This window comes from Toxorhynchites rutilus, chromosome 3, assembly GCF_029784135.1.
Source record: "Toxorhynchites rutilus septentrionalis strain SRP chromosome 3, ASM2978413v1, whole genome shotgun sequence".
NCBI lineage: Eukaryota > Metazoa > Arthropoda > Insecta > Diptera > Culicidae > Toxorhynchites > Toxorhynchites rutilus.
In genome coordinates, this window is record NC_073746.1 from 331,301,722 (window position 1) to 331,519,327 (window position 217,606).

At 40.0% G+C, this 217,606-nt stretch overlaps 12 protein-coding genes across 18 annotated transcripts; 8 read left to right on the forward strand and 4 right to left on the reverse strand.

Moving 5' to 3' along the window:
- Nucleotides 1–2,334: 2,334 nt before the first annotated feature.
- On the reverse strand, nt 2,335–4,503 carry LOC129775753 (alpha-soluble NSF attachment protein). The gene is made up of 5 exons (XM_055780822.1): nt 4,238–4,503; nt 3,611–3,797; nt 3,416–3,547; nt 3,034–3,354; nt 2,335–2,972 (listed from the first exon to the last, which is right to left on the reverse strand). The coding sequence occupies exons 1-5, from the start codon at nt 4,327–4,329 to the stop codon at nt 2,823–2,825; spliced, it is 882 nt and encodes a 293-aa protein (XP_055636797.1). The 5' UTR covers nt 4,330–4,503; the 3' UTR covers nt 2,335–2,822.
- A 2,959-nt stretch (nt 4,504–7,462) lies between these two features.
- On the forward strand, nt 7,463–13,342 carry LOC129774593 (uncharacterized). The gene is given in 8 exon segments (XM_055778356.1): nt 7,463–7,525; nt 7,606–7,722; nt 7,799–7,960; nt 8,007–8,022; nt 11,818–12,127; nt 12,192–12,391; nt 12,460–13,071; nt 13,074–13,342. Coding segments are annotated over 8 exon segments (1,749 nt in total).
- Nucleotides 13,343–16,445: 3,103 nt separating this feature from the next.
- LOC129777100 (cleavage stimulation factor subunit 2 tau variant) lies at nt 16,446–18,041 on the forward strand. Its single transcript, XM_055783171.1, has 3 exons — nt 16,446–16,635; nt 16,692–16,770; nt 16,836–18,041. The coding sequence occupies exons 1-3, from the start codon at nt 16,581–16,583 to the stop codon at nt 17,923–17,925; spliced, it is 1,224 nt and encodes a 407-aa protein (XP_055639146.1). The 5' UTR covers nt 16,446–16,580; the 3' UTR covers nt 17,926–18,041.
- Nucleotides 18,042–23,151: 5,110 nt separating this feature from the next.
- On the forward strand, nt 23,152–24,899 carry LOC129776283 (peroxisomal biogenesis factor 3). Its single transcript, XM_055781831.1, has one exon. The coding sequence runs from the start codon at nt 23,584–23,586 to the stop codon at nt 24,697–24,699; it is 1,116 nt and encodes a 371-aa protein (XP_055637806.1). The 5' UTR covers nt 23,152–23,583; the 3' UTR covers nt 24,700–24,899.
- A 3,401-nt stretch (nt 24,900–28,300) lies between these two features.
- LOC129778957 (serine protease inhibitor 77Ba-like) lies at nt 28,301–31,748 on the forward strand. Of its 2 annotated transcripts, XM_055786153.1 has the most exons (7): nt 28,301–28,487; nt 28,561–29,007; nt 29,186–29,340; nt 29,405–29,604; nt 30,630–30,921; nt 30,986–31,348; nt 31,416–31,748. In XM_055786153.1, exons 2-7 carry the CDS (start codon nt 28,995–28,997, stop codon nt 31,695–31,697), a joined length of 1,305 nt encoding a protein of 434 aa, XP_055642128.1. In that variant the 5' UTR covers nt 28,301–28,487; nt 28,561–28,994; the 3' UTR covers nt 31,698–31,748. The 2 variants fall into 2 exon arrangements, with proteins under 2 accessions (XP_055642128.1, XP_055642127.1); XM_055786152.1 differs by having other exon boundaries at nt 28,301–29,007.
- A 74-nt stretch (nt 31,749–31,822) lies between these two features.
- LOC129778958 (GPN-loop GTPase 2) lies at nt 31,823–33,363 on the reverse strand. The gene is made up of 2 exons (XM_055786154.1): nt 32,962–33,363; nt 31,823–32,894 (listed from the first exon to the last, which is right to left on the reverse strand). The coding sequence occupies exon 2, from the start codon at nt 32,766–32,768 to the stop codon at nt 31,854–31,856; it is 915 nt and encodes a 304-aa protein (XP_055642129.1). The 5' UTR covers nt 32,769–32,894; nt 32,962–33,363; the 3' UTR covers nt 31,823–31,853.
- A 20,814-nt stretch (nt 33,364–54,177) lies between these two features.
- On the forward strand, nt 54,178–67,227 carry LOC129774772 (actin-interacting protein 1). Of its 2 annotated transcripts, none has more exons than XM_055778728.1 (4): nt 54,178–54,584; nt 64,601–66,132; nt 66,195–66,345; nt 66,416–67,227. In XM_055778728.1, exons 1-4 carry the CDS (start codon nt 54,569–54,571, stop codon nt 66,526–66,528), a joined length of 1,812 nt encoding a protein of 603 aa, XP_055634703.1. In that variant the 5' UTR covers nt 54,178–54,568; the 3' UTR covers nt 66,529–67,227. The 2 variants fall into 2 exon arrangements, with proteins under 2 accessions (XP_055634703.1, XP_055634702.1); XM_055778727.1 differs by lacking the exon at nt 54,178–54,584 and adding an exon at nt 54,788–55,258.
- Nucleotides 67,228–67,292: 65 nt separating this feature from the next.
- On the reverse strand, nt 67,293–198,920 carry LOC129774771 (uncharacterized). 5 transcript variants are annotated; one of them, XM_055778723.1, is made up of 9 exons: nt 198,601–198,920; nt 197,910–198,487; nt 110,323–110,769; nt 108,950–110,023; nt 108,727–108,857; nt 79,423–79,909; nt 78,692–79,363; nt 78,550–78,632; nt 67,293–78,491 (listed from the first exon to the last, which is right to left on the reverse strand). In XM_055778723.1, exons 3-9 carry the CDS (start codon nt 110,417–110,419, stop codon nt 77,766–77,768), a joined length of 3,270 nt encoding a protein of 1,089 aa, XP_055634698.1. In that variant the 5' UTR covers nt 110,420–110,769; nt 197,910–198,487; nt 198,601–198,920; the 3' UTR covers nt 67,293–77,765. The 5 variants fall into 5 exon arrangements, with proteins under 5 accessions (XP_055634698.1, XP_055634699.1, XP_055634701.1 ...); XM_055778724.1 differs by having other exon boundaries at nt 198,841–198,912; XM_055778726.1 differs by having other exon boundaries at nt 78,698–79,363; nt 197,910–198,920.
- LOC129774773 (cilia- and flagella-associated protein 157) lies at nt 84,094–85,871 on the reverse strand. The gene has a single exon (XM_055778729.1). It carries the CDS (start codon nt 85,819–85,821, stop codon nt 84,094–84,096), a length of 1,728 nt encoding a protein of 575 aa, XP_055634704.1. The 5' UTR covers nt 85,822–85,871.
- LOC129774594 (uncharacterized) lies at nt 133,229–138,604 on the forward strand. Its single transcript, XM_055778357.1, has one exon. It carries the CDS (start codon nt 133,229–133,231, stop codon nt 138,602–138,604), a length of 5,376 nt encoding a protein of 1,791 aa, XP_055634332.1.
- On the forward strand, nt 178,165–180,375 carry LOC129774595 (uncharacterized). The gene has a single exon (XM_055778358.1). It carries the CDS (start codon nt 178,165–178,167, stop codon nt 180,373–180,375), a length of 2,211 nt encoding a protein of 736 aa, XP_055634333.1.
- Nucleotides 180,385–183,429, forward strand: LOC129774596 (uncharacterized). The gene has a single exon (XM_055778359.1). The coding sequence runs from the start codon at nt 180,385–180,387 to the stop codon at nt 183,427–183,429; it is 3,045 nt and encodes a 1,014-aa protein (XP_055634334.1).
- Nucleotides 198,921–217,606: the final 18,686 nt, after the last annotated feature.

The following is a 217,606-nucleotide window of genomic DNA, read 5'->3' on the forward strand; positions in this document are numbered from 1 at the left end:
AAATCCATCAGGAAACGAATGAGCCATAAAGAGAAGAAACTTGTATCTTCGAAATCGACCAATCAGAACGAGGTATTTCCGTTGAGATTTTTCAATTATTCGATAGTTAGTTAAATGACATATATTATTTTCCCCAATGTTACAAATTGGTATGGAGTGCCCAACCACAAAATCTCACGAATCCATCATGACATGACTGAGTAATAAGCGTTTAAAATTGGATATTTTTCGCAATGCGATCGGTTTCCGTTTTCCAATTTGTACCTCCAATATGTTCCCGAAAGACGTAATCCTACGTCAAAATTGGTGACAATATAGCTGCCACTGGCCGTTACCTTCAAAAACGCTGCCTTGTAAGCTAACTTTATTACGCCTTTTGTTATATATAAACTTATAGCGATTTCGTTTTTAAAACTGAGTCAGAGCCAAACTGACTCTGTAATAAAAAAATGTTTTCAGTTTCACAGTTTTTTCAGTTTGTTGGTGTGCGTTATATAGTCCGATTTGTTTATATTTGTGACAACAAGTGTACAGTGTCGACGTCTGGTGGCGATATTAGTGCTTAGGTGGTAAATTATTCTCTATCAGATCAGAAGGGCCAAGTACAATATAAAAATATAAAAGTTTGAATGAAAATTTTTACTTCATATTGTTTGATTACCTAATACATGTAGTTCTGACACTCACTGAACCATTTGTCGATGCATTTTCTGTTTGTTCCACAAATAATTACTATTATAATATAAAATCATCATTTGACACAGTTTTCGTTCAATATGTTTCTGCGATATCGGAAAAAAAAACCTCTCATTTCATCACATAAAATGCGTTACGTTAAAGTAAATTTTCATTCATAGTTTTGATTTTGAAATCATGTTTATTCCATCTGAATATCCATAATTATTTTCGCCTCCCAATGAAAGCACACGTAGCTTAATGCCGTCTACGCGAATATACTCTTCTAACTCAGAATCCGAATTAGATTACGATTCCAATAATACAAAAGCAAAAGCAGCACTTTTTCCATTTTCATAGTTTTTATTTTTAGACTTTCCAAAACAATACTCGGAACTTGACTGTTCAGTATAGTTGTATTGGTGAACACGAGTGCCAACCCGTGAAACATCTCAGTGCGAAAGTAACAGCTTTCGGGGCGAACCTAGTGCTACACTAGGTTGACTCTGAGTGAATAGAAAAACGTTTTGACAGCAGTTAGTTCGGCACTGGGGTTGAAACTGAACAAGAATGAATTCGCTATTAAAAAGAGAAAAAAACGAATTTATATTTATATTTTACTGAAAAAACTGTGTGATCTTGCACAGTTGATCCTTAATCGAATTCTTACAGCAAAAAACGTATCAACTTGTTGCTTTTTCAACGCATTTGAACATGATTTTCTGTCAGCGCTCTCAAATCGTGGTTTTTCTACATAAAAATGACTCTCAAATTAATATCGCACATTTTGAGCGGCCCAAAACAAAATTGAGGGTTTTGATTAAGTAATATACCGAAATACAGCGAAAACAATATTTTACGTGGGTGGCAATATAGTTCCCGCGGCCTTATAAAGGGTTAATTCGACGTAAAGAATCGCCTGCAGATATGCAACATAGACACTCATATTTCGTCACAGATCCAATCGATTGTGAGGATGCAAATGAAAAGGATTAAAACTAAGTTTTTTATAGTACCTAGTTGAATTTATTTATTGCAATTCGGAAACACGTAATCATTTAGATGGTTTTTGTCAAGTATATTTATTCATGTTTACGGCGCACGATGATGATATACTTCTGTCTTCTTCCGCTGTCTCTTCTGTCGTTCCCCGTTCGCCGATCATCTTTGTAGTCCCTAAATGAGGAGAGGGTTTCTTTTTTTTTGTCATTTAACCTACGTGCGTTTTCGTCGATATATGGTATTATTGTAGCCGCTCAAGCCGCTTCTAAGATCAAAGTTTTGCTAAAACGTCGCTTATTGTGCGACTGTGTCTGTCCAACATTTTTGCGTCGCTTTCATTCGTTTATTGAATATTAGTTTCTTCTGATAAAATGGATAATAGTTTTTTGCTGGATGCATGCCTTACTCGTTCTTTTCAATTCTTTTTTTCTGAGTTTTGGGATTTTGAGTTCAAATATACTTGCGTGGATGTATTTTTTTTTCTGCTCAAAGGATTTCAAATGACATGATTGCACTATTTCAGAAGCATTCTTCAATGTTTTTAGAGTTTACTTAATTAAGTTTTTGTGTCGAAATTCGTAATAATTGTATCGCTTTCTGTTTTCTGATAAGTACGATTAAATTGGATGAGGGTTTTTTTTTTGTAGACTAGTGAACTAAATGGATAAATGTATTTTTATTGTTCTATTGTTTGCATGGTTAGAACGTTTTACATATTTAGAGCAATATTAGTTTATAGTTGCCTTACTTGTTAAAGTGAACAAAGCAACAAACAAAATCAGCGTATTTTGCTGTAACATCTTCTGTAGCCTAACAAATAAAACGGAATCAGGGAACGATAGCTCCGTTAAACAAAACAATCATTAGATAGATTGGATTACTTCTATCCTTGCAGGTAATATCTTCCTCGTCGCAATGTAGTCTGTCTTTCACTTAATACTACTCTATATAATTGATATACTTTTGGAAAGTAGAAAAATAGGATAATATAGAACGATTGCGATTATCCTACCGTTTGCTGTCAGCATGCTCACATTCATCGAATAGTTTATTCTGCTGGTGGCTACATTTCAACAAATAGATCAAACAAATATTTCACAAAGATAGATGGGGTTGAGTAACCGTCCTGGGCTTCGTTTGTTAATTTATCGTAAATCGGGATTATCGTTGGCTTGCTTTTTGATTCTCAACAATATTGTGGTGTACCACTGATCCAGTCGCGAGATACTGTCGTACTCCTTTACCGCCTCAGTGAAACCATCTACATTTTGCTCCTCCAGGTGCTCACAGAGAGTCTGTTACGAGAGATAGAAATTACAAAACGAATCATATTACCATTCGCACACAGAAACTTGCCTTAACCAGCTTGTATTCTCGTGAGTCCTGGAATGCTGGATATTGCTGGGCATATTTCTCAAGAGCATGCTGAGCGTTCAATAAATCAACACTTAGATGACACAGCGCAGCCCGGAAAAAGTATTCCTTGGCGCTATACTTAAGCAGAGAGCTGTCCAAACAAGATCCAGCCACCTGTTCGTAGATTTGTATGGCCTTCTCGTAATCCTCCAGCTGAGCAGCGTATTGGGCAACCTTCAGCATACATTTGTTGGCCGAACTAGTGGACTCCTCGCCCTTAAAGTAATCAGCCGCCTGCTCGTAGTGTTGTACGGCACGTTGCTGTGAATGTTGTGAGATTATATTTCACATAACAGTACTATTACTCAGAAAATCATCATACCAAATCGTTCGCTTCATTTTCATACATTTCGGCAATGCTCTGATGATGTTTAGCTGCCATAGTAAATCGACCCATGTCAGTGTAGATGTCGATCGCCTTCAATAGACAGCTGACCGCTTCGTTTGGATCGGTCTAAAAGGAAAAGCAATCTGTGTTTGCCGATTTGGGAAATTTAGTTTTTCTTGCATTTTTCACCTTCTTATAGCAATTGGATGCATCGACATAATTTGTCGCCGCATCGTGGCGACTGCCGGCCTTGGCGTGCAGGCTAGCTGCTTCACAAAAAGCCGATCCGGCCTGAACCCACTTCTTAGACATTTTAAACATATTGCCCGCCCTTTGGTAGCATTCGACGGCTTCCTCGAGCTTATTGGAACCGCCACTGCAACGAGAAGGAAAACAAAATACAGATACTCATATCAAAGAAGTTTATTGATAATACGCTAACACATCTCCCATACATGAGATCGTGATCTTATAAAAGGGTCAAGCAAAAACAACAACAGCTGCAAATATTGATTTTTCACGTTGTCTACATGCTCATCAGCTAAATTACGATGAAGCTTATGTTGGGAAACAATGCTTAGGGAAAGTTGCATTTTGCTTCTCATATGTGTATATCATACGAAATATTCGCAGAACTCAATTATGACCTTACGATGACTGTAAACTTTTCATGAGTCATACAAAAAACGCAAAAACTCCGTTGTCAACAAATTTATCAGTCAAATGAAGATATACCATCAATGTTTGAATGATTAATATTTTCATCGCTTTTCCTCTGCAGTCAATAGCTATGTGGGGAGATTTTTCCTTACATACCCAAAAAGTGAACCGAAAAAACCCTTCGACGAGTTTAACTTTTTCTCCGCCTCTGCAATCAACTGCATAGCTTTCTGCTCGTTATCGGCCATCGTTACGACGCGCTGCAACTAGTTTACCAAGTGAATCACCAAATTTCCTTCGATCTTTCCACAAAACACTCCTCACTTTTGCTGGCGATGAAAACTTTTATTATTGATTTTTCTCTCACGCACTTCTTTTGTGCCTGACCAGTAGCAGTTTTGATAGATCGGTTCCTCTGGTGCCAACTGGTGAGTGTTCAGTGGACCATCTGACAGATTGAAATATTTCAAAATTACGCAAAAACAGTGTTTACACAATAAATCAACGAACGAAATCTACACCCACACTGGAGAAAAACTTGCAGTAAATGCAGCTACCAAATCTTTAGTAGTTCAAACATTGGTAAAATGTACACATTTTTTGTACATATTACCAATCTTCGGTAAAACTGATGTCAGATGCAAAGTACATTCCTACCAAAGATTCGTATATTTTACTACATAGCATTTGTAACCTTGTGTGTTTTCATGCCTAGCAAATGTGTGTGCAGTCGCCTTTTTTCTACTAGAAGCGAAGCGATTTGGAGGTAAACGTTTTGTTTTTGCTCTGATTCACTATATCTAAATATCTTTTTTCAGCTTCTAAGCGTAGATAACAATTTATTTACATATTATATGGCACGTTGGAGCAGCGTAACAGTAACGGAAATCAACGAGTGGAAAAACTAAAATTAATCAACAAAAATAAAGTCCGTGCTCCGCTTGTTCGTAAGGATTTCACCAACAGCACTTCCTCGCGATCGAATTTTTCAGGTAAACAGGTTCATGATACAATTATAAACAAGCCTCTTTTGCTAAAATCCGCCACTTCTTCATTTCTACAGAAGTACTCTAGCGAAAACACCACACAAAGGAGTACCGAAAGACAAAATTCTTTCACTATTTTAACCCCTCAGGAAGCGGCGTACAGCTGGGATGGAGAAATCTGACTCCGAGGAGATTTGCTAGACAACAGCTGGACAACAGTATAATTGCTTATGTGCAATTTGGAATTCGGAGGTAAGTATTTTGTTTTCATTAAATATAAATTTGAATCGTGGACCAATAAATCTGTCATTATTAAACCGACGAATCGCTTTTGTTCGACCAATATTGATCCAATATCGGTATAACAAATCGTAATTTTTGCTTGACATATTTGTCTACCAATTGTTTTTCGTAAAATGTACTAATGATTAGTAGGGTCGAAAATCACTAAAGTATTGGTAACATGTACCAAAAAATTGGTCATATTTACTAAAGATTTCTCTCAGTGCAGGAAACAGATTACGAAAATAATAGCGAATTCGTTTTTAAAACTGAGTCAGTGCCAAACTGACTCTGTAATAAAAAAATGTTTTCAGTTTCACGAATGCGCTGGTTTGTTGGTGTGCGTTATATAGTCTGATTTGTTTATATTTACGACGGCAAATGTACAGTGTCGACGTCTGGTGGTGATATTAGTGCTTGGGAGGTAAATTGTTCTCCATCAGATCAGAAGGGCCAAGTGCAGTGTAAACATATAAAAGTTTGAATGAAAATTTTTACTTAATATTGTTTGATTACCTAACACATGTAGTTCTGACACTCACTTAACCATTTGTCGATGCATTTCCTGTTTGTTCCACAAATAATTACTATTATAATATAAAACCATCATTAGACACAGTTTTCGTTCAATATTCTGCGATATCGGAAAAAAAACTTTTATTTAATCACATAAAATAAATATTCGATACGTTAAAGTAAATTTTCATTCATAATTTTGATTTTGAAATTTATTCCACCTGAATATCCATCATTATTATCACCTCCCATTGAAAGCACACATAGCTTAATGCCGTCTACTCTACTCTTCAAAATCAGAATCCGAATTGGATTACGATTCCAATAATACAAAAGCAAAAGTAGCAGGTTTTCCATTTTCATAGTCTTTATTTTTATATTTTCCAAAACAATATTCGGAACTTGACAGTTCAGTATAGTTGTATTGGTGAACCCGAGTGCCAACCCGTGAAACATCTCAGTGCGAAACTAACAGCTTTCGGGGCGAACTAGTGCGACACTGAGTGCGAAACTGAGTGAATAAAAAAACGTTTTGACAGCAGTTAGTGCGGCACTGGAGTTGAAACTGAACAAAAACGAATTCGCTATAAGATACCAAATCTTTGGTAAGGGAAATATTGGTAGAATGTACATATTTTCTGTAAATATTACCAACTGTATGTAAAATTATTGTCAGATGCAATACACATCACTACCAACGATTGGTACATTTTACTACGCGGTATCGGTGACTTTGACGATTACTGGCAGCAGCAAATGAATTATAAACGTAACATTATTAATCTTATTATCGAGGTGATAATTGAGTTTAGCGGAACTAGTTTTCGATATTAAATTCTCCACAGAAAAAAAGTCGAATTAACCCAGATCCAGGACAGGGAAGTAACATTACTGAAAATCAATTCAATGTATGTTCTTTAATCAATATTGATACATATTGGACAGCCAAGCAATTATCCCTGCTCGTCTGCTGCCGGAGAATACGAAGACATTTCCTCAATAATGAGGAATCTGGAAGGGCAACTTCATAACCGTTTTGCCGACGATTGTCGGTTCGATCAATTGGATGTTTTCCGGATTCGTCACAAGGGAGGTTGCGTTTCCACTGACGCTGAGCTTCAAATCAATGTTGCAACGGGGAATAGAACTGGTCTCACTTAATGCCGCCTGGGCTTCGTCAGCTTCGTGATATTTCCCGAATGTGTTTGGCTAAGAAGTATAGGACGCTTGCAGCGTGCATATGTATCGGTGATCTGTTGAGCAGGCAAAAGAAATCGCTGCATAGGATTTATATGGATCGACAAGATTGAGCTTTGTACAAATAATTATTTTAACAAAATAGTTACAAAAATTAAGCGCTACTCTATATTAATAACATGCGAACATATGTGTCCTTAAATAAAAATATTTACTTTTTACAACAAAGTCATATACACGGAGAAAATTTCGAATTTCTGTTATGGCTATGATTTATATCAATGGAAGCAGATTGATTATTCAAAAAGTTTCACAGGAACACTGAAAACTGCACATTGCGATTGTATAGCTGGATTAGGTGAATATGTTCCCATGTAGGCTTTATGCTTTTCGCCCTGGAATGTATGTTTCGTCCCAACGGAAGCGAAAAAAAACCCTGTCGGATGCCCCGCCTACGAACTTCGTATGCCACATCACCATCGAAGAAATTATACGACAGCGCAGATAAACCAACAACAACGCAATACGCGCTCGCTATAAAAGCTAGGTGCGCTGCCCAAAAATCACCACTATTTCACCGACCATCGCGACGACAACATCCGAGGAAAGCAGCAGCAGCAACGGAAGAAGAAGCAACCGACCGAAACCTATAGAAGAATTGTAGAAGGAGAAAGAAATATATAAAAGAGTTGTTAAGTTTTCATCATCTTTTCCTCAACATTTCTAATTCCGAAAGAGATCTTCAGCCTTTCTCAAGGCTTCCGATCCGGCGAATCAACCCGCATCCGACTACGATCCCCGACGAGAGCTCCACCCGTTCAGCCAATTGGTTCCGGGCTCAGAAGCTCCCGAATATACAGGCCACCGCAACTTAGTCTTTGTTCCCAGACTGAACAATGTAGGTCTCGTGAATAAGTAGACTATAATGAATAATGAATGTGTAGGTATCCTTAATCGGCGGTTAGTTTCGCCAAAAAAGCAAATGATTATGTTGAAATTAAGAACATATTCTGCCAGAAAGATCAACCAACCCTCAGATACGATTTCCGGGTACCTGAATGCTCTGCGAAGAAGTGAAATATGGTTATAAGAAAATTGATCGAAAACGAAGAAAATCCATCAATTGGCTAATTCATGGAAAATACAAGGAAGCATTCGAACGTGAGCTCGAGCCTCTGTGTCTTCGTGTTGCATTACAGGTCTGTCCAATCAGAGACAAATCATTGTAGTTCTAAAAACATACCATTAAAAATCATCATCAGACAAAGTTTTCGTTTAATTTGTTTTAATATTTATTTGCGTTGAGGACTATATTGAAGCTGAGATACTGATGTTGGAAAAGATACTGTTGAGAAAGGTGGATCGAAAATGAAAAGTGAGATGAATCGACCTTTTCTGCCGATCATATTCCGCTGTGGGCAATGAGGTACATATGAGGTGGAGCAGTAGGCAGAGTATATTTGTATTGGTAAACATAATATGGTGTCATCATTATTTGCATTCAATATGGAATGTATATGGAAGAAACGAGACACTATTTAAATAACTTACAATTTGATGATGTCATTGTGTGGAAGCCAGAGTGCATATTGGCAGCACTGTCAGCTATAAGTATCTCGCCATACTCGTTCATCCCACTATTCGTATATACCTCGATTATAGCAACCTTGCACGGCACACACACAAAATTGTCCGCTTCCTTGTTCCAGCCACAGCAGAAGTAAGATACGTTTTCGCGTTCCGGGGCAAAATGGTGTACTCCACGGAGCCCAGTTATTCACAGTCATGAGCCAAAATGCTCATGAAATCTTGTAACTGATTGTTTTGCAATAGATGATGATTGTATTGTGACTTACTTCCATCATTTAAAGAGCAAAAACGTTCAGAGAACAGTTGTATTCTTAGTCCTCGGAAATAGCAAAATTTTCAATGAAATGTTGCTTAATTGTAATTTATTGTTGTCAAATCACATGCATCGGTACTGGAATCCCTCAAAATATCATCATATCATTGTGAAAATAACGAAAATTTGTTTGTTTCTATGAAGGTGAGAGAGTCAAATGATACTCAAAAATATCACTTTTATTAATCTTTTCCGACATCATTTCACAAATATCCACTGCACACTGTCACATTATACGCAGGTTTAGTGGGAACTCAACGAAAAGATATGTTTTTAATTGATAAAAAAACTTGCCGAAAAAAGCGTTTTCTCATGTATGTGGAAGGCAAGTGAATGTAAACACAAATATTGACGTCATAATGTAAAAAGTAGCTATGGCAGCACATGCTATCACGCACACTACGCTCGCAAATTCTGCCATCTGCTCCACCCAATAATCCTGCTCATGGCAGGGGTACGACTAAAACGTCAAATCCCTCACATTGCCAGTGTACCCAATATTGCTGCGGTTCACTGACATTTTGGTTCTATCAATTACTGTTGTTTACAACTCGGTCCGGGTATATAGTCGAATAGTGGCTAACTTTAAACTCCATGTTAAATGTGAACACCTCCATGTGAAACCGAAATATAAAAATCGCTCATGCAGTTAGAATAAAGCAGCGCATTTTTCGATTTCAATGCTCGTAAAAGATATGTTGGTAAACAAATGACGCCATGTTGATTTTGATTTTGGGTAGCCTATATTCAATTGATGTCTAACCCCTGGCTCATGGCGCTGTGGGCATGATTGTCATGGACAGATAGACTAGATCACTAGATATCGTTATGTAATGTCTACTTTATCATTTTAATATATCATCTAATTTGTTGGATTTCTTTTTTGTTGTTAATAAAAAAAAAAATAATTTAGAAAAAACGAACTTAAAGTAAGATATAGGCACAATTGGAACATTTTCTTGTTTATAATATTGAAAAAAAAACTAGAAGTGGGTTATATCTGTGACATAACCGCAAGGTAGACGTAAGACTATCGTTGGCTTAGCAATCAATAAGTAACAAGTATATACTTCTTAGACATTTCCACTTTCGAATAAAGTGATTATCATACCACTTCGTTTAGCCGCTCAAAGGAAGATCGCTTCCTACTCGAAAATACCCAGCGCAAATAGTACCCCCTCCCCAAGCCCCGATATTTAGAATCATCGTTGTTCCGGCGCAGAATTATTAACGCTTGAGATGGAATGGATTCCTCCTCAGAATTACACAGCAAAAATAAGAACCCCCTACCAAAAATTGGAAACGACGATCAAAGGATGGAAGGAAAGATGTGAATTATAGAGACCTTAAACTTTTGCAGTTCATTCGTCTCTAGCTTTTTTATCCCAACAGTTTATTTTTTATTAGGCTCATTCAGCTGTAACAGAGCCGAATTCATTCGTGTACATTTGATATCTTAAGATAACTTTTGTTGTATATTACACTGTTATCATTTTTGAGGCGTAAGAGTATCGCTATCTATCGATAAACATTTGTTTTATCTATAACACAGTAGCCGTTTAGGCGTAAGAGAACTCCTAATTCTATCGATGCACAACACATGTCGCCTTTTTCGGCGTAAGAATATTGCTATTGTTCGAATGTTCACAGATGGGCTGTTCACAGTGGGACTGTTGATAAGAGGCTTCCTTTGTTGCGTTATTGATAGTGCCAATTACCGATGCAGCAGACCAAAAATGTGAGCGATAAGGGACTGGGATTACCCTCGCATGATGATTATTGCGTGGACATAGTAGCTAGAATAACACACAAAGATGGTCAGTTGAGGGGGCCTGAGCTATGAGCTCATGATCGTTCCCTTAGTAGCGGACACGCAACCAATTAGGCTACGAAAACCCCCTTAGAAAGAGAAAGGCCCTTATAAAACCTCATTGCCATGAAAAAAGCATTCTATCCCTCGCCATCCAGCTCGCACAGCAAACGGTGTTGTGCAGTTGGGTGCCCTCACGAAGAACGAGCACCACAATCAATTGCGGCATTCGTAAGCAAATAATTTTATAACACAGCTTTCATCAATATGATTTATTTCATATAGTGCAATATTCACTACATCATATCAAGTATTTCGTATTCTTCACTGTCAAATCCATAGTCAATGTCACCCATCGGTATCGAATTATCATCGATACCTCGGTTTTCGCTAAATGTTCCGTTCGGTCCGACTGCATAAGAGAAATGCAATTGGAAAAGAAGAGCATTATACATAGGACTGAGCGTGACCTTCCGCATCACACATCGCCGCATCAACTTAATGGATTTTCAGAGAGTGTGCCAGTTTATATATGATTTCAATAGTCTGCTTTCAAAGCGATTTCTAAGCTATTGAAACAATTTTTGGAGTCACTGAGTAGCAAGCATATAACTCTTTGACATTTTGGCTTTCGAAAGAAATTATTTTCATACCACTCCGTACAGCCGGCAAAGAGGTATCAACGTTCAAAACCTTGCACTCCAAGTGTCACTCACTCGTTCTCGAAATTTTATACTCACACCCCGGTACAGAAATGAAAGACGTAGTCCTACGTTAAAAAAAATAAAATATTGGCGATCTAACGCAAAGCTCGATGCGCCATCTGTGTTTGATTTTCGAACTATGAAAATGATGCAAACATCAACCGAATCCGTCAATTACCGTTGAACAGAGAGTGTATAAATCTTTCGGCTGCTTTTTTTTCGGAAAAATCCAAATTTTTTTGGAGTGGAGAGTATATCACCAAGTAAGAAAAATCAAAAATTATATCATATAACTTTTAACAGGAATCAAACGATTTTTTTCGCTCCCAAATTCGCAGATCAAGGCAAGGACATCAATATCACAATCGTGGATATTATGGATTACGTGGGGGAATCGGTCCGCCCTATTAGGGAGGGACATGCTGTGTTTGCAGCAAATCACATTATTTGTATCGGTTGGAGGAATAATCAAAACAACATACTATCCATCGAAGCGTATGTGAACCAGTCATCGAACCCCGGAAACACCCCTCACAAAATTAACTTAAAAATTGGAGGAAGCACTTCCGACTGGATACTACTTTGTTCCTGCAAAGCAGGAACAAATAAATGCAAACATATTATTGCATGCCTGCTACATATAGAACGGTACGTATAATATATACACAAACATCACAGCAATTGAAGCATAGTTTCAATTAAATACTTTCAGATTTCGGAAGCTGGAGTACTTATCCTGCACAGATGTGAGACAGGCTTGGGGAATATCGAAATCCCAAAAAAACAAAACATGGGGAGCCAAACGTGTAGCAGATTTATGTTGCGTCAAGAAGCGCAACATAAAAGAGGTGTACAGTGGAAGTGACGATACACAGGAAATACTGGCAGATTCTTATAAAAGAATTCTTAGTGGTATAAACCATTTGATGTTTGGAAAGTGTATAAATGTATATAAAGCTATCGTTTTGTTCCCTTTTTAGTTGCCAGTGGATCCGCCTTAGCAAAACATCTTAGTGGAAGATTCATGAATCCACTAAAACTGCATCCGAACAGGGCACTGCAACTTGATAGTGAATGCGAATCCGATAACTATTGCTCGACAAAAGAAGTGTCTGAATGCTTGACGAGAAAAACCTGTTACATTCAAACAGGACCTGTTCGTTTTGATTCACAATTGGAAGCAGAATATTTCAAGAAGCACGTAGAGGTCAACTTGGATAAATCCATCGCTATAGCTTTTGCCACAAAGAAACAAAATACGAACGAATGGAAAATTGAACGATCAGTTAGAATAACTGCCAGCAACTGTTACTCGTTGTTCACCAACATGAGAAACAAATCTCCAAACTGGGATCAGAAAATAAATCAGTATTGTAGCATGCGGTCTTTGAACGTTACATCCACTAGGTATGGCAAAGAAACTGAATTGTTGGCGTTTAACTGTTACAAAAGAAAAAGGAACCCCCTGATGAAACACTGCGGACTGATTATTCACCCCGAAGAATCCTGGTTTGGAGCGTCGCCGGATGGAATAGATGCTCTTGGGAATGTGGTGCTTGAAATAAAATGTCCAGGAACCCCGGACATGTCACTGATAAGATCCTTGGCACACCGAATGTTAGGAAATATATCAAGCAGCAAGGCAACATTTTTACACTATGTCAAAATCATCAATATTATTGCCAGGTTCAATTGAACATGTGGATCTTGAATTGTAGAATCGCAGATTTAGTCGTTTATTCGAAAAAAGACGACGATTTTCTTGTAATTGAAGTCCCCTTCGATCAAGCGTTTGTTGAAAATATGGTTAAAAGCTTAAAAACCTTGTATTTTAATAAAATGATCAAAAAGTCGTTAACTTGAACAAATAAATATTATATATGTGCAAGTAGTATTTCATTGTATTGAAACTGTGCACCGTTCCGTATCCCTGCCCCTTATAATCCAAACCCTTCACTTTGTTGTTGGAAATTAGTGCCCACTGAATAGATGGAAAGATTTTCTTGAATAAGATGGAGTTCGATGGCAAATCGATGCTAATGGATTGCTGGTTGTAGATGGAGATTTAGATGTGTCGCTCTCTCTTGGGGTCGACGGAATGAATGCACTTATTTTCGTAACTAAAATATTGTTTAAAATACAATTACTTTTTATTTTCAGAAATAACAACGTTGAAATTAAATGGAAGCTAGTAACATTTATTTTAAAATTTATCATCTTTCAGTACAGGTGGGGTTAGGTTCACAATACCACAAATAATATCCATTATATCATCGATAAATGCCAGAATATTAGTGGTGATAGTATCACGCAGAATACCAAATAGTTTGATACGCTGGATGACTCGTTCAACGTGTATACGGGCTCGTGTGATTGCTTCGTTTCTGCTTGCTTCTGATGGAGATAGCCTCCCACCTCTCATGAATGGCGGCATATGAAGTTTAATACATTTCGCTGAACACTCTGTTTCTATAGACACTCCCTTGTCGACCATGATTTCATCCACATGTGGCGTCAACCGATCTTTTAATCTTTCGCTATTAAAAATAAATTTATCGGAAGTTTTTCCGGAATATGCCTTGCTTACGAAGGATATTAAACCAGCAGGTGTTACTCCCACTAAAAACTTGACCGTTCGTCGACATTTGTAGTTAGAATAAGATGAAATCCTGCAGTTTAAACAATTTAGAGAGGCTACCGGCACCTCTGTGCAATCGAGTACTACTGTTACATTAGGAAAGTGCTCTCTGAAGCACATTGGTACATTCTCCTTTATCTCTTCTTTAGTGGGCCAGTGTATGAACTGTCTGAATAAAGAAGCCAGAACTGAAACCATATGTGAAAAGTATTTCGAAGCCGTTACACCTGATATCCTGAACAAACTTCCAATTGCCTCGAAAGAAATATTTTGTTTGATCTTTGTCAGTGTGAGAATCACTCCATCTATTGTAGGCATTGAGAATTTTCGTTGTTCCCCAGCACTCTCCAATCTTCTCACGGCAAAACAAATTTCCTCAAGTAAAGTTAGTGACGGTAATCCGGTCCATGTATTAACTTCTTTGTCCGTCAAAAGAAGACATTCCGAACATCCACTTCGGTCGTCTGTGATTTGAAAAATTGATGATTCCACTTTTATCCTTTGATTCTGAACATTAGCCGAACCACGGGTGTCATTCAAAATTGAGTACTTTGTACTATTCAAATGGTTGATCTTAATACCAGGCACAATAAACGATGTTTGTAGATCTTCGTTGGTTTGATTTATACAGGAAATGTCACCAACATCAAGCGAAATTTTAGATTCCACATTGCTCATGGTAGCACTTTTATTATATACATTCATATGCTTCGATTCATCTAGTGCTTCGTTAATATTGGCGGGAGAAGTTAAACATGCAATTGGTAAGGATTCATTGACTTCAACCTTCGTCTCATCCGGCGCTTTTAGCAAAGTGAGTTCTGCGTCATCAATTGATTTCTTCGGAGAAGAAAAATAGCATTCGTTTGCATGATCGATTATGTAGGGCAATCTCAAAGTAGGCACAGCGTCTTTCTTAAGATGTTTACCTCCTAAAAAATTCATTTGATTCGAATTATTTTTTTCTATTTATAATTTCAATTGATACAAATTACCTGGTACGTAGCATGTTTTGACAAAATGCAAGCTACAAACTTTTGAATTTTTCGTCGGCTTTGTCTTACACCGCAAAGAAGTGATCCAAATCTTGAAGCGGCTGTCAGACCGCGGAGGAAACTTATGCAAAGTAATCCTTGCCGTTACCCTTGATCGGCAACCTGCCACATAGCATAATCGATTACTTAGTGAATGTCCTTCATATTTATTGTAATTGTGATCTTGTAAGTGTTCAGGTCTCTCTCCTGCTAGGAAACGTCTTTTTTGGATCCGTATCAATGGTTTAATCTTCTTAGATGGAACTGTATTTGGTTCGAGATACGTTGAAATTGCTGTAAAAATGCACAATCATTAATGTCTTATTTGCTACTTATGAAATTCGGAAAATTTACTTTTTTGAAAGTCAGTTTTCATGAAGTGATGGTGGCAAATCATCCAGCCCACCGTACTTGAAGAGACTGTTATCCCAAGTGCGCGTTTCCAACGTTTTAACAATACCTTATCAACTGGAAATGTTTCCAAACACCTTCGTCTTTTAGTATGACAACCGGCTACACAACATACTCTCCCAAGTTTCACTTCATGATTACAAGACGTAAGCTTCACAGAAGGAACTACAAGGAACTTCAGTTTCAGTCGTGTATCTGTTGAATACAAATTTCTTGCGGTGCATGTTTTAATCCAAATCGAATCAATTACTTACATTTAATAAAATCCGCATTGCAGAAATGATCGCTGCAAATCCTTTCTGTTCGATTTCCCGATAGGTGTACAAAACGGGTCCATTTCTGATACACCTTACAATTAGTGGGTGGAACACGGAAGAAAATCTTATTTTCGGGCATTCCAGTGTAGTTTTTGCATACAGGAACTATGCATTTTGTAGCTTTCTCTCGAATATGCTTCCGAACTTGCTTCATTGGATCAGTCATTCTTAACACTGACATCTTTTACACAACTGAAAGAGAAAAAACAGTAATATGTTATATATAAAAATGTTCAGAATAAAATTTCTTACAATCTAATCATAACCACGCTAACTTTCAATGATTCAAACTTTGTAATTTATGGAAAGAACTACTAACATTCACAAATTTACTACCAGTTTGACACTACGAAACGTAAACCAGCATCACTTTCACCGCAGCGCCGCCTGTCTGTAATTTTTGCGTTAGATCGCCAATTGATTTTTCTATCCATGCGGTATGCAGACAACCCATAAACTTTTTGTAGCTGCATTTGCCAAGATTTTACTCTAGTGTTTCAATAGAGCGACCTTAAACTGGGTAAATTATATTTAGCGTGTTTGTGAGAGTGGGTAATTTATGTGGGTACCAGTTCTTTCACTTTAAGCTATAAAATTCGTGTGAATTCAACAGCCGCTACAGTGTCCCGACAACAATCTTTACAAGCTAGAGTGTAAAATCACAGTCTGTTTTTGATTTGCTGCATAAAATATTAACCAAAATGGGCGATAAAAGTGACCAAAGTATCATGGACAAGTCTATGCGTTCCGTATTCGGTAAGTTTTGAAGCTAAAATGATACTGTGGCATCTATAATGACTTTTACTTTACAGTGGGAAACATTCCTTACGAAGCAACGGAGGAAAAACTAAAGGATATTTTCAGTGAAGTTGGACCAGTCATCTCGTTGAAGTACGTAATTGTGTATATTGACTTGTTAAATCATTCTAACGAATGATTACATCTTTATAACGCAGGCTGGTTTTTGATCGAGAAAGCGGTAAACCGAAGGGTTATGGATTTTGCGAATACAAGGATCAGGAAACGGCACTTAGTGCTATGCGTAATCTTAATGGATATGAAATCGGTGGTCGAGCTTTACGCGTTGATAATGCTTGTACGGAGAAATCCCGTATGGAAATGGCCGCTTTGCTCCAGGGTCCCCAAATCGACAACCCTTACGGAGATCCTTGTGATCCCTGTGACGCTCCCGAAATAATAACGAAAACCGTTGTTTCTTTGCCACCAGAGCGACTGTATGAGTTAATGAAGCAGATGAAAACATGCATACAAAATAATCCCGTTGAGGCTCGCCAAATGCTGCTTCAGAACCCACAGATGGCTTACGCGTTGCTTCAGGCGCAAGTTGTAATGAGAATTGTAGATCCAGCAACCGCTGTTACTTTTCTGCATAAGTCTAACCAAATGCCACCGATTATAATAAGTGATACCATGAGCATTCCTGCTCCTCAGCATTCGCCCGCTCCAGTGCCGGTTCCAGCACCAATGCCAGTTCCTCCAGTTGGTGGATCATCGGCATTTTCTTCGAACGTGGGACACGATGTAGATTTGCGAAATGCTGATCCGCGTATTGGGCGCCAAATTAATCTGGATCAAGACATGCGTTCATTGTCACAGTCCGGAAATATGGGAGGGATCTCATCCGCGATGGACAGCATGGGCGGTGGTTTCAATCAGCGTGGAGGACCACCACCGCGTCCAATCGGACCACAAGTTCCGCCACAATCGAACCCATTCCCGATGGATCCTCGTCAGCGCCCCGTTGACCCACGCCAGGGTCCGAAGGATCCTCGCCAGCAGCCTGGAGGAGTAGGACCCAGTGGCAGGCCTGGACCTTCTATTGCAGCATCATCAGCGGTTGCTGCAAGCGCAGCTGCAGCCGCTTCGTCCAATGGAATTCCGAATGATGCTTCCGATCAGGAGAAAGCTGCACTCATTATGCAAGTATTGCAGCTGTCGGACGAACAGATTGCAATGCTTCCGCCGGAGCAGCGTACCAGCATCCTCGTACTGAAGGAGCAGATCGCAAAAAGCACACAGCGATGAATTATCAACAGAGTAATAAGAATAATTCAGAACAAAATTTAAATGTATGAATGAATTCAAAATAAATTCACGTTGGATATGTGAGGAATATAGGTATATCGATTCCTCAACAATTACCCTTTATGTTTCCCTTTGTCGCCTACAAGCGAACGGCTACTGTATATAGTAAATAAAAATGTTGATTCGACATAAAACACGTTCGGTCGTAACATGTAGCCCGCCGGGCTCTTCTGGTTGGCTCATTTTGTGTTTCTTCATTCTGAACTATTTTGTATGGGTAACAACGAAAACCTAAGAAATCATTACCTATTTTTTTGGCGTAGGGCTACTTCTTTCAATAATGGTGCCAAATCACAAAACAGGGCATTATAAAACAAAATTTCATTTTCAATGTTCACGCCATCTGGTGGAGAATGCTTCTGTATCTTTGCACCACATCGTTTCTGCATTTGTACTGGGGTCTAAGTTTGAAATTTTGAAGACGAGAGGCGTTAGGGGAAGTGGGGTTAGGACGGACATGTTAAGAGAAACTTCAATTGTATCTTGGGAAACTCATGTTTCCAAAAAACGTAAAAGCAGTTTCTTTCAATTCGTTGTTTTATACAATACAACAATTCGCCAAATGTTTTATAAAATGTGTGTCTCAATGTGTTTTACTGCAATTAAGACAAGCCGACATGTAGAACATTTTTATCATTACATTATTCACGAAACAAAAATTAATATTTGCTCTTCGTTCAAGTATTTTTACGACACAAGCACAAAACATACTGGGCCCAATCACGAACGTCACTTCACGGTGAAAACGAAAAGAATTGTATGCGATTTGTATGCATTTCATTCCGTTTTCACCGTGAAGTGATGTTCGTGATCACTGTCATTGAAAAGCGCGTAACGTTTGAACCTGTCAACCGATTTATATAAAGCTGGCTGCGTTTGAAAAGTGAGACCAAAGGCGTCGAGAAGTATATCCTAAGGTGAGGCCATTTCTTAACTATGTTGGTAAGGGGAGCAGTATATGAAAACAATACAGAAGAAAGCAGAAGGGAAAATATTTGCTTGAAGCGTGAAAGAGACAGACTGATCACGAGCGATCTTGGGCACAAGCGTATTTTGTTTTGTTTACAAACAAAACTCAGTAGACTTCCAATATGGCTGAAGAGTGGTTTTAGCAAGTTGGCACTCCTTAGGATATACTTCTAGGCGCCTTGATTTGGGGTATGTATTAGAGATAGGCGAGCGCTCACGAGCCGCGCATTTGAGCCGGTTCGTCAGCAAGAGCGTACGATCCACGGATCCAGACTTTTTTTCAGCCGATAGTTTGATCGGATTGGTTTGCTAGTGCGCACACTAGCCAACTGTCGGTCGAATATTCTCAAAAGACTGTATTTAATTTGTGTTTGACAACGGAGAAGAGAACGGCGAAGCAGAATCAAAAAGATATTCAGAGAGCATTGGGTGCATCCCACTCTCAGTGGTTCGCACGGCGCGTGTGTCGGATGCCAAAATTGAGAGCGAATTGAACTATCGACCGATAAACAATCGTCGTGTGTGCGTATTTCGATGCTAGCCAGTACTGATTAAACGGACAGCCGATAGCTGGCCGACAGAATAGTTTAAATGCAATCGGGAAGCACATCAAATTTTTTTATCGGCCCAAACTGAATCGGTGTAGTGTGCGCATATGCATATCGCTCCATACTGATTAATGTGCGATTCACATAGCACGTTACGGAGAAGAACGTCTACGTTCCGTCAACGTCTCCACCAATTCACACATGCAGTCAATGCTTCCACCAGCACCGTCACGTCAAATGCCAAACGAATGATTTATTTAATTTTATTCATGGTGTCGCCATCTACAACAATTTTGAATTGCAATGTCCTCTTTCAAATCAGCATGCCTAGAATCAGTTCTAAATTTTGAAAAATTCAATGAGAATCATTGAATTCAATTATTTAAATGCTTAAACCCCGTAGTCCGACCCTTATGCAATAATAATAATAAATAGAATAATTCTTTCAACTAGTCGCGAATGATTTTCACTCCGAAATTTGGAGCTATGAGATATGTTGGCATAAAAAGTACAGTAAGTTACTTATAAAGCGATATGCTGAGGTACCACTCAGTGTCGCATTGGAGTCGGTTTTGACCAGTAATTGGACATTTGCGACTGGTGGCGACTATCAATGTGGGGCCATAATTTGGGCCCCGAACTCAATGTTTACAAAAATGTCCAACTAGAGGTAAAAATGTCTAATTAAACGTGTTGCATCACAGATCTGTTCAATTAGCTTAATGTCGATGTAGATGTAAATTACTGTATAACCAAATCAAAACAAAAGCCGAGACACAAAGCCCAGACAAAAACCAAACGAGCCGTCCGTCTCCGTCAATTATTCTTTTCTACAAACCCTGCCGGTCGTTTTCGTTGAACGTATGCTGACGGGTCGTTACGTTGCTGGTGTATGTGAATGTTTTCATGAGAATTGCATGGTAGAATCATTGACGTATCGTGACGTGACGGGACGTGAACGTGACGTGTATGTTGTATGTGAATCGCACTTAAGTCGTCCGTCCTATCTATCGGCCGACAAAAGTCTGCAGTGTGCGAGGACTCTAAGAGCCGTTCATTTGAGAACCACGGTTCAATAAAGAACTGCGGTTCATAAAAGAACCGTGTTTCTTTTAAGAGCCGGCTTATTGTAAAAGAACCGTGGATCGACAGAAAGTACAACTATGCACACCAACCGTTGATAAGGACACGTATACGAAACTACCACAAATCGTTGGTGAAGAAGCGCGGGCATCTGTATGAGAGGAGTTTGATGCATTGGTTGGCAATCTTCGATCCTAACATGATCCAAAAGCTGCTGCAATATCTATTGTAGATAAATATTTAGCGGAACCACATTTGCTGAGAATAAGCGACCCTTTGCTTTAATAGAATGAAAGTAAATGTATGTCTACGCGGCTATGCCGTTTTTTTGGAAAAATTGTGTTTTCGGGCGAATTCAGTACCATGTGAGCGAGTTTTTCCGGAAGCAAGACAAGTTTGCATTGAAAGATGTAGTAGACATTCATGAAATAATATTGAAAAGATAGTGTTTATAAATAAAAAAAAAAAGTAAAGAAGATTATTGTGATGGAAATATATCAGAGAAAACCTTCAGTAAAGTAAAGGCTGATTTAGACGATGCCAGTCAGCGCTCTAGTTGAAGTATCCAGTGAATAGAGAACAGACACTCTGTTCAAGTTAGAGGCCAATCACTTGTTCGATACTGGTAAAAGTAACTTGAACAGAGTGTCTGTTCTCTGTTCACTGGATGCTTCAACTAGAGCGCTGACTGGCATCGTCTAAATCAGCCTTAATATTTTTATTATTCTCTGCACTGATTATTGTTTAAAACCTTTTTTTTACGTCTTTCATTCTTTACATATCCGAATAAACCAGTTCTTGAAAAGAGCTGTCGAGCCGCTCAAATGAGCCGTAATAAGGACACAAATTTCGTGTATTGTGCGAGAACTAGAATGAATCATGAATGAATTTTCGCATTTTCGCATGACAATTGTCATGACAAATGGTTTGCTTGATCATGAAGCACTCATCTTCAACCTCTTGTTCAAAACCAAACAAACCCATGTGTTTGTGACCCCTCTGAAAAAAGATTGAGTATCGCTGGTTTGGATCCTATGCAATTGAGCCTGTAAAAATAAACGAATTATGAAAAATTTGTAGCGAGTTGTGTTCAGGACACGACCGCATTGTCCCAATTTGCTCGTTTATCGCTTCGAAAATCATTTTAGCGTTTTTAAAAACTCTTTAGTAGAGTTTTTGTTGATCTCGAAAAGAACCGATGGTTCGCGTGATTTTGTAAATCAGCTGAGAATGATTAATTCATGAATCGTCCTTCCGTTCCCGAGAATAATACACGAACGTATCGTAAGCGTTATTTTTATTTTGTTTCAAAACTTCAAGGGTTGTTTGAAAAGTTCGTGGAAAAATAAAAATTATTCACAGTATTATCGAGATACAAAAAATCTTTCTTGACTTCCTCCATGCTACCACCTGAACATAGCATTGATACGCGCCAGTAGTGCCGTCGCTCTGACGGACTTTTCAAACGACCCTCGTGTAACAGTTATCGCGTCGATATATTTTCTATTTTCGTCACCGCTGCTGTCTGGTCGCTAGCTGGATGAGGCGGCGGTGACACTGGATGCAGAATAGTAGTCGTACGAATTGTATGCAATGGTAAAAGTAAACAACCACATTGAGTTGTATTGGTGTGGTAACATTGCTTCCCTTTTGCTTCGTTCGAATTCTTCAGCTTCTACCGAATAAAATTGTTTGTTTCGCTTCGTACAATCAAATTTTCGTGCGTACTCCAAGCCAACGTCCCTTTACCCTGACTGATGAGTGGTAATTGTGTATCTACAGTGTTTTTCTCCGCAAAACGTATCGTTTCGTTTATCCAATATATACTCCAAAATTCTCGCTATGCCGGTATTCGCTTTACGACGGAAACCGATTGAAATATTTCTGTAGCTGATTCACTCCTGAATCAAGGCGTTGTACTATAGGTGGACCGCAATGTCAAAATTGCTGTTCGGCCATTTCTCAGTGAAAAAACAAATTTGTTTGCAAAACAAGTCGTATCTTTTGGTGACAAATGCATTCGTTGGCAAAATAGCTGCTCGCGCTTTATTGTCGAATCATAACAGTGCAGAAGGATGTTTTAGTATATCTTTTCGCCTTTCTTTCCAAGTAAAATGTACTTCTGTTTGGCTCCCATCGGCGGGGAAAAGAGTACTATCAGTATAACGCTGATTGTGGCTCCACTGATTTCGCTCAGGGAGGAGGAGAATGCTGTGCATATACCGGGAAGGAGATCCGGAAAGGGCCGTTACAAGTAATTGGCTAGACCAAAAGGAGGTTGTGCACTATATTCCACGAATATATATTTGCTTATTTTTTTCCTTCAATTATTTTCCTTAGCGAGTTGACATTGAAATCATAACCACACACCCAAACAAAAAGTAAATAATTCTGAAAGTTACGTCTCGCTACTCGTCTCACGCCATGTCCTGAAAATGTCAAGAACGAAACACCTATAGTTCAGCATCTTGTCCTGAATATTGAAACATTTCACGGATTGACAAACTTGTCCATAAAATGATAACGAATCGACCAAGTTTTAATGTTAAAGTAGGTGCACTATTTTCGTCATTAGGTAGGCGAGAAGAGCGGTGATAACAGTATGTCAGAGAGCGGATTGTGTGGAAAAGATGCGTTCTCGATAATTCTCAATAGTATTCTGTTGCTACAAATAGTTCAATAAACGATCGATAAAAAGGAAATACAAAACGTTTCCAAATTAGAACAAATTACAGTTGACTTTTAAGATGGCCGCAGAGCGATTTCAGCAAATTGGACCACCAAGAGTCTAGATATCATGGAATCAACACATAAAATTCGAGAGCAGAAAACGCAGAAAACCAATCGAGAAAACATCGGGTCGAAATCAATCGTCACTGTTCGGTAAAAATCGTGTACTACAAAGGTGTGGAATAATCAGAACTGCTACACTTCCAACGATAAATTCTTGGCCTTTCATCCTTTGTCATTCGTATCCAGCCCAAAGCACGTCGAAAACATGTTGGCCGGAATAAAGAATTTTTTCTATCGTCATCGGAGAAAGTTTATCACGACCGGTGCTATATTGGGAGGTGGTGTTTTCCTTATCAAAATTATCCAGTACAAATTGCGACAGTTCCAGGAACAGCAGGCGAAAGAAATAGCGGAACGCTTCAAGCGGATGCAGCACTTTGAATCCACAGAGAGGACATGCAATCAAACCATTGTGGGCCTATCGCCGACTGTGTCGGAGAAAGTGCAGAAGGAATTGAACACGTCAGAAATCCTGGAAAAACTTCGATCAAATCCGGAGAATAAGCTGGAATTATGGGAAGAGCTGAAGGTTCTGGCGTTTGCCAAGATCGTAACGTTAGTGTACGCATCATCCATGCTGGCAGTAACGTTGAAAACACAGATCAACTTGCTGGGTGGATATTTGTACAAGGACACAGTAGAACCGGTGGACAAGCAGGTGTCGGTCGACATACAAACCGCATATCTGTCAATGATCCAATACTTTATGGCCGATGGACAGGACAAGTTGATAAAACTTATAAAAAATAACGTGGAAATTGTGATGCGAAGGTACAGCCTGAAGCAACAATTGACACTCGCAGACGCTGAGACGCTTTTCTGGTCGATTCAGTTGGCTCTAAATAATGACGAGCTCAGTCCAATCAAGAATATAGCTAAATTTGCTTTACCTCGAGAGGTCAACCGGAGTGATATTTTAAGTAAAATGTACGATGAAACGTTGGATGTGTTGGAAAACACAGAAGTGGCAGACGTTTGTCTTTCCAACGTGTCAAGCGGCTTTTCTCTGATTGTAGATGAATTGGCCGAATACTATTCGGAGGCTGATCCAGGGCCATCGCAGGAAAAGTCAAAATCGGCGCTCAACGTGGATTCACTATCAAATATAAACGAAATAAAAATTTCACTCGCGAAATTAATTCCAATCGTGAACGGACTCTCCACCCATCACCTTGGCCACACAGCAGGATCTAGTAGTAACGGTTTGAACGGTATGGATAATCGGAATGGTGACATGATGTCCTCACTTGTGGCACGGTTTATGCAATCGGAAAAACTGAAAACCCTCGGCACCAACGTTTACGAAACGTTCTGCCTGTGAAGTTCGAGCACTATCATTATTCTGTACACACATTCGGAGTTTCATCCGGAGATTCACATTCGTGCATTAGGATTAAGGCTGTAGGTTTTGTTCATATATACTTATATTTCCAGGGTGTGTAAAGTTTAAGTGGAAACATTTTAATCGCAGATAAATGCTAAGGTTTATAATGATGTATGGAAAAATAATTAAAATAAAAAAAAACTCTTTAGAACTTTACCATATCTGACTTAACTGAATGATTAAAGAAGGAAAGAAATCTGCTTCCAAGGGATTATTGAAAACATAAACGATAATTTTTAATCGCTTGGCCGTTATCTACCTCTCAAACAGTCTTCGCTTTGATTTTTAGTAAGATAACGAGATAAAATGTTATCGATCTTCATAAAAACCATCAAGAATGCTTTATCATTTTCAATCTAAGATCAACATATCATTTACAGGTTACTCTGGATAAGACTGAACGACCAAGTGCTGGATTACAGTTAGTTCAACATCAACTTTACAGTTTCGGTTACCATGAATCATTTAATGAACTTAATGATAGACAGTTCGGAGGAAGTAATCGGAACGGCTGAAAATAACGCGAAATTTGAATAACAATGATGCGCACGTTTGAAGGTCTAAATGCGTACAATGAAATCCAATTTATAATAATTTGCGCCCGAATTATAATTTGTTCAGCGAGTAAGAATGATAAAATACGTTTATCAGCAACTAGCAAGCACCAGCATCAGTGGAAAATGATCGCTATTAATCCATTGGGTATTTGATTTGTTTTTTACGTAGGACTACGCCTTTCATTTCTATACCGAGGTGTAAAATCAATGTTTCGAAAACGAAAGCGTTACGCCGGAGACCAAGATTTCGAGCGTTAATAGCTCCTAAACAACTGAACGAAATGGGATGATAAACACTTCATTCGAAAGATAAAATGTCTACACGTTATATACTTGTTACTTTTTGATCCAAAAACTCAATAAATTGAAAAAAAAATTAAAATTTAAAATTGCTTTCAAAACAGGCTATTGAAATCACCAATCGGTATGTCTTAGATCGGTATATAAGCGAGCGCCGCTCGGAAATCCACTCCAACTTAAAGATGTAGAACCCTAGGTTGATCACTTGAAATGTAGTATTATATTACAATGTAAATCAAATTAAGAAATAAAAAGAATTCAAGTGAAAAATAAAAGGAAATCCACTCAGTTATAATTGAACAGCGATTGGAGCATGTTGTCGCTGTTGTTTTTGAATGGATTGGAACGAGCTGATTTCCGCACATAATGTGCAACGCTTGACAGTAGTCTCTTAGTGTCCACGAGGAATCCAGCTATTGCTTTGGCCAGCAGCCATTCAACTAATCGTCCTTCTTCCTTGGCATCGAGAACGGTATGTAGGAGGGGGAAACAGAGAGAGGAAAACAAAGCAATCAAAAGGAAGGAATTTCGAAAAGGTATTACAAATACTTACCAAATACTTTTCGCGCAGGGTTTAATACGAAATCCCATGCCGCGTTTCTGACCGGCGTTTGTTTTACTCAAATGAAATATGTTGGGTAGAATAAGAAACAAGAAGAAATATTGCTGTCCTTGTTCCAGCCATGTTTATTTTGATGATAACCGATCAAATTAATTATTGATAAAAACTGTGAACAATGCTCTTAGCCACTTTGCTAACAAAAACGACAAATATTGCGAAAGACAGGTCGACGAACGATATTGATTGAAATTTATATAGTTAAAGGTAACTAATAGTACTTGGTTGCCAATTTTTCAAATAATTATAGTTTTGCATGTATACACAAAAATAATTCATCAGAATGGCATCCTCATCCGAAGCCCGGTTAAGAACAAAACAAACTGTCTAATCACTCTACTGAACTGTATAGGTAAGATTCTTGAGAAGACTCATCACTATAATGGAGTCTCGTAGTCTACTCGACAATCGCCAGTTTACTTTCCGATCATCTCACCGAAATTGGGGATCTAATTGACTCCTACGTAGAAAGATGCATGTGTGGTGACATAGTATCTCTTGATCTATCAAAAACATACCACCGTGCCTGGTGTTTTCATCAAATGTCGCATGAGTCGTTACGCTAATTTCGGGGATGTAACAGCAATGTCACTCTTTTCGAGGCCAGTAATACTAACAGAAAAAAAATATTTTGAGAATAACGCAAAACGATGAAAATTGTTTGTTGCCCCTACACCCAAACTAGTGTTGGCAGAAAACATGTCATCTTTGGCAGAAATGATGCCATTTAGTGTGCTGTTGAATCAAATGCGCAAATAATGAGCTATTTTGATAGTTTAAAAATGGTTTCTATGTATGCGTGCAGACATCTCTTTCTGTTTTCTTTACTCATTTCATTTGGGATTGTGCCAAAAAAAAATTCCATAGGACGTCAATGGAGATCGAACCTGGGCCGGCTGGAATGCAAAGCTAATTTACACGACCACGCTATCCACATGGCTAATGATGCTTAAGAAATTGTTCAGCAAATACGTGATGATATTGCACCTGATTATAAAATGAAGTTGGTTGGAAATGTTTTCTAAGAGTAAAAAAGGAGCGCATGAAGGAGAACAATATCTATCTCGGTCTGGGCCGTGTATGTGGCAAAGCATGCGGAAAGCTTATTTGTCTTTTGTTTCGCTCGCTCGTATTAATCTTATATTGCTGTACCATGTATATTATACAAATGCTTACCAGTATTTGTGAGTCATGACATTTTCTGTTATGTTATGTCTCATTTAGTGTCATAAATTGGGATGACAAAACAATTAATTTTGAGTGTATTCTGTATTTCGATCGATTCAAAATATTTCGAACGACTTCATAAAATCCCACTCTGTATTCCGTTCGAATTGTTTTTGCGTTTCATTCGATCTGTTTCTCTTCGAACATTAAATGGGCGAAACGTTCGAAATGGGGAAAGTGAAATAATGGTATCGAACGAAATGCAAATCCGGCGGAATGCAGAATTGTTGTGTGTATAATTAGTCGCTTGAAGCCATCCTTTGTTGAACGCTTGTTTGGTACGTACGAAATCTAGAAGTGCGATACCACTGAGGTAATAATAAATACCAATCAGCGTGATATTTGATACTTTTATGTATTGCAAATGTTGTTTCCATGTGGAGCCAAAGATAGATTATTGTACTTGTGAGATGTGCAATAAAAGTGCTGGTGCAACAAGAATATAATCACCTGTAGCCGAGTGTGTGTCAAATGCGGAATAGGTCACCGAAAAAGCATGTACGATAAATTTTCAATGCATTGACATAATGAAACAAATAACGACATGTGATCAGCTTGTATATTGTTCTTGCCGGAGCAAAAATTAATCATCAATCAATTATCGTCAGCTGATTCTACAAAAAAAAACCTTTTCAGAGCGATCGAGACATTCAACTAAACAGTTATTTCTAAAATTGCGAAGGACTCGGAAATAATACCCGAAGTTATAAACAATCGACTTGAATAGAATAACAGCGTAGTCCTACGACAACAATGCGGTCATAATTTGCATACAATCTCCAATATACTTTTTGTTTATTGTTCATTCGCAATCTACTTGGTGGAATAAACCAAATTTGCAATCAAACAGAAGGTCTCGTGCCTATGATGTCATTCTGATCACTTACGATTTATAGTTTGATTCGGTGTTGAAAAACAAAATAGAAGCATTGCAAAATATAAGAGATCCCAAAATCTTTTACATTTTGTACAGAAAATTTGGAAAGTTTTAAACAATCCTGGATGCCACCAAAAAGGAAGCGGTAAATACAAAACGATCACTTGTTACGCTAGAAACGAATGAAGCGGGGAATTCACCAACTTATCAATTATTAGATGCTCTTCTAGACAAAATAGCATGTCGGTAGAAGAGAAAGAAAAAGAACACAGAGATTCCCTGGCTGAGTTGAAGATCGTTCGGCAGTTGTGATCAAACCCTCGCAACAGAAGGACGCGAATCCGAATCGTCACATCAAAATAATCCGATCCAATGCTCACGAGATCTGATGAACGATTACGTACATTCCAGATTGAGTCATTAATAGGGAAAAAAACAACGCATAGTATAGAATTAAATTCATTCATCACCAAACTTGATGCTGTGCAAACTTGATGTTCGATGCTGTGGTGTTGGTGTTGTAGATGAGCAAGTTAGATGATTTTTGACAGGCTGACAGATTAGAGTGTTACAAACAGGAAGTGCGGGATTCATATATTGTAAAGCGATCAATGCGTAATTGGGGTGTGATCTGTAACTAAAATCTGGAAGGATGACCGGCAAAGGTATTGTATTGATGCGTTTGATTTGATTGCAGTCTTTGACCTTGATTTTTTTTTCTATTCCTCTGATACACTTTGACTAAATGGAACCAGTCATAGCGGTTCTTCAAACCTGTTTTCCACTTCGTACTTAAGCTCCGAAGAAGAATGTGTTGTACGGTTAATCATCTCTCTTTTTCAGAATACTTCTTATTATTGTGGATAGCAGCTGTTGTCTGTATCTCATCGGTAGGATGTCAATCTACGGAGGTAACAACGGTTACAGACCCGGTTACCATTAGTCCGAACAACAAACTCTACCAAAGCTCGCAGAAATTTGCACTCGATTTTTTTAAGGTATTCAATCGGAGCAGATGTTGCAGAGTGAAATCATGATTTTTCCTTTAAATATTTTTAACAGACTGTTAGTGAAGTTGTTGACTCGGATCCAAATGTGACGACAACAAACATAATTGTATCTCCGCTGTCTGTGTGGAGTCTGCTCGCATTGATCACTGAGGGTGCGAATGGAAATACTCTTGCCGAGCTACTCAAAGTCCTAAACGTGGAAGATCAAGGTGCCATCAAGAAAAGCTACAAAACGCTTCAAGAGGTGATCAAGTGAGTGTGTGATCGATTTGTTAACATTTTTTTTACTCGAAAATAACATTTTTATACTCGAAGTCCTACAAAAAAAGTGATCTATGGAAGAGTTTTAGGAAAATAATAGAATTTTTAGAAACGAATACTGAAGAATGTTGAATGAGTGCTTAAAAGGTCTTTATTTCAAATCAAATGTGATAAAACTTATGACATTTTTTGACATTAAATTCATTTTTCATCTGATCTTATAATTATTATTATCTTTATCATATTCATCTGATCTTATAACATGTACAATGTACATGTTAACTTATATTCTAAGAGACCCAATCATCATATCTTTCCTATGTTTTCTTTTTATCAAACATTTTAAAGATTTTGGGATCATCTACTGAATTTGAAAACCTTTTAGCTGCCATTTTATTTTCATCTTTAGGAATAGGACTTTAGGAATTTAGGAATCCCCCCTATTGCATCACAGGGTCCTTTTCCATGGGAGATGGAAAAGAAATGTCATTTTGCTTCTAGTCCGTAAATTTTTTTGAAATTACACAGACCGGCGAAATTCTTTTTGTTTTTGTAGTGTGCTGCTCCATCGGATATGAAAGTTATTTTAGTAAAATCATTAGTTTTCTGACAAATTCTATCATTTTTTCTCTTAACAACTGCACTGCCCCAGTGCGTGTGTTAAAACTTCTGAAATAACCATAAAGCTTACGTTTTCTAGTTTACCATCTTTTTTGTAGTATATTTCAAATGGGCGAATAGTTGTTTGCGAGTTATTTCAGTAATAACCCTGTGCCGCATTTTGAATTATGGATGAATAATTCTCTGAAAAATCACAAATTACTATTATTTCTAATAGCGTCAAAGTTTTTTTTTATTTTGTAAAAAAAAGGTTGCTGTTTGTAAATAAAGTCCAAAAAGTCATGTCATTAATTAGGTAAGGTCTTCACTCCCAGAAAGTTTCATTAGGTTCTGAGAGGGTCATGCCAATCCCATAGACGAGTTGGTGCGAAAGTTTATTGAATTGATGCTTTCAGTGTGAACACGAGTGAGGTGGAAATTTCGTCGATACAATTCATTTTCACTGACATGAACCGACCGGTGCAACGAGAGTTCGATAGTAATATCCATCACTACTACGGGGACGGATTGCTGGAGGCATTAGATTTCAGCAGCAATCCGCAGGCTATAAAGAACAGCCACGATCGCATCAATCAGCTTGTGGATACGGCTACTAAAGGGCAGATCACCAAGGCGGTCCACGCAAAGGATGTAATCCAGGCGAGAATGATTGTCGTTTCGGCGCTGTTTTTCAAAGGACAGTGGACGGTAAAATATTAATTCGAGATTAAAACCATTCGCTTACAATTTGTATTTTTTTGTATTTGTATAGCTCCCATTCAATCGAACACTCACGAATGAAACTCCTTTCTACGATGAGAATGAACGAGTTGTAGGTAATGTGCAAATGATGTATCAAAAGGCGGCGTTTCCATTTGCCGCATTCCGTGAGTTGGATGCACAGATTGCAGAACTTCCGTACGGCTCCGATCGCCATTTAAGCATGATGCTAATATTACCCCGGAAAGGCGTTCCACTGTCGAGCGTTATCCGCCGTTTGGCGGACTTCAACATGGCAACGATATACCAGGAGTTAAAGCAAGCCGCAGTGGACTATGAAGACGATGAAATTGAACTATATTTGCCACGATTCGAGATTACCGCTGATTATAATCTGGTTCCAGTACTAAATGATGTAAGTCATCATTGTCTCTTCATTTTTTGTTCCCTCTCATGTATCAAACCATTGTAAACCATTCTAGATGGGCATTCACGACGCATTCAATAAGGAAACGGCCAACTTTGAAAAGATGTCCAAAGACATATTTCTAGGGTCGGTCATACAGAAGAGCAAAATTATTGTGAACGAAGAGGGAACGACTGCAGCTGCTGCGACCGTAGCCGTGTTCGCAAACAAAGCAACACCTCCACGAATGCTCGCTAATCGGCCATTCGCATTTCTGATAGTGGACAAACGGCACGATCTGATTCTATTCATGGGACAGGTGAAAGACCCACAAATAAATCTTTCAGCAGGACTATGATTTTAAGAATAAAATAGGCTTGGAACATGACGCATGTTGCTTACCATGTTATTACGCATGTTATTTACCATCCGAACGAAGATTCAAGCAAAGATTTTCTTTCCAATTTAACGTGAGAACCATGATTCACAATAAAAATAATTTATTATAGTTTACCTAATCCCGATAGAGATCAATATCTTTTTCCATTCGCTCAGTCTGGGTCTCCGCTCCAACCGCGCAAGCCAACAATGTGTTCACGTTCTTCTCCTCTCCAGCTCCATAAACGTATCCATTCGCCTTATCGATTGCATTTTTCAATCTCACTAAACTCTCATTTTTGCTCAAATCTAGCAAATAGAACGAAACCAACCCGTAATCCTCCACCATCGAAACGATTGCCGCATTCAGCTTTTTATATTTGTTTTTAGCGATCATTGAATTATCTACACACTCCAGCAGATAGCTGAGATCAAGCACCTCTGTGTAGAATTCCAAACTAAACGCTAGTTTCGACTCGTGCTCCTTCAGCATATCCGCCTTGCTTAGCACATTCACATGGGGCAATCCCATCTGGAGCATCGTGTGGAGGGAAAGTAACAACGTCGAGATGAATTTATGTGGCTCGGAACAGTGATGTGAATCCACCAAGTGAACAGTGCACAAGTGGTACCCAAGCTGCTCCAGTTTTGCGAAGATGCTTCTCATTGAGTTGTGATGAGTATACAGCTCCACTTGTCCGGGACAGTCAAAGATGAGATACTTGGAGTTCGATGTTCTCAGCTTTTCCAGAAACCATCCGAAGTTTACCTCTAGAAACTCAATACAATAAATCAATGCGCCATTCGGACCCAAGCTGAACTGTTCCATCACGTCCTGAACTGTGATCAGTTCCATAATGTCCACCATGCATTCATAGTCCATGTTATCATTTGCGGGATCCAAATTTACCACGGCAACTTTTCGATCAAGCTTCTCTAGAAATTGCTTCATTTTGCTGCAGTAGCTGGTCTTTCCTGAACCGGGTGGCCCTATCACCAGCTGGCCATACAGAGGAGTCCGTTGTTTGAGATTGACCAGTTTATTTTGCATTGTACCGTTTTTAATTCCAAATATTCCGAAAGAATAAATAAGGATTGAGCAACACTGACTTTGTTTACAAGAAAGATTTTAGTTTTAGTCAAGATGGTGGAGTGAACAGGTGGCTCGTAATTTACACTATTTAGAAAAGACGTATGAGGAATGGCAAGACGAAAAGTTTGGATTTGTTTATGTTATTACTTACGTTAATATGGTTACATTTGATTTCGTCGAAGGTATTTGAAGCAGTATAATAAATAAACAGTTGTCGTTGAAAATAGTAACCTAGTAACCTTTATAGCTGATTTATACCATGGACAGACATACAGCTGTACTAGCGCTGTACGTGTACAGCGTTGTACAGGTACCACGATAGCATGACACACATACTTTGGTTGTACATTGTACCGCATGTCAGACTGACAATCAGAAGTTTGAATTTATTGCATTGTATTTTCACCAATATTTCAATGAAAAAGGTTTTTATTTAGCGTCTAAACTATCGAACACAACAAATATGTTTCCAATCTGAGTTATTAACTCAAGAGAAAGTCAATGAAAAGAATGTATACCAAATGTTTTGATTCGTTTTGTTCATGCTACCCACCACTAACCGTCTATGGCGCTGCGCACAGAACAACTGTAGCCAAGTACAGCGGAAAAATAGGTCGGTACAGGTACAGCGATTGTACCGAGTTGCTTGCATGGTTCTAGCGCTGTACATGGTGACAGACATACAATTTTCGAAGTACAACGCAAGTACAGCTGTATGTCTGTCATAAGTATTACACATTGACCAGTAATTGGCGCCAGTTACTTGAACGTCAACGGCACGCCATATTTAGATCACCAGTTGACTGGTACTGTGCGTTCCAGGGGTATGACTAAAACGTCAGATCCCTCGTATTGCCAGTGTACCCAATCTTTATCGGTATCGGTTTATCGGTTTTGTAGGCCCGGAGGCAGTTTTAAATTGTCAAAATTTGAATGAAAAATTTTACTTCTTGTTAATTTACTAATTAAAACACGTCGTACTGAACCTTCATCAGCTGTTCTTGGAGTTTTAAAATAATGAAATACCCAGTTTTATAATGACTGCAGAGATAAAGGTGTGTTCCAAATTTCAGATCAATCGGTCAACAGGAAGGGGCTCAAATTTCTATTCATGTGGTAAAGCGCTACAGAAAAACATGTTGCAAACATATAAACGTACAAACATACAAACATACAAATTACAGGGTAAGCTAAATAAAACCGTTTAAATACAGTTCCTATCGGTGCTTTATGAGAAAAATCTGTGTTCTTACCGTACAGAACAAAACAAACAAAACTGAAAAAATATACCTTTCCGGATAAATTTGTACATTTGCCAACACTGGATGGTTCGATGGTACAAGGAACATCAAATTCATTTCCCTCAACGTATACATGGAAGAATCTTCATTCGCGTTGACGACATTGTGCTTCATGTGTTCGATTTGTGAAGCGAAAATAATAATAGACAATGAAATCATGGAAATATCAGGAAATTTATATAAAAACATCTGATGAAGGTTCAGTACGACGTGTTTTAATTAGTAAATTAACAAGAAGTAAAATTTTTGATTCAAATTTTGACAATTTAAAACTGCCTCCGGGCCTACAAAACCGATAAAGATTAATTTGCCTCCCAAAATGGTTATTGCCACCAGACGTCGACACTGTCATTCGTCATCGAGAATAAAGTGACAGCCAAGGTGTCCAGTTGCTGAAAATGTGTATGAACGCACAGCACCAGTCAACTGGTGATCTAAATATGGCGTGCCGTTGACGTTCAAGTAACTGGCGCCAATTACTGGTCAATGTGTAAAGGCTGATTTAGACGATGCCAGTCAGTGCTCTAGTTGAAGTCTCCAGTAAACAGAGAACAGACACTCTGTTCAAGTTACTTGTACCAGTATCAAACAAGTAATTGGCCTCTAACTTAAACAGAGTGTCTGTTCTCTATTCACTGGATACTTCAACTAGAGCGCTGACTGGCATCGTCTAAATCAGCCTTAAATCAGCTATAAGTTCAAACTTACGGGATACGTCCGAACGGCAATTCTGACATTACGATTTACCTTCCACTTCACTTATCTTGGTTTCAGCCACCTTGGTTTTAGCCAAGGCGCCTAGAAGTATGTCCTAAGGTGAGGCCGTTTCGTCATAAGTTGGTAAGGGGAGCGGTATATGAAAACAGTACGGAAGAAAGCAGAAGGGGAATTAAGTGCGCTACCCATACACCGTCCCGTCATCATGAAGTAAACGTAAAGGAATGAAATGTCAAATATTTTCTCATGGAAATCGTATGGTAGCATTCAGATACACCATACCGGCAACTTTGACGTCGGCAAAATAAGTCCTAGAGAATAGTTGACGGGACGGTAACGGTGACGCTGTATGTGTAGCGCACTTTATTAGCTTGAAGCGTGAAAGAGACAGACTGATCAGGAGCGAGCTTCGCCACTAGCGTATTGTGTTTTGTTTACAAACAAAACATAGTAGACTTCCAAGATGGGTTACTGAAGAGTGCTTTTAGCAAGTTGGCCCACTTTAGGATATACTTCTAGGCGCCTTAGGGGTGATCAGTAAGGTTTTTCCGGGGCTCTGGCAACCCTATGCAACCCAATGCCAATGTAAATTGAGCTTTGAGGCTCACGTATTGTTTAATGTTTGTAGTCATATATGTTAATATCTGATTGACGAATTTACGTTGGATTTACAACCAGATGGCGCAGCGAGTAAAATGAGGATGTTTTGTTTTTTTGGCATGAAATTCGTTCAAATTTTCTAGAAAAATCAGAATTTATCTTCAAATTTCCCGGTTTCATGTATTCTTTCCACGCTGAAAAGGTTAGAAAATCATCATTTTACAAAGTGCTATGTGTACGAGGGTCACTATTTATATTTCGGGAATAGGAACAAAAACAAATAGTTAAGCTGCGAATATATTTTTATTGTTTTTCAAAGTACTCGCCACGATGATGCGCTTAAACCAATTTTCAAAGCATTTATTCCAATCGACACGAGCCTTTTTTTCGAGCGATTGTCAAATTATGTGGGATCCAACGTGAACATAATTTTCGCACAACTAAGTGTTCATGTAAAATCGCATATATGCTGGTGTAACTAATGCTTAAGCCGGGTTCAGACGGTGCGAGTAAGCATACGAGTCGGTCTAGTCAGTTACTGCACTGCAGCTACTCACACCGTGTGAACACATCATGCCATTTAGTGTCATGTGTAATCCGGCGTGCGAGCTACTTCAAAGTTTTTTGAATTCACTAGCACTCGCATCCCTCAAAACGTCAAAAACAGAATTTAGCGTTCGAATCAGGGATGCCAAATGTAAAGAAATGTCTTCATTTTTAAGATATTTGAAAACATGCGAAGATATTTATAGACTTGAAAATTATTGGAAAAACAAATAAACCCTCATAGTTTCTAAACGAAATCGTTGTTATTTTGTTATGTACGCTGGCGGGGCACCCTTTCTTTTTGAGATAGTTTTCTTGAGAATCTCTAATATCAGGCACAGTTTTCATTCAAAATTCACTCACAACTTGCAAATAAAGTATTGTTCTAAAAAACAGAATACATATTCGATTTTAAAAAGTGCATTTTCGTTCATTATTATTAAATTGGTATTTTTAATTTTTGACACGTATTTACTCCACCTGCAAATCTACTATCATTTTTATTCCACAAATTGGCACACGAAGCTGCCAACAAGGCGAAATAAATAAAATTTTAAAAAATCTTTTGAGTTGCCAGTTATAGCATCACATACTTTCGGAATTATCTTAGCTATGAATGCATTCGAGAATCTAAAAAATATCGACAACAATCTGAACAATATTCCAGAAGCAAGGCACATCAATTTCGTTTTTTAATTACACTCTTGCAGGTATAGCATCCCTCATGAGTGTATCTTGGCGTTGTATTTTTGAAATGAAATCCAACAGTGTTTCCACTAATTCAGGTGTTTTTTTTTTCAACACTGCTATGTGCTCTAAAGGATCATCATCGTAGAGTTCCTTCAAGATTTTATTTGTTGCTCATTTTTCTTGCATCCAATTACTGGCTCAAATCCTTTTGCCTTTCTGCTTTTTCGGATAGTATCTTCAGTTCGAAGAAATTCAGCACAAAGTATTTTTATACACGGTCAGCGTGTATTTTGCAATAAAATTGTGCAACTAAATAAAATAAATGCAACTGAAAACCTGAGACGAATACTGCCAATAGAGAAGTCGATTTCGAATCAATTATCTGTCAAATTCAGACCTGATTGCTGTTTCTGACTATTTGATGGACATTTGAGAAATCATCTGGCATCCCTAGTAAGCCAATGCTGTAGTATCTAGTTTCTCGTCAGCAGCTCACACTGTGTGAACGGACAAGGCGAGTCAACCAAATGTCAAGCGAGTTCACCGGGTCAGTAGCTGCTCATTCTCAAGTCAGCTACTAGCAACGTATAAATGGGCCTTTAGGGATGCCTCAATCTCACAATAGGTTACATGACGATCTTGCTTAATCATTTCGTGCACAGCATCGATGTTTTCTGGCACTACAGTCGATTTTGGACGACCTTCACGAAACTCGTCGGACAGCGAACTACGACCACGATTGAATTCACTATACCAGCGATACACAGTGGTTTTTGATGGAGCTTCATCGCCAAAAGTCAAATTAAGTTGATTGACGCACTCTTGTTGTGATAATCCACGTCAAAGTCGTAAAAAATCATCGCACGAAAATGTTCACGATTTTTTTGCCGAGACCAAACTTTTAACTAAATATAAAATAAACAAATAGCGTCCGTATGACAAAATGTTCTGAGTACGTATATCGTCAAAAATGTCAAACTTTACGATGGAACCGTCAGATGGACTCACATGACATCAGTGTTGCCAATTCCCGAAATATAAATAGTGACCCTCGTATTACGAGGAATGGCTTGTTATAAGTATTGTAACTTCAATTTTTTTCAACTAAGTAAACGAGGAATAGGGTGTTTTGCGCTAAAAACACTGCAAATCCTTCTCATATCGGCCCCTACATAATCAATGATATCAGCCAATATGATATGATATCGATTCCATCGCAATTATTCATAGTATCAATAACCAGTATGCGTTATCAAACTTAAAATTTTCGAAAATTATTTATGACTTTGGTCAAATCGCGTGGTTTCAGTAAATATACAAAACTCCAACTTTCTTACCATATACTGACGACATTCAATGGCTGAAATGAATCTAAATTGAAATAAAATGAATAATCATCACTGAATCTTGCTTTTCAGTGCGTAAAATAAACAAACATCCTCACTTTTGTGGTTCTGAGCTCTAATGTAGATGTCGCATGAGCTGATTCAGCTTTGCGTCAATTCGTCAATTACGTTGGATAGTTTCCTTTGGCAAGCGATGTTAGGGTACCCATTTGGAAGCTTCCTTGGCGATTTGCAATTAAAATCACTGCTGGAGAATCGCGGGGAGCTCTTTATTTTAAATTTTAGGTTATGATTTCTATACTCATGATTTTTTATGCTGGCTACAAACAAGTATGGAAGCGTTCATTCGCTCATTTCTCCACACCTAATTATAAGGCCATGTTCTCACTGCAGCGGGGCGTCAACGTGGCGTGAGCGGGGCGTGTTCACTTCTCGCCACGATATTTTAATTCACTCACATTGCACCGTGCCAGCGGCGTGTCTTCGGGGTGTTTTATACAAATTGTCAATGTGTGTTTTTGAATGAAAGAATGAAAATTGGTTTATTTTTCAATATTCCAACGTCGTTGGGTGTATCCGGGACAAAAATCCAACGGTGAAAAACGTAAAAATTAAAAAAAAACGCAAAAAAAATTAAGATTATGTCACTACTAACACAACCACCCGACCGGCACAACCATATAGTGTCAGACTCCCGGCGCTACATGATTCTTCACCAACACAACCACCACAACCAGCACGACCAGCACGAGAAACTGTGGTTTAGCCACAGCGTCACGCTACTCGTGTCTCACGAGCGCTGTGCCATTTCGCGTCACCTGGCGAATTTGCGCCGTTCTATCTGTTTTCATTAGCTACAAAAACAGGCGCTATATCGCGCCAAGTTACTCGCGCTATACGCGTCTCAATTTGCGCCTGGCCAACGCATTTCGCCTGCAACGCGCAGTCTATCCTTTTATACACACCGTGACCATGCGACGCAGCCCTGCCGCTCATATTTCGCTCGCTTCGAGGTTTGTCCCAACCCTGCATAATTTAATCCAATCACGCAGCACGAGTTCTCGGCCTCTTTCGTCATTTGGCAGCAGTGAAGGTAAGACGTGTGCTCTGCGGCTAAAGTCTATAACATCTCCAAAATGGCTGGTCTCTTGGTGGTATAGATGGGCAAAACAGTTCACTTTGATGAACGGTTCACTCACTAACCGTTCATCTAAGTGAATCAGTTCTTTTGAACCGTTCTTTCGCTCTTTCGTTCAGCGATATTAAGAACAACATAGAATGTTGGCTGGAACCCAACATCAATAGACAGCAGCATCAATATTGATATCGTTGGATTGGATAGTGTACGTATGGGATTTATATTTTTGAAATTTAGTGGGGAAAGATAAGCTGCTTCATTAAAAGTCGCAAACTGTATATGAAAATATGTTTATCGGTCGACAAAAGTTTATGTAATAATTTGATGCGCACAAAATATGTGCAATTTTTCATATTCTCTTTTTGGACAACACACAGGTTCACGCAATAGGCCAAACAATGAATTGAATGCAACGAAAAAACTTTTTTCTCAACATACCAATTTTATGTTTACTTAATCCATGAGTCTCCCCAGCTTCCCCCAGATTTTTTCTGATAATTAAAAAGTATATGATATGTATATGAAGTTTTGCTTTTAAAACTACGAGAATCTAATTTAATTTTCAACCCAAAATTGAGAATACATTAACAAAATAAACCCTGCGTTACACACATTTTGTTCATAAATGACAAATCGTTTTATTTTCCTTACAAGCGTTCTCGTTATATTTATCCATTCCGCCCAGCGCAAATCAGTTCAGCTGCACTCGTTCGTTCGCAAACAATTTTCCCGCAAACACTTCGTTCCCAAACAGTTCGTTCCCAAACAGTTCACTCTCAATCAGTTCTTTCCCATACAGTTCACTCGCAAACAGTTCACTCGCAAACAGTTCACTCGCAAACAGTTCACTCGCAAACAGTTCACTCTCCAACAGTTCACTCTCAAACAGTTCACTCGCAAACCGTTCTTACGGAATCAGTTCATTCACAAACCGTTCGCTCGCAATCAGTTCGTGGGGAGAACTATCGTTCTTTGAAAAAGAACGACCGCTCGTTCACTCTTTTCGGCGAACTAGTTCTTTCGTACCGTTCGTGAACGGTTTGCCCATCTCTACTTGGTGGCACATGAATCACACAAGTATGGTCTTTTGCGTTGGCTTAGATCGTTTTATACTAGAAACAAAAAAAAGTCATTACAATAGTGCACAGGAAACAACTCGATTTCAACTATCTACCTATATTTTACTGCCGCGATCGAGGCTCAATGATTGCTATTTGAGTGAAAAACGAAGTATTTTACAGAGACACTCGCTGGCTCAAGCAAAAGTTTCCAATTTAATACTATCACCATCCAATGTCATTCCGAATGCAAAATTCTCTGAGAATATATGAGTGGAATCGAGACAGTATTCTTCCGTTCAAATCGAGAATGAACTTTGCGAAGATGATAGGTGAATGTTTTCTGCTCCAAATAAAGTGAGGCATAAACGGATGCGATTTCGCCCATACCTGGCTATAAAAAAGCAATCCTTGGGTTTTTCCATGAATTCAATCACCCCTCGTAAAAAGCGATGGTTCAAATCAAGGTAAGTGAAGTGGAAGGTAAAACGTAATGTCAGAATCGCCGTTCGGACGTATTCCGTAAGTTTGAACTTATTTACATAGATGGTATCCAAACAACACTAAACATTGACTACAGTTTCGCCGGCACGGTTGATTGCCGTTATGAACCAGCACAAAAAACAAAGCTGCAAATTATGCCCCAGTGGTGGTACCACGATCAAAGCATTCCTTGAATAAATCATATCACATTAGCCGAGTCAGCTGGCGGAAGCATATGCATAAAGGTTACTAGGTTACTATTTTCAACGACAACTGTTTATTTATTATACTGCTTCAAATACCTTCGACGAAATCAAATGTAACCATACCAACGTAATAACATAAACATAAATAAATCCAAACTTTTCGTCTTGCCATTCCTCTTACGTCTTTTCTAAATAGTGTAAATTACGAGCCACCTGTTAACTCTACCATATTGGTTCAAATCAAGACGCCTAGAAGTATATCCTAAGGTGGGCCAACTTGCTAAAATTACTCTTCAGCCATCTTGGAAGTCTACTGTGTTTTGTTTGTAAACAAAACACAATACGCTAGTGCCGAAGCTCGCTCGTGATCAGTCTGTCTCTTTCACGCTACAGGCAAATAATTCCCCTTCTGCTTTCTTCCGTACTGTTTTTATATACCGCTCCCCTTACCAACTTAGTGACGAAACGGCCTCACCTTAGGATATACTTCTAGCCGCCTCGGTTTAAATAGGAAAGTGAAATTACCTCAAAATCCAACAGTCAAATAATTTTACAATATATTTTGATAAAAACCTCTCTTTATTGCTATTACATTTACATTACAGTTACATTTGAAGGTGGAATGAGAAGATTGGCGACCTAGGTCACGCGGAGTCAATCAAGTTTATTTTTTATGTTATTTTCCTTGAATTATTTTTCTTGCAACTTTTTTTCTGCTTCCTTTATCTGTCATCTTTATGTGCGATTCACATAGCACGTTACGGAGAAGAACGTCTACGTTCCGTCAACGTCTCCACCAATTCACACATGCAGTCAATGCTTCCACCAGCACCGTCACGTCAAATGCCAAACGAATGATTTATTTAATTTTATTCATGGTGTCGCCACCTACAACAATTTTTAATTGCAATGCCCTCTTTCAAAACAGCATGCCTAGAATCAGTTCTAAATTTTGAAAAATTCAATGAGAATCATTGAATTCAATTATTTAAATGCTTAATCCCCGTAGTCCGACCCTTATGCAATAATAATAATAAATAGAATAATTCTTTCAACTAGTCGCGAATGATTTTCACTCCGAAATTTGGAGCTAAGAGATATGTTGGCATAAAAAATATAGTAAGTTACTTATAAAGCGATATGCTGAGGCACCACTCAGTGTCGCATTGAAGTCGGTTTTGACCAGTAATTGGACATTTGCGACTGGTGGCGACTTTCAATGTGGGGCCATAATTTGGGCCCCGAACTCAATGTTTACAAAAATGTCCAACTAGAGGTAAAAATGTCTAATTAAACGTGTTGCAACACAGATCTGTTCAATTAGCTTAATGTCGATGTAGATGTAAATTACTGTATAACCAAATCAAAACAAAAGCCGAGACACAAAGCCCAGACAAAAACCAAACGAGCCGTCCGTCTCCGTCAATTATTCTTTTCTACAAACCCTGCCGGTCGTTTTCGTTGAACGTATGCTGACGGGTCGTTACGTTGCTGGTGTATGTGAATGTTTTCATGAGAATTGCATGGTAGAATCATTGACGTATCGTGACGTGACGGGACGTGAACGTGACGTGTATGTTGTATGTGAATCGCACTTTATCCGATCAATGGAACAGACGTTTTCTTGACTCGGGCTGTGCTTGTTTCTGTTCGTATTCGAATCTGAATTTTACAAATACAAATTCTATCGGTGTGCACAACTCAAACTATATTTGATTTTGAAATTAGCCGCTACAAATGAGAGAACCTTGGCACAACAGTCGAAGTATATTCATTTAAGTATAATGTATTTATCTTGTGTATTGAATGAACTTGAATAAAATAAAATATAAAATATTTTTTTATCGTTTCAATGAAAGAAAAATGTACTCAAAACATATAATTCTAGCGTTCATAATATAAAAGCCTGAGTCTTGACGGGAAGTAAAACACAATTGTAAATTGTTTTATTATACGCAGAAATTCCTAACACTCCTTCTCAAGCTCCTCATTTTTGAATCTCCAATACTTCATGCTTATTGGTTATTATAGGAACCAATCCTTTTGAGAATCGAACCACCTCGTTTTTTGACGTAGGATTACGTCTTTCGGGAACATATTGGGGTACAAATTGAAAATCAAAAATCGAGCACATCGTGAAAATTGTCCAATTTCAAACGCTTATTGCTCAGACAATTCATGATGGATTGATGAAATTTTTGCGTCAATCGATTCCGGCACTCCATAACATTTTTTTATATTGAAGAAAATAATATATGTCAAACTAATTATAAAACAATTGAAAAATCTCAACCCCTATCCTAACGGAAATATCCACTTCTGATTGGTCGAAATTGCCGACACATGCGCCCTAACAGAGACATCAAGACCCAGCTGCCTGGGGGAAATCGGCATTTCAAATACATGAAAGTAGAGGGAACTTTTGTTCCTACCAAGATGTGTTCCCTAACAGAGACATCAAAACGAAGGTGCTCAGGGGAAATCGGCATTGCAAATATTTGCAAGTCGGGGGCGTTTTCAATTGCAAGTATGGTGAGTGATACGATTAATTCTAGCAAATTAATTTTAAATTTGGAACTTTAATGTGGGTTGCTTTGTGAAATTTCATAATGACCGATCGTGTATTGTGAAAAATTTAGCACAAGTGTGAGTGTAAAATTGTAAATGATAGCATTTGTGTTAAAAATGACTTGATATATGAAACAATTTATTTCAATTTTCATAGATAAGCACACCAAGGTGTTTTCCCGCTCGAGAACGGGTCGTTTGGTTTAAGCTGTCTGTTTTGTTGTGTTCATTTTCACCCAAGGAAAGTTTATACGGCAATAAAAATTGGAAAAGTGAAGAAATATTAGAAAAAGTAATATGCTATGCCATATGCTCTACATATATTATTAGGTGCTGTTAGTCCAATTGGTTGGGTTCAATAAATACTCATAAAGTAAAAGTTTTTTAAAAAATACCTTTTTCCATTTCAAATATGTTTTCTCTATATTAAAGCTTGAAACATATTTTTACTGATGATAAAATTTGATAATTGTGTTCGGTATTGGTAATTATTGTTGAGTTTTTTTTTTCTTTATTTCATCCATACATAACAAAGGAGGCATCTCGTCTAGGATCGCAGAGGGCGGTTCTCATCATATCTCATTCCACTTCAGTATCTTTTATCTGATACGCACCACCCAACGACTGTTTACCATCCTTCTGTCATTGAAAAATTTCTCTATTGAAAGAAAAATTTTAACGCTTTCGCGTGAGTTCTGTTACAATACTAAAAAATTTATTCAAAAGTTTCACAATATATACATGGTTCCTTAAACTAAGATTGACGAGGAACATCTCCTCTCTCTCTCTTGAAAACCGATAACATATCGGTTTCGTTTAGATCATCTACCTTCCTTGTCCCTTCTTCTAGCGTATGGTAACGTGCAGTCTGAGACGGCTGCACTACCCTAAGAAAATACCTTAAGTTTATAGCACCTCGTCGGTGCGCCTATCTTATTCTTGGATTTCCCCTTTCCATCCTTCGCTCTAAATAACATCCTTTTATTTTATTACACCCTGCTGGTGTATCTGGCTGAGCGCAGCTAGGGATGGAAAAGGGTAATAAAAATGCATCCTAAATGATGCATGCATTAAATTGTTTACCGGACGCTATTTAAATATTCGTCCATTCTGAATTTATGACCGGCAATAATTTCGAACTACAAGCGTTTTCTAGCCTAACAAAACACTTGAGCTCTTACATCTTTTAATTGCCTTACATTGGTCCTTTCTAAACGTTTCTATACCTCGCTTGGAGGTCTTTTCTAAATATAATCTCAAATAGTGCTTATCTTATGGATCTCTAACTCGATTCGCGATAAGCCTCAGCTGTCCGTAACATTCCGGACTCCGTAAATCTACTACATAGATTTACCAAATTCTTCAGTATTATCATTCTTTTCTACATTTTAATTTAAATTTTTGATAGTCGTTCTACATGTTCTAAATCATATACATTTGCTTGAACATATTTCCATCTGTAGCTGTATCGCTTTATTCTGTGTTTTATTGTGTGATTTGATTTCACTCACATTATTATCTTTTCCTTACACTTACACTTACAAGTTTATACTAGAAAACATAACTTATTATTTGTTTTATTAATAATAGTATTTTTTGTTTCATTTTTATTTCTGCATACAGTTATGCAAACTAATCGTAAACATTCGTAAATTTCGAATAATTGCTCTCACTAGTAATTTGATATAACCGTTAATTATATAAACTAACTTCGAGTTTCTTTTTGGAAAATTATTCATTGAGGTTCAGTGTTATATAATATTTTCCATTAAAGGAAATGCAAATTACATTTTCTTTTCTCTTATAAGATTTTCTTTCATCAAACACAACGTTCTATTTTAATGCTAAGTTATCTCGTTGCCAAGAAAGGAATCTTGAATCCAACATCCCTTTGCTAGTTGTCTTGTTACATTGCTGATATTGTTTTTCTCAAAACATCCTTTTGAAATAATTAGTCAATGTGCTAATCTTTTGGTAGTACAATTACCGTTCCTTCAGCAAGTATTAACATTAAAGTTTGTCTCTGAATACTAAATCCAATTTTAAAGCCTCAGTTCTCATGTAACTGTTCCGACTAATCATATAATACGACTGATCGTAGCTCACATAAACTTTTTCAAGTCGTTTTCTTTATGCATGCAACTCATGCTCTCATAGTGTGATATACTTTGAAATACATTTAAAAATTTCATTCAATTTTTTTTCCTGTTACTTGTATTCAAATAACTCATAATGTCATCTACATTGTATAGTTAACCATCTCCAATCTTTCCCTCAGTTAAGACTGGAAGCTATGCTTTTAATATTCATTTGAATAATGCATTGATCATATTCTCAGCAACTCACATGCTGAGCTTCGCAAACCACTTGTTTAAAAAATCTTTCTTCAGCATCTCACATGCTGTATTTCATCAACCGACTTACTGGTGATGTTGTTACTCTCAGCAATCCACTTGCTGAGTTTTAAGCAATTCACTTGCTTAAAAAAGAAACTTTTGGTTTTGACCCCTTCAGCAATCACTTGCTGAAGGTTAAGCAATCCACTTGCTAACAAATCAGTCTTCCAAATTCTTCATAGCTGTATTTTTAATTTTTTCTACCATCAACTAATTTACAGTTGATATCGCTCCTTTCAGCAATTCACTTACTGAGCTTTGAGCCAATCATTCGTATAGAAACTGGCTTCAGCATATCACTTGCTGCGCCATAATTTTTTCTTTAGTGGTCAATGTATATTTTTCAGCAGAATACTTGCTATACTTTTAACCCATCAGAGTAATGTTTTGAGCATTCCAAATGCTTGACGCTTGACCAGACAGTCTCTTCTTTTTTGCTCTAATTGATATTTTGGACCTTACAAGTTATCATTTTATTGGGTCCATTTTATAACGAAACAATTGTATCTTAAATTGTATTAAAGTCTTTCAGCAGCTCACTTGCTGAACTTCAAGCAAATCATTTGCCTAAAAATATTTTCTAATTAATTCAGTTAACAGTTTTGTTAAATTTCCATTTTAAGATTTTCGTCTTTATATTTTATCAAGCTTAAGATTTTCTATACTTTATATAGATATAAAGAATATCAACATATTACAAACGTTGAAAAACAAACTTTCCAACCTCTATATTAGAGAGTTTATAGTTTTGATCTACGGTAATAATTTCCCTATCTGGGCCATAATTTTGCAAATTGCGGAAACATATAATGAAAGAATCCGAACTCATATCTTGCGCTAACTCAAGATGTATTGCTCTCGTTGTCATACAGGTAAATAGACGCCCCTAATACTTAGGAAACAGTCTTCTAAAGATTTGAAAGTTATTCAGAGCCATAATTTTTTTGGTTATAAGTAGTCCTATTTTATACGAATCTATGGCTTTTAACTATAACGATCGCATTATTTTATATGTGTTGCCCTATGACTAAATATTGTCAACATGTCACAAATTTTGCAAAATAGAATATTCATCATATTTCGTTAATGATGGTACAATAGTGTAACTCGCGGTTACAGAGTGGAAGTCGTTTTTGATACGACGTCGAGGATACTGGTAATCTGGGGTACAGTATTTATCGAGATTTCCAATACTATAATTATCGACTGAATATGATTTTCTATTGTGGGAATTATTTCTCCTTGGAAGAAATGAAGATTCATTTATAAACAATTCCTTTGGTGTTATTTCTGGCGCTACCTTCCTCGGAGGCTCAATAACACAAATCTCTATATTTGTTGAGTTTTCAAATTGTATGTTAGCATCTTGTGATGAATCATCCATCTTGATGATAACACTTTTGGTTTTACATTGGCTCCCAATTTTTGGGATGAACTTTGCACTTCTAAGGAATTTTTTAAAACCTTCACGCCAGGCTTTCGTCTTCAAATAAAATTTTGCTAATATTTTTGTTCTATTTCTGAGGACTACTTCCTCTACTGCTACAGGTGGTTCTATTTCTTCAAACCGTTTTTCAGTTGGGTATTTTATTTTCTGTTCAACAATCAGTGTTGCAACAGAATTCTTAATTAATCCAGTAGCTGGCCTTTCCCATTCTGGATCTTGAAGGTTGATAGATAGTTTTTCTATCTTAAAATTTTTAGCGTTTCCATTATTGGAATCCGCTATTTCTTTATTTGCAGATATCTCATCCGCCCTGACTTCATGCATCACGCATGGTTTTTTCTTTTCCGCCATAATTCCTCTTTCTGTGGAGGTTTTCGTATTTTCTTCTATCACAGCCCATACATCTGTGATGATACCCGTTTTGCCTATTGCGGGCAAACTATTCTCATAATCAGATTCGCGTTTTGCGACTGATATGGTTTTAAATGGCTCTTTCCTCACTGGGAATGAGCAGCCATCTTCACCGCTCTGAGGACTAACATCTCCTAGTTTTTCATTCATTTCAACTTGTATCACTTCAAGTTTGTCTTCATCATCTGAATCTTCTGACTCAGATGAATTGTCATTTTTCCTCCTCATATACCTAGCCAACTTAGGGTTCCACGGAGGAGGTGCAATTAATCTGGTTACTTTAGATGATTCAAATACTTTGTCATCTGAATCATTACCTTTCCTCCTGCAATCAACTAGATCAGGATTCCAAGGAGGAGGCATTTTTAATTGATGGCATTCCTCTGAGTTTCTAAACTCAGATTCAGAATTGCCATTTACTCGCCTATGCAATTCACTAATTACCCTAAATGGAGGCGGCTTGGTTGGCATATCCTCCTTATAATAATTTCCCCACCCACTAGGATATATGCTAGTAGCGAGTATTCCTATTAAGTCACTTATTCGCACTTTCTTCGAATAATTATATTCTAGATCTGTGCATTTGACACAGATCCACCGATCACCCGTTAGAGGGGCTTGCTTTAGATTAGTGCAACTCAAGTGGAACCATCGCTCACACTCGCAACAATAAATCATCTGTTCCTCATCAGACTCGTGACATAGGTGACAGTGACCCTTCACATTACGTGTGAAGTATTTAGTGGTAATCATCTTGTATGTGTTTTCCATATTCCTACTAATTTTATTGTTTATATTTTAATGTTGGCTCACTTGACCGTACGAATTTATTCCTTTATCATTTCTTTGCTCTCTTGGCCCCTATTTTAAAAACTCCCATGGTTGCTATCGCAACCCCTATAATTCTTAATATAGATTAATTCTATACCTGTTTTTCGATTAACTCATCTGGTGCTGGGATACTACTGCTGCTGCTGGTGCCGACTGGTTCTTGAGTGGTCCAAACCTTCTGGCTCGGATTGTTCTTGTCACTTCTGATAGTGCCAATGCTGGTGCTGCTGCATCTAATGCCACCGCTTGCTTCTGGTTCCGCTGGTTGACAGTTCCTGGTATCTCTAGCGATGGTCTCTCCGATTGTGCCGAGGATACTGCTGCTACCTCTTGCTTCTAACTCCACGACCACGTGCTGCTGCGGCAGTTGGTCATATTTATAATAACTGCCTTCTGGTACTTGAATTAACATATATTTATGTGTGTATATAGCATCCACTGCTTTAGTAAAGTTCGCGAAACGAATACACTCTTTAGGCATCCACTGCCTTAGGAAAGTTCGCGAAAAGAATACACTCTTTAGGCATCCACTGCCTTAGGAAAGTTCGCGAAAATAATACACTCTTTAGGCATCCACTGCCTTAGGAAAGTTCGCGAAAATAATACACTCTTTAGGCATCCACTGCCTTAGGAAAGTTCGCGAAAAGAATACACTCTTTAGGCATCCACTGCCTTCTGGAAAGTTCGCGAAAATAATACACTCTTTAGGCATCCACTGCCTTAGGAAAGTTCGCGAAAATAATAAACTCTTTAGGCATCCACTGCCTTAGGAAAATTCGCGAAAATAATAAACTCTTTAGGCATCCACTGCCTTAGGAAAATTCGCGAAACGAATACACTTTTTAGGCATCCACTGCCTTTTGATAAAATTCACGAAAGAAATGCACTTTTTAGGCATCCACTGCCTTTGAGAATTCACAAATTCACACTTCTCGCATTCACTGCTGAGAAGATTTCACGAACATCACCTCTGGCATCCACTGCCGAGAAGAGTTCGCAAATTAACACATTTTGTACTTAAATAAAAGGAAAAACTTGCTCCTCTCTGGAGCCACCATGAAAAATTTCTCTATTGAAAGAAAAATTTTAACGCTTTCGCGTGAGTTCTGTTACAATACTAAAAAATTTATTCAAAAGTTTCACAATATATACATGGTTCCTTAAACTAAGATTGACGAGGAACATCTCCTCTCTCTCTCTTGAAAACCGATAACATATCGGTTTCGTTTAGATCATCTACCTTCCTTGTCCCTTCTTCTAGCGTATGGTAACGTGCAGTCTGAGACGGCTGCACTACCCTAAGAAAATACCTTAAGTTTATAGCACCTCGTCGGTGCGCCTATCTTATTCTTGGATTTCCCCTTTCCATCCTTCGCTCTAAATAACATCCTTTTATTTTATTACACCCTGCTGGTGTATCTGGCTGAGCGCAGCTAGGGATGGAAAAGGGTAATAAAAATGCATCCTAAATGATGCATGCATTAAATTGTTTACCGGACGCTATTTAAATATTCGTCCATTCTGAATTTATGACCGGCAATAATTTCGAACTACAAGCGTTTTCTAGCCTAACAAAACACTTGAGCTCTTACATCTTTTAATTGCCTTACATTGGTCCTTTCTAAACGTTTCTATACCTCGCTTGGAGGTCTTTTCTAAATATAATCTCAAATAGTGCTTATCTTATGGATCTCTAACTCGATTCGCGATAAGCCTCAGCTGTCCGTAACAGTCATCATCACTCGGTAAACGCTGGTGGAGTGAACAAACAATACCCAACAACCAAACAAAACGGCCATTTTCAGGGTCACCAAATCATTATCAAAAAATTTCACGATGTAATTCTTCAAACATATCCAAAATCAACAGATATCCTAACGGAATCCTACGTCAACTATGCGGTCGTGTCGCGGACACAACCCTCCTGTGACTTTTTTCAGACGAAACACAAAGTTGCATTTGTTTGGCATCCACTAGTCTTTCAATTTCGGTTGTAGATTGGGTGCCTGCTCACTTCGATGGATTTCTAAAGGATCTGTCTCTGAAGAAATGAAGAAAGTATAACTATCGTATATATGACATCATATACGCCATATTTTGGGTTTATTTATATTTATTTGTATATTTGACAGACCGTTTATTTATATATTGGACCGAAGCGTCACTCATTGTTGTATTAGAGGCAATTGTGATCTTTCAATCTAGGGCGATAAATTGGGCTCAAATGTGTAATCACTATCAGATTAGAAGGCACGAAGCCAGTTTTAAAATGTTAAAATTTAAATGAATTTTCTAAATCATGTTATTTAATCACATTGATTCGCCTCTAGTTGGACCTATCGAGGCAGTGTTGCATTAGAAACGATTGTGCCCTGTATTTGGGCATATCAACAAACACAACATAATACGAAAAATAATTTCAAACAGGAGAATCATTGACAATCTAACAAATGACCGTTAGAAAAGTTTGCAGAATACATAATCTAGTAAAATGGTTGAAAATACTCCTAAAAATTTATCGTGGTAATGGTTCTGTAATATATCTATGGTCCGGATGTGTACAAACAGGAGAGCGGATAGAGAATAAAGACAGATATACGAGATTGTAGAATCGATTACACTGGTGTTGTTCGAACCAACCTAAAACACCAATTTCAACAGCAGCGTTTTGTTGTTAGCAGCTTTAAACTGAAATATTTTTTATTACTTTCTATTTCTTTTCTAGTTCATATTTTTACTTACATTTATAGTTTTTAACCTAATCCTTTTTTTTCTTTATTTTCAGGTCAGCTATGGCGCTCGCGATTCCAGTACAGCTATAAATTTTCTGGTTTTCAATAAATGTTTCAAAATAAACGAACCCTATACTTCTTTACCTTACGCTTCTACACTTCTACGACTACTACTTCTTCGTAGCTCTTAAATTCTGCGTCTTTCCACAAATCTGTTCCAATTTAATTTTTCACTCTAAACTTTTCAATTCCCTTAGCAATAGCAATCCAATAAATATTCAGTCATTACAATTTATTTTTGTTTACATAATTCTTACGTACACACCCGCATTCTTCCGCTGACGTTCAGCACCAACGTCCTTCTTATGAGGTCGCACCCTGCCGCAAGGTGTACATAAGTGGTGCTCGGAGGTGGATACATACCCCCCCCCGTAATTCTGATGAGGTTCCCTGCACTCCAGATTTACAATCCTAAACCTCCAGCACCGCAAGCTTCGCCACCAATCCCTGATCAACAATTTCCCGTAGAACATAACTACTCTCTTTGACGGAGGCAGGTAATGCGGGCGCTACACGATTCGTCCAACGTTTCACTCGATTGTTGGGCTCAAACATTTGACTCGATGAATCGACAAATGTTGTGACGAATGTGCTGCTACACGGTGAAGTGAATGTTCGATTCAATGCAATCGGGACAAACATTCGGCGAGTATTTGGATCGAATGTTTATTGTTTTTATTTACCATCAAAAACGTTAGGAAACTGAATGACGATGCGAGTATAGAAATTGCTGCCGTAGCAATTGTACTGATATCGGGTTGTAAATTAAAAATGCTTGAAATCAACATTATTAAACTGCAATATTTTGCCGAATATTTTGAATTTTATGAACCAATTTCATAGTTCCTTCATCTAAAACTTGTAAACAAACCAATCTGTCAAAGATAGATTCGGACGAAGCGTGTATCGGTGTATCGAAAGTCATCGAGTGTCGAATCAACGAATGACAAAAATTCTTTGACTCGTGCCACTCGCGTTGGAAGGCAATCCACAACGAACGAATTATCCACAACGCGAATATCGGCTCTCCTGGCCGCCCTTCATCCAGAAAGGCGATTGTGTCTATAGAAGTCTGACCCCAATACAGTTTAACCGGGATCATACGGAAGATAACGGAGGGTTTCGGCAGAGTGGCGTGAGCGTTACAATGCGATATCTCTTGGTGAAGTAGTGGATGGTGATTTTCATCACAACCATCGACGTAGCATCGGAAGTTCGTCTTACACTGAAAATTACCATGCTCGTTCAAGCACAATTGACACAAGTTCCATCTGCGTACCGCTTCCCAACGGTCAGCGAGTCGAAGTTTTCGAAATTCACCACAGTTCCTGATCCTGTGATCAACCCTTCCGCAAACTCTACACGGTGTCCTATCTCTTCCAAACGAACCTTGATTTGATGTTTCATAATGTACATGCATAAATCCTTCATGTCCTCCCTTCGGATTTCCCCTTTGTTGTCGGTGATCCACAAAATGGGCTACTTCTCCAAACGACATCGCTTCGCTCGCATCTTTCACGATATCAGACAGAGTTCGTAGAGTAACAACTGCGCTTTTCCTGCGATATCGCACCCACTCCATTTTAGTTCCTGCTGGCAGCTTCTTGTTTAGCTCCTGAATCAGCATCGGGTTCATCAAGTAGCTTCAAGATGATCAGTGAGCTGCTGAACCACTACCCCGAAGCTGATGAAACTCGCCAATCGATCTGCTTTCGGTGGAGGCGCATTGCGGATTTTCATCAGCAACATGTTAAGCAGTGCTTCTGGACGACCGAACAGCATCCGCAGAGTCTCTTCGGTACTGCCTTAGGTAGAAGGAGTCTACTTCTCACCACCTCTAATGCCTCCCCTTTCAGGCACTCTTGCAAACGCGCTAGGTTCTCGATGTTCGAAAAACCACACGCCTTCGTCGACGTCTCGTAGCTGCTTATAAACAGTGGCCATTCCTCCAGTTGGCCAGAAAAAGTTGGCAACTTCCTAGACAGAAACTGGCGAGATGATAACTGCGCCTTCGTGGGACCTTTATGACGATGCCGCCTATGCCGTTGGTTGTTTTCATTCACCTCCTCTTGATCGTGTAGCTTTCACATTGGTGTAGAAATTTGCACAAAGGATGTTTACAAATGTCCAATTATAAGTGTCGCAGGGGATCTCCGTAGCCCCATTGGTTGGCGTTCGCTTAGTAAGCGATCGATCGTGAGTTCAAAACTTAGGGCCCTCATTGACCATCTTTGTGCTGTTACAGAATAACTACGTCCACGCAACAATCATCAGCGATGGAGATCGATCCATGGTCGAAATAAGATCGATTCATCCATACAACTACTCTGCTCTGCAAGACACACCGGTTGCTGTAAATAACTCAACAATGAACAATCAACTGTTTCCGCTGTCCGGTGCTCTAACTGGATAATGGAGGATCAGAAGTAATACTCTTACGCCTAAATGGCGACTGAGTAAATGTACCATATGCAAATGGTATAGAAGGGAAAACTCTTACGCCGAAAAATGGCAACTGTATAATGTGCTAATTATAGATATGATAAACATGTTACGTGTACACGATTAAAACTCGGCTCTGTTACAGCTAAAATGCTAATGAGCCTAAAATAAATAAAATGGGACAAAAAAGTGTCGCAGGTCTGTCTAATTGGAGACGAAGCTCTGTATTTTGCAATATTTTCAAAGAAAGCCAAATGTCTGAAATGAAACATGTCTTCATATCTGGCATCTCTGTCCTTGACAGCTTATTTTAGACATTTATAATGTCAATTTTCCAATAAGAACAGACCGGAGGAACTGAGACAGCAAAATTACCACTCCGTACTTTGGAAACGGAACACATTGTATTTATATGTGCCGGCAACTCTCTCCAAATCGCGTCAGTCATCCATTGCAGTACCGTTCGTCAGAGTGGGACGGCGTTTTAGATTCGTGTTTTGCTCTCCGGTTGGATGAAATTTATGCCAAAAAAGGAAACATCGTAGTGTTATTGGAAGCGTACGATAGCAAAAGCCGATTCAGTTTTCAGCCGTGTGTTATTAAATACAGCTTCAGCAGCAGTGCAATACCGGACGTCTACCTTTCGTCGTTCGTTCCGTCGAATCAGCAATTAGCGGTTATTCTCGCGAGACACCAAATAGAGAACGGTTACATTATTTGTACGCTTCGTTCACTTTGATTGACTGCAGTCGCTTCGTCTGGCTTTGGTTGGGGGAAAGATAAACGATGGCTTATTCCAACAGTGAGTATCGAAATAACCAAATTTGGTGATTAATTTGCAAGCGTTAAATCTCGTTGGATGTATCTGCTGGAGAGGAGAGGAGAGCCACCTTCATAAAGTTCGAAGTTCTTCATCCGGTGGTCGAAAAGTGTGGAAAATGCAACTTGTGTGCAATGATTCATAGATGAATTCGCTTTGGTGACTAATTTTCATTCAAGTGTGTTTCGGATGTAAATTGCACCGTAGAAACCTTTCAACTGCGCTTCGCCATCGCGAAATGCGTTTCGAGAGCAGGCAATGAACCGCCTTTACGATACGTCTGCTACATCGATTGCATTTCTATTTGATTTGTTTTTTTATCCGATGTTATTTTAGCGCATAGAAACTGTGGCCTAATGACAGCATTCGTAGGCGAGTAGGCGGAAGCCGTGTTAGGGAAGTTTAAAATTATCACATTGTTGTCTCCCAGTGGGATGGATAATGTCAAAGGGAGCGGCCGTTTGCAGTGAACCATGCCATCTACGTTTGAGTGTTCTTTTTTCAGTTTCGAAGCAATGATAAGATGATTCTGTGATATAAGAGAGAAAGAAAACTTATTTCTATGAGTCATTCGTTGATGTGCAGTGAAGCTTATCTGATAAGCGAAACAGGAACAAGGAAAAGGCGGAGAAAAGAAATAAAAAATAACACCCAAGGTATATGTCAGTATTGACTTAATTTCTCTGTTTCTCCTATTTTATTACATTTATTCGAGTTATGAATAAGTTCCGTGGCGGAAGACACCGTTGATTGGCGTCATTCTTTTTCGATGTCTTGGACATAATTTGGAGGGGAAAGCCCACACAAGTGGGCGCAAAACCTCATCTTTCTAGTATTAAACAGATTACATAAAATCCTACAGATACAAATATGCATATAAACTTAATTTGAACACATGAATACATTGAATACATGAATACCTTTAAAAACAACTAAAAACAAAGGAGCTAGAAGATTATCATAAACAAATTTTTAAATCTAAACGGGACGCATTAAAATCAAAACAACTATAACATCTGTTGAGCGTTCTGCACATGTGTGTTATCGGCTCATTTGCACCGTAGTTCTTATGAAAGGCCTAACGCTTGATAATTTTGAGGCTCATCAAGATACATCTACATTTGTACTCTGTCAAATTGAAAAGAACCATGGTTGCCAAGCAGGAAACATCTCTGAATTATTTGGCGAACCGAAATATGAAGCCAGGTTGACTTGAAACCTTATCGGAAACGTAAGCAAACTGATCCTTGAAGGTCATTTTAGACTCAAGGATGACCCCTAATTCTTTGATATTCAACTCGCGGTTTAGAGTATGATCCTGCAAGCTGTATGTAAAACAGATTGGTGATTTTGTTTTACGACAGAACGTGACGACTGCACATTTTGAGGCGTTTAATATTTCATTGGGGTACGCTAGAAGATACCGGAAACGATTCAAAGATTTACTGCCATATATCGACCGGTAAAGTCTGAGCGAAGCTATTTAACTCTAATTAAGCGATTGCAATGTTATGATTAATTTTATCAAACAGCCGAGAGATCGGTGTGAATAGCGTCGACTTGATGTCCTTTTACCATCTCTCGTTTAACTGAAGAGGTGTATTGTACGAGATTTGTAGCAGTAGATCTCTTTGGCATAAATCCATGTTGTACAGAGCCAATGTAGCTGGAACAATTGTATTCTAGATATTCCAGCACCAACTGTTCGAATCAGTATTACGTATATTGGTTTCTATTCTTACCACTTATTCTACGTTCTTCCCAGTCCTGGCACTTGCGCTAATGCACTAAAATTACGTATCTACGTATCTACACACATATTGATGAAATTGTGTTGAAGCTCTGGTTTTTAAATTTAAGTAAATTTATTTAAATTTACTTAAATTTATTTGAAACAACTATGCTTGTTTTAATTTTCTGGGGTCGGGCGAACGCAGTTTCAGCAAGCTTAAATTGATTAAATATCTGCGTTCTAAAATGAACCAAGATCAACTCAATGACTTGACAATTTTTTCGACCGAGAAAGAATCGCTAGCAGACCTTGATTTAGATGCAATGGTGGATCATTTCGCTTCAGCTAAAAATGCGAAGCTGATAATGATATTTCTAGTATTGTAAATGCGAATAGACTTTTTTTTATCTCATTTGTTTATTTTTTTAGGCTCATTATCGTTTCAGCATTAACAGAGCCGGGTTTTAATCGTGTACATGTTACCTGTTTATGGTTCCAATAAATTGTAAATTACACAGTATTAATCATTTTTTTCTGTTCCTTCATTACATTATTGTAAATCACACAGCAGTAGTCATTTAGGCGTAAAAGTATTCTCTCTGTTCTTCCATTGTCTGATGTTTCTTGCAGAGCAGAGCAGTTGTATGAATGAATCGATCTTCATTCGATCTTTAATCGATCTCCATCTCCGATGATTGTTGCGTGGACGTAGTTATTCGATAACAACACAAAGATGGTCATTTGAAGGCCCTGAGTTGAGTGAACTCACAATCGATCGCTTAGTAAACGAACGCGCAACCAATGTAGCTACAATGTAGCCCCTCGAATAAACTTCTCAAAATTAGTTTTTAGTATAAGTAGGCTGACCAAATAGTTCAGGCTTGAAAACGGGACACGCAAGCGGCTTTCCATCCGGTGAATTGCAATATTTATTAGCATTGATCGTATTACCTTGATGAAAGAGCTCGCTTTTTTCACATCCCAGATCAAAGTTCTGTTTGACAATTATCTACCGGCTTTTCCGTTGTCCACATATTTTCTCTCGTAGAAAAAATAGGAAATTTTGCACTAATGTTATTTTGAATCACTTCAAGAATCAATCCATTTATAATCTTATTCTTCTCCTAAACACGATAAAGACTTCATTCGAATACGAATTGATTGAGCTGCAACCTGAGCATCAATCTAATAAAATCTCTATCAAACTTTAACCTTTTGAACCAGGCTCTCGTTGAAACTTCGGGGTGAATAGAGTATAATCGTCTTCCAAGATCATCACTCCATTGAGTCTACCAACTGATAAATGCCTACTGTCGGCAAACGGAGGATAATTTGTAATACGCATTGACTTACCTTGTAAATCGAAGAATGAACATGTAATCGATAAAGTCTAAATGTAGGCCAAAAATGTCGTTGCGTTGTGGAGGAAAGTGAGTGGCGAGTAATACCGAAATAACATATCCTTTTTATACATCAAATCGTTTTCTTGTTACACTACAATCACTGTTTGTGTTATAAGCAACAAAAATTGCTGGATAAATTTCCCATCCAATTGTATACACCCATACCTCGCTTTACGGCCTAGATCCGTTCCACGAAACTTGGCCGCAAAACGAAAAGCCGTATTAGGAATCAATTATTATAATACAAATGCATACAAATGCAATCGGATCAGTGCCATATTTATAAAATATGTAACATTGTTTATTATTCAATATGCATCTTTTTATTTCATTGAAAATCGAAATTGCATACATAACAAGTACATACATTTGTACATTATTCAATAATAGACTCCGAAAACAAACAATAATTCATAAACAAAAATAAAACAACTTCATGTCACATAAAATATGTGTATGTATACTGCAATTCCATGCCAAACCACCACTATATCGATACTTCGATCATCTGAATTCGTTCAGTAGTCCATAAGATTTTTTGAGAAGTCTTTTTTGGAAAAACGGGAAAACTTGATTTTTTGGAACACCTCAAAATGTAGATAAGCACCTTTATGGAAAAATAAGAAATACGGTTCCACTATTGTTCGACAAGGAACAAAACTACCAGTTTTTATGAAAATCTGAGAACCACTATAGCGGTTTGACATCTTCTTCTTCAATGGCACTAACGTTCCTAGAGGAACTTCGCCGTCTCAACGTAGTATTACTTACGTAATTTTTATTAGTACTTAGTTGAGATTTCTATGCCAAATAACACGCCTTGAATGCATTCTGAGTGGCAAGCTCTAGAATACGCGTGATCACAGTGCAAGTCGGAGGAAATTTCTTTGACGAAAAATTCCCCCGACCAGAACGGGAATCGAACCCGAACACCCGGCATGTTAGTTATGACACTAACCACTCGGCCAAGGGAGCACCCCAGCGGTTTGACATGGAATGGCTGTATATCGGCATCGAAAAAAAGTTTTGAATCATTTTAAGCCGTAAATCGAAAACGTGCCTTAATTGAAGAGGGCCGTTATAGCGAAATGCCGTATAAAGAGCGGCCGTATAGCGAGGTTTCAAATACCTTGATAATTCGTTACATGCCTCATTTTCTATTTCGTAGAGCGATCTCTTTATATAGAAATCAAAGACGTAGCCCTACATGAAAATATATTTTTTATAATCAAAATATCGCATAAATTGATAAAAAGACGGGACAATGAAAACATTCGAATAAAACGTTTTTTTGGGGCGCTATTTTCATAGTTTGGGGGCGCTCTCTACCCTCACTACGCCGCTGGTTGCACATCACTCACTGCGCTCGCACCACTACGATTCGCATAATTGCCCCACCATGAATTTTTAAATCCGTGATCAAGTTTTATTGATTCAGTGAGTGGAACCTTTCACATTTCATCAAACAACAGTTCATTGTTTATAAAACCAGGTGTATCGCTAAATTGAAATGCTTAAAGCTTCTGGTGGATAAATATGCTAGAAAACATCGATTGCATTTTTCTCAGTTCCTGTTTTTAGAACAACGCAATCGGCGTGCTTTACGAAAGAAGTTTTTATATAGTAGCTTTCCACCTTGTTTGGTGGCCATGATTCATTCTGTCATCGATGCCAGTTCGTGCACTTTATCTGTCCACCATACCGTATATTTAAATACAGATTGAGTGGCGCTCACCCGTTCTAGTAAATTGGCATGTCTGTTTCGTGCATATTTTGCTTTGCACGTGCAGAAGATACAGTTCAGTTCTTGTTTTTAAGGAACTTTAACCCAAAGGTCAGCCGTCCCTATGCAGAAGCTTCAGTTTCGCAGTCGGATTGGCGCGGATGATTAAATTTCGTTCCATTCCGAGGTCACAATGAAAACATAGCATCTGTAGAGGAACCTATTAGGGCATATCTAACTTTTTGGCTACAAAAGGTAATGCCTATTTCTGCCCTCATCAATGCCACGTCAGTATTTTCAGTAACATCGGCAGCATTTCAGAAAGAACTAGTGGAAATTTTTGGATCCACCATCATAAGGCAGATCGCGCGGGAAGTAAAACAGTCTGATTTCATTGCAGTTATGATCAACAAAGCCACTGATATTTCCAGGAAAACTAGGTCGGCTACAGCACTACGATATTCTTTGAAGGACATTGAGTAGTAATGATAAAACATAAATACAAAAATGCATGGCCCTTTGACATGTAGTAAATTCTTTATTATATGTCTCGACTATATCGATCATCCTAGAATTGTAGGCCCACTTGACGTTCGGGATCTTCTGTTGCATAAATCGTATTGAATTTTTTTTGACTTAGGACTACGTCTTACATTAAGAGTGTCAAATCAGAAAACAGGTCACATTTTTATGAAATAAAGTTAACGTTAATAACTACTTTTGCTGCGAACGGATTTCAACGATTTGCATACCAATCGAAGCGGAAATTTTCTAAAATTTGTTTTATATGCTATACATTTCAATCCCATAGTCTGTATATGGTTTAAATTGATGAAAATTGGAAGCATTCCCATTTCCCCATACATTTGTTCTGTCCACTTGTGTGCTTTCCCGAACACACGGCTTACGGAGACAAGGCTAGTTCTTTAGCGAGTAAACATTTTTTTTGATGACGTCATCCGAATTGTCAGTGTAAACAGTCGCCAGTCGTATTTTGTTTTCCGACTTACGCGTAAATGTTCCTGAAATGAAAAATCGAAAATGGTTCAATGCGCTGTGAGCGGGTGTATAAATTATGAAAATGACATTATCAGGCCAAAAAAGAGATTCTTTCGCTTTCCGAAAAACCGAGAATTATGTTCTTTGTGGATAAATGTTTTATCAAATTATTCATGGTGTTAAATATAATCAACTATATTATCAACGCACAAACTTACAAAGCACGAAAAATAAAAAATAAGAACACATTGTTTACTTCAACGACTCAGATGACGTCACTAAAAAATGACTGATCCGGAGCAGCTAGCCTTGTCTCTGTAACCCGTGTCCCGAACAGAGCTGTCAATAACGGGCAACTTATGCAGCCGCTAAAATAGAAACAGCGAAGGGGGATAGCGAAAAGAGAATATTTGTGAAGTAAACTCCACCCTTGCATAGTAAGTACGCTGTCGCTAGCGTATATGTATTGCATCTCCTCTGAGGAAAATTCTCAGATTCTTTTTGTGTCCGAGACAACAAATGTCGCTTATTCTGCTCGTTTTGTGTTTTGTGTTTCCCCTCGAGCTGTGAACGCTAGCGAATATTTTGATTTCCCAATATATCGTAAAGAAGTCGTTTCCAAACGCTATTATATTCACTGTGAGGCGCATGTTTTTATTCTCGTTTTGCTGCACTCTTGCAAAAATGATTCAAAAACAGGCAAATTTTTTTCTCTCTTCATTGTCACCATTCTTCACCCGAAGCCCAAAGCGCGATAGCGAGTTGATGAAATTTACGCGAAAGAAGATTCCGAACATGTACAAAGTCAAGTGGGTCTACAACTCTAGGATGGACAACATAGTTAAGACATACAGTGACTCAAATCCGTAATCGTACTCCACCATGCAGATCTCTTTTCCCTTCTTTTTAAAGTCGAAAACTAGCTTTCGGAATATTCTATTTAGATAAAATTATAGTTTCATATGAGAGTTAAAATCTGTTTGGTATCTGTTTCCAGAATAATGGTTTTTATTTCATCAAAAATGACGAATGTATGTGCTAATGTATGAAAATTGACTCAAACTACACAGATAACTTTCTAAGTTTTTTACTGGGATTGATGTCGGAAGATGGTGGAGGAATATCAAAAACTTTTGCGTAATTGTAATATAACCATGTGCGAACTTCATATGTCTTGAGCTCTGGGTCATTGTCTTGGCAAAACATGAATCCTCGATTCCATCTCATTTCGTTCACACTTTGCTACATACTACACCTTTAGGATGTAGTATGTAGCAAAGTATTCTGGTCCATTACATTATAGATAAAAACCGAATAGAGCAAACCAAAAGTTTGTAATGTGCCTAGGAAGGGCAACTTGAATGCCCGAGCACAGAGGGACAAAACCGTTTCTCAGCAAAAAAAGATCAGTAACTCCAATTTGATTATTCCTAACAGCATGAAACATTTTGACTTCGATGGTTATCGTAAAAGTAAAAAACTAAGAAAGTTATCTGTGTAGGAAATTTAGAAATCATTAAATTTCTAAAAACAACGATTTTAAAAACCACAAGAAAACTTGTAGATACGGCTAAAGACAGCTAAAGGTGGTTGCAATGAACAAGGGATACCATAATAACGATGGAATTAGGAAATTGACCAACGCCTTCGAAATTGAGTAGAGATTTCAACCAGCGTACGATTATGAGTTTGAGCCATTTTTCATACATTAGCACATACATTCGCCATTTTTGATGAAATAAAAACCATTATTCAGGAAACAGATACCAAACCTTCTAACTCTCATATGACACTATAATTTTATCTAAATAGAATGTTCCGAAAGCTTGTTTTCGACTTTCAAAAGAAGGGAAAAGAGATCTGCATGGTGGAGTACGATTACGGATTTGAGTCACTGTATAATAAAGAAATTACTATTTGTCTGGAAGAAATGTATCTAGGTTACACCGAGCGGGATGCTTATACGACCTCGCTCGCACGAGGGCTGCATGGATACATGCTGAATTTTGATACAATTTTCTTTCTGAAAGTGTTCGCTTAAATTTCCTCATTCATCGACATTCAGTACCAGAAACTACACCAACGAGAACTGGACTAAGTTGAATGCGGTAAGAGTGCCAGGAATATGGAGGAATATGACTATGAAGAATGGCTCACAATAAGAATTAGACTCAGAAATGAAATACGAAGAAGCACCAGATAGTTCAGTATCTTTTGATAAAGAAACTTATCGTTAGATACAACACACAAATAAACACCTTTTTTGTTGATAGGCCAACAGCCACCCACAATTTTGTTGCAATTGACACCGGTACAATTGGAAGGGTGGATTAAAGGAGAGGTAAATGTTAAACTTCTAGCCAAACTCCAGCTCCGGTAGTTTTAGTACCAGTAGCCCGAAAACGATCAGTTCGATAAATCATATAATTCGCACCGAAGATTTGGTAACCGTATTGCCGTTCAGCCAGGTGAAGGCGTATATATCGTAACAAGCATCAGAGCACGCTAGTTTGTACTTAGCTACGGTTGTGTTCATGTCTCCAATGTTCTGTTAGTAGAGCCTTCCTCTTCCTGGATCAAAGGTGCGATGCGAATGTTTCCGTTTCCGTCGTGACTGTTACTGTATAAAGGGTGTGTCACATCAAATTGCATCACGGAAAAAACGCTGTAGAAATTCGCCCAGTAGACCGATCCTTTTGAAAATTTTAGACAGTAAAATAAAAACTATTAAACAACTTTTGGCATTTTCTTTTTATTCATACTTCGAGCCCAAGCCCGTATGCTCGCACCTTCCTCTTTACCCCGTCCATAAGGTTCTGTACAACGTCAGGTTGTAGTTTTTTTTGAACCGAAATCCATTTTCTCTTGAAGTTCGCCTCCGATTTGACAACTTTTGGGTTCTTCCGGAGGGCCTGCTTCATAATCGCCCAACATTTCTCTATTGGGCGAAGCTCCGGCGCGTTGGGCGGGTTCATTTCCTTCGACACGAAGGTGACCCCGTTGGCTTCGTACCACTCCAACACGTCCTTTGAATAGTGGCACGAAGCGAGATCCGGCCAGAAGATGGTCGGGCCCTCGTGCTGCTTCAATAGTGGTAGTAAGCGCTTCTGTAGGCACTCCTTAAGGTAAACCTGCCCGTTTACCGTGCCGGTCATCACGAAGGGGGCGCTCCGCTTTCCGCAAGAGCAGATCGCTTGCCACACCATGTACTTTTTGGCAAACTTGGATAGTTTCTGCTTGCGAATCTCCTCCGGAACGCTGAATTTGTCCTCTGCGGAGAAGAACAACAGGCCCGGCAGCTGACGAAAGTCCGCTTTGACGTAGGTTTCGTCGTCCATTACCAGGCAATGCGGCTTCATCAGCATTTCGGTGTACAGCTTCCGGGCTCGCGTCTTCACCACCATGTTTTGCCTTTCATCGCGGTTAGGAGCCTTCTGAACCTTGTAAGTAAGCAGGCCCTCCCGCTGCTTGGTCCGCTGGACGAATGAACTTCACAAATTCAGCTTATTGGCGACATCCCGGACCGAACTTCTCGGATCACGTCTAAACTGCTTAACTACGCGCTTGTGATCTTTTTCACTGACGGAGCATCCATTTTTGCCGTTCTTCACCTTCCGGTCGATGGTTAGGTTCTCGAAGTATCGTTTTAGTACTCTGCTGACCGTGGATTGGACGATTCCCAGCATCTTACCGATGTCCCGATGTGACAACTCCAGATTCTCGAAATGAGTGCACAGGATTAATTCACGACGCTCTTTTTCGTTCGACGACATTTTTCCAAATTTACGAAAAATCGACAGTGAAGCATGGCCAACGTGATCTATACACTCTTATCTGATTATAAGCGAAAGCTGAAGATATAATTCCTAAAAATTAAATTTCTACAGCGTTTTTTCCGTGATGCAATTTGATGTGACACACCCTTTACTGTATACTGTTCCAGAAATTACCCAAGAAACCAAGTTCAGTTACTTGAGGATTGTGATCAGGTTTATCTTGATGGGGAGCTATGTTGAACTTCGTTGTTTGTTTTTTATGTCATCAACATCGTAATCGAGAGAATTGTGAAGCTAACCATCCGAAACACAGTTCGATTTGAATCTAAAACTTTATTTTGTACATTTCTCACCTGAATTAATAGAATTCACTTACGCAACCCTACCACGGACGCAACGCGGTCAACCAATTGTGCTGGGTGGCGACCCGAAGGGAAAGAACTTTCTCTACACCAACGGTCACTCGGTGATCATCCGGAACATTGATAATCCCGAGATCGCGGACATTTATACAGAACATTCTTGCCAGGTCAACGTGGCCAAATACTCCCCAAGTGGGTTCTACATCGCTTCCGGCGATCAGTCGGGCAAGATTCGAATCTGGGATACGGTCAATAAAGAGCACATTTTGAAGAATGAATTCCAGCCGATCGGTGGCCCTATTAAGGACATTAGTTGGTCACCGGACAGTCAGCGGATTGTAGTTGTCGGCGAGGGACGGGAACGTTTCGGTCATGTTTTTATGGCAGATACTGGAACATCTGTTGGTGAAATCTCCGGACAGTCGAAACCGATCAATTCGTGCGATTTCAGACCGGCAAGACCATTCCGAATCATCACTGGCAGCGAAGATAACACGATCGGTGTCTTCGAAGGTCCACCGTTCAAATTCAAGATGACCAAGCAGGATCATACGAGATTTGTGCAAGCCGTGAAGTACTCTCCGAATGGTCACTTGTTCGCCTCGGCTGGATTCGACGGAAAGGTCTATTTGTACGACGGAACCACTTCGGAGTTGAAGGGAGAAATTGGATCACCCGCTCACGGAGGCGGTGTTTATGGAGTCGCCTGGAAGCCTGATGGTAGCCAACTGCTTACTTGCTCAGGTGATAAGACCTGTAAACTGTGGGACGTGGAATCGCGAACCCTCATCAGTGAGTTCCCCATGGGAACCGCAATTGACGATCAACAGGTATCTTGTCTGTGGCAAGGTGATCATTTACTTTCTGTTTCTCTGTCGGGCTTTATCAACTACCTCGATGTTAACAATCCCACCAAACCTTTGCGAGTGGTAAAGGGCCATAACAAACCAATCACTGTGTTGACCTTGAGCCAGGATCGCAGCACAATATACACTGCCAGTCATGATGGGGCCGTTACCAATTGGAATTCTGGATCCGGAACGAATGATCGTGTTGCTGGCGTTGGTCACGGCAATCAGATTAATGATATCCGTGCATGTGGAGATTTTGTTTACACTGCAGGTATCGATGATTCGATCAAGCAAATCAGTATTGAAGCTAATCGTTACACCGGAGTGGAATCTAAGCTGAGTTGTCAACCTCGGGGCATGGATATACTGACGGAGAGCAATATCATTGTGGTTGGATGTGTGAAGGATGTGACCGTACTTCAGGATAATCGTAAGGCTTCCTCGGTACCAATTAACTTCGAATCGAGCAGTGTTAGCATCAATCCCGAGACGCTGGACGTTGCCGTGGGAGGTGATGACAGTAAGGTTCATGTTTACAGCTTGAATGGAACACAGCTCAGCTCGAAGCTGGAGTTGGATCATTTGGGACCTGTTACTGACTGCAAGTATTCGCCCGATAATAAACTGTTGGTGGCTTGCGATGCTAATCGGAAAGTGATTCTGTATAGTGTTCCGGAATACAAGGTGAGCGAATATGAGTTCAAGGGAAGAATGTTGGTAATAGGACTTTTTTTTTATTTCCTCAGCCTGCTCACAACAAAGAATGGGGCTTCCATAATGCTCGTGTCAACTGTGTGGCCTTCTCGCCGGACTCATTGCTGGTCGCCAGCGGTTCTCTCGACACTACCATCATCATTTGGTACGTCGCCAGTCCCGCTAAGCATACCATCATTAAGAGTAAGTTTGTTGCATTTATCATACTCCCATCGAAATGGATGTTTATAAATCGCATCAATCTGGATTTCAGATGCTCACCCTCAGTCCCAGATTACTGGTCTGGTTTGGCTTGACAATGAGACACTCATTTCCACCGGACAAGACTGCAACACCAAAGTATGGAATATTGAAAAAGCTGCCTAAAGGGCGACTAACAGAATCGGGAAACTATGACGAGTCACCATGAAGTTCGTACTTTTCTATAAGTTTTTCTTTTTCGATTCACACATAGTGTAGATGACGCTGTGCATATTGGGAAAGGAAGTTGTCGACGATAGAAACATAGGAACCAAATATTCAAAAATCAAATCAGTTAAGGACGAAAAATATCAAGCAAAATATAGTTTTCCCACGACTGCAATTAAGTATTCTTCGTATCATTTTATTTCGATCGTTTAGAGATGATAAATTGTGTTATGATCGACCCAGCTAACAACTCAAGAATGCATTTAAAACTAAATTACAAACAATTGAAAGAAGTAGTTTTGGGAACATTGTTTTTTGTGGTGATTTCAGCCATTTTCCTCGAGTAATATTATTTATTTATAACAAAAAATAGCACACAGGTAGTGATTCAATTAATGCAGTATCAGATCAGAAGACTTTTGTTGTTGTGTGATCTCTTGTTTTGATCAACAAGTGTTGTTGCTCGTACTATCGGTCTGTTTGTTTGCGCGTGAGCATTACTAATCACCGAAGCATTTGAGTTTTATCGATTCAATATTACCGATTTTTGGAAGGCTTTATAATACGAACAAGAAAAACGTGTTTGTCACAACGCAATGTATCGAAACGGATTATACCTATTTATAAGAATAAAAGTAAAGAAAGCAGCAACCTGAATAGCGTGTTTCTTTTTTGTTAGCCATCTAGGGGATGAGGTATTTTCGGAAGAATACAATTAGAAAAGTCAGTTTGTTCCATATATTATTCTCCTGTTTAGTTACAAAAAAAATGGCAAAACAACATTAACATACGCTTGCGTTGGCCTTAATTCACTAAAATTTAGCTTTCAACTGTTTATTTCTCTAATATTCAGCCTAAAGTACAATATGTCCCTCTTTTTTACCACTGTCACTTGAATCGAAAAATATATAAAATAAGCGTGATTTTTTTTTTCGGGAGTGACCTTTGCTCATCCAATCAAAGCAAACAAAGGTTTAGTCTTCGAATGAAGGTTTGATTCTTGTCTGTGTTTTGGAGTTTCAGAAAAGCGTATGGCAAGTTCCTCTTTTTTCTGTTTTCTTTCAAAAGTTGGAAACAATGTCATCATAAGGTTTCTAGTTTCTAAAGCAAAATGCTAACTTACCTATCCTATGTATTTCTATACAAAGCATTCGTTTCATTTTGTCGCTATATACATGTGTTCGAGTGTCGATTTCAATGTTCTTTTCGCGCATTTTCGTCGTATGCAGATGTAAGATGCGCACCTGTGTAAAATCAGGAATTGAAATGTTTTCAAACATATAAATAAAATTGTCTTTTTCATGATTTACAGTAGTTTTATACTTTCTATTGGTGTCAATGAACCCCTCATTCGAGCTTATTTTTTTTTATCAATCACCAGATGATTATTTGGTACGTGTTCAGACCTTTTCTGGATTATAACACTCTAAAATTTTCTAAACATCATGCTTGCACACCATTTGTATCAGATTCATATACCTAAATCATGTAATACATCTCGATGACCTAAAGTGTGATCATGGTCCGATGCACTGATGTTGGTTTGTCCACATGATTACTATAGTAGTCGCTTGGTGCGCTGTAGTTTGTTTATGTTGTCCTTCGTGCGCAGCAGAAATAAAGTTTCTCTGTGTTGGGTTCTGTTCACCTTTCCAATTCAAAGAAAAGGCAATGTTTCGAAGAAAGCCAAAATTATGAATGGATCAATATAATGACAGTAAACTCAAGCGATGAGAAGTGCAGTCTACTGGAAAATTCGAATTTCTTTATTCAAAAGTTGTGATTTCTAAAACCAGGCAAACCATTATCGGGCTTTGGGCATTGGGGCTTTTCAACAAACCCAAACTTGTCTTGATTACATGTGATATTCATGCAGAAAAATCGATTTGCATTCACTAAAGATTGGAACGCGCAAAAATTGGTTGACTTCAAATTGGTGTATTTTTGTGAAAAATGCATAAAAAAAACTTGAAATGCTGCATTTGTATATACAATGGATGCTATGATGAGTTTTCGCCGTTTGCTCTCCAGTTTTCAATATGACGTCCAAGCAAGAGGAGCAGCGTGTCAAAATTTTGCTCGCGCAGCAAAAGAAATTCGACGTTCTCGCACCTTAAGTTGGCTTAAGTTCTCGCACCTTAAGTTGGCAAAATTGATGGATGTGGCCAAATCGACCATGACAAACGGAATCGGCAATTGTAATCCGGACGTGGCAGCGACGACGAAACAGGTGGCGGCGAATTATAAGCGGACTTCTAACCTCTCCATCCAGGATGTCACTGGCAAGTTCAATGTCTCTCGAATCACTGTGCAGCTGGCCAAGAAACGAGTCGGATTGTCGACGTTTAAGAAGGTGAGGTGGTGATTCGAGATCACAAACAAAACGCGTCGGTTTCGAAAGCCGTATATGAATCTGCTCCCAAAGTTCGACTGTATCGTAATAGACGACGAAACTTATGTGAAGGTAGATTTCAAGCAGCTTCCGGAACGGAAGTTTCATACCGCATCAGGAAAAGGGAAGGTGGCCGACATTTTTAAAACCATCAAACTATCGAAGCCCAAGAGAAAATACTTCGTCTGGCAGGCCATATGCACGTGTGGTCTAAAAAGCGACATTTTCATTACTAGGGGAACATCAATAATCAAGATCAATCAAGAGATCTACATCCAGGAGTGCGGCTGCTATCATTCCTAAAGCCACAAAATAGAACTGTGCTGTTCTGGCCGGACTTGTCGAGGTGCCGCTATGGGAAAAAGGCAATCCAGTGGTACGATGCGAACAACGTGGTTGTGGTACCCAAAGACCACAACCCTCCCAACAGCTGATCTGACCGAGTTTCGTAGTTCCATAGAATTTGCATGTAACTCGCGTGATTTCGGTTAAATTCAATTTGTACGTTTAGTAGTTTGACGACAGGAATTTCACTTTTTTTGTGTGGATGAATGGTTAGTTCAAGCTACAAATGGTTGCGAAAACATTCGTTATCCGAATGTTGTGAAGTTTTTACGTTGCACAACAAATCAAAATAAAAAGTGAAATGCGTATGTGTGAAAAAAAATATGTGTGAGAACCATCACTCCTTACAAAATTTGTACCTACAAACGCAGCGATAGTTTCCAGAACTGCGAGCTTCCTCGCTAAAACCAGTTGAGGTAAGGAGACACACCTGACTGTTCTAACAAACGAAATCTTGCAGCAGGTGACACACTTAAGCTTTCTACCGCTAGCTGAACAACTTTGGATTGGGACTAACGATTGGAGGTTTCCGGTGATCCGAGTGGATGATACAATCAGGAACAATTTCCGAGCTGGGGCGAGCTCTGTGGGTCTGAAGCAAACCTTTGTCGAACTTGTCTAAAGAAAATATCACAATTATGAAATTTGCTACACGGACGGTTCCAAAGAGATGCAAGGAGTTGGTTTCGGGGTAAGCGGTCATAATAACTCTCTTATTTTCAGCAAGAAGCTCGTCGACATTTGCCAAGTGTTCTCGGCCGAAGCTGCCGGAATCTTTGAAGCTGCCACTATGCCGTCAAGCAAACCGATCCTGATAGACTCGGCTAGCGTCATCGATGCCGTTGGCGCGACTATATCTAGGCACCCATGGATACAAGCTGTCAGGAAGTACCTGCTGCCGGATACAGTCCTCATGTGGGTCCCCGGACATAGTGGCATAGCCGGCATGAAGCGGCCGACCGTTTTGCCGGAATCGGTCACCTTGGACAACTTTTAACGTGCAAAGTACCGCTAGACGACATCAGACTATGGATCGCCAACACCTTCAAAACTTTCTGGGCGGAAAAATGGTCCGTTGAAGCGACGCTGTTCCTCCGGAGAATCAAATGATCCATCACCAGATTCGAAGACGCCAAAGCGATGAGAGAGCAACGAATCTTATCCAGGTTAAGAACCAACCACTGCAACATGTCTCACAACTTCAACAGAGGATCCTTTCATCCCCTTTGTGACTTGTGCGAGGTTCGCAATTCAGTCGACCACATCGTCTGTGTTTGCCCAAAGTACGAGAACCTCCGGAACTTACACGGGATCAGCGTGATGTGCTTGGCGACGACCCTTCACGAACTGCGGCACTGCTCTGTTTTTTGAAAGATGCCGATCTGTTTTTTTAAATTTAAACAAAAAACTTCCTTCCCCTTCGCGATAAGGGGAACAAGAACAGTCGGCATCATCGAGTGGCGCGGATTCCTGTGGCCTGGGACCATGGTAAGCGGACATCCTCGTCAAACGACCAGGGGAAAAAGCTCAAATGCGTGGAAATTCTCGTGACGAAATCTGTTTTTTGTTTATTGCTTTGTTTTTAAGTGCTTGTCCGTATGGTATGTGCATGTAAAATAAAATTATAGTAAGCGCACATCCCGGCATGGTTTCGGCCGTTTTTGCTAAGACGAACCAGCCCAGGAGGCTGAAAGTCTCAAAAAAAAAGAAAGAATAAAAAACAAAAAAAAGATATTGTTGCCCACTACACCTACGCACACGAAGATGAAAATATGTTCGTGAAAGTTGTAGCTTCAATCAAAATGATACGCATCCTATCGATATTCGTTGGTTTTTCACGAAATTACAGCATGTCAAAAATCACTTTAAATTTCCGACTTCACACTCTGTTTCTCTAATTTTTTTGTCGAGTGTATATCGACCCACAGTGGACTGCGTAACGCCTACTTAAAACAATCCTCCAGTACGCGTGAAATACTTTTGGTGGAGAGGCTCAGCTTCTTTGTAGAAACCCAAGAAAAAAAATATCCGATTGAAACGGGCGCGGTGGAAATAATTCGGAAAGGTCGTGTCCAAGACACTACCGCATTGTTAACGTACGACTATGAAATTAGTGCCGGTAACATCGAACATTATGGAAATTTAAGAATTTCGTACTATTTAGTACAAGCATTAGCCTATGCAAAGGCTAATGATAGTTAGCTAGCAGCTGTCTGGGTAAGGTTCTCGAGAAAATGGTTCATGACGTTATTTACCGCTTCGTTCGGCACGTAATATCAGTTCGACAGCATGGGTTTATTAACCCTCTACAAACCAACCCCGCCTTTAGACTTTTTGAACATATCATTGGTGGAAAAATAGAATGATGAATGATGATGTTGTTCATCCGAGGCATGTACAGAAAGCTGTGAATTTGCCGTTCCAAGGAAGACTAATTTGAAGTCGCAACTAGAGTACTGCTATTTTTTTTGGAATATTTGTTCTGTAAAGAACAAAATTGTTGAATTTATTGATTACCCCAATGAGAAGAATAAAAAAAAGAATAATCTATAAGTCAGTCTTGAAGACAAACATCCTCGTTTTTTCCCTTGTTCAATTTAATCGGATCTATTTTAGAGGGTGGAGTGGCTATTGCGTTACGAGTTAATATCAGCTGTCACTTGCGGGCCAGTCCTCAGCCCAAGTTGATCGATGGTACCACCACCATTATATGGGCTTATTGCTCCAAACATAGCATTAGGAGCCCCCGCAGGCTGCAGACTATTTTCTGACCGATAGTTTGATTGGACGACTTAATCAGTATGGAGAGATATGCATATGCGCCCTAAAACCGATTCAGTTGGGTCAGTCTTTGCATCTTTGCACTAACAGATCAACTCGATCAAACTGTCTACCGATAAAAAGTCTGCAGTCTGCGGGGGCTCTAACAGTGATAAGTCGGCTACAGCTGTACATCAATACATCATCGAACTGAAAGGCGGCGAAGATAATACATCATTGGTTGCAATCTCAACGCAAAGAATCAGAACCGGCGGAACTCCAACGGTACCCAGCAATGACTTGAGGGAGGTCTCTATACGATCCTGAGCTCAGACACTTCCACCAGGTTGAATCGGTCTCGTGTTCACGCTATCATCGTTATCTTTATCATCAACATAACGAACATAACTGATCCTGTGGTCTATCAAGACCTTAGCTCGTACTACTATCTCGCTCGTAGTGGTGGAAACGGGTTCTCTGTCAACAGATTGCAGATTCACCGGCCCAACTGTCGTCGTATCGACTGGGAGAATTTTCCACAGTGTGTCGACACATTTGATGATCGGTGCCCACAACGATCGATGATACGTTATCCCAGTCCTGAGATCAACATGTACCTACACCTCAACTGGTGAGTAACTCTTTGAACCTAGACAGAACAACCAAGTAGTATAATAGACGCCGTAACACCATTAAAAGACAGTACCAGCGTACAGGCCTCCCTCATTTGAAGATGAATTTTAATCGTTCAAAAAGATAGTCCATGCCAATAGGATAATGGATCTCAGAAATAGAAATAGTTTTCAAATCATTTCCGCTCTCTTCTTGACTGTCCATAACTTTTTATGGAAACAAGCAAAAAATTTCAAAATAAGCCGAGAACTAACTATCCTCTTTCTTCACCCAATGAGAGTTCGTTTAACAACCCAGTGTTATTGGCTAGCATTTCATGAACTCGCACCGGCTTGGTCGCGCATTGACTAGTCCAAACGAGTCTGCTGTAGTTGAGGTCATGGTTGGTATCGCAGAACAACGAATGACTTGTTTTGCTCGAGGATTCAAAAATATCGGCTGATGAGATGATATCGGCCATCAAAAACATCAAAAACATGAAGGCTGTTGACACCCTGAACAATCTGAAGTAGAAAAACTTAAGTATTGACTTTTTCACCAGATAGCAGTCTTCAACAAGTGCTTGGAGCTTGGAATTGATTCCAATTCACAAGAATGGTAAAGACCAACTTGATGCCTCATCAATGGTAAAGACCAACTTAATGCATCCATCAGTTCGGAACCAGTAAAGGTCAGTCCTATCCTGATCCATATCACATGTTTTTCCCCTTCCTGGTGATCCAAAAACGGGTAAAGAAATTTTGTATTGTAATGTACTGATATTGTAAGAGATTTGCTGTCGCGAACATGAAACCTAAGGTTATGGTCTCGGAGGAAGAATACCTGAAATCCCCATTCAACCATACAGCGAAGAATATGAGAACCATGTGAAGTTTTAGACAATGATATTGATTCCATCGAAAAGATGCTGCAGAGATGAAAAATTATTGGAACAAAAATGGCCGCTCAAGTTGACCAACGTAGTGTTTGAGGATTGATACCAAATATTCCAAGGAAACTTTGCGGTTTCATCAAAATGATTTGATTGTTCGCGCCCCACAGTGCGAACGAGGAGCAAGTGTCCCACAAAATAGTTTTCAATGTCCATCCCTATCCTTATTCTCATTCAATTCACTCCCTCCCACCCTAAATGCAGTGTGTGGTGCAGAACACAACTACAAACAGCAGCAATTCCCGAAGTGAAGCATAAAAATGAAACAAATACCAACGATGAAATAGCATACAAATCGAACCATAGCAAAAACCGTTCATTCCAATTTCAACCTTTAACCGAATAAGATCGCGAATAAAAAACCGTCCAATGTGTGAAAGTATTCCAAGTGTTTGATTTCCAATGTGTTATTTTGATTCTCCAGTGCAAGCCATATTCCAAAATCCTCAGCTATCATCCTGGCCTCCTTCAGCCGAAGGAACCGCCATTTTCCTCATTGGTGTGATCCACCATGATAATATTTTTTTATCATGTTTTCTAAACAGTGCGACTTAATTTTGGTAACTCAACTTTTTTTTAACCAAAAAAAAAGGAAGGCTCAATGCTTGTTCCGATGACGAGTAGTGTATGATATGAAAAAGACTATGGTAGACATAGCAGTAGTTGTAGTAGTAAAGGGTGTGTCACATCAAATTGCATCACGGAAAAAACGCTGTAGAAATTCGCCCAGTAGACCGATCCTTTTGAAAATTTTAGACAGTAAAATAAAAACTATTAAACAACTTTTGGCATTTTCTTTTTATTCATACTTCGAGCCCAAGCCCGTATGCTCGCACCTTCTTCTTTACCCCGTCCATAAGGTTCTGTACAACGTCAGGTTGTAGTTTTTTTTGAACCGAAATCCATTTTCTCTTGAAGTTCGCCTCCGATTTGACAACTTTTGGGTTCTTCCGGAGGGCCTGCTTCATAATCGCCCAATATTTCTCTATTGGGCGAAGCTCCGGCGCGTTGGGCGGGTTCATTTCCTTCGGCACGAAGGTGACCCCGTTGGCTTCGTACCACTCCAACACGTCCTTTGAATAGTGGCACGAAGCGAGATCCGGCCAGAAAATGGTCGGGCCCTCGTGCTGCTTCAATAGGGGTAGTAAGCGCTTCTCAGTGCTCCCGTGGCCGAGTGGTGAGCGTCATAACTAACATGCCGGGTGTTCGGGTTCGATTCCCGTTCTGGTCGGGGGAATTTTTCGTCAAAGAAATTTCCTCCGACTTGCACTGTGATCACGCGTATTCTAGAGCTTGCCACTCAGAATGCATTCAAGGCGTGTTATTTGGCATAGAAATCTCAACTAAGTACTAATAAAAATGACGCAAGTAATACTACGTTGAGACGGCAAAGTTCCTCTAGGAACGTTAGTGCCATTGAAGAAGAAGAAGAAGCGCTTCTGTAGGCACTCCTTAAGGTAAACCTGCCCGTTTACCGTGCCGGTCATCACGAAGGGGGCGCTCCGCTTTCCGCAAGAGCAGATCGCTTGCCACACCATGTACTTTTTGGCAAACTTGGATAGTTTCTGCTTGCGAATCTCCTCCGGAACGCTGAATTTGTCCTCTGCGGAGAAGAACAACAGGCCCGGCAGCTGACGAAAGTCCGCTTTGACGTAGGTTTCGTCGTCCATTACCAGGCAATGCGGCTTCGTCAGCATTTCGGTGTACAGCTTCCGGGCTCGCGTCTTCCCCACCATGTTTTGCCTTTCTTCGCGGTTAGGAGCCTTCTGAACCTTGTATGTACGCAGGCCCTCCCGCTGCTTGGTCCGCTGGACGAATGAACTTGACAAATTCAGCTTATTGGCGACATCCCGGACCGAACTTCTCGGATCACGTCTAAACTGCTTAACTGCGCGCTTGTGATCTTTTTCACTGACGGAGCTTCCATTTTTGCCGTTCTTCACCTTCCGGTCGATGGTTAGGTTCTCGAAGTATCGTTTTAGTACTCTGCTGACCGTGGATTGGACGATTCCCAGCATCTTACCGATGTCCCGATGTGACAACTCCGGATTCTCGAAATGAGTGCGCAAGATTAATTCACGACGCTATTTTTCGTTCGAAGACATTTTTCCAAATTTACGAAAAATTGACAGTGAAGCATGGCCAACGTGATCTATACACTCTTATCTGATTATAAGCGAAAGCTGAAGATATAATTCCTAAAAATTAAATTTCTACAGCGTTTTTTCCGTGATGCAATTTATGTGACACACCCTTTAAAGGTATTCGAAAAAGCTCAACTGTAGCGAATACACAACTGCAATATTTGCGATAGGCATCGAACATTTCGAGCAGTACCAGTTGACCGTTCGCTCGTGTACTGTCGTAACATTGTTACAATATGAAAAGGCGCGATCGTTCATGATATTCTCTGAATTTTTGAATGTCCAACTAACAATTGGCTCACGACCGGCCATCATTTTAAATAGTAGAATTAGAAGTAGTTGAGTAGAATAAATGTAGTTTCAAGTTCAAAATGAGTTCGTTTTGTGTGAATGTAACGAGTAATAAAGTTTTAATTGTTGTACCATAATTAGTGTGTGATCGCATGCAATTGAGCTCGAATAGAAATAAGCTTTCGTAGCGGCTTTCTACCAAAGAAAGCAACCCACGCAACAAATAAACGGAGAGCGCGGTTTAATCACCCCGGAAAACTGATATGCGTCGGAAATTGGAAAGACCACTTTTTTCGAAGGCCACAACAAGTAGAGATAATTATTTGAAACATTGTTCAAAAATGAACAGTAATTGGATGGACCTAGAACAAATTACGATATTCTATACAGTGTAATCGAACCTTCTCGTTCAGTATGGGATGAAGTTTTTAATAGTTCAATCATGTTCTACACTGATGGGTCGAAAATATGTATAGTCCCAGAACAAAAATCTTTGTAGCGATGGGAAACTGGCCAACAGTTTTTCAGGCAGAAATAGTTGCAATAATAGACTGTTTCAATGTGTGCCTCAAAAGAAAATATAGACATGCTAACATCTGGATATTCTCAGACAGTCAAGCGGCACTTAAAGCTCTTAATGCTCTTAATGCTCTCTACAAAAATTGTCTGGGAACACATTTGCCTTTTACGGCAACTTAGTCAGATAAGTACGGTACAACTGTACTGGATTCCTGGCCATTGCGGTAAAGAGGGAAATGAACAAGCAGATAAACTCGCATGACGCGGCTCAAGCTCACCATCTGGTCCTGAATCATTCTGTAGAATTTCTGAATGTGTCTTGAAGAGTAAGCTGAAGGAATGTGAACACCCGGAAGTGATGTCCAATTGGATGGTTGTACAACTTAATCAGTCGAAAAACTTATCACACCGAGTATTAAAAGTCTCAGTCTTAATTGGAAAGACTTCAGCGCATTCACAGGTCTTATAACAGGACACTGTCCGAGCATCTTAAAAACATAGGTTTAGTTCAAGATAATATTTCTCAAGAGCGATAAATTAGTTTAATGCCGAAAGCGAACCCTCGGAAGATTTACTCTGCAATTGCGGAGCTCTAACAAGACACAGACTTCACCATCTTTATAAACTTATTCTGGAGCTCAGGGAAGTTTGGTCTGTGTCACCGATCAGGATTATCAATTTTATCAAACGGATTATTCCTGATTGATTATTCTTCCTCGCTATAGCTTTCAGTCTACTCCTATCTTTTAAGTTACGGGTGTCGATCGTGAGTCTATAATGCACAAGTTAATCTCTTGGAAGTGTCATATGCGGACATAAAGAAAAAAAATTGAAATCGATACACGAACAATCGACGTGCAGTAGCTTGATGTCGATGCAAGTCGGAGATTTGTGGACTCTGAGGCATTCTGTTCTAATCCTGCAGCCTACCATTGTTCGCTCGTAGAAAACACAAGATGCTGGGCTCCTACAATAAATCAAACTCACCCGCTAAAGGCAACTCAACCCACTCGCTACCCTATGACTACAGCCTTGCCCCATTTTTTGTAAATATATCCACCTAAATCTACAAGAGGGAAAAATACCTGACTAGAAAGAGGTCCCATTCTCTGTTTGTGGTCTTGATACAAAAGTTACTACAGTTAGATATGCCCAGTATTGTACATTTCACCCATTTGATTTAATGCGCCGTGTCGATCACCTCAGTTGTAGCCGTTGACTTGACTAGTGATTTCTCCCTAAAATCCGGCTCTTCGAAATCATCATCATCTTCGTCATCGGCAAATTGTATGTCTGCCATTTCATAAAAATCGGTAATTTCTTTGCTATCCGTTGGGGATTTCGTGAAGGACGTTTCCTTCTCTTTCTCCTCGGTGGAATCATCGGATGGTGAACTAATTTTCCTCCGCACGTTGCTTAGTGCTAATTCCTGCAACTGATTCCTTCTCCTTTCTTTGCTAGATCGGTTATCAGTTTGTTCGCTTTCCGAGTATATGTCACTCTTTGAGATGCTGTTCACTATCAGGTAGTCATCGTGACGTTGCTGCAATATTTTGATAATCTCTTCGTTGGGAGTTGCGTTACCACTTCTTGGCTCAGTAAACGTGTCTTCGGTAGAATCTTGTTCCAAATCGATTTCCTCCGTGATGTTCTCCTCATCGTTGAGGGGAGGAATCCACACTAAAAAAGCCGGATCCATTCCGAGATAGGAACCGGGTACAGCGCCCGCGTTCGTTACGTTATAGTCGTAGTAATCCATCTCCATGTCTTGATTGCCGAGCGAGAAATCAGAACCAGCGAGTAGTTTCCGGAGGTTTTTCTTCTCCTTGCTCTCCTTAAGATTGCGGGTGCATTTACCAACGCTGCTGACCGTGTTGGCGGTGGATATTGCCGGTGAGGAACACTCCTGTGAAAATATTACTTGATTTGATTCTTCAGGGTGAACTACCGCGTGAGCAACTTACGATATCCGAGGGGCTTATGTTGGTCAGCGTCACCGTGCTGCAGCTTGATGCCAAAGGTATTTTTTCATTGGGCGAGCAGTCACCTACAAATAAAAATATAGAATGTATTAATTGATCTATCTAAATAACATGTTATCTTAACCTTCACTTTTGGTCTCCTTTTTACATTCTGAGTGTTTCTTGCGCTCTTTCCGTGATACTAGAGGCGTGTTCTCTCTATTCAGGGTAGAATACGCAGAGCTGAGATTCTCTAGCTGCTCATCCGATAAGTGTTCGGCAGTTTCCTCTGGAGAACTACGACCACTGCCTTCAACGTTATCAAAATTGTTGAGTTCCTGTAATGGAATCTCATCCACTTTGCTGGAAGATTCCCCTTTCGTGACAGTATCAATGCTTCCGTCGGAAGGTAACTCAGTGTTCTCCAGAGTGTATTCCACACTCTCCCTGAAGCGATGATGTCTGATGGAACCGTTTTTGGGGCGCAACTTGACGTAGGAAACAATCTCCGATATCAGTGTTGTCGTTGATACGGCACGTGATCTCGGCAACTGAGTATTGTTGAGTGAAATCCCTGAGCCAAAAAGGGTGTGAGCGGGTGAATCGGGTATTACGTAACTGGTCGCCAGCTCATATTTACGATAGCGGAAAATATACTGAATCAGCAACAGGAAACTGATGAAAATCACGAAACTTATGAATATTATTGCACATATATGAGCTATGGTTAGCTTGTTATAGCTAAAGGATTGCACGAACGGCATGATGACCTTGCTGGCGATGGAAACCGAAACGTTCGATGTGAGATGTGTGATTTCTGTAATAACAAGATGCATCTATAGAATTCTAATCACGCGAACAAAAAATCAATCGTACTTGTCTGCTCGGCTGAAGCTAAAAATCCCGCTATACAATTCTCATCGTAATGTTCCATCTTTTTTGAATGAAATTCTATAAGCAGCTGGGAGCCGGTTGATTCCGCACTCTTGCCCGTTTCGTAATGACCGGACGCGTACTCGAGGATCAACTCGTTCGAAAGTTTGTCGCCATCGCGTACTTTCAGCCATTGCTGATCGCAAGGAAACTTACTAAAATTCATTGTGAACCGTATGCGATGTCCCTCGTCCCCTTGTACCAACCAAAGGCTCCGCTCGGGACAGCTTTGCGAAGATGAGGCTATGATTCGTTTCGGCTTTACCAATCCCAAATGGATCACGCATCCACATCGGCATGCAGGGCCAATCTCATTGTTGACATCCGCAATTTCCGCTGGCAGTATCCCGGCGGAGACCGGGCTGAACATACATTCCCACGAGTTAAGAGACGATTGTGTTCCGCAGCGTTCCGTTTGAACAGATGGGCCCTGAAATTAAAGAGTTCGGTGGAATTTAGCCGTCGGATAATTTATAATTTTAGATCGAATTTCATTCTCAGATTTGATTGTAAAGAAACTAGAAATATTCTTTTTCAAATGTCCATTAACTGAAGCTTGATTTATTTTAAATCCGGTATCACAAAACTAGTTGTATCTCGGAATTGGTTAAAGGTACAAACAATGTCTGTATATCAAAATGCAGCTGTTCTTTTCAGAAAATAAATATTGAAAAATATTCCGTTACAGTTTTGACGAATTTTCGTACTTTTCTTCGGATAATCTTCATCAAAGTTGTTCTCTCGGTTGTTTAACCTCAGTGGCCATTTTATTCCACGATTTCTTCATGTCTGGAACACTTTGGTACTCTTCTTCAATTTCCGCTTGGCAATTGCCATATATTTTTTCAATGTAATCGACCTCATTGTCACGGTACCACTGAAGCACCTCTCGACTGTAGGTAGCTTGCCAAATCTGGGCAAAACTTCACCGGATCTTTGTGAGCCTTAATAAACGGAAGGAGACGTTTCTGCAGACACTCCTCCCTATACATTTTCGTCCATTGTCCATTGTCTTGTTTGTCGCGAGAAACTTGGATTTCTGTCCGCAGCTGCAAATCCATTGCCAAATTAATAACTTCCTGACAAATTTATCAGTGAAAACGAACTTAAAATTTCTGGGGACATCTCCTGTGACAGTGGCCTTATAGATTTTCACACCTGGGGGCTGTCCTAATTCCATCTTTACGTGTGTTTCTCTATCTATCAGTATGCATCCTTCGTCGTTATTCTCCTCTTGCACGAGTCTGACGTTCAATGATGACTATCTCGCCTAATTTATTAGGACATTGGCGAGCTCCCGCTCATACGTCTTCTCGAGTCTTTGCGTCCGTTATCGAGTTCCGATCCCTCGCGTCGAGCAAGTTATTATCGAAATTTGCTTTTCCACAGTAAATCAGGGAGTCCTCATCTGAATTTCCGTTACTTCTCTGACGTATACCTTAAACGGAATGCTGCGTTCAATTCCTCTCGGTAGCTTATTCCATTTGCAGACGCTGTGATCATGGCTTTTTTCCACCAGCTTCATTCTCTGCTTACCGTTTTACAGGGGATATAAGGATCTAGTAAAAGTAGGATTTATACCGCGTTCGAGATAGTATTGCATATAGTCCTCTCTATTAAAGAGGCCCGCTGTCTGATTTCATGACTTCCGGGTAACCTTCCTTTCCAAACACCTCATCCAAGATTTTTCGTGTATGCTCGCCGATTTGGCGTTTACAAATCTAGAGCGATAGACCACAATAAACGACACCAATATACCCTCGAATTTAGAGTAGGGGCCGTTGAAGTGCAAGTCGATGATCTCTCATACACCATGTGAGTCAAAATCACGTGTCATTGGAGTGGGCTTCCCAGTTGTACCGGTGATTGTGCAAAAATGAAAGATCATCCATTTCTCCCATGATTCGTAATACTGGTTCGCCAAACTCGATCTCACAAAATATTTTAAAAGTCTATTACGTTTTTCGCGTAAGTGCGGTCGTCTCGATCCGCTACAAACATTCAAAGTAGGTCGTCTCGATCCTTTAAAAACTCTGCGGTCGTCTCGATCCGCTTTTAATAACACCACGCGCGGTCGTCGCACATTTTCCCTTGCACAAGCCCGATTATACAAAAAAAAAAAACAAAAAAAAAATACATCACTTCACATTTTCCCGCATTTAACAAGCAAACGAAAAGTGAGTGATAATCGGCAAAACGGTCAATTTGATGCAATGAACACAAGTAGCCGTACTGCAGAAAATTTCAGCTCCTGACAGGATAGCCAATGTGTGAATTCAGCCACTAAAACACCAGCCAATTCGGAGATGCTTTATGCTTTAGCCGCAGAGCACAGGTCTTACCGTCACCGTTGCCAGAATACCGAAGAGGCCGTGAACTCGCGCTGCGTAATTGGGTAGGACGATACAGGACTGGAGCAAATCTAAAGGCGGGCGAAATATGGGCGGCAGGGTTGCGTCGCATAGACACGGTATGTATAAAAAGGAAGACAGCGCATTGCAAGCGAAATACATTGGATGTAATAAGAGGATCACATTCACCCTCCACACAGTTTTGGGCATGAGAAAACTCCCAGCATAACTAGTGTCAAAAGAGCTCAATTTTCTTGAGACATTTGATCGCAATCAAGTGGCTGAAAACATGCTTGACCGATCAAATTCAGATCCCACTACAACGAATAATTACTGGCGACGAGACATGCCATGCAAACGAGTCAATAATCATTAGCATGGCATGGTGTTGTCCATTCGGATTTCCTTTCGGAGAGTCAAACGGCTTGGCTTTATGAACCGTTTGAGAGAGACGGTTTCACATGGAGGTGTTCACATTTAACATTAAGTTAGCCACTATTCGACTATATAACCGGATCGCGTTGTAAACAACATTAATTGACAGAACCAAAATGTCAGTGAACCGCAGCAATATTGGGTACACTGGCAATATGAGGGATTTGACGTTTTAGCCATACCCCTGTTGAACAGTCGACGACAGCAGAATCGTGGAGTGTCGACATCTATCATCCAATTTGTTTTTGAGTTTTGCGCAACAAGTTCATTTTTTACTGCGTTGGCAACGTCGAGTTTCTTTGCAGATAAGAAGCATTTGTTTTGATTTTCTGTTTCCATTGGAACAAAAGTGCAGCTGAAGTGCATCGAAGGCTTGTGAAAGTCTATGATGACTCTGAACCATCGTATAGATTTAGTAGGGAATTATTTGGACGATTTATAAGTCGTGATTTTAGTGTAAGATACAAAAAGCGTTCGAGTCAGTCGAAAAAGTTTGAAGACGAGGGATTAGAGACATTACTCGATCAAGATTTGCGTGAAACATAAACAAAGCTTGCAGAATCATTTAGAGTAACGCGACAAGCTATTTCTAAACGACCCAAAGCCGCAGGATACATTCAAAAGCAAGGAAATTATGTTCCCTGGGAATTCAAAGCGGAATATGTCGAACGGCGATTTAGCATGTCCGAATGATGCTTAATCGGAACAAAAGGAAGTAATTTTTGCATCGAATCGTTACCGAAGACGAAAAATTGATTCACTACGTCAATCCAAACGCAAAAAATCGTATGTAAAACCGGGTCAACCAGGAACATCTACGCCAAAGTCGAATATCCACAGTGCCGAAGTAATGCTCTGTTTTTGGTAGGATTAAAAGGGTGTGATCCACTATGAGCTGCTCAAACCTGGTCAAACGATCAATAGAGACTTCTAAAGGCAACAGTTGAACCGTTTGAAGCGAGCTATAGCTGAAAAACGACCAAATTATGCGTTCAGACACGATTCGATTCGATTACAACGTTCGGCCTCTTGTTACTCTCGAGTTAAAAACTATTTGGAAAATAATAGCGGATGGGAAATTCTGGTACACCCGCTTTACTTGATCCTTGCTCCTTCCGACTACCATTTGTTTCGATCGATTCAGAACGCTTTGAGTGGAATACGCTTTACTTCAGAACAGGGTATCAAAAATTTGCTGGATTCATTCTTGGCTTCAAAAGATGAACGCTTCTTTCGCGACTGAATCTATAAATTCCCAGAAAGATGGATAAAGGTATTGGCTAGCGATGGCCAATACTTTGAATAATGTATTAATTTATTTTGTTCAAGTAGAGTAGAAGTGTGAATTGAAATCAAGTTGAATGAAGAGGCAGATTTGCATTCATTAGTCATGTCAATTAGAATAACCATTGACTAGAATAGTTCATCAGTCATCCTCGTGCTTGAAGCTCGACAATTCATTTCTAGTTGACTGGGATTGCCGAAGCAGTACTAGTCGAAGCGAAGCGATTGAGAGGAGAGTCGATTTTCATTTCTCATCTTCGAAGACTTCGGGCCCTGCTTCTGATATTATTCGAAGTTCTCCTTCTTTTTCAGAGTGGCGCTTAGTGCCATCAGTGATTCATTGTTCATATCTTAAAAATTGCAATCACATGTAATAAATGTAAACTGTGAACAATACACTGAATATTTTTTCCGTATAGAAACGACATTAGATCATATACGGTAGGTGATATTCATAATCCTACAAAACTTCAGAGATATTTAACCACAAACGAATTGCCATACTTGAACACAATCAATTTTATTTCACTCAAAATATACGTGTCTAATCAGAATCACTTTTGACAACACCGAATTCGATTGGTTCCTCTTCGAACACTTCTGGCGCATCGATTATGATATCCTCCGGTCGCTCGGAAGCTGAAGATCGACCTTCCGAAGCATGAGCACTTCCCTCCTCCTCTGCCGAACGATCTTGTTGTTCCTCATCTGCCACAGACCGTTTTCTGCTCTTTTCTTCACCATCAATCACCGTCTCCGATTCCCCCTCGGCGCTCTTAGCCTCATCTTCATCATCATACGACTCTTCGGAACCTTTGAACACTAGCTGTGATCCGCTAACCACGTCAATGATCACATCGCTCTCCGAACCAACTCGTAAGCTGACACTGCCCTTTCCACCCATCGACGATCCCGAATCCGAACTAATCAACGGAGTCTCGGCGATATTGTAAGTCTGCGTCTTCTGGATGATCATATCGAGTGTTTCACGGGGAATAACGCCGAGATCACCTTGCTCGTATCCTTCGGTCGCATCTGGCAGGGTAGCTACGGAAATATCAATACGTGGTTTTAGCTCGAGATCATTCAATGCATTTAAAAGATCGTCAATTAACCGCTTCCGTTTGATCTCCTGATAAGGCAGATCGTCTTCTTCGTCGTCTTCTTTGAAAGCCGATTGGACAGTGAGACGCACTGTCTTCAAAATCTCCGAGATACGATCGAATTCACTGCGGTGATGGTCGGATTCATTACGTAGAGCCTGTCGATCGGTGTTGATGTAGTGCACGTACTGCTCGAGAATTCGAACCTTCTGACGTAAATGATTGTATTCCTTCTTGGCAGATTGTGTTTCCGTTTCGAATTCATTTGCCTTCTCTTTATAACAGAAAAGCTGAGCGTTTGTGTGCAGCTGCTGCTCGTATTGATCGGCCAATTGTTTTATCAGATCCAAACGTTCCTGACAAGTTTGCATGAGACGTTGCTTCTCGACCAAATCGATTTCGGCCTGATTGCGTAACTCAGTGTTTTGAGTTTTCAATTCCGCGTATTGCTTCTCCAGTCGCTCCTGAGTAAAGATCATTCGATCCATTTCGTTATTTAGGGCGATGTTTTCTCGAACCAACCGTTGCGTGTGAGCTGCAACACGGATTTCCGACGATTTTGTAAACTCGGTCGACAACTGCAGCAGTTTATTCTCCACATCCTTGCGCAAACGATCCTTATCGAGAATCACTTTCCGTTCCATCTCGTAAAGTGTGGTTTTGTGCCGTTTATTCTGCTCCTTCAACTCTGTGTCCTGGGCGTCAAATTTAGCCATCAATTCATCCCGCTGGATGCGGAACTCTTCCATAGAGTTCAACTTCCCCGTCAAAAGCTTTATTTCCGAAGTCAACTGCTCGTGCATAGCTCTGTACTTGGCATCCAGGCTGACAATTTGTTTCTGACACTCTTCATTTTCTTGATCTCGAACCTTCGATAGCTCACTCAGCTTGTCCTCCAGCTCAATAATCACCGCCAGTTTCTCCTTCAGCGTGCGATCCAGAAAAGCCGTCACATCGGCACGATCCTCCTCGATCTGTTTCAACTTGTTCTCTAACTCTTCGTTCCGTTCCTCAATTTTAACATTATGTGTCCGCAGCCGCGCCAACTTTTGATTCAAATCATTGATGGTGATTTCGAAAAATTGTCGATCCACTGCATTCAATCCGTCCACCGGTTGGTATTCCGGTACAGCTTTCTTCGCCTTTTTGGCTTTCTTCTCTTTGGGCATTTTACGTAAGGGATTTAATTGGGATTGAAAATTTTCTTCCTCACTCTGCGGCGTTTCGTAATCAACTGAAAGTTCATCCGCAAACATAGGTTGCTCCGATTGTACCCGGAAGCATGAGCGTTGGCAGGACAGTATTGATTAAATTTTCCGGCACCAATCCCACACTGAATGCCGGTCTGTTTCATTGTTTTCCACCGCGATGTGTTGAATTGTGCTGTGACAGAATTTTTCGGGAAATATTGATCGAGCCGTGCACGCAACATGCTTCCATAGAGTAGCATGACAATAATTAAATGGAATTTAAATGTGTTACAATTTTCCCCTGATCAAGCACATGTTGCGGGAATGTTCCTTCCGAAAATCTCTGCCATCGACATGCCAGAAAACCAGCCGCATATGGCGATAATCGGTGTTGTTTCTGGAGCCTAAAGTCTGAAGAACTCAAAGCTGGGTGCTTGGCGAAAGGCAATGGTGCGGATAAAAGTATGAACCACCGTCTCGGGCGGTATTTTTATGAAGTAATAAATTTTCAATATTCAACCATCGCCAAGGAAACCGTTTTGCCATGCCGTCGTTGCCTCTCCTTCGTTCGGGTATGAGGGTATGTCTATATGTCTACCGGAGCGCTTGAATGGGAGAGTAATTGCAACGACAGGTGGTGGATACCTACACAGAAAGTTAGGGTTCATTGTATTTACATCGTAATTGTATATAGAGACGTTTACCGTGATTAAATTTCTTCGTCCTAGTCGATTGTGGGTCCAACTGTTCGGATGGACCGCGCTTATGTTCATATTATGTTTATTACGTGCCTTAGTTTTTATGATCAGAAACCAAATGACAAATCTTCCGCTGGTAACTTATTCTGAAAAAATTCCACTCACAACATTTTCATGCTATATTTTCATGTACATAAAATACCGTACGTAAATATATTTTGAGAAAGCATCAAACGACTAATTTGGGAAATATTGTGAGATTGTTGTTGAACATGTCTGTTATTCTAGCAAAATTGACCGGATTAACCCTTTCCCGTACAACATCGAGTCTGTACTTGCATAACATAGAGCGCTAGAACGCTCAGCAGAGTAGTTAAATCACTTGCTGTGTGACGTATTAAATAATAATTATGAGCACACAAATACGAACACGAATGCACATTTTATCAATAATGCATCGGTTATTGATAGTTTTAAAACGACCGCTTGAGGAAATTATCATTTTTTGATTATAATTCAGTTTCGATCTATTTAGTTTGTTTTGTTTAAAACCGACACCCTAAGGAATTTCACATATTTCCAAAAACTCTTATGTTTCTTCAACTTCAAATCGTTACAGAAACTCTCTTAAACTCAACATGAATCATTCTACAGTATCTGTTGATTTTTTTTTTAAGTTAAACGATGGTGATGGTCCCACCTCATGATGGTTTGAGTAGGACGAGTTAACTTATTCATAATAATTATGTTATGGTATTTATATTTTTTCATTAACTAAACAGTGACCAAATTAAATTAAAAAGAAAACGGACTGGTTATCTCGTAGACATAGAACAATTTTAGTCATTCTCTGAACGTATTTATTCCATGGCATGTCGAGAAAATTTCCAACCTGGGAAGACCCTAGAACGATCGGGAATTGAACCCAATACCTATGTCATTATTAGCCGAGACTAGTGAATTACATAGGAATTCCCGCTTTATCAGATCCCCGGCCACGATGCGATCGTTGTTTCAGAGTTCAAGCAGCTGAGCAAACCCGAGCCTAATTCTAGTAGATACTTCATCTCAAGCCATGTCAAAAAAACTTTCCAATCCGAAAGAACGCTTGATCGATCAGGAATTGAACCCAATACCTAGATCAGCATTAGAATTTACGAAGGAATTCCAGCTTCACTAGATACTCGACAACGCTCTGCTAATGCGATCGTTTTTGAGATCAGACAGCTGAGCAAACCTAAGCCTAATTACATCCGATACTTCAGGTCTCAATCCTGGAATATAAACATATCAACCTGAATCTGTAATGAGATCTGCCACAACACAGAAAAACCTCGTTATAATTATCTACTGTGAAGGTGAATTTACGAGTTATCATAGCTATCCATAGCTTCATTTTGGCTTCTACATTAAAATATTGGAATATTTTTATTTTATTCGAGAGAAATTACTATGTCTGTCTATGGCGCGTGGGCGCAAACTATTGTTTGAAGTTCAATTCGAGTCTACGACTAACGGAAAAATATATATTGCAAAACTAAACAAACAAATAACATACCATCATTAAGTAGAACTCGAATTTTGTTATAATACAAAAAATGATGTTTTTAGGTGAAATAAATGGGAGTGCGGTTGAGATCAACACCCTGTCGTGGTAAAACCAACATCTTTAGAGAAACGAATGAAAACTTGTTACCGTGAAGCTCTCTTATACCAGCCAGTGCCTAATTCCGCTCACTTGACATAAAATACTGTATTCCACACTAGTTACATTATCTCTTCTGATAAATTATTGTTGTGTATACTTGTAAAACTATAATTATTCAAAAAATTCACAACCAATTACTACAGGGTCTTTCAGATTAAACGCTCACGCAACAAATTTTAATAACCTCTACGAAAGTGAACCGATTTTTATTTGAAAGAAAACGAATATAGAGCTTATTTGAGGACATTTTCGATGTGACCACCCCTTTTTTCGATAACGCGTTTTAAACACGTTCATGCACAACTCTCACATTACGATTCGTTGAAAATCCGAGTTATTTCTTCTTTAGGTTCCTCCAAATTTTGTGGCTTATTAACATAGCAACGGTCCTTCACGGTCCAATGTTGAATTTCTTACCATAAGAGGACAAAGTTTCATTAACCCTTTAAAGGGCCGTGAGAACTAGTCATGTAATCAACGCAAACTCCAATAAAACGACATGTTTAGATGCAAAAATCAGTGCTGAAAATATTCACATTCGCGACATTCAAATTCGGCGAATTTCTGCCTTCCTTGTATTGATAACCTACTGCTCAAGCGAGAGTCGATAAATATGGAACAACACTATCAATGAACCCCAGTGGAATGAACATCAACATCAGCTTGCCATGAAGTTCATTTTTCATTTGCATCTTCTTTTTCGTCATGGTATTCGTAAGGTCGAATATGAAGATCATTGCGTGTTAGTGAAAATCAAAGCATAAAATTCAGCGTCACCAATTGAGAGTGAAACCGATTAATGGTAAAGGATGGCAATTCATCACACAAAATTATTGTTTTTGGCGACTTCAGCAATGGAATGTATAGAATAACTCTGGCTACGTTTTATGAATCTACTCACGATTGCCCGGAAATGACATACACCACCATTTACATGTGCAATGGGTAACACGTTTTCAATAAAAATTCACTGCAAGTGATGAAGATCAACTTAACGTTCGTGATAATCACCTGAAATTATTGACAGTAACGAAAGTGCCTGAATGCAGGCTTTTCGAAATTTGTTCATGCTGTTTTCGATCAATATACCAGACAAAGTTCACGCGTCTCGACTCTTGTGTTATACTCATTATGCCAGATATGGAGTTGAGTTTTAACAGAAGAGAATTCACCCGATACTGGGAAAAATCTAATTCCTCCATTCGTGAATTAATTTTGATAATTTATGGCACTGGCAAAAATACACAAAAAAAAATCAATACACAAAACAATCAAAAAGGTTGATTAAATGGGTGGCAATATAGCTGTCACCTGCCCGGCTAGCGTGAAATGTTGGTGGTAAAAATGTTGCTTTTGTATTTGAAATTTTGGTGTTAGTTTCATTAAAAACAACTAATAAAATTCATGACCAGACTCAACAGGTCTTAAATAGTTCATATGTATTGAAAACTTCAATTAAATGACTGTTTTTCAATAACAATAACGGGAAATTTGCCCAAAAATGGCTCCAAAATGAATAGTTTTTTATTTTTTCGCGCTCAAAAAAATCAGGCATGTTGCTAGACATTAGTTCTAGTTACCACATAAGGCTAGAAGTGATAATTTATTGTCAAAGAAGAGAAAAAAAATAAAATCATTAGTGGCAATATAGATGCCGGTACCCGTGAAAGGGTTAAGGCTTCGGTTGCTTGAGTAATACGATTTCACTAAAAATACACGTTCTTGTGAATTGTACATCTTGATACTAAAATTCGAGGGGTTGTATCCGAGACACGACCGCTTAGGACGTAGGACTATGCAATCTTATTCTTTTAACTTTGTTGGTTCATCATTTCGGATATTATTTGCGAATCCGTCAAAATTTCTTGAATAACTTTTTGGAGAAAGGTTCCGGCAACCTTAAAAAGGTTTAATGGCTGGCATGGTTTTGTAGAGTTATTTCGGGAAGCTCAAATTCTTTTTTGTCTTTGCGAGAACAATACACTAATTTGTCTTATGTCGCGATTTGTTTCTTTATATCAATGCACGCATTGCACTAAACACGCGTCTAACAAATGTACACAGTTGCAGTGATAAATGACGGGTGGGTAATGTCGGGGACATAACCGGAGTTACGTAGGACTATAATAAGTGGACAGCTTTTGTTAAATATATATTTTAAATATATTGTTTTATTTTCTTCTCCTACGTGAATACCTACCTATCTACCTGAAAAATGGATTTGTTTACTGTTTACTCTTTATGAATATGTTGATGGTTCTGAAAAGAACCTTTGATGTTGTGTTTTTGTTATCACTCGATATTCCCATCTTGTTCGGTTAAACCTTCCTGTTTAGCTATTGCGTTTGCCACTCGCCACAGCTTTCACAGTTGGAAAATTTCTTCCCATCCAGCTTGTGACATGTTGTTCAGTAAATTACATTTAATGCGACGTGCCGGAGAAACACTTAGCCACTCACTGAAACTAATTGTTACCTTGATGAGCGCCGAATCGAAGCTGCTCTATTCTTGATGCGGGTTTTCTGATTGTCGTAGGCAGCTTTGCAAGCCAACTCGAGCACTCTGACGGCCGAAACTCTATAATCGCTGTTAGGTATACTGGTGCTCCGGCACCAATCCGTTCGGCCTAGTTACCCTTGCGGAGCAATCAGTGAATGCGACCAACAGGGAACTGGAGACCTGCACAATTCGAGTGAGACTTTGCCTTTTCCTTAACTTGTCCTCCTTTGTTACGTCCACGATGCCGATGCCGTACCACCACACGGGTTTACGGTTTGAAAGAAAATAAGATATTTTTTTGGGGTTCCTCGTGTTTTATACTCTAGCGGTACACACTCACAGGATAGAGACAAATCGGCAGACTCAGCCATAGGGGCGAGTCCAACGAGACGAACGAATGAGCGTTAAAAGGGAGCGATGGCAAAAAAATACATTCATTACGATTTGTTCGCTCGTTGGATTCACATGCAGGCTAAAAAGGGTACTTTTCAGGATTATCTTCAAAATTATCTTCAATCTAAAGAGTTTATTGTTTTGTTATCACTCGATATCCCCATCTTGTTCGGCTAAACCTTTCTGTTTAGCGATTGCATTTGCCACTCGCCACAGCTTTCACAGTTGGAAAATTTCTTCCCATCCAGCTTGTGACATATTTTACAGTAAATTACATCCAATGGCACGTCGCATTACCACCACTCAGTGCCGGATTGGAGGTAATTTCAACCTGTAATTGAACATTTGCGATGACAGTGGTATAGTGTCGACTTTCAATGTGGGGTTATAATTTGGACCCCGAACTTTATGTTTACAAAAATGTCCAACTAAATATGTCGCATTACAGGTCCGTCCAATTAGCTAAATGTCGAGATAAGTGTAAATTACTGTACTTTCAATCTAGAAGCAATTTAAGAATTGGTGAAAATCAATAAGCTCAGAACAACTGCCAAATTCACATACTCATCATATCCTGGCAAACAAATTATGAAAAAATCAATTTGTGTTTTATTATTATTTTGGATATTGTTTTAGAAAGCATTGAACTGTATTTCCTAAAATCTTTTTTGGAAGGTTAATGGCCCTGAAAAGCGCCTTGTTTTATGGAATGGTTCCAATGTAGAAAACTTAGTACTCGTGGTTTTGAAAAAAACCATTTCGAACACCCTCGATGCCGCCTTGTTCCCGATTTGCCACCAAAGCAGTTGGTATAAAGAACAAACTTTTTTCTTCTGCTACCTGATGCCGTTTTGCGATTGCGTTTGCCACTCGCCACTCGCTGCAACTGCCTGTTGTCTTGATGTCCACCGAACCGAATGTGTTCTGTTCCGAATGCGGGTTTTCTTATCGTCGCGAGCAGCTTTGCCAGCTAACTCGATCACTTCGGCGGCCGAAACTATATAACGCCGGCTAGGTGGACTGGTGCACTGGTACTAACGCGCTCGGCCTAGCTACCCTTGCGGGGAACTCCAGATCAACACGGTTCGAGCGGGATTTTGCCTTTCCCTTCACTTTTCCTCCTTTACCATGTCCAGACATGGCTGCTTGGGTTCTTCTTCTTCTTCTTCTTTTTGGCTTTAAGAGGGTTTAAACTTTTCAGTTCATTCGCCTCTAACTGCTTGGGTTGGTTTGTTGATGTGTTGTGATGCGAACCGATGTGGTGTACGGTTTGAATGAGAATGATCGTTACGGCAGCGGAGCGGGGATTTTTAAGCTGACTGGCTTGCTCGAGAATTACGCATGTGTGAGGCTGCGACCAATGTTTCGTTCATTTTTTTCTTTTTCCTTTCCAATCGCGCTTCATTCTATTTCGCTGCTGCTCTGGTTGCCCGTTTTGGTCGGTACGATTTGAGGAGCACAAAATGGACCAATCAAAAATGGGCACATAGTGCATTTTGACAATGTTTGATATTTCCCAATTATTCAATTATTTATCTCAAGAAAAATTAAATGTTATTCGTTATGATAGATGCGTAGATATATTTCCTATCAATTGATGTAAAAACCTTTGCGATCTATTGAGAAATGCTCGAGTTATAAGCGTTCCAAATCTTGCATTTTTTCCTACTTGTTCAGTGCCTAGATTTCCATTTCACCCCCTATATCTTCCGGTTAGACGTAGTCCTACGTCAAAAATGAAACATCGCGAGAATGGCCGTTTATGAAAAATCGTTTCTCGACTCTCGGTAACCGTCAACAAAGCTGGGAACTTGTTGCATCAGAACAGAGCCGATGCGAACGAGAGCAAATACGAATGGCAACTAAAAGAATCAAATGTGTGCTATTCACAAGTACCTACAGGAAATGAACAAGTTCTAAGTTTCTCGCAACGAAAACAAGCAACACACACAAAGGATGGTTGTGTTAATTGCAATGCCAGATGTACTTAAAGTGAAAAATTCGCTAGCGTTCACAGAACGAGCACGAGCAGAACGAGTTTCGGGCATAGAATGATTCTGAGCATTTTCCTCAGAGGAGATGCAATACTTATACGCTAGCGACAGCTTACTTACTATGCAAGAGTGGAGTTTACTTCGCAAATATTCTCTTTTCGCTATCCCCCTTCGTTGTTTCTATTCTAGCGGCTGCATAAGTTGCCCGCTATTGACAGCTCTGTTCGGGAAAGCACACAAATGGACAGAACAAATGTATGGGGAAATGGAAATGCTTCCAATTTTCATCAATTTAAATCATATACTGACTATGGGATTGTAATGTATAGCATATAAAACAAATCTTAGAAAATTTCCGATTCGATTGGTATGCAAATAGTCCAAATCCGTTCGCAGCAAAAATAATTATTAACGTTAACTTTATTTCATGAAAACGTGACCTGTTTTCTGATATACACCTCTAATGTAAGACGTAGTTTTACTGATCAGACTAAACGAGTAGCCGAATATTATCGGGAATGCAGTGTTAACATCGACGGAGCGAGAAAAAAAATTATAAGGAGCTATTCGATTTTTTTGCGTGAGCGTTTAATCTGGAAGACCCTGTATTAGTTACGCTTAACTATATAAATTTCAGCCAATATTGTTCGTCCTTCTGTCATTCGCCATATTCGTTGTTTTGCTTAGCAAAGTTTTTTTTTCTTTCTTTATTAAACAGATTTTCAGCCAAAGCCATTTCATATTCAGTAGCTTAGCAAAGTGGCTAAGAACATTGTTCACAGTTGTTAGCAAATTACAAAGTATAAACAATTGAAAATCACTGAAAAATAATAAAAACTGAACGATACAGGAACGTTGCTCTGATTTAATAGTTTTTTTTGACATCTTTTCATTGCAAGTTTGATCCGTTGTAACCGAAATAAATATGGCTGGAACAAGGACACTTATATCTCTACTAATATCCCAACAGATTTCATTTGTTATATTGCGATTACAAATGCCGGTCAGAAACGCATGCGATATGATAGGTCGAAAATAGCAGAGGCTGTGGAAATGGTGAGAACCGGATTTCCCGTTCGAAAGGTGGATTCCAACACTGCGCGAGAAGGTCTTAGAAAAGTAGAAGAAGGGCGAATAGTTGAATGGCTAAGTAAAAGTTGAATTCCCCGTGAAACGCAGCCGGACATGCTATATCCGTACAAATCCAGGATGCCGAAAGAGATCTGACCGAGATTACCTGAAAGCTAGGCCTCTGCAAGATAGGAGTCGGGTTGGATTAACTGGGATAAATTTTTCCTGTTTCTCAAGGATGTGTTCTATTCTTGGCAGCAGAAAATACCGTTTCCTCTCTCTTTCTAGATGGACATAAGTCACATGTGTCATATGAAATGATGGTTTGTCCTTCACCAAATTGCACTCGAATCATCAGTCGCTGAATGTCAGCTTCGCCGACCACTCAAAAATTTTCGGAATCAAGTTTTGGTAGAATGGAGGATCGACAATAACGGTGAATTACTTCCGAGGAAATAAATTGCACCTCTTTTAACCCTTTCATTACGGCAGTGTGCTCCACCGAAGTGCTACCCCTGTACGGAGCACTGCGCAGCTCGTCGCGCGGATGTCGTCTATAGACGACGCTCGTAACGGAAGCGTTAAAACAATCTGTGGATAGAATGGTGAACCTACAATCGACATTGATCAACGATTTTCGGCGATGTGGTTTGTATCCGTTGATCCTGATGCTGGTAATTACTCAGGTCTTATTGTGAAATCCAGGGAAGCATCTTCATCACAGGCTGTATTACCAACAATGGAAATGAATGAAACAGCGGAAGTTAATGATAAGTGCAACAAAGAATCGTTCGTGAAGCGCCTGTCGTTCGTTCTTATCATCGGATCAGTTGAGCATTTTCGATAGTTGTCGTTCCATTGGAAAGTGGCAAGGGGCTGTAATAGATACAAATTTTTATCATGTGTGGGCAAAAGCTAAAGGAGTCACATCAGTTTCAGTTGAATCTCTAGTTTATGGATTCGATGACATATTTTCAGAAGGTGATTGCAAAATTTCTATAAGTTTGTTTTGTATTCTGTAATTTTCAGAAACTGAAAATGTAACACCCATAAAGATCGAATCGTCGATAGGAAGTGTCCGGAGAAAGAAGATCTTGTATCACATGACGCATTTAATGCTTCATTTATTTCATTTATTTCGCTTGTTTTATTACTGTTTAAACTGTTCAGCAGTCAGAGTAACTAAAAATTGAATGTTTACATTGCGTGCGAAACATATCAAGCATTTTTTGAAAGAACGCTCTAAGCAGTCCTACGCTGATATTTTGAAAAAGTCTCTACCTAAGACAGAGAGAAATTATTTTGCTATTTTGCGCAATGACGAACCTGTTGCAAATGCTCCTAATGTAGAAAGTTTTTTGGTTTCACAGACCCCGGGAAAAGACAAAGGCGGCTCATCTCATCTGAGTCCTTAAATAAATTAGAGACATTACAGGATACTTTAGACAATTTGTCCACATGGGCTATCAAGCTGGGTATCGAATCATCTACGGACAAAACAGAGATAGTAGTTTTTTTCTAGAAAACACAAACCCGCAAAATTCGCGCTTCATTAATTCGGCAAAACAATAATCCACTCTATGAATTTCAAATATCTTGGTATCTACTTCGATTCTAAATGTACCTGGGGGTGACATATAACGTATCTGAAACAGAAATGTTTACAACTTCCTAAATACAATAACAGGAACATGGTGGAGTGCCCATCCAGGAGACCTCATAAGTTTATACATAACAACGATATTATCGGTCTTCGAGTACGGTAGTTTTTGCTTCCGAACGGCAGCTCAGACTCATATTCTAAGGATGGAGCGGATACAATATTATTGCTTGCGTATAGCTTTGGGTCGCATTCAATCGACCCATACGATGAGTCTTGAGGTTCTGAGTTGAGTGCTTCCTCTGCCTCTTCGATTTATAGAACTATCATACAGATATCTCATTCGCTTTATGAATCCATTGATAATTGATAATTTCGATAAACTTCTTCAATTGTATCCAGAGTCAAGGCTCACCCACTTATATGTTGAGCTCCTTTCACAAGGATTGCAACCTTCTCCATGCATCATAAACCAAGTCGTACTTCTGTGATTCCGCTGTAAATTTGTATTGAACCAGCATCAAGGAAAACGTGATATTCCAGAACATGCACGTTTTGTTGTTATCCCACGGATGTTTTCGTCGAAATTTCGCGAAGTAAGTGCTGATAGTATGTTTTTTATTGATGGATCGTGTATTAACCCTCCTGTACTTGCGTGCAAAATCATAACACGTATACTCGTGCACGGTGTCACAGACCGAAAATTGAACTTCTCTGTAATGTTGCCATTGTGTATTTTTCAGGCTTTATTGGCATTTATTTGAAGAAGAGGGTATTATTAAGTGAAAAAACTCCAAAAACTATGTTTTCTTCGGCTTATTATGTTTTAATAGTCATCTAATTCAGCCTCCTCAAAACAGAGTAATTTTTGATACTCCAATATACAAATAACGAAATTCGAATTTTTCTCTGTCATTAATTAAAAGTAAGCAACTGGAAATAATTCATGGAAGTATAAAGAGCTATAAAATAACATAAAAACGTATTAATCGATTGTGGTTTCATTGGAGTTAGAATCAGTACATAGCATAACTGCATGCTCGAAACAAACATAATTTTTACATTTCATGCAGTTGTTGCGTGTTTTTCGGGTCTTTTATCGAAGAGAAGAATGTATAACGACCTTCAGATAATCACCAGATGATAAAGGTTCTGGAATATAAAGTTTGCATATTTCTAATATTCTTTGTCTTTGTATTCTTGGTAAACTAAGAATTAATGCCTTTTTAGATGGGGCATGAAAAGATGATATAAAAGGATTTCTAGGAGCTTCCTTTTCTTTTTCTTGTTTTTTTGTCGATATTGTTCATTATGAAAAAAATATCTCCGAAACTGTAACTGTTCAAAATTACCGTAAGCCACCGATTAGTTTATAGTTTACTTTTTACAATTCTTCCACAAGTGAAATTATTTCACAAGTGTATATATGTATGACCATAACTATACGAATAACTATGCGAAAGTCAAACATTTATATTTTGCTTTTGAACGTCTAACGAATCTAACGACGAATAGTTAATATATGGATCCGTTCAATCCAGTTACAAAGTTACTCCTATACTCGCGTCGGTGTGCCAGACCTAAAGTGTTAAAAAAGTGGCATAGTCCCGTTTGTACCAACACATGCGATACGCTAAACGATGACGAACGACGAATAACGAAGCTAGAGAGAATCGCAAAGTCGTAGCGTTGATATTTTCTGAGAAATGAACGAATTATTGATTTCTCGGTCTGACAGACCAATAAGCGAGTATAGGAGTGTTAATGGCTCCATTGGTTTTGGCACATTTACTGAAAACTTCAGTGCCTATTATAGACTGAGAAACCATGCTCGGTGTACGTTACGGAAATGGCTGCAATCTATCACGCTTTGGAAAAAATTGAAACCATATCGATTAATCACTATGTTATTTATTCAGTTTAGAGATGGGCGAGTGCAAACGAGCCGCTCATTTGAGCCGGTTCGTCAGAACGAGCGTACGATCCACGGTTCTTTACAAATGAACTACGGTAAAAAAAAGAGCCGCTTTTTGAAAGAGCCTCGACTCAAAAAGATCCGTTTTTTGAAAGCGTCTCGGCTCAAAAAAGAGCCGGCTCGCTTCAATGAACTAGCGGCTCTGATCCGCTCACCAAAATGTACCGTTTTGCCCACCTCTAATTCAGATAGCCCTAGCTCAATAGAAGCTATCCGATCGATAAAACGTATAAGAGCCTCATGTTATTTTCTTATGAGAATAAGACAGCACTTGGGTAGTCTAGTAAAAAAACTCACAGGATTACATTAACCTAGGTTCCTGCCCATTGCTTCATTCTAGGTAATGAGAAACCGTACTCGTTGGCTAATATCGTGGTCCTGGAAGGCACCATCTTTGAGCGACATATAACCTTAATTTTTGTTGTACTCCTCGTCGGTACGCACTCTCCAATTGGCAACACAATTACAGTGAAGATAATATAGGTTACTGGTTACATACAGTTATTCCCAAGGTATCGACAAACGCATGGTTCAAGGGATTGAATGTAGGTCGGGACTTCATTCGCGTGATGTCCTGCCTCACGTCTAATCATTACTTGTTAGATGCACATGTGTATCGCATTGGGATCGTTGATGGTAATTGGTCTGGTCCTGTATAAACATTCATTCTGCCAGGACTCATCTATGGAATCACTCAGGGCACAGGGAAGACAATCTGACCTACCGGTCAGAGACATTTTAGCTAGTCGTGACCTCAACCTAATGCTCCCTCCTTACCAATTTCTCAAAAGAAATTATATCACTGTTTGATTCCTTCCCTCTTCATCAAACCAAACTGTCCCACACGTTCCATCCTAGTCTCAAATCCCAATCCTGTCCAATCAATCTAGTGATTTAGATTTATTTTTTTTTATCTTCGCTTATTTTCCGTCGGCCTATTTCCGCCACTTCAGTGCCAATCACCGACATCAGGGAGGCGACTCCACCTGTCCCTACCTATCAGACCCAACAACTCATGAGCCGGGCCAACTTCTTTTACGTCCCCTCCGAAGGAAGACGTAACCAGAGATTTTTCGCCTCAGAAAATCCCAACGACGCCAGCTGGGAGATTGATTTAAATTTAGTTATTGATAAATTGTTAATTTTAATTATATAGAAAATAAGTTTTATTTTAAGGTGAAATTTGACTCTGGAAACGTTAGATAATAAGTGATTGAGTTTGATTAGTAAACGTTTTTGGAAAAAAATGCGGTCAAAGTGAATCAAGTTGTTCGAATATATTTATTATATCTTGTTCAGAAAAAGTGGACCAAGTGGAGAGTGAAAAATTGTAATCACTACACTTTTCATTATGTGGTCTTTAAGTAACTGTAAGTACTCTTTTTCAAAATCACTCTAACCCACTTTTTTTATCCCATTTGTTTATTTTAGGCTCATTAGCATTTTAGCTCATTCAGCTCGCGCAGTCCGAAGAAATCGGTCGCAAATTTGTTCGCGTCTATTATAAAGTGGAGATTATACCGTTATCAGTTCGTGGCTGGTGAAGTTATTTCGCCCTAACGGGGTTCTCTTTATTGCGCGAGTGAGGAGAGCAGCAATCACTACCAGCGTGAGGAAGAAGTCCTCCACGGCGGACGCGGTGCGTGTGCCGTATCATCGCTGTGTGTGCTTTAGCATCGTCATCGATTCCATCATCGTGTTGTGGTGCGATATACCGTTGCATCTGTGCCGAGCGATTGCCACGCGGTTCGATTGAGACACCGCTTCATTTCATTCGCATTGGTGTGCGATTTAGGTATAATATATATTAGGTTTAGAAATACAAAAAAAATAAGAATTATATTATTTTATATCTGCCGTAATGGCAGAAGGTCATGTTGACATGGAGATTGAAACTACTGTTTCCTCCTCACTAGCTACAACGGGGGCTGGGAAGTCGCTTAAACGCGTTCCCCCTTCAGAAGATGTCTCTTCAGAGAAAGAGGTAATCTACCTTAACAAGCCCCCCTCAAGAAAATTGGCAAACTTTTCCTCTTCGCCCCCTCAATCTCCCGCTCCCGCTTCCGCTCTACTACCGAACTTGCCTCCCAGCCCTACTGATACCGCTCCCGTTCAACAATCGACCTCGTCCTCCCCCTCAGTTGTTTCCTCTCCTCGTGTCAAGGTCTATCCAGACGATGCACTTGGAGCTGGTCCATGGGTTGTTTTTTTCCGGCCTAAACCAAAAGGAAAGGCAATTAATGTCATTCAGGTTTCGAAAGATCTGGCAAGATTATATTCCTCCGTGGTCGAAATCTCTAAGGTTAGACCGAACAAACTGCGTGTTGTCGTGAGTGATCGGAAACACGCGAATGCAATTGTGATCGACGAGAGATTCTCCCTAGAGTATCGCGTCTACGTGCCCTCCCATGACGTAGAAATCTCGGGGGTGGTAACTGAAACTGGTCTGACGTGCGAAATGATAAAAGAAGGAGTTGGTAAATTTAAAAGACTCCCGTTGGTGGGTGTTAAAATTTTGGACAGCCGCCAACTAGGAAAAGCTTCCCCAATTCCAGCTTCACCTATCCGGCAAAACGATCAAGCACTCGATGTTTTTCAAATACCTTGGAGTATATTTTGACTCTAAATGTACCTGGGGAATACACATTGCGTATTTGAAACAGAAATGCCAGCAAAGAATCAATTTTCTCCAAACAATAACCGGAACATGGTGGGGTGCCCATCCAGGAGACCTCATTCAGTTATACAAAACAACGATATTAACAGTGTTAGAATATGGCAGTTTTTGCTTCCGATCAGCTGCCAGGATTCATATTCTCAAGCTGGAGAGAATACAATATCGTTGCTTGCGTATAGCCATGGGGTGTTTGCATTCGACACATACGATGAGTCTCGAAGTTTTGGCAGGAGTACCCCCGCTTACTCTTCGGTTCACAGAATTATCCTACAGATTTCTCATCCGTTGCAAGATCATGAATCCATTGGTGATTGATAACTTCGAAAATCTACTCCAACTGACTCCTCAGTCAAATTTTATGTCTCTATACCATGAGTACCTTATCCATGAAGTGCACCCTTCACCGGGCATCTCCAACCAAGTTTGCTTCCCATACTTTTGCAATTCCTCTGTCAATTTTGATCTGTCCATGCGACAAAAGATCCATGGAATCCCAGATCATCTACGCTCCGATTACATTCCGGAGATATTTTCGGCAGAATATGGGAAAGTTAGATCTGATAAAATGTTCTTTACTGACGGTTCATTCATAAACGGGTCCACTGGCTTCGGCATCTTCAATGAAAATTCCAGTGCCTCTTTCAAACTCAAAGATCCTTGTTCCGTGTATGTCGCAGAAATGGGTGCGATATATCACGCATTAGGGATCATTGAAACATTGCCCATCGACCACTATTTTATTTTTTCAGACAGTCTCAGCTCAATAGAGGCAATCCGCTCAATGAAAGTTGATAAACGCTCATCTTATTTCCTAACAAGAATAAGACATCTATTGAGTGTTTTGGTCGACAAATTATTCAAGATTACCTTAGTATGGGTTCCCTCTCATTGCTCGATTCCGGGGAATGAGAAAGCGGACTCGCTAGCTAAGGTGGGCGCTTCAGAAGGCACACTTTTTGAAAGGCAAATTACTTATAACGAATTTTTTCACATTCCTCGTCAGGACACACTCGTTAGTTGGCAGCGCATGTGGAGTGAAGATGAGTTCGGTCGTTGGTTACACACGATTATCCCTAAGGTTTCGACGAAAGCTTGGTTTAAGGGATTGAATGTCGGTCGTGATTTCATTCGCGTGATATCTCGGCTTATGTCCAATCACTACAACCTAAACGCGCATCTCTATCGAATTGGGCTCGCAGCAAACAATCTTTGTGATTGTGGCGATGGCTACCACGACATCGAGCATATTGTCTGGTCGTGTATCCGGTTCCATGCTGCTCGCTCTCAGCTCTCTAGAGCACTGAGAGCAAAAGGCAGACAATCGGATATTCCCGTCCGGGATATCTTAGGTAGCCGTGATCCTGATCTTCTGCTTCATCTATACCTGTTCCTCAGGAACGCCGATGTCAACGTTTAATGATTTTTCCTTCGTTGTGTCCCTGTTTCGTATCCCTCCTATTCGATCTATAAACTTTTACTTAGTCGCGGCAATACATACACACACTCTTTACAGATACACGGGCCAAAGGTTGTACAGTCCACTGATGATTCAACAAAAGCCAAAGATTGTACCGCTCATGACAACTCTACACGAGCTGATGATTGCGCCGGCTAGTGACCATTTTATCCTGGATTCCTCGAGAAGACGCACCACGCTAGATATGGGGTACAGACAAGGGGGGCGTTGCTGATTAATGGTCAGCTGCATCCCAATAGGAAGTATCCCGTGTCGGGCACAGGTACAGATCATTGAAGACAGCAACATCACAATTACGAAAACACTTGTAATACTAACCTCGAGCCAACCGCGAGTAATCGGTTACATATTACTAACATAGTTATAAGGCAAACATTGTCGAAATATTGAACTCCCGGCCCCGTCAGGTTGACGCCATATGAGCCTTAATAAAAATATATATTTTGGATAAAAAAAAATCTAGGAAAAGTATCCCAAGAAGAGGGAAAAACTAAATTCACGCCGTCAGACTCGTTTCGAGTAACTTTTGCTGGTTCCGCTCTACCTGACTACGTCATGGTGGGCAAATTGAGATTGCCTGTGCGACTCTTCGTGAAAAAGCCCATGACTTGCCAAAAATGCAAGTCAGTTGGTCACACTTCAGATTATTGTGCCAACAAGGAGCGCTGTGCCACTTGCGGAGAGCAACATGAGGGGAAATCCTGCAGTGCGACTGAGCATAAATGTCCATATTGCGGGGGATCCCCACACGAGCTCTCAGTTTGTGAAACTTACAAGAGTCGCTGGGAGAAACAGAAGCGCTCTTTGAAGGAACGCTCGAAACGCACTTTTGCGGATATTTTAAAGGGCGCTTCGCCACTGGCCCAACAACAACAACCAATCAACACACAAAATGTCTTCGCCACGTTGCCCGTTGACGAAATAGAAGCGGACACAGCTAACGGGGGCACACCGTTCATTTTCCAAGGGAATCCCCGGCGCAAAAATGTGACCACTCCCAAAGTTCAAGGACAAGCCCCTCCGGTGATACCCCCTGTTAGCATGCCTAAAAAATCGAGTGCAGCGGACAAGCAAAATCAGGTTCCTCCTGGCTTCCGTGGGAATAATTCACCTTCGAATGGCCCAGCACTCGAGGGGACATCAAAAACCCCAACTGTCCCTGTTTTTCCGTCCAGTTCAACTTCCCAATCGGGATTTATAAAGTTGTCTGACCTTTTGGACCAAATCTTCAAGTGTTTTAATGTTTCCGACTCCATCAGAACCATTGTCATTTCAATGCTTCCAGTATTAAAGATAATTTTGCAACAATTGATGCAAACATGGCCCCTCCTTGCAATGATTATCTCTCTTGATGTCTAATTTAAATAGAGAGGTCGGAGATATCACTGTTTTACAGTGGAATTGTCGTAGTCTTATCCCTAAATTGGATACATTCAAATTTTTAATTCATAAGTTCAATTGTGATGTTTTTGCTCTGTACGAAACTTGGCTTTCTTCGCGAGATGATCTCTCTTTCCACAATTTTAATATCATACGCTTGGACCGTGATGACAGATACGGAGGGGTGCTATTGGGTATCAATAAGTGCCACTCATTTTTTCGAATTGACCTTCCACCTATTGGAGGGATCGAAGCTGTTGCTTGTCATGCAAACATCAGAGGCAAAGACCTCTGTATTGTCAGCTTGTATTGGCCTCCGAGAGCTGCGGTTAGCCGCAATCAACTTGTTGACATGTGCTCACTCCTTCCTGAGCCACGATTGATCTTGGGAGACTTCAACTCTCACGGAACTGCCTGGGGGGAACAGTACGACGACAATCGTTCATTGTTGATATATGACCTTTGTAACAGCTTCAATATGACCGTTTTGAACACTGGGGAAACAACACGTGTACCTAAACCTCCTGCTAACCCAAGTGCACTTGACCTCTCGCTTTGCTCGAATTCACTATCGTTAGATTGCAAGTGGAATGTAATCCAGGATCCCAACGGCAGTGACCACTTGCCAATCAAAATTTCCATCACCATTGGTTCGAATTCTTCTGAATCTATAAACATGGCATATGACCTCACAAGACACATTGACTGGAAAAAATATGCGGACGCAATTGCTCTAGCCATCAATTCCAGAGATGGTTTGCCTCCATTGGAGGAGTATAACTTCCTTTCTCGTTTGATATATGACAGCGCGGTTCGCGCTCAAACGAAACCCATCCCAGGCTCCACTTTTCGTCAAAGGCCTCCCAATCCATGGTGGGATAGCCAATGTTCCAAGCTTTATCAGGATAAATCGAACGCATTTAAAGCTTTTCGGAAACGTGGAACCATTGAGAATTTTCAAACGTATTTGCACTTTGAAAATCAGTTCAAAAATTTGATCAAAGGGAAAAAACGTGCTTATTGGCGAAATTTCGTGGGAGGTTTGTCACGAGAAACGTCAATGAAAAAATTATGGAAAGTGGCTCGAAACATGAGAAATCGCTCTTCAACGAATGAAAGCGAAGAATATTCACATCGATGGATTTTTAATTTTGCACGGAAGGTTTGTCCCGATTCCGCTCCCGTGCAGAAAATTGTTCGAGATATACCACAAGATAGGTGCGATCTTGATTCTGAGTTTTCGATGGTAGAATTCTCTCTTGCTCTCCTTTCATGTAACAATTCTGCTCCAGGAACGGATAGAATTAAGTTCAACTTGTTAAAAAACCTCCCTGATGTGGCGAAACATCGCTTGTTGAATTTATTCAATCGGTTTCTGGAACTTAATATTGTTCCAGATGATTGGAGACAAGTGCGAATTATAGCTATTCAAAAACCCGGAAAACCCGCGTCCGACTTCAATTCGTACCGCCCAATAGCAATGCTGTCTTGTATACGGAAATTGTTGGAGAAAATGATCTTGTTTCGCCTTGATCGATGGGTTGAAACGAATGCCCTACTCTCAGATACACAATATGGGTTCCGCAGGGGCAAGGGGACGAATGATTGTCTTGCGTTGCTTTCTTCAGAAATTCAAATGGCTTACGCCGAAAAAAAACAAATGGCTTCAGTATTCTTGGACATAAAGGGGGCCTTTGATTCTGTTTCAATAGAGGTTTTGTCAGACAAATTACACTCTCGGGGTCTGCCGCCTCTGTTGAATAATATGTTATATAACTTGCTTTGTGAGAAACAGTTGAATTTTTCTCACGGGGATTCGACAGTAAATCGGGTCTCCTACATGGGCCTCCCCCAGGGCTCATGTTTAAGCCCCCTTTTGTACAACTTCTATGTAAGCGACATCGACAATTGTCTTACACAAAATTGCAGCCTAAGACAACTTGCAGATGACGGAGTGGTGTCTGTCGTAGGATCAAACGAATCCGACCTGCAAGGACCCTTACAAGATACTTTGTACAATTTTTCAACCTGGGCCATTGGGCTAGGGATCGAATTCTCCACGGAGAAAACAGAGATGGTGGTTTTTTCTAGGAAGCATAGACCAGCAAAACCAAAGCTTCAACTTTTGGGTAAACCGATCACTCATGCTATGTCATTCAAGTATATTGGGGTCTGGTTCGACTCCAAATGTACTTGGGGGGCCCATATTAGGTATCTGAGTAAAAAATGTCAACAAAGAATAAACTTTCTCCGTACAATTACCGGCACCTGGTGGGGAGCCCATCCCGAAGATCTTATAATGTTGTATCGAACAACTATTCTCTCAGTGATGGAGTATGGCAGTTTCTGTTTTCAATCAGCTGCCAAAACACACCTCATTAAACTCGAGCGAATTCAGTATCTTTGTCTCCGTATTGCGTTGGGATGTATGCCCTCAACGCATACCATGAGCCTCGAGGTTTTGGCAGGCGTACTCCCACTAAAAGATCGCTTCAATTTATTATCTCTTCGGTTCCTCATCCGGTGTAAGGTTATGAACCCATTGGTGATCGGAAATTTTGAGCAGCTTATCGAGCTAAATTTTCATTCAGGATTCATGAGCTCATATCATGAATTCATCTCCATGCAGGTTGATCCTTCTTCGTATACTCCCAACCGTGTTTGTTTTCCTGACTACATCAATTCCTCTGTACATTTTGATCTGTTCATGAAGGAGAAAATCCATGGAATTCCAGATTATCATCGATCGGGGATCATTCCTACGATCTTCAATGCAAAGTATGGGCGTGTCAATTGTGATAATATGTACTTTACTGATGGGTCCTCTATGAATGAGTCCACAGGATTTGGAGTGTTCAACGAAATTTTTAGCACCTCCCACAGTCTTCAGAATCCTTGCTCTGTGTATATTGCTGAATTGGCAGCAATACATTGGGCGCTGGACAGCGTCGCCTCACGACCTGTTGAACACTATTACATTGTAACGGATAGTCTTAGCTCTATCGAAGCTATCCGTTCAGTGAGGCCGGAAAAGCACTCGCCGTACTTCCTTGAGAGAATACGAGAAATTTTGAGTGCTTTATCCAGACGCTGTTATGTCATAACCTTTGTCTGGGTCCCTTCACATTGCTCAATTCCGGGTAACGAGAGGGCTGACTCATTGGCAAAGGTAGGTGCAATTGAAGGCGATATTTATCAGCGTCAAATCGCTTTCAATGAATTTTATTCTTTAGTCCGTAAAAATACCATCGCTAACTGGCAACGTAAATGGAACGAAGATGAATTGGGCCGGTGGTTTCACTCGATTATCCCTAAGGTTAGCCTCAAACCATGGTTCAAAAGTCTGGACTTAAGTCGGGACTTTATTCGCACCTTCTCTCGACTCATGTCCAATCACTGTTCGTTAGACGCGCTACTCTTTCGTTTTAATCTTGCCGATGGCAATATCTGTGCTTGTGGCCAAGGTTACCACGACATCGAACACGTTGTTTGGTCGTGCGAGGAGTATCTTGTTGCCAGATCGAATTTAGAAAACTCTCGTCGGGCTAGAGGAAGGCAGCCCAATGTGCCGGTGAGAGATGTGTTAGCTGGTTTAGACCTTGATTACATGTCCCAAATATATGTCTTCCTAAAAGCTATCAATCTTCGTGTGTGATTGTCCTTATATCCTTATATTCTCCTTTTCCTTTCCCTTCGCGAGAAATCAAATCCCTTCTTACTAACAATAGAATAAGGTGAAATGTAAATACATGTTAGATATAAGATAGGCTTAAGAATTGAGTATGATGAATGTGAGTGTGAACATTGTCAACATATCCTTATATCCCATCCTTTTCCTGAAACAAAATGTCACCCTTCTAAACTCGAGCAAACCGCGAGTAATCGGTTCTCTACTTCATTAACATTAGAATTAATAAAAAAATGTTTATATATACTTGTAACTATACAAATAGGAGTTTGGCTCCTTCAAACTTATGTAACTGAGCCTGTAAAAATAAACGATTTAATAAAAAAAAAAAAAAAAAAAAGCATTTTAGCTGTAACAGAGCCGAATTTTAATCGTGCACATGTCACATGGTTATCATATACATAATTAGCACATTACACAGTAGTCATTTAGGCGTAAGAGTATTCCTTCCGATCTTCCATTATCCAGTTAGACCACCGGACAACGGAGACAGTTGGTTGATCATTGTTGAGTTTTTTATAGAACAGCAGCCCGATGTATTTTGCAGAGCAGAGCAGTTGTATCGATGAATCGATCTTATTTCGTGGATCGATCTCCATCGCTGATGATTATTGCGTGGACGTAGTTATTCTATAACAACACAAAGATGGTCAATGAGGGCCCTGAGTTTTGAACTCATGATCGATCGCTTACTAAGCGAATGCGCAACCAATGTGGCTACGGAGACCCCCCTTCTAACCCACTTATTGTTTTTTTTTTAATTCTGCATTGTACTTGTTTTACTGACCGCTTTATCTGAACGAGCATGGTGTTTTGGTGGATCAAATCATTGAGGAGAAGGCGGATCCTTCGACTGAAGGAGGCCTCGATGTTGATAGCTCAGGATTCAGAAGGCAAAATACACGGATATCACTCATTTGCTGAAATACGTTCTTCCAATCCACCACGGATTTCAGAAGAATTTGAAGCAGGATGACGACAAGGGTGATTATTTAGATTAAATTTTGTTGAGAAGTTCTGAAGTGATGTTAATCGATTATTTTTTGGTGATTAGAATACTGTTTCATGCCATAAAACCATTTTAATTTATTGTATAGGTTTAATGGAAAAAAATCCTTGGTTTGAAATCCACGTAGACTGCGTACTGAGTAGGTTATAATATGTCATCATCAAATTGTTCAGAAATAGTGGACCAAGTATAAAGACCTAGTTGTGAAACCGTCTTGATTGACCTTAAAAAGATTTGTTGGGTAATAATGTAATCAAACGACTTCGTTAAAGATCAACTAAACGCTGTAGAAAAACAACCGGGAGAGTAATTGAAAGCTAATGAAACTACACAGCTTCAAATTTCGAGTTCGATTTACTCGAAATCATTATTGTATTACTTAGTCCGGTCTGACTGAACACCGAACATATGTTACCAAGATTCTTTTTTTCACGGAGTCAGTAGAATGAATATTGCATTTGCATTTTTCATCTCGGAATATCAAAATTAAGTATGTTATTCAGGAAAACTCTTTAAACATTACAAGCACTATTGACAAATGCGTTGCCAATAGAAAAAGTTCGTACGATCTAATTATTCGTTAAAACTAATTGCTGTTTTGATTCCCAGCGACATGGCTTTTTTTTTCTATGGAACTCATCTATGAAAATCAAATCGTATATTTGTCTATTTATACGCCGGTAGCACCCAACATCAAAACGTGACATATACCTACCTCGCAAAACTTTGCTCCATACCGCGGAGGAGGTGAATCACAGAAGCGATACCGGTTACGCAAACCACCGCGACACGTGGTGGAGCAGTGTGTCCAATTACTCCACGGTCCCCATCCACCGGAATCGGATGCTGTGAAAACATAAATTGAAAAGGAGAGGGAGAGAGCAAAATATAAACGAAGAGCTCTTTTTAATCACCCGGAAGTCGGAGGTAAAACTTACGAGCAACCGGAAGAGTCGGTACGCAATCCATCCGAATGTCGGCAACGGCACCGGATATTGCCTGGCTCACATACACGAAACAGTACTCGATGTACTTTTCGTAAAATACATCGCACTCGAAGTATAGCGCATGTTGCCCTTTCGTAACTCGCTGCTCGGCGATGTAATGCAGGGAAGTGGGAGGCACTAGCGATGACACGTCTGCCCGCAGCTTCGCATATACCCGGATTCGGTCCGACTGATCTAGTATACAGGAAGGGTACTGGAATAGAATGCGAATCCCGGTACTGTGGGCATCGCAGGGAAATATACTCCTTGCGTGCACCGTGAAAACATATTGCTTGCTCCAATCGGCCTTCAAAATGGCCCTCGCTCCTTCTAAGACCCTTACAAGGGTTGGGTCTTCATTCGCAGCACGCAAACGTAACAAATAATATCCGGCTAGTCCGAATAAATCACAGCTAAAATTAATCAACCTAGAGTTAGGAAACCCTCGAACTTGTTCCGAGAATAAAATCTGAGGTTTTGACACCGCGTCCAGTGGACATTCCTCGTTATGACCACAGTACACTAGTTCCAACCAGAATTCCGGTATATCAGCGGAACTATCATCAATGGTCGCATAATTTGGACAGTGTACTTCGTTGAACCGGAGACTCCCCCGGACAATCTCCTCCGGATACGTACTGATCACACCAGGCACTATGCTTACGGTTGGCGTTGGCCAGCTCACATTTAATTGCTGTCGCAGTCGTTCGTCAAATTGTTCGTGCCCATCACCACCCGGGGACTTTTCCACGCTCAGCTCGTAAATCCCGCCGTACATGAAATAGTTGCAAGGAATTTTGATTTGCGTCACGTTGTGATTCACATCCGGTTTGATGTCGAGTGACGAGATTATCGTGCCTCCGGTTGGTTTAACGAGGCAAATCTGTAACTTCAGATCCAACTCATCGTGTCCGACGACCGTCATCTCGGTCGCGTCGCTCTGCAGCTGAATGTCCAGATCGTCCGTTTGGGCCACATAGCTTGCGGGCACCATGAGTCGTCCTTTCCGCAAGCCGAAAACCAGAGCTGTGACGAAAGTGGGATCGAAAGGAGTTAAATAATTTGCTCATATTTTTCGGACGAATTGAGATGATTTCGAACAGTGGACACGTAGCTGTGGTTGGGGTCATTTGCCGGAGTTTAAATTTTGCTTATTACACATTAAAAATATCCGAGACGATTGAAAGGTTCGTTGTAACAATAATGGACTTATCACGCGATTTTATCTGTATGACCTACATATATCCATGTCTGTCTGTCCACGGCTCGATGCTATATCATCGGAAAATGAAGGGTAAAAAACGTATATAAATCAAATCGTGTACCATCGTCTATAAGCACGAGCAGGATATGAACGCAGCATAGCAATATTTTTCCGGGTCCAGTGGAGCCTCTCCCACTACCGACGGAAGCGATATGCATCCTGTGCGATCCAACTCGATGGCGACGGTGGCGACAGGATGACACTGGCGGCAGCAACACACGAGTGGACAGTGCAATTGTTGGGGCTTGGAATTTTCATTCTACATTCTTTCTTACTCTGTTTGCAAACCAGCGGGACATTTGGCAATATATCGCACTGTTCGCAGTGTTGTATTGATGAAAATTACGCATGAGTGTTTCGGACGGACGAATTGTCCATACATAACCCTGTTTACACTTCTGCCCAGAGCAGATGGGTGAAGCGGGGGCGTTCAAAACATGATAGAGATGGGAAAAAATAAACACAACGGATGCGGTCGGAATCGGTGATGAGGCTCAAGTGTTTTGACCTGAAAAAAAGGAAAGAAGAGAATCGTTGAGGGAATATTGTTTTCGCATAATTTAACTAAATCTTAGATTGTGCTGTCGACTGGTGGAATGTGGAAAACCGTTTAGGGGAACCGTAAGTTGGGGTGAGTTTGATGAAGTTTAGTGAAATGGTCTAAAGTTATTTTGGGAATGACATAATATCTATTTTACATAAATTAATGAAAATTGAATTTTAACTTTTATGTAATGACATATTAAGGGGGTAAAAAACACTATGAACATCATAAAAAGTAAGTGATTAAACAGCAAATTATTTGGAAACCCTGTATCTTTCGACGGTAACAATTTTTACGTTGATCCGATATGTTTTGAAAAGAAAAAGTGGAAGCCGAGAGAAGGAATTTGAATTTGGACACCCACATTAGAAATCCGGCGGTCAGGTACTAAAATCGCGAAATCGCTGAAAGTGGCTAAATCAACCATATATAATGTGCTGAAACGTTTCGGTGAACGTATAACTGTTCTCCGAATAGATCAGAAGGCGCGTCGTAGTGGAACTTACGATCCGGAACTGAGGTTGAAGGTATTGAGAACAATTAAGGTAAACATAAGGCTCTCGGACTACAACGTTGCCAAAAAAACCTACTCTAACCAAAGTACTTTCTGGAGAATCTGTATACGAGAAGGTTAACGTATTTTCCGTGCCTGCAAGCAACTAAATAGGAGGTGGAAGCCAATTCTGGCGGCCAAAATACGCGCTCGAAAGTACTGCAAGGTTTTGACGATGCGCGAAGGATGCTTATTGATGACGAAATGTACAAAAAGATGGCTTTGGACAGCTCTAAGGTTTGGAATTCTAAAGTATGAGGAAAAAAAACCGAACAAAATTTCAATTTGAAATAAAAATTCTGCATAACTTATTTTTCTGAACTTGTTTGTTTACTCATGTAATGTAACTCATTAACAAAATTCACTAGTAAAAATCCGCTCCACATCGTGATTTCCTGACTCTTTGCCTCATTGCTTCCTGAATTCCAAATTTTTCAATAGTTTCGAGTTCCTTCCTGATTTTGTTGATCAAACAATCGGCGTTTTTAGCTCGATAACAGTTATGGTATACAATTCGCTTCACATTTTCCCAGAAAGTTTCATTAGGCCGCAGCTGTGGGACATTTGGAGGATTACATTCTTTCGGGATGAACTCGATAACGCGTTGGCGCAAATCCACAAAGGTTGCATTAGCATAATGTGACGATGCTAAGTCTGGCCAAACCACCACCTTTCCATTTTTGTGATACCGTTGGATAAATTTTTGGAGGACTGGCATACACTTTGTCACATAGATTTGCGCATTAACCCTCAGACCCTTCTTGAAAAACACCGATTCGCCTATTCCACGCTCACTGATCCATAATATAACCTTAGTCGGATATTTTGACTTACGGATAAACTTCACATCTGATGCTGCCTATTTATCTGGGGACTCGTAGTAGAATTGTGGTTGCTATTCATAACCCTCTACAGTAAAATATGTCTCATCGTCCATGATACACTTATATTCCGAGGAAGCAGAGAAAAATATTTGGGAAATAGTCTGGATTTAATTGTACTGGACTGCTTTTCGGTGACCGCAGGGGCGCGTTTTTCCCTCGAACTTTGCAGTCTTGGAAAGTGCATTTTCATCCACAACTGGATTTTCTTTGTTTTGCTCACAAAATTTGAAAAATTAATTTACGACGGTCTTCTTCTGGCAATGCCATTTCTTCAACTAAGCGTTACTTGACAGAATTGATTGACAATGTTGACAAATATATTAAAGTGGTTCTTCAATTTGCATCGTTTTTTTACAATTTGTTCAGTACGTCATAAATAATCTATAAAGATTAATAATCTATAAATAATCATATAAAGATTAATTCAAAAGTTGTTCGGATTTTTCCCCACACGTTATAAGGCCACTGCCAGAGGAGATGTCTCCAGCAAATTTAAGTTCGTTTTCGCTGATAAGTTTGTTTGAAAGTTCTTGATTTGGCAATGGATTTGCAGCTGTGAACAGAAAACCCAGGTTCTCACCACAAACAGGACAGTGGACTTGAAAATGTGTAGGGGAAAGTTAACGCACAGACGTCTCCTTCCTTTTATTAAGGCTCACGAAATCCGGTGATATTCTGGTCAGATTTTGCAAGCTGCCCTGTTCGATTACGTACGAATCAAAAGACACCGTTTTGTAGCTTGATCAGCTTCAAAGCTGTAAATTTATTTATTAGTTCATTCTCATTCCTTTATTTCATTTTCACTTACATTTTCAGTGCCTGATTTAAACGATTCAATTCGCTGCAATTCCTCTATCGCAATGGCTACGATGGTATTTACGCAATGGCTACGATTCATAGGGTACGCGGGGGGTCCATGGATGGCTTCACTTATCAGTGGTTCTTGTAACATCCCCCGGCCCGTGAAGCACTCCGATACTCCCTGCGGCTACTGACGACTCTATACTGCGAACCTTTCCTACGTCAAGTACTGCTAGGTTCGTTGCCGGTCTGGATATCACTCCTCTTGCCGTTTGAACCGTAGCTCGTCGAGTTTGGCCACCCGCACCTCTTACTATTGATAATACGCGTCCTCGTTCCCAACTATTTCTCGAATTCTGATCCATCACCACTACTAGATCTCCAGGTTCCAACGGCTTCACTGGTTCGAACCACTTCGTTCGTCTGGTGAGCATTGGCATATACTCTCGCACCCATCTACGCCAAAATTCATCCACCATCAACTGGGTGAGTTTCCAACTATCGCGTAGAGCGCGTCCACTGTTTCCCAGCACTGTTGGCGGTTGTTTGACCCCACTCGATCCGTACAAAAGGAAGTGATTGGGGGTGAGGGCTTCTTGATCAGCTGTCTCCAACGGAATATAAGTGAGTGGGCGAGAATTAACTATAGCTTCAGCTTCAAGTAGAACGGTTTCGAGAACCTCGTCGCTTGGGTGGCGAGTACACTCAGATATTGATTTCATCGCTGTCTTAATGGATCTGACCATGCGTTCCCAGGCACCTCCCATATGGGGAGCTGCGGGTGGATTGAAGAACCAGGCCGTGTGAGCATTTGTGAACGTTGTAGCACAATCGTAAGCGATTGTTTTTTGCTGCTGTATTTCCTCATTCAGCTGACGGCTGGCTCCAACAAAATTGGTGCCGTTGTCCGTGTATACTTCCGCTGGAGCACCCCTCCTCGCTATAAATCTGCGAAATGCCATGATGCAAGACCTCGAGGAAAGAGTGTGTGCGACCTCCATATGCACAGCACGAATGGTGAGACAGGTAAATAGCACTGCCCATCTTTTTACTATGCTACGGCCTACTTTCACCTCTAATGATCCAAAGTAGTCCATTCCCACGTAGGTAAAAGGTCTAATAAATGGAGTCAGACGAATTTTCGGGAGCGGTGCCATCATCGGGGGCACAGGTTGCGCCTTCTTTACCTTGCAGAGTTGACATTCTTAAGTAACCCGACTGATAAGCGAGCGAAGATTTGAAATGTAAAATAGTTGTCTCATTTCGTTGAACACGGTTTCACCGTTCGCGTGAAGAAATCGTCGGTGAAAACTGTCCGTAAGGAGGAACGTGATTAGATGATCCTTAGGTAATATGATAGGGTACTTAGCTGCATACGGGGCTTGAGGAGCCGCCCCGATTCGGCTACCCATCCTGATAATACCCAGTTCATCCAGAAACGGCGACAGCTTGTATAACGGACTGGATTTATTCACTGTATGGTTGGCTCCAACATTTAGTTCTACTACTTCGTCGCTATACACTTGCGTCTGTACTTGTCGCCATAGTGTCACTTCGGCTCGTTGCAAATCTCCGCTCAGTAAAGTAAAGTTTTCAGCCTTTGAGACACGCTTCAGCATAATATTCACGGCACGATGCACGTATGCTGTCGCTCGCAGCATACGGTTCCAATTTGAAAAACGGGATACATCTATTAGCGGCGAAGAGAATTTGTTGTGATGTACATATACTGCCCGTAACTCTTCATGTGTAGTGGTACTTTCTTTCGCATTAGACGGCCAACGGTATTCTGGCTCGAACAAGAAATCTGGCCCGGAAAACCAACGATCCTCGGGTTTAAAACTAGGACCGTCTCCCCATTTCGTCGCATCATCTGCCACATTTATTTTTGATGGTACGTGTCGCCACTCATCAATGCTGGTTATAGAAAGTATCTCGCCGATTCGGAACGCGACAAACGGATGATACTTGCGACTATCCGAGCGCAACCATGCGAGCACTGTTGATGAGTCCGACCAAAGAAACCGCTGATTGACGGTTACATGCCCAGTGTTTGGATTAGATATGTATGCATCATGCAAGTAATCTTTCTCAAATATATAACCTAGCATGAATGGATGTTTCAAATACTTGACCGATTGACAGTACTCACTTTTGTCACTGTTGTCACTGTTGATTGCATATCCGAGCTGTACCTAACATCGCACACACTGTTCTACTATAGCGAAAACCGCTGCACAGACAAGTGCAGAGCGATAAATGATACAAGAAAAATTACGTCATTATTCGGTCACCATTTGCGGAGAGCAGCGAATGGGAGAAGAGCCAAAACGAGAGAGTTTTTGTTTCTCATTGGAGCGGTGTTGCTAGTAAAACTTTGCGATCTTTATGAATTTATCTATTTCAAAGGATAGCAGCGTTAAAAATGAAAAATATAATCTGTCTAGAAAGCTAAATATCCACATACTTTGAGACTTCACTTTGCGTAGTCCGTATGATCCTGCTGTTTCATGGTGCATGGAGAGGTTCGACATGTAATGAGTTAGAGGCAAAGAAGAATATAACCTTTGTGCACCGAAACCCTTCATGGCGGTTTTGGTGTATCATGAAGTGCGAACCGAAGCAGAGTTGTCTCGTTCTCTTTTGTGTCATGATTTGTAGCACATAAAAGCAAAAAAATGTCACTGGAGGAAATTTTTTTCTGTAAGATCATATTTGAAAAAACGAAAACGAATTATTCAGTGAAAGGATTAATCGGCAAACACTGAAGTTACCTTTACAGTCTAGAAGAGCTTCAGAGGTACCGTGATAATGGAATCGATTACATTGAAAAAGACATCAATCCTCTCAATAGGCCCCAATAGCAATAGCAATAGCAGGCTCGTGTTTTTTTTTCAATTAAAAAAAAATTCTTTCAATAGGCCCCAATTCCACCCAACTTAAGAATATTAGGTAATTATCAAATGGAAATTGAAAAAGAGTGAATAAAATAGCCGCTTTGATATAGGGTATCCTAAGAAAAATAAGAAAATTGATCAAAACTGTAACAGAATAATCTTTGCAATATTTTAATTTAATAAATTATCTATATTTTGATATAATAAGATTTTTTTATCTTGAACCAATTTCGAGATGCAATTGATTTTGTGATTCAGAATTCTAAATGTTTCAAGCTTTATTACATATGTGACGCATAGAATATTTAAAAAAAAAATTTTGCACTTATGAAACAAATACTAGTGAGTAATATTTTTTCACACTACCGAGCAAAAAGACATGTTCATACCACCGAACGGTACATTGAGATGGCACCTCAGCTCTCCAGCACAAATAGGATGCCTTTTAGCTTCGATCCATTTTTCGTTCCCTTCCTACAAAGCTCACCCAATCCCATTACGAACAAGCACTGTTAGCATCTGAATATGTGCGAGCTTTCATCCCTGGAAATACTGCCAACTGGTTACCGACGGACAGAAAATGACGACATTAAACTTCATCTTCACACTACGCGAGCCAGGTCGTGGGTCCCCTGCGGGAAAACTATTACATTTTCCCGCTCTCTCGCTCAACTAACAATCCAAAGTCAGACCTGTTAGTGGGTGAGAAGGAACTTTCTTCAAATTTCCAACACTTTCCCGTACGGCTCCTGAATCTTTGGAAGCGCTTTCTGGATGCGAAAGTTGAATTAAACTTTCCCGTTTCGCCGCTCCTGCTACTGATGAACGATTTCTGATATCATTGAACGCAACGAGAGAACTTTGTCCGGGTTTAATTAATTTTAAAATATCACGTACCCTGACAGGTACACGCACACAACCGGGCAAAATCGTCGGCAAGGAATTACAATCACGTACGGGTTTGTGCGTCATTTGCTGGAAAGTGTGGAAAATTTGTTATCCGATCAGGGCAAATCACGTTGATCAGATGCTGGTCGGAGGTAGAACAGGATGAAATCATTCCAATTTTACACTAGTTCGGATATTATTTTCATCTTAGAAAAGAGTACTTTGATTCTTCAAACGTTGGTTTCACAACTATTTGTATTGGACTTAAATACAACCTGTTGTTCAGTACGGAATGTTATCACTAGTGTTAATCACATGGAAATTATTTTGTTTTTCGAGTCAAGATTCAATGACCACGTTCGATAAAATAAAGAACACTGTAAATCAGTGGGTTATAATTTATTGCAATGAAAGTGACAGTATCATCCGAGCGCGCTTTAACGTAACATATTTATGTATTCCAATTGCAAAATAAGCGCTCGTGATGTGGAAATTTCGCTCTTACCATTTCGTGGGAATTGTAATCAGTGGAATCATTAGTCATGGATTCTGTCAGATTGAGATGAAGGAATAAAAAGTTGTGTCTCTTCCGAAACATTCTTTCCCACTAACTCATTCATTGCCAAAATGCAATGATTTATTCATTAAATGCTGCTCTGTTGAACAAAGATTCGGTTCGAGTTTTCGACGCGAAACGACCGAATATCCATACTACTTTCTACAGTAATCCACTGGGAATCCACTAGAATCAGATAACTGTGCTATTTAATTGTACCTCAAAACGATAAAATGTACACCCTTGCTTTAGTAGAACATTACCTAGGGTGGCATTTTTCCGCATCGAATGATGCGAATGAATAAGTTGTACCCGCTCTTTTTTTTGGCTCCAGTGACAGACACCTTAATTTATTGTTCCCGCAGGCGAGTTTTGCCTATCGCCTGTTTTGGAGCTCACGAGAAGATGCCACACTCTTGATTGATTGATTGAGTTCATTTTCGGGTCTTTAACTCTGTCCGTCAGTCACGCTGTTTGTTCACTATAGTTACTTTGTCTCGGGAAAACTCTTTCGTTTGCTCGGAGCCAGAACAGGAAACTTTTCCCTGGCTGTTAGAAGTTAGAGACAGTTAATCAACTATCTGATCAAAAAGATATATCATGGGATGACCGTGATGAGCATCGTTAGATGAGATGACTCGAGGTTTTTTTTCTCATAAGTAATACTGGAATTGATTTGAATTTGTTTTGTGTTTAACATTTATTATCATTTAGTATGACGTTGATATTGGTATTTTAGCTAAACTAAGAAAGCGATGTATTTGGTTTATGTAGGAGTAATGGGGGCAAAGTGGTCACCTGCTTGTTTGGTAGTATAACTATTGAATATAGATGCCGTATTGATAATCACCTTATGTTTGAAGAATTTAATGACTTTTGAGCCACCCTGTACTTCAGTAGAGCTTTCACATGTCAAAATACAAACAAAAACAGAAATTGCTCTCTCGATAGCAATTCGGCCATAGTTTTGTGCTCATGGTATCTAAGCAATTTCTCGGGAAATTTAGTTTTTTCAATCTGATATATTGGACAAATCATCAGTCTGGACGACTGTTCACATATTCTAGGAGAGGTGAACAGATATTTTGTTCGATACCAGCGATTAATTAGCATAGAAATTATTTTGATGTTTGAGGGCAAAGTGGTCATACGTGAATAACAACTTACAATGTTCTGTTTACTAAAGCTGATATACCTCATCACATTCTGCTCTTGAAGAAGATCCTTTTGTGGCTTTGACCCTGGATAAATATGCCACTCCAACTAAACCAAGCCTCATTATGCGGAATGTTATGTGTTTCTTACTACGTTTTTGTATGCCTGAGAATATTTTAATTTAGACTCTAGGTAAATAGGCCAAGATTATTTCATACATGTTCAAATATGATTTGAACAAATTTGGACGAAAAAAAAACGCATAAATCTATCCCATTTAGCTTAATATGTGCGAGTGACCACTTTGCCCCCACTAGGTGACCACTTTACCTCCAAGCAAAAATAATGTTCGATTTTTCACCTTTTTTCTAATGATGAAAAGTGTACTATTTTGATTTTTTATAGTAAGAGCCGTTTGCTATCTTGAAGAACAATGAGTTGAATTATAATATTCTTCGAGAAACGGTAATTGAAGCGGTATGTGGGCGCTGGAAATGGGCATATACCTTAGGGTGACCACTATGCTTCACTATACTATGCCCCACTTTCCCTATTCGATTCTGTTTCTACTCGATTTTTGGACTGTGTACACTCAACCACACGAATAAGAAACTTCTAGGGAGGAAAAAATCCGAAATGACCGAAGAAAACAGAGAAATATGAGGGATAAAATGAAAATCTAAAATCTTAACATGTAAGAAATAATGAAAGATTTTGAACACTTATAACTCGTTCATTTCATAATAGATCGCAAAAACTGATTAGGAACATTTGTACGCATCTATCACAACGAAGAATATTATATATTTAATGAACAAATTATTAAATAATTGTTTTTTTTTAAATTATTAATTATTATAAATTATTTGATTTATCAATAATTATTAATATTGAGTTGGGAAATAAACTCGCGGCGTTTTTATATTTCTTTTATTGTACAATGATATTTTTGCTGTTTGTGAAAGATAAGTATTCATTCGAAAGAACTCTTTCTGATCTACAAAACTATGTTGATTGTATTTTTGAGTTATTTTTTTTTAGTTTTGAGGCTTAGAAATGGAACGCCTACACAGTGGCCGCCATCAACTTTTTGTGCCTCCAGGGCAAACAGTGAACGATTATTGACACGGATACGGCCAAACGAAATGTGACTGTCATTACCCATCCCCCTATTCTTCGGACATCGCCCCGGCAGACTTTTTCTTGTTTCCCATGCTAAAGAACGCTATGAAAGGGGATCGTTTTGACGATGTTCCAGATATTCAACGAAATGTGACGCGTATTATGAACGTATCCCGACACCTCTACGAACGTTCAAAAATTTGTGTGGAAAGAGAAGGCCTACATGTAGAAAACTAATATCTAATCTTTTGAGTATCTCGTTTTATCTTTGTTTTAAGAAATAGTCCCGGAACTTTTCGAATACACTGAGTAGGAGTTAAATATCAACATTCACGACACCTGCTCTTCTTCTCTTTTCATCGACGTAAAAAAGCTGCTGGAGCAGCTCGGGTCATTTGAAACGTGTATGAGGAAGGTCTACAGTACAGAATTGGTTTGCAAAGTTCAAAAATGGCGACTTTGACGTCGATGACATGCCCCTTTTGATTTCGATGATGAACGTCTAAAATCAATTTTAAGGAGAACGGTCGCCAAACCAGTCATGAGTTGGCAGGAAAATGAACAGCGGCGAATATATAATTGATTAACTAATTGGTATAATTATTGTTTTTTGTTTAAATAAAAACTACGCCACGAGCTTTTTCCCCAACCCAATATTTACCCGTTGCGGGTAAATTCTTCACGAATTCTTCAGTTTCTGATTTTCTATTGTGTTGAACGGACCTGCAAAGATATTAGCTTCAAAATGCATTCTCAGAATGGGCACAGAGAAAATGTACAGTACTGAGCTCTCCTTGGTTAGCGTAACAATGACCGGGTTGTATGGTCGATCATGCAAAGAAGGATTAATGAGTTGTTGATTCTAAGATTGGGCGATCTTTAGATAAAGATCGATCTTGACTAAACAGCGTTAGGATCGATTCACTGATTGAATCGGTACCAGAGAATCGATCCCTGCTGAGCTGATCTTGGCGTTTTTTCAATTTATTTACTTAATCTATATGAGTGTCGACTTCTTTACACAGGGGAAGAAAATTTCATATTTCTATTCAAACGTCAGAAGTTTTTTATTTTTTCCGTCATGGAAATATTCGATTAAATAGATTAATTGAAAATTATTAGAAATTCAACAACTGATATATTTATCCAGAGCTCAGCTGGCAATATTCTCATAAAATCCAACCGTGCCTGGCATTAAGTACAAACAGATTTTTGGTTGTAGTGCCTGTTCAAGAAAACGACGTTTTGGTTGGAACTGGTGTCACCATTCAATTTCGTCACAATTTCTACTATCAGTCTAGTGAATGTGAAGGTGTAAAAATAACTTGTTTTGTAACGAAAAAGCTTACACAACTGCTTCTCCCAGATTTGCGATTACTAAACGGAATAGGATTCAAATGTGAACATTTATTTTTTATCCCATTTATTTATTTTTAGGCTCATTTGCATTTAAGCTATAACAGAGCCGAATTTTAATCGTGTACATGTCACATGTTTATCATATCTAAAAATAGCACATTACATAGTTGTCATTTTTGGCGTAAGAGTATTCCTTCTATACTACTGCATATGGTACATTACACAGTAATGGCCATTTAGGCGTAGGAGTGTTCCTTCTGTTCCTCCATTATCCTCAGCGGAGACAGCTGAGTTTTGAACTCACGAACGATCGCTTACTAAGCGAACGCGCAACCTATGAGGCTACGAAGACCCCCAATTGTGATCATTATGTTTATGAAATTTGTCAGGTGATTTTTGGTGATATTGAAATCAATGTACACTGAAATACAAATTTTCAAAAAGTTTTTCTACGAAAAGATTTTCTACGATTAAAATGATCGAAAAGAAAAGATTGATTTTCGTGATATTGACGAGAGCATAAGTGAAAATTTTAAAGAACTTCCGATCCACCTGAAAATTGGTATGTAGGGGTTTTTGGGGCCGGGGAGGGTTTTCGCGATAGTTTGGGACCCCTCCCCCCTCTCTAAGGGGGGTAGGTGCTGCCATATAAATTAAACACAAATTTCTACATTACTCGGGAATTCATAAAGCAAATAAAACGAAATTTGGCATATGGAGGTTTTAGGGTGCAATAAATGATTCTATGATAGTTAGACTCTCCACCACCCTCTCTAAGGCGGGGGGGGGGGTGTTGCCATAGGAATGAAACATAGGAATTGAGATTTTAGGGTGCAATAAATGTTTAAGAGTAGAGGCGATGGGTCTGTCTTTATTCTATCATATTTTTTGTATCAAACATTTATTCCATGTAACAGAGAAACATGTTATTTGCAAGTGCATTTAAAATCTTACACGAGAATTGCGCTTAGTAAGAAAACGTGAATGTTTGAAGGTATTAATACGAGGGTCACTATTTATATTTCGGGAATTGGCAACACTGATGTCATGTGAGTCCATCTGACGGTTCCATCGTAAAGTTTGACATTCTTGACGACATACGTACTCAGAACATTTTGTCATACGGACGCTATTTGTTTATTTTATATTTAGTTGAAAGTTTGGTCTCGGCAAAAAAATGGAACTGAATCGTGAACATTTTCGTGCGATGATTTTTTACGACTTTCGACGTGGATTATCACAACAAGAGTGCGTCAATCAACTTAATTTTTGGCGATGAAGCTCCATCAAAAACCACTGTGTATCGCTGGTATAGGGAATTCAATCGTGGTCGTAGTTCGCTGTCCGACGAGTTTCGTGAAGGTCGTCCAAAATCGACTGTAGTGCCAGAAAACATCGATGCTGTGCACGAAATGATTAAGCAAGATCGTCATGTAACCTATTGTGAGATTGAGGCATCCCTAAGCATTAGTTCCACCAGCATATATGCGATTTTACATGAACACTTAGTTGTGCGAAAATAATATTCACGTTGGATCCCTCATAATTTGACAATCGCTCAAAAAAAGGCTCGTGTCGATTGGAATAAATGCTTTGAAAATTGGTTTAAGCGCAAAAGTGTATCGATCATCGTGGCGAGTACTTTGAAAAACAATAAAAATATATTCGCAGCTTAACTATTTGTTTTTGTTCCTATTCCCGAAATATAAATAGTGACCCTCGTAACAAAAAACAAATTTTGGGAGGGACGAAGTTTGCCGGGTCAGCTAGTTACGAATACAATGTGCAAATCGTTTATTCCTCACTTATATGATTAAGTAACATTAGAGCGAATAATAATTACCATTGGATAGCTAACGTTTGCATTTAAAAAAGGAACAAAAATTGGCGATTTTTCATGGGTTTACCTTCACACGCACTGACGAAACTACCCATGAAGCAGCAATCATAGTAGCCCATGAGCCTAAAAAAATTTGACAGCTCTATCAGTCGAACTCTAACTCTAACCGTGATAGCGAAAACAGTGAACCTATTCCGTTCAGAAGTGTGCGCGGTACCCCGCAGCGTCGAAAACGGACATCGTACGGCACTGTGTACGCCGGATACGCCCGTTCCGGCATCTGCAACATCTTAGCACTATTGGATAACAATTAAAGCATCGAAAGAAAGCCCGGTTGCGAACGGCTGACGACCCTGAGCGACAAGGCCCTGGCGAACATGGACATACATGTCAGGAAGCGCAAGTCCCGTCCATTGGTCTCGGAGCTGCAGGCAATGACGTAGCGGCGGCGGATGAATGAGATGGTCAAGTCGATTTTCCCGGCGAATCGCAACTATCTCACCCTGGATGACAACGACAGGCAGGGCACTCCGTATTTTGCATCCCCCACGAAGGAAGTGAGCTCCGAAGTGAAGTTTATTTCACAAACCAAGTTCCCCAGAAGGTGCTGCTGTGGTTGACAATCAGCGAGAGGAGGATGTCAAAGCCGCTCTTCTTTAGTTCCGGACTGGCCGTGAACGGGGAAATTTATACTACGAAGTGCCTGCCGGAAGTTGTGTCATTCATCAAGAAATACCATTAGGGCGAAGACGCGGTGTTCTGGCCGGATCTGGCGTTGGCCCACTACTCGAAGCGATCGTTAGAGGAGATTTTTTTTTTTTTATTAAATCGTTTATTTTTACAGGCTCAGTTACATAAGTTTAAAGGAGCCAAACTCCTATTTGTATAGTTACAAGTATATATAAACATTTTTTATTAATTCTAATGTTAATGAAGTAGAGAACCGATTACTCGCGGCTTGCTCGAGTTTAGAAGGGTGACATTTTGTTTCAGGAAAAGGATGGGATATAAGGATATGTTGACAATGTTCACACTCACATTCGCACTCACATTCATCATACTCAATTCTTAAGCCTATCTTATATCTAACATGTATTTACATTTCACCTTATTCTATTGTTAGTAAGAAGGGATTTGATTTCTCGCGAAGGGAAAGGAAAAGGAGAATATAAGGATATAAGGACCATCACACACGAAGATTGATAGCTTTTAGGAAGACATATATTTGGGACATGTAATCAAGGTCTAAACCAGCTAACACATCTCTCACCGGCACATTGGGCTGCCTTCCTCTAGCCCGAAGAGAGTTTTCTAAATTCGATCTGGCAACAAGATACTCCTCGCACGACCAAACAACGTGTTCGATGTCGTGGTAACCTTGGCCACAAGCACAGATATTGCCATCGGCAAGATTAAAACGAAAGAGTAGCGCGTCTAACGAACAGTGATTGGATATGAGTCGAGAGAAGGTGCGAATAAAGTCCCGACTTAAGTCCAGACTTTTGAACCATGGTTTGAGGCTAACTTTAGGGATAATCGAGTGAAACCACCGGCCCAATTCATCTTCGTTCCATTTACGTTGCCAGTTAGCGATGGTATTTTTACGGACTAAAGAATAAAATTCATTGAAAGCGATTTGACGCTGATAAATATCGCCTTCAATTGCACCTACCTTTGCCAATGAGTCAGCCCTCTCGTTACCCGGAATTGAGCAATGTGAAGGGACCCAGACAAAGGTAATGACATAACAGCGTCTGGATAAAGCACTCAAAATTTCTCGTATTCTCTCAAGGAAGTACGGCGAGTGCTTTTCCGGCCTCACTGAACGGATAGCTTCGATAGAGCTAAGACTATCCGTTACAATGTAATAGTGTTCAACAGGTCGTGAGGCGACGCTGTCCAGCGCCCAATGTATTGCTGCCAATTCAGCAATATACACAGAGCAAGGATTCTGAAGACTGTGGGAGGTGCTAAAAATTTCGTTGAACACTCCAAATCCTGTGGACTCATTCATAGAGGACCCATCAGTAAAGTACATATTATCACAATTGACACGCCCATACTTTGCATTGAAGATCGTAGGAATGATCCCCGATCGATGATAATCTGGAATTCCATGGATTTTCTCCTTCATGAACAGATCAAAATGTACAGAGGAATTGATGTAGTCAGGAAAACAAACACGGTTGGGAGTATACGAAGAAGGATCAACCTGCATGGAGATGAATTCATGATATGAGCTCATGAATCCTGAATGAAAATTTAGCTCGATAAGCTGCTCAAAATTTCCGATCACCAATGGGTTCATAACCTTACACCGGATGAGGAACCGAAGAGATAATAAATTGAAGCGATCTTTTAGTGGGAGTACGCCTGCCAAAACCTCGAGACTCATGGTATGCGTTGAGGGCATACATCCCAACGCAATACGGAGACAAAGATACTGAATTCGCTCGAGTTTAATGAGATGTGTTTTGGCAGCTGATTGAAAACAGAAACTGCCATACTCCATCACTGAGAGAATAGTTGTTCGATACAACATTATAAGATCTTCGGGATGGGCTCCCCACCATGTGCCGGTAATTGTACGGAGAAAGTTTATTCTTTGTTGGCATTTTTTACTCAGATACCTAATATGGGCCCCCCAAGTACATTTGGAGTCGAACCAGACCCCAAGATACTTGAATGACATAGCATGAGTGATCGGTTTACCCAAAAGTTGAAGCTTTGGTTTTGCTGGTCTATGCTTCCTAGAAAAAACCACCATCTCTGTTTTCTCCGTGGAGAATTCGATCCCTAGCCCAATGGCCCAGGTTGAAAAATTGTTCAAAGTATCTTGTAAGGGTCCTTGCAGGTCGGATTCGTTTGATCCTACGACAGACACCACTCCGTCATCTGCAAGTTGTCTTAGGCTGCAATTTTGTGTAAGACAATTGTCGATGTCGCTTACATAGAAGTTGTACAAAAGGGGGCTTAAACATGAGCCCTGGGGGAGGCCCATGTAGGAGACCCGATTTACTGTCGAATCCCCGTGAGAAAAATTCAACTGTTTCTCACAAAGCAAGTTATATAACATATTATTCAACAGAGGCGGCAGACCCCGAGAGTGTAATTTGTCTGACAAAACCTCTATTGAAACAGAATCAAAGGCCCCCTTTATGTCCAAGAATACTGAAGCCATTTGTTTTTTTTCGGCGTAAGCCATTTGAATTTCTGAAGAAAGCAACGCAAGACAATCATTCGTCCCCTTGCCCCTGCGGAACCCATATTGTGTATCTGAGAGTAAGCCATTCGTTTCAACCCAATGATCAAGGCGAAACAAGATCATTTTCTCCAACAATTTCCGTATACAAGACAGCATTGCTATTGGGCGGTACGAATTTAAGTTGGACGCGGGTTTTCCGGGTTTTTTAATAGCTATAATTCGCACTTGTCTCCAATCATCTGGAACAATATTATGCTCCAGAAACCGATTGAATAAATTCAACAAGCGATGTTTCGCCACATCAGGGAGGTGTTTCAACAAGTTGAACTTAATTCTATCCGTTCCTGGAGCCGAATTGTTACAAGAAAGGAGAGCAAGAGAGAATTCTACCATCGAAAACTCGGAATCAAGATCGCACCTATCTTGTGGTATATCTCGAACAATTTTTTGCACAGGAACGGAATCGGGACAAACCTTGCGTGCAAAATTAAAAATCCATCGATGTGAATATTCTTCGCTTTCATTCGATGAAGAGCAATTTCTCATGTTTCGAGCCACTTTCCATAATATTTTCATTGACGTTTCTCGTGACAAACCTCCCACGAAAGTTCGCCAATAAGCACGTTTTTTCCCTTTGATCAAGTTTTTAAATTGATTTTCAAGGTCCAAATACGTTTGAAAATTCTCAATGGTTCCACGTTTTCGAAAAGCTTTAAATGCGTTCGATTTATCCTGATAAAGTTTGGAACATTGGCTGTCCCACCATGGATTGGGAGGCCTTCGACGAATAGTGGAACCTGGGATGGGTTTCGTTTGAGCGCGAACCGCGCTGTCATAGATCAAACGAGAAATGAAGTTATACTCCTCCAATGGAGGCAAACCATCTTTGGAATTGATGGCTAGAGCAATCGCGTCCGCATATTTTTTCCAGTCAATGTGTCTTGTGAGGTCATATGCCATGTTTATAGATTCAGAAGAATTCGACCCAATGGTGATGGAAATTTTGATTGTCAAGTGATCACTACCGTTGGGGTCCTGGATTACATTCCACTTGCAATCTAACGATAGTGAATTCGAGCAAAGCGAGAGGTCAAGAGCACTTGGGTTAGCAGGAGGTTTAGGTACACGTGTTGTTTCCCCAGTATTCAAAACGGTCATATTGAAGCTGTTACAAAGGTCATATATCAACGATGAACGATTGTCGTCGTACTGTTCCCCCCAGGCAGTTCCGTGAGAGTTGAAGTCTCCCAAGATCAATCGTGGCTCAGGAAGGAGTGAGCACATGTCAACAAGTTGCTTGCGGCTAACCGCAGCTCTCGGAGGCCAATACAAACTGACAATACAGAGGTCTTTGCCTCTGATGTTTGCATGACAAGCAACAGCTTCGATCCCTCCAATAGGTGGAAGGTCAATTCTAAAAAATTGGTGGCACTTATTGATCCCCAATAGTACCCCTCCGTATCTGTCATCGCGGTCCAAGCGTATTATATTAAAATCGTGGAAAGAGAGATCATTTTGAGAAGAGAGCCAGGTTTCGGACAGAGCAAAAACATCACAATTGAATTTATGAATTAGAAATTTGAAAGTATCCAATTTAGGGATAAGACTACGACAATTCCACTGTAAAACAGTGATATCTCCGACCTCTCTATTGAAATTAGACATCAAGAGAGATAATCATTGCAAGGAGGGGCCATGTTTGCATCAATTGCTGCAAAATTGTCTTTAACACTGGAAGCATTGAGATGACAATGGTTCTGATGGAGTCGGAAACGTTAAAACACGTGAAGATTTGATCCACAAGGTCAGTCAACTTTATAAATCCCGATTGGGAAGTTGAACTGGACGGAAAAACAGGGACAGTTGGGGTTTTTGATGTCCCCTCGAGTGCTGGGCCATTCGAAGGTGAATTATTCCCACGGAAACCAGGAGGAACTTGATTTTGCTTGTCCGCTGCACTCGATTTTTTAGGCATGCTAACAGGGGGTATCACCGGAGGGGCTTGTCCTTGAACTTTGGGAGTGGTCACATTTTTGCGCCGGGGATTCCCTTGGAAAATGAACGGTGTGTCCCCGTTAGCTGTGTCCGCTTCTATTTCGTCAACGGGCAACGTGGCGAAGACATTTTGTGTGTTGATTGGTTGTTGTTGTTGGGCCAGTGGCGAAGCGCCCTTTAAAATATCCGCAAAAGTGCGTTTCGAGCGTTCCTTCAAAGAGCGCTTCTGTTTCTCCCAGCGACTCTTGTAAGTTTCACAAACTGAGAGCTCGTGTGGGGATCCCCCGCAATATGGACATTTATGCTCAGTCGCACTGCAGGATTTCCCCTCATGTTGCTCTCCGCAAGTGGCACAGCGCTCCTTGTTGGCACAATAATCTGAAGTGTGACCAACTGACTTGCATTTTTGGCAAGTCATGGGCTTTGGCACGAAGAGTCGCACAGGCAATCTCAATTTGCCCACCATGACGTAGTCAGGTAGAGCGGAACCAGCAAAAGTTACTCGAAACGAGTCTGACGGCGTGAATTTAGTTTTTCCCTCTTCTTGGGATACTTTTCCTAGTTGGCGGCTGTCCAAAATTTTAACACCCACCAACGGGAGTCTTTTAAATTTACCAACTCCTTCTTTTATCATTTCGCACGTCAGACCAGTTTCAGTTACCACCCCCGAGATTTCTACGTCATGGGAGGGCACGTAGACGCGATACTCTAGGGAGAATCTCTCGTCGATCACAATTGCATTCGCGTGTTTCCGATCACTCACGACAACACGCAGTTTGTTCGGTCTAACCTTAGAGATTTCGACCACGGAGGAATATAATCTTGCCAGATCTTTCGAAACCTGAATGACATTAATTGCCTTTCCTTTTGGTTTAGGCCGGAAAAAAACAACCCATGGACCAGCTCCAAGTGCATCGTCTGGATAGACCTTGACACGAGGAGAGGAAACAACTGAGGGGGAGGACGAGGTCGATTGTTGAACGGGAGCGGTATCAGTAGGGCTGGGAGGCAAGTTCGGTAGTAGAGCGGAAGCGGGAGCGGGAGATTGAGGGGGCGAAGAGGAAAAGTTTGCCAATTTTCTTGAGGGGGGCTTGTTAAGGTAGATTACCTCTTTCTCTGAAGAGACATCTTCTGAGGGGGGAACGCGTTTAAGCGACTTCCCAGCCCCCGTTGTAGCTAGTGAGGAGGAAACAGTAGTTTCAATCTCCATGTTAACATGACCTTCTGCCATTACGGCAGATATAAAATAATATAATTCTTATTTTTTTTTTGTATTTCTAAACCTAATATATATTATACCTAAATCGCACACCAATGCGAATGAAATGAAGCGGTGTCTCAATCGAACCGCGTGGCAATCGCTCGGCACAGATGCAACGGTATATCGCACCACAACACGATGATGGAATCGATGACGATGCTAAAGCACACACAGCGATGATACGGCACACGCACCGCGTCCGCCGTGGGGGACTTCTTCCTCACGCTGGTAGTGATTGCTGCTCTCCTCACTCGCGCAATAAAGAGAACCCCGTTAGGGCGAAATAACTTCACCAGCCACGAACTGATAACGGTATAATCTCCACTTTATAATAATCGCGAACAAATTTGCGACCGATGTCTTCGGACTGCGCGAGCTGAATGTTAGAGGAGATGGAGCGGCTGAATATCGATGTGGTACCCAAGTCAGTGAACCCGCCCAACGTCCCCCAGCTGCGTGCCATCGGGAGTTTCTGGTCAAACCTGAAGCGAAGATCTACTCCAACAATTTTGTCGCGGAAACTGAGAAGGAATTGATAAATAAAACGAATGTTTTGTTCGCCATGGCGAATGTTCCGGTTAACTGCCGGAAGGCCGCTCGCAAGTGCGTAGAATTTTTTTTGCAAGTAAGCTAATGTAATTACCTTCCATGGTAAATTTATCAAACTCAATTATCTGTCTCAGTTTTTTTATCACCATCCTAAAAAAACCATTTTTTAATGCAAAAGTTATTCACGATAAATTTGGTTTTCTTATCACGCCCGATCTGTTTTTTATGTAGCAAGAACCTGACCGTTCGTCGTTTCATTCCTGAGTGCATCGGGATCGAATTCGAAATAATATCAGAAACCAAAATTTCAAACCCAATCAATTACTTTGTATCGGTTTGTGAATAACACTTGACTCTGTTATAATGTCATGAATTAGATACAAATTGAACACTTGACAACACTTGTTAAATTAATCGCAGCTCACCTACCAACAAGCTCTCGAAAATCCAATTTTATTCATTTTATACCATCATCGGACACCCTGCATGAACCACGTAATCCATCAGCCAGACAACAGTGAAGAAGCATGGAAATTCAACAGCTCCAACTAAACTCATAAGCAAAAGAATAAGATGAAAAGCAATGACGAAAAACGGAGCAGATTTTCCTCCGCTCTTCACACATTTCCGGATGAATAAAGGCAGTGAAGTACAAAAGAAGGATACATCCCATGTCATCCCTTTCTACGGCTGCGGTGCGGTTTGAATCTCTGCAATGTGCATACATTCACTTACTGTTTATGTATTTCATAAGCTAAATTCATCACCCCACTGTTGCATTTGTAAGAAGACTGCTTAGCGTGATCCAGGCTATACATTAACATCATCATCATCAGCAGAAACAGCGTTCTTATGGGGCACGGCTTTGATGATTTGCCTCATGCAATTTTATCACGCGTGTCCGCCCATAAGCAATGTGCAGCTGCACGCAAGGGTGCGCAATATATGTGTACATGTATGTGTTCTCCGTTGGCGGTCGGGATACGTAAGGACACGAAAATTACACGCCATAAGGTACCTCCACTGTAATTTACTGACTAATGAGACTGCTATTAGAATTAGTGGGTATTGAAGTCTACCGAAGTTGGTGGAATAAGGCTGAATTGGAATGGTTTCCCTCCCCGATTGGATTCTCGAAAGGTCCAGTTCTACTTTGAATGGTACATTATTTACCAGACAATGCAAAATCGATTTCACGGAGTGCATTTTTTCTACTGAATCCAACTCAGCACGCGATGAACAACCTCTGGTAAATTCGCTATTTGTAAGTCCGTGCTGCCAAATCGGTCTGTTTTCATGTACCATGCATGGCAACGCTGATAATCAGTTTTTCACCAAAGGGTCACTTCAATCGAAATATTACACACACATACAGTTACACTTGATTAATGCTGTGCCGTTTTGTTTACGGCAGCAATCGGCTAGACATTCATTTTAGGTAGCCCCTGTCTGTTTTTTTTGGAAAATACCCTCCGGGTCGCGTGTCGAGACATAAAATCCCCTAATCGCACACAATTTCGGCTGTCCTCGCCCTTTCCCGGCGTTTCCCCACGAATGATGACGTTAATTCAGACAAAAGCAACGGCGACTGTCACAAACCTACCCCTTAAAATATTGTACACGCTCACAGTTCGCTGCACCCTCGCGCAAAGTTAACCATCAGAATTTTTCCGTTCAAAGCAAAAGCAAAACGTAGCACTCGGCTGGAAAACAGGTCGGGATGACAAAAAAAACCTCTCGGAGAAGGATAAGAGATTTGTTTGTATCCACTTCATCTCTCTTTCTCTACCTCGCAAAGAAGCTACCTTTTTGTAGCCTGATAAGAATCTCCGGAGCTGTGGTGTTTTCCGTTTTTTTTTTCACTTTCCTGTTACACGAGTGGTTTTGATTGGTCCGTACTCGTACTCGAGCTAAGCCCCTCGACGTGTCGCACAGAGTGCCGGCGGACAGTGGGATCTAAGTAGGCGATTTCATTTAATTTGAATCTCTTGTTCCCTATCGCGATGAAAGGAGGCGAAGTGCTCCTTAATGCTGCTGGGAGGCAGCTACCTACAGGAATACATAGAAACATCCTTGCCACTGGCTGCTGTGAGGTGTGATCGTCGAGGGGTCGTCAAGTGATTTGTGTTGGATGGGAATATTTTGAATGGTTTCCAGTGATAGGGAAAATATTCATACGAAATGAGGATTTTTTTATCCCATTTGTTTATTTATTTAGGCTCATTAGCATTTCAGCTGTAACGGGGCCGGGTTTTTAATCGTGTACATGTTACAAGTTTATGGTTTCTATAATTTTTGAATTACACAGTAGCCATTTAGACGTAAGAGTATCTCTTCTGTTCTTCTATTATTGTAAATTTCTAAACTTTTTCTCATCATAACATTGTTCTATGGGCAAAATAGAACAAATACAACTGTAAAATACAATTTAAAGCCAATTAATTTGTTGTTGAACCCTATCGAATACATAAGCCAGATATGCCATCAGAACAAAATATTTCATGTCTATTGTTTAAATCGGCTGGTCACCACACAGATGTAATTACAATCAGTGTCAATAAAGATCTCGAAGCATCAGCATCGTCTTTCATCTCGATCTCGTTCGGCTTATTTTTCCATTATTGGAAGAAATTAAAATTTCGTCGTTTTTCGAATTAATCTCCTCTCGTACATCGCAATTCGCGAATTATACTTAGTGTCGTCTCGAACATGGTCCTTCGAGCCGGATTTCGGTTGGACGCGGTTATCACATTGTGGTGAAAAGAACACGTGGCTCCGAAACTGAAGAATTTCTCGTTTGTTGAGCGCCAATTGACAAAGCGAATTGTGTGCCGATTGCATCAAGTGTTCGTAGGAGTGCTAAATCAAAAATTCTCAGTGAAATTTCCAACATTCTTGGACATTGTGGATCCACGTGGTTATCGATCTATTGTTTCGCGATCGGTTACCTCGCGAGCCATTGTTGGTGATCTATTGTTTCGCGAAGGATTGGTCAGTGAACTATATTGTTTCGCCATTTCATTGTTGGGTGATCTACTATCCCGTGAACAATTGTTTGAGAATCCATTGGGTCGCGAAATATCTCAAATATCTCGCAATTTGTCGTCTGGAACTAAATCGAGAGTGACTAATAGTTTTCCCACTGGAAATAAGAAACGGAATTACGAAAGAAAACGAGGAATTTAGTGGATTCCAGATTTCCAGTTCACGAAGCACGTGTTGCCGTGCAGCATCATCGACGCCATTGGCAATTTGAGTCGGTTGGTGGATGTTTTAACAGCGCTCTCAAACATCAGGTGGGTTCGTTCCATACTATAATTCGAATAACACGAACGAATCTTTCTCCGAATTTGTCGAAATGTCGCAAATCGAACAGAAAATATCCGATGATATCACCGCGATGCAAGCGCGTGTAGATAATATAACAAGATCAATGAGAAGAATAGAAGAGTTCACAAAAAGGTTCGATGCGGAGAAAGATTCGGGGCAGGTTTCGGTAAGGTTGGCTAGGCTTGATGAATTGTTCGAGCATTATGGCGAGACGGTTTTGAAGTTGCAACTTCTCTCTCCAGTGTCGAAGAAGGAGTATGAGGGTCTGTTGGATGATGCGGAGGAACGATTTTATCGATGCAAATCAATCCTAACCAATGTCTTACCGAAACAACCAGCTACGAACCAATCACTATCAAATCAAACCGTAACCCAGATCAATCATGTGAAGTATCCCGAGCTAAAATTACCAGAATTCAGCGGCAAACTAGCTGATTGGCAGTCGTTTCATGACTCCTTTGATGCGGCGGTAAACTCATGTGCACAATTAAGCGCAGTGCAAAAATTTCAGTACCTCAAAAGTACACTGAAAGGTGAGGCACTCCGATTGATTGATCCTCTCGCTGTCTCATCGGAAAATTATCCCCTGGCATGGAAAACGTTAGTTAACCGTTATAATAACAAACGTCTCTTGATCAAGTGTCACATAAAGGCACTTTTCGACACTCCTGCAATGCGACGTGAATCTCCAGAGTCGCTTCTGGAGTTAGTTGACAGTTTTGAACGAAACATCTCCATTCTAAAAAGACTTGGTGAGCCTGCGGATCGTTGGAGCTCAATCTTAGTGTATCAGTTGAGTTTACGTCTAGATAACCGAACGCTAAGAGAATGGGAACATCATGCCTCGAGAGATACCGCTAGGGAAGATGGCGCGATAAATGACGGGATGCCATCGTATGTGTGCATGATTCAATTTTTACAGGATTATGCTCGAGTTTTACAATCGCTTTCGCCTGTTTCACAAATTTCACAGCAAACGTCTTATCGTACTGTGGAAACAAAAACAAAAATGAAGTCGTCAGTTTATCACGCCGCTGAATTCTCGTCGTCGTCCTCACCATCATGCCACAGCTGTGGTCAAAATCATTATCTCGCCAATTGTCCGAAATTTCGTAGGTTGTCGCCTCGTGAACGGTTGGATTTCGCAAAAGGTCATCGCCTATGTTTGAATTGTCTCAGAACTTCATCGCACATTTGTAAGAATTGCCCGTCATCGAACTGTCGAAAATGTGAACGCAAACATCATACGCTGCTACACTTACCTCCTCTCGAGTCGTCTCATACAGATCAACAGACATCACATCTGCCAATCGTAGCCAATCTTAACCAACCTGGTCCCCCACCTGTATTACCATCCACCCAAGTGCGACAATCAGCTCTTTGTCCCACCGTAAACCAAACCGCTCATTTTGCAAATTCTGGGAATGATATTGGAGTCTCATCAAATCTGTCGGAATCTCTAGCAGCACATTCGAATTGCGGCAGCGATTTGGTTCTTCTGTGGACTGCACTCGTCAACTTTGAGGATATGAGTGGAAAAATACATCCTGTTAGAATACTCCTCGATTGTGGATCACAATGTAATTTTATCAGTGAATCGCTCCGTCAAAAACTTAGTCTCGATACCGTCGTCTCTCGTGTAGATGTAGCTGGAATTGGATCAAGTATCGCAAAGGTTGAACGTTCGTCTGTCGCCGTCGTCTCATCTCGTGTAGCCCCCTACAGAAAGAAATTAGCTTTCCTTGTTCTGCCAGCGATCACTAGAGCCTTGCCACATAAGACCGTATCCTGTATCGATTGGAACATTCCAAATTATGTCTATTTGGCTGATCCTACGTTCAATATACCGGGTCCAATCGATGCTATCATCGGAAACGAATGCTTCGCGGAAATACTGCGATATGGAAAAATCAACCTAGAAAATAATAATCCCGTTCTCCAGAAAACCCTTTTTGGATGGGTGGTCTCCGGCAAATGTAAAGAAGACATCAACCCAATCTCGTGTCATTCGTATCATATTAGTCGGCTTGATAGCCTGGAAAGGCTAGTAACAAAATTTTGGGAGATGGAATCGTGCTCCTCAGTAGACAATTGGTCACCGTCGGAGCAGGAATGTGAAAATCATTTCAAGCAAAATACAACCCGTGACGATCGCGGAAGATATGTTGTCAAGTTACCGAAAAGACTCGAATTAATTTCCCAGTTGCGGGACAATAAGTATAACGCTCAACGTCGTTTCCTTGCACTTGAGCGGAAATTGGAAGCAAATCTTGAACTCAAAACCATGTATCACGAGTTCATTCATGAATATATATCGATGGGCCACATGCGGGAAATATCGGCGGAAAATGATCAGTCGCCTCAATATTTTTTACCCCACCACGCGGTGTTACGCCCCGAAAGTTCGACGACGAAGCTTCGTACTGTTTTCGACGCGTCATGCAAATCGCAATCCGGAATGTCGCTCAACGATGTGTTATTGACCGGACCCACAATACAACAATCGCTCATCGCTCTAGTAATGCGATTCCGCATGCATGCGTACGTGGTAACCGCCGATATCGCCAAAATGTACCGCCAAATAATGGTACATCCTACCGATCAGCCACTACAGCGGATTTATTGGCGAGATGATAAAAACACAACGCTCAAAATATTCCAGTTACAGACGGTTACTTATGGCACCAACAGTGCATCGTTCCTCGCAACACGCGTGTTGAAGCAGTTAGCCGAGGATGAGAAGGTTAAGTTCCCGCTCGCTGCACCGGTAATCCGCAGTGATTTTTACATGGACGATCTTCTTACTGGCTGCGAAGATCTCAACAAGCTGAAAGAAACATGCTCGCAACTCGTTTCCATGTTAGACTCGGCTGGATTTCAGCTACGTAAATTTTCGTCAAACTCCCAGGATGTCCTCAACATGATCCCAGAGCATCTGAGGGAGTCAAAAACCATTCTCGAGTTTGAATCTGGTTCCTCAATCAAAACCTTGGGATTGCTGTGGGAACCAGCATCAGACTTTATCAGTTATAATGTTCCTGATTGGTCACCTATTGAAAGATATACAAAACGAATTATGTTGTCGCGGATGTCGAGGCTATTTGACCCACTTGGATTGTTGGGTCCTCTCGTTGTGACTGCAAAAATCACAATGCAGCTCGTATGGAAGGAACAAATTCCATGGGACAGTACCTTGCCCCCTGTCATTCGTCAAATGTGGGAAGAATATCAAGTACAAGTAGCCCAAATCAGAAACATACGCATTCCACGATTTGTATTGTCCCTCTGCAAAAATAGTGCATTGCAGATGCACGGATTCTGCGATGCTTCCATGCAGGCCTACGGAGCATGCATATACGTACGATCTATTGCTCCTGACGAATATTGTACTGTTCGCCTGATCGCCACCAAATCTCGTGTCGCTCCCCTAGAAGTGAAGTCGATCGCTCGACTAGAGCTGTGCGCAGCTCTTTTGCTTTCGCAACTAACCAATACCGTTTTGGATAGCATTGGTCGCGTCCAAGAGATATTTCTGTGGACCGACTCTACTATAGTCTTACACTGGCTAGCGGCGACACCGTCAACTTGGCAGACCTTTGTCGCGAACAGAGTCGCCGAAATACAACGACTTACACCCAATGTAGTTTGGAGACACGTTCCCAGTTTGGAAAATCCCGCCGATCTGCTTTCGAGAGGGATGATCTCAAAGGATCTAATGGACAGCTCGTTGTGGTGGAATGGGCCGGAATGGTTAGCTACAACCAACCACCTTTGGCCTGATAACATTCGTCCTTCCCAGCAAGTTGCAGATCAATTTTTGGAATCTCGCAAAATATCACTCCATTCATCGTGTTCACCGTCTGAGTTAATTGAACAATATTCCTCATTGACAAAATTACTCCGCATAGCATCTCTCTGTCGTCGTTTTGCACACAACAGTGGTTCTGGCAATGTACGTCGTCTGGGTCCACTCACGAAGCTAGAAATAAGACAAACATTGTTGTCACTGATACGACTAGTCCAGGAACAGCATTTTTCTGCAGAAATAAGCGCTCTCGCTGCGGGAAGATCTGTATCTCGTTCATCGCGTCTACGTTACCTCCACCCCATGCTACAGAATGGCCTCATTCAAGTTGGTGGCCGGTTACATTTTGCCAAGATTTCGCCTGACAGGAAGTTTCCTTTCGTGTTACCGGATAAAAATCCGTTAACTTCTTTAATTGCAGACACAATACACCAACAAACGCTGCACGGAGGATCACAACTGCTCCTGTCGACCATTCGTCACGAATTTTGGCCGTTAGGAGGTCGAAATCTGGCCAGAAAGACCGTCCACAATTGCGTGACATGTGCAAAGGCAAAGCCTCGAACCATTGAGCAACTTATGGGTCAACTCCCACCGGAAAGAGTTTCACCAGCATATCCATTCCAGTTTGTAGGAATAGATTACGCCGGACCCATTTACCTACGACCAAACACACGGAAAGGAGCACCTATTAAGGCTTACGTAGCGGTGTTTGTTTGCCTGGTGGTGAAGGCATCACATCTCGAACTAGTAACCGACTTAACTTCAGCTGCTTTCATCGCCGCACTTCGCCGGTTCATAGCCCGACGCGGGGTGCCAACTACCGTGTACTGTGATAACGCCACTAATTTCACAGCAGCGCAACGTGAGCTAAAAGAGCTACGCCAACAGTTTCTTTCACAGAAACACAAGGAAGCAGTACACAACGAAGCCAGCACACTCAAGATCGAGTTTCACTTCATCCCGCCACATGCCCCAACGTTCGGTGGCCTGTGGGAGGCGTGCGTGAAGTCTTTCAAACACCACCTCCGCAGAATAGTGGGGAATAGTCTACTCTCAGCTGAAGCCGTTTCCACAGTGTTGGCTCAAATCGAAGGCGTTTTAAACTCTCGGCCAATAACTCCCCTCTCGTCTGACCCAAGCGATCTACAGGCCTTAACGCCAGGTCATTTTTTGATTGGCCGTCCGATTCTGACATTACCAGAACCTGACCTCTCGGAGATACCGACGTCTCGGCTTGATATGTGGCAGAAGATGCAGCTTTTAACTCAGCACTTTTGGAGACGTTGGCAGGACGAATACTTGTCCACGTTGCAGACTCGCTACAGGTGGACAACAGTCAACCAAAACCTCCTCATTGGATCAATCGTGCTTATACGGGATGATAATCAACCAATAGGGAAATGGTCCATGGGGAGGGTTACGGATGTTCACCCAGGAGAGGATGGACTCGTGCGGGTTGCCACCCTCAGGATACCCAGCGGAAAATTAATAAAGCGTCCGATAACCAAAATCTGTCGACTACCAGTGGAAGTGGATGCTGTCACCGTAGCCGAGCGTCCACAATCAACGACCGAACCTCCAGCACAAACCGTATAAAAAAAAATATATTTGAATTGTAAAATGAATAATGTTGAAATGACTTTCAAGGTGGCCGGCATGTAAAATACAATTTAAAGCCAATTAATTTGTTGTTGAACCCTATCGAATACATAAGCCAGATATGCCATCAGAACAAAATATTTCATGTCTATTGTTTAAATCGGCTGGTCACCACACAGATGTAATTACAATCAGTGTCAATAAAGATCTCGAAGCATCAGCATCGTCTTTCATCTCGATCTCGTTCGGCTTATTTTTCCATTATTGGAAGAAATTAAAATTTCGTCGTTTTTCGAATTAATCTCCTCTCGTACATCGCAATTCGCGAATTATACTTAGTGTCGTCTCGAACAACAACAAAATGAAGATGGCTCAAAATGGAACTTCTTCGGATTTTGCGGTAAGCAACACATTTGGCCTTCAATTTTTATTTATATAAATAGAAGATATAGGAATGCGTTATTCCGCCTGAATATCCATTTCCACTTTCGAACAAAGATTAATTTCGTTAGCCCAAACATCGAATGGACTAACAGCGTTTATCATGATGTAATTTTCGAACATACGGGTATTCAATTTACCGAATTTTCCGAACTTCCTTCAGAGTTTTCCAAAAATTTCCCGACGGCAAAAGTTCCACAGGGAACGTTGACGCCATTCAAGAAGAAGATATTGCGAGCTATCCGTAGAGTGGACAATTTTTGAAATGGAAAGCAATCGCTACTATTCGGAGAAAGAAGGCCATCAACGCTGACACTCTGACCTTTTGTGCTTAACGACGCATTGTCATCATCGATAGTGTTAGAATGAACCGACAATAGCGTGAAGACTGACGCCGAATCATTGCCTTGTTTAGATAAAGGTATAGATTTTACAAAAATAATTTTGAGACACTTTAATATATTCAAATGGCGGAGGGTGGGAGATCTCCTGATATGGAGACCTCCAATAATGAGAGCAATAATAACGTTTTCCTAGCACTGGTCCATAGGTTGTTCTTTACCGAATGGTAAACTGCTGAAGGCCATTCAGATCATGACAGATCTGACAGAGATTTGTGGGGTTGGACCGAACAATCTGCGAGTTGTCATGTCTAATCGGTAGCACGTGAATGATATTGCTGATAGGCACTTTGCATTAAAGTACCGCGTCTATATCCCTTTCCATTGTGCCAAAATTGAGGGAGTGATAACTGATGCGGGTCTGACGTACGAAATCATAAAAAGTAAAGGAGTAGGCAAATTCAAGACGCTCCTCTCGAGGGGAGTCAGCATGCTGGACTATCGGAGCCAATTCGGAGGAGTCTCCCATGAAAAAAATTAAGGAAGTTTATGCCATCCGACTCGTTTAGAGTCACTTTTGCTACTTCCTCGCAACCTGACTAGGTCATGGTGGATAAATTCAGGCTATCTGGGCAATTTTTTGTGCCAAAGCCCATGACTTGTAAAAAATTCAGGTCGGTTGAACACACAGGAGCACTGTGCCACTTGAGGATAGCAAGCCTGCGACTGAGCAAATTGAGGGGAAGCACGAGTCTCGGCACCTGGAACTTATAAGAGTGGCTGGTATTCACTAAAGCGCTTTTCGAAGGAAAGCTCGAAGGGCGCTTACCCGTTAGCTCAACAACAACCACATCCAGTAACTATAAACAATTTCTTAGCTTCGCTGACAAATGACGGAATGGTCGCGAACTCAGTTAGCGAGGGTACATCGTTTATCGTATAGGCAAAAATCGAACGTGAGCCACATCACGTGCAAGCAAAGCAGCTGTTAAAAATTAACTGAACATTCGAAATGACCCTACTTGTCAGCATAGGAGAAATAGATAGAGAGAGACAAAGGTAGAGAGAGAAAAGGAGAGAGAGATAAAGAGAGATAGATAAAGAGAGAAAGATAAAGAGAGATCGAGATAAAGAAAGAGAGATAAAGAGAGAGAGAGAGAGAGAGAGAGAAAGAGAGATCATTCAGGTTTTTTATAGTGCTCAACAAAATCTGCTGTAATGCTGAAGATATTGATGTAAGTTCTAATATATGCAGGCAAATTTTTAGCCTAGTGTACTCCCTAAACATCTGTGAACGTTTCATATTGATACGTTTAGCAGTTTTTTCTAGCCGATTTTTGTTTGGAGTTTGGAGTTTGGAGTAAATTAGAGGTACATTTAATCGCCTGACCGTATCAGAAGTATAAAATGCTACGCGACTCTGGTTTTAGCACTTTTGATGTCGATGTATAAAATAAATAAATTTTTATCCGAGATAGAGATGGAGAGAGAGAAAGAGAGACATTTTTACTTTTTCAACAGAACTCGTACGTATTAATTATACTAATGTGATGTGTATAATTATTTTCCAAGAGAGATTCACTTTCCGAGACATAAACAATTTTTTGTATTGTGAGCTCATTCATGGTTCCAATTTTTTCACCATTTTCCTACACCTTCATTTATTGTATTTATATTTTATTGACAATGGATAAGACTAGTATAGCAAAGATATGAAAAGCATGGACGCACCCCTCGGCCACAATTCAAATCTATTACTCCAGCCGCAGTGCACAGAAATGCAAAAGATTTGTTTCATTTTTCCTGAGCTCGCAACCTCGTGCGGGTGGAATTTCCTCTATTTCTATCTCTGCTTTCTTCACTCATTCGTAGCAAAGAGGAGAGTGCTCGAGTAGAGCATCCACTACAGAATGGAAAGCAATGAAGCGAGTGGAAGCGTTTCAACTTATTGGGAAGACCTCGCCTCATGCCGCCAAGGAGTGTGAAAAACGCATAGCGTCTGGTAGCAGCAAATCTACCGAACAACACGGGGCTCTAACAAGGATGAGTCAATTTCGAAACAAATGCACCCAGCACTCAGTGCGCATTATAGGGAATACGAAATCGACTATAAAGGGGACAACAACAGGAGGGTCGATTCGAGACAATCTACCGTAACGCAATATTTGTGTTAGTTCTGATCCTAAATTAATAATTTATTACGTACGGTGCGATGGTTCCAGCCTGTTGGCTTGCACGAGACGAACGATTTCCTCGACTCTGGTGGGTGTGTGGAGCGAATGACGATGGTCCTTAGCTCTTCAGGTACGATGACATGAATGGTGTGCGGTTGGTTCGAAATGGGAGCATTGCCTGAGGGTTTCCAGCTATAAGGATATCCCCCACAAGAAAATTACATTAGAGTCATGGCTGTTCTTCTCTCCAGGCGACAGCGTAGGCAGATTCTACTCGTCGGATATCTATTGTCTTCCACAGAGAAACAAGTATATGAGAGAATCGAGTGAATGGATGGAAGATGTTGTTTGGAGAAGATACTGTTTTATTTCCCAGAATTATGGCAGCTCGCTCTGACACATTCACTGGTGTATTGAATCGCTGGGAAGCGTTAGTGATGGAATCGCACTGAAAATGGTTCGCTGCATCAAATTCGCATATGTGAATGAATTTAATTTCCGCAAGCTTCATTAATCATCTCACAAGCACAGAATTCATTTTATTTGAACCCTTTTGAGGCGAGATCCTTTTCGGTAAACTGAAACTAGAATGAAGGGGGAGGGTGGGGTGCTTTTAAAAAGCTTTTAAGCGTCGAGTTCATAAAATACCAAAAATGATGAAAATCAACACCTTCGAAGGGAAACAACATCAGGTGGAAACGTGTAGCGATGAGATGGACGAAATTTTGGCATATCATTCCAAACCCTTTTCAAGGAACACAATGACTGCTGTTTGAGTTCACATCGATTGTGAATAGGAAAAAAGGTGCCGGAATTTAGCATGTAACATTTTTTGCATAGTGCTAAGTAGGTCCAAATGCCTGAAGCCCTATCCTTGTTTGTAAATTATAGTTAGATTTAGTTCTGAATGAAATTATTGTTTGTCTATCCCTTAAATAAGCTAGCTTTGATACTTGAAACCAAAAAATGTATACATCATCCATAATGTTTCGTCATTTTTTAATGAAATCATGATTATGTTGGTGAGGATGGTCAATACATTACAACGCTTATATACTTGTTTTTCAAACCTGGAACCGAGACGATCTGCGAACGAATTTTTGGGACAACTAACCAAGCTTCAACCACAGTGACGAAACGATGCTTAAAATAATGCGAATTCTTCTGAAACAGCTTCAACCCGTCCTTGCAACGATTTAGTTTTTGGCCGAGCGTGAGCAATCGCGGATAGCGTTGTCATGTCCAAATGTTGATGGAAAATATTATGTATCCCTTCATTATAGATGTTCGCAGCCCTAGCAATCTCACGCCCTTACACACTTCTGTCATTGATTTTATCAACAATATATGAAGTAGTAACCTCAACAGAACGTCCAAAACGTCCGGCGTCACTTGTGCTCATATGACCACTCCGAAAATTTTGAAACCTCTTATAAACTGTTCTAATTGAAGGTGCAGAGTCACCATCAGTGTTGTCACATATTAATCTATACCGGGAACTGTAAAAATCTTTTCCATCTGTACTTTTTCTTTCAAAAATCTTTACCATTGAAAATATTCGTTGCAGAAAAAAACAGTTTTATTAGCATAAAAAACACTCAGTCACTTACTTACTAAATTCGTGTTTACATTTACTCACTACAATACAAATACTACATTTGCTGTAAATGTGTAAATGTTCATTAACTTTTGCAAACCTCGAATTACTCGTGCGTTTGATGATGATTATACATAATATTTTCAAATTTAGATTGCCTATTATAATTCAATAAAAATTTCGATCTGCCGCCACGATGTTCAATCAAATTCTTTGATCCTCAAATTTTGTTCATCGTATCGTTGCTGTGCCGACTTCGAAGCTTATTTGTTCAGATTATATTCCGAAAAAAAACCTATACTGAGGAGTGAGGCATAGTGAGATCGTAAGATGAAAGGCATCGAAGGGCCAGAAATGCGAGCGAAGCATCAATTCTTTTAGGCATCCAATTTTTGTTCGCCAATCCTACAGATGTTTGTTTTCTGAAACGATGATTTCCTTTCGGGACAATTTTACTTTTAGGGCATGGAATTCGTTCTCCAGATCTTGTGAAACCCCATTATAGAACGTTAATGTTGATGCTTGTTAAATTCCAAAAGTTTCTGGGATTTAATATTGCAGCAGCTTTGGGCTTCGGAGCTTAAAATAATAGTGAGAATGGTGAGATAAAATCTTTTAGCTTTTCAATTCAGGACTTGAAGGTTTTTCAGTTTGGGACAAACAATTCAATCTGTTGATCTGGGGTAAAATATACTCCAAAAAAGCAACAGAAATTGTTTGCTTAAATCTTTGAGGACAGTCAGTATTCTGCAAGCAAGTCTAAGTCTAATTTTTGGCACAGTTATACTGAAATCTGTTTTCATCTGTAGTATGACTTTTTTCAAAAATCTCTATCGCAATCTGTACAATTCAAAATATTAGTTGCATAGAAAAATTTGTCGAAAAAAATAGTACTCAAGCCTCAAATTACTCATTTGTTTGATGGTTGTTATACAAACTCTTGCTAAACTTTGTCTGAATCAGTTATTAAAAGATGCGAGCTGCCCTATGTTGCTTTCATCAAATGAATTCTAGATTGCGATCATCGTATCATTGAGGTTTGGTATTGTTTTTGTTGGCATAATCAGAAAAAATCATTCGGCAGTTGCCGAGGAGTGAGGCATAGTGAGAATATTAATATGCGAGCGAGCTATCTTTTTTTTCAGGCAACCGTTTTTATCCAGCAGAGATTTCTTTACGGAGTATTTTCATATCTAGGCACGGTATTCATTCCCCATGATAAAAACCCGAAAATACTTCTTTGATGCTTGTTAGATTGGGAATGTTTTTGGGATTTAATATTGCAACAGCCTTGAGGGTCTAATCAACGAAATTAAATCTCTGCATTATCTGTTTTACCAACTCCACGTGTTATTAATTTATCACACCAGAAAATCTGTACCTAATTGTACTTTTGTAAAAACATATGTACGTCTTTCGGGAACATATTGGGGTACAAATTGAAAATCGAGAATGGAGCACATCGTGAAAATTGTCCAATTCCAAACGCTTATTGCTCAGTCATTTCATGACGGATTGATGACATTTTTGCGTCAATCGATTTCGGCACTCCATAACATTTTTTTATATTGAAGAAAATAATATATGTCATCAAACTAACTATCGAACAATTGAAAAATCTCAATCCCTATCCTAACGGAAATACCCACTTCTGATTGGTCGAAATTGACGACACATGCGGCGGGTCCCTAACAGAGACATCTAAACCAAGCTGTCTGGGGGAAATCGGCATTGCAAATATATGCAAGTTGGTGGCATTATTATATTTCAAGTAAGGTAAGTGATACGATTAATTCTAGCAAATAAAATTTAAACTTGTAATTTTAATGTTGGTTGTTTCGTGAAATTTCATATCAATGACTGATCGTGTATTGTGAAAAATTGAGCTCAAGTGTAAGTGTAAAATTGTATATGTTAGCAGTTGTGTTAAAAATGACTTGATATATGAAACCATTTTTTTTTTCAATTTTTATAAATAACAACCAAGGTGTGTTCCCGCTCGAGAACGGGTCGTTTGGTTTAAGCTGTCTGTTTTGGTGTGTTCTTTTTCAACCAAGGGAAGTTTATACGGCGAGAAAATTAGAAAAGTGAAGAAATATTAGAAAAAGGGATTTTCCTTATGCTCTACATATAATATTAGGTGTTGTTAGTCAAATTAAAATTCGAATAAACACTCAAAAAGTAAAAATTACAAAAGAAAATCCAATTTTCCATTTCAACTGGTGGACCGAACAAACAATACCCAAAAACCAAACAGAACGGTCCTTTTCATGGCCACAAAATCATTGTCAAAGAGTTTCACGATGTAATTCTTCAAACATATCCAAAATCAACACATAGCCTCACGGAATCCTACGTCAACTATGCGGTCGTGTCTCGGACACAATCCTACTGTGACTTTTTTTACGGCTTCGATATTAAGCATTTTAAGTGATTTTATTGCAAAATTGAATTCGCTGATGGTTATATTTCGGTTTGTGAGTTAACCCTTTCGTTACGAGCGTCCACGCGATGAGCTGTGTGTACGAGCGTCGTCTTTAGACGACATGAGAGTCATACTGCACATCGATCACACCAGTGCGATGTGCATATCTTTCGGCGCAGTGCTCCGTACAGCGGTAGCACTCCGGCGGAGCACACTGCCGTATTGAAAGGGTTAACAGAGAAGCGATATTAGGTATGTACGGAAAAGTAAAGTCATTCGTGAGTGGTAAATTTTAATTATTGAAATGCACTGGTGGGGTTGAAATGGACAGTCATATTCAAGATCACATCCAATGCATGATGGAAAGTGATGATAACTGGACACACAAACACTGAGAGAGAGCGATATTTTTCTCTCGTGAGCGATAAACTTCTACGCTCGGTATATTATGAACCTGTCCATATTGCCCCCACTACATGTCCATTATACCCGCATCGATAAAAATGTTCTACTTTTCGGCTTGTTTCAATTTCATTAAAAACATTAAAAACACATTTTTATAACATTTGGCCAATTATTTCGAAAACCAGTATATTGAACTGTAAGAAACTGCTTTTAAGTTTTGGAAAACATGAGTTTCCAAAGATACAATAAAAGTTCTTCTTAACATGTCCGTCTTACCCACACTTTCCCTGCATGTGGCAACACTGGTCACCATGATGTTTATCAAGTTTCTTTTACTCCACATTTTGCATTTTCGTTGAAAGACGTTTTGTCTTTCATAAAGTAATGTTTAATCAACACACGAAATTCTTTTTCGCCCATTTTTTTAAATAAATATTCGAAAATAGATCTGTTTTTTCCTGGTTCTTACTCCGGGCTTCTACCGTAAACATCTTTACACGTATTCCGCGCTATCATTTGCGCTGTAGATATACTCAAGTGTTGTAGCACTTCTTCCCAAACCCAATATATAAATTTATGGATCAATTTGCGGTAGCTGCTCCCGCTTCGCTGGAAGTAGCAATAAACGAGCGAATAATGAAACTTTTCTCGTTTCGCGTCGAAGCGTTGAAAATATGATTTACATAGAGACGGCACGAGTTCTGTTTTTCTAATAACATTTCAGCAAATTGATAAATACTTTGCTCCTCCCGAACAAAGCAGTTCGGGAACTAACTCTCGCTTAGATTGAAGTAAAAATGGATGAGAAAAAAAACCAGGGAAAAAGATTAAAACACTCATGGAAAAACATAACCTCGTACCCGCCTCTATGTACCACTTATTGTGTTTGTCTCCTAAAGTTGGAGCGCCAAAGTTTTAATCGGAGTTTGTCGAATAAAGTAGTTTATGTGTTTCCGAGAAATAATTTTGTTCGGCAATTGTGACATTTGATGAGCAGAATAACTTGATTCACCGTTGCCTCTTTTCTCGTTTTGGCTAAAAATCGGTACGAGGCGAGGCAAATGATGCGGTGTGAAGTGAACTCGTTTCAATGTTAATTTTGTTTACTGGATAATTAATGAGTCGTACCGTGTTGCTTGAAATTTTAACGAAACACCCTTTGTCACCAAAAAAGGTAAGGTGGTAAAATTTCAGAGGATCCAGCTCATCCCGTCCGCAGCTTGTACTCATGCAGTACATTTTCTTTGTTATGATGAACCGATGAACGTGTCGTTTGCTGCTCCTTTTTCGCTCCCTCCGACACCCACACATCGGTGGAGGGCATTGATTCCCAACCATCGTCATCATTAATTAACAGATGCGATTGTAATTGATCCGGGCGCTTCCTGACTGTTTGGCGGCTGATTACGAAAATGAAAAGACAAACAGGTCATCAATTTTCCATTCCACCTACTCCCTCGGAGGGGGATGCGATGGCGAAGAGAAGTAGCGTTTATAACTGTGAATAATTTACTACGTAATCGAGTGGAAATGTCTTAGAGTTTCCCGTTCATACAGCGGGATTATATTAATCGTACCACTGATAACTGCGTGTTAAAGTAGTTGTACAAATTTGATTATACAATGTTAAACAATTTCACAATGTCAGATGAACTTGACTCTCATTTGTGTTGAATACCGATAAGTGAGTTCCACTCGAGTAATCCTATCTGACAAACATAGATATAATGTTACAATCGATGAACAAATAGCATTCATTCTGGTTCTCTTGTAAAAATGTAAAAATGATAGTGCCATTTTACTTCAAGGTTCCATGGATTAATTAGACATGAGTGTCAATGAATCGTGAATCGTGAATGAAAATGAAAAGTGAATCGAACTTTGTTACATAAGTGAAATTGGATTTATTTTGAGAATCCGAGGTACGAAACCAAGAGGAGACGCGCCATCCACAACTACCACAAGACTATGTGATCGTGTTATGCTAGGAAGCACACAGTTGGGAGCAGGGCCCGAAATCTTCGAAGGTGAAAAATGAGGACCGACTCTACTCCCAGTAGCTTCGCTTCGACTAGAACTGCTTCGGCAGTCGCCGCCAACAAAGAATGACTTGACTAGAAAATGAATTGACTAGCGCTGACTAGCGAGGATGACTGGTGAACTAGTCCAGTCAGTGGTTATTTTAACTGACTCGACTAATGAATATAAATCTGCCTCTTCATTCAACTGACTTAAATCCACATTTCCATTTCCCCCTGATACTAATTTTGTAGCCGCATACGCACGTCCATATAAAGAGGAACGAAAATTTGATTCCTGATGCAAAAAAGTAGTTACCCCATCAATGGACGGTTTTGACGTAGGACTACGTCTTTCATTTCTATACCGGGGTGTAAAATCAAAGTTTCGAAAACGAAAGCGTTACGCCGGAAACCGAGATTTTGAGCGTTAATAGCTCCTAAACAACTGAACGAAATGGTATGATAAACACTTCATTCGAAAGATAAAATGTCTACGCGTTCTATACTTGTTACTTTCTGATCCAAAAACTTGTTTCAATAGTCTTAAAATTGCTTTCAAAACAGGCTATTGAAATCACCAATCGGTATATAAGCGAGCGCCGCTCGGAAATCCACTCAGTTCAAATTGAACAGCGGTTGGAGCATGTTGTCGCTGTTGTGGTGAAGCTCTTCGTTTATCATGAAAGCGTGGATGAACGGTGTCACCAAGAGCCTGTTTGTGCACCTTAGGCCAGAAGGGAATCCATCAGGAGTAGAGTGATGCCACAAACGGTTCCCCGGGAAGATCTCGAAGCAGCCGCTACAACACACACACACACATACACGCGCGGAATTCTTTCCGTTTGGATGCCATTCAGCATCGAGAAAGATCCGGGAAATAATCTGCCAGTTCCTCTGGGAATTTAAAAATACATTCATGTGAAAGAGTTTATTTGAATGTTTTCTATCCATGTAACACTGTGACCAAATATGTTTCAATCAAGTGCTATTAACAGATAGTTATCGAGTTAGCATTAACCACTGATGGGCTTCCAGTATCGAGGAAAATGTGGAAATATCTAATCGTTACTGAAAATAACCTGCCAGTTCCTCTGGGAATTTAAAATTACATTCATGTGAAAGAGTTTATTTGAATGTTTTCTATCCATGTAACACCGTGATCAAATACATTTGGTTTTGTGATTTTTCAATCAATCGCAATTAACAGGATAGCTTCTGAAGATTATTCTTCCCCATCAGTAGTAGGATATTTCCGTATCCAATATTGGATGCATAAAACCTTGTGCCTCCAACGTAACGCTCTCGTTTTCGAAGTCCCCCAAATATTCATTCATTCAGAATGAATTCAGATTCAACTTCAAACAAATCTCTAAATCAACGATAGTCCTACGTCACCCTTGCGGTTATACCATAGATATAACCCACTTTCTGTTTTTTTTTCTACCCATCGTGAACTCAAACTAACGAACTTAGCGCACACACACTACACGCTATTTTATACGTGTGAGTAGTTTTCGCTACAAAAAAATCTAGCTCACCTGTAGCGTTTGTCAAACCACGGTGAACTCAAACATCGATGCATGCAAACGTGTATGGGAGAGAGAGAGGAACGAATTCGTTATGGGGGAAGTCACTTCAAAATGCAATGAGAACATTTTGACTGGGAAGAATGGAATGATATAGTCGAGTCGGTAGAGGGAGATAGCGACTAAACGCCCGACTGACTGTTCAGTCGTTTTGGCGGAGAAACTACGTGAAGAGCCAAAAGTCATTAACCGACTGACTATGGATATAGTCAGTCGGTAAGTCAGCCGACTATCCTCAGTTGACTATGACTATGTCGCGCGCTGGTTGGGAGTACTGTTCTATGCCGTGAGCCGCATCATTTAACTTGATTATAACTTGATTAGTTACTGAGTAATGCGTCGGTTTGTACGAAGATGTGAAAGAAAAAGCTCACGGTATAAAAAGATTTCTACCGCCGTAAAATCCACAAATTGTCAGAATGAACGGAAAAATTAACAACTCATTTGAATTCATATTACTATATGACATTTCTTCATCGAACCGAAATTGGCTCGCGTAATTCGAAGCCTAAACCGTCTCTTGGTTACGGGACCCTTCATTTGATACCAAATGAACAATGTTTGCTTCATAAAAATACAAGTCATCTTCGTTATAATGACGTGATGCAGAATCAAATAAAAAAATATTGAATTTGGGAATATCTTATACTATTCGACTTCTATTAATTACATTACATAATATGATCTAGTTATTGAGATTAAAATGGCTGCACGACTCTTTGGTTAAAGAATTGAATTACTCAATTTATAAATTGAATATTGCTTCGATTGATAATTGATAATTGAGTTTGATAACTTGCAAATACTTGCAAAAAAATTCTACGCCCTTGCGAGCGGCCTTCCGACAATTAATCGCCACGTCGCGATTCGCCGGGAAAATCGACTTGACCATCTTATTCGGCCGTTGCCGCTGCGTCGTTGCCTGCAGCTTCGAGACCAGTGGACGGAGCTTCCTCTCCCTGACATGTATGTCCATGTTCGCCAGGAACTTTTTCACTGTTTGTCCGGATGCACCGATCTCTCGGCCAAGTGCACGCAGCGATGTAACCACTTTTCTCTCAATCTTCCTTTTCAGCATCCTTTGGAGCTTATTGTCGCTCAGGGTAGTCGACCGTCCGGAACCGGGCTTTCCTTCGATACTCTGATGGTTGTTCAATAGTGCCAAGATGTTGATGCCGGAACGGGCGTGTCTGGCGTCCCCAAAGTCCCGCACAATGTCCGTTTTCGACGCTGCGGGGTACCGTTCTTTGAACGCGCACACTTCTGAAAGGAGTAGGTTCACTGTTTTCGCCATTACGGTTAGAGGTCGGCTGATAGAGCTGTCATTTTTTTTCTGCTGACTCATGGGTTGCTATGATTGATACTGCATGGATAGTTTCGTCAGTGTGTGTGAAGGTAAATCCATTAAAAATCGTCAATGTTTGTCCATTTTCTTAAATTCAAACGTTATATAGGAGAAGTGTGTAATACGCACCCCCTAAACGAGAATGGATTTATCTTGACCGTGCTCTTAAAAATTGAGCCAACAACTACGCCAGCACGTAAATTAGTGACCCCTCAGTCATCTGTAATCGTTCTGTATTTTAGATACTGAATTACAAAAGTGCTACGAATTTTATTTTGTAAGGCGCTCAAATTTTATATTATCCAATCGTACGGTGTTAAATGGCCTAGCAGAAGTATAATATGCTCATAAGCAGTTTCTCTCAGAGACTATAAAGCTCAGAGAAACAGTTTGTATGAATGAGAGATTCCATCAATCTATTCACTTCACGCCCACCAGCGAAGAGAAGAAACCGTTTCTCCGGTGAGCGTGTTCTCCCAGTATTCGTGCATTAATTCTCCAGTCCATGCTCTTTTTTTCCTACATTCTCTGAGCACATAATATAGATGCCAGATGTTAAGACATGTTTTCGTTTTGAAGACATTTAATTTTATGAAAACACACCGAGGTCATTTCGAAGTATGTGTAGACAATTGTTTGTGTGATTTATCGAACATGATTTTGTAATATCGTGATAGTTTGCTTATTTTTGTTAATTATGATTTCATTTAAAAACATTTATTCGTGTCATGCAGAGAAATTTGAAAAAATCATCTGGCATCTATCACATACAAGCTATTTGTTTCGTGAGAGTGTTATCCGGCCGAAAGCGAGCAAATTGTCCCGATCGAGGGATGGTAAACGTACTGCCCGATGGTAAACTGATGCGGAAAATATCTAATTGAGAAGGAAACGAATCCTTTCTTACCGTTTTCTTCATCTGAGATATCCACTGAGAACTCGACTCAATAAATATAACTCACAGTTATCGCCTCTGAATCGGTTGCAAGCAACCTTGTAGAAATGATGTAGAAAATTTCATCGAAAATCGCTTCCAAAGAAAATTATTCTTCTTATTTTTTTAAAGCATGTTACAAATGTTAAACTTGCATGGTAGGATTCTATCATTGACTAGCACCATTGCCTATAACCATTGCATTTCTGTTCTTGCTGGTTGACGAGAAAATCATTCGGATCAAATTGCCCGGCAGGTGCGTTTTGGACACATTTCCTCTACTCTTCAGACACTCTTGCTTGTACATCTTCGAGTTAATGGCCTCGTTTGTAGCGCCGACTGAGTCCAAATAGACTGAATAGTGAAGCCTTAGCATGATTTTATGAAATAATTTTATGACCACTATTCATTGGGATAGTAATGATTGTCATTTATGTTCTAGAAAAAACGTAAAATGATAAACGGTGGATAACTAACCAGAATTCCAAAAGCGGTGGAACAGAAAACAACACCAATGTTGATAAGCAGTCTGGGAAATTAAGCACACATTCATTGTGCCTAATTGTCGGAAGAGGATCGTTCATTAATCTCTTGGTTTAAATGAACCAAGGAATTTCCATGAACCAATTCAGAAAAGCAGTTTATGCAAAGTGGTTCATTGAAATCTGCAGAAGGAACAATCTCTTTCGCTCCCTGTATCGCCTTGGCAACAGGCCACAGGCCACAGAAGATAATTATATTTAAGTATCCCATACCATTAGCCAATCAATAAACAAGAATGTTAGCTTGCTCATTTGCGGAATGGTCACTACGAGCGATAATTCTCATAAACATCTCAAGATTTGGTTGGATCGAGAGATTAACCTTGAATTATAGATCCATCATTATTCATGATTCGAACCATCTGAGGGTTGGGGTGACGACACTCTTGAATAAAAGTTTTTCGGAACACAAGCCGCAAGAACCATAAAAGCTGTTGTAAGTAAAACGAATGAATTTGACAAAATTATATCACTCAAAAATCAGTGTCTACTAAATCAAATTGCTACGGTTCGCTTTCAACTCCTCCTGTTTTCGATTCGTATTCCTTTATTGTCATAAAGTTACGACGGTCCCACCATCGAAAACAGCAATGGAGAAGAATGGTTTTTTGTTACTCTCGTGGTCTCATAAATCCCCAAGCCTCCCAAACCATCCCAAGCATTTTGGTCTAGGCTCCCTCGAAAAACCGATCCGATGGAAGCACAGAAGCACGAAGCAACTGCCGAGGAACTCACTCATATAGCGGTGCATGTGGAAATGTGGTCAATTTTACAGCCTGTCGGGGTTATTTTTTTATTCCTAGTCTACAGAGGGCGCGAGTGCACAAAGCAAAGGAACCAACAAAGCTTTTATGTTGTGCCTCTCGTCTTCGTTAGGCCTGGTGATAAAATAGGATTGTGCCTCGGACCATTTGTACTTCATTTGCGCCTGGAGGGACGGCCTTTACCAGCATATATTCTTCACTGTGTTTGACAACAATGGGAAGGCAAGGCAAGGCTAATGTTCGAAACAGGCGATGAGAAACCGGAGCAAAGTGCGCGACTCGAAAAGGAAGTCACAAAACATGATACGTTTAGCTCAGCAATTTGGGGGGAGGGCGGAAAATTCGGATCATTCGAGTTTGCATTTATCATCGTCTCATAGCCTCAAATTAGAACAACAAATAAAATTGATTCCTTTCGATAGAAAACCATTAGCGAATTTTGGTACATAAATTATATGATACTTTGTTTATCCGACCCCGTTAGGGACGATGAATTACTTTGTAGAAATATTATAATCCAACGTTATTTCTATACATGCAACAATCCATTAAACGAATGGCAATCAATTTCCCGTTACCCCACATAAAACTGCCATTGCAGATATAAAACGAGATCACAAACATCGAAACACGCCCGAAGTCAGCCTTTCAGAGCTTTCGCTATCCGTTCCGCTGTGTCGCTGTGCTCTTTCATCACTTTCAACATGACTCATCCCTCGCCTCTTGGGTTCTGTCGAATGGTGTTATTTTACCCATTAAAAATATATGTACCTATGTGAGTAGTACTAGTCGAGTTGATATTGCTGTCGGTGGCTTCAGTGGGTGGAAGGATTTTGAAAATAAAAACTTCAGCGAAAGAATAGAAAGGCGAAAGTGGAAAAGAACACAGAAGGGGAAGCCATGCTCTATCTTCGCTTACTTTTCACGGCTTGCTCATTGTAATGGGTAAACAACATGGAACCTCAAAGTAAAAAAAGGGCCACGGATAATTGGTTCCGCTCGATCAGATGACTTGGTTCTCGTTCTCGCTTCCACCGAGGGGGGGGAGGGGAGCGGTGTAACTCAGGTGATAGGGCTTACCTTGAACGTTTTCGTTGGATCAGACACGAAAAGCAAGCTTTGGCTAACGTGTGTGTGTGTGTGTGTGTGTGGGTGTACAGGGCACAATCGCACATCGCCAGTTTGTTTCGCTTGCCTGAAATTCAACCCTCTTCATGCCGTTCGCCCACAGAAACAACTGCCGGCAGGGCCAAATGGTCGATTTTTCCACACGGAGCAATTCTTTCTGCGCTCTACGCCGGAATCGCATTGTGTTTCCGGTACCGAACGGGGAAAATATCGAGGCGTAATGTAATCATAGGAAGGAATTCGCACCGGATCGTCTGGCGAATGAATGGAAGAGATTCATAAAACCGGTTTGTTGCTGATATTAAACGTCTGCATGTCAAAGGTATGTGGGGCACACATCGGGAGGGGGTTTGTATTCCGGAATGAAATTGTTTTACAGACTGGAACAATGTGCGATGAGCTTCACTATAAAATATAAATTATATAGAAAAAAAACTTGGACACCTTCACCTTTCAATTATTCTTACTGAATCTGTCGATTCGGTTTGTTTCAGATGAAGCACCTGTTGTACCCTAGTCACACTACGTCTCGTCCAACCTCAGCGGGACAAAATCAAAGTGATTAGAAAAAAATGAAGTTTACTCCTCATTGAATTGGAAAAAAAACCTTCTGTGTTCCGGAAATCGCTTTAGCGTGGATATAAAATAAACCCGCAATATACCGAAACAAAATCGGTACCGGGGAGACATGAGAAATAAGTACAGAACGCAACAGTATTTGATTGATGACATCTTTCAGAAATGGAAATGACATCACCCAAATTATGAAGGGGATTTTACGCTCGAATCCTATCTCTTTTTTGGTATGATTCTTTGAAATCCATTATATTCGCATGGGATTCGAGGTATTATTTAGGCTGGCCGCATTTAAGTAATTGCTTCCTTGTAACCAAACATTACAGTATCGGGACACTTAGAGACCATCTTGTTAACATTCTCTTTTAGGTCTCTCGTTTTTTTTTTTGGAGTGATACCAGGTTTACGGTAAGTCGTAAATCATTGGAATTTCAGTATAATAGAAACTCGCATTTTATGACACATCCTTAATTTTATTGCGGTTTCCGACGCTGTTGTATGAAGTGCACAAGGAAAGGGTTGATTTTAGTTCAAATTGAATGAATTAATTGTTGAGGGCACCATTTATAGATATATTTTTTCCATATATTCTTTATATCCCACAACACTTCCCTTCTCTACTATCTCCATTAATGTCAAGAGCTTATCATTGAATCCATTGAATACAATCAGATATTCGTATGTATTACAATGCAATGTCACCGTAGCGTAAATCGGAATTATATGATCAAGCGATTTTAAGTTCCGAGTTCAAATCTATTTCGCTCAATGTAATCACTACCGATGAAACGGATGGTAGTTTGGTATACCAAATACCGGATAAGCTTCGAGGCCGGATAGCCGGATATTTGGCTCTTTATTTACGAATACGAAACTAAAGGGTGTGTCACATCAAATTGCATCACGGAAAAAACGCTGTAGAAATTTAATTTTTAGAAATTATATCTTCAGCTTTCGCTTATAATCAGATAAGAGTGTATAGATCAAGTTGGCCATGCTTCACTGTCAATTTTTCGTAAATTTGGAAAAATGTCGTCGAACGAAAAAGAGCGTCGTGAATTAATCCTGTGCACTCATTTCGAGAATCCGGAGTTGTCACATCGGCACATCGGTAAGATGCTGGGAATCGTCCAATCCACGGTCAGCAGAGTACTAAAACGATACTTCGAGAACCTAACCATCGACCGGAAGGTGAAGAACGGCAAAAATGGATGCTCCGTCAGTGAAAAAGATCACAAGCGCGTAGTTAAGCAGTTTAGACGTTATCCGAGAAGTTCGGTCCGGGATGTCGCCAATAAGCTGAATTTGTCAAGTTCATTCGTCCAGCGGACCAAGCAGCGGGAGGGCCTGCGTACATACAAGGTTCAGAAGGCTCCTAACCGCGACGAAAGGCAAAACATGGTGGGGAAGACGCGAGCCCGGAAGATGTACACCGAAATGCTGACGAAGCCGCATTGCCTGTTAATGGACGACGAAACCTACGTCAAAGCGGACTTTCGTCAGCTGCCGGGCCTGTTGTTCTTCTCCGCAGAGGACAAATTCAGCGTTCCGGAGGAGATTCGCAAGCAGAAACTATCCAAGTTTGCCAAAAAGTACATGGTGTGGCAAGCGATCTGCTCTTGCGGAAAGCGGAGCGCCCCCTTCGTGATGACCGGCACGGTAAACGGGTAGGTTTACCTTAAGCAGTGCCTACAGAAGCGCTTACTACCACTATTGAAGCAGCACGAGGGCCCGACAATCTTCTGGCCGGATCTCGCTTCGTGCCACTATTCAAAGGACGTGTTGGAGTGGTACGAAGCCAACGGGGTCACCTTCGTGCCAAAGGAAATGAACCCGCCCAACGCGCCGGAGCTTCGCCCAATAGGGAAATATTGGGCGATTATGAAGCAGGACCTCCGGAAGAACCCAAAAGTTGTCAAATCGGAGGCGGACTTCAAGAGAAAAATGGATAATGGATTTCTGTAGGTTTACCTTAAGGAGTGCCTACAGAAGCGCTTACTACCACTATTGAAGCAGCACGAGGGCCCGACCATCTTCTGGCCGGATCTCGCTTCGTGCCACTATTCAAAGGACGTGTTGGAGTGGTACGAAGCCAACGGGGTCACCTTCGTGCCAAAGGAAATGAACCCGCCCAACGCGCCGGAGCTTCGCCCAATAGGGAAATATTGGGCGATTATGAAGCAGGACCTCCGGAAGAACCCAAAAGTTGTCAAATCGGAGGCGGACTTCAAGAGAAAATGGATTTCTGTTCAAAAAAAACTACAACCTGACGTTGTACAGAACCTTATGGACGGGGTAAAGAGGAAGGTGCGAGCATACGGGTTTGGGCTCGAAGTATGAATAAAAAGAAAATGCCAAAAGTTGTTTAATAGTTTTTATTTTACTGTCTAAAATTTTCAAAAGGATCGGTCTACTGGGCGAATTTCTACAGCGTTTTTTCCGTGATGCAATTTGATGTGACACACCCTTTAGGAGAAACTGCATGTATGCATGTAGCAAATGAAGGAATACACTTGAGAGACAAATAAACACATCTTTATATATAAGAGAATTTTTCCCACGTACGTATAACTCATCATCACGGGAGAACGGCTGATCAGATCCACGTCGTCAATATATTTTGTGAGTTTGTCTTCACCCAAAATAGAATGATAGAGTACTTTGGAAAATATTTGAGATGATGAAAAAAATTCGAAAAAATGACTATGCACACTTTATATATGAGGGGCTTAGAACGCAAGGGGTGTAAGTGACTTGATCGATTTCTCTTCATCAACTTTTTCTTTAGTTTATAACTCAACTGCAAAATCGTTCCAATATGAGTTTGTTATACCATCCGATAGATGAGGCTCTCTGACCTTTCTTTAAGATTGTCAAATACAGCTGGGAATGAATTTGCAGTTATGACCAAAAGAGAGAGAGAGTCGATGTAGAGAAATCGATCAAATCACTTACACCCCTTTCATTCTAAGCCCCTCCTATAAAAGAGAGTTTTTCCCACGTACGTATAACTCATCATCACAGGAGAACGGCTGATCAGATCTACGTCGTCCATATATTTTTTGTGCGATATCATACAAACTCTCTTGAAGTAAATATATTCGTTGTTTTTACCAACCAAAATATTCTCTAGAAATACATTATATGGCAGAACAACGTTTGCCGGGTCAGCTAGTTTTTACCATAAAAATAATGAACGATGATTAAATTTTCCGTTTAGAATGAATATCGTTTTATAGGGTATCAAGTTTTCTTCAAGAAATCTTGAACAAATTTTATTTGACAAGAATTTTAATACTGGTCTAGTAAGAGTAAGTACTATGAATTTGAATAAGCAAAGAACATCAATCAATTATTTTCATTCAAGATTGATAAGCTTAGAACTGCCTTCAGGGATGATAATCTATGTGAGAACACACACCCATAAATTAGACGACATTATAGTGGTGCTTTATAGAGCAGCGCATTAGGCTTCTTTAGGCGTTTGGAGAATTAACAAAAAATACATGTTCTGGCCTCTTCTGTATATCCGAGGTAATTTTGCAGTTAACCTCAAAGAGTTTTCATGCCGCTCCGACTTTGAATACGACATACTTTGTTGCTTCATCACTAATGTGTGCTTGCACCAATATGCAATGTGCAAGTATGTGCTTTGGGAAGATCCATCCATGCATCAAAATCCAACCTTGAAATGTCTTCTCCGAAGAAACGTACGGGGATAATTAAAATGGTTCACTTCGATGGCCGATCTGGTACATGATGCTACAAAATCTCCGGTTGTTTTCGAATTGGATGCTATTGATAATGAGCTGATCGCGTCTTGCGCTTTGGTCAGTTGGTAAGTCGAGCTCTACTGGAATTGGCTTCCGATAATTATTTTATCGCCGCGGCTTATTTACTCATTTAGAACTTATCTTCTCTCTCTGATTTACACAAAGCACACTAAATTTTCTCTTCCTGGACACTTAGAGGCCATTTTAGAAATATTTTTTCTTCGATCTGAGAAACATCTTTCGCTCCAGAAATCGCACACAGAATGATTCCTCAACTCGATGCGATGCACATAGGTAATTCAAATATCTCTCGCTCATTCTGTTTGTTTTTTTTTATGTAATGCCAGATTTACAGGAAGTTGTCGATAATCGGAATTTGACCAACTATGGCAGAAGCTCGCATTTTATGACACATCTTCAATTGTTTTACTGTTGCGATTCAACTCACGATGAATGACAGTAAAAATGAAAAATAAAAATCCACTGAAGGGTTAATTCTGAAATTTCACTTCATTCTGAAATAATATCCGAAGTGATAAACAATCGAATTGAATACAATAGCTTTGTAATCCAACGCCTGGCTCAAGTTATTATAAATATTCTTTTGTACAATGTTTAGCTCCTGCCAATCAGGGCTTGACAATTTCGAAAAAAAGGATGAAAATGACTTTTTTACTTCTTCCTTCCTCTTCAGTCAATCCCAATTTCGATTGTGTGTATCCACTACGCATACTGAATCGTCGATTCTTCAATTTCGTTTTCGTTCTGCTGTCGCTTCCTTTCAACTTGATAGCAAACGCTCTCACGTGACGATTAGAAGTGCCCTATTTATTACCAATTGAATGGGTTTTATGTCGCTTTCAGTTTCACATGTGAAAGGACGATGGCTGCTTTCAATTGAAAGTTTCATTCGATTGCATTTCTCCAAGCTGGATTTTACCGGAACGTCTTTCAACAAAAGTGGATTCAAAAGAGGCATAAGGGGCATATTAGTCTTACAACCAGAGCCGACAACTGATTACGCCTGCTCGTATACTGCACATTTTTCACATCGTCATTTTCATTAGTTTCAGTGAATACAGTTCGACCTCCAACGAAATTTTCATTCGAAATAAGACACTTTCGATATAAAAACCTTTCATTTGACGATTTGATAATTTCGCTACGGTGTGAAAAATGAAAGAAATGGACGTGAAGCGAAACGAGACTGTATGAAGGTGAAGTGATATTCTCTATATTGAGCGTGAAGAGAGAGTAGCACTGTATTCAGTCTGCACTAGTTTGCAGCATATTTAAAGGCGATAGGCTCATTAATGAGTGACGATGTGTAAATTGTAACAGAAGCTCACCGAATACCTCAAGATTGTTTGAGCGATCCGACTCTATCGGATACACATATAACAAGTGGTGTAGACAAATCAAAAGTAAAACAATTCGGTTAATGTTGGTGAGGATTCTTTACATTATGAAATCTAAAAAGGCATTCATCATCAGCTGAAACTCATACAGTATGAATAAAAAAAAATTCACCCCCGCTCTTCAGCTTGTCATGTTCTGATTTTCGTTAAAAAACTGGGATAATTCTTTGGCTATTTGTATTTGTTTTATATATTTTCAGTACTAATCATTTTATGATCAAATGTGCTTGAAATTACTCTTACCTTAAGGGTTATGTAGTGGGAAGCTAGAAACGGAAGCAAAACGTGCAAAAAATGTTTATCCACCCAAATAAACCCAATTTTTTTTTCCCAAAATATATATTTTTATCAAGGCTCATATGACGTTAGCCTCACGGGGCCGGGAGTCCAATACTTTGACAATTTTTCTTATTATCTATGTTAGTAATATGTAACCGATTACTCGCGGTTGGCTCGAGGTTAGTATTACAAGTGTTTTCGTAATTGGGATGCTGTTGTCTCCAATGCTCTGTACGTGTGCCCGACACGGGATACTTCCTATTGGGAAACCCAAATATGCTTAGTATCATTTCGTTGTGTACTACGCCGTTCCCGTCCCATTCGAGAAAGTAAACATTGTTGTTATTTCCTTGTTTGGAAGGTTTCGTGAACAAGTTAGGTATTAACTCGCTTCAAAATACCCAAAGAGCCACAAATTTCTTCGAGTGTCCGAAAACTGATAACAGAACACATATCACCGGCAAAACCGACCGTCAAACTGCTGATATTTCCCGACTAAGCAAAGATACGAATGTTAAAATAGTTCAAAAGTTTCAAAAGAGTTGTTCTTTCATACCAGTAACGCGATCTTGACGTCCAATTTTTGTAACATACAATTCGAAAATCGATCAGGAGTGGCAAACCTTTTTTTATATACTTTATGAACTGATTTAGTTTTTTTTTCTTTAGGACTAGCCATCACTGGAGTGTTTTTTTGGGAAACTGTTGGAATTTTTTGGGAAATACCTCTTCGTAAAATTTCGGATAGTGGAACGCCTCTCAGAATAAGGAGCTAGCTCAGTAAGTAATCCCAGACATGCAGCGGGAGCAGGCTAAGGGTGTGGCGGATCGATACAAAGGGCATCTTTAGCGTCTTTCCCAACAAACCCTCTACAATGAGCCTCTGTGCACCGGAGGAGCGGCTCAAACAGGGTCCGATCCGTAGCGGGCTGTTGATTATGGAAGCTGGTGTCTCATCAGCTATATCAAAGATGGTAAGCGACATATAATGGGCACCCGATGGAAACTCAGGATGTGGAACCATGGATCGATGAACTTCGAGAGTAGCAATAAAATTCTCTGCGATGAGCTGAAACCTTGTAACTTCGATGTTGTAGCAATGCAGGAACCTTGCTGGACGGTAAGACAGATAAGAAGGACCAAGAGATGTGATGTTACTTTCTACCAGGCAGCACAACCAACAATCTTGGCTTTATTGTGATGAACAAAAACAATCACGCGTAATCAAGTGGTATCCGATTAGCGATCGTTTGTACAGATTGAGAATCAAGGGCCGACGCAAGATGAACTGAAGAAGGGTACGAGAAAGCAGACTTTTTCGCACAGCTTGAGCAAGCCTACAATACTGAAAGGGCTGAAAGGTTCCGAGATTTTTCAACAGATGGCGCCACTAAAAATGAATAAGATTCATATCGACAGGTTCATCTGTCACTAGCTTATGAGTGAAGTTTCATGGCATTTCGTTAATATGTTCACAAACTACAGTTGTTGACGTGTCTCTACTTGATCATTCGTGTAGTAAATGGAAAAAAGGAATATCGTATTTTGATCAAACATTGTTTTTTGATGTAAACAGCTTCTGAACAATCAATGCAGTGGTTGACGAAATATTATTCCACTTCGGCTCGTTCGTGAGTAACATCGGTGATTTAGTGAATTTAAAATGGGCCGTAAAAGCACCGCAGATGCACCACGTTCTGGAAGGCTAAAAGTGGCTACGAATCCAGAGATCGCAAAACAAGGGCATCAACTCGTTTTGATAGATCGTAAAGTGAAGTTAAGCGAGTTAGCTGGGGCGTAGGTATTTCAAAAGGACGAGTGGGATGCATTTTGCACGACATTTTGGGCATGAAAAAACTATCCGCGCGATGGGCGCCGCGTTTGCTGACCGTCGGTCAAAAACAACGGCGCGTTGATGATTCAACAGCCGGTGTGGCGCTGTTGAAACGTAATCGAGTGGGCTTCTTCCGTCGTTTTATGACAATGGATGAAACGTGAATCCATTACCACACTCCTGAGTCCAATAGGCAGTCTGCAGAGTGCCACTGAGGTATATTTCGAAGACATAGGTATTTCGTACTACAGAAAGAGATTCGAAATGTTTGAAATTCGCTATACCAAGTGTTTTGCCCTCGAAGGAAGCTATGTTGAGGAATAAATACAGCTTTGCTCAGAAAACGGTTCGTAGCCCATGTAGTATATGTTCATGGCATAAATAACTTTTTACGTATTTACTTATATTACATACATACTTTCCACCAGTAACACGAAAACTCAAATTGGAAGGCAAAAAATGTACGTACGAACACGAACGACAACGGTGCATTAATGTTGCAGTCTCCTAGGAAATAGTGGTAAGATGTACCTTCTCCCCCTCGAAGATATCCTTAAAGCCACCAGAGGGGCAGCGAGCAAATCGACCACATGCTCATTTACGAATAATGATTCCTACCAGTACAGGTCCACAGGTGAATGCAGTATTTCTACAAATACCTCAACGTCGTCTCAGCAGATACAGGCGAAAACAAAATTGACCTAGGAAAGCCCATTCCCGACAACACGGTTACAGCACCTAAACTGCAGGAGTTTCGAGAAGATATTGAAAGGTTGAAAAACAACTGAGCCGTTGGCAAGGGCGTTTAACTGGGTTATATCCAACATCTGGGATGAAGAGGATGTGCCGTAAGGTTGGGTATAGGACGTTTGCAGCGGAAACGTACACCAGACTAAAGGCTGAGGTGAAGCTGATGAAGCTGATCGTTGAATGCGGCAAAAACCAAGTGCATGGGAGGAAGATGTTGCAAAGACGAAACCTGTCTCCAATTTTCTATTGATGTAAATGAGTTCGTGTACTTGGGACCGTTGATAACCACTCACAATGCTACCAACAAAGAGATCAGGAGACTCATTTCTCAAGAAATCGCGATTTTTTATCTACGCAGACTCCATCGAACGAATCTAGTGGGATACCGTAGGAAGCTAATCATGTACAAGACGCTGATAAGACCGGTTTTCCACTACGAGATTGAAACGTGGACAATGCTGGACTGACGGAACAACTTGGCGTTTTCGAACGGAAAGTGCTACGGACGATTTCCGACGACCTTTAGACATCGGATGGAGTATGGTGCAGGTACTGTAATATTGAGCTTCAACAGCTTCTCGGAGAACTATCCACGTGGACATGCCGTCAGGATGTCATAAGGAGACTCGTTTTAACGAGGCTAATCAATAACCTAGATCGCACCTGACAAAGAGGCGCGTTAGTTGGTTTCATCAGGCTGAGGGAGACCTGCAAACACAACGTCGCCTAAGCAATTGGCGGAACAAAGCCCGCGACATAGTAGAATGGAAGCATTACAAAAAATCGCAAATTCAATTTCTAGGTTCTTCTAAAATTTACTGAAAATCTTGATTGTTCGGAAAAGAATGACTTCTTTCGTCTTTCTCCCGCACCTTTTTCATTTGGTCGCCACTGTCGCCGTCAATTCGGCTACATGTGGAGCGGAGAAAAATCCGCGACTTTTCAGATCGTTTTAACCACTACTAGTTCCAAATATGGTCCTGGTTCATCTATATTAGTTATTTAGATTTTGATAAATAAAAATCGTTATACGTTAGGAAGAAGTTCCTTCAAAACGCACCCCAAAAACGCATCAACAAACATTGGCGCCAGTTTCGTTTATCGAAAAGCTTTTACAGCATTATGCAAATGATGTGCAAAAATTGAACAGTTTGCATAGGAGCTAAACCGAAGTGGAAATTTTAGGGAACACCAGCCTCCCGCCAGTCCCCAACTAAATAGTTTCGGTTGCGTTGGTATGTGCTTTAGCCGATCGCTCTGTTAAAAACTCGTTACCCCCCATTTGCATTTAGAGTACGCCTTTCCCAGTTTCCCCATCATAACAACAATCAGAGAAAATTCCTCCCTACTTTTGGGAAAATATGCAAATGATACAACACTTTTAAACACGCTCGAAGTGACGAGACCACCCCTGTTGTTACGTTTCCACTAACAAAAAAAACCTCACTGTAGTATTCACCAACCGGAAGAAGATAGAATTTATTTAAATTTGTCCGTCATCCATATGCATATATTGGCAGTGCGGCAGTCAAACGGCCATATTTCAAAAACCCCTTCACTAGACTGCCGCTCATAATGCTCCAGGATGTGTCCGGTTCAAAAGAAGTGCTCTCGGAATGTGTTATGATTTATGTGTTGCTCCACCGTTTCGCTCTTCGTCCTCTTCTGCCCTGGACTGACCGTAAATCCTCGGCCGTTCTTCCACCATAGATTTTGCCAGATGCATCTTACACGGACTCACGGTGTCACGGGTGTGAAACGATATGTCTGTCCAACACAACATCTATGCCACTCAACGACTACTCGAATTCTGCTGCAATCACCGATCCCTCGCTGGAAAAGCTGGAGAGATTAACGCCTCAATCCTGCACTGCACATCTGCCCGTGTGCCGTTCTGAGCTTTGGATTGTGCGAGTGTATGTGTGTGTATGTGTGTTGAGCGGGTAGGAAAAATGAAGCCGATAAAATGAAAATGAAACAAATCCCCAGAACCTCCACCACGGGCTGGATAAATTCCGTCCGGTTTCGTTCGAACCAGAACGCGCGATAAAGAGTGTATGAGATCGGTGTGTGTGTGTGTGGTCAGTGTGCCGTGAAGCTCATAATTTTTGGTCATAGGCCAGAAACCGGCTCGCAGGATATGAAGAAATAATTGACCAAATTGCAGTCCGGATTATCACCTCCAGTTCGTTGTCAATTACTGCAAAACAGAGGATGGGTGTCCACAGGGAGCTTCACTTCCGTTTGGTGGACAGATAATCTGTGGGGGAAACCATATGTGGTACAAATTTTCGATGGGTGTGAAACGAAACTAGCAGCGGTAATTGATTCATTCGAAGTCAGTTTTTGAAGGGATTATGTGCCATTCATGATTTGTTGGATCAAATGCCAGTCAAGAGGTCAAACCGGAGGTTAAGCTTCTTCTGTGGAGCCCAGTTGTGGCATCGCTGGGAAACAACCCTAACCGCATTTCGGTTTTAGGCAAAAAGTGGATGAATATGAACGCGACTAGTCATTTTCAGTAGCACATATCAAACGATTAGAGACGCAGGAATATTTCAAGGAGGAATTATGCTACATAGTAGATTTTTCATTATGAAATCAAAAATTAATCGCATATTGCTTTCGTTCTCTGCTCGGGCTGTTCCTTAAAAAGGTAATAAGCTTAATCGCAAATCAATTGCATAGAAAAAAAGGATATAGGAGAAATGTGTAATACGCACCCCCAAAGCGAGAATGAATTTATCTTGACCGTGCTCTTAAAATTTAAGGTAACAACTACGTCAGCACGTAGATTAGTTAACCCTCAGTCATCTGTAATCGTTCTGTATTTTAGATACTGAATAACAAAAGTGCTACGAATTTTATTTTGTAAGGCGCTCAAATTTTATATTATCCAATCATACGGTGTTAAATGGCCCAGCAGAAGTATAATATGCCCATGAATTGTTTCTCTCAGGGACTATAAAGCTCAGAGAAACAGCTTGTATGAATGAGAGATTCCATCAATCTATTCACTTCATGCCCACCAGCGAAGAGAAGAAACCGTTCCTCCGGTGAGCGTGTTCTCCCAGTACTCGTGCGTTAATTCTCCATTCCGCGCTCTTGTTTTCCTACATTCTCTGAGCACATAATATAGATGCCATATGTGAAGACATGTTTTCGTTTTGAAGACATTTAATTTTGTGAAAACATACTGAGGTCATTTCAAAGTATGTGAAAACAATTGTTTGTGTGATTTATCGAACATGATTTAGAAATATCATGATGGTTTGTTCATTTTTGTTCATTATTATTACATTTGAAGACATTTATTCATGCCATGCAGAGATATTTGAAAAAATCATCTGGCATCTATTTCTCTCGTGAGAATGTTATCCGGCCGAAAGCGAGCAAATTGCTCCGATCGAGGGTATATCATACTGCCCGATGGTAAGCTGATGCGGAAAATATCAAATTGAGAGAGAAATGAATCCTTTCTTACCATTTTCTTCATCTGAGATATTCACTGGGAACTCGACTCAATAAATATGACCCACAGTTATCGCCTCTGAATCGGTTTCAATCAACAAAAACCATATAGAAATTATGTAGAAAATTACATCGAAAATTGCTACCAAAGAAAATTATTTTTCTCGTTTTTTTAAAGCATGTTACAAATGTAAAACTTGCATGGTAGGATTCTATCATTGACTATCACGATTGTATATATCCATTGCATTTCTATTCTTGCTGGTTTACGAGAAAATCAGGCGGGTCAAAGTGCCCGGCAGGCGCGTTTTAGACACATCTCCTCTAAAGCATAGTTCATCTTAAATCTGGACGCACTGTATATTATACCACAGCGCTCCTAGTGGTCGGATCTAGAATGTTTTGACAGCACTTTGTTTTGGAATGTTTCCTCTATCAGTGCTGAAAATTTCATTACGATTCGTTTTGTTTCAAAAAAGTTACACGTGATGGAAGCCGCGAAACGAAAATGAATTTTGGACACCTACGTCAAAAACCCGACGTGATCAGGTTCAAAAATCGCGAAATCATTGAAAATAGCCAAATCGACCGTGTGCAGCGTTCTCAAACGTTTCCGTGAGATGCATACTATCGATCGGCAGATTCATACCAAGCGTCATAGTGGAACTATGGATCGGAAACTGCATTTGAAGGTGTTGAGAACGATAAAGCAACCAAACCTGCAAACTGCAATAAAGCAGTAAGCAACCAAACCGGACATTAAAGCAGAATGTAGTAGCCAAAGGACGTGCCCGGAAGTTATACAACAAGGTTCTAACGAAGTACGACGGATGCATCCTCATGGATGACGAAACGTACGTGAAGATGGATTTTGGGCAGCTTCCAGGCCAAAAATTTTATAAAGCCACTGATCGGGCTGATGTCCCCGGCAAGTTCAAATTCGTTTTTGCCGATAAGTTTGCAAGAAAGTGTTTGATCTGGCAAGGTATTTGCAGCTGCGGACGAAAAACCCCAGTTTTTGTGACAAACAAGACCGTGGACTCCAAAATCTACAAGGAGGAGTTTTTGTGACAAACAAGACCGTGGACTCCAAAATCTACAAGGAGGAGTGGCTGAGAAAACGTATTCTTCCGTACATTAGATCTCACAAAGGACCAGTAAAGTTTTGGCCAGATTTGGCAAGCTGCCACTACAGCAAAGAGGTACTACAGTGGTATCGAGATAACGGGGTGGATTTCGTCGAAAAGGACATCAAACCACCCAACTGCCCTCAATTCCGCCCTATCGGAAAATATTGGGCAATTGTCAAGCAGAAGATGAAGTAGAATGGTAGGACGACTCGGGATACAACAGAGATGAAGAGATTGTGGAACAAAATGGCCGCTGAAGTCAGCGAACAGGGTGTCCAAACTATGATGAGTGGTATTCGCCGAAAAGTTCGAGATTTCATCAAAACCACATCGGAATAATTTTTTTGTTATTTTTACTTTAAAGTGCAATAAAAGACCTGCATTTTGAGTACATAACATTTTTATTTCGTTCACATATCTCCGAGATAGACCCGTTTTAATGCGTCCAGATTTAAGATGAACTATGCTTTATCTCGGTCGTTTTTGGCGACAATCGCGCGTGCTGCTACAGCTGGAAGGGGGTTATTCCTACAGATGTCTAAATTTTTCGTTTATTCGATTATCGATTAATCGTCGGATCATTTTTAAATATTCGATTCATTCGAATAATTGTCTTTCAGTGTTCGATTAATCGAGCGAATATTTTTTTCTTGTAATAATAATGAACAGACACTGGTCGCTGTTGGATAAAAAAATCCATAGCCTAACTCTTGACCTAAAAATGTATTTACCATGAAAATTGTTCCTTTTTCCATTAATCGCGATTACTGTGATAACTATTCGATGTATTCATGTTTTGATTTTTCATTATTCCATACCAAATAACTCGATTAAAATTGCAGATAGTCGATTGTTTGAATTAATTGAACGATTAGCTGACGTCTCTAGTTATTCCCATTACTAGCCTTCCGAGAATCGATCAGCTCAAATCGCACCCTTTTCAGGAGCGACAAGAAGCTCCAAAGGATGCTGAAGATCGAGGGAAAAGTGGCTACATCGCTACAAGCTATAAAGCCGAGCTTTTCCTACATGAGTCGGCTCGATGTATTGATTGCAAAGCCACAGCGAGTTTATGTCGCAAATATTCTTTTTTCGTTATCCCCTTTGTTGTTTCTATTCTTGCGGCTGCATAAGTTGCTCGCTATTGACAGCACGGTTAGGTAAGCACATAAATGGCCAGAACTAATATATGGGAAAATGGAAATGCTTCTAGTTTTCATCAATTTAAAGATTTTACACACCAGGTGATTATAATGTATAGCATATCAAACAAATCTTAGAGAATTCCCGATTGCTCTCTGACATCAACAAGGCCACGATTCAGCATCCTTGATCTTCCATAACAGCTACATGGTGCATGGAAAAACTCTGGGGAATAACCCAAAATGCCGTTTATAAAGCATTTCACTCGAAACGCTTTACAATATTTTAGTAACTGTATTCTCAGATAATTTCAGCTCCCTATTCAAATCGCGACTTTCTACGAGGGGTGGAAATGCAAAAATGGAAAAAAACCTTACTGATCACCCCTTTGTTCAAATGTCAAAACATAAATCAAAACAAATCTCAAATAAATAGAACTGATGAAATAGTAACTTCTGTCCTACAGGTCGGACTCGATTATATATAGTTGCCCATTTTTTTCAACAATTATTTTCAAATCCTATACATAACCGAATCTCAAGAAAACAATTTTTTCATTAATGTATGAAAGTCAAACATTAATAGAAAAATAGCTTTTTGTGATTCGATTATGTATTGGATTCGAAAATTAACGTTGAAAGTGAAATTGCGATTATATATAATCGAGTCCAACCTGTATATAATAGATTTATTCATTAACTAGCTAACCCAGCAAACTTCGTTCCGCCCATTTACTTGATTAATTCTCGAGTAATGCAGAAATTTGTGTTCCATTTGCCACCCCTAAGAGAGGGGGGAGGGGTATCTAACCACCATAGAAACATTCATTGCACCCTAAAGTTTCCATATGCCTAATTCGGTTTAATTTGCTTGATTAATTCTCGGGTAATGCAAAAATTTGTGTTTCATTTGTACGGCAGCCCCCTCTAAGAGAGAGGGAAGGAGTATCTTAACACCATAGAAACATTTATTGCATCCTAAAACCTCCACATGCCAAATTTGGTTTCATTTGCTTGATTAATTCTCGAGTAATGCAGAAATTTGTGTTTCATTTGTATGGCAGCCCCCCCTTTGAGTGGGGGAAGGACTGTCTAACCATCATAGAAACATTTATTGCACCCTAAAACTTTCACATGCCAACTTTGGTTTCGTTTGCTTGGTTAATTTCCGAGTAATGCAGAAATTTGTGTTTCATTTGTATGGCAGCCCCCCCCCCCCTTAGAGAGGGGGGAGGGGTCTCAAAAATCACGAAAACCTTCCCCGGCCCCAAAAACCCCTACATACCAATTTTCATGTCGATCGGTTCAGTAGTTTCCGAGTCTATGAGAATCAGACAGACAGACAGACATCACTCCATTTTTATATATATAGATAGATAGATAGATAGACATATCTTTCGATGTCTATTCTGCGTATCTGCATCGCCCTCCTCTTCAAGTTTTTCCTAGTCGATGTGCTGATTTAGACTTTAAAGTGACTAAATCAGGGACTAATTGTTGATTGACTTCTTGTAGATTGTACCTTATTGCGATCTTAGTAGTTCCAGGAAGTATTAATCGTACAAACAATGATATTTTGTGTTGATGTTATCCCGACGATGTTAATTTTTTTTCGAAAATTGAGTTTTCCATGCCAAACCATGCCATTCCATGTTATTACTCTTTTAAATTTCAAGAATATACTCGCAAAATAATAAACAAATAAATACGATAGTAAATTTTGTCACTCTTGACATACCGCGGCTATTTTTACGACCGTATCAAATGCAACTTCTTTTCACTGTCGTGTCTAGTTAGGGAATAAATACATAAGCATATATCCACTCAACTTGAATAACAACAGAAGTGCGTTTTTGCTGTCGACTTCACTCATGAATACAATGACATAAAAATTATGTGTGACTTGCATGGCATCCGACCGTTTTGGCAGGATTGTCAATGTGATATTCGGTAGATTAAATAGAATGTTACACAGTTACAGTATCCTGTCTGAAAGCTCCGGTCATCCACCAACATATTCCAAGACATGACATGTTGTGACTCCGTTCAGTTTTATTATTCGATCTTAGGGTGAACAGTATGTTATGTATTCGTCCAGTGTCATATTCGACCAGTGTTAGAAATTAATTTATGTAAAACATTATTTTTTCATTACCTGCGTTAGAGAAACGTGGATTCCACTCATCAGATCCATTAGCAGATGTGCCAGTGCACACAGATATGAATCCCTCTCGAAGAGATGTTTCCTTCCTCAGAAGTGATTCCATTTCCAGCTCAGGATCTAGATTTCTATTCGTCTTTTAGCCGACGGTTGATGCAAAGCCACGCTGTCCGAAGCATAACATGATATAGCTTCATGACTTCATGATAAAAGTTCCTCCACCAAAAATGCCTCACCTTCTGTGCATTACTTTAAGATTACCTTGAAGTCAACGCATTTCTGTTTTTCTTTTTTGCCGCGTCAACTTCACCGTATTCCATTCACCTCCGTCCAATTTAACCGAACACACCGACAACACGCATTCATGTCCGGGGAAAATTCTGCTTCAATTAGTCGCTTCCGCTGGTACACATTTTGGGAACCGGAAGAACATTTCCGGTTCCAACGTCCCGCTTCAAACGTTCGTAAATCATCGACTAATCTGCCCTGATTGAATTGTGCCGCAACGAGTTTCACGTAAGAAATCTAGCGCCACCCAACGGAACAAATCCCGACAAAGTTAGCACCCTTTCAAGGTAAACGAAATATCCCGATATCTAATCCTAATGAAACAAGCGCCAAATTTGTTGCTATATGGCGAAATGCGTTTGAACGAAAAATCCCCCCTCGACTAAAAACGGCAACAGGGAAAATGAGAAAAATAAATCCCCTCCAAACGACCAATCTCGCGAATTCATGAAATGAAAACAATTTTCCGTTATGTCTCGACGTTGTTTTTTTTTGCTCGTCCATTTCCACTTTTCCAGCTTTAAGTTTTGCTCCCGGTCGTTTTAAAGCTGGCGAACAAGCCGCCATCGCCTGGGTTCGCGGAATGTTGGCCTTTCTTTGCGTGGGCATCCGGTTTGCATGATGCGCTCGTGTCGCACGAAGGTAAAGGTAAAGGCTAGCTAACATGCATTTGGTTTCGTGTTTAGCGCTGGAAAGCGCTGCAGCTATTTAACATAAACATGTACAAGAGAAGGACCGCGATTCATCCGCAGCAATCAACATCTTTGTCACCGATGCAACGAAAAATACAAGAAAAACCGCATACCATAACATTGTTAGGAAAATGGTTCGAACCGGAATCGGCAACGGGGGAATTTTCTGGACCATAAAAGTCGATGAAATTTTGCTTTGTCGTTTAGGAGTGTCTTTCTCGGAGATTGTGGATCAATGGTTTGTATCGGGAAAGAAAAGCACCAGAGACAACTGATGGGCTCGTGCGGCAACTTCCTGGCTGGACATGCCATAAAGAATAGTGTGTGGTTGCTCAGGGTCACTCCACTTCCTTCGCTGGACGTTATACGGAAATATATATTGGATACGGCTAACCCGTATCCAATAGCACCAACAACAGCAGTAGCAGTATGTAATCCCTATAGATATACAACGTTTGGCTGTTGTAGGGGTAATATTATGCCGGGACATTTAATTCGACCAGAGGCAAAGTCTGGCTGTGTGCTCATTCCGCCGACCGACGGTATAAATATTACATTGACAACGAACGTTAGATGGACAAATTACGAGCCCCATCGGTACCCTTTTATTGAATTCACTCCGACACAGTAACAACAAGACTATGAAGTACGCATGCTAGCTAGGGGAAAACTTCTGACGAGTACCTGATAGAAGGCCCTCTCCGCTGAAATTGTCACAAGACAGTAGATACGATAGAAGAAGGCTTCTGATATCGTCTTTTGCAATCGGATAACGTTCGGAATTTAACCCGTTTTGTCACCTTTGACCTTACTAGCTTCCTTCCGGGTTCACGTTGCGGAAATAAATTAATTGGCTTTATCGCAAGATGATTAAATTCGTTACATTCGGCCGTCCTCGATATTCGGCGTTTGCATATTTCGACCATAATTTGCGATATGGCTCGAGCATTATCAAATGTCGAGAATCACATAGATATATTAAATGGATAATAGAACCAAAAGAATCACATTCGTGTTAATTGGAGCTTAACATGATTTCACATCATGGCTTCGCGATGCAAGTGCCAAGATCCGTAATCAAAACAACAAGAAACATTATCGACACTGTGAATCGAATCGAATGAATGTTAAAATGATCAAAAATTGTTTCTTCTTCGACGGTAAGCAAATATAAATGTCACATTTGGTCTTCGACGCTCCCCAAATATTGTATTGACATTGAATTTAAAAAGTTTCTCTTTAGTAATATTACACTCTGAAACAGGGCTCGAAATCTTCGAAAATGAAAAAAGAAAATCGACTCTCCTCTCAGTAGCTTCGCTTCGACTAGGACTACTTCGGCATTCGCCGTCAACATAATTTTAATTGACTAGAAAATGAATTGACGAGCGTTGAGAACGAGGATGACTGATGAACTATACTAGTCTGATTGACGTGACTAACGAATAAAAATTTGGCTTTTCATTCTACCTGATTTCAATCCACACTTCTCCTACTCCTGACATGAAACTTGTTACCCGCGTACACATACATCTATAAAAAGTGAAACGAAAAATTGATTTCTGATAAAAAAAAAGTAGTTACATCAATAATGGACGGTTTATTGTCTACACACCATGAACTCAAACACAAAATTCACAAATTTATCAGTGGTTCTGAACACAACACTGCACGCTATTGTATACGTGTGAGTAATTTTCGTGTACGAAACAACAAAATCTAGCTCACCATATCAAAGGACGTTGAAGTCAAACATCGATACATGCATACGAGATGCATGAGAGAGAGAAACGAATTCATTTTAAGAGGAGTCACTTCAAAATGCAATGAAGTCCATTTGACGGGGAATAATGAAATGAGAGTCGTAGAGGAAGACAGCGACTAAACGCCCGACTGACTATTAATTCATGTTGACGGAGAAACTGTTGAATGAATCCAAAAGTCATTTCCAATTGAATACGAAGGTGAATTTCTCCATAGCCCCCTGACTATCCCTAGAAGAGATGTCAGCTTTGAAGACTTAGTTAAGACTCCAAAAGTATACAGAATGAATTTAAAAACAAAGCGACTTCAAATTCTTCAAATTCTGGAGAACTTCAAGCGGTTTAAATACATATTGTCTCTAGAAGACATTAAGGAATGTTCATTTTATAAAACGGACAAATTTGGTTCATTATAAAAGTTTAACGTTCAACCCAGATTTGATGCGTCTTCAATCGTCGGGTATTTGATTTTGTTGACGTTTCGAATTTTGTGTCAAAACAGTTTAATTTCGTAAAATGGCACGAATCGATCACGATACTCGTTTTTTGTGATTATTCAAAAATACCGTTCCGAGATTATATCCTGTAGAAATATTGCGAAACTTGTGAACAAGTCTGAGAGTGCTCTGTACCAGATTATTCGGATGTTTGAAGAGCCCCATACTCTTGAAGATTTGCCAAGATCCAAAACCAGAAGAGGTGCTTCAAATCCACAATCGAGAAAAAATGTGTGAAGCTTTTTCTGTCCGATAAAACTGACGCTGTACGAAAAATAATATCAAACGGAGGAACAACATCAGAATAATATTTATGCCTGCAACAGAGCCAGTTCGCTTTGTTTTTGTTTTTATAATACTGGCTTCTTGATATGCTTGAAAATAAATATCTGTCAATAGAACATTAATAATAGGCATAAACTGCGAAAAAAAACAAACAATGTTCCTATCCATATTGACATTGACATAGTCATAGTCTCAACTTCAGGCCCAAAGTTTTTTCCAAGGCATGTCAAGAAAATTTCCAACCCAGGAGGATCCTTGACTGATTGGGAATTGAATCCAATATCCAAAAGTTTCAACTTAGAGAGATCTGCTACAATCAGAAATAATCGATACAACCATCTGATGAAAGATAGTTTACGACAATTCTGAATGAGTTATGCCAGTTCCAGTTTCTACTTCAGACCCTACATATAATTTCATTGCGTGTCAGTTTTCTGCCAGTGTTCATTATTAACATTAGTCCAGGCCCACCAAACACGCGCGAGGCTCAAACTTTCGTAGACAACGCTCGTTTTCTTTTTTTTTGATAATCTACAATACAATAAAAAAAAACATCATCATTATCAGTACGAACATGGCAGTTTAAGATACCTGTAAATTTTTTTAAATTTCAATAATTAGTAAACATAAATAAATTAATTTACAAAAATTTTTGGAAACCCTGTTTACAAAACAGATTTAACGTGGAAAATACACATTCGCTTAAACTCTGCCATTGTTGCCGCTCGTTTTATTTCCCTGGGCATCGAATTGAAAAAATGGATTCCTTTGTATAGCAACGAGTTCTGCGACCTACTGAATATAAAGTTAGGTGTTCTTGCATCATCCGCGTTTCTAGTATTGTATCTATGAACATCATTTCCTCTTTCAATTCGATCACACAAATATCGAGGCAGCATACCGTTTAAAATTTTAAAGATGAACACCATTGTCAAATAGTAAATTCTTTGCTTCACAGATAGCCACTGTAGCGCGTCCAACATCAAATTAGAGGAAGTGTATCTACTACATCTTAAAATCAAACGCACAAATTTATTTTGTAAACGCTGCAATCTCGTTAATTGTGTATTGTTTGCAAGGAATAGGATCGACGAGCAAAAGTCTATGTGCGGTGAGATAAATGATTTATACAATTTAATTTTACTGTTCACCGTCAGTTCTTTCTTCAAACGACACAAAACGCCATACTTCTTGGCAATCTTCTTGATGACATTATAAATGTGAGACTTGAAAGGTCAATTGTCATCAATGATAACTCCTAGGTATTTGATTTCATTCACGCGTTCTAATGTCTCACCATTTATTTCAAAATTTACGTCAATACTGGAGTTTGGAACTCCAGAAATAAGCATGTATTTTATTTTGCCAACATTCAATTTCAATTGTTTGAATTTAAGCCACTGAGCCAGAGAATGCAAATCTTAGTTTATGTGTTCCTCGGTTTCTTTTATATCCTTAGCTGCGAACAGGAATGAACAGGACAGTATCATCCGCGAACAAATTAATGTCACAATATCGTAAAACCCGTCGCAGATCATTTATATATAAAATAAACAAAATGGGCCCTAAAGGCAGCATTCCATCTATTCAACATGCTACATGCTACAAGTCAATGGTAAACAGCAATGAATATGATACTTGCGTATTTTTTATTTTGTTTCCACCTCAGCCACTACACAGTAGTATGCGAACGCTCACTGCTTTAACATAACTGTTCTGATGTTATTATTTTTATGATCAAACATTTTATTATTTCATTATTGTGGTGAGTCAATAAACGACGTAGTTGTTCCAATATTGTCGTGCTACACACGCCGCACTAATCCGCAGGCCATTGGATAAGTCCAACATTGCGCGACATGACCAATTATGTCGTAAAAACAGACACTTCAATAAGCAAGAACCATTAACTTGTAGCATGTAGCATGTTGAATAGATGGAATTCCGCCTTAAGACACTTCCCTGCGGCACCCCGAGTGAGTTTCCGATGGGATCGGAAAAAGAATCATTAAAACGAGTCTTTTGAGTCCTGTCGCACAAATAGCATTCGAACCAATTGTACGACATTCCTACAATTCCATTGCGCTCCAATGATTGTAACTATATGGGCCTAGAAATTGTTTCAAAAGCGCGTTTAAGGTCCAGAAATACCGCAAATGTAGTTTCTTTCGCCTCGATATTCTCTTTTCATATTGCTAACACCAGATTCAGAGCGGTTTCACAAGAGTGTCCCTCTCTTTCACGACAAGTTCTAACATTTTTCTAATATGTGCAACATGTTAATTGGGCGGTACTCTTCGGCTTTATTCGTCCCATTAACTTTGGGGATCGGAATCACAAGGATTCCTTCCAAACCATTGGCACGTGTCCAGTTCGTAGAGATTCATTTATTAGGTCCAGTAGATCGTGTCCAATGACATGAAAGCAATCTTGTATCACTTTTGCGTTGACATTATCGATACCAGCCGATTTTTGCAATGAAAAACAAATATCTCTTAACTCAGCAAAAGTGATGGGTGAAAAACAATCTAGTCTACAATTGATATTAATCGGCTGTATTATTTCGTCAGGTTCACTGACCAAGTCAATACTTTGGTTGATAAACAGAACAGTATTGACGAAATAACTGTTGAATTTATCGGCAATAGTTTGGTCTGACTGCTCTTCTGACCCTTCAAAAACTATGGATCGCGGTACACTATTTTTAGAATTTAATAAGTTTTTCAATAATTTCAATAGTTCTTTGCTATTACTTTGATGTTCATCGATTTTCCTCTGTATATATTCACTTCTAGTCTTTTTCAAGGCCTGTTAATATATATTTCGCAAGAAGGTGTACCTACTCCAATCATTTTCTAAATTAGTCCTTGTAAACTTTCTGTACTTTTTATCTCTATTGCGTTTGAGACGCAGCAGATCAAAAGAGTACCAGCTGTTCGATTTTTTTAATTCAATATATTAGGCTGTCAAAAAAGTCCTGCGGTATTTTTTTTGAATTTTCATTTGTTCATAAATTTAGTTACAATCATCTGTTTTAAGTCAAATATGCGCCGTTTTGTTCGATGACTTGTTCCCAACGAGATGCCAACTTCATAATACCCCTTGTTTACGTCACGCAATCTAATAATTCACCGCTACCCTGTATTTAATTATCTTGTTCCTTTTTATTGTCACACCTTCTTATGTCATATACTTGAAGAAAGAAAAACTCATTTATAATTGTAACGTGTAAAACGAAAGACGCGTTTATTTTCTTTCTCGCTAATGCGAGTAGATTTTATACAGTCCACTGAAGTAAAGGCTGAAATCCATAGGTCCTTCGAACCGGATCTTCGTTTGGAACAGCCGAAATCGATAATTGACGAGATTTTCCACTGGGAAAACTCGATTCTTTGAAGTGAAAAAGTGAACATTCGGTCGAGGCATCGCGGCGTCGGTCGAGTGTGTGTGTATGCTGTTGACGAGCTCAAAGTGTGCACACTCTGAGGATCAAACAAGATCGAACTTGTTTGAAATGCTGACCGGGAAAACCGGGAATCTGAAGCTGACGAAGTTTCCACTGGGAAACCTAGATTCTTAAGAAAAAAGAATAGTGAACAATTGATTTGCCCATCGCGTCAGTCGAGTGCGCATGTGTGAGTGTGTTGCAGACGAGCAACAAGCGAACCGAAACTGTACAAACTTTCAAGAGTGAACATGATGAAACTTGTTTCTTGAATGGAAACTGAAACAGACGCTCTACAGTCGATAAGTGATTAACTAGTGCAACAACGAAGAAAAGAAGAATCGCGAGTTATGGAAGAAACGCTTAAGGCTCTCGTTCATCAGAGAGGGGCAGTAAGGGGGAAACTGACGCGAGTGAAGAACGCACTTGTGCACTGTGATGCCGTTCCTAACCCGAACATTAGAAACGTACACTTTCTGAAGTTGTATGCGAAAACTGTTGAGAACTGTTATAGTGAATACAACGCATTTCAAAACCTAATACATGCCCTTCCCCTCTCTAATGAACGACGATGCGAAAAAGAAGAGCGTTATGTGGAGTTCGAAGCTCTTTATAACGAGCTCACGATTCAGCTGAGCACCCTGTTAGAAGAGTTAATACCGAAGCCGGAGATGCTGCCCCCGGATCCTCCTGCTGGTGGAAATACTATTGCACCTGTAGCTCCTGTGCTCGTCCCTCAGCATTTCATTACTCCATTGGCCGTTCCTCTACCTACCTTCGATGGGACGTACGAAGCTTGGTACTCCTTTAAGTCCATGTTCCAAAACGTAATGGCACGATACGCAACGGAAACACCTGCAATCAAACTATATCAACTCCGGAGCGCTTTGGTTGGAAAGGCAGCTGGAGTAATCGATCAAGATATCATCAATAACGGTGATTATGAAGCTGCTTGGGCTATTCTAACTGACCGATTTGAAGACAAGCGATTGATTATCGACAAACACATCGAGGCCATCTTTTCTCTGCCGAAACTTGCAAAAGATAATTCGATTGAACTGCGGAAACTTGTCGACGCCTGTGTGAAAAACGTTCAGGCACTCGAAAATCTGGAACTCGAAGTCGATGGTTTGGGTGAGCAAATGCTCATTAATCAGCTAGCATCGAAGATGGATCGAGACACACGTAAAGTGTGGGAAACAAGGCAGGACCCGGGGGAGCTGCCATCATATATGGATACAATTGAGTTCCTGAAGCAACGCTGCAGAATCATGGAAAAGGTGGAAACGAACAGTGCTAAAGTAGAGATCCCGAAGCCGGTACGACCGGTGAACAAATCGAAGACTCTAGTGACTACAAATGAACTACAGTGTACAATGTGTAACAATACACACGAACTCTATAAGTGCGATGAATTTGAAAAGAAGAATATTAGTGAGAAATATAATCTGCTTCGAAGGTCTGGCTCCTGTTTCAATTACCTTGGAAAGGGGCATCGTACAACTGATTGCGCCTCCTCGAGTACGTGCCGAAAATGCAACAAAAGACACCATACGTTGCTGCATCCGGTGGAAACCAAAGCAGAACAAGTAGTGAACCCGACACCCACGACGAAGTCAGCAGGAGAAAGCGATTCCCGCTCTGAATCGACAACGGACAACGTCACTTCCGTTGAAACGAAGCACAAGAATCAAAACGTGGTTCTTTGTGTGTCATCAGATCTTCAAAATAAGCAGACTCTTCTAACTATCGCTGTGGTACTAGTATATGACTACGGTAGTAATCTCCATCCGTGCAGAACGCTTATCGACTCATGCTCCCAGAACCACTTTGTGGCTGAACGATTTGCCATGCAGCTGGCGCTCAAGAAGTACCGTGTCGACTATCAAGTCAGTGGATTGAATGGAGGCATTACACGAATCCACAACGTAGTGCGTGCTACAGTGAAGTCTCGCGTCACCAGCTTTTCGACCGAGCTTGAACTATTGATAGCTCCAAAGATCACAACTGATATGCCAGCGAGATCGTTTGACGTGACGAACTGGAGCCTTCCAACCCACGTTGAGCTCGCAGACCCCAACTTCAACAAGCGGGGTCGAATTGACATGCTGCTGGGAGCAGAAATCTTCTGGGATCTTATTAAGACAGAACGAATCATCCTTTCGGAGAATCTACCTTCGCTTAGAAGCACCGAACTAGGATGGGTGATCGGAGGAGTGATTTCCGAACATACACCTGTTATAGCCCGCACATTTTGCAGCGTCGTCGAACGAGACGATTTCAGAGACTTATTGAAACGATTTTGGGAGATAGAAGGTGCCCAGGATCTGCACCAAGATTCCACTACGACTACCGACGAGTGCATCCAGCATTTCCAGAACACTTTTCAACGTATGCCTGATGGGAGATTCTTAGTCCGACTTCCATTTAACGAGCGAAAGAGCGAACTGGGAGAATCGCTCCAGATGGCAACCCGACGTTTTCTTACCCTCGAACGACGCTTGGATCAAAGACCCGAATTGAAAGCTGAATATGCCACATTTATCCACGACTACGAGTGACTCGGTCACATGAAGGAAATAGAAATTATCTCGAACGAAATTCCTGGCTCGTCATACTATTTGCCACATCATTGTGTTTTGCGACCGAGTAGCGCGACAACCAAATTACGGGTTGTCTTTGATGGCTCCGCAAGAACGTCCACCGGAGTCTCGATCAATGACACGCTGAAGATTGGCCCTACCGTTCAAGACGATTTGGTATCGATCCTACTGAATTTCCGATGTTACCGATACGTCTTCACAGCAGACATACCAAAAATGTTTCGGCAAGTGATGATTAGCGCTGAAGATACTCCATTTCAGCGAATACTATGGAGAGATGATTGTTCACAACGCCTCAAGGCATTTGAACTGCTTACGGTGACTTACGGATTGGCTTCGTCGCCGTTTCACGCAACGATGGCACTGTCGCAATTGGCTGACGACGAAATCCATACGTTTCCGTTAGCTGCACCTGTATTGAAGAAATCGTTTTATATAGACGACGCTCTCTGTGGAGCGCACACCATCGAAGAGGCGCAGTTGTTGTGTCAGGAGCTGTTGAAGTTACTTCGCAGTGGTGGTTTCGATGCACATAAGTGGTGCTCCAACGATCCAGCTATCCTCAAGGATATCCCGAAGCATCTTTGGACTGGTGCTTTCGACGTGGAAGACGCAAACGATAAGGATGTTATAAAGACTCTTGGAGTGGTGTGGAATGCTTCACAAGATTGGTTTTCGTTCCGCATTCTACCACCTGACGAAACATGTCAATCTTTGACCCGCAAAGGGGTACTCAGTGAAATCGCCAGATTCTTCGATCCGCTAGGTCTGAGCGGACCGGCAGCAAAATTAATCTTCAGAGAGGTTGGCCTTTTGAATCTTGGATGGGACGATGCTGTTCCAGAAATCATTGCTGAGAAGTGGCGCGCCTTCCGATCTCAACTGCCAGCGTTGAATAATCTTGAAGTGCCTAGGTGGATTCTTAGCGATGGACCAAATATTGTGGAATTTCACGGGTTCGCCGATGCGTCAGATCAAGCATATGGGGCGTGCCTCTACACGCGTCTCGTACATCAGAATAATAATGTGGTGATGAAACTCATGTGCAGTAAGTCAAGGATTCTACCAAAAAAGAAGGGAAAGACAAAGTCGATTACAACGCCGAGAGCCGAGCTCCTCGCTGCTCTGCTCTTATCTCGAGAAGTGACTAAGGTAATTAAATCAGTTGACGTCAGCTTCGACCATGTGATACTATGGAGCGATTCACAAATAGTGCTTTGTTGGATTCGCAAACCACCGGCAGTCCTGCAGTTGTACGTTTCGAATAGGGTGACCGAGATACAGAAACTTACCAACAAGTTCCATTGGCGATATATTCCTACGAACGATAACCCCGCCGACCTAATATCGAGAGGTGAGATGCCTCAACATCTGCTCCACCGACAAATTTGGTGGAATGGCCCAGATGTGCTGAGTGAAGACGTTGTGCTGGTTGCACAGCCGCCTCCACTACATGATGAAGACCTTCCGGAAGTACGAACATGTCTTGCGCTTAACACATCACCAAGAAGATTGGATATATTCAACCGAATCGGCACGTTCAGTCGGTTACTGCGAAGTATGAGCCTGGTGGTTCGATTTGCACACTATGTTATCTCCGGAAGAAAGGTGTTGAAGAAAGGTCCACCGACAGTCAATGAATTTGATCAAGCATTAAAACTGATAGTGCACTTCGTGCAAAAGGAAGCGTTCCAGCCGGAATTGTGCGCATTAAAGGAGGGCGGTACACATCGCCTACGAAATCTGAACCCGTTTGTTGATCCAATCGACGGAACTCTGCGAGTTGGTGGCCGTGTGAAGAAGGCCTTTATTCCATACCATAGTCGCCATCAAATGTTGCTACCAGCGAAACATCCTGTGACTGAACTACTGATCCGTCATGAACACCAGAACAACCTCCACGCAGGGCAAAGGACTTTGCTTGCAATTGTGCGCCAACGGTTTTGGCCATTACAGGTGAAGAACACTATACGAAAAGTAATAAGACAATGTATCATATGCTTCCGAGCAAACCCGTTAAAGACAACGCAATTGATGGGTGATCTTCCATCGTATCGAGTGCAACCATCACCCGCTTTCTTCCACACTGGCGTGGATTATGCCGGTCCATTTTCAATTAAATCACTAACCCAAGCACGTAAGCCGATGATTACTAAAGGATACGTATGTCTTTTTGTATGCCTTAGTACACGTGCCATCCATCTCGAGCTTGTATCGAGTCTGACCACCGATGCCTTTATCGCGACTTTAAGGCGCTTCACGGGACGACGAGGACCCGCCAGTAAGATTTTCTCAGACAATGCGACGAACTTTGTCGGTGCTGAAGCCGAGTTAGAGCGTTTGAGTAAACTGTTTGCAGCAGAACAGCACGTCAAGCAGCTGACAGAGTTTTGTGGAAGTCAATCGATTACCTGGAGCTTCATTCCCCCGAGAAGTCCCCATTTTGGTGGGATTTGGGAGTCTGGTGTAAAATCAGTCAAATACCATCTGAAAAGAGTGGTTGGCAATCAACAACTGACTTTCGAGGAGATGAGCACAGTGTTGGTTCAGATCGAGTCGGTACTCAATTCACGTCCGCTAACACCATGCTCTGATGATCCCAACGATTTAACTGCCGTAACACCTGCACATTTTCTAGTTGGGCGCCAGATGCAGTCCATCCCTGAACCGTCGTACACCAATCTCAAACTTTCAACACTGTCACGGTGGCAATTAGTGCAGGTCATCCTACAACACTTTTGGAAAAGATGGCTCGCCGAGTATTTGCCAGAGATGCAGAAACGCCAGAAGTGGTTTAAAATCACCAAAATTCAACCAGGAGCTCTAGTACTAATCAACGACCCCAATCTTCCGCCGATGGAATGGCAACTCGGCAGAATAATTGATACACATCCAGGCGAGGACAACATTATTCGAGTCGTAACTTTACGCACCGCCAGGGGTGAATGCAAGCGAGGTGTAACAGAGATATCTCTCCTACCGCTGGACCAGGAGGATAGCTTGGAGTCTTGAAATGTGTCATTTCAACGCGGGGATGATGTTTACGTCACGCAATCTAATAATTCACCGCTACCCTGTATTTAATTATCTTGTTCCTTTTTACTGTCACACCTTCTTATGTCATATACTTGAAGAACGAAAAACTCATTTATAATTGTAACGTGTAAAACGAAAGACGCGTTTATTTTCTTTCTCGCTAACGCGAGTAGATTTTATACAGTCCACTGAAGTAAAGGCTGAAATCCACCCCTGTTATAGAAGCTCGCTTCCTTATTGGCAAAAAACTCGGATAGCAAATTTTCACAGGCCTCTTTTGTGGCTAACTTCTGACTACCTAGCTCGTTCGCCATGGACAAAAACAGGTGGTAGTCACTCGGTGCAAGGTCCGGACTATACGGCGGATGCAAAAGAACCTCCCATCCGAGCTCCCGGAGCTTCTGGCGCGTCACCAAAGAAATGTGTGGCCTGGCCTTGTCCTGATGGAAGACAATGCGGCCTCTATTTATCAAAGATGGCCTCTTCTTCATGAGTGCTACCTTCAAGCGGTCCAGTTGTTGGCAGTACAGGTCCGAATTGAGCGTTTGGCCATAGGGAAGCAGCTCATAATAGATTATTCCTTGACAATCCCACCAAACACACAGAAGAACCTTCCTGGCCGTTAATGAGGGCTTGGCCACCGTCTGAGCCGCTTCAGCGGGCTTCGACCACGACCGTTTGCGCTTCACGTTGTCGTAAGTGACCCACTTTTCATCGCCAGTCACCATCCGCTTCAGGAACGGGTCGATTTTGTTGCGACTCAGTAGCGATTCACATGCGTCGATACGGTCAAAGATGTTTTTTGCGTCAACGTGTGTGGCACCCATACATCGAGCTTCTTTGTGAATCCAAGCTTCTTCAAATGGTTAATAACGGTTTGATGACTTATCCACAGCTCTTGGCCGATGCTACGGCTGCTACTATGCCGGTCTTTCTCGGCTAATTCAGCGATTTTGTCGCAATTTTCGACGACAGACCTTCCGGAGCGTGGCGCATCTTCGACGACCTCTACAACAGAACGAAAACGTTGAAACCATCGTTGTGCGGTGGAAATGGAAACTGTATCGGGTCCATAAACTGCACAAATTTTATTGGCAGCTTGAGATGCATTTTTGCCTTTGTCATAGTAGTACTGTAAAATATGTCGGATTTTCTCTTTATTTTGCTCCATACTTGCGACACTATAACTCACGAACGACTTAACCAAACAAAACACTGTCAAGGACTATATTATAGCGCGCAAAAATACCTTTCCAACAAGCTATAGTATGACTCGATACAATGAATACAACTAGAACTACGCGCTTACAACGACACCTCGCGGAAATACCGCAGGACTTTTTTGACAGCCTAATATTTTTCAACCACTAATTTATTGTTACACTCTCTCAGAATATCAGTCAGAACAGCTGCATTCTCATTCAGATGTCCCGTCATTGCTGCAAAATCCAGGCTTGACGAAACAAGCTGAGACATGACTCCTTTGGAATATCTATTCCAGTTTTTTTATTTTTTTATTCTATTTTACGGTCATCCTGTCCATTCTCAATGTAAACAAAAATTGTCTCATGATCAGTTACTTTGAATTTGGCCTCTGTAACAGAATGGACAGTAGCAAAATTTGAATACACGTGATCTATTAGAGTTCTACTATATTTAGATATTCTAGTAGCATCATTAACAGATTGTTTTTGTGATAATTGTTTGAAGTTTTGTTATAATTGTTTTGTGATGAGATTGAAGTAATGTGATAATTGTTTGAATTGATTCGAATTTCGCATATTAAGCCAGTCAATGTTAAAGTCACCAGCAATTATATTTAACTTACCGTAATCAACAAAGCTTTCCAACCAGTTTTCTAAAATTTCTAGAAAGCGCTGGTCACTAGAACTGGGGGAATGATATAAAATTCCATAATTTCCCATCTTCATGCCTCTTTCAAATGAAAAAGTCAAGAACCAATTATTTTCAACAGCTTCGTTTAACCGAATGTTAAATTTAATTGACTCTTCTGCATAATTTGCAACACCTCCAGTGTGTTTGGAGTGCGACAAGCAAAAAGCAACTTTATAACCAGGAATATTGTATTGATCATATGATTCTTCAATTATGTGAGTTTCAGAAAGAAAAACCATCTGAGGACGCATGTTTTCTACAAGATATCGCATTTCTGCGAAGATTGTAGGAAGCCCAGCAATACTCAGCTAAATTATTGCTAACTTCTTCTCAAATATATTTTTATTGCTATTTGGTTTGTAAAAAGTTACTTTTTTCCTATCCAACAGTCTCAGATAGACAGGACACTGTGTGCTATAAGCTGGATGATTTATATCCAAATTCTACTTCCGTTCCGTATCAAACTTGATACAATTTATGCATTTCAATTCATTTCATGAGCACTCAGATGTTTTATGTTTTTCATTACATCTTGAACATATTTGTTCTTTCTCGCATTCTGTACTCTTATGCCCGCAATCTCCACATTTGAAACAGCGCAACACATTAAAGGCCTCAACCACGGTACATATCTCCCACCGATGATTACTTTACTAGCAGTCATCAGGTTTCTGTAAGTATCATGGTCAACTTCAATTATCGTGTTGTGTTTGTTATATTTCAAGTTGTCAATGAAAACATCAGAGGAATATCGATCACTCATCCCAATAATTTTCAATTTCGGTTTTATTGGCTTTGGAATAAAAGTACTAAACCCTTCTCCAAGATTGGTCTCAATTCCATTTTTCTCTTGTTCAATATTATCCCCTGCTGCACACTTAACAATAATCGAGCCAACTTTCCCTTCTTCATCCTGACAAAGAGTAGAAACTGTTGCATTTTGATGGATGAACTTTGCATTTTGATGGATGGACACATAATTTTTCAATGCTATTGTTGGCTAGAAAGTACCAGGTTCTAAATGTTCGATTGGAATGGACAAATTTGGCAAGAAAGTGCCTGTATGGCAACCTGTTTATTCTTGTGGAAAAAATGGCAATTTAACGTAACGAATAAACGTTGAATAAGCTATCAAACTTTGTTCAAAAGTAAGTTAAGAGTTTTAATTTCTTTCGATATGATTGTGAAAACATTTGAAAAGTTCCCTAGTAATTCTATAAACTTTCCTGAAGTTTGTCAGTGAGTGGTAGAATATTGCTGTTTGGTTTTGGTCATGACTTTCACGTTATCTGATCTCTGATGTACACGATTTTACAGATAGATAGATTAATGATTTCTATATCGATTAAACATAGTTTTCTTGCCAAAGTATCTCTTTATCGTGTTTGAATCTCAATTTATTGCGTTATCCGCGATTTTCGTTATACGCGGTGACGTTGCCCGAATATTTCGCGGGCAATCGGGGTTCTACTGTACCACAAAAAGGTTTGCATTGAGGAGAGAGAAAATTTCGCAATTTTTGTGAAGTATGGCCGTTTACAACTCATTGCCGATGGCTGAGTATAGAAGATGTCATTTGCGGTTTTCATTACACAGTCATAGTTAATCTTAAAAATTCAATGTATTCTGAAATAATATGAAGTGATGATCATGCAAATTGAATAAAATAGGTTCGCAGTCCTATACATCGAGCTTTTTTTCGAGGTGTTGTCCTGAAAACATAAATATTCAACATACTTTGGAGAATATCATCATTCTAACATAGTTTTGTCATCCCAAATAAAGATTGCACTCTCCATGAAACAGTGACAATCAATGGATAAAAAGATCAACGTATACAACGTTTGCATCTCCAAAAGCATTTATCAACGAATCATTCATATTCATCTGCTTTCGTGGTGCTAGATCTGTAATCCCACAACTCAGACGAGTCAGTCAATTAATGTCGTGAGTTTTTCGAATCAACATTCTTTGATGGGTGCGTATTTACCTTTTTGCACATCATTCATACAGAAGCGCATTTAAGCCTAAATAACAAGTTTCACATCTAGAGTTTTACACAACTTCATCAGAACATCCGAAACACATAATGATAACTGCTGGTGGGATTAATCCGCTTGGAGGGACACTTCCCCCCACGCGGGCCACTAATAAAAACCTCGCATGAAATGGCCACTCGAGTGGACAAACTTTTTTCACCACTAGGCTCGGAGGGGAGCGTGTGCCACTTGTTGTCTGTATTTGTTCGCTGTTCTTGCGATTCCAAGTGGAAAGCGGTCATAAATAAGTGAGTTGTACAGAAGAGTATTCTTGTTTATGTTGCTGTTTTTTCCTTCTTCTACTCTCCCCCGATTTTTGATGAAGTCATTGTACTTTCTCCACCCCCACACCACACATACATTGTAATATTCATCAATTATTTAACGGCAGACTTTCAATTTACGATAGCGAAGAACCAGACAGGAGAGTGGAAAGAAGATTGTCTGGCTTTCGCCGTGGTATATGTGTGAACGCGTGGTTGATAAAACTTAACAAAGTTTAATCTGGCTTCGGACAAATAGAAACAATTTTCATGCAGCGTTTTCTCCGTCGCGGGTGCTGACAGACAGTGGATTTCAGCTCCATGTGTGTACACAATCAATAAAGTTGGACAGCCAGAGTATGTGTGGGAGGGAAACTTCGCCAGTTCTTATGTAAAAGTGCATACCCTAAAAAACGATTAAGGATGTTATAAGTTTTCCATAATCTATTATGCATGGTGCTGTTTTTTATTGCCCGACGTGGCGGAAAGCGTTGGTCCTGTAGGCTGCCGGGAAACCAAGCGAACGATTTGTTTGCTATGAGGGCTGAGGGTACGAACAGAAGTGCGCTGAGTGCGGATTAAAGCAGGATTTTTTATTCCCTCTCCCAACCCGCACAATGTACGTTCCGAGAATTTAGGAGCAACGTTTCAAAAGCAGGAAAGAAAGCGCCAAAAACAGTATCTGCGCGCTGCAGAAAAGCCATTATTCTCTCCGCCAACTCCATCTGAGTTAACTGTCACAACAATAGCTCATTAATATATTTCCCTCCAGTTGTGGGCGGCATTTCCACGTGCCTCACAGGCTGGCTTCCCCGGGATCTGTAAGGCTAAGGTTAAGCTGCCGAACGCTTGCGAGCGAGCAGAAAACGCGAGTACGCAACGCAATTAATGCGCATTAAAAATTAATTACGCCTCAACGGGGATTTTTTTGCCTGTTTGTATTCAATGGAGGGTGCCAACGAAATCACATTGTAAAGTAATTACCGCGATTGGGTGTTTCCCTTTGGATGTGGGGGGCTCAACAGCCACAAATTAATTTTGAAGAATTATTCCTAGTGTGAAGCTGTCTCTGCTTTCCTTTGAAATCCTTCAGCTTGGGTGCGGTTGATAAAATTAGTATGTATTTTATTTGAAGAACGATTTATAATTAGATTACTTTTTCCGATAGGGTTCAGTAAATAGATTAGAAATTTAGTTTGAGTTCGAAGCTCAGTTTCAATGCTCCACCTCTTACTACTCACAAGTTATAAAGAATTTGTAATCTACAAGATCGTGTAATCTACATATCATGTTACGCTTATTCCTTTTGTTTCAAAGGATGGTAAATTCATTGAACTAATAGTTTATTTTGCATTTATTTTACATAAAGAAGCCGTCGCTAAAAGCCGATCAATGGTGTTTATAATTTCGTGTGGAAATATATAATGCATTTTCCAGCAAGCACTATGGGGTCAAAGAAAAAAAAACAAACAAATTCTTATATGCGAACAGCCTATACAAAATAAACCATGCAATAAAGGTATGTCTATGATATCATTTACATAATTGATATTTGTTTTGATTAAATGTTTATCAAATACTTCAAACAGGAACAGGGTTGAGTTCCATCAAATCAGAGGTATCAGAACGGAATGCAGTTTTGCATTCTGCGATCCAATTGACTCTATTTGAGCAAGATACGATCGGAAGACTTAGTTAGACTTATAATTATGTTGACGTTAGTTTTATGTCAAGAAAAGCACGTTACATTTGCATTGCTCAATCGGATTTGATAATGATATAAAATCATTATTAATTTTCGTTTAAGATTTAGTTTACCATTTGTAGAAAACATGTTATTCTATTACATAAAATACATATTGGATTTGGAAAAGTTCATTCTATTTCTAGTGTTTATTTCTAAATGTGCTTATTTCTCCTGAAAATCCATAACTATTTTCGTTTTACAAAAACGGGACACGAAGCTCAATACCGTCAACATGAATCGCGGAAAACGATCGATTTCCAACCCACTCTTGCTCAAATCCAGTCGATCAGAACACAAAATTGCGTTCCTTTCATATAGCATTTGAATCAGTCCGAATGAGAGTCATCTCTGTTTGACATTCATATGTATTGTGATGTCCAGATAAAAAAAAGTCTGTGTCTCCTGTTAGCACTACAATAAATAAAGAACATTGTTTATCTTTTTCTTATTAAACACAGTTAATGTGAATACAAACAAATGCGCTCATACTGTCGTGAAAATCCATTTGCTTTGGAAGTTCTTGTTTTAAAGATTGAAAATATCTAAAAAAAAATATCCTGTCCTGGGAGTACGTTTACGGGAACATATAGGAAGTATAAATTGAAGAAGTGAATATTGATCATTTAATGAGGGATTCATGATATGTTTGCACCAATCGGTTTGGACACTCCCTAACAATCAACTGTAATATAACTACAAAATTTTCAATAGTTATTATGTTAAAATAGCGTCGAAGAATTTAATATGGTTTTTCCTACATGTTTGCGTAGACCGCATAACGTTTTTTCTAAAATAGCCTAAAAATCAGTCTAGTCCGATTCTGGTCTATGCATTTCCGGGTATTTTTCGAACAAAGAAATCGAATGAGATTAACACAATTCTGGAAATATTGAAGCTCAAACCATTGAAAATGCTGAATTGGTTCACAACAAAATGGCTCTCACTGGAATCCCTCAAACGGAACCTAGAGAGATTTAACTATGACCGAAACGAAACCTTTGAATCTTTTGAACGACTCGATGACCAAAACTATTTTACTGTTTTTTTAACTACGTTATGCTAGTGATTTTTGATTTACAAATTAGTTCATTAACCTGAATACTTCATTTTACTCTCTTGAGTAGACTTACTCTATGTCCAGAATAATACATGAAATCTTAGGCAACAGGATCAGGCTTTGGAGATTTTGAACAGCAGAAGTCAGTCTATGTCGGTATTGAAGTTGTAGAAACAGAAACTACAGAACTGAGCAATAGCAGTAAAATAACTTTTATGACTATCCGCTGATTCGTCAAACGGTTAAACGGCGATAGTTAATATGATTTTAAAAAAATGTATATTTGTCCGAAGTCCATCGCCAAGATGGCAACCCGGCTGTAGACTTGCCACAAGAGTAACCTATTGTATTGACACAACAAAAAAGGGGGTCTTCGTAGCCTAATTGGTTGCATGTCCGCTACTAAGCGAAGGATCATGAGCTCATAAGTCAGGGCCCGCAACTGACCATCTTTGTGTATTATTCTAGCTGCTACGTCCACGCAACAATCATCATATGACGGTAATCCCAGTCCCTTACCGCTCACATTACGGTCTGCTGTGTCGGTAATTGGCACTATTAATAACACAACAATGGAAGCCTCATATCAACAGTCCCGCTGTGAACAGTCCAGCTGTGAACATTCGAGCAATAGGAATATTCATACGCCGAAAAAGGCGACATGTGTATCGATATAATAGGAATACTCTTGCGCCTAAATGGCTACTGTGTAATAGATAAAACAAATGTTTATCGATAGATAGGAATACTCTTACGCCTAAAAATGGCTACTGTGCAAAATACAACAATAAATATCTTAAGATAAAAATGTACACGAATAAATTCGGCTCTGTTACAGTTGAATTGCTAAATGAGCCCAATAAAATGAACAGATGAGATAAAAAAAAACAGAACAGGAAAAAGTTGTCAGACACATGCTCTTTTTCCGATTTTACCACAGAACAGTTAGACACAGATCGACACGTTTATAAATTATACATTTGAATTGGGTCACAAAAATTAAAACGGATTAAAATGTAAGAAACATACAACATACAATGTATACAACTAAAATGACAATAGAAATTGCATAGCTTGAATCTAAATCCATCAAAAAGTGAGTTTGCTTCCTGGAACGTTCCCAACACACGAGTTTTGAAGTTATTCGCAGTATTTTCCATTCACAATATTCAAATAAAAACTCACACGATTAATTATTTAGAACGAAAAAAGCTATCAGAACCTGTCCGTATCCTAAGCATGTGTCATACCAACTTTATGTCCGCTTTTCAAGCGTTGTCAGCTCTCCGGTTTTTGAATCGTCACCTTCTAATTGATTACAACCATTACATTTTTAGGTGTACCAAAATATATTAAAATTAATGTATTTACGTAGTACAATATAAACAAGCACGCCCTGCTAACTGTTTAAACTTGAATTACATCTCAAAGTATCATTGTATTCAACATGAACACCATCAACATCATCGAATCAATAATAACTATGCCAATGAGAACACTAGAGCTAAGATTAAGCTTCAAAAGAAATTTTTTGAAAAAAAAAACTGAGGCAAAATTTTCAAACCAAAAATGCAGATTTCATCATGGCAACTCTGATTCAAATTGTACATAAAATTCGTTTGAAGAGAATGTCAAACACTGTCACTGCCAACGATTAGTTCGTCCGACTAGAATACTCTAGTAACCTTGAATGACAATATTTCCAGATGTTATAAAATGCCTTTGTTTCGAAAACATTTTACTTAATGTGAATACATTTAATTTTGTGAAGACATTCAAGAGGCATTATTAAATATTTTTTTTCATAACCTAAGATTTCGAAAGCAGCATTTTCCGAATAACTTTTCGAGACATTTTTCTCACTGCGTTTTTATTACTATTTTCAGAGTGTAGCCTGTACACTTTTTATTTGTTTGATTGACGGCTCATAATAAAAATTAAATATTCATATGCATTCATTGTTCTATTTCACAAAATTTTCATTTATTGTAATAAGCTTCAAAACATTCAACTCTAAAAATGATTAAAGTAGTTATTATATATATGAAAATATAATTCAGAATAAATGTTTTCATTGAATTATCTTTTTTCTCATAAATTAAGTTTTGAATGATATGTGTAATACGTAATAATACTTAAAATATTTTCTCGTGTCTTGTGGAGGTGTTTGGAACGGATCATCTCGTAGGTTTGTTATTAGCACTCGGCAGCACTAATTCTGAACAATTTAAGAACTTTGCTTTCAATTTCAACAAAAAGATACATTACTCGTCAGAAGATCAACTATGTTCGTAGGGATGAAATGTAGTTCAGTAGATACATTGCAAAACTGTATGTTTCGATTATCAATGTAGTTTTCAAAATGCAGGAATGAAATATTTTCTCTAGCTTCCGCGTTAGTTGTATTTGCAATCTCTCGAGAGTTTGTACAATAGAACTTCTTGGATATGGAACTGTTCAACACGATCTATTGATCCAAACCATAGATTTCAGGTATGTATTCTAAAGCAACCACATCGCACAACCAACGATGATTCGTTTCAATAAAGGGTTTTTTTTTGAGAACATAGAACTTTAATTTGAAATAAAACACAAATTACTGTTGTTATTTACACAGGTAATTAGTGTAATTAAAATCGGCCTTATTCGGAAGATAACTGTTGTCATTTTATTTGAATACTAGCTGACCCGGCAAACGTCGTCCCGCCCAATATTTGTTTTTTTATTATCAATACCTTCAAACGTTCACGTTTTCTTACTATGAGCAAGTTCATGGGTCCAATCGCAGAACTGTTCATTGATTGATCTTCTATTCGACCCCGTTGAATTTACCTTTCACTATAGAATTCCTAGTATTTCTAACAAAACTCATCATTATAATATCAGATTATTTTCAGACACAATTCTCGTTCAAGATTTTTCAATCACTTGCAAATAACATGTTTCTTCGTTCCATGGAATAAATGTTTTATACAGAAAATATGATAGAATAAAGCCCTCAATCGGACAATTCCTTTCTCGAGTTCTGCTCTTATCAACACATCCGGCGATCCTCTTTTTTTTTGGTATGGATAAAAGAAGATATAGGAGTGCGTTTCATCACATTAAAATCCATTTCCAGTTTCGAACAAAGATCAATTTCGCTAGCGTAAACATCAAATAAACTAACAGCACTTGTCACTATGTAATTGTAGAACATATGAGAATTTAGTTTTCCGAATTTTCTCTTTTTCCTTCAAAGTTTTCCGAAAATTTTCAATTCTCATGTTTGGTTGGAATATTTTTGGTTGAAATATGTGTAACATTTCCCTCTTTCTATTCCAGAGGAGGAAGGGTTGTCATATATAATAGAAACATTTCTCATACCCAAAAACCCTCACATCCCAAATTGTGGTTGACTAGTTCTCGAGTGATGCAGAAGTTTGTGTTTCGTTTGTATGGCAGCCCCCCCCCCACCTTAGAAAGGGGAGTGGAGAGTCTAACTACCATAGAAACATTCATTGCTCCCTAAAACCTCAATATGCCTAATTTGGCTTCATTTGGTTGAATAATTCTCGTGTAATGCAGAAATTTGTGTTTCATTTGTATGGCAGCCCCCTCTTAGAGAGGGGGGTGGAGTGTCTAACCACCATAGAAACATTTATTGCACCCTAAAATTTCAATATGCCTAATTTGGTTTCATTTGCTTGATTAATTCCCGAGTTATTTAGAAATTTGTGTTTAATTTGTATGGCAGCCCCCCCTTAGAGAGGGGGGAGGGGTCTCAAACTATCACGAAAACCTTCCCCGGCCCCAAAAACACCTACATACCAATTTTCATGTTAATCGGTTCAGTAGTTTCCGAGTCGATAAGAATCAGACAGACAGACAGACAGTCTCTGATTCGTCTTCAGAATCAACTCTTCCTCTGAAGGCGGCCAGATGGACGATTTCTTATGACTCGACAATAATGGATGGATTCAGCTTCGAGATCAATTGCGAAATAGTATGCAGGGACACCAGATTTTTCTCAAAAACCTGAAATTCAAATTTTGAACCGTATATTACACTTCATATATTAGGCTGTCAAAAAAGTCCTGGGGTATTTCCGCGAGGTGTCGTTGTAAGCGCGTAGTTCTAGTTGTATTCATTGTATCGAGTCATACTATAGCTTGTTGGAAAGGTATTTATAATATAGTCCTTGACAGTGTTTTGTTTGGTTAAGTCGTTCGTGAGTTGTAGTGTCGCAAATATGGAGCAAAATAAAGAGAAAATCCGACATATTTTACAGTACTACTATGACAAAGGCAAAAATACATCTCAAGCTGCCAATAAAATTTGTGCAGTTTATGGACCCGATACAGTTTCCATTTCCACCGCACAACGATGGTTTCAACGTTTTCGTTCTGGTGTAGAGGTCGTCGAAGATGCGCCACGCTCCGGAAGGCCAGTCGTCGAAAATTGCGACAAAATCGCTGAATTAGCCGAGAAAGACCGGCATAGTAGCAGCCGCAGCATCGGCCAAGAGCTGGGGATAAGTCATCAAACCGTTATTAACCATTTGAAGAAGCTTGGATTCACAAAGAAGCTCGATGTATGGGTGCCACACACGTTGACGCAAAAAAACATCTTTGACCGTATCGACGCATGTGAATCGCTGCTGAATCGCAACAAAATTGACCCGTTTCTGAAGCGGATGGTGACTGGCGATGAAAAGTGGGTCACTTACGACAACGTGAAGCGCAAACGGTCGTGGTCGAAGCCCGCTGAAGCGGCTCAGACGGTGGCCAAGCCCTCATTAACGGCCAGGAAGGTTCTTCTGTGTGTTTGGTGGGATTGTCAAGGAATAATCTATTATGAGCTGCTTCCCTATGGCCAAACGCTCAATTCGTACCTGTACTGCCAACAACTGGACCGCTTGAAGGTAGCACTCATGAAGAAGAGGCCATCTTTGATAAACAGAGGCCGCATTGTCTTCCATCAGGACAACGCCAGGCCACACACTTCTTTGGTGACGCGCCAGAAGCTCCGGGAGCTCGGATGGGAGGTTCTTTTGCATCCGCCGTATAGTCCGGACCTTGCACCGAGTGACTACCACCTGTTTTTGTCCATGGCGAACGAGCTAGGTAGTCAGAAGTTAGCCACAAAAGAGGCCTGTGAAAATTGGCTATCCGAGTTTTTTGCCAATAAGGAAGCGAGCCTCTATAACAGGGGTATTATGAAGTTGGCATCTCGTTGGGAACAAGTCATCGAACAAAACGGCGCATATTTGACTTAAAACAGATGATTGTAACTAATTTTATGAACAAATGAAAATTCAAAAAAAAAATACCGCAGGACTTTTTTGACAGCCTAATATATAAAATCTGTCATATGTAAATCTGTCATATTCCAAGTAAGATTGTGGAGTGAGAGGAAAAAGAACTTGTACACACAAAATAGATTAATAGCTCATGTTTTGTCATCCAAATTTATGACATTAAATGAGACATAACATAACAGAAAATGTCATGACTCACAAATACTAGTAAGCATTTGTATAATATACATGGTACAGCAATATAAGATTAATACGAGCGAGCGAAACAAAAGACAAATAAGCTTTCCGCATACCTTGTCACATACACGACCCAGACCGAGATAGATATTGTTCTCTTTCATGCGCTCCTTTTTTACTCTTAAAAACACTTTCCAACTTCATTTTATAATCAGGTGCAACATTATCACGTATTTGCTGAACAACTGCTTAAGCATCATTAGCCATGTGGATAGCGTGGTCGTGTAAAATAGCTTTGCATTCCAGCCGGCCTAGGTTCGATCCCCATTGACGTCGTATGGACTTTTTTTTTGGCACAATCCCAAATGAAATGAGAAAAGAAAACAGAAAGAGATGTCTGCACGCATTCATACAAACCATTTTGAAGCTTTTAAAACAGCTCATTATTTGCGCATTTGACTCTTCAGCACACGAAATGGCATCATGCCAAAGATGACATGTTTTCTGCCACTGCCACTCCTCATTGTTCATTTATTCAATTCGCGGAATTTAAAAATTCCTTATATTGTGAGGCAAAAATATTATTGGATTTGCAGATGGAATGAATGCACTTTTAAAATAAGAATAATAAATGAAAATTTACTCTTTCGTATCGTATGCTGCTCAATAGAGGAACACGTTTTATCGCAAATGGTGATAAGTATTGAGCAAAAACTGTCTAATAATCTAATTATAGATTTATGTTATAATGAAGAGTTTTTTTTATGAAAATAGCAGAAAACGTAAAGACAAAAGGTTAAGTAAGAGTAATTATTTCCATTCAAAATATAAAATCTTCTTCTTTCTTTGTTTTTAAGAGGCTTTAAACTTTGAAGTTCATTCGCCTCTAAAATATAAAATATTATTCAAGTGCAGTTCGTAGAGCTTTTTTCATGAAGATAGTTGATAGTTGATAGTTGAGTTTAGATAGTTGTCTTTTCTAACCAGGAAAACTTTGTATATTTATTACAGATAATTTTCATTCAGATAATGTGAAATGTATAAGAATCAGGAAAAATCAGGATCATTTCAGAACAATCAGGCAAAATTAAGTGCTCGTCAGGATATCAGGGAACATACCAAAAAGCCTGGGAAGTCTTGAAAAATTAAGAAGTTTGGCATCTCTGCTTGTTATCCTGTACAGTAAAAGTGGAATGCATATAATAAGCATTTGCAACCATAGATTATATGCAGCCACAGGTGCATATAATCTATGGTTGATGAAACTAATTGCTCAGATAGATGATTATGTCGATAATATTAAACATTCAACTGGACCCAAAAAAAGTCGCTCCTGCGCTTGATTCTTCGCCTAGGTTAATCAGTTCATCGGATATGTATATGTTGATATGTTGAATAGAATAAAATATCTAGAATAGCAAAACTGAATCGGAAACCGTGCAGCCTAAAATTTTAGATGGCTTCCGATGGCAAATTGCCTGCGATTAAATCGGTAGCTTATCTAAGTGGCATGAAGTCCAACATAAAGCAAGGAAAGTAAACGCAACGTACGGACAAGCCTAATGGAGGTATTCGCTAATGAATTATACGATTAGTTGGTATCTAAGAAGGAACAAGAACAAAACTAGTGTAACTGGTGTACAGATTTCACCCACAAAGAATAATTCCATAACGCTATCAATAATGGACAACGCTCCGTAGAATCGCATCCTTGTTTTGTCGTGAGATCAAGTATTTTAAAAACGGGAATACATTTTCTCGTTGATATTTCCGAAAATCATACTGAAGCTGAGTTGTGGGAAAATGATAACTCGTCTATTGAATTTATTCCACAACGCAGATCTTTCAATCTAATGAGTCCACATTACATTTCCAACAAATTAAACGGAACAGGTCTCGCTCTAAAACGCAGTGTGGAAACTGCGGATGTTCTGGAGATATGATGATATACTGCAAAAAGAAAAAAAAATGTATTTACCAGATGAATTCAAAGCTCCTCTTTTCAGCACGGCACGGATCCCGAACTCGGATAGCATCCAACCACCTTGCACCTTGTCTTCCCTAATCCACTCTGCGAGATGTTAAAACGGTCCACACAAATCCTATGCAAATTCAGTTTACGCTGCTCGTTCCGGTCTATTTACCTGAGGGCGCCTCTGTGTTCTCAGCGTGTGCCGTGTTCGTGATTTCGCAAAATTAGAATCACTCTATCATGTGTTGATTCTTCCCACAAGTGTGTAGCTGGCCACAGCGGAACTATTAGCGCCTAATGATTTCAGCTACTGTTCGATAGCCTGCGGTGAGCTTTGACCACAAGAAGGGGAGTTTGGTTTGGTATTCTTTTCACTAAAGCCACAATATTTCGTTCAATTCCTGGCTTGCATTTCTTTTCACTATTCATGCGTTGTGTTGTGATGCATCAATTCCAGCGAAACCCCACCGAGCACACAAACGTTGCTTAGCTGTTTCGTTTGTTGTTATTCAGTCGTTTGACGTTGACGATTTCATTCAACAGAAGTGCCGCTCTCACATTTCATGTTTTCACCAGCGGAACCACTTCACACAAACAAGGAACAAAAAGAGAAATATCACAAAACAAATTTTATTTGCTATTTAACGAATGACTTCTAAGAAAACGAGCGAGAATAAAGCTGAAAAAGTGGAAATACCACAGGTTAAGCCATCACCGCAATCCGACTCGCCAGGCTCAGTATCAAATTTCACTATTGTTTTCAAGCCTCGTTACGCAGCCCACTTCGAACGGCTGGTGGACCCCAATAACGCGGCTTACAAAACCCAATGCCAAAGGCTGCACTATTTTGAAAAGGGCAAACTAATCCGACAGCACGGTTTCAAATTCACTCCCCGATTCTTTCCCGCTCTTTGTTATAGGTGTCCTAAATGCCGACCTCTGTTCACTATTCACCACTGATTGGATTTACTATCGCTTCAAATGCCGGAAAGGGCAAACACGTTTGCACCGGACAACGCGTCGAATTGGACTGAACCAGACATCACCGGAGCGGCGCGAATTCGGCGAAATATCGCTCTAGATCCCCTCGTCGCAAAAAAAAAACATAAATGGGGGAGGAAAAGCGATCCTTTCTGTTTGTATGCTTGGCAAACGGCGCCAGAGAGAGGGAGAGAATGAGAGATTTCCCGACGCGCGCTGAAGGGATGCAAACGATGTGAGAGGGAAAAACATTTTTATGAATGGTATATCCTGCGCCTACTGCCACGTATTTTGTGAGTCTAGTGCTGCTCGCGCGAAGGATCAACTTTCGCCGCACACATCGATGCCACACAGAGGTGAATGATAAACAATATGATTGGGGAGAGAGGAAGCGTCGGGAAATTCTGTTCAAGACAACGAAATTTGCGAACGGTGTAATGTATGTATGCAAATCGGATTTGGTTTTATTATTAGATTTGGTCGTACATTTATTTGCGATTTGTAGTCTTCATACCAGACCCAATTGTCATTCGTTTGAAGTAAATGCATAAAAAATGTGAAAGTGCTGACTTAATGTGTCCTACCCCTCAAATGGGATGCATTCTCTGCTATTCGGCATATTCCTTCACTTGGAACATTTGTGTGTCTCAGTATTAATTTTTTAAGGACTTTACAGTGTCGTTTTGAGCATCATCTCGGAAAAGTATTGCCCATCGCTAGTCACAACTTTTTCCCATCTTTCTGGCAACTCACGGATCCCTTTGCGGAAATAATCGGCCGGTATGTCGACTAACCACGAATCGATCCAACTTTTGACTTCATCAACATTGGAGAAATAATGCTGGTCAACCAGGCTATGTTGCATCGATCGAAAAAGGTAGTAATCGGACGGAACAATGTTTGGAGAATACGGCGGGTGGGATAGGACCTCCCATTTCAGCGTTTCCAAGTATGTTTTGACCAGTTTCGCGACATGCGGCCGAGCATTGTCGTGCTGCAAAATAACTTTATCGTGTCTTTGCTTGTATTGTGGCCATTTTTCCTTCGGTGCACGGCTCAAACGCACCAATTATCGTCGGTAGAAGTCCCCCGTAATTGTTTCATTCGGTTTTAGCAGTTCATTGTACATCACACCCAGCTGGTCCCACCAAATAGGCAGCATAACCTTGAATATTCCGCGCGGCCGTCGATGTTGATGCATTGCTGGGGTATCCATATGTTGCCCGACGTTTAGGATTATCGTAGTGGACCCACTTTTCATCACCAATAACGATTCGATGCAAAAAAACCCTTTCTTTAATGCCGTTGGAGCAGTTGTTCGAACGAGAAAAAACGGCGTTGGACTACTCGTGGCTTCAATTCATACGGCACCAACGTCCTATCTTTCCGATCATTCACATTGCTTTTAAACGATTGGATATGGTTTGCTGAGCTACTCAAAGTATATCTGCAATTCTTCATCTTCAAACTTTTTTGGCGGTCCGGAACGTTCATCGTCTTCCAAGTCAAAATAACCACTTTTAAACCGCCTGACACGTTCGCTCAGTTGGAGCATGGTCACCATAAACTTCCACCAAAATGCGATGACTTTCCGCAGCTTTTTTCTTCATATCGAAGTAATGAAGTAACACTCCCCGCAAAAACACTCTCGTTGGTACGAAATTCGACACATTCGAAGTGGAAAAAACTATGTTGTTTACGCTTCAACTTTTTGACATATACTAAAAATAACGCACAATGACAGTAGCTTTCCAACGAATGTCTGGAAATTTGATTCACTGGAATAATAATCAAGTTACGCCATCTGTTGTGAAACCGAAGAAACTTACCGGTACACCTAATATAATGAAAAACGTCGGAAAACTCGAGTTTGTGCTCTGAAAGTTGAATTTTCATTTTTTAAATATTCCGCAATGGTTTTGTTTGTAATGGTGAAAGCATCGTTACTCATTCGACACTGATGCCAGAAATAGCTATAAAACCCCCTCAATAAAATATTATTCCTGAGTCATAGCGGACATCGCTCGTAGATGGGCAGCATCGCTGGTGTTGGCAGGAAACTAATAAGAATGATCCGAAAATGGGAATTCGGACCTGGAGTGAGGGATCATGAGGGTAATAATCGGATCGAGAGGTTGACTACCAAGATTGAAAAAGTATAAAGGGGACTTCAGAAGAAACCTTTGATCGATCGTCCCATCTCTGAAGAAAAAAAGGAAATATTTCGCGCGCGAAAAAAGGCGATTGTTCACGCGAATAAGATCAGTGAGAAGATTGGTGAAAAGTAGGAGATTAATCCGGGGTTTGAGAGGATTAAGATAAATGGTGCGATCGAGCGTAATTCGCGAGTGCTCGCGGAAATTAAAAAAGTACGGGAGTTCGCGATTTCCCTAAAACGACGAATAAAGCTTGGTAAACCGTTCCTTCTACAACAGGAACTGTTTTCTTATTTGGCACTCTACCTGAAAAGGACACTCCAATTTCAGCTATTCGTACCAAATAATATGTTTTAAGGCACACTGTGCCAAGCGTGTTTGGCGCGCCACGACTCCGTCCAATAATATGCATGCGCATGTGCACCAAATTAACACCCTCTCGCCATCAAAGCAAACCGACCCCCGATATGGCATCAGATGCCGAAATACAATCATCATTATCTTCGCCGTCGCCGCTAATACCGCCATCATCATTGTGTCATCGCGATCGGAAAAGCAGACAGAACTTTTCCTGTGAATTCTATCTCTTCCGCTCTCGGAATCGCATCGAAAAGCACACACCACGAGGGCGATAAATATGTGTGAGTTTGTGCAGGTTAGAAGTATCACCCTGCCGGTTTGACTGCTTCTCTATCGTTTTCAAACGTAAACAACGCAGGAGATCCTTGCCGAAAGGGATGGGGGACGGACGAGTTGAACGCTTGAGTGCGGGGGTGATTGGAATTCAACCGAATCCACCATATCTCTCGGTGTTTGCTTTTTCTGCATTTTCCATTCCATTTTTTGCCGGAAAACAGTTTCATTTGAATGACTTTTGGCTGCGAGAAATATTGGAAGAGTTTTTCTTCTGGCATATTTCTCAACAATAAGGGCACAATTACAGCTTATTTGCACCTCGTTACGTTTCTTGGAAGCTGTGGTTCATTTGGCGCTCTACAGCCAGGAAGAAATTTGAAACTGTTTCCATCGCAACAGTCGGGATGGTCGGGACGAAAAGAGAAAAGATGGAAACATTCCGATGATGAAATAAATTTTCAATTATTCTCCGCTCTCAAGTGCTGCGGAACTGGAAGTTATGAACAAATATTTTTCAATATTGAATTTTGAACATGTTTCCTGTCGATAACTTGTGCTTGTGCAATGGCACTGAGATTCATAGATAACTTGACTTGCTCTTTTTCTTTAATTTGGTCGTTATTAATATAAAAGCGCTTGGTTTAATTTTGTGTTAGGTTCAATTATTGCAATTTCAGTAGAGATCAACAATGATCAAGAAAGTCGTCGAGCAAACACAAATGTGTAGTTTGAATCATTAAAAAAAATTCTTTACAACTTCATATCGACAGAAACACATTATAATATTAGGATTTGAAATTTGTTTTCTTTTAAATAAAACGAACGATTCATGGAATGATTATCAACTTTTCTTATGTTAAAAAGTAGAAAAATTGGGATTATGTATAGAACACATCTTCGTAATAACCGTATATCGCTAATTCCGGTTTTAATAACTTCCTGAATATTCCGCGCGGCCGTCGATGTTGATGCATGGCCGGGATATCCATTCGTTCCGGAACGTTCTTCGTCTTCCAAGTCAAAATTTCCACTTTTAAACCGTGCAAACCACGTCTGACACGTTCGCTCAGTTGGAGCATGGTCACCATAAATTTCCACCAAATTTCGATGACTTTCCGCAGCTATTTTCTTCATATTGAAGTAATGAAGAAACACTCCCCGCAAAAACCCTCTCGTCGGTATGAAATTCGAATATTCGAAGTGGCAAAAAACTATGTTGTCTACGCTTCAACTTTTTGGCATATGCTGAAAAAGACGCACAATGACAGTAGCTTTTCAACAAATGTCTGGAAATTTTATTCACTGGAATAATAATCAAGTTACGCCATCTGTTGTAAAATCGAAGGAACTTACCGATACACCCAATAAAATTTTTATCGTCGAAAGATACAGGTTTTCCAAACAGTTTGGCAACTTGCTTTTTGCAATATTTTCTCTCTCCACAGTGTCGATTCACATGTGTTGCAGTGTTATATAAATGCAATATATAACACACACTAATTCAATTTAAACCATGGTTTATAAAAGAACCGCGGTTCTTTTAAGAGTCGGCTTATTTGTAAAGAACCGTGGACTTGACTAGTAGAGCACAATTATTTATGATAAATCCAACTCCAAGATGGCCAATTACTTTTTTCATGCAACTCCCGTATATGGGTATCGAATGAAATGGTTTGACTAATATAATACAGTATATCATGGAAACATACCGGAAAAAATTAAGATATAATTTGTTTTAAATATGCTTGGGATATAAAACGGAGAGGAAACTGTGTCGTAATCGAAAACTGCTATGCTCTCCCGACTGACAATTCGACATGTTCAACATTATATGGATCAAGAGAAATCAGTTCTAGTGATTATGAAAAAGCTCTGTAATGAATTGATTTCGGGGCTAGAAAGAGATTTACAGACGAATTAGTAGCCTAATCAATACTGCTGGATCCTTACTTCAAGCAGCAAGGTTTTGGGGATAACGGAAAGTACAACAATGTACACCAATCGCGGATAAGGACGATAAACTTGACATCCATAGACACACCTACGAAATCACCACACATCGTTTGCGCAGTCATCTTTGTGGGATAAGTTTGATGCACTGGTTAGCAATCTTCAATCCTCACTAGATTCAGAAGCTGCTGCAATAGCTATTGTAAATAAATATTTAGCGGAGAATTTGCTTTGCTGGAAAGAAAGAAAATATATCTATCCGCGGCTCTGGATAACATTGAAAAGATAATGTTTATAAATCAAAATATGTAATGAGGATTATTGTGATGGATATATATCAGAGCAAACCTTCAGTAAAGTATAAAGTGACCAGAGGTCTAACGCGGGACACAAAAAACAAAACGTTATGTATATACGTTATGTGAACATAAACCATAGTTTAGCGAGTCTAAACTAATCAGTATTATTTCTTTCTGAGTATCGGCACTCAGTTGTGATTGCCATACAAATGAAACACGAATTTCTGCATTACTCGAGAATTAATCAAGCAAATGCCGGACATAACCGGAGTGACGTAGGACTATACAAAGGGGACAGCTTTTGTTAAATATATATTTTAAATATATTGTTTTATTTTCTTCTCCTACGTGAATACCTACCTATCTACCTGAAAAATGGATTAGTTTACTGTTTACTCTTTATGAATATGTTGATGGTTCTGAAAAGAACCTTTGGTGTTGTGTTTTTGTTATCTCTCGATATTCCCATCTTGTTCGGTTAAACCTTCCTGTTTAGCTATTGCGTTTGCCACTCGCCACAGCTTTCACAGTTGGAAAATTTCTTCCCATCCAGCTTGTGACATATTGTTCAGTAAATTACATTTAATGCGACGTGCCGGAGAAATACTTTTCCACTCTTCTTCTTCTTCAATGGCACTAACGTTCCTAGAGGAACTTCGCCGTCTCAACGTAGTATTACTTGCGTCATTTTTTATTAGTACTTAGTTGAGATTTCTATGCCAAATAACACGCCATGAATGCATTCTGAGTGGAAACCTCTAGAATACGCGTGATCACAGTGCAAGTCGGAGGAAATTTCTTTGGCGAAAAATTCCCCCGACCAGAACGGAAATCGAACCCGAACACCCGGCATGTTAGTTATGACGCTAACCACTCGGCCACGGGAGCACTCCTCTTTGCCACTCACTGAAACTAATTGTTGCCTTGATGAGCGCCGAACCGAAGCTGCTCTGTTCTTGATGCGGGTTTTCTGATTGTCGTGAGCAGCTTTGCAAGCCAACCCGAGCACTCCGACGGCCGAAACTCTATAATCGCTGTTAGGTATACTGGTGCTCCGGCACCAATCCGTTCGGCCTAGTTACCCTTGCGGAGCAATCAGTGAATGCGACCAACAGGGAACTGGAGACCTGCACGGTTCGAGTGAGACTTTGCCTTTTTGCCTTAACTTGTCCTCCTTTGTTACGTCCACGATGCCGATGCCGTACAACCACACGGGTTTACGGTTTGAAAGAAAATAAGATATTTTTTTGGGGTCCGCGTGTTTTATACTCTAGCGGTACGCACTCACAGGACAGAGACAAATCGGCAGACTCAGCCAGAGGGGCGAGTCCAACGAGACGAACGAATGAGCGTTAAAAGGGAGCGATGGCAAAAAAATACATTCATTACTCGCCGCAGCTTTCACAGTTGGAAAATTTCTTCCCATCCAGCTTTGTGACATGTTGTACAGTAAATTACATTCAATGCGACGTGCCGAAGCGCCACTCAGTGTCGCATTGGAGGCGATTTTAACCTGTAATTGAACATTTGCGATGACAGTGGTACAGTGTCGACTTTCAATGTGGGGTCATAATTTGGATCTCTATGTTTACAAAAATGTCCAACTAAATAAGTCGCATTACATGTCCGTCCAATTAGCTAAATGTCGAACTAATTGTAAATTACTGTACTTTCAATCTGGAAACAATTTAAGAATTGGTGAAGCTCAGAACAACTGCCAAATTCACATACTCATCAGATCCTGGCAAACAAATTATGAAAAAATCAATTTGTGTTTTATTATTATTAGCTAACTCGATCACTTCGGCGGCCGAAACTATATAACGCCGGCTAGGTGGACTGGTGCACTGGTACTAACGCGCTCGGCCTAGCTACCCTTGCGGGAAACTCCAGACTAACACGGTTCGAGCGGGATTTTGCCTTTCCCTTCACTTTTCCTCCTTTGCCATATCCAACCATGGCTGCTTGTGTTGGTTTGTTGATGTGATGTGATGCGAAACGATGTGGTGTACGGTTTGGATGAGAATGATCGTTACGGCAGCGGAGCGGGGATTTTTAAGCTGACTGGCTGGCTCGAGAATTACGCATGTGTGAGACTGCGACCAATGTTTCGTTCATTTTTTTCTTTTTCCTTTCCAATCGTGCTTCATTATATTTCGCTGCTGCTCTGGTTGCCCGTTTTGGTCGGTACGATTTGAGGAGCACAAAATGGACCAATCCAAAATGGGCACATAGTGCATTTTGACAATGCTTGATATTTCACAATTATTCAATTATTTATCTCAAGAAAAATGAAATGTTATTCGTTATGATAGATGCGTAGATATATTTCCTATCAATTGATGCAAAAACCTTTGCGATCTATTGAGAAATGCTCGAGTTATAAGCGTTCCAAATCTTGCATTTTTTCCTACTTGTTCAGTGCCTAGATTTCCATTTCACCCCCTATATCTCCCTATATCTACGTAGTCCTACGTCAAAAGGTGATGATATTCTTTTTAGTATCGATCGCAAACTTCCACTAATTTCCCAGTAGAAACCGATCTTGATTCCATTGTCGACTGAATAGCTATAGTTTACATACAATTGAGTTTCATTGAAGTTGTAAAATCATACAGAAATCAAAACTGGATTATCAAATTCCAAATAAATTGACTCGTATCACCTGAAATTTCTTCTTTTGGGATCGTTGAATGCTTCATTATTTTTAAAACGTGTTATTGTTGCTAATTTTTTGCTTGGTTCTTCTTCAATATGTTAAGTATTTTATTCCTAATTTGACAGTATGTTGCTCACACTTCATGTGAACTGATTCATAATCATGCTCAGTGTACGACTGTCACGCGCAATATACAGGGTTTTCCATTTCGGGCTTCCGAAAGTATACAGCCCTGCGCTGACAACCGTTTGACATAGCTGTCAACCAAAGTGTCATATCGTTAGTTGAATGTCTGCCATTTTACAATATGGATCGTTTTAGCATCGCACAACGTGTTAGTTTTGTTAAATTATACTATAAAAATGATGAAAAACCGGCAAATGTTTTTCGAGCATTACGGACGGATTTTGGTCGTCATGGACGGCCTACAGAGCATAAAATCGCTAATGTAGTGCGCAAATTCGAACAAACTGGATCCGTAGTGGATATTGTGAAACCTGTGCATCATCGTAATGTGCGTTCGGTCGAAAATATTGCTGCTGTTGCTGCCAGTGTGGAGGATGACCCGAATGTTTCGATTCCACGGCGTGCTCAGCAATTGGCCTTGTCAAACACATCATTGTGGCGAATTTTGCATTTGGACTTGCACCTACATCCATATAAAGTCCAAAAGGTAAAAAAATTAGAGGGTGGTGACCATGGAATGCGTCGGGCATACGTCGATTGGGTGAACGAACAACAGCAGCAAAATGCTGTATTTTCGCATCAAATTTTCTTCAGCGATGAGGCACATTTCGAGCTCAGTGGCTATGTGAACACCCAAAATTTCCGTATATGGGGCTCAGAAAATCCACACGTGATTGTTGAGAGGCCATTGCATCTGCCAAAAGTCACTGTTTGGTGCGCATTACGGTCTGGTGGAGTCATCGAGCCGTATTTCTTCGAAAATGAGGACGGCGCGACGGTAACTGTGAATGGTGAGCGCTATGGCCGCATATTAACCGATTTTTTTTTTGCCACAAATTGAAGATATGGGTACGGATGACATGTGGTTTCAGCAGGACGGCGCCACGTGCCACACAACACGACCGATCATGGCCATATTGCGATCGAAATTTGCCGGACGCATAATTTCGCGTTTTGGTGATGCCAATTGGCCGTCCAGATCATGCGATTTGAACCCGCTAGACTTTTTTTGTGGGGTTATGCGAAAGACCGTGTCTATGCCAACTCTCCGAAAACTCTTGAACATTTGAAAGACAACATTCGTGAAGTTATGACCGAGATACCGCCCCATATGTGCCGAAAAGTCATCGAAAATTACCTGTTCCGGATCAAGGTGTGCGAGGAAGCCCTAGGTGGACATTTGAATGATGTTGTATTTCACACATAATGGCATAAACCAAACTTTAATTTGAAATAAAAGTTTCATCGAAATTCGAGTTTTAAGTGTGTTTTATTTCAATTTACTTTCGGAATTTTAAGTTGGAAAACTCTGTATTTCGTCTCCCGATTTTTTCAATCTGCTGAAAAAAAGAAAGTTAACACGATGTAGGTACATTGAAAAACTTCTGTATGTTCGTTCCTTGAAACCCAAACCAAGCGAACTCGGAAGCGTGCATTACGCTGAAGTTGAGGACCATTGTCCGCTGAATCCTGCAGCTCCCATCTTTCTCTTTCGACTTATCAAGCGCAGATTTCATTTATCTCATCCAGCTCTCCGAAACAGATGATAATGGACATTTTCGCTAACCAGCACTGAAGATTTCCCCAGCCACCGGAAAAAAGTATGCTGAAGTCAGTGTTGGTGAAATTTATAATCGTTGCGAGGAAAGCGGAAAAGAGCAATAACGAACTTTTGCATCATTTCCACACACCGTTTCCATGGTATGTACGGCTTAATACTGTGCAACGCCTCGACTGAGTCAATTTGCTGGAAGTGATTTTTTCGTTCGTTCTGATCCTTCTTCTCTATCTGGGCAACTTACGCTCGACGATAGAACGGAACGAGGTAAAGTGGCACAAAACTCGAGATAGTATTCATTTTGTTCAGTTGGTCGCGCACTTTGAAGTTTAAACGGGGAGAAAAACTTTTGTGTGTGATTTCTCGACTTTTTGTTTTTTGTAGCGCGCAGCAGCGGACATCTATTATGTATGCTGTGAAGCGGATAACTTTGCGACAGATGGTGGGATGTACAACACGCTTTTGTTGGTGGTATCCTGGCATGGTTTACGTGTGTTCCTTCTTGTCACTCCTCGGGTGGTTCAATTGTACGTTATATCGCATTGTTTTAGCGGTTGCAGGGTTCCGATGAATTTTCGGTGGGCATTGATCTCCCCCCGAACTTTTTCATCACTATCCTTACCCTTTTGATCCATTTGTTGGAAAATGCATGGAATACAGTGTAGATAAAATGACATCTTAGCTCGTGCATGTACGCTACGATGAACAATATCGCATATATTCTTTTATTACTCTCGAATCAACAAAAAGATGTTAACGAACATTGCATACACACCAGATATCTAACTGAAAGGCGAATTCTGAGTTGCTACACAACGATTGATTTTTAGCTCCTATTTTATACTCTAGTCGATAACAGGAGGGAACACAACTTTCAATGATATCTAATGACAACTATTCTGAAATCCGATCGAGTCAGAATTACTCGAACGGAGCTCAATTTTGCATTCTGAAATGCAATCGGGTCAAGTCCAATTGAGTTGTGCAAATGTGACAACCTTGCTACGCAATCGACATTGACGGCATTGAACTTCGTGTTTCTAGGAAGCGAAAATGGTAATGAATTATTGGGTGGAAGAAACCAAGACCCTTGCATGCCGCCATCTTTTTGTAGCTCTCTTAGAAAATCATAGAACTCACCCAAATACACACTAGCATCTTGAAATAACCAAAAAAAAACTCAGCTCGATTGAATTGACAGTCTGAGCTCTGAGCGTGAGTCCTCGCTATGCTTCCTACCTGAGTCATACGGATATATTCAAATTGGATGTCGATAATTGTTTCTTTTCTTATGATAAATCTCTACATAGAGAAAGAATTGTTGTCAAAGGCAAAAATAATCAAATAAACTGAAATTTTTACAGGACCTGAAATTTCTGTATCATTGAGATGTTCTAAACTTAATTTGAAAAAGTGTATCGTGGCAGTAAGGTAAAACTATAAACCGGCAATGGAACTGGTCTGGGCTAATTTCCAAATCAAATGTAACATTAGTTGTGCATATCGACAGACATTGATTGCATGTTTTTTTTACGAAAAATTGAAGTTACTTTATTTCTGGCAATGGAGAAAAAATTATTTAGTTTAGCACGACCTCGAAACTAAATTATACGACTCCCATGAGCCACTGGATCGATTGAAGCGAAGTCATAAGGATTATCTCCGGAATTTTGAACTGAAACATCAGGAACGCTTCAAACACATTTTTATCGATCTGTCTTTATTGGTAAAATTCTGGCTCGGACACAAACGTAAATGAACAAAACTCAAGTCTTTAAAAAGTTTGTTCTTTTGACCGTGAAGAAAAGTTGACAGATAGTGGACGAGTGCAACATTTTTTTCCAAGCTAAATAACTTAATGAATAAATTTGAATGACTCTGTATTACCTAGCTTCCAAGGCTTAATTTGAAAAATATCCTTCGAAATTATCTGCCTTTCGCTGTCCATTGTTCTGATAATTTCTTCAGGAACCTGTATAAAGGCTAGTTTGTTACTTTGAGAAAAAAATATTTAATTTTTTTTTAAAGTGCCAATTACACAGGTTTTCGTAGTGTTTTACAAAAACTTCTGTAATTCTGCAAATATTGCAATGGGTTCTAATGCTTCCAGACAAATTTTTAGCCCAGTGTATCCTCAAACCCCATGTGAACGTTCAATATTGACACGTTTAAGCTTGCTTCAGAATGAGCGAATTTTTCACTTGAGAAATTACGAATTGTTTTCGCTAAAGTCATTCACATTGAATTACAAAATCATGCGAATCTGTCAAACTATTGTCTTTACAACGAAAACAAGTTGTACGAGATTGGTGAATCAAATTCATATTACTCACAAATATGAGTTCAAGTATATCTTGAACTTCATACAATTCAAATACAAAAATGTTAGAAAATTCAGTAAAGTATAAATAGAAATTTGGAAAATTATTTACTATCCTGCCGCACGCTTGAATATTGCTCATGTCGTTCCATCGATGTGAAGCTGAGCAAAATTTTTGATACATTGTCGCACCCATCTTGATTGACTTGTTCCAACTTTCTGATGTGGGCAGAGGCAACTGTCAGTGTACCGTGAATTCGTAATTTTTCGCAGCAAAAGCTTGGGAAGTTCTATCTTTTTTTCGCTCTTTCGCAAGTGATCCCGCGTTTCGTTGTGATTGGTTGGCGAAAACAGTTCGCAAACATCAGCATGAATTTGTCTTCATTGTGAAGGATTGAAAAACAAGCTTTAGTCATTTTTGTTAGCCTATTGATCAATGCAGCCAATGTAGTAAATTAGACGAGCACTTCATCGCAAATTGTACCAGAAGTACAAAATGCTAAAAATACCCTTGGCATAAATGATTCATGACCATCGTTTTCATGAGTTTGTTGGTGAGAAGTGTGTGTGTGTGTGTGTGTGTGTGTGTGTGTATGCGTGAGTATCATCGTTGCTTGCAATCCTCATTCGTTGAGGCTTTAAAAATATCTACATCCCATCATCATGCGTTGAGTTCTTACTAAGTTACAGCATTCCAAAAATCATGTAAAAAAATTCGACTTCGCACTCTGTTCCTACAATTTTATCTGTCGAGTGTATGATAAGAATCGTTCAAAATACCATCTGACAAACGAACATCGTGACGCATCAGCTGTTTTACTAACGAATGTTTCCAGTATTGCAGTGGATACGATCTGTATTGGTGAACAAATTTATTCATAACCTAAGCATTTTTAACATAACATTTAACTTTATTAGAGTCCCTTCCCAACAAACATGAAAACATTTATACTGAACTGTCATATTCCGAGTATTGTTTTAGAAAATCTAAAAATAAAGACTATGAAAATGGAAAACCTGCCGCTTTTGCTTTTGTATTACTGGAATCGTAATCCTATTCGGATTCTGATTTTGAAGAGTATATTCGCGTAAACGGCATTAAGCTTCGTGTGCTTTCATTGGGAGGCGAAAATAATGATGAATATTCAGGTGGAATAAACATGCTTTCAAAATTTTTACACTGCACTTGGCCCTTTTGATCTGATAGAGAAAAAATTATCTCCCAAGCTCTAATATCGCCACAAGACGTCGTGCCTTTGTTCATTTGTCATCGCAAATATAAACAAATCAGACTATATAACACACACCAACAAACCGCCGCATTCGTGAACCTGAAAACGATTTTTTTCATTACAGAGTCAGTTTGGAACTAACCCACTTTTAAAAACGAATTCGCTATAGATAACAGAATGTAAAAATATTCATTCAACTTTTAACATTCGTAAAATGGCTTCGTGTCTTCTAATCTGATAGAGATTATAAAGGGTGTGTCACATCAAATTGCATCACGGAAAAAACTCTGTAGAAATTCGCCCAGTAGACCGATCCTTTTGAAAATTTTAGACAGTAAAATAAAAACTATTAAACAACTTTTGGCATTTTCTTGTTATTCATACTTCGAGCCCAAGCCCGTATGCTCGCACCTTCCTCTTTACCCCGTCCATAAGGTTCTGTACAACGTCAGGTTATAGTTTTTTTTGAACAGAAATCCATTTTCTCTTGAAGTCCGCCTCCGATTTGACAACTTTTGGGTTCTTCCGGAAGGCCTGCTTCATAATCGCCCAATATTTCTCTATTGGGCGAAGATCCGGCGCGTTGGGCGGGTTCATTTCCTTTGGCACGAAGGTGACCCCGTTGGCTTCGTACCACTCCAACACGTCCTTTGAATAGTGACACGAAGCGAGATCCGGCCAGAAGATGGTCGGGCCCTCGTGCTGCTTCAATAGTGGTAGTAAGCGCTTCTGTAGGCACTCCTTAAGGTAAACCTGCCCGTTTACCGTGCCGGTCATCACGAAGGGGGCGCTCCGCTTTCCGCAAGAGCAGATCGCTTGCCACACCATGTACTTTTTGGCAAACTTGGATAGTTTCTGCTTGCGAATCTCCTCCGGAACGCTGAATTTGTCCTCTGCGGAGAAGAACAACAGGCCCGGCAGCTGACGAAAGTCCGCTTTGACGTAGGTTTCGTCGTCCATTACCAGGCAATGCGGCTTCGTCAGCATTTCGGTGTACAGCTTCCGGGCTCGCGTCTTCTCCACCATGTTTTGCCTTTCGTCGCGGTTAGAAGCCTTCTGAACCTTGTATGTACGCAGGCCCTCCCGCTGCTTGGTCCGCTGGACGAATGAACTTGACAAATTCAGCTTATTGGCGACATCCCGGACCGAACTTCTCGGATCACGTCTAAACTGCTTAACTACGCGCTTGTGATCTTTTTCACTGACGGAGCATCCATTTTTGCCGTTCTTCATCTTCCGGTCGATGGTTAGGTTCTCGAAGTATCGTTTTAGTACTCTGCTGACCGTGGATTGGACGATTCCCAGCATCTTACCGATGTCCCGATGTGACAACTCCGGATTCTCGAAATGAGTGCACAGGATTAATTCACGACGCTCTTTTTCGTTCGACGACATTTTTCCAAATTTACGAAAAATTGACAGTGAAGCATGGCCAACGTGATCTATACACTCTTATCTGATTATCTCATTATAAGCTGAAGATATAATTCCTAAAAATTAAATTTCTACAGCGTTTTTTCCGTGATGCAATTTGATGTGACACACCCTTTACTAACGAGTTTGGGACCCAAATTATGGCTTCTAATTGGAAGTCGCCACTAAACGTCGACACTATTCCATTCTCATCGCGAATTATGGCAATTAAGGTGAAGGTGGAAGCTATCCATTGTAGTGGTATAGGTAAATCAACGTGTAAAATGGGGTAATAGTGTTTGTGAGAGAAGAGTAAAGCACACGTAAATAGATCAATTCACTTATCAGACTGTGTGGCGCTTCATTGACACGAGTCTTTGAATACATTTGAAAAAAAAAAACAATTCAATACTAAAGTAAAATGTATGAACGATATGTTTCGATGAACAATTGCAAATATAAATATGTATAGCAAATATAGATATATATATATATATATATATATATATATATATATATAAGTTAACACCCACATCCCCATGTACTACACGAACAGATCAACTAACCACCGAACAACAGCGGTGACCCACTTCCAATAGAGCTAACGCATCAGTTCTCCGGGCGACACATGAACAAACAGCGCATCATCATTGACGGCGCATCGACCTGAATATTTGCACCGTCAACATCATCGATACCAACGACCCATCGAAACATCGACCTATCGTTCGATACACAATCCTAAGGCTCAGCGCTTTGGCCAGGTCGAAGTCCACCACGATCGAGCTCACCGGAACCAAACTGGAGAATCAGCATAACCGTACGCCGCGTTAGGGAACTCAGCTCAGGCTAATTAGTAAGGAATAAAGTCAGTCATAATTCGATGTTCAAGTGAGGTAGTTCGTTTATAATTTTTTAAAAACCTTCCCAAAGGCCTAACTTCTTTAACTGGCGCAGTCGGTAGGATACGATTACCGCTCAAGTGTTTCGAAATAGATATGAAATAGTGATCGAATTGATTAAGTGCAGAACAATATCGGATTAACAGAAAATAGAAATAATCTAGTGCAAAGTGAAGTTTAACTGAATAACGAGAAAAAGAGGCCCAAATACAAAAGACAATACGTGTGCTTCGAAAAAGACTTGAACATTACTAATGTTTGTTTCAAAGAAGAAATTTATCAGATCAATCAATGAAGGTGCTATCGGGAAGAACCACTCTGCGAATATTAGTTTTATTCTCCATGTAAGTAATTCTCCACAATTATTATCTTATACCTTCTATATAACTAAAGTTAAAACACCCAATGTGGCAGAATTGATATCTGCATAAATATTAATAATATCATTATCAAAAGAAATTAAACGTATGTGCAAGTAGACCACCTCGCGTAGCGAGTAACTAGTGTGTAACAAACAGAGAGCATATCTGTAGTTCCACTAGTGCGGAAAGTTCTTATCAGACCATCCAACGGTGAAGTGCTAATCTCACACCGCGTAGGAGACTGATCGCATAGCAGAGTGAATATCTGTGGTAGATGCGATCGGTACAATAAGATTTCCCCCGGTCGAAAGCACAGTGTCTACACAGCAGAGAGAATATCTGCGCCGTGTGTAGCCAGCCGCGTTTAGATTGTAAGAAACAATCGCCATATAAAATATCGCGTTTAGATTTAAGAAAATTCTAAAGAAAAACTAATCAAATTTCTTCACCCCCGAGATATAGGATTTGATGGACCGTTTCCATCCCTATAATTTAAGAAATCGAGAAATGAACACGGAAATGAACAATTCTCCTAACCCAATACCTCCTCCTCCACCTCAACCGAATCCTTTACTACCCCCTAGACAGAACATGAATCGAATTGAAGAAACAAACAGAATATTCGAACAGGCTGAAAAGATTACGAAATCTCTCCAAACACCCCAAGCGGTGAGAGAACTGCAACCATTCGACGGCAATCCCGTTAAGTTGCATAGTTTCATTAGGTCCGTCGAACATTTTATGCCATTCATGGAACCTATTAAAAATACACCTTTCGAGCAAATTTGGCTTCAAGCTATAAGAAGCAAAATAATTAATGAAGCGGACCAAGTCCTAGAAACTTATGGAACTTCTCTCAACTGGGATGAGATTAAAGCAAATCTCATCGCTTATTATAATGATAAACGTGACTCAGTCACACTTACCCGCGAGCTGTTTCAACTTCAGCAAAACGGATCAGTTGAACAATTTTTTGGACAAGTACAAAATCTTCTATCCTTACTAATTAATAATACTAATATTTCTCCAAGAGAAGAGAATATTAAAAATGATAGAAACTCGACGCATAAGGAAAATGCTCTACAGGTTTTCCTAGCAGGGCTGAAAGAGCCGATTGGAGGGAACGTGCGTGCACGTCAACCCAGAAATATAAAACAAGCATTTGATGCTGCGGTAGAAGAACGTAACTATCAAAGTCGTACGGGCTTAAGTAAACCGACTTTAACACCACGTTTACCCAAACCAATACATTTTTATCCTCAATTACAAACTCGTCAACCGATGTTTAATCATCGACCATTTATTCCCCGTCAACCATATCAATCATATCAGCATGAAAGTATTCCAACCAGACCAAACTTTACGCCTCGTTTTCCAGCTCCACCTCAGGGCAATAATACCAACAATGGACAACTTCGGAAAGCATTACCGAGTCCAATGAATGCTGATAAATCCATTCGCTCTAAATATGTAAATTACGTTAATAGACCACCGCATAATTATAATGCAAGAAGCCAATTCTTTCCTGCTGTCCCACCGAGACCAGCACGGATAACGGAATTAAGAAATATTGAACAAACTCAACAAAACGCTCAAGAGTATCAATACGAGTATCAATGTTATCCCTTGGCAAGTTATCACCACGATTACTACCCAACGCCAATGGATAATTATTCATACGAAGAAGACCATTCAGAAATACATTTAGAAAATGAGCAAGAAACTTCCAATGAGACCTACGAACAAGAAACTTCTAGCAAAGCAGTCGATAACCTAAATTTTCAACTGGAAAGCACATCCCATTTCCCCAGGTAAACTCAAAAAATTTCATCCCTTACATGGAAATTCCCACACGTCAAGGGTTTGGATTGAAATTATTGATAGATACGGGAGCTAACAAAAATTATTTATGCCCCCGATTTGTGAAAAAATCCTTTGCGCTGCCTACACCAACTGTTGTCTCCAACATCTCAGGCACTCACAAAATTGAACGATATGTCGACTTCAATCCATTTCCCGACTTAACTGATAAATCGTTCAAATTTCATATTTTTGATTTTCATAATTTTTTCCACGGCCTTATTGGGTATGAAACGCTTCAGGAACTTAAAGCGAAGATTGAAACAGATGACAATTCCATAACCATATTAGGAACAAAACTTCAGATGCTCAGAAAACATCCAGAACCTTTCTCAAAGGAAATTTCAAGAGAAACCATTCATAATATAGAGATACCAGTTTCCGAGCAATCAGGTGATTTTTTACTAGAAGATGATCTCGAAATCAATACAAACCTTTTCATATGTGCTGGTTTATACCAAGCAGTAGGTCATAAAGCCATTGTCAGTCTCAAGAACAGTTCAACTGAGAATCAAACACTTTCATTAGATTATCCACTTGAGATCACTCTTAATAACTTTGAATGCTTGGTTGAGCAAAACGAATTCAATTTTTTGGAAGCTCGTCCTGACAGATTCAGAAAACTTATGGACCAACTTCGTCTGGATCATTTAAACAGAGAAGAGAAAAATAGTTTGATCAATGTCATTGAGGAAAATCAAGATATTTTTCACCTCGACAACGAACCCCTTACAGCTACTAATGTTGTGAAACATAAAATTTTGACCCATGATGAGATACCTGTGTATCAGAAAAGCTATAGGTATCCTCATTGCCATAAAGAGGAAGTCGGCAAACAAATTCAGAAAATGCTTGATGAAAACATAATTCGTCCTTCTACGTCACCATGGAATTCACCCATTTGGGTCGTTCCGAAGAAAGCGGATGCTGCAGGTATTCAAAAATGGAGAATCGTCGTTGATTACAGAAAGCTCAATGCTAAAACTGTGGATGATAAATTCCCCATACCGAATATCACGGATATCCTAGATAAATTAGGGAGAAGTAAATATTTTACAACCCTAGATTTAGCTTCGGGATTCCACCAAATTCTGATGGAAAAAGACGATATTCAAAAAACTGCATTTTCAACTGAGAACGGCCACTACGAATATCTAAGAATGCCATTCGGGCTGAAAAACGCCCCGGC

Coding starts and splice junctions, on each gene's coding strand:
- LOC129775753 (XM_055780822.1), bottom strand. CDS start 4,329: ATGGCCGATAACGAGCAGAAAGCTATGCAGTTGATTGCAGAGGCGGAG. Junction 3,548..3,610: donor CATCCAATTGCTATAAGAAG/GTGAAAAATGCA, acceptor TTTTCCTTTTAG/ACCGATCCAAACGAAGCGGT. Junction 2,973..3,033: donor GAGAATACAAGCTGGTTAAG/GCAAGTTTCTGT, acceptor CTCTCGTAACAG/ACTCTCTGTGAGCACCTGGA.
- LOC129777100 (XM_055783171.1), top strand. CDS start 16,581: ATGGGCGATAAAAGTGACCAAAGTATCATGGACAAGTCTATGCGTTCC. Junction 16,636..16,691: donor GTCTATGCGTTCCGTATTCG/GTAAGTTTTGAA, acceptor TTTACTTTACAG/TGGGAAACATTCCTTACGAA. Junction 16,771..16,835: donor GGACCAGTCATCTCGTTGAA/GTACGTAATTGT, acceptor TTTATAACGCAG/GCTGGTTTTTGATCGAGAAA.
- LOC129776283 (XM_055781831.1), top strand. CDS start 23,584: ATGTTGGCCGGAATAAAGAATTTTTTCTATCGTCATCGGAGAAAGTTT.
- LOC129778957 (XM_055786152.1), top strand. Junction 30,922..30,985: donor TTTTCAAAGGACAGTGGACG/GTAAAATATTAA, acceptor GTATTTGTATAG/CTCCCATTCAATCGAACACT. Junction 31,349..31,415: donor TGGTTCCAGTACTAAATGAT/GTAAGTCATCAT, acceptor AAACCATTCTAG/ATGGGCATTCACGACGCATT.
- LOC129778958 (XM_055786154.1), bottom strand. CDS start 32,768: ATGCAAAATAAACTGGTCAATCTCAAACAACGGACTCCTCTGTATGGC.
- LOC129774772 (XM_055778727.1), top strand. CDS start 55,165: ATGAGTCATTCGTTGATGTGCAGTGAAGCTTATCTGATAAGCGAAACA. Junction 55,259..64,600: donor AATAAAAAATAACACCCAAG/GTATATGTCAGT, acceptor CTGAATTAATAG/AATTCACTTACGCAACCCTA. Junction 66,346..66,415: donor TAAGCATACCATCATTAAGA/GTAAGTTTGTTG, acceptor TCTGGATTTCAG/ATGCTCACCCTCAGTCCCAG.
- LOC129774773 (XM_055778729.1), bottom strand. CDS start 85,821: ATGCCCAAAGAGAAGAAAGCCAAAAAGGCGAAGAAAGCTGTACCGGAA.
- LOC129774771 (XM_055778723.1), bottom strand. CDS start 110,419: ATGCATATCGCTTCCGTCGGTAGTGGGAGAGGCTCCACTGGACCCGGA. Junction 110,024..110,322: donor GCTCGTGCTTATAGACGATG/GTACACGATTTG, acceptor CTTTCGTCACAG/CTCTGGTTTTCGGCTTGCGG. Junction 78,633..78,691: donor AAAGGAGACCAAAAGTGAAG/GTTAAGATAACA, acceptor TTTTATTTGTAG/GTGACTGCTCGCCCAATGAA.
- LOC129774594 (XM_055778357.1), top strand. CDS start 133,229: ATGTCGCAAATCGAACAGAAAATATCCGATGATATCACCGCGATGCAA.
- LOC129774595 (XM_055778358.1), top strand. CDS start 178,165: ATGGAAGAAACGCTTAAGGCTCTCGTTCATCAGAGAGGGGCAGTAAGG.
- LOC129774596 (XM_055778359.1), top strand. CDS start 180,385: ATGAAGGAAATAGAAATTATCTCGAACGAAATTCCTGGCTCGTCATAC.